This window comes from Pipistrellus hanaki (assembly GCF_964339955.1).
Source record: "Pipistrellus hanaki genome assembly, chromosome: 3".
Taxonomy (NCBI): Eukaryota; Metazoa; Chordata; class Mammalia; order Chiroptera; family Vespertilionidae; genus Pipistrellus; species Pipistrellus hanaki.
This window is the reverse complement of record NC_140505.1, coordinates 14,015,391-14,303,748: the sequence shown is the minus strand read 5'-3', so window position 1 is coordinate 14,303,748 and position 288,358 is coordinate 14,015,391. Positions and strand designations below refer to the sequence as shown.

General features: G+C 40.1%; 2 protein-coding genes across 2 annotated transcripts; one reads left to right on the top strand and one right to left on the bottom strand.

Annotated features, from left to right (window-relative positions):
• The first annotated feature begins 83,581 nt into the window (after nt 1-83,581).
• DUSP4 (dual specificity phosphatase 4) lies at nt 83,582-100,638 on the top strand. Its single transcript, XM_084876262.1, has 4 exons — nt 83,582-84,415; nt 93,952-94,097; nt 95,656-95,875; nt 96,543-100,638. Exons 1-4 carry the CDS (start codon nt 84,001-84,003, stop codon nt 96,926-96,928), a joined length of 1,167 nt encoding a protein of 388 aa, XP_084732388.1. The 5' UTR covers nt 83,582-84,000; the 3' UTR covers nt 96,929-100,638.
• A 3,176-nt stretch (nt 100,639-103,814) lies between these two features.
• TNKS (tankyrase) lies at nt 103,815-254,276 on the bottom strand. Its single transcript, XM_084877032.1, has 27 exons — nt 253,046-254,276; nt 225,831-226,055; nt 204,263-204,358; nt 172,064-172,100; nt 171,230-171,305; nt 152,590-152,684; nt 151,059-151,125; nt 149,913-150,099; nt 148,405-148,526; nt 146,734-146,825; nt 146,567-146,645; nt 138,336-138,507; nt 133,982-134,061; nt 130,884-131,029; nt 128,144-128,309; nt 126,451-126,670; nt 126,055-126,164; nt 124,803-124,991; nt 122,538-122,775; nt 121,862-121,944; nt 120,483-120,603; nt 119,181-119,278; nt 117,532-117,606; nt 116,056-116,161; nt 115,321-115,507; nt 111,938-112,094; nt 103,815-109,296 (listed from the first exon to the last, which is right to left on the bottom strand). Exons 1-27 carry the CDS (start codon nt 253,722-253,724, stop codon nt 109,210-109,212), a joined length of 3,990 nt encoding a protein of 1,329 aa, XP_084733158.1. The 5' UTR covers nt 253,725-254,276; the 3' UTR covers nt 103,815-109,209.
• Between the last annotated feature and the right edge of the window lie 34,082 nt (nt 254,277-288,358).

The window sequence follows — 288,358 nt, the reverse complement described above, 5'->3', positions numbered from 1 at the left end:
AATGGATGATCCTAGACTATGGAGGCACACATGGTGAGTGAACTCTTTATACTACCCTGTTTCCCCGAAAATAAGACAGTGTCTTATATTAATTTTTGCTCCCAAAGATGCGCTAGATCTTATTTTCAGGGGATGTCTTATTTTTCCATGCGCTAGGTCTTATTTTCGGAGGATGTCTTATTTTCGGGGAAACATGGTAGTACATCCCCATTTGGGGGAAAGACCTGAAGTGTCTGAGTTGGTACAAAGGGTGGTTGCAATCTATCAACCAGAGCACAGAGTTATCATTGAACGGCAGGTAAATAGGCAGAGAGCGTGAGAATAGAGCTGAGCAGTGAAAAGGTTGGACTGCACCATTCATTTGCCTGTTTTTCTCTCAGATCCATCCATTCCCCCCATCTTTCTCTGCCTATGTCTATATTAATGGGAAAATATATTTCCCAAACTCTTTTGCTAAATTCAGAAATGGGAGACATTAGCAGAAAATAACAGAAGGGCAGACAGAAGGGAGATGCTGGGATATTTCTTCCCTTCATCCTTTGTCTGAGAGGACATTCCTCCAGCTTCCTTCTGATGGCCCCTCCTTCGATCCTCCCAGATTCTGCCAGGAAGGCCTGCTGAAGCTTCCGTTTCCTTCCCGTGACCCTGGCTCCTGGAATCTTTGACCCCAGCGTTGGCTCTTCAGTCCCTGGGCTCCTCACCACCCCACCTTTGAATTCCTTAGCTCTTCCATCACCTGGGTAATCAGTTTCCTGTTTAAGGATTCCCTCTGTTTAAAATCCGATGCAATGACCCTTTCTTGACTAGCCCTTGTCTGGCAAGGTAAGGAAGTGGGAAAATCAGGGCGTGGATTGAAAATGAATTAGAACATTCTTGGCCAGTGGGACTATAAACTGGCAAAACTCTATTGAGGGTAATTGGATAAAATCTATATATCTATTAGAATCATAAAGGCATAAACCCTTTGTCCCAATAGTTCCACTTCTAGAAATTTCTCCCATAGATATATTTGGATAGATTTAAATAATATTTGTATAAGATTATTCATTGCAACATTGTAAAAATAAAAGACTGGAAACTACCTAAAAGTCCACTGATGGAAGATAGGTTAGGATATATTCATAAAATGAACAAATACTCAGTCACTCAAAAGAATGAGGAAGTTCTTTATGTGCAGTTAAGGATTAATCCCTAAGAGACGAAAAAGCAAGTTACAGAACAGTGCATATAATGCCACCATAAAAGAATATACTTAATTATATTCACAATAATTATCTCTAACAAGAAATGAATCATATTGGCCATCTCTAAAGAGAAAGACCGGGAGAATAGGAAAAGGAGATGAGAGGAAAATTTTTGCTATTAACTCTTTAGTATATTTAGGATTTGATAATATATGAGAGATTTTAAGAATACATTAAATTTTTTTAAATGCGGCTCAAACACTAATTATAAAAGATACACCTAAAATATACACATGTAGTCAGACTTGTCAGAGTGATCACTTCGTAAGGTATATAAGTATCTAATCTTATAGACACTTATAGACACTATGTTGTACACCTGAAATTTACACAATATTTTATGTTACCAATTGAAAAATAAATTAAAAAAATAAATTAAAAATATATATATAAACATGGAGAGGGGTGGGGAAAGTTGAAAATAAATAGATGGAAAATATATACTCTGAAAATGAAATTGAAAATAAAATAATTATAGGGAATAAATCATAATCAGAGAAAGTAAAAAATTTAAAAGGTATTAATAGAGATAAAGAACGAGATTATGTAAACTTAACAGGAAAGAATCTACCAATCATAAATATGTATGTATCTAACCAAATAGTCTTAAATATAAAGCAAAAACTAAAATTATCACATAGAAGAAACTGGTTGTGCCCCCCCCCCCAAATAAATAAATGCAGAAATTTAGAATAATAAAATTGACAAATCTGATTTAGTAGATATACATGGACTGTTTTACCAATAATGGAGACTCCACATTCTTTTCGATCACACATAGAACATGCACAAAAATTGACCATGACCGCATGAGGCAGAAGAAATGCCAACCAATGCACTTCAAAAAAATCCATGTCAAACAGGCATCTTCCCTGATCACATGTTGGTTAAAATCAGCCATAAAAAGAAAACTTTACAATATACTTGGAAATTCAAAAATCCATTTATGAACTTAAGTAGAAATCACAGGGGAAATGACAAAAAAAAAATTTGCAATCCAATAGCAATGGAAATTCTAATACTATCAAATAGGTGGGAAGAATATTTAGAGGAAAATTGATATGCATCTATTAAAACCAAGGAAGATGGAAAATAAAGTAATAAACCATTCACCTCTTAAAGTTAATAAATTTGTAGAAGGTGGAAGAAAGGATTCTAATTTAGGATATTTAAACACATGTATCTAATTTCTCTCCTTCCAGAGATGCCAGTAAAAATACAGGAAAGGGATTACTTAAAAGGGCGGAAAGGCATGAAGCAGGGCAGACAGAAGAGGAGACCGCAGCAATAAAACCTGGAAGCTGGAATGCAGATGGATGGATGATAACCGACTCAGCAGGCATGCCCCAGCCAAAGCCTCAGCTGACAGTGGATAGTGCTATTGTCAGACCCGTTTATAGGGTAGCAGTCTCATAGGCTCAGATACTAGCGATATTGGGTAACACTGAAATTGGGAAGAAAGGGGAGGGGTTACTAAATTAAGAAAGATTTTGTAAAAAATTGTTTGGGAAATAGTTAATCCTTAGCATCTCTCCTGTACTCCACACTGCAGAGGGCCAGGAGGTCTTCTGGACTGGGGATCAGCAAGACACCTCTTTTGTCTTTTCTGCCTTTTACTTTCATGTGGGTCAGTGAAGCATTTGGTTGGAAACTAGCTGTAGAACACACTAAAAGCCGCTCTGTCTCCCTCTCTTTTTAAATCAGAATAATGTGCCAGTTTTTACAGCAAGGTTCTTTGGGAGCAGAAATGCTTTGGACCAGGGCACCTCCAAATTGCATTGAGAAGAGATTCCAGAACATTCCTGTTTCCATTTTTATTTAATGTACTAGAGGCCTGGTGCATGAAATTCGTACATGGAGGAGGGTTTTCTCAATTTAGCCTGCACCCTTTCCAATTGGAGACCCCTTGTGGGATGTCCAACTGCCATTTTAGGTCCAATCCCAGGGATCAGGTCTAAAGTGGCAGTCGAACATCACTCTCACAATCTGGGACCATTGGCTCCTAACTGCTCACCTGCCTGCCTGATTACCCCTAACTGCCCTCTCCTGGAGGCCTGATGTCACCCCCAACTGCCCTCCTCTACTGGCCAATTTTGTTCTAATTGGTCAGTTTCTATGCCAGTCAATGTCAAAAGCTCCACATCTTAGACAGCCATTGGCTCCCCACAGCACCCAGATTTGGTTCTCATTGGTTGGTTCCTATGCCAGTCATTATCTCCAGGCTTATCTCTGGGCCTGATCAAAGAGGCAGAGCTTAATAGCAGCCCTGCGGAGGCCAGGAGAGAAAGAAAAGCCTGGCTACTGGTGAAGATCAGAAAGAGGGAGAGAAAGAGAGAGGTAAGTACACTGATCAACAGCTTCCACTGAGGCTGCAGATCAGACCCCAACTCACTTTCTGGGTCTCAACCACCTGGGTAGTCAGTGCTGGGTCACCAGTCTGAAGCTGGGCAACTCAGCACTGACTTCTGGATGGTCTGTCTGCATTTGGTCACAGGTTTGGCCCCTTCCCAAGCCTAAAGCCCCACCGAGGCTTTAGGCTTGGGAAGTCCCCCCACCCCCCTCTCCAATGGCCAGCTGGGAGTGACCTGGATGCCAAGGAGGTTCCCGGAATCCAGGCATGTATTAACCACCATCTTTGTTGGGTTGATTTGCATACTCACTCTGATTGGCTGTGAGCATAGCAGAGGTATGGTCAATTTATATTTTTCTCTATTATTAGGTAAGATAAAGAGAGATGACACTATTTTACCAAGGAAAAACAACAAAGACACAGTGGAAGCTATGGGCATGTGCTCTCATCTGAATGTTTATGTTCCACCACAATTCATTTGTTGAAACCTAACCTCCAAGGTGATATTAAGAGGGGGACCCTTTGGGGGTGACTAGGTCATGAGGATGGAGCCCTCGTGAATGGGATTATAGCCCTTATAAAGAGACCCCAGAGAACTCTCCTGACCTTTTGTCCTTGTGAGGACACAGAGAGAAGACTACTTCAATGAGGAAGCTGGCCCTCACTAGACACTAAATCTTCCAGGGCCATGATCTTGGACTCCCAGCCTCTAAAACTATGAGAAATAAATATTTGCTGTTTGTAAGTCACCCCATTCGTGATATTTTTTGTTTGTTTGTTTGTTATGGCAGCCCAAATGGATGAAGACAGTATCCTGACCAAAGAAGGAAATTATGAGGCATATGCAACTGAGTGCTGAACACTGACATCCCAACCCTCCTCCCCATTTGGTTTAAGGCAGGAAGTAGTAAAACTTTTCTCCAGGGAATCTGATAGCCCAATAGGAAAGCTAAGAAGACCAACAGTAGAGGGTTTCTTCAACAAACAGCCCATCTAAATCACTCTACAGTGCAGATAAATGTTAACCAGCTCCAGCATTTCCTCAAGACTTTCAACCAGCTTTTAGATCTCCTACTGTTAAATATGACCAGGTAGCCAGGGATCACTTTCTTCAGGGGGCTCTTACAGAGTCTCAAGAAATCCAAAGCCACCTCATGACTTGAAGACTCTCTTCAACATCTCTTCTCCAGCAGGGCAAACAGAGTATTGCTCTTTGCATAGATTGCTTTGGACTGGCCAACCAGCTTTGGAAAATCTACTTTCAAAATATTCAACTTATTTGGATATATATGTATGCTATAAAACATTAATGAAATGGAGTGATGTGTCTCTGGGAGAAGAACCGATCAAGTGAGGTAGATGCCCACCATGGAGAACTGTGGGCCTCGTCACCATTTGCACTCCACATAGACCCATTCTCTGCCCTTCACTGCTCTGCACTGGCCCTGGGGTGGCCACTCCTACAGAAGGTGTTACCAGGGCACCTTTGTCAATGGGAATTAACAAAAGAAAAGGGAATTAAAAAAAAAAAAAGAAAAAGCTGGTTGAAAGTCTTGAGGAAAGGCCAGAGAAGAGAAAGATTGAGATACGTATTCCCCCCTCTCTTTGTCACCCTCTGTCAGTGTCTGCCTCTGCCTATGATTATGGTTCCTCTGGGGCAGCCCCTCTTAGGAGTGGAATTGGATTAGTTGGGGAAATTGGTGTTATGCAAAAAATGTTCTAGGGTAAACTGGTAATCTTGATGAAAAATACAACATTAAATCCCTAAATCACACCACACACACAAAAATTAATTCTAGGTCAATTAGAAGTCTAAATTAATGAAGAAAACACACTTTGAAGACCAAGTACATTTTGTTGCAATAAAACATAAATTGGGCCGAAACCGGTTTGGCTCAGTGGATAGAGCATAGGTCTGCGGACTGGAAGGTCCCAGGTTCGATTCCAGTCAAGGGCATGTACATTGGTTGCAGGCACATCCCTGGTAAGGGGTGTGCAGGAGGCAGCTGGTCGATGTTTCTCTCTCATCGACGTTTCTAGCTCTCTATTCCTCTCCCTTCCTCTCTGTGGAAAATCAATAAAATATATAGAAAAAAATTTAAAAAAACAACCATAAATTGGTTTTCTCACTAAAAAACATGAACAAAGAAGATAAGGCCCCATCTTGGAGAAGATATTTGCAACACTTAAAATGAACAAAGAGCCCTAGCCAGTTTGGCTCAGTGGGTAGAGCATCAGCCCATAGACTGAAGTGTCTCAGCTTCGACACTGATCAAGGGCACATACCACAGTTGCAGGTTCTGGCCCCGATTGGGGTGTGGGCAGGAAGCAATAAATCAATGTGTGTCTCTCACATCAATGTTTCTCTGTCTCTCCCCCTCCTTTTCACTCTTTCTAAAAAATCAATGGAGGTGAGGATTAAACAAAAAATAAAAAATAAATAAACAAATAATTACATCCAAAACTTAAAAAAATTTCTGTAAGTTAATAAGAAAAATATAAACATATCCATAGAAAACGAGGTAAAGTATAGAAAGAGGCAAACCACAGAAGAAAACTGAAAATAAGCATATGGATAGCGTACTCAACAGCACTGATAATTAGGGAAATGCAAATGAAACAAAAACAGTGAATACCCTCAGATTGGTGAAAAATGTTAAAAAGAAATGAGCTATCAAACCATGAAAAGACATAGAAGAATATTAAATGTATATCACTAAGCAAAAGAAGCCAATCTAAAAGGCTACATACTATATGATTCTGACTCTATGACCTTCTGAAAAAGATCAACCTATGGAGACAGTAAATAGATTGTTGGTCATGGCACGGGGGTTGAGGGGGGAGGGGGGAGAAGAAGAGAGAGATGACTAGGCAGAGCAAAGAGGATTTTATGGCAGTGAAAATACTCTGACATTATAATGATGGATATGCATCATCATAATTTGTCCAAACTCAGAGAACATATACCAAAAGTGAACCCTAAGGTAAACTATAGATTTGGGGTGATTATGATGAGTCAATGCAGGTTCATCTTTGGTAAAAAATATATGAGGGATGCTGATCATGGAAGAGGCTGTGCATGTGTGGGGCAGAAGGTACACAGGAAATCTCTGTACCTTCCCCTCAATTTTGTCAGAAATCTAAAACTGCTCTAAAAAATTGTCATGTGATAATGCCAAGGGTTGATAAGAATGTGGAGAAATGGGACTCACATATACATACCGGTAGATGTGTATCTTTGGTGGTATTTGTGGATTCTACTTCTGGGTATACACGCTAGGGAAAAAAATCTTTCATTTGTACACTAGAAAACAGGTACTAGAATATGTTATCTAGTGTTTTGTAAAAGGTACGGAAAAATAAAAGGAAATGGCATAAATATTAACCAAATGGAAAGTGAATAAATAAATTATTATATTTAAAAATGGAATACTCTGCCGAAACCGGTTTGGCTCAGTGGATAGAGCGTCGGCTTGGGGACTAAAGGGTCCCGGGTTCGATTCCGGTCAAGGGCATGTACCTTGGTGGCGGGCATATCCCCAGTAGGGGGTGTGCAAAAGGCAGCTGATCGATGACTCTCTCTCATTGATGTTTTTAACTCTCTATCTCTCTCCCTTTCTCTCTATTCAAAATCAATAAAATATATTTAAAAATAAAATAAAATAAAATAAAAATGGAATACTACATAGCAATTTAGAAAAAATAAAAAATAAAATAAAAATAAAACAACATGGAGGAATCTCCAAAAACCAAATCTTACATTTACAAAGTAAGGACAGTACCGAACTATAGCATGTATGTAAAATTTAAAATGGGCAAAACAACACTGTTAATACATTGTTACTCCTCACTAGAGGATGTTTCTTCCATTGATTTTTCAGAGAGAGTGGAATGGAGGGGGAGAGACACACAGAGAGAAACATCGATGTGAGGGAGACACATGGATTGGTTGCCTCCCACACTGTGGCCAGGGTTCAAGCGAGCAACCCAGGCACGTGCCCTTGACTGGACTTGAATCCTCTCTCAGCTGTATTAGGCAGATGCTGACTGAACACAACAGGTGTTCTGGGACCTCAGATAAACAGGTACTGACTGAATACAGGGACAGGACCTGTCAGCAGACACAAACTAAGTCAGAAAAGACACAAGAAGACACAGTCAAAGCCTTCCTGAGATGTCACAAGCAGTGGGGAATGCCACAGCTCATGGAATGTCATCCTGGAAAGTGGCAGCCTGTCAGAGACCACTTGGTACTCCACGGAGAGTTCAGACAAGAGTGAGATGCTGCCCAGTTCTCAGCCTCACCCTCGTGGCAGGGCAGCTCTGGGGACACACAGATTCATCATGAAAAGAGCAATGCCCTTTCTTGGAATAGACACCGGAAGATGCACGGAGCCGAACTGCCGGGCCTTCCTAGGAAAGCACACCTGCCTCGCTGCCCCTTGAGTCCTGAACCGGATTCCCTGATGGGGCTGGCCCTGGGCTGGCTTCGAGGCTGGAAGATGGGTCTGGGTCTGAGCCCAGTGGTCTCAGTGCTGAGATAACGGCGATGTGTTTACATTCACTGGGGCTCACCCATCAGTGAGCAGAGAGCTCACTTGTGACACTGAGCACAGCTTTCTCTCCACCAAGAACAGTCAACAAGCTCCCCGTCATTTCTCTTCCATCAAACACTGAAAATTGGAGTCCATGGAGGAAGCTCCTTTCCATCCCAACAGAAGAACCAAGGCACCCCAAATCTGTCCTCCAGTTTTGCCCAGATGGCCGTGGAGGCACACACGCACAGGCCACCTCACCCAGTTCAAAATATAACAGCAAAACACATAAAAATAAACAAGTGACTAGCTCCTGGGTCATGTGCTCTTCTGCTGTGACTACAGTCCTCCATTTTCAGAACAACTCAAGGGGTGCGATTCGGGTGCTAAGATTCTGTGGGAAGGGTACAGGTGTTTGAAACAGGCTTGCTTCCTGCCTCGGGTCGCCTTCCTCTGATGCTATTGTAGAAGGTTTTCCCGCAGAAAGCCTCGAAGACACTGCAATCTCCCATTTAAGCTGCTACTACACTCCGCTTCCACATTTCAGACCGATTTATTTTACTTGAATATAATGTGTCTCATTAATCTCTTCCATCTGTTGTTTATGCGAGTGAACAATCCTAATGGGAAAAATACAGGACTGACAGAGGATTTATTCCTTGGGCCTTTGAGTCCAGGTCTAATTTGCAAGGAGTTACTACTATTCCTGCAGATGGGACCCAGATATCTAAGAGCTGGCTTTCCCCCAGTCGCACAGACAACTGGGCAGCGTTCCCATGACCAGTGCCACACAGATGCTCACATGTCAACCTGTCCTGACAGCATCAGACGTCAAAGGCAGAACAGGACTTCCAAGACAGGAATACAGGGCTGCCAACGCTATCACTCAGGCATGTCCCCCTTCTGTACCGCGTAATTGAAAGTACCCATGTGAGAAGAACCTGCCATTAAATTGGCCGCACTGAGGGCTGGGGATTACGGACCAAGTCCCACATCACCAGGATAATCAACATCTTTGAGGGAAAACTGACACCTCATGAAAAGCCAGTCTGAAAACCCGGGGTATAATTAGATGAGAATGACTCAGTGTGTTCGTTACTCCCACAAATTTGTGAGGGCCCTGTATGAGCCATGCTTTGTGCTGGGCACTGGGGCGTTCAATGGTAAAGAAAACAGACACAATCCCCATGTGTCTAAATTATTCAATGCTGCTATGGGTCGGCTTGTGCCCCTCTTCCAAATTCATCTGCCAAAGTCTTAACCCCCAGTACCTCAGAACGTGACCTTATTTGGAGATAGAGTCATTACAGAAGTAACCAAATTAAGGTCATTAGAGTGGGCCTTAATTTAATATGACTAGTGTCCTTATAAAAAAGGGAAATTCAAACACAGAGACAGACATGGGCACAGGGAGGACACTATGTGAAGATGAAGGCAGAATAGGGGTGATGCTTCCAAAGATTGGCAACAAACCACCAAACGCTAAGGGAGAGGCACAGAACATATTTTCTTACCCAGCCCTAGTAAAAACCAACCCCGCTAACACCTTGATCTTGGACATCTGGCCTCTATAATTGAGAGGCAATACATTTCTGTTAATTAAGCTACCTGGTCTGTGGTACTTGGCATGGCAGCCCTACAAACTACATACAGATGCCTTCTACACAACAATGTCACTGAAAAAGAAAGAACTCATGAAACATTAGACAACATTTTCCTCATTTCCCTTCTGCCACTTAAGGCATCCAGCTCTCCATAAACACAGCCCAACTTCCATCTCTTCCAGCGGCAACAGGTGTTCCCAGCTGTGCATAAACCCTAAACACAGCTCTGGCCAGCCGCTCTGAAGGAACCAGGGCCAGAATAAGTGGGGGCCCTTGGGGTCCTGTGGAGATGTAAGGGACAGTAAACTAAGAAATAATGAAAGGTATTATCTATAAATCAACAAACAACAAGTGTCAGCAAGGATGCGGAGAAAAGGGAACCCTCATCCACTGTTGGTGGGATTGTAAATTGGTTGCAGTCACTATGGAAAACAGTATGGAGATTCCTCAAAAAATGAAAAATAGAGCTGTCATACAATCTAGCAATTCATCTTCTGAGTATTTACCCAAAGGAAAAAAAAAGATCCTATTTGAAAAGATATATGCACCTTATGTTCATTGCAGCATTATTAGTAATAGCTGGATATTGGAAGATATGGAAGCAACATAAAATGCCCGATAGAAGAATGGAGCGCTAGCCGGTTTGGCTCAGTGGCTAGAGCATCGGCCTGTGGACTGTAGGGTCCCAGATACTGTATAAAGATACTGTGTGCGGCATACTTTGGTTGCAGGGTCCTCCCCAGCCCAGGCGCAGGTCGATGCGGGTGTATGAGGCATCCAATCTATGTGTTTTGCTCAGATCAATATTTCTCTCTTTCTTTCCCTCTCTTCTACACTCTTTAAAAATCAATGGAAAAATATCCTCAGATGAGGATTAAAAAAAAAATAGAAGAATGGATAAAGACTTCCCAAGATAGGCACTGTGAAGAGACTGGGTGTTTTTATTTTCTAAGCATAAACAAGAACACACACGCACACACACACACTCCAAAAAATGTAATCATACCCAACATAGGGTAGACACCTTGCTATTTTCTTTCAATCACTGTGCTTTGAACAATTTTCCATGTCAACATTTACAGATTTTCCTTATTATATCTTTTAATAGCTGCATTGTCATTCCATTCTATGTATGAACCATGTTTATTTCTGCATCTGTTATTAATAGGCATTTAAATTATTTTGAGGGTGTTTTATTTTGTGTGTGTTTTTTTCTATTATGCTGCACACAGTATCTTTATACAGATATCCTTGCATTCTTATATGATTGATTCTATAAGATAAAGTTTCTAAAGTAAAATTGCTGGTTCAAATGGTATGTGTACATTTTTATTTTGATGAGTATTTTCCAAATGTTGCATCAGGTTACCCACCCAGAGAGGTGTTTTTGCTTTTGTTTGTTTGTTTTGTTTTGTTTTGTTTTGTTTTACAGACATACTGTGTCATGGCTGTGGGTCTTGGTGGGGCTTAGAACTTAACTATTTGGCTTAGAAGTAAAGTCCTGGGGCCTCATTGTGACTAAAAGCACTTGGCCAATATAAATCCAGCAAGTTTGCACAGCTCCACCAGTTTATTTACGGGCAACATGGACCCCAGCAGTGGGGGTGGGTGCCAGGATCACAGAGGTTGGCACTATACGGTCCTTAGGGAGATGATTAATCGACCTCCTTATTTGATGGATGAGCAAATGGAGCTGAGGGTGGGTGCTGACTCTGGGTGGGCAGCACCCTGTCCCTGTCTTTCTGTGAGGTGTGGGTGTTCATCAGTCATCCAGCACTTCTGGGTCTTTCTAATGCAACCTCAGGGGATGGGAGGGGACAGGCTTGTGACGGTAGTGTGGTAGTGTGGCCGCTTAGGTCCTGAGAGGTGTTCTCAAAATGTCTGTCATCCCAGTGTGCAAACAAGAGAACAGGAGGATGAGAATATATTTGTTGAACAACAGGCTGAACCATAAATCTACCTCCTGTGGCATGATTCACTTCAGCCTGTGATCTGTGGGAGAGGGCCGACTCCTGTTTTAATATCTTAATTGGCCCAGGACTCACAGGAAGAAAGGGGCTTTATTAATTGGCCCTTCTGAAACCACAGCATTCTTACTCCACGCCTTTGGGTTAAACGCTCTGGAAAGGAGAGGTGGATCCAATTATTCACCTGACAAGGGCTCAGTGGCCTCCTGGGTGCAGAAGCTGCTGGACCACGGACCCTCACTCTTTTTTCCTCTCAAGAAGCAGGGAATAGAATGGATTGGTTCTCTCGGGGATATTCAGTTAGGAGGTGCCCTTTTATCTCAGCTGATAGGATTGGGAGCTAGGAGCCCTCTGGAGCATCAGCAGACCTGTTAACTAGGGGACAGAGGTGCTAGCAGAGCCAAACTGGGAATAAGAATTGTGAAATCAATATGTATACACACACAGGTGCGCGCTCGTGTGTGTGTGTGTGTGTGTGTGTGTGTGTGTGTGTGTAAAGGGGGGGAAGGGGGAGAAAAAGAGAGAGAGAGAGGAATTAGAAAAAATATATAATTGAGCCATAGCTCTTGAATTGTTAGGAATGTTCCTAATATATTGTCAAGGAGAGGGATGGAGAATCAAAAAAACAAGTTGCAGGCTAATGCTTTTACTTTAATTATACTTGAGTACAAACAAACCAAAAATATCTATCTGAATGTAAATATGCATTTGCATCTGTTTGAATGAGCAAGGGAAATGCGTGGGAAGTAGGCAGCAGGTGTTAGCAGTGGTAGCTCAGGGGGATGGGATTGGAGATGGGACCCAAGGAGATGATTTGCTTTTATTTTATATGTGTTTGTACCATTTCCATAGCTACAATAAGCATGTATTACTTCTGTGTTGAAAAACATCAATTAAGGAAATTAGATAAAAATGAAAAGAAAATGTTCATTCCAAATTAGAATATTTCTCTGTTTTGAGAGAGAGAGAAAGAGAGAAAGAGAAAAAAGGTATAGAATAATATGTTTCATATGATCTACTTACATCAACAAAAAAAATATTCATTCACATATGCGCTAGTATATGCATTGAAATATGTTTTTAGTACTGTTTGAAACATTTGCCATGGGTATGTAATTCTTTCATCCGTCAAAAAATTTAATTATATTTATGAATAATGCGTAATACAGGGAGAAAATGCTTGTGATGTATTAAACCAAAGAGCGGTAACTCAAACTGCTAATACCTTAAAATGTCACTAGTGAGGGAGCAGTCAGGGGAAATGCGCAGACCGAAGGCTAGATGGGAAAATGCCATGGTGTCAACAGTGACGGCTAAATTGTCGGTGGCATTTGTTAAAGTTAAAGACAGGCGCTGTGGGCATGCCTTTACCTCCCATGCTTCAGAGTTGGGAAAGGTTTGCCGGGTTGTGGATGCACAGCAGGCTCTGGGACCATGGCATCTCTGTGGTGGCCCCCTGAGGTCCAGGGACATCATGCCGTGGCTAGGACACCTGAGGGACAGCACAGGAAGCACAGTGCTGCCGGCAAGGGGAAAAATGTCCCAATGTCAGAGTCAGTGCCCTGATTTTTTATTTTTATTTTTAAAAATATATTTTATTGATTTTTTACAGAGAGGAAGAGAGAGGGATAGAGAGTTAGAAACATCGATGAGAGAGAATCATCGATCAGCTGCCTCCTGCACACCCTCTACTGGGGATGTGCCCGCAACCAAGGTACATGCCCTTAACCAGAATCGAATCTGGGACCTTTCAGTCCGCAGGCTGACACTCTATCCACTGAGCCAAACCAGTTTAGGCTTTTATTTCTTTATTTTTAATAAGAACAGAAAGGACTCCATAGGAATAAACAGAAATTAAAAATAGTTCTTGTTAAATAGCTTCCTTTTACTAGACTGATTCAGAATATACCGTATTTTTCGGACCATAAGACGCACCGGACCATAAGATGCACCAGTTTTTAGAGAAGGGAAATGAAGAAAAAAAGATTCTGAAACAAATAGTGTCCTAAAATATTTTATGTGCATTAAAACCCAACATCACAGTCATAAACACATGTAATCAACCCTGTAAAGTAAACAGCAGGATTTAGAACCATTTAGAACTATTATTAACAAATACAGTCAGCAAAGGACAAAATGTTCTGTAAAACACAATAACGAGAGACTTCAGTAATAAATTAGAATAAAGTTGAAGATTTATGGTAAAGGTTCTGCTGAGATCTACAGTACGCCTACCCAGTAGTCAAGCAGGGCAACAGAGGGCGGAGAGGAATGATTGGGGGAATAGACGCAGCATTCTTCCGGGCACGGAGTACGGGCCAGCAAGGGGTACAGGCGATGATTACGGTTTGGATTACGCAGTTACCGTACACCGCACCTGGGTTGACATGGAGATATGGCTGCAGCGAGGGCATGGAGGCTGACTACCATACATGGGAACTCCTCTACCACTCGGGGTTTACAGAGCGGGGCAGACACTCTGGGCACAGAGGAATGGACAGTGGCTGCAGCAAGCACACAGAGCCAGGCAAGCACACAGAGTCCACACAGAGCCGGGCAAGTAAAAAAACTTTTTTTTTAAAGTATATGTGTAGGCTATATTTGGACCATAAGACGCAGGGACTTTTTCCCCCCACTTCTGGGGGGAAAAAAGTGCGTCTTATGGTCCGAAAAATACGGTAATCTGTGGAGTCTAACTTCTTGGATTCAGATTCCAGTTCCATGATCTAGATCTTTACCTGTCCATGCTTAGACCTTTTCATTGCAAAATGATAATAATCATAACCTATGGCTCATCAGATTGCTATGAAGTGTCAGTGAATTAAGAGATGTAAAAAATCTTAGAATAGTGTTTTGAACATAACACTATGTGTCTGCTATTGTTATTAATGTGATGATTCCTTTAGCATTTAGGAAATGATGGCATTAGTACTCAATTTCTTATCATTGCTTCAATAATTACGACAATTTGCTGGAGGTCAAAGTTATGTTTGGAAAGTGCATGGCTCTATTCTGAGGATCAGCACAAATGGTCCTTCAAGAGAGCAGCAGAGTCTGAGTTTGTGAGATGCAGGAAGCCTGTTCCTAACTGGCACTCCCATGCAGGGTTGGGTTGGGTTTGAGAGCCCCAGGGGTCCTTGGAGAAGTTATGACACTGGACAGGTGGTGAAGAGAAATGACATTCTCAACAGGAAACATCCAACACTAAAGTCCTGGAATTTTCCCTGTCAGGTTTAGGAAATGTGGTACTATTTCAGCTCCTAAAGATAACTAGCCAGGTCTAAACCATTCATAGTTCAGAACATGGTCTGTGTGTTTCTTGCAGCTATCATCACATGTTGTTTCATTCATGACATGAACCTACCTGGGCCAAAGAGCAAATTCTACAGCTGATGTGCCATTCGTATCTCCTTGTATAAATACAGATGAGTAACAATAGCCAGATAAATAAGTGAATATATGTACAATTGTACATGTATCTATATTTTTCAAATACTAGATATGTGTTTATTTAAAATGCTCACACCTGCCCTAGCTGGTTTGGCTCAATGGATAGAGCATCAGCCTGAGGACTGAGGGGTCCCAGTTTTGATTCCAGCCAAGGGCACATGCCCGGGTTGCAGGCTCGTTCCCCAGTGCGGGGGCGTGCAGGAGACAGCCAGGCAATGATTCTCTCTCATCATTAATGTTTCTATCTCTCTCTCTCTCCCTCCCCCTTCCTCTCTAAAATCAATAAAATATATTTAAAAAATAAAATAAAATAAAATAAAATAAAATGTTCACATCCTCATCTATTAAGTTCTGCCCATGTAAAGTAGTATCTGACCATTTTTTCTTCTACCAAATGCCCCCTAATCACTCCCACACTCCATGGATACCCTGTTCTTCGGAATTCTTAGACTTTCTAAATAATTTGCAATTTAATTATAGAGTAACTTGCATTTTTATAGCTATTTCATATGGGTTTATCTCTCTTGTCTTGATAAACTTTCTGATGATAAATGTAAAAAATTAAACTTCCTTTTAATCTACTCCCTCCCCCTCAAAATCTGAGCATATCATGAAACAATATAAAAATATAGTCTAAAAGAATTTTAAAGATCACAGGAACTTGAATTTATGAAGGAACTCCTTTCATAAGATGAGGAACATCTTATTACATCTAAGCATCGCCTGCTAGAATAATTAGTACATCTAAGCTATGGGCACTGCCAGTTAACACACAACACACACATACAGCACACATACCCCCTATCTGCACAAGTCCACTCTGAAATCAAATGGACACTGTCTCTTATGACAGAATTAGACAGCACAATTCTGAAGCAATCTCTGATCAACCAAAGGGAGGCCTAAATCGTCTCCCACCTGCCAAAGACAGGTCTCAAGAGCTTTCTGGGTGCAATTATTTTTATTGTCTTTGCCTTTCAAATGCAAAAGGAAGCAACAATGTTTGGCTTTGGCTGGTCCTAAAGTTTCTACCAGGAAACCATGGAAAAGGGTTTCCTACTTCTAACTGCAAAGCACTGTGGGAAAGTGCTTAATCCTATTAGTCACATTCATGGGGAAGCTCTATGCATGGTTTTATACCTTCTACGTTAATCCACCTTATTCATAACATGTAGGGTAACGTTCAGCCCAGGATATTATTTCACCATGTATAAGAAAAAGTACTACTAGCTGGGGGAAGTGACTGAACATAGACACTAGAACCAAGGCCCAAATCTTAGTTTCCTGATCCACTAATAAACACAAATGGAACCAGAGAATTACTAACTATGACTTTGGAGTAAATCAGACCCTATGCCTCCTCTGCTGTGTTACACAACACACACAATAAGAAGGAATATGACTTGACTGATCAGCCACCAACTTCTTGAGTCCTTTGGGCTGACAGTTGTGAAGTACCATATGCAAATGGAAGGATTTTGCAACTCTGAGTTTGGTGGTGGGGGGGGGGGGAGGGGCAGTTGGTTCAGAATTATACTTTGATTAATCTCTAAAAAATCTCCTTCCTCTTATCTGCATTCTTGGACTATAAACTGATCAGCCATCCATGTTATTAATCCCTGTACCCCACTACTAGCAAAGAATTTAGCTTACAGTAAGTGCTCAAAGGGTATATATTGGACTGATTTGAAAGTGAATAGAGTAGACAGTAGGAAGTCTGCCTGGACAGTAGCCATCTCTTTCAAAACAACACCTCCCTCCTAACCACCACTCCTTTCCGTTTTTTACACATTTCCGGCCCTGACTACAGAACAAAACCCCACTGACATTTGTTTACAGATGATCCCAGATTACGCAGTGCTCTTCCTTGTCCCAAAATATCAGGCATCAGTACCAGCCTGAATCTAGAGAGTACAATGAGCTCTGATGTTCCGCCTAAAGGCCTTCCATGGTCTGCAGGAAGAATATCAATTATGCGTTCTGTTTGTTTTCATAGCCTAGGGGAAGCCTTCACAGACACCAAGCATCTCTCATCTCCTTTCCATTTCCTGTCTGGGGGAGGGGAAGGCTGACCCTCCCTCCCCAGTCTTTCTAATTCGACCTTATCCATTCCTGTGGAGCTACTGGGAGCCAGCAGAAAAGCACAGGACTCTCTTCCCAGTGAGGAGCGGCGTGAGATTAAGTACAAGGTCAGGGCTGGGGAAACGATCTCCTGACCCCTTTACTTGTGGCTGGTCAAATAATTCAAACAACCAACAGCACATTAACGGAGAGCATCCCATTTTAATACGAGGGCACAGAGAATTCACATGGCATGTGAAGACAGGCAAAATGAGGTTTATATGTCATTTTGGACCAAGCAGGAGAGAGATAGGCAATTCACAGGTAGGCGAGAAAGAGCAAATATTTGATAAACTAATTCTTGCAGGGCCATCCAGGAACAGTGGGGCACAGGAAGAGATGTTTGCTTGGATCCTCTCAGTCTGCCTCACTTCATTCATAGGTGCTAAGGTGAATGGTAAGGTTCCCTTCCTGAGCAGTTCCATTCCCCAGCCCCGCCTTCCCCTCACACACACACACACACACACACACACACACACACACACACCAATAACCTGCTTGCCAGGATAGCACATACTGGGGAAACTAGCTCTCAACCCCCACAGCAGTTCTGAAATGACATAGGATTTTTACATCTGTTCAAACACAGAATATTTCTGCTTTCATCACAGTCCATTATAATGACTATCAGACTATTTTGCCTCTCTTTGTCAATTTCTGTTTCTCAAAGTTTACCTCTGGGCCAAGTTTCATACATTTATTGAGTTATAGAATTCTAGAACCCTGTCAAGGGTACTAAAGAAATAACAATGAGACTAAGTATCTTTTTAGTTAAAGAACACTGACCTAAAGGAATATGTGTTAATACCCAGCCTTTCTGTAATCCAATCATAGGTATTTGGAGTTTTATATTCCAAAGGATATCCAGAAAAATAGAATGATAGCTTTACTTATGATTTATTTTTCAGCGTTGCCTGAAATTTGAATTTTGCCTTAAATTAGGTGAGATTTAGAAAGAGAAATATGTTTAAGGAAGAAATAGATACCTGTCACTCAATGTTGAGTCTGCTATATTTGGATTTGGGGAAAATAGTTAATTTTTCTAGGAAACTTGGAAACATTTTTTAAACCAATTTTTAGACAAGAGAAAGTATTTTCTGATTACACTCTGACAGGGTATGCACTACTATAATAGTACTTTATTGACCTAACTTTTAAAACATGCTCAGAATGAGTCATTCCCACTCTTATAGTTCTTCTAAAAGAACATAATATGTTTAAGGAACAATAAAAAGTATACAAACCAGTCAATCAAAAAGTACAAATGGGTTTTTGCTAAAGGGCAATGATTGGCCTAGATTTTCAGTTTACATAATTAATCCTACACAGATGTAAACCTGGTTGCAGCGAGCTATGCTGAGGGTGAACCCGATCTCACTTCAGTGATTCCAGACAACAGAACACCCTTTCCCTTGGGTGTCTCACGTTACCTGGTGCTTAGCACTATGGTCCCTGTGGGCGGTGAAGTACAACCAGCACCCTGAAACACACACACACACACACACACGCTTCATAATATCCAGTGTCTTTCACTGTACTTCCAGTTAATGTCTGGTGGATCTCTGTCACTAGGATGAGGTGAGGTAGGCACTGACCTTGGGAACAAAGTTTAACAGGATAAAGAAAACTCAGTTACAAAAAAGAAGATAAATAATGTTTCTATGCATTATTTAAAAAATCAATCAATTGCAAAACAATCCATGATGAGCCAAATAGGAACATATTTTAGATATATTTTTATTGATTTCAGAGAGAAAGAGAGAGGGAGAGAAAGATAGAAACACCAATAATGAGAGAGAATCATTGATCGGCTGCCTCCTGCATGCCCCACAGTGGGGTTGGGTCTGCAATCCAGGCATGTGCCCTGACAAGGAATCAAAACATGACTTCCTGGTTCACAGGTTGATGTTCAAGCACTGAGCCACACTGGCTAGGCCCAAATAGAAAAATGTTAAATAATAACAAAAACCAACTTGCACTGCCTTGCCTCACTCACCCAACTCTAATCTTGACTCTAGCTCCAATAAAACATTATTTATAAAAATATGAAGCCAGCTCCACAAGCTATGGTTTTCCAACTTGATGTTTTTAAATATATTGCATGAAAGTATTATTAATGTTTATTACGGACTGCTTCAGTAGCCTTTAAACTTCACATTTAATGGGTGAACAGAGTCTCCTAATAAGCAGTAAATATTATTGATACCATTGCAATAACCTGGTTGTTAATTAATAACTGAAAAGGAACAAAGGAAAGCTGCAATTTAGACGCATGCCCAGTAAGGGCTGGGTGACATGACATGGGAAGATGCCTGTGTGTCAGTCATACCTGGGAACAGGACATTGGTTAAAGTAAGCATGTAGGTATGGCCACTGCAAGCACAGGAATATTTAATATTTAAGCTCCTGAACACAGGACCGCACCCCTCTCTCTTGCTGCTTGAGTCTGACTCCTGATTTGTAAGACTCCCTAGCTCTGCACTGTCCCACATGGCTCATGGTCATGTGGACCACACACACGATGAACTAATGGACTGTGAATAGCCTGATTCTGTGCCAGACTCAACTCCGCCATGGAATGGAGACTCTGAAAACTGGATTTGCTTCTAGCTCTGCTGAAGCCCAGCTGCACATTTTCCAGGAAAATGGGACTTTGGAAACTGAGGGATGTCATAGCACACAAATAAACCTTTCCATCACATCTCATTCTCCCATGTAAGTCTTAGAAAATTCTTAAGATCTTGTCAGAAACCCACTCCCACTAGCAATGGAGGAATTTCACCCATGCAATCCTCTGATAACCCTATGAAAGCAAAGATCAAGTGTTATTTATCTTTGGTATACAAGAAACACTTATTAAATGTTCATAAGTGACTGTCAGAACAAATACTTAAAGTCATATTCAAATCATTTCCCTAAATTTAACTCTTACATTTTTTAGTAAAATATATATATATTGCATTCCTGGCAAGGTAGCTCAGATGGTTAGAGTATTGTTCCAATATGCCAAGGTTGCAGGTTTGTTCCCTAGTGAGGACACATACAAGATCAACCAATAAGAGGGACAATAAATTGACATTTCTCTCTCTTTCTCAAATCAATAAATTTTTAAAAAATGCATTACTTATTCTGTAAGAAAAATGCAAACATAGCATGAACTACAAATATAATCTCTAGTTTAATATAAATATTCTACTTTTAGGAATTTATCTTAAGAAAGTAATTTAGCTAAGTAATAAGGTATAGGTATGAAAATGTAATGGCAACAAACTAAAAAACTGTTTATGTATTACTAGAGGCCAGGTACACAGATTCGTGCACCAGTGGGGACCCTCTGCCTGGCCTGTGAGATTAGGCTGAAACCAGTTCTCTGACATCTCCCGAGTGGCCCAGGATTTCAAGAGGGTGCAGGCTAGGTTGAGGGACACCACTGGTGCATGATCAGTCGGGAAGGGACATGGGAGGGCTCCAGGGCATGTCAGCCTGTCTTGCTCAGTCTGGATTGGCTAGACCCCAGCAACAAGCTAACCTACTGGTCATAGAGACTGGTCAGGGTGTTAACTGTCTACCCCCTGGTGCTCAGTGCACGTCATAGTGAGCAGTTGAGTGGCCTTAGCATATCATTAGCATATTACGCTTTGATTGGTTGAATAGCCGACCAGTCAACCAGATACTTAGCACATTGGGCTTTTATTATATAGGATGTTATAGCAATAGGATGGAATTAAAGAAAATAATGATTAAAAGGCATGCAAAAGTTTCAAACATAAGATAATAAATTAAAATTAATAAAATACAGATAAATATGTGTATTCTGAAAAATAAGCCAATGTATACAATTATAAATTAATGAGCAAAACAAACATTTTTAGAAAAATGGAATTATGTTTTTAGAATTTTCAAATTTAATAAAAATTTATTTTCCTCAGTATGCACAAGGTAAGTGCAGTAAGTTCAGCTATTTTTTGTCTTCATGAATATCTTAAGAAAAAGAAAGAGGAGTTGAAAATTTGAGAACAAAAATATACCCTTTCTTTTACTTCCAATGAAGGGAATTCTCTTTTCTTTCTTTTTATTTTAGAGAGGAAGGGGAGAAAGAGAGAGAGACATTGATTTGCTCTTGTCCCACCTATTTATGCATTCATTGGTTGATTCTTGTATGTGCCCTGAGTAGGACCAACCAGCAACATTGGCATATAGGGATGTTGCTCTAACCAACTGAGCTACTCGGCCAGGGGTGGGAATTCTTGACTCTTCATTTTTCTCCCAAATTTTCAAAAGTATCCTATTTATAAGCATGGCAAATACTAGGAAAAATCGCATAAAGAGGATTTAAATATCTCAAGTTTCTACTTGAGATAGAAATGTAGAGAAGGGGAAATATGAGTGGTTATGGCAGAGGTTAAGGAAAGAGGAAGTGTTCTAGGGCAGAGATGAGTAAACTGTGCTCTTTGGACCCAATCCATATTGCAAACTAAGAATGGTTTTTATAATTTTAAAAGGTTAAGAAGAAGAAAGAGGAGGGAGAGGAAGAGGAAATGGCATAATAGAGACCTACATGGCCCACAAAGTGTAAAATACACAGTGGGACAAAGTAGGTTTACAGTTGTGAGTATGCAAAAATATTATTGTATTTTTATTTATTAGTTATTGTTTATTTTCCATACAAACATCTGTAAACGTACTGTTGCCCCACCCTGTCCTTTCTACTCTGTAATACTTTATAGAAAAAAGGTTGCCAATCTTGCTTTAGGAGAAAAATAAATTTCTCTGTGTTGAACAATCTTACTTTATATATTTTTTAATTAGATTTTATTTTTTAGAACAGTTTTAAGTTTACAGAAAAATTGAACAGGAGTTTATATATACCCCTTCTACCTCAACAAACCTCAACAGTTTCCCATATCATTAACATCTTGCATTAGTGTGTCCATTTGCTACCATTGATAAACCAATATTGATACATTATTATTATAAACTAAACTCCATAGTTTACATTAGGGCCCACTCTTGGTAATGCACAGTTCTATGAGTTTTGACAAATGTATAATGTTATATACCTATCAATGCAGTATTTTCCAGAATAGTTTCACTGCCCTAAAAATCCTCAGGTTCCATCATCTCACCTTTTCTCCCCCCCAAATCCCGGGCAACCACTAATTTTCTTATTGTCTCTGTGGTTTTGCCTTTCCCAGAATGTCATATCATTAGAACCATAACGATGTAGTCTTTTCAGACTTGGATGCTTTCATTTTTACTTCCTATGATATCTTTTAAAGGAATTTGGTTTTGCAATATGCCTTTGGGATTCCTCCATGTCTTTTTCTGGTTTGATAGCTCACCTTTTTATCACTGAATAACATTTGATTATTTGGATGTATCACAGTATCATAGTATATTTAGCCATCCACCTATTAAAGGACATCTTGATTGCTTCCCAAGTTCCAGCAATTATAAATAAGCCTGATATAATTTTCAGGTTTCCTATATGGTCATAAATTTTCAACTCATTTGGCCAAATACCAAAGATTGCTAGCTCTGTGGCAAGACTATATTTAGCTTTGCAGGAAACTGACACACTGTCTTCCAAAGTGACTGCATCATTTGCATTCCCACCAGCTATGAATTCGAGTTTCTGTTGCTCCATATCCTCACTGCATTTGATGTTGTCAGTGTTTTGGATATTGGCCATTTTGATAGGTCTCTATTATATCTCATTGTTATTTTATTTTGCAATTCCTTAATGACATATGATGTTGAGTATGTTTTCATCTGTTTATTTGCCATCTGTACATCTTCTTTAGTGAAGTAACTGTTCGGATCTTTTGCTCATTTTTTAAAAAATTGGGTTGGTTGTTATCCCCAAGTTTTAAGAGTTCTTATGTATTTTAGATGCAAGTTCTTTATCAGATATGTATTTGCAAATATTTCTCCCAGTCTGGACTTCTCCCTTTTTTTTTTTTTTAATTGACTTTAAAAGAGAGAGAGGAAATGAGAGGGAGAGAGAGAAAAAAAAACACATCAATGTCAGAGCACAACATGAATCGGCTGCCTCCTGCTCGCTCCACACCTTTCAATGCATGGTACCACATCCAACCAACTGAGCCATACCAGCTAGGGCCTTTACACTTTTTAACAATATCTTTTGCAGAGCAGAAGTTTTTAATATAGTCTAACTTATCTATTTATTTCATAAATTATTCTTTTAGTATTATATCTAAAAACTTATTGTCAAACTCTAGATTCCCCCCATCATATCTTCTAAAGTTATTTAGTTTTGCATTTGATGTGTACATCTGTGACCCTTTTGAGTTAATTTTTTTTGAAAGAGGTAAGATCTGTGTCTAACTTCCTTTCTTGTGCATAAAGATGTCTGGATTTTTCAGCACCGTTTGTTGAAAAGGTCAGTCTTTCTTCCATTGAATGACCTTTGCCCCTTTGTCAAAGATCAATTGGCTATATTTGTGTGGGTTCTGATCCATTCCAAGGATCTATTTGTCTATTCTTTCACCAAGACCATGCTATGTTGATCCAGTAGTCATAGTAACCTTTGAAGTCAGGCAGTGTCAGTCCTCTAACTTTGTTTTCAATATTGTGTTGGCTATGCTGAGCTTTTAGCATCTCCATTTAAACTTTAGGATTGATTTGTCAATATCCATAAAATAATTTGTTGGAATTGGGATTGTGCTGAATTTACAGATTAATTTTAAAAGAACTGACATCTTAAACAAAATTGAGTCTTCCTACCCATGAATATCTTCCTATTTATTTTCTTTTCTTTTCTTTCTTTCCATAGAACGTTTTGGTTTTCCTCATGTAGGTTTTGTACATACTTCAGTATTTCATATGTAAGCATCTCATTTCTTTATGTTATTATAAGTGGCATTGTATTATTTCAAATTCTAAATGTTTATTGTTGATATGAAAGCCATTGAGTTTTATATGTTAATCTTTCATATATCATGCAACTTTGCTCATTAGTTGTAGGGCTTGACTTATTTATTCTTTAGGATTTTCTACATTAACAATCATGTCATTTGTGAACAAAGACAATTTTATTTCCTCCTTTCCAATCTATATACCTTTTGTTTCCTTTTATTCTTATTGTATTAACTAGGACTTCAAGTAAAATGGTGAATATGAATAATGAGAAGAGGTATCCTTGCTAGTTCCTGATCTTAGATAGAAAATATCTACTATCTTAACTTTAAGCATGATTTTAGCTGTAGGTTTTTTATAGATGTTCTTCCTCAAGTTAAGGACATTTCTTGTATTCCTAGTTTGCTGAGAGTTTTTATCATTAACCAGTATTGGTTTTGTCAAATGCTTTTTCTGCATCTATGATAAATAATCATATGATTTTTCTTCCTTAACCTATTGATGTCAAAGATTATAATGTTGAACCTGGGATAAATTTTATTTAGTCATAGTAAAGAATTCTTTGTATATATAGTTGGATTCAAGTTGCTAATATTTTGTTGTCTTGTGCATTTATGTTCATGAGATACATGGGGTTTTTATTTCCTCTTGTAATGTCTTTGCTTGGTTTTGGTGTTAGGGCAATACTGGCCTCAAAAATAAGTTAGAAAGTATGCCCTCCTCTGCTTCTATTTTCGGAAGAGATTGTAGGGACTTGGTTATTTCTCTGCATTCCCCTTCTCTCTCTCCTCTCTCTCTTCCTTCCTTCTTGTCCTTCTCCTTTTCCTCTTCCTTGTCCTTGTCCTCTTCCCCTTCCTTCTTCTTTTCTTAAATGTTTGGTAAAATTCACCAGTAAAGCTATTTAGGCCTGATTTCTTTTTAAGTTATTAATTACTAATTCAATTTCTTTAATGGATATTGCCTTATTCAGTCTATTTCTTCTTGTATGAGTTTTGGTAGAGAGTCTTTCAAGGAAATGGTCCGTTTAATCTGGGTTATCAAATATGGGGACAGAGTTAATCATAATAATCCTTTATTTTTCTTTCAACATTCATGAGATCAAAGACTCAGTAGTGATGGCTTCAGTTCTGATATTAGTAATTTGTGCTTTTTCTCATTTTTCTCTTGTATAGTCTAGCTAAAGCTTTATCCATTTTACTGATCTTTTCAAAGGACCATCTTTTGGGTTTGTTTATAATCTCTATTGATTTCCCATTTTAATTTCATTGATCTCTACTATAATTCTTATAGTTTCTTTTCTTCTGCTTACTTTGGGTTTAATTTTTCTTATTTCCTTATATTAAAGCTTATATTATTGATTTTAGATCTCTCTTCTCTTGGAATATGTGCATTCCATACTCTGTAATTCCCTTTAATCACTACTTTTGCTGCATCCCACAAATTTTGATGTGTTAAATAGTCTGTGGGGTTTTTTAAGTAAACTGTATCTGTACTATAATATCCAATAGGCAGTTCATTTTTTTATAGGCTCTTTAAGGCTAGAAAAGATATAGTTGGAAGGAAAAGTAATGGGCAAATAGTTGAGTGTCTACATCAACCCTCCTTGAACTAATTATGGTGAAAACTGACTCAAACGTTTTTCTAATACATAGAGCATAAACCAAAGACCTCAGACCAACAACAGCCCCTGTGACAGCTCCTCTTCACCTGGTCTTTCTCTTTAGAAAAACGTTGACTTACTAAACTTATGGTCTCAGTGCTATGCTGGAGCTAGTTTGACCTGCTTTGGAGAGTCCATTGTTAGCCTAATTTGGAATTGGCCATGGTGGAAGTATTTGTACCAGGAAAATTGGCACACACTACAAATCAAGATAGGGTGGTGGGGGGATTACTGCCTCATCAGTATACCAGGGCCAAATAGTAAAACCTATGAATTCCCCAAGCTTTATAAATTTACTATGCACAAGTAAGAAACACATACTATTTTATGTGAAAATTGGAGGGGAATATTCCAGACCATCTAGAAGAGGAATTCTTTCAAACAGCAATTTTAATTGTAGCTGGGCCACAGTCCAAAATAGATTTTCTAAGAACACTCAGTTATGTCTTCTATAAATATGAGGAAGACATCCTTAGACCAACTTTCATAAGGTTAAATTAGGTGATGTGATTCATCCAGAATTACAAGCTAAAAGTAATTAAATGTGAAAGCTACTAGTACAATGTGTGTTATTATTTATGCATGGTGGTTCAGATCGAGGATTTTACCTAGGAATCAAATGCTGTCCACCTGTATCCGAATAAGTGTAATTACCTGAGGCTTGGGGTTTGGAGGAATTGGGCAATAACTGATGGGGGAAGGCCTGGAAAAGGGAGAACTGATTTTCCTATAAAATTAAAAATAACCTTGGTGTCATTATATGCTTATTGGTATGTAAATGCACATTCCTAACTATAATTTTAAAAGACATCTGGCTCTTCAATCTAATTACTGCCAGGAAGAATGGAGATCAATTATTTTTAAACTAAAGTGACTACTTTTAATTATGTATAAATAAGAATTATACAATACAAGTTATCTCTTTTAAATTACCTTGATGTGTATTTTTCAAATTCATGAATACAGGCACACATATTCCCCGACCCCCCCCCCCAACACACACACACACACACACACACACACACACACACACACACAGACACAAGTGGCAATCTATCCATTGTACAGGCTGAGAGAACTATTGTACCTCCCTACAAAAGAATAAAAAAAAAAAATGTCAATAGTACTATTACTTTTACAACAGTTACGGTGCGGAAGCATTTGCACAGACATTATCCCATTTGCTTATCATTTGTTAATAATGTAACAGTAGTTACATTCTACATGAGAAAGCTCAGCTTCTGAGAGATTCACTGGCCTCCCAAGGTCACACTGTAGGTCAGCATATGAATCTGGATTAAAATGTAATTTGTTTTAAACTGGAGCCTCCCATGTTCCCTTCATCACACACAAACCCTTGCTTCATCTTGCCATTTCCCTTTTGTGGCTTCCCTGGAAAAACACTTTAACAGACTCCATCAGTAGCAGTGAAGAGTAGCAGAATATGCCATTCCAAACTATGCCATCTTGGCATAAAAGTTATTTTGAGCTGAAGGCAACTGAGAAGAACTGGATACTAGAAAAGCTCTGCCCTCTCTCTCTATTCGCCTAAAATCAGAACATAAATTCACAAATGTATACCTTCTCCCCTCTCTACCAGGAAAAGCAAAAGTGAATTACCAGAGTCAGCACCAGAGTCATCAACATACTAACCAGCCCTTAACTACCATTGGTTTCCCCACTTCTGCCTTCTCACAATTTGCCATCCTAGAAACTCAAAGTCCATTTCCTTTGTCTTTCACTTCTCTAAACGTTCTTTTGTTAAGGTGCTATGTAAGCCTAAATTCTAACCACCCCTTGAAGTTACTCATCCATGCAGGTGTTAATAAACTGTTTGTTTTTTCCTCTCGTTAACCTGTATTCTGTTAGCCTAATTACAGGGCCTCAGCCTGAGAACCTAAGACTGGTATAAGGAAAAAAAATTTTCTTCCCCTACAGTGTCATACAATAGACATAGCCTTGGGCCAAGAATTTTCTTACCCTGTCTATTATAACCTCCATGCTACATTGGGCACTAACCTGGAGGAGTTATGGGCTTGCCACTGCAGGTAAGAAATGGACTATCTGCACAGGCCCCTCATGTGGTCAAGGAGAGGGCCTTTCCAATGCAAACACACTCTTCTGAGCTTGCGAGCTGCAGCCTTGCTTGGGTTTGGTTCTATAAAACACAAATAGTAACATAGTTCATGTCCAGCTCACCATGCTTAAAAGGGATCTTTCATTATGTCATGGATTCTTTTTGGACTTTCTTATACAGGCATAGAGAAAATAACTTTTTAAGTCAAATGAATTACTAAGAATGAAGTCATTTGATTTCCTTGAATGTCTAAATTTGCATCTACTCTAGCTCATGTTTCTAACACTAAATTTTTTTTTATTTCTCAAAAAATGGAAACTACCTGTCTAGTATCATTGAAAGGCTCTAAGTAATTATGATAGATCTAAAAAAAATTTGTTTTATATTTAAGGGTTTTTTTCTGGCTGTCTTTACCATTGATCTTTATCATCTTTGTCAGCTACTTCCTATGTATCTGAGACTTCATGCAAAATGTATAATTCAGGTCATAAAATGCAAATATGAATAAGGACTCTGTGCCCATCTCAAATTCTAAGAATTTGTGACCAATGCTAAGAATTTTTTATAAGCATTTTATTCTAGTGTTTTGAAGCCCAAACTAAATTTAGAAGGATGTCTTTAGATTTCAAGATTCTCTAGATTTTTAGTGTACAAACGTAGACAAGTACTCAGGTTATAGAAGTAGTGGAGAAAGGCTAAACAAACTGAATCATCCTATATGAGCTTCCTGATTAGTGTCTAAGTTGCCCAAATGCCACTTTACTCTGTTGCAGGTGGATAATCTGCTTCTAATTAGGGGATGATTGAAAGCAAATATGCTGCAACCAACTTGGCTCACCAGTGTCAAGAACTGTCACTTTGCTCATAACTGACTCTCCCCCGGTATTTTATTAAGGTAGCACTTCAAGATATTTGAAGTAGGCTCATAATTCACTCTAAAATGGGAGGTGATGAAAAGCACTTTCAAAAGTTCTTATTAGGCATTGAATCCAGGTTAGCTGAATGTTAAATTAATTAAACAGGAAGGCCAATGACTGATGTGATGTGGTTCTAATGCTTTGGCTGCCTGTGTTAGCAAACTAAAGCCTAAGCCTATAAATGCTCCAAGGTTAAGGACCTGAAACCTAAGGACATCCAATCACTAACAGCCAACTAGGCTTTACCAAGTAAGGTCACCACTTATTAGCCAATCAAATAATTTCCTTGCTTTACTTCTTCATCTTCTCTACAAAAGTCCTGTCTCCGGCTCCTGTCTGTGGAGCACTCCCGACCCCATCCAGTTAGGCACTACTCCATTAGATTTCAGGTTTGCATCAAAATGATAGACTAGATGAGAACAATGAGCAAAATAATGAGATAATGGAGATGAATGTAAAACATCTTCAGGTTTAAAAGAATAAAATGTGAGAAGCCTGAATTACCAGAAATATCAATGTTCAACAGTTTGGAAACAGTTGATCACAGAAGGAAAAAAATAGTCAAAAGACCTGTCTGATGTGTGTTTTTTCAAATACCATCAAGCAGTTAACTGAATTCTCACATTCAAGGCCTCAATTGTACAAAACTATCCACCAACCCCCAACCCCAACATCACTACCAACTTCAGTTGCCAATGGAAAGTTTGGATTGTCACCTGTGATTCTGACCAAATGGCTATAGATTGGAAGTCCCCACAGGCTCCTTCTTGGTTTAGATTAATGTGCTAGAGGCGCTCACAGGACTCAGCAAAAACATTTTGCTTGCTAGATACTAGTTATTATAAAAGGATATCATTCAAAAACAGACATATAAAGACCATGTATGTGAGAAGGGTTGTGGAGCATCCACGCTCCTCTGAGCGGGCCACTCTCCCTGAATCTCCATAAGTCATCAATCTGAAAGCTCTCTGAAACACTCCACGGTGCCAAGTCCTTCTGGATTTTTATGAGGGCTTCTTGACACAGGCACAACTGATTAAACCATTCGTCATTGATAATAGAACTCTATCTCCAGCTTCTATCCCTCCCCATCCAAGGGCTTGACTAAAAGTTCCGACTTTCTAGTTACACGATTGGTTTTCCTGGCAACCAACCCCTACTTTCGGCTACCTAGGGCTTTCCAAAAGTCACTTCATTAGCATAAATTCAAAAAGGGCTTCAAGGGTTTAAGGAGTTTTGTGGAAAGAATCAGGACAAATACCAAGTATATTTATTATATATACTACAACCTGTAAATGTATAAGTTGAAAAAATCCCAGGCCAGCAATATTTATGAAATAAGAAATCTAAGGTGCCATCTAAAAATATGAACCCATGTTGGGAAGTATATTGGTCCAAGGGTATGCAAAAAATTGCTAATAGTCATTCATACAGAATCCAATATGAAGGTGCAGAATCTTTTTAAAACTTGGTGTGGCTTTACAATAACCATCAATACCTACAGCATTGTATGTCCCTCCCTCTCTCCTTGGATTGGTCAGTGTCAGTCTATTGTTACATAACAAATACTCCAAAATGTAGTGGCTTAAAATAAAAACTGTCTTATTTGCTTATGATTCTGTGGGTCAGCAATTTGAGCTGGGATCTATGGGGCAGGTGACTTTTGCTGGTGTTGCCCGTAGTCAAGGAGGTGGCAGTCCTGGTGGATCAGCTGGAGATGGGTTGGTCTAGGGAATCTCAGGTAAGAGGGATCATCTCTGTTCTGTTTCACCCTTTAGTGGGTTAGCCTGAGCTTCTTCACACAGCAGTAGTAGCATTCCAAAGGGACAAAAATAGGAAGTAAAAGTTCTCTTGTTGCCTAGGCTTGGAAGTCATAAAGCATCACCTTTTTCACATTTTATTGGTTTAAGAGAGTAACAGAGCCGGCTCAGCTGGAAGGGTGGAAAATAGACTTCACCTCTTAATGGATAGAGCTGGAATCTTTCTGCCCATGTTTAATGTATCACATCCATGAATTTAGTGATTTTATCATCTCTTGTGCTGCTGTCTAGTCTTCTGTCTATGTTCTTGGATGATGATGTTCCAACAGGATGGGAGAGGAAATCTTTTCCAAAAAGATTTGAACTGTGTTGAGACAGGTGCAGCCTCATCACTTCATTCATGGTGTTGATAAGGTCAGGCACATCAAACTTTTTCTGAAACTGTCTTTTGCCAGTATCTTGTGTGAAGAGGAGGCAGGATGGTCCCAATTTGCTACTAGAGAAGTGGTTGCTTTTCTTTATGCTCAAGTGCCTTCTTCACAGCACACTTGCTGGTAAACTAGTGCTAGATGAAGAGCAGTAAGCATGCTGACATTTCACTAAGAGTTGTTATCTCTAGACACCTGCGGATAAATTTGCTAATGAGAGACTCTTCTTAAAGGCTCTTATGTCCGTGATAATTCCACAGCATGGGGAGAGAGTGGCTTAATCATCAAGCCTCAGGTAGAAAAGTACCAATAAGTAATGACTTTCCAGACCTGGGATACGTACAGAGTCTATGCATTTCCAGTCTAATCAAAATAACAACCAACGTAACTCTTTTCCGTCAAGTTTGGTTATTCAAATCATTTATGGAATAATGATTTTCTAAGAAGGACTAGCTGCATTTCATACTTCCTTGATAGAATAAAAGGCCACAGAAGGACTTTTATATTATATCATGCAAAGGCTTTAATCAGATACTCAGGGACCCATGCTATTTACACAGATATGACAGAGCATCTAGAGGCTGTTCAACTACCCCTGAGATCAATGTCATCCTTGATGTCCACTTATTGACAGATTTTAAACCTAGACCTCATGGCATTGTTGCTCCTCCTCCTTGAGTTTTTTGTGTTCTATCTGGAATAGCATCATTTGTGGATGTTATCTCAGCAGTACCTCTTTCTTCTCCTTTCCTCTTTACCTTCTCTTCCCCCCCATCCCCTCTCGCTTTCTTCATTAACCCCTTAGGACTGTAGGAGTTAGGAATTAGTGTTGAAACAGAACTCACTCAATTTTAAACAAAAATGGATTTAATAAGGGAAGTAATGGAAAGTCTGGAGAGGGGGGCTTTCTGATGGACCTGCAGGAGAAACTCTTAAAATGCCAAAGTGCTGGCCACCAGGTAGCTAAAATCAAGAAAGTAGGGAATCAGAGAGTTGCCCCAGAAACTATGGGTTCAAGAACATATCACATGGCTTCTGTTCAGGGATGAAGAATCAAGGATATGAAAGCCAGGATCAGAAGGTCATTGCCTCTCATCCCCTACAAAGTAGGACAAGTGCTTCAGAAAATTCCATGATCCCATGACCTTGTTTGCTTGCAGAAAATACACTTAAACAGCATGGAAAAGGTCACATTCTCACTTCCTCCTTGCAAATATCACATAAGCAAATCTGATCAAAGTAAATAATTTTCTAGCTGATAGAGGATCTGGGAAATGCGCAGGTTTGGGGTTTTCTAACCTCTACAGTAAAGGAAGGCACCATAGAAGGAGGTGAGAGTAGATGTGAGTGCCTCTTGACTAAATTCTAGACAAGGACTCTCACTGGCCATTCTCTCCTCTAATAACATGAATGAAAATTTTTACAAGCAAGCGTGGGCTGGGCCCTCTGAAACTCATTTTCAATATCATTCCATTTAATGCTTATATCACCCCCATACATTAGGCACTATTAACCCAGTCTTCCAGATGAAGAAACTGTTGGCAGGTCAAGCCTAGGGGCTCACTGTAGTAAGGGGAGAGCTGGTAAACCCAGTTTTGTGTAATGCCAAAGTCCATCTGTGTCAAAACCTATCTGGCATCAAAGACTACAATTTTAACCTCTACGCTAGAACAGTGGTCGGCAAACTGCAGCTCTGTTGACTAATGAGTTTGCCGACCTCTGCATAGAACACTTAATGGAGGTGCTCACTCTATATCCAGAGCATGGCCTCGACCAACTGAGCTTATAAGAATGGTTTTCCATTCCCCTTGCTGGAATTTGTCTGATTGCTTTATTTGCTTAACCCATTCCAATAAGCTCCAGATTAAGGGGTAGACATGGGCCAAGTAAAGGACTGACAATACCCCCATCCACATGTTAACTGGTTTTCTAAGAAACCAATTATCTTCACAGAGAGACTTGAAAAAAAATGTTTAGAATCTAACGGCATAAAACATTGTTGAGGACTTTTAGCACGGTGTTTATAATCATCCCCAGCATAATGAATGTCATTCACAAACATCAGGACAAGGGACAAAGGCCCGTGGCTGACCCCAAAATTGTCTTGTGGCAGGTGAAAATCAAGATGTGAGCATAAGCTCACCCACTTGATTGAATGCCAAGGGCTATTTAAAGCATTTTATTCTATTCTGATAAAGAACAGAATTTAGAATCTGATGGAAAATTCCCCTCTGGAGGCTGCTCGAGGCGTCTTTCTGTCATGGCTGATTGTCAGACTAGTGTTGATTGTGAGGAAAGCAAAAATGCCAAAAAACTGTTCTTGGCAGAGTACTCATTTGATTTCCCCCTCCCCCATTATAATTTTGTCTAGGTTCAAACCTTCTCAACTGAGTGATTCTTCACACACACACACACACACACACACACACACACACACATACACACACACACACACTGCTGTGTGAATCCACAGTGAAGGTGAGTGTGACAGCTCACACATCTACCTGACCCCATTCCTGTCAGGTCCTTCTGGCAATGGGGCCAGACTCCAGATACTTCCTTCTTCGACACAATGCCTTGAGACAGCTCCTGGTTCTCAGAGGAAATCGTTTTACGTACACTAACTGATTAGTGAGAAATGCTTTCGGCAGGCTGATGATTTAGAACTATCACTTCCTTAAAAAATGTAGCAAATGCTGCCAAAGGGGGTTATTTTGGTCCGAGGAGTCCCATGGGCTACACCCTTCTAAAAAGGATATGATAATGAAAACACACCTTCCATCTTCCTCCTTGAGGATCTCTCTACTAAGTAAAGGTTCTAAGTTAGCCATGAGATACCCTTTCTGCCTGGAAATCACCTTCGCTTGTGTGTGGGATCATTTACTAAACGTGGGTGGTGATGCATCATGGGTAATAGACACTGCTTTGCATCATCAACTGAGAGGGTGAGAAGTCTTCCATTGGTCAGTCAGATGATCTGTTCTTTATGTCTTACTAGGTCAAAATGTGATATCCCCCAATAGTACCCATAAACTAAGTCATTTCTTTGTTTCTACTATAATTACTTGGAAATTCTTCCTAACTCCCCTACAATACACCTGCCCCAATGGGCATTGTTGCAGTCCCAAGGGGAAATGGCTATTTATTATATTGAAAGTCCAGTCTTCCTGGGGTTAAATAATTCTAGTTTATTTGGCTTTTCCTTACCCTCCAACATTAGAAAGTTGGCTTTGTGACTCACCTTTAAAGTCCTTCTGCATATTCCTATTCTCTAAAACTCTGAGCAAGTTTTGATCCTCTATAGAGGCAAAGCGTCATACAACGTCCTCATCTTCATACCTGTAGGAGGAATATGACCCAGCCTGAAAAGGGACCAACCCTTCCTTACAAATAAGAAGATAGAAAATGGATTTATCAGCCCAATTTACATAAGAGAAGAAAGGTAAATGGTAGAGGCCAGTCTGGGCTCAAATTGTGATTAAGACAAAAATATACTGAAGGTGAATTGTATACATCCACCTTGTTCCTGGTGCGAACCCAACAATAGTGACCCGAAACTCACTTCAAATATTCCTTTGACAGTCATTTCCCCTGGAGCCTCTTGGTAAAATGCTTTCCTTTGAAGTTAAACTTATTTCCATTTAACCTGTTTGAAAGTCAATGTTTTTATTTATTTATTTACTATGGGCCCAGTGTACAAATTCGTTCTCCCTGTGATTGGGAACAGGGTCGGGTCTTGGCCCATCCATCCAACCCCCCTTCGTCTCAACCCCCCTTACTGCAGCCTCAGGTCCCCTGTCTGCCAGCAGCCCCACTCCCGCCACCACTGCTCCCACATGCTTATGGCACCAGCTCCACTCGCACCCGCTGATTTTGTGGAGCGATTGGGGCCAGCGCCATCAGCAGGTGTGCGCAGTGGCTGCTGCCTCAATCACCCCTCAGGAGAGAAGGAGGTGGAGAAGCCTTGAGGTGCAATTGGGACTGGCAGCCGCTGCTAGCACCAGCTGACAGTGCTGAGTGATCAGGGCCACACCAAGCACCAGCAGCAGGTGTGAGCACCCAGTGGGACTGCAGCATCCAGGAGCAAAGAATTTTCAGTAACCTAGAGGCTTGCCCTGATGACAGCGACAGGTGCCCCACCTTGGTCTGGCACCCCTGCTCACCTGCTCCACCATTTCACTGTGGCCGATGCCCACCATATTCCGCACTCTGCCACCTTCTGCTGATGCCCACCGTGTTTCGTGCATGCTCCCCAGTGATCAGCACACATCATAAGACCGGTTGTCTGGTTGTCCAGTTGTTCCACTTTTTGGGGTATTTGCATATTAGGATTTTATGTATATACATTTTCACTTAATGGATGGTTAGCATTTTGCTAAAAATTTGTATCTACTAATGGGTATATAAACTGTGTTTGCTATTTAACTTATGTGGGAAGCACGGGACTTGGTTGGAATGTCTGTAAAGAGGATTCTCCGAAAGATGGGGAGCCTCTGAGGAGACCTTGCCAAAGGCAGTAGCCCCTACCTTGACTTTTCCAAATAAGTCCAATCCCCTGGGGTGTTTTGCTAGAATCTCAATGTTTAGTCTTTTAGACCTGACCTCGCAGAAACATATATTTCCTCAGGGATGCTTACCTTGCTGATTGTATCTAGAGGTTCAGTTTAATTCAAGGTGTTATGACTATAAAAGCCAAAGGAGGCAGGTGAACAGGGCTGCTTGGTGGCGATAGCCAATAGGACCTTGGCCCTCTCTTTCACAGAAACGTGTTAGAGTAATCATTCATCTGTCGTTCAAGATCTGAGGGTCAGCCAGGGCAAACTTAAAAAAAATGTTTTCTCATAAAATGAAAGACAAAGAGTAACCTTAGAAAACCCCACATTTGGCCATGCCTGCTCACAATACAGATTGAGGCAAATTAGCTGGACATCACAACCAGCTCAAGGAGGCTGCATCATGACCGCTCAGAAGGAGCTGTGTGTGCAGATGGGAGGGAGGGGACTGTGTGCTGCCCCCAGCGCCAGGGGACACACACACACACCAGGGGTGAGGGCGTGCTCTGAGCCGAGAAACACACATACAAGGGGTGGCGTGTGCTCTGAGCAGGCACATGGCCTGGTTTGGTGAGTGATGGCAGCAGCAGCTGGAGTGAAGCAGCCCTGGTCCTGGGTGCCTGGCAGCAGCCGGAGCGAAGCAGCCCAGGTCCTGGGTGCTGGGGGAAACCGGTGCCAGCAGCCAGGGGTAGGAAGGCCTATTCTTGCACGAATCTTCATGCATCAGGCCTCTAGTTAATAAATAATCATAGAAGAAGAAACTCTGTGTTGTGCATACTCACAACTGTAAAACTACTTTTGCCACACCCTGTACATATTTGTAGCTCTCTCTATGAGAGGGTTATTTATTTATTTATTTTTATTAAACTCAAGACATGTACTAACACAGAATTCATAAAGTAATATTTCCGTAGCAGCACAAATTATATAACAACATAACCATCCAGGGGATATGGAATATATAGAATCAAACGAATCAATATGCCATGTGGTTCAAAAAACAAGCAGATGGAAATGAGGGCTTGGTATGATGTTTAAGATCCCCCCAAATGATTTTAATGAGTAGCCAAGAGTTGAGAACTTTTGACCCAAAGTTTCAATTTCCTATTATGGCAGATAACTTCCTCTAAGTGGAGCCCCTCGTTGGCCTGTCTCTCACAATAGTGTCTCCATCAGACTGTGAGCTCAGCCTTCCCAAAGGCACATGGGAGTGCTCCCACCGGCATCTCTACGCCACTGCTCATGGACACATATCCTTTCCCAGAAGCCTCTGCTCTTCTCCTGCTCATCCAGTTCTACTGGCAAAGACGACCTTGCCCTGCCACCAAGGAACCTTTCCTCCCCTCCTCTTCCCCCATCCTGCTGGGCTTAGTTACATGTCTTATATGTCTCCTCTCACAGGACTACATGTATCTCCCCTAACCCCCATGCCAGGGCCCAGGACCCAAAATCTAATTCTAGAAAATAAGCTCCATCAGATCAGGGATTTACGTCTGTTTTGTTTGTTCACCATTTAGGACGAGCTGCATCATTTGCAGGCTCAGTGCAAAATGCAAGTGCAGAGTCCCTCATTTGAAAATTAGTAAGAATGTGTTTCGTAATGGCACCAGTGGAACATTAACTCAAGCACAGGGCCCTTCTGCCTAAGACATAGTTGGGACCCAACGTGTTTAGTGAATGAATGAATTTTGCATCTGCTGTACCTGGCATGGTGATTGGTGGAAAGAACTTGTAGTCCCTGCCTTCTGAGAAGTAGAGGCTGTAGTGGTGGGAGAAAAGAAGGGAGGATGGGAGAGGCCCTCTCCAACTTGTGCTGAAGCAAATGCCAGGCACTGCGAGCAACCACGCAGGAGCCCCCTTTACAGTCCTATCGAGGAATCTACCCAGCAACAGCTTTCTCCTTCCGGACTGGCAGGCAGAACATAAAGAAATGGGCCTCTCCACTCACTCATATATTTTCTGCTTTTAATTGGGTAACAACATAACCAAGAGACTATCAAAGTCACTTGATGCTGGAGGGAAAAAAAATTTTTTTTTTTTCAATTTTACAAATGGTGTTATTGTGTGTTGTTTTTTTTCGTGGGTTTTTTTTTTTTTTTTTTTTTTTTTTTTTTTTTTTTTTTTTTTTTTGCTAAAGTATAACATGCTTGTTTTTCTAATTTTTTTCTTATATTCTTGACATGCAGAGGCCATGGCTAACCTCACCTTTCTATAAAATGACAGTTATAATTTTGGTCTACTTTATATTTATATAAGCAAATCCAAGGTAGTATGACAGTTTGTTGCTTACACACCATAAACCTGCAGGATGTCAAGAACCAGTAATCATATTATACTAACAAAATGATAACCATACACTGTTACCATACCTAACAAGATTATTCATAGTTACTTCCTACCCATCACCTGTTTCTCTCTCGAACAAGTTCTTCAGAGTCTAATTTTGATCATCTCCATCCGCAAATCCTTGGGCCCTGCTCTGTCCACCCAGAACCATCTGGAAAAGTACAGCCTGGGAACACCCTGCTCAGCAGAAGAATGAGTCATGTCCAAAACATCGTCATGACCATTCCTGCCTCTCGCACCATCTGGCTAGAAAAGTCATAACATTTTGATTTCTGGGAGACCAGGGCACCTGGTTTTTCTCTGAAAGAGGAAAACCAGCAGATCAGTTAACTTTCCTCATTCACTATTTTTAAATAGACTCTTTCTCTAGTAATTTCAGTTCCTGTCTTGCCAAGCCCACGTTTCTCCTTTTCTTTTTGTTCACTTTCCCCTTCGCCCAAGGAAGACTACTGAGCATGGTACTCAACATACCAGGTGTAGCTCACAAACACTTCAGAAAACTTAGATTTGATTTTCAGCAACTCAGATCAAGGGTTTTCTTAATCATTCCGTTCCCCATCTTAAACACATCTTATTAATTATTCCATTAGCAGCGAGGAGTCCCACTGTGCCTCGTCCCCTCAGGGCAAATTCACACAGCTAAAGGTGGGCTTTCCATTGAGACCCACTTAAGGGACAGGGGCATTAATATCTAAATGGATTTTTAAATATAAAATGACACATTTACTAAACCAAGTTAATTCTGTACAAGAATGTTATGTGCAAAAGTGAAAAGGAGCATTGCCACCCAAAATCCTGAAGTGCTGGGGCCTCCAGAGGCAAATTCTAGAACATAGCTAGATACCATAAAAACAAATATATGCTGTTTAGGGCCCTACACTGAAATCCTATATAATAAAAGCCCAGCAACTGAACAGCGGAACGACCAGAACAACCGATTGACCACTCGCTATGAAGCGCACTGACTAGTTTAGATATAAACAAGGAATTTAGCTACTAAAATTTTCACTTTGAAAATCATAATTTTAAGTTACAGGATTCTGGGGTTTGAGATTCATTATTTTTTTCCCCTCAGGTGTCTAGCTATCACCTCCAACAACTGTTTCACTGGCCTGTGTTCTGGGGATTTAATCTCACCCTTCACTTCCTGGCTGCTTAGGCTTCTTGGGTGGACTGTTTTCTGTCTGGGACACAAGTGATAGAATTGCAAGCAAAGGCATCTTAATTGGTGTTCGATGAGTCAGTTATGAATCTATAGGAAGGGATGGTGTATCTCATTCTATTACTGTTGTCCGCTGAACAGACAGAAGTGGTAATAAAATTTTCACCTGTAGAACTGCTCTGAATTTTGATTTTTTTAAAGGCAATCTTTTTCAGGAAAAATTATCTCTTTGGGATATATTTTTAGCTGTTATATGGTGCTATGTGAAACTTGGAGAGAGGAATATTTGTCATATGTGGCAATTAAACAAAAAATGTGGGGATTGAGAGGGATGAATACTGTGTGTGCCCCTGTGTGCACATGTGTATCACCTGCAGTTGTGGGAGGAGAGGTCATAGGTGCAATTGCACTACTAGAGGTTGGACATATTGTAGGGGTTTAAGAAGGTTGCTCTGAGCTGTTACTTTTCTGTTTCCCTTAAAACTCAGTCTTTTTTCCCTAGAAAAATAAACAAGTGCAAATAGACATAAATATTTGCATGCAATTGAATGGTCTCAGGTTTCCAGAGGCTTCTTCAGAGGTAGGAGGAAACCAAATGCAGTTTTGATACAAGAAGGGAGGATAGGCAAGGAGGTACCATCTGTCCTCAGAGTGAAAAGCATGACTCAGCCTGGCTGGTGTTGCTCAGTAGTTGGGCATCAACCTATGAACCAGGAGGTCATAGTTCCATTCCTGGTTGGGACACATGGCTGGTTGAGTGCTTGATCTCCTGCAGGGGGCATGCAGAAGGCAGCCAATTTATATTTCACTCATTGATATTTCTCTCTCTCTATCCCTCTCTCTTCCCCCCTCTGAAATTAATAAAAATGTATTTTAAAAATGGATGGACAAAAGCATGATGCACATGAACCAGAGTCTTGGTTATTTGTCTGGGAAATAGGAGGACCTGGGCTTAGATTTGCCATCAGCTGGCTGTGCAATGGAGTGAGCCATGGAAATGTAACATGAGCATAACCATGCCTATTTCATAGAGTTGTTTTAAGAAATAATGGAGAAATGGCAAATTGAAAATGTTAGCATGATTATTTTAAACTAGAAGCCTGGTGCATGAGATTTGTGCACTGGTTGGGGGGCATGGCCTGCAAGGATTGGCCCACTGTGGGAGCACCACTCATCCCAGCCATTGAGCGGCTGTGGACCTGTCCTCTGAGTGGTCCAGCACCTTCTGTGGAGCCAGAGCACTCACCTCTCCAGGGGAACTTGAAAAAGGTATTTGAAACACATATAAATAGCAATGAATCTTTTATCAATTCTATATACACTGAGTGGCCAGATTATTATGATCTCTGAATGCATAATAATCTGGCCACTAACTCTCTCTCTCTCTCTCTCTCTCTCTCTCTCTCTCTCTCTCTCTCTCTCTCTCTATATATATATATATATATATATATATATGTATGTATTTATATATGTATGAATTTGTGCATGGTGCATGGGTGGAGTCTGCCCAGCCTGGCCAGGGGGACAGGACATGGGTGGCCTGCCTGCTGGTCAAACTCCTGGTCAAGGAGACAATTTGCATATTAGCCTTTAATTATATAGGATATACACTGAGTAGCCAGATTATTATATATTTAGATATCATAATAATCTGGCCACTCAGTCTATATTTCCTACATATCATAACAAAATACACACAACCCCAATGAAAATCTGATTTAAAAACCTACAAACATTTCACATAAAAATGAAACAGTAACAGCAAAAACAAACATTAAAAAAATCTCAACCCCTTGATAACAAGAGAAAAGCAAATTAAACCCAAAATAGGTTATCATTTTACAACTTAGAAAATGTTGTCACTTGGGAAAATTTAAGAAACTTGACAATATTAACTATTGGTGAGAATGGGAAGCATAGAAATTCTTAAACACTGCAGTGAGAGTAAAAATTGGTAAAACAAACAAACAAACAAAAAATCACTTGGAAAACATTTGGCTTTATCTAATACAGTTAAACCATAAAATTTTAAATCAGAAACAGCTATTATATTATTTAGTGACATAAAAAATATTTTTAAAGTAGGAGAGATGAAAATTAGATCAGAAAAAGATAATTCCAAAGATTAATGTGTATAGAGTTGTTTCATAAATTTGTCACTATTATTTTAAATTATATTAAAAGAAGGGAAAAAATAAAAAAAATAAAAATAAATAAAAGAAGGGTAGGTACCACATTACTAAGCAGATGTAAACAAAATAGCATGAGTGAAATGTAAATTTCAGACAAGATAAAATTTAAATTTATAAACAGTTAGGATAGAGGCATAAAATTCAAATGTCCAGCATATTTTGCTTTCTTTCATCCCAGTTACATTTAATAGGACATTATCTAAGGAAAAAGTGAGAGAGAGGAAAATGGCCTCCACTTGCTTGCAGCAAGATTTTAAATGTTGCGTGGCTATCTTGCCAGGTTAGATGGATTTCCTAGGAGCTTTACAGGTTTAACTTTATACTGAAGCATAATATAGAGAAAAATGTACCTGCGTAGTATGCAGTTCAATGAACTTTCAAAAACGTAACAACCTGAGTAGTTAGTCCCAGATCAATAGCAGAACATTTCTAGTGCCTCAGAAGTGCCCCTTCCAGTCATTACCTCCCTTCCGATACAAGATAACCACTAAGGTGATTTTTATCAGCATAGACGAGTGCTGCCAGGATAGCAGCTCTCTGCTTAACTACACAGAGGATGGAATCCACATTGTTTTGTATGGCACCTAGAAGGAAGACATTTTAGAATGGTCACATCCCATGTGTACTCCAAGACACCAAAAATAAATTGAAGTAATGATTTGTTCCTAAAGGTACATCTTGTGATGCTACACACATGTTAAAAAATAATATATATGTATACTTAATACAGTGGGGTGCCTTTATCCTCAACCCAAGTAAGAAATTTTCAAAATATGCATTGAGTACTGCTACATGCTTAGGTACTGTGCTAAGTGATTTGCATACATAATCTTAGTTTATCTTCATACAGATTCCCTTAAAAGTAAGCATAATTATTATCCTTATTTTCCAAAATAAGAAAGTGAGTCTTAGAGATGTTAAGCAACTTTACTAAGATCACAAAGGTAATAAGAGTGTCTTTCTTACCCTGAAACTCACATGCTCTTAGTTATATTATACTATTAGGCCTTCTAAAGATAGTTGATGTCTCAGTGTGTAGATAGAAAAAGCAGAAATAGCTACTATGTACCCTGAGTCTATCCGAGTTATCAGGTAAGCTGTGTTCTTGACCACAGGAGAGGACACAATCATTTAAGAGGTGATAGGAAGAGGGGGAAACTAAGATAATAACCCCAAATGACCCTTATCTTGGGCAGGCCCCTGCACCTCCATAGACTGAGCTTACTAAGGGCAAGTACCATCTTCCCACAGACTTTTCAGAACATCCATGTGGAAGAGGAACTCTCATGTGCTGGGCTCTTTTCTACAGTCATCTTAGCTCAGAGGTGGGAGAGGCAGGGAGGAACAAGAGAAGTTGGGGGCAGAGGGACTTGAGATAATGGAAGTTTCATTATGCCCACACCATCATTTTCATAAGCATAAATGTTTCTCCATGAGTGGGAGTCCATGACTCAGGCCATGCTTGAGTGCCTAAGGATTTGCATGATCTGGGAGTTCTCCCCCAGTGTCCTCAGTGCCAAACAGAAAGTGAAAAGAGTAGAGGCTTGCACATGGAAGAAGTTTTCTTGAGATAATCATCATCACCATCTCAAAATAGTCCCTCCATCCTGTCAGCAAGAGTGATGACATTTGGACCATCTAGAAAACATGCAAAAACATGCAAAGCATACTGAATCTTTAAGAGGGGAGCAGCAATGGGAAAAAAAATGTTTGGCAGACCTACCCTGGGGAGCTCATCAAATCCAGTGAGCTATTGACTAACAAGTCTGAGAAATGGACAGATGTGAGGATATGAAAACAATGCCTTCATTTGGGGGACATATTCAATTCGGGGTGCCTATGAAGGTACAGTCAGACATATGAGTCTAAGCTAAGATGAAATATTAGTGCTGAAGATAAATATTTGAGAGTCAGCCTTATAAGAATAGTACCGGAATCCTTGAGAACAATTGTAAATAATCCAGATTTTAGACAGCAAAGACAGGAGAGATAAGATGATGAGGTAAGATGATGATGATTACTCAGAACATCAGGCCTTGTTCATGGTGCCACTGGAAGAAAGTAAGAAAAATAAAGGGCACATTGAGGCTGGCCTTTCTAATTTAGCTCTTACAAGTTCAAATATGTCAGCTCTACCTAAGCACTGTAAGATAAAAATTAAAAGCACTATGTTTTAAGGCTCAGAGATACAGAGGACAGACGGATAACTATCAGAAAGGAGGGGGCTTGGAAGCTGGGTGAAAAGGTGAAAGGATTAAGCAAAACAACAACAACAACAAAAGCCTTCATAGACACAGACAACAGCATGGTGATTACCAGAGGGAAAGGGGAATAGGGTGGTGAACATACAATACAATATACAGATGATGTATTATAGAATTGTAGCTCTGAAACCTATATAATTTTATTAATCAAAGTCACCCCCAATAAATTTAATTTTAAAAAGCACTAGGTTTTAGAATCAAGTAGACTAGTATTTGAATCACAGTTCCAAAATGTACTACATGTATGATCTTGGGCAAGTAATTTTAATCTCTGAATTTTAGTTTCTTCGTCTATAAAATATGGTAATATTTATAGTAAATGACTGCTTAATAGTTAGAGACTTAGATTAGATTGTACAGTACAATGCCTTATAAATAATAAGTGTTTAAAAGATGATACATAAAAACATGCTGATGATTATAGAGGAAAAGTTAGGTATCTGACAAAAATCCAGACACCTCCTTCCATAGTGAAGAGTTATTGCTAGAAAGTATTGTAGATACCCAGCCAGGGCTTATATATCCCAAGTTCCTTTGCAGTTAGGTGGCCAGGTGACTGAGTTCTGGCCAGTAGTAGATATACACAACTCGTAGGTCTGGCCCAGGAAGGCCTGCCATGCAACAATTCTTCATGATGGTTTCTCCTTCCAACTGATGGGTATCAGTCTTAGAAGCCATGATAGTGAGCCAGTGAGGCCTGGGTTTCAGAAATACGATGTGGAAGAGGGTCACCCTACTGAGGTGCTCAACCACCCACTTGTTATGTGAGCAAGAAATAAATTTGGAGCATGGTAGAGCCATTGTACACTTGAAGGTCTATTTGTTAGGAGAGTTACAAATAGCAAATCACAAAGAAGGTAGTAGTTAGCTTACCTAATGGGTTTTAGTTTTTACTGATATGGTTCTTGTGAGTTGAGTATCTACCTAAGAGGCACTAGTAGATAATAGTATCATTCTAGTTTCCTCATGCACCACTTCTATACTCTTTGGGACATTAAATACTGAAATGTATACTCTAATCTTTGTGTATTGAGCCCACAACCCAGGCATGTGCCCTTGACCGGAATTGAACTCTGGACCTTTCAGTCCGCAGGCCAATGCTTCATCCACTGAGCCAAACCAGTTAGGGCTTCTTATTCTAAATTGATAATCTCCTCTTGGAAATTTGATTAGGTTAATATGATAACACATATCCAATATATGCTCTTCTGTACCTAATCAGCATATCTAGATCTGAAACTCCAACCAGAAGACCAGATCCCAGAAGGGGGATTTGCCCTGGAGATCACTGGCTGGTCTATCTGGAACCCTCCATGCCCCGCAGGAGTGGCTAACGCCCAAAGCAGAGGAAGGGCGGGTTGCCGACGAGGCCACGTGCGTGCAGGTGGCATTCTTCCCCTCAGCATCCATCCATCCCTTCACCTCACGGACCTCAGACCATTCCTGGGAGGAAAGGGGAGAATGCAGATTTTTCTCACTAGCTAATGGTTCCTACCTCATTTGAGGGCTGAAATATTAGCCAAGGGCCTGTAGTGAGCCCAAACAAACCAACAGCCACAGCAGCCAGCCTGGGCTATTTAGAGGCTGTCATTAAAAAACGATTCCATCAGCGCTGGGCTCCAGGGACGAGATTTGCCAGTGCAGCCAGCCTGCCCAGGCGGTGGGAGCCCGTCTCACACTCCACAGCGAGGAGGTTTATTCCGCCCTGTGCCCATGAGTCACCGTGTTTGAAGCTGTCTGACACACGACGTCAGAAACAGACAGATGACCTTGACCAGGGGACTTTTTCTTTCAGGGAAAATCAAGCGCGTCTCCTCATAGTGCTACTAAGGCTGGAAATTCTCAAATCAGATCATCGAGAGACGCGTGGGCCTGCCAAGGCAGGGACCAGACCCCCTCTCTCCTGGCAGTGATTCAGTGTGCTTGGGGACCCAGTAGGGGGAACAGCATTGAATTCTGACTCTTACTGAGCTGAGGTGGGAGAGGAGGTAAATTACCTTTTCTTTTTTTGGGGGGGTGGGGGGTGGGGGGGGGGTGAGAGGAAGGGGTGGAGTTATAACTGTGTGATTCTTGCTGCTACTAATGATACTGCAAATGCATAAGGGGCCGTAAGCTCAGCAACTGGGCTTTGCTTTACATTCCCCTTCCCTGTGCCTGCCTGCCTTTCCCAACAGTGAAAAGGGGAGGCTGTTGAAAGGCCCACAAGCACCTGGTGCCTTAGGTTGAGGGGCCAGGGAACTGAAGGAGGAAGTCTTTGTGTACCCCAGCAGAGGTAGGAGTGAGAAGGACATTGCACTCTCAGAGGCCCTGAGGTCACCCCTGGATGGACTCCTGCCTTCCATAGTCTGTGAGCTGCACAGAACACAGCTTGGGGAATGCATGGGGGCTCTTTTCAGAGTCAGTAGCAATTGGCTGCAGCTCCATTCTCTCCTCTCCTCTCCTCTCCTCTCCTCTCCTCTCCTCTCCTCTCCTCTCCTCTCCTCTCCTCTCCTCTCCTCTCCTCTCCTCTCCTCTCCTCTCCTCTCCTCTCCTCTCCTCTCTTCATTTCTTCTGCACAAAAGTACCATTCTATCACCTAATAGTAAATCCTCCCCCACAAACAAACAAACAAAAACAAACAAACAAAGGGGGGGGGGAATAAAACAACAGGTATTTGGAGATAAGAAGTAAAAAGGAGTGGCTCTTTCTCTCTGAGCTAGAAGAGGAAGGAATAAGAAAATGGTAGAGATTAAACTCTGAATCTTAAGTCAGATGTCTCAGTCTTAGAGAAAGAGGTAGAGAGGATAGGGTAGGTGAGTCAGCCAAGAGCAGAACAACCTAAAACTCAGTTTATTTTAGGTCTGTTTTTGTTTTTATCTTGGCTGAAATTTGCTGCAATAAATGTGTATAAAATACACACACAAAAAAAAACCCTGATAACTTTGTTTGCTCCCAGGAGGGAACTTCTTATGGCTTCCAAGTATTGAGAGAGGTTTGAATAATCATAAAAGTAACATACTAAATGTAGAAAATAGTAAATAGTGTTTTTAAAATGAAATTACATTTCCTCCTACAATCAGAATTAATCACTTTCAGGACTTGACCTATCTACAGGGAGTTGAGTTGAGCTCGCAAGATCAATGTTCAGTCATAACCCTCAGCCCCGACAGAGATGACTGCTTAAAAATTCTGCCAACCCAAATCCATAGATTAATGTTCTGAATATTTTTGATTTAGAGTTTTTCAACAAATAAAGCAACATTTTTCTTAAAAAATTTTTAAATTTTACTCTCTCAAGGTAGTCAAATATCTGATTCCTACAATATGGAGCAGTTTCTTGGAATCCTTCATAGAATACACCAGTTTTTCCTAGTTTGGATAGACTAAGGTTGAGCTTTTCCAGAGAAGAGAAGTGGGCCACCATCAACCACAGGCTACTCCACAGGCGACTGATCATGAAGAAGTCCTGATCTTGCAGGACAGCATCTGCATTCCTTGGCTGCTTCCTTCATATCCACTCAACACTCCCTCCAAAGAAATAAAAATTCAGTTTGTTCCCTGCATTATAGTCCCTCAGTGGCACTCCCTTCGGAAGGCTCCAGTCAGGTGAAGTGAAATAAACCCGGAGATGCCACAAATAGAAGCCACGGAAGATGTATTATTCAGCACAGTTTAGAAGTGCAGTCCCCAATATGTCACACAAAGTATTTATATGAGGTGCACATTTGACTCACTTTCCTCTTCGTCACAAGGAGGTGGAGTTCTCCCCCTTAAAAATGGGACTTTGGAGTCAGCCAGAAGAGGACCCAGTTATTTCATTGAGACTTTGGGTTACATTTTTCACCTCTCAAGACTATTTTCTTCAACCAGGAAATAAGGATAATAATACCTTATAATTTTACCAAACAAACTTGTGGAGTTTATAAGAGTGAAAATGAGAGGATCTAAAAAAATTAACCCAATGCATGCTCCATGGTACACACCGAGTCAACACTATCCGTTTTTATTGTCCACGTATTGTGGAAATAGAGTGCCTATCTCTTGGGTGAGTAAGCATTGCTCACAGCTTCCAGGGTCCAAACTCTTAGATTCTGTTTCCTCTGGGTTCTAGAGCCCTTGACTTCTCAGGAGCCCAAAAAAGTAATAGCTAATTTCTTGGGCTCCATCTAGTTCCATTCCTCCACTCCCATGCCCCACTTCCTATGAGTGAGCAAACAATACTTCATCGTGAAGGAATGAGTTTTATTGTTTAGGATTTGACCCAGATCACACGTGAGCTGTCCCGAAGAGAACCCTGAACAACAAAAAGGCAGCTTCATTCCCCCCCCCCCCCCCCCCAAACCCCAAGTAGTTTGGGAAGGTTGGCAAGGAAAGGGCACAACTTTTTCAAAACTTGCCCCCGTGTAAAACACGTACAGAGTCCTCTCACGTCAGCTTCCCAGACAGGAGGAGAGCATCCCAGCTGCTATAGGCCCCAGCGAGTGAATTCAGAGGACTTGAGAGTTCCCAATCACTCTTTTCCAGATCACTGTGCTGGGTCTCAAGGTCACAGAATTTGGAATTTTTTTTTTTTTCTCTTCATGACAAACAAAGCATATATCTTATATCCCACAGCATTGAGCAATTCAACATATAAGGCACTCATGTTCAAAATGAGCACTTTCCCACCGTTGTGAGGACAGAGCCATCCAGGCTGGCTTGATTCCAACTCGTTTGCTACGCTCCCTGCATTCCTCCGCTGTGTTCCTAAAAGGAGTCTATGAGAACGCATACTCTACTCCCACGACATTTTCCCTCGGCCCCCCACACCACCCCTGCCATTCCCACCCCACCCCTACCAAATAGTAACTTAAAAAATGAATACATAAGATGCCTTGCATTTGTGTGATAGGTCTTCCTCAAAGCAGGCTGTGTCCTGTTTATTTTGTGAGTAAAGAAATTAGAATGAAATAACTTGGGCCATGAATACAAGGCATTATTGCATTGAATAAAACAAGAACTATAGGAACAAAAGTCAATTCTACCCTCAACATCTCAATATTAAAGAAAAGAATGACTTGATAAAGAAAAGGAAAGAAAAAAAAAATGAACACAAAACCCCCAAACCAGGACAAATAATGACTTTTTCCATTTAAATGAACATGAATCTATAAGCTAGGAGTCAGCCACCTGTAGGAAACCTGCTGAGAAGGTAGAGCAGTTAAATGGAGGCGGGGGGCCTGGGGCACTGGCTGTCAGGAGAAGTTCATATCCCAGTGAAATATCCATTGGTAGAGTGACCATACATCCCTGTGTGCCAGACATGATCATGGATTATGCTGGTAGCCCCAGTTTAAGAAGTAAGTGCACCTCTTTTCACTCTCAAAACTGTCCTAATTTGGATGACAAGTTATATATTCACCCTGCCATGGGGGATATTATAAAGGTGATAAATGTTCCATGAGGAATAATAGGGGAGATCCATTTCTTCAGAAGAGACAAACTATAGGTGAGTTGATATTCCACAGAGGATGCTGTAAGGCATAAACACCAACAGAGAAACACCGATATTGCACTGAGAAGAGCCAAGCAGCAGGGACATCGTAGCCTGTCACAACTCTTTGTTCTTTGAACTCCCTGTGCATGTTATATTGTACCATTCTTGCCATTTATAACATTCTTTCTTATCCTGTAGTATGTGTCTATAATACATAAAGAATAATTTTTTCTACTTCTGTCTTATCCTGTAGCTGTGTCTGTAATACATAAAGAGTAAGTTTTTCTACTAAGATGTACATCCCTTAGGGTAGATGCCTTATTTTTCTCCTTGTCTCCCCTATAGTGACAAGAAGACACAGTGACAAGAAGAGGTTTGTACACAGAGAAGTATGTAATAAATTCTTGTATCTTCAACTGGAGTGTTGTAATTGAGGTTGCTAGTTGTCCACCGTAATCCATTTCATCTTTATTTCTGAGCACATGAGCAGACCACATTTCCCAGACTCCTTTGCAGTTAAAAGTGGCCTTTAACTAAGATCTCCTCCAAGAGAATATGAACTGAAATGATACCTGTCACTTGCAGGCTTGAGCCTTAAGAGAGTGCTCATGCCTCCTCTGTGTTCTTTCGTTACTTTCTGCCAGCAAATGCAGAAACATTACCACCCACAATGCTGCAAAAACAAAAACTCTCCAATTTATGTGGTATGCAAAAATAAAGTTTTATTTATTGCTCTTGCTAACATGCTCATCACAGGTGGATCGAGTTCATGTGTGATCCAAAGATCTAGAGAGATGGAGTACTCACTACCTGAATGTTGCTGCCAGGAAGAAATAGAAGAGAGAGAGAGAGAGAGGAGAGAGAGAGAGAGAGAGAGAGAGAGAGAGAGAGAGAGAGAGAGTTGTGGAGGGTCTTGAATCAGCAATTAAATGCTCTAGTGAAAGTGACAACTAGCCTAGTTTGCCGGAGACTGTCCTGGTTTAATACTGGAAGTTCTACATCCTGGGAAACCCTTCATTCTCAGGGATGGTTGGTCAGAGCTCTAGCCCCAACATGGCACATACCATTTCTATTCACATTGAGTGTCTAGAACCAGCCACATGGCTTCTCCCAATCACAAAGGGACAGTGTTATCTGAAAATGTGACCAGAAATATTTGCTAAATCCTGGTTGGGTAGCTCATTAGGTTTGAGTGTCAGCCAAATACACCAAGGTATCAAGTTTGATCCCTGATCAGGGTACATACAAGAACCAACCAATGAATGCATAGATAACTGGAACAACAAATCGATGCTCTCTCTCTCTCTCTTTCTCTCTCTCCCTCTTTTCCTTTCTCTCTCTCAAATCATTTTTAAAAAGAAATATTTATCAAGAAGCATTAACACAAACTCTTATCATAAATCACTATTCTGATTTGTAAACTACTCATCAGTTTTGTTTTGTTTTTCCATTTTGCTTTTGATTGTAAGGAAGCTTGACTATATAAGAAAATTCTGAATTTGGTGCAATGTATTGAATTTCTATTTCTACACTGAATTATGCAAGAGTTACAGAGAGGAATGAGCTATAGCCCTGGCCTCAAAGAATTCAAAATTAATAGAGGAAATAAGATACAAACATTATAATGCAAGATGGAAACAGAAAAACATAAAAAGGGCTGAGGCATTAAGAGTAAGGAGAAATCACACCAACTGAGAATACATTCAAAGAGTAATCCAAGAGGAAGTGTATTACCCCACGGTAATATTTGTCATAGACATAAGCATCTAAAAACATCGAAACCATAACATCAAGTCCTCCAGGAAATCTTGCTCCATTAAATAAACCTTCCATTAAATCCTCCCAAATTTAAGACTTTAAGACTGATCATAAAATCTGGGATAGTTACTTAAATGTTATTTTTCTAGACTTAATAATTTCTATGCTCTTGGCAAATAGGAAAAAGAAATTTTCTTCAACAATAAAAATTTATAGAATATGCTATGTTGCTCTACCAGTTTTCCCGATGGGGTTTAAGAAATGTCGTATGTGTTATAAAAATCTTCTGTATTATAAAAACACCCCCTCACAAGTGAAAGTTAGCATTGATGTGTGGGGATGCTTTGCTTTGTGATAACTCCTTTTAATAAAAATGACTAACCCTTGCACAGCCCATGTTCAGTTAACAGGGTAGTGATCATGTGTGTTATCACGTTTAATGAACTAGAGTCAGAAACAAGTTTTTTAAAAAGAGATATGTTTCTCTTTCTGTAGGACCAGAAGTGAGAATGCAGTAATTAGGTAAGATTTTTTAAAAATATTTCTATCAAGAGATCATTTGTGGCAGACTCTCTTCCATCCAGGTTTTGTTAAAGCAATCCTGGAAGAGGATTCAGAAGTGGGTAAGACTAATATTCCTTTCTGTGGTTACCGCAGGATCTCCGGGGTACCTGTCACCCCGACAACTTGTGCTTGAAAACGTTACCAGGTCTTCCACGGCTCTCAGGCTTCCCTGTGACCATGGAAAGGGCATTCGTTTCACATTGATTAAGAAAGGCCACATACGATGTGGTAATGGGATTCACCCGTGTTTGAGTGCCTACAGCCTCAGCGAGGGCAGCATTCTCACTTGTATCTGCTCATATCTTGTATCTTGCAGTATCTATCTACTCCCAGATGGTCATGACATGAGTATCTAATCAGTGTGCCTCTAAAAACACAGCAATGGCAATAAACATGGGCTCCCAAAGGTCTACGCCTGCAAGGCAGAGTCTGCATGTACAAGTCTGATTATCCAAAAGCTTCAGGGGAAAGCATGCATTCACAAACACTTATCAGCCCCTACTGGGTCAGGCTCCTGCTGAGTAAGTCAGGCCTGGTCCCTGATGTTAAAGATAAGATAAACAGATGAAGCCAGAGCAATGGGATAGGCGCTCCAGGAGCTCCAGGCACTCTGTGCTGGTTCTGTCCCAGAGGAGGGATGGCATTTGGGCTTCGAGGGCTGGCAGGATTGTAAGAGAGAAAAGGGCCCTTCTTGGCATGGAGGTATTCGCCTGGCAAGCTTGAAGACGCATGGGAAGTTCAAAGTGGAAATATCATGAAGAGGAAGGAAAAACAGAGACTTGCTCATTTGTTCAGCAAAGACCTAGTAAGAATTTGATACTAGGCCTTGGAGATATCACAGAGACTAAGACAAACTGTTGGCTCGCATGATTTAGGTAAGAAACAAGTAAACAAATGAAAAATGTAAAAGAATTCCAGAACTAGAAAGAGAATAAATTAAACAGAATAATGCGATGGTAAGGGAGAGGGGCTTTCTTTCGATAGGTGGTCAGAGACAGCTCTAAAGTGGGGAGGAGTCATGTTGGTTGGGAACCAAATGCCAAGGAGGCTGCCATGTAAGTTTCCAAGGAGAGAGCTTCCAGACAGAGTGAAAAGCAAATGCAAACATGGGCGGTGATACACTTGGCCTTACCACTAATAGGATTGCTTAGAAATCCAAGTTTTAATTCATAATTGATTTTGAAATTCTATTCAGCCAGTGACCTTTCAACCTACCTAAAACTTATATAAATAATCTCTGGCAGAGATCAACACTAATCCTTTATACCTATGTGCTTCTAAGATGTTTATTTTAAGAACTTTGTAAAGAAAGGTGATCTCCTCTCCACATGTCCAGCCACCCAAGAAAGGAGGTGAGGATTGATAAGGTATAATCCAAACAGGACTAAAAAGAAAAATCATAGTTTCCATATCTAGAGTAGAAAGAATCTTAAAAGTCACCTAGTCTAACCCATCTCCTTCACCCCCATTTCACAGATGGAAAAAAAAAGGATCCAAGTGCTTAAGTCACAAACAAAATCAATGGCAGAGCTGGGGCGGGAGAAGAGCCAGGTCTTCCGACTTCCAGTTTTAATGCTCTTGCCAGGACTTTGTGTTTGCTTATTTCATTTGATTGTGTCTTAAGAAAAACTCAAGTCTTTAAGCAATATTAGTTTATTCAACTAGACCGAGAAAGAACATTTACTATTCCCATCCACTTCAATTTAAACAGAATCGCACACAAGAGCAGGACAATTACATAAGAGGCCATCTATGAACATCTTTCAGACACACGTGGCCTGGCTTTCCCCTCCCCCAGCTCCACCTGTGGGCATACAAACAGCACCTGCTCTCCAGGGCCTCGGAGAGTGAAGTTTCACCGTATACTCCATTTCAGACTTGGGAAAATCAGACCTAAAATAAATAATTACTCTGCAATTGAGCAGGCGACCTTGCAGTGCAAGTGTTTTTTACTCTTGGGGGAGGGCATTCTCTCTATTTTTTTTCCATCAAATGATCACAGCCATGAAAATCTTGAAGGAGTTAAAAAAAACAACAATAACATTCCCAATCTTTCTGTATGGAAAATGAAGGGGGAAAATTTTTTTTTTTTTTTTTTTTTTTGCCTTGAGAAACTTTTGGCATTTTCTTCTTCCTCCTGGTTGCGATCCATGCGCCTGAGAAAAGCCAGTCGTACATCTATTTTGGTCCGCCCAATCCCAGGGCTGCAGGAAGTGCAATTACACCGAGTCCAAGTCATGCTCAAGTCGGGTTCCGCTCAGTTTTGTGTTGGAAAGACAGCCCTGCCTTCTGCACAGACTCTGTGGGTGACTTCATAACTGCCCTGCCAGCTCCCTCCGTGTGATTCAAGTCACCCCAGGTTTGTGATTGAAAACACCCCTCTGCCTGGGGTTTGTGTAGATGTTCCTCTGACACGCTCCTGCTCACTCCACAGCTCCGAGGGGAATTGGATCGTAAGTCACAAAACCAAGCTAATATGACAAGCGGAGAAGAGCCATCTGGCACGTTTGTAAAAACACTTTCCTTGTGTTTGTGAAATCCCTTTTCCATGTAAGTCACTTGCCAGGAGGCCTAGCACACAGTTCAACGAATCCTGAAAGTCCCCAAAACTTTCTCAGTGGGAATCAAGGGCAGGACAATAGTTAAGCCTTTCAAGTATAGTTTGGCTCAGTGGATAGAGTGGCAACCTGTGGACGGAAGCATCCCAGGTTCAGTTCTGATCAAGGGCACATGCCCAGGTTGTGGATTTGATCCCCAGTGGGGGCATGCAGGAGGCAGCCAATCAATGATTCTCTCTGATCATTGATGTTTCTAGCTCTCTCTCCCTCTCCTTTCTTCTCTGAAACCAATAAAAAATAAATATGAGTCAGACTGAAGGAGTAGGACTTAGATCCCTCAAAGTTAGGATACTTAATTATGGCTCTATGAAAGGGACATCATGAAACAGACTCAGAAGCTTCTAGAACTTCCAATAACTGCTATCACAAACCAGTTTTTGGTAGGTTAAGCACCAAATTGTGTCCCTTGACGTTCACAAGAGGCTGAAAAGAAGTAGGGGGGGGAGGACACACACACACACACACACACACACACACACACACACACGTACAAACACGTATGCACGCATGTTTATGCAGACTTAAGAGTCAGAATCAAGTCCTAAGATGATCAAAGGGCATGTGTCATTCCTATCAGGAGAAAATAAAAAGGCCTCGGGCTCTCCTTCCAGCTGGTATTGAGCAGGGAGCATTTCAACTATTAGATGGAATCCAATCAAACCCAAAAGAGACTTTAACAACACCGAACGTCTTTCATTTTATTCCAAAGCACAATTTATATCTCTCTCATTATTCTCTCTGGACCCTGGGACCATGGAATGCCAACAGATTTAAATGAGTCTTGGCTTAGCAAATACAATAATTATTAGCAATCAGTATTTCTGCCTTGGGTTTTATTCATGACTTAATCGGTGAAAGGCACATTGACTCTGGGTTTGGAAGAGCAAAGTCGAGCTTCCCCCCTCACCCTACACCCCAGTCACCCTCAAGTCCCTGCAGCCACCCTCCGCCTCATGCCATCGTGTCACCGGAAACACAGGTGTGGCCCCTCCCTGGCCTCAGCTGCCCCCACAGCTCAGCAGCTGCCAGTGTGAGGTGGGGTGTTGACAGCTGTTGTTACCCAGAGTTCCTCCAGAGATAAATGCCAGAGGTGGGGACCTGCAAAGCAGATAAAGTTTGTTTTAGCAAACAGAGGTGACGTCAGATGAAGAATTTACTAAACCGGAGTCTCCCTCCCAAGGCGGATGAAGAGTTTTAGCAGTCTCCATACCACGTGTCCCCCACATGTTCCTCACTGCTCACAGTGGTTTTCCATGAATCCTCCCACTTCAGAGTGAAGCAATTGGAAACTATAGGAAAAGGTTCTGGTTAAACCCTCAAGTACCTGCTCTGCCAGGATCTCAGTGGTGGTGGTGGTGGTGGTGGTAGGAGGTGGGTGGGGAGACTGGCTTCAAGTCTTTATCAGGGGCCATAAATATTTTTACTTCACTTTCTCTATCTTTTAAGTGTGGACAGTCAGAGTCAACCCCACATCTTTAGCTACTTACTGTCTCCACAATCTTAGCTTTGCCATACTTGGGAGAAGAATGTGTTTATTTTTAAATAAAGATACCTATAAATATGTGAAATTGGAAGAATTGGAAAGTTTAAAAATTGAACAATTTTATTTCAAATAAAGTAACCAAGATCTAACCATTTTTTAAAATGTTTATTTATTGACTAGAGGCTCAATGGATGAAATTCATGCTGGCCTGTGCCTTCTGGCAGTCAGGGAGCCCTAGGGGGATGTTTGACTGCTACAGATGCGGGAGAGGCTCCTGTCACGAGAGCTGCACTCACCAACCATGAGCCCCGCTAGGGGCTTCTGGCTGAGCAGTGGGAGCACACTGACCACCGGGGACAGCTCCTGCATTGAGCATCTGCTGCCCTGGTGGTCAGTGTGCATCATAGAGACTGGTTGTTCCACTGTTCAGTTGATTTGCAAACTAGCCTTTTATTATGTAGGATTTGAGAGAGAGAAGGAGAGAGAAAAAACAGCGATTTGTTGTTCCACTTTATTTATGCATTCATTGGTTGATTCTCTTGTGTGCCCTGACAGGGGATCTAACCTGTAACCTTGGCATCAATTGGAACAATGCTCTAACCAATTGTTTAGGGCAAGACCTAAACATTTTTATGCTGTCCTCTCCCAACTTGGTGCCTACTGTGCATCTTGAGAAGTTATTTTTCCAGCACTTTTCTAACTATCCATGTGAATAAGGGTTAGAACTAGTCCGATCACCTACCCTCATTAGAGTTGGAGCTGTATATATTTGTTCAGTTATTTTTCCCAGTTCTATGCTCTAACTTATTTTCAAAGCAAATAAATATCATTTCATTTGATCTTCTCATCACTAATCTGAGGCACAGAAGCGACTGAACGGAAACCTGGGTGTCCTGATTTACAGGAGGGGTGTGGGCTCAAGTTTTCTGTTTGTTCCATGTTTACAGTTTCACTGGACTCCCACAGAGAGTCTCCAGGCCACTTTCCCACCCACAAGATCAAATTCCATTTCCATCCATTCACAGGAGCTGCTGAGGGACTTGAAGGTCAAAAACTCCCTCTCTTGAACCCCTGGTCAGGTTGAAAGAGTGAGCAGACAGGAGAAACAGGAACAAGAAGAAACCAAGGTCTCTCAGGGGGTCTTCCGCTGGCCCCAAATGTGCCTCTCCCTTCCACCCCTCCCCCCATCCACCAGGTTCAGCCCCCCCAGGTTCAGCCAAATATTCGGCTCTCAGGGATCAGGCAGGAGGGAGCAATGACCACCAGAACAGCGGGGAGCATGAAGCCTTCACCTGAGTGCCAGCCACAGCTGGGAAATCAGAATAGCTGATCCACACATGGTGCTTCTTCATTCCGGGAATCTGAAGAAGAAGAAAACTCAGATCACAACTGTCTGTGTGCAAAGCACATTACAGGCCCTGGAAAGCACTGTGTGTTGAGAGAGGATTGGCCTGGGGAGAGGAAGCACAGTGTGCAAGGGTCTACTCATCCCGCCTGTAGTCCACTGCCTTCCCCCCTTATCCAGGGCCTGGCTGCACTGCAGACTGACTCTTAAATGTGGACAACAGGAGAAAGAAATGTTTGCAGCTTATTCAGGTATTTGCTTCTCTTTCTCCTTTGATTTATTCCCAACATAATAGTGCCCTGAATTAGTTGGGTCAGAAAGAGCCCCCAAAGAAGTGAACTTTATGAAAACAGGTGGTGATAAGGAATGGTGTGGAGTGAACAATTGAATATCCAGCAATCCCGCATCTGGAAATTTGTTCTAAGGAATAATGTGTAAATATATGTATCTTAGCATTGTTTATAATAGCCACACACAAAAAAGGAGGGAAAAAAAATCTATCAATAGGACACAAGTTAAAGCAATTGTGATACATGCACAGAATGCAACACTGTAGAGCCATTTGAAAACAACATTGTAAAAACAACACCTAAAATTTTCCTATTGACATGGTTAAATGTCTATAGCATGGCAAGTTAAAAAAAAAAAAAAAAAAAAAAAAAAAAAGCAAGTTGTGAAGTAGTATTTATAGTATGATTCCAAGTTTTGTTTTTTTAAAAAAACACATATGCGTGTGATTTAATTTTTTGCAAAAAAAACCCAAAACAAACAAAACAAACTTATGTATTATACTTATTATGCTACACTTATTAGACTGGAAAAATACACGCTGAAATGTTAATGGTAGATGGGGGGTGGGATTCTTGCTTATGGATAGAATGTCTTTATCGTGTAAACTTTTTATAATGAAACACGTACATACACACATGATTGGTTTTCATTAATAAGAAAGCAAAGCCTGGGCTTCTGACAGGTCATTGGCGGGAGCCCTGACAGCTGGGCTCTGGAGCAAACATGTGCAAAGCGCTCATGGGATGACACGTGCCGGCCCCGCTGCAGCACGTGGCTGCCTCCGGGTGCCCGGAGGGAAGAGAACTCCAGTATCTGCTGCTCTCTCCGGCTGCTTTATGGAACGAACGTGAACATTTGTGCTTTTGGCCCCTCCTCAGAGGAAAATGAAAACAGCAAATGAGTCAGAGAAACTGGGCGTAGGAAAAATAAAATAAGCCCCCCACACACACACACATCTTAATAATACATTCATCTAAATTTGGATGCCATATCCGCTTTCCCCGGGGTCAAGTTCAGAGTAAAAGAGAGAATCTGGAGATAATCTCTGGTTTCAGATGCATAAAGACCAGATAAAGCAAACAGAAAATGTCTTGTGACATTTTATGAGGCGATCACCTACCTTTTCTTCCCCCTCTCCACCTCAAGCAGCTGTGGAAGGAAGAGTCTCTCTGGGTGGTAGCATGTTATAGTTTCTGTTACTTCCCCAAGCAAAGACCTGGACTGGCGGTAACACCTTTCCAAAGGGGTGAAGAAGGACTAGAAACAGATGCGAAGAAGAAAGAGAAACAGACAGCCTCACGCCCTTCGGCTCTTCCTGTAGGAGACCGATCATAAAATGTACTTTTACAAGAGGAGCCTGAGGCTCAGAGAAATAACTTACCCAAGTTCACACAGCTTAATACATGGTAGAGCTGAATTTTAATTTCTAGTCTTGTGTAGAGACTTTAATTCATAACATATTCTGACATATTTGGTGGTGTCATAGTGATGACCCCAAACGTAAGAGGTGGGCCAGACTCGTGATCCATGCAAGGGCAGAGTCTGACGGTTTTTGTTTGTTTTTAATATATTTTATTGATTTTTCACAGAGAGGAAGGAATAGGGATAGAGAGTTAGAAACATCGATGAGAAAGAAACATGGGTCAGCTGCTTTCTGCACACCCGCTACTGGGGATGTGTCCGCAACCAAGGTACATACCCTTGACCGGAATCGAACCTGGGACCCTAAAGTCCGCAGGCGACGCTCTATCCACTGAGCCAAACCGGTTAGGGCGAGTCTGACGTTTTGTAAGTATTATGAGTAAGGACATTTGACAATGATGCCCAGGCCAGGCTGCTTGGCAGCCCCAAAGGCAATACTGCCAAATATCCCTTGGTGTCTCTGCTTTCTCTTTCTACCCTGCCAAGTTTCTCCCTTTTCCTTCTTTGGATACCCCAAGAGAACAGTGTAAGGGGACTAACGTTTAGAAACTCTACGTGCGGCTATTACACTCACTCCACCCCTGTCCCTCAACACACAATTTTGTTTATTTTATCCACATGGTCTCCTTTAATCCTCACAACAAGCCCTTAGAGCACATGTGTCAAACACAAGGCCCGCGGGCCAAATCCAGCCCGCCAGGCCTTGCAATGTGGCCCGCACCGCGCTGTCATCACTGCACTCCGCTGTCAGTTTATGACATTGTCAATTTATGACTGTTCAGTAAACCATTCGGCCCGCGATTTAGGCTGGATTTTAGATTTTGGCCCCTTCTCTGATTGAGTTCGACACCCCTACTTTAGAGGGTGTTCTCATCAACTTTTTCAGATCAGGAAGCGGAACCTTCCAGAGGTTAAATGCTTTGGTTGGTCACTACTGCATTGCTTGTACAGTAAGGTGCTTTAAAAATCTTCAGTAGAAACAGTGAGATTTTCTACCTCTAATCTATATTCTGGGGCAGTTAGTGAGTCTTCAAAGACCAATAAGATGCCAACCCTCCATGCATGGCTAACAGATGAATGCTCTTATCCATACCTTCAGAGGAGTTACTTAGCATTTAAATTAGAGTATGGAATGCTACACTAAAGAGTTTATTCATGTGCAGAAGGGCTGCTAGAAATATTTCTATGGTGAATTGAATGCGTGGTGTGTTCAAAAATAGGTCATTGGTTAGAAAGATGACAGTCTCTCATGCCCTTTCATAAATGAGGCTTAACATGTGGGCCAGTCAGGCAGTATAATGCTGAAGGGACCTATTGGCCCTGTGCCCTGGTGACGTAACAGAAGATGCTCCCTGCCCCTCCCAGCAAACCTTGCATGCAAGGCCCTTGTCAGAGCACCTGCAGGCGGTTTAGATGGACAGGTTGTAGGACTGTGTTGTACCCACGTGCTAATAAATGTTTGTGTGCTTGACCGGATTTAGTCCAAGACTCACTTTCACTGTATCTGAGAGCACCACTGCTATTCCTCTTGCAAGAAAGCATGAAGGCCAAAGGGAACAAACAGCCATGGGAGGCCAATGCTTCTGTGAGTCAACAAGTAGGAAAAAAATCCTTATTGACTGAACTGTCTTTAATCTTCAGGGCCTTCTATAAAGCGAAGCCTAAAAAATCCTACTTATGTCATACGTTCTTTAAAGGTCAAGCTGAATAGATAATCCACTTTAAGTCCTAACAGGAAATAAATGATGTTCCGCTTGAAGTGTGCACTTAGGATTGTGTCATGTAAAATTCAGTACCAGGCTAAGAAAATGGGGGTGGAAACTGTGGACACACATTTCTCGGTGTTCCTCTTCCAAAGGTCGGCTGTATTTTAACTCTGGCAAACCAGGGAGACTCACCCTTGTCTTTCACGGGTTAAGACTCCAGGCTGCTGCTGTTTCGAGCAGATTGTCTGGATCATCAACAAATACTTATTTTTAGACCTGGAAGGATAAGAATTTCCTATCCTTCCAACATCCTCCAAAAGAGGTGGGGCCTTGTTTGTGAGTATTGTCAACAAGGATATAAAGCAGACAAATCTTTCCCATTCCCGCCCCCCGCCCCCCCCTCATTCACATTGACAGTTGACTGGATGTAGTTCCAAACTGGACCCCCAAAGAGAAAAAAACACCATGAGCAGAAAAATTGTCTCAATGAGAGTGAATGTTCATCTTAGCCTTTAAAACACATGAACTTACTGCCGGAGACCTCTGTGAACGTTTTCTCTGAATGCATTTATGGTAGTGAGACAAGCAAGACCACCACTTTTAGTGGTACTTGTTTCCAAGCTGGAAGGGATCTTACTGGTGGCCTAACCCAGCATTCTCATTGTACATGTGAGGAAACAGGCTTTTATCTGATGTCCCATAAATCCTAGATGTGAACTGGAAGAATGCAAGAGTCTGGAATCCCAAGTGTCCTTTTCCCAATACTATTATCAGAGGATTGCATGGGTGAAATTCCTCGCCATTGCAAGTGGGAGTGGGGTTCTTATGAGATCTTGAGTAAAAAGAATTTTCTAAGACTTTCTCAGGAGCATGAATGATTTTTACTTGCATGAAATTATATCCCTGTTTCCAAAGTCCCATTTCTCTTAATCCAGTCCTGGAAAATGTACAGCTGGGCTTTAGTAGAGCTAGAAGCAAAGCCAGTGTCCAGAGTTTCCCTTCCATGGAGGAACTGGGTCCGACATAGCATCAAGCTAGTTAAAGTGCATTAATCCACTGCGTGGAGTTCACATGGCTGTGGGCCACATGGGTGAGTGCAGAGTGTGCAAGCACTGCAAGCCAGGACGTCAGAGGGCCAAGTGCACTAGAGGACCAAGAGAGTAAGAGAGCAAGAGAGAGAACTCCCTTTGTTTAGAAGTATAATACGTCAGACTCCGTGTCCTTGCAGTGGTCAAGCCAATTCTTGCCAATGACCTACTCCCAGGTGTGACTGACAGATAAGTGATAGATCCTCCCTTCTCCCAACTGATGGACGGAGTATGACGTAACATGTACCTGCAACACAGACATATCTGAGCACCTAACAAGGCATCTTATATGAACTGTACATTGAACCACCAATCAGCACATGCCAAATACGCTAAGCCCCCAACTCTTAAGTCCCTAGGTCCCTAATCATGTGCCTTACATGAAACCACCAATCAGCGTGTGCTGAATACCCTAAGCCCTGTCCCTTCCTTTTCCTCTCCTCAAAAAGTGTGTCCACCCCTGAACGTGTGCTCTTTCTCCTCTGAAAGGCAGACCAGCAGGGTCTTCTCCTCCAATAAAGCCTGTGTCTTGGTATCCTGGTCTCTGGCCCTCTGTCTCATCTTTCAATAAGCACATTCCCACATTACCCAGACTTTACTGGGCATGCATCTAAATTGTATATTCCCTTTTATCCTTTCCAGTTATTAATTAATAACCAGGTTATTACACTGACATCAATACCACTTACTGGAAACTAAAATGCCAGTGGATCTAAGCCATCTGACAGAGTTGGGGCATTAATAGATAAAAGTTTCTAGGTACTTATGTATGAATCCTTCTATATTGAGTCACACTGGGGTCAAAGGGCCCAGTGAACTTCCTCTTCTCCATACTTTTCTTGAGATCTTTAGTTCTTGCCTGGAAGGACTTGAAGTTTTTAAGACTTGTCATTTATCCCTGCATTATAACAAACAAAGAAGTGAGACCACACTTTTAATCCCTTGCATAAGCAACTATATCCATCCACATCCTGAAGAGCTAAATGGTCAGAGCCCTTGGCCGGGGTGAATGGAAAGCCTTTGATGCTTTTGTGAAGATCTGGAACCTTCAGCCTGAAGTAGCAATGGAAAGAGAGAGAGGCAATGTATTCCAGACTTAGTGGATTTCCTGGGGCTCTCCATTGAATTTCCTGATTCTCAATGGGTCTACTGTGCCTGGGTCCACTGAATACAAGGATAAAGGAGATAATGTGTGGGGCTTGGAGACAAGAGAGAAAACCTAGTTTATTCTAACTTTTCCCCAGAAACTTTAAGCTCCTCCTCCTTATCTTCAGAGCACTCCCCTAGGTCATTCTCCCTGTTTGACACCATCCATTTGCCCCTCTATCCTGGGAGGTATGTCTTTCTGGAAAGCAAGGGTGCTCTGGAAGCGAGGAAGTCCAAAAGCAAGAGGACCTAGTGGTGTCAACACTCAGCATCCTGTTTACTCCTCTCTACTTATTCAACATATATGTTCTGAACACTCCTGTTCCAGGCTCTATGTTTAGCACTGAGGCTCTGGTATGAACTAACTGACATTTTCCCTGCTGACATTATGTCTTACTTCTGGGGAGCTGACCAGGGCTGGTCCTTCCCCCTCAGCTCTTGAACTGAGAACTCTGCGTCCTCCTCTGCCTTTCATCCATTTAGCAAAGATTTCCTGATTCATCTGCTATGTTTGAAACACTGTGAGGTTACGCAGATGAATCAGGTAAGCATCCTGTCCTCATTGCCGGGAGGGAAGATGGCCACATAAAAATAGAATGCCCAATTGGGTTGTTTCCAGTTTGGGGCTATTATGAGAAAAGCTGCTATGGGTATACTTGTACAGCTCTTTTTGTGGACACCATGTTTTCATTTATTTGGGGTAAATGTGTTATCCAAAGGTTCATTATCTGGTGAGTAGATAAATTATGGTATATTCGTCCAATGGAATATTACTCAGAAATAAAAAGAAGTGAACTACTGATACCTGTAGCATCATGGAAGAATGCCCAAAATATAAGAGCAAAATTCGGACACCAACAAATTCATTCTATTTGATTCTTTTATATAAAATTCCAGAACAGGAAAAACTAATCTATGGTGAGAAAAATCAGGACAGTGATTGCCTCTGGCAGGGGGGAGCTAGACTAGAAAAAATATATAAAGAAAATTCTGTATTTTATCTAGGATGATAGTTACACAGATGCACACAGTTGTCAAAACTCACCACACTGTACATTCAAAACCTGTGTACTTCATTATATGTAAATTATACCTTAATCAATATTTATTTTTTAAGATCTGCACAGTTTATTTGTGTCAAGAACAAATGTGACAGAAAGTTAAAATTTTGACAATTACTTAGTGATTACATCTATATTTGTTAGTATTGTACTACTTGTATACTTTCCTGTATGCTTAAAAAATCCACAATAAAAATATTTTAGAAGTTAAAAAAGCTAAACATAGAATAATTAAAACCTAAGTTAGAAGGGATCTGAGAGTTCATTTAACCCAACTTTCCATCTTGAACTTGGATCCACTTAAAACATTCATAAGATGGCTTCCAAATTCGACTTGAACACATCGAAGGAGAGTGCTTAAACTACCTCCTGGCCTATATATCCCAAAACTAAAATGATGAGTGCAGCAGCCAGAGAGGCACATGGAAGGGTGCCATGGAAGTTCAGAGAAAAAGGAGGGCCCCTAGACAGCCACCCTCTTTGGAGCAGGCTCACTGGAGAACTACCATTCATGGAACACTGACCGGGAGTTGCCAGTGGAGATGCAACACTGAGCAGAGGCTGACTGTGTCCCTGCCAGCAGCAGAGCTGCAGCCAGAAGGTGGGTCTGCTTCCTTCCTCTCTGTTTTACATTCACCTTGTCTCCTAGCACTGACCTAGCTCCAGGGGTGAGCTGATCTGGCAGAGAGAAGAGCAAGGCGGGGAGGCTGCCCACTTGGAGCCTGGCCTAGTAAAGAGTCAGAGCTGCATGCTGGGGAATTGCTGAGAGGACCTTCCTTCTCTCCATTGAGGACTCAGGCAAAGTAAAGAGAACATTCTGGAAAGTGTGGCCCATGAAGGAATGTTCTTTATGGCAACACTGACCACATTGCAGAAGCTGGGGACAGGCCAGCTACCCCAGGGACATCACAGTGCAGCGGAGTGGCTCTGAACCCTCCTCTCTCCAAGCTGCACCATCACTGGGAAAAGTGGGGCTCTGAGGACCCTGTGAGCCTGACTGGGTGTATGCCAGCCTCTCCCTGTGCACCCTGTCCAAGGACAAGCCACAGATTAGCTTTCCCGTCACTTAGACTTCTGAGGTTGTCAGCAACAGAAAACAACTCTGGCTAATCGAGGCAAGAAAACAAACATCTTGGACATACACAAGGCAGTTCCCAGAATAAGAAAGAGAATTGAATAATCAAACTCTAAAAGGACAGGAGCCAGGGCCACTGGGGACCTGAGTGGCAAAGTCATATCAACAGGCCCAGGGGGACAAATTAGTACCAGCGACCTCACGTCTGCTCAAGAGAAGGAGTCTGATAGGCCAGCGTGGTGGTTGTATCCATCACAACCAGGCAGCTTTCTGACAATAGCACCAGGACTGAGGGAAATTGTGATGCTGTGGCCAAAAGAAGGAATACTGGGTAGATGAAGTGCGTGGCATGATGCCACTGCCCTCAGCTTGTGGTGTGTATCCTCACCTGCCATGAGGCACGGTCCAGGTAACGTGATATCACGGAGCACATGGCGCTCTGCACCTGAATGCACCAGCTGCGCGCAGCTTCCTCCAGGTCCTCTCCCCGGCAGTCTGCCAGCTTGGATTTCAAGCAGGAAGCAGGGCAACTGGAGAATGCGGGTTCCAGAATGTAATTGTCTCCAAAGCCACCAGCCAAGTTATGCTTATCATGGTGTGTCCCGGGACCTGCAGGTTGAACCAACCTAAACTCAAACTGAGTAGGAGTCGTCCCTGAGCAGTCTCACTGGGGGATCTTTCTGAGCTGCCCTTGTCTCCATGGCTCCAAACAATTCTCAAGTCTTCCTTCCCCAAACGGGGCTTTAGGGAAGCCACGTGCCTTCTGCAGGCCGGGCTGGGAGTTTATGCGGGTAGGAGAAGACGTCCTCAGGCCTGAAACTAATCTGAGCCTTGCCTGTCATCTGTGCCAACTCCCAAGGTGACCTGGGCCAGGAGGCAGGACGAGGTTGAGGGAGGAGGCAGAGCTGGGGGAACACCCTCTCAGGATGATGGAGTGCCCATCATCACCATCTTCAGGCTGGAATTCTTAAGAACCCGGTTAACTTCACTCATTCATCCAGCAGAAAGTGAACCCCTGGGGAGCAGGGTTGCTCCTTGGTTTTGTTTCAGGCTGCACCTCCACTGCCTAGAGCACAGCTGACCCCTTTGGGAGTCATGAAGTGTCTGCAGCACGAGTGGGTAACCCTGCTTCGTGTTTACTTCAATACTAGTTGGGAGTCTTCTCCCCCAGCAGCAGGCCTGCCTGTGGAGAGCGGCTAGACAGGCACCTCTGCCATCAGAGGCGGCTGAGAGGCTGGGCCAGGCAGCTGGCCAGCTGCTCTGCAGAGCTCAGGGCTGGGGTGAGTCAGGTGCTCCGCCTTCAGCACTCTGCTGCAGAGGCTGTGACGCAGGCCGGTGGCCCCTCTGGGCAGTCACTTGCAGCAGAAGCACACAGACATACACACAGAGCCCAGAGCGGAAGAGGCCATAAGCCGAGCAGGATGGTTATGTAAGAGACAGAAGATGGGGAATCAAAGGCCTGCTCAGTGCTCCCCACACCGACTATTCCCGGGCTTCTCGTCTTCCTTCAACTCCAGAGGATGTGATGGAAAGGAGGGAAAGGACCTGCCCTGCCTGAAGCTTCATTCACTGCGTTTGGGAGACAAACTCACACCTTGAAGAACTCAGGCCCCTCAGGGGCTGAGAAAAAGCCCGTCCCCACACACAGCCAGGGCCGGGAGCCTTCTTTGCAGGGGCGGCTTCCACCCCAGCCTCCTGCCCCTAAGCTGTCTGCTAAGCCCATGGGTGGGTCTCACCCTGCTCCCCACTCCTCACCCTGGGTTTTGGGTCTGGTGATTGTGGTCCCTTAACTGCAGCCCCTCTTGGCTCCTGCTTCTGCTTCCCCCAACCCTACCTCCCCCCCCCCCCCCCAGAGCTTCCTTGCTATGCTCTGAAAGCACCTCCCCTTGTCAGGTGGGGGGGAGGGGGTTGAGAGCTGCTCTCAAAGCTGTCCCCCTATCAGCCTGGCAAAGCTCCCCTCCTTCTTTGCCCAGCACAGCTACTCCAGGCCAGTGGAGGACATTCACCCCAGACTGACACCTGAGACCCCTTTAGTGCTATTTCCATCCCCCTCCACCTGTACCCACTAGGGAGGAGGCTCAGAAGCAGGACCCTGGAGCTAGACACCTGAGTCACAATCCTGGCATTTCCTTTGGAGTTCCTACCAGAAAACCTGGAGAAGTGTGCCCTCAGCTGAAGAGGACAGCCTGGGAAGGCACATGGGCATTTTCTTTAATTATCTCAGCTGAACTCAGGGAGATAGGCAGAGCCACGCCCTGGGAACATGCTTCCCTAAGAAGGCTGGACATGTTGCCACCTTGACTTCATATCAGCCCAGGTGTCGGCAGGGGCAGATCTAGATATGCAAACCCAGGCAAGCATTAGGAATGCTAGGGCCTACTTACGAATGCAAATAAGCTCCTTTGATCCTAAGTTTTGGTGTTATTTCCTGGATCTGGGGGATATCAAATAAACCTGCTGCCTGGCTCAGGGTGCTTGCTGCCTCTCCATCAGAGAGAATGGCATCCCACCTAGCTCCCAGCTTTATGAATCTATTTCTGCCTCTTGGTCTTTTTCTTTCTTTTATTCCTTAATCCCCAGCTTCTCCACTCAGGAACCTGACCTGTTTCTTTTCCCTGCTGGACACGAAAAAGAGAGAAACCCCCCACACTCAGCTGTTCTCCTCTGTGAATTGGGCACAATCGCAGAACCCACCTCATAGGCCCACCAGGAGGTACACTGGGTCACCATAGCACCGGAAACAGCTCGCGGCATGCAGCAAATGCTTGATAACTATTTTTAATTATTACCACACCTGTCCTCATCCTGCCTACCCTTAAGGGCCTAACGGAAAGTCTCATGAGTTCTTCTTCTTGTTTGAACTCCCATCGCTGTCTCCTCTGCATCACACGGATAATGCTTTGTGTCACACATCTCCAATAGGTTTTACTCCCTGTGGTTGCCTTTGCTCCTCAGAGAGAAGTGAGGAGCGAAGTGAGCAGCTCAGCCTGTGGCCTCTCTTGTAATTGCCAGTTACACTCACTGCACACCACCAACTGTGTGTGTGCACGTGGGGTGTGGGGTGTGGGGTGGGTGGGGTGGGGGAGGTTGAAGGGCTGATTTCTTACAAACTGATTTCAAAACTCTTTTAGGCTTTTCATATTTGAGTTCAAACAACCAAAGGAATATTTTTTCACAATCTATTATGTGTAAAGTGCCATGGAGACAAAAAGATTAATCAACCCATCTGCTCAGTTTGAGCCAGAAACCTTTGAGTCATTCGTGCCTGGCGCTCCCCAGGCCCCAGCTCAAGAGGCACTCCCTCAGTTCTGGTCCTGTGGCTTTCACCGCATCCTTCCCCTCCTGACTTCCTCACGGCATGCCCTCCCCTGGGCCCCTCTGCTTCTTGTCTAGACGGCTGCAAAGACTCCTGGCAGCCTCACTGCCTCCGGTCTCTACCTACAACCACAGGCATCTCCTACCAAGATACAAAACAACCCTGTCACTCCAAGAGATAGGAACAGGCCGTGTTTCCTATTACCCATGGAATGGAAGTTCCAGTTCCTCGCAAAGTCATTATCAGTGTGGTCTACAACTTTAACAAACTCAGCCCTACCATCCACACGGCACACCTCCCAGTTATCTCACGCTCACACCTTGACAACTCTTTTCCTTCTTCTGAGAACAGCTCTCTTCCCCCCTCTGCTTGGCAACCCCCACTCTTCCTTCAAGACCAGATCGGATGCCACCTCCCTCAACTTCCCCAAAGTTTGTCTCTGCCTCTTTCTGCTCCCACAAGCGTGGTGTTTTCCATTATTAGAATACCAGCCACTGTTTGTAAATGACTTTCTTCTACTGGGTGGATACTCCCAGGGGAAGGCATGGCTCCAGCTTTGTTCTTTTGACATCCTTCCCTTGCCTGAATTAGATGGTCAAGAAATATGGGATTTCCCTAGCCAGTTTGCTCAGTGGATAGAGTATTGGCCTGAGGACTGAAGGGTCCCAGCTTCGATTGTGGTCAAGGATAGATGCCCGGGTTGCAATTTCAATTCCCACCAGGGGGTGGGCAGGAGGCAGCCAATCAATGACTCTTACTCATCAGGGATGTTTCTATCTCTCCCTCTCCCTTCCTCTCTGAAATTAATAAAAATATATATATATTTTTAAAAATATGGGATTGACCTAGGGCCAAAAGGGACTTATTTTTCACATTTCCCTCACCACCAGCAGTTTATACTCACCACCTCCGATTTAGCTCTCCCCACTCTCTCTTGAATCCACCCAAACAACTGCTCACATGGGCCACTACTCAACAGGACACCAGTGATATGCAGGTTGTTAAACCCAGTGGTCAGATCTCTTTTCCTCCTCACAGGTGATGGTTCCTCCTTGGCCATTTCTTCCCCTGGTTCCCAGGAAACACAGTCTCCTGATGGTCCTCCCGTGTTGCTGGTAGCTCCTTCTCAGACTCCTTTGCTAGTTGCTTCTTGTCTTCCTGGCCTTGCAGAGCTTGGTGCTTGGACCTCTTCTCTTTTCCTATCTTCTTTCTATATCACTCAGGGTCATGGCTTCGAGCACCATCTTTGTGTTGATTACTCCCAAAGGTATAACTCCTGTCGAACCTTCTGTCTTGAATGTAAGGTTCCTATATCCTGTAGTGATACTCCATATCACTATTCTACCTTTCAAACTTGTTAAACTGAACTCCTGACCTACTTACCCCCAATACCTTCTTCTCCTGCCATCTCCCCCATCTCAGTGAACTACAACTACAACCTTCTGGCTGCTCAGCCCAACTTTGAGTTCTTTCTTTCTCACATACTCCATCTCTAACCCATTACCAAATTTTGCTGTTTTACCTTCTGTGTATCTACAGAATCCAACCACTTCTGATCACCTTGCCAGTCTCACTTGGATTATTTCAATAGTTCCCTAACCGGTCTCCTGCTTCTGGCTTTTGTCCCCACCAGCCTATTCTCAACGAGGTGACTTCATTGATTCTGTGAAAGCCCAATCCAGATCATGCCATGCCCCTGCAAAGCTCTCCAGTGGCTTCCCTCTCGCTTCCCACGGCCTGCAAGGCTCCATGTGATCTGGACCTCTTTCCTTCCATCTGCCATTGTTCTCTCCCTCCCTCACTGACTCAGTTTCAACCACACTGGCCTCCTTGCTGTTCCTCTCACTCAGGCCAGGCACACTCCTGCCACAGGGATGTTCATCTCTTCCTTCAGCCTGCAATGCTTCCCAAAGGATGCATGGCTCACCCCTCCACCACCTTCAAGCCTTCCATAGCTCATTCTTCCTGTGAGGTCTTCTCTCCACACCTGTTATGACATTAGTAATCTACTTTAAAATACTTCAGTACTGTCAGCATGTGCCAGCTCATTTGAGTTTTAATTCTAGAGATGGTCAGTTAAGTTTCAACCAAGAGTGCTTGGCTGGCATTCTACCAGAAGAACTGTACTCTGAAACTGCTATTTTGGGAGCTTCTGTTATCCATCCACATCTTAAGCAACAATCAACACTTTAATTAGTACACTAAACTAAAAAAAAATAGGTCTTTATTGGTGAAACTAGAAACATGTTAAGTAGTGTACTGAGAATTAAGAATTGGCTTTCTTTGGTAAAATTAAAAAATGATTTCTGTGAATGGCCTCCAGTAGTTGGCTATTATCATTTAGAGACTTCAGGCCACTACCTGCTCTTATGTAAGTGGGGTGTAAGAATCACTGAATGCGACAGATAGAATGCAGGAAGGCCGTTTTGTTCAGAAGGCTTGTAACCTGGCCCTGCGCCCACCAGGACAGACTTGTTCTCTACTCTGTCCCATAACCAGATGCTGATTTGAAAGCATTTGTGGTGCGTGATTCCAACGGGTCAGCACAGAACCTCAGAAATGTGGTCAGGTCCATGGGAGTTCAAAATAGGTTATGTGAACAAGGTGGGACCTGCTTCAAGAACAATTATTTGGTTAATAAACCTCATAAGCAGAATCTGGTTGGAGATGTGCTTTGATTATTCCCTGATAGTGCCATTATGGGGGAGTGGCCAACCCTCCCTACCTCAAACTTAGTAGCTTCCATTACTTACCAAAAAGTCTTAAGAATCAAGCATATCCAAAACAGCTTGGGTCACATTTCCAAGAACTTTTTATTTAAAAACTTTACCCTCCTCCTAGGCTCTATCCCTGTGTCATTTTTGTCCATGACCTATACTCAACATCTAACATACTATATATGTTATATATTTTGTATTTGTTGTCTGTCTCTACCTGAAAATGATGTAAACTCCATGAGGTCAGGGTTTTTGTTTTGTTTTGTTTTGTTTTTTAATCTTTTCTTGTCTGTTTTGCTCATGACCATAACCCAGTGTAAATAACAGTGCTTGGTATAACAACAATGCCTGGATGTCTGTTTAGTGAATGAATAAAAAAAATAAATAAATAAGGGAGTACTTTAAGAGAACAGACAAAATGATGACAGAGTTCAAACGGAAGAGGGTTATTCTGGGCTGGAAAATCAAGGAAACATGAGTTTGATTGTGCCATGGGACAAGGAGAACCAGGGCAGTCTAAATGCATAGACATGAATTTATTGCTGGCCAGGGAAGGAGAGTCACATCGTTGAAGAAAGGTCAGTGAGTCCCCGTGAACTGAAAGTGAAAGGGACAGAGCTAATGTGGAAAAGAAGTTTTGTCTAAATTTCCAACTGATTCAAGAGTGAAGTTTGAAGTCTCCCTTGAGATGGGTTATTATTCTGGTTTTACATCACTCTCGGGTGTGGGGCAATTCTCAAGCAGATCCAGGATGGGTTGCCTAAGGCCCTGGTGGGAGTGAGCTGGGGATTGCACAGAGGGCACATTCACATGTGCATGCTCAAAGCTTGGTGAGATCTTTCTCAGACTGTCCCAGGAGACCCACGGGAAGGGCATTTGGGGTAGAGAGAACAGTGGGAAGCACTCGGGAAAGAAAACAGAAAGCTGATCTGGGGGAAGACACAGGCCAAAGAGTGATCACAGACAAGGGGTCAGAGATGTTGGGGGAAGAGGCAGAGGTTCCACTGTGGAGCCCTTGAATGTGGCCAGCAACAGAGTCATCAAACATTTGTAATCAGAAAAATATGCCCAGCTGTGTTTAAGAAGATCGATCCAGCAGTAGCGTGTAGCAAGAAGAGGCGGGGTCAAGTTAGGAGGCTGGTGTGATATCCAGGTGAGAGGTAGGAAAGGCAGAAAGACGAGAGCAGGCTGCCAGGGAGGTGGTCAAAGAAGAGGGCATGAGAAGTCACAGACAGCTCTAGGGGAGGCCATGGGGAGTCTAACGTCCACTGCTGTGTATATCCCCTATGTTGACACTCCCAGATCGTAAGGCTTGGGGCTCAGCCAGGAGGCCACCAGCCCGTCCCTGTGGTTTGGCTGGCCAATGGGAGGAGGTGGAGGGAAGGGCAGGAAGTGCATATTCCAGTGATGCAGGAAGTGCAAATTCCAGCTGTTCCAACCACCCCACCCGCACCCCCAGCCAGGCCAGCACTGACATGCAGAGGCGGTCACTCTGGGAGTTCAAGGTCTTCAGGGCCACCAGGGGATCAACCTTCCATCTAGGAGGTGGGGGGTTCAAGGAGCAGCATTGAGCTTCCTACCACCAGACCCAGCCAAGGGAAACAAGATCCAGCCAGCAAGAGCCCAGGCCCAGGCCCAGGCCCAGGCAAGGTGAAATCATGGTTAGAGGCCAGACCCAAGGGGAGGCTACCAAACTAACCATGGGCCTGCCGGCTGGTGGGGAAGGGCACCAGTCACAAAGCCAGGACTGGTGGAGGAACAGTGGGCCAGGAGACATGTGTGTCTTAATGGATATGCTAGGGGAGGCTGGGAAGCCCCCTTTTTACTGTATCTTTCCTCCCCCATGCCTCAGCAAAGCTTCTGGCAGACCCTCAGCGATGGAATGGACAGTGCTTATTTAACCTGTGCCATTGTCTGTTGCATTGGGAAAAAGGGGGCTGCTTTTGAGTCCACAATACCCAAATGAGTCTAACACAGCTTCCCCTGCTGAGCAAAACAGGCTTGCTTCCCTGCAACCTCTTCCCTCTTCGCACCTTCTGGAGAAGATGGGAACCAGCAGAGAAAGGGGGGGGGAGGGGAGGCACCCAAGGTCCAGCTGCCTCCATGCAAAGCCCTTTACATGACTGATTTCTTCTCTCCCTCTCTCTCTCTCTCTCTCTCTCTCTCTCTCTCTCTCTCTCTTAATATATATATTTTTATTGATTTTTTACAGAGAGGAAGGGAGAGAGATAGAGAGTTAGAAACATCGATGAGAGAGAGTCATCGATCAGCTGCCTCTTGCACGCCCCTTACCGGGGACGTGCCCACAACCAAGGTACATGCCCTTGACCGGAATCGAACCCGGGATCCTTCAGTCCGCAGGCTGACGCTCTATCCACTGAGCCAAACTGGTTTTGGCCGCTTCTTTCTCTTCATTCATCTGCCAGAGGGTGCTACCCTCCAGAACCCTGGCCTCAGTGGATGGTGAGCGTGGGAGAGATGTGGGGGTGGCCCTTGGAAGGCACTGACTCCGGCAGCCCTGTAACAATCCTCTGATTGAGAAACTCCGTCCTAGTCCTCAGGGACGTCCTCCACACACTGCCCTCTAGAGCAAGGAGAACGAATCTGGCACTCTCCCGTCTTCTTCCCCTTCTCTGCTCTCTGCAACCACTCTCAGCAATTGCTTCTGACTCTCCTGACAAGCCATCTGTCATCCCAGAGCCTGGGAAACCGATGGTCAGTGGAAGCTAACAACTAGGGCCAGAGGATTTGCCTTGGTCCCACTCCCCCGTCCCTCCCCCTGGTTGTCTTAGGGTAATGCCCTTGGAGACTGGGCTCCCTAGGCCTCTCCCACCCTAAGCCCAGCAGGGGGAGGAGCTGCTGTGGGGAGGGTCCCCAAGTACCAAGCAGGCTCAGCTGTGCATGAGGGGACTAGGAAGGGCCCAGGAGACCAAGATCCTTTCCTGGAGGTTCCGGGATATCATGAGGTGGGCATAAAGGATTGACCCATCAAAAATCAATGCGTCCGTCTGATCTCTGGATTGGCATGTTCTTGGGGGACTTCAGAGAAGTGAACGAGTCCAGAGACAAGGTAGGGGAGTTGGGTATTGAGTCAGGTACCAGGCCAGGCACTTTCATGTCATCTCACTGAATCCTCGTGCAGGCCCTGAGGTGTGTGCGTTTCCTCTTTGTTTCACAGCCAAGGAAACCATGGCTCAGAGAGATGAAGAAACCCACCTCTGGTCGCACTGCTAGAAATGGCCAAGCTGGGGCCCAAATCCAGCGTTGGCCGACTCCAGAACCTAAGCCCTGTCCACTCCCCAAAACTAGCCCCTGAGGACAGAATGTCAGGAAGAACAATGGTGAGGGGTTCAGGCCTCTTTCTGGGGAAAGTTCTAGAATGTCACCAAAACTCATATCTTAAAGTTCTAACTCACCCATTTCCTCAGAATATGATGTAAAGCCATGGTCTTTAAAGAGGTAGCTAAGTTAAAATGAGGACTTAGGGTGGTCCCTAATCAGTATACCTGGTGCCCTGAGGAAATTAGGACACAGAAGAGAAGGGCATCGAGGACACAGAGAGAAGGCCACCGTCTACAAACCAAGGAGAGAGTCCTCAGGAGAAAGCGTTCTTGCCATCCCCTTGATCTCAGACTCTGGCCCCCAGAACTGTGGGACAAGACATTTCTGTTGTCTTACCCACCAGTCTGTGATCCTTTGCCATGGCAGCCTGAGCAAACTAAGACCAGTCCCCATTCTCTGAAGCATTCTTTGTTTTTTAGACCCTCTGCAGGAGTTTCACACCGAGTTATCTTCAGAGTGGAGCCTCATCCAGGAGGCTGGCAGGGAGGCTGAGCAATTGCTGGTGTACTTTGGCTACAGAACCCCTTCACTAATGGTGTACTTTGGCTACAAAACTCAGCACATGACAAATGTCTTTGTCAACTATCTTTCCGTTATGATCACTCCGCCTCCCCTCAAAGCAGGAGCCGCAGGAGCGCAGGAGGGTGTCAGGTGGACAGATGCTGACCTCCCTGACTGCAGGCAGAGTTGACCTTCAGGCACTGGCTGGGTGAGGGGACAGGCACTTCCCCTGTGGCCTAATTTGAGCAACTGGTTTTCTTCTGTAATGATCACAGGAGAACGAAAGATGCCTCCCTAGTCCTCCCCATTCCCACCTGTCAGTCATCACTGCTGCCATCCTTCCAAACTGATAAGTAACTGATGATGCATTGACGGCAAGAAAACCCAGACTGGAGGTGGAAGAAAATCAGTCTCTGAATTTTTTGAACATTAAATTTGAATACATCCTGTCACAAGGGAAGATGAGTTAACATTCAAACAAAGGGGTGTGGAGGAGGGTGAGAAAGCCCCTTGGAATTAAAGGGGCTGGGAGAGGAATAAAGTGGCTTATAAAAATGAGCCCACGTATAGAGGGGGAGGGTGGAAATAGATGTTTCAAGAAGAAAATGTAAATGTTATACACAGATGTATGCGTGTGCATGTATATGTACACACACGTTTATGAAAGTGGCGCGCACACACCACACATCTCTGCAGTGCAAGGCCTTGGGGAATCTCATACGGGGAAAGGCTCTTTACCAGAGCTGTCCCACAGGGGAGGTCTAACCCGGCCCCAACATTTTTCTCAATTCTTCTGTCCATTGGGAAAGAAAGCACAAACACAGGAGCCCTCATAAGTAAGACCGAAAAAAAAAACACAACACTACATTTTTAGCATTCTGTGGTTTATTTTTCTTCTAGCTTGATAATGTCCTCGTGGAAATCCTGATCTTTTTTAGAAACCATTTCTTCTGTGTTTTTCATAACCCTTAAACCAACCACAAAAACCCCCAGAGCAGTCTGCTCTAGAATGGCACCTCGGACATACCTGCGACACATTGAACCGTAGGCTTTGTTAACTCTTTTTTATTCACCTGTGTATAAAACTCAAGAAGGACAAACCTCTGCCTGACTGACCTAAAATTCTAGACGAGAATACGTTCTGACCACACTTTATCTCAAGCGTGAAAAACAGCTCTCGGAAAGGGAAAAATGTATTCGGTGTTGATGCCTCGGGCCAGGAAGTGTCCCCTTCCGCTCCGGTTCTGCTCTGAATAGTCATCTAGACACATCAGTGTCTCTCAATGTGACCTCCCTTGTGAGTTTCAGTTGGGCAGTTAGTTTGGTCAGAAATTCCCGAAAAGAACAGGAGAGGATGGAATCTGCGGGTTTGGGACAGGGCTGGGAAGCACCCGGTGCTCCTGCGCGGTGCATGGAGCAAGAAAGCCTTGGGCAATTGGAGGGGGTGAGGGCAGACTAGTAAGAGGCTGAGGCTCTAGATGGGTCTCTCCCAAGAAGCTAGCTGCAGCCCTGGGCACCAACAGCAAACACCAACACCACAGAGGAGGAGCAAGACACGGTGCCAGAGGAGCGGGCAGCAGTGGTGGTGTGGTAGAACAGGGAAAGCCTATCTAGTGTTTGCAACAACGTGAGGCGCACAGATGGAACGGAGGCTGGGGTGTGCAGGGTGGAGAGATGGAAGGGCCTGTGGTGTTTCTTCTGAGCATTGTCAGAATAATTAATAAATGATCAGATCTCCATTCCAAGCTTCTGGACTCCACTCTGGCCGGAGGACTGTAGAAGTTTTGGCAAGACCCCAAAGCAGATCTTACTTACAGTATTGCTAAGCAGGTAATATGAACGGGAGTTATAATGTGAATTTGCTGCAATGTCTAAGATTATTTAAATCTGCTATGGGAAATGAGGGAAACTCAGCAGAGAAGCAACGAGCTTGTTAGACTGAATGTGTATGTTCCCTCACAACTTGTGTGTTGAGATCCTAACCTCGATGTGATGGTAGGAAGTAGGCCTTTTGAAGGTGATTAGGTCAGGAGGGTGGAGCCCTTACGGATGGGATTAGTGTCCTTATAAGAAGAAACAACAAATAGATCGGGAGATACAGAATCATGGTACAGGCTGTCAAACCTCAGAGGGAAGGCGGGGGAGGATGGGTGTTTTCATTGCACCAAATAATACCAGGTCTGGAGAGGACGTAGCTGACTCAGGGTGGCATCCAAAGGGGCCCTGAAAAAGGGGCGTTGGTGGCTTAGAGGACAGACCTCATCACCTTGTCTCTTGGTGGGGAGGTTCAAGACTGTGGCATAAAGGACACAGGACACTGGGGATTAGGTTTGGGGTGGGGAGAGAAATGGATTAAAAGTAGAGTTGGCTGGGTGCTAATTAGTTAACCCTTAATAGATGGGATAAATAGCAAGATGTAATTAACCACTGCATAAAAAAGCTCCTCCAAGAATAAATCCTGTGGATTGTTATGCTAATTCCAATAGAAAAGGAAGAGACTCTAGAGAATCTACAATCCTTATCTGGAAAAGAATAGGGTACTTTTGGGTGTATTCCTTTTGTATGTTGATTCTAGATAACCCAAATGATTTTTAAAAAAGACAAAAATGGTGTTTCATAGAAGATTAAATTGCACAGAGGAAAGTTTACACCTTCAGAGGGGCAGCATCCTGGTGCAGGATGACTGAGGCAGACATGTGCCTGGGGGCACCTGAGCAGGGGACACTGTCAGGCTGGGGACCATCTTTAAATGGCCGCCCACTGAGGAGCCTGCGGTGGAAGGTGGAGTTTCTTTGCTGCTCCGCACTTGTTTCACCTGTTCCTTCTGACGTGGTAATCCGGGTATTCCATCCAGCTGGGAGAGGCTGTTCCCATCCTGACTTCAGAAAACATTCTTACAACGGAAGGGAATTGATCAGTCTCCTGTGGTGTCCAAGGCCTTTGGGTTTTTGCTAAAATCGTTGGAGATGATGATTAAGGAATTGTTGGCTCTTGGCCCCTCCCTTCTGTCTACCAGAAAAATCAGAAGTGAGGACTCTCGGGTTTCTTAAGGACTAGTTTCTAGAGCCCCACTGTTGGCTGAGTGGGACCTGCTCCTCATTCAAGCAAAGTTCTCGTTGAAATTCTGACACCTCTTTTTGCACTGCTGACGACCTACCTGGTCAAGCAGTGAGATGGTTGTGAAGAGGATCAGAATATGCCATTCTGGAATACAGGTTATTTTGAACTAAAGGCAATTATTAAAAGCAGACATAAAAAGAGCTCTGTTCCCCTTCCCCTCTGCCTAAAAGCAGGCCGTAAACTACCCTCGTGCAGGTGTCTCCTTCTGCCCTCCCAGGAAGAGAACAACTTTTATCACCAGAGACAGTGATGGAACCAAGATGAGTGCACAAAAAAGCTTACTAAATAAATAACCCTTATCTCCCATTAGTTTCCCCCATTTATTTCCTACTCACCTTCCCATAGTTTATCAGCTTCAGAAGTCCAAAGCCCCTTTTTGTCAGGTCACTTCTTGACAATTTATTGCCCTTTGTTAAAATGGCGTGTAAGCCCCCGGGTTTAACTACTTTTTTGGGTTTTCTTTATTTTTTATTTTATTTTATTGATTATGGTATCACATAATTGTCCTCATTCCATCCCAACCCAAACCCCTCCCTACCTATGCTCCCAACCCCCCTGTTGTTCGTGACCACTGGTTAGACTTATATGCATGCACACAAGTCCTTTGGTTGATCTCTCCCCCTTACCTCCATCCTCCCCTACCTTCCCACTTCTTTGGGTTTTCGTTTCTTTTCTGTGAAGTCCCTGTGCCTTTGTTAAAAAATAATAATAATAATAATAATAAATTAATTAGTTAATTGACATTGTTTGTTTTTCCTCCTGGTAACCTGTCTTTGTGAGTTTAATTTGCAGGTCCCAGGCACACACCTGAGAGGAGAGAGAAAGATCATTTCCCTTCCCTGCCGTTATGATGAGAATTAACCAACCATTACACAAAAAGACCTCACTGGGGCCAAGATGTGGAGGTGAAGAACAGCTGAAACATCTGAAAGACACAGGACATTCCCTCCTCACACGTGTTAGGCCGGAAGGACTGTGTGCAGGACGGGACAGCAGTGGATAACGATGACCTGGAGCTGCGGTAGCCAGCGGGCAGCACCACAGGGGCTTCCTATAAATCTGTTTTACGGTTTCATCAATGAAGAAATAATGCCCCAAAGCCCAAGATTTGCTTTGATAGCCTTAATTTTGGGCTGTTTCATTGCTTTCAATAACAGTTTTGGAATACGCATAAACACTGTGACTTAATGTTTACTTCTCAGCGAGAAGTTTTCTCTAAATAAGTTCACAAGTCCAAAACTCTTTTCTGACCTCATTCTCCAACACTTGGAAAATATGTTTATTGCTGTGTTCTTGGAACAATGATTTAGACATTTTGTTCTCCTGGGGGGAAAAAAAAACACCACTAAATAATAATTACTTTTTTCCCCCTAGTTTGACAAATGGTGAAATTAAGGTATAGAACAGCTGACCTGCTTAACGTGACAATGAAAGTTATTCAGGATCGGGCCCCACACCTCGGTCATCTTGCATCTAGGTCAGCTCACAGCTCACAGCCCCACCGCTCATGGTCCACGGCATAGATTTTCTCCAGAGCCTTTGCATCATCTTGGCTCCCTTGCAGCTTCAGACCAATTGTTCATCTATTTTTAGCGGGCAAAACCACCGGGGAAGAAAGAGGCTAACAAATGAAAGCAAAAGATATAAGGCACAAGGACAGAATATCAGAGATGGGATAAAAGCTTTAAAAAAAAAAAAAAAAAAAAAAAGTACCCTAAAAAAAAAAATCCAGGGTAACAAGTAAGTAGATAAGATGCATTTTATGCACAATGGAGTTTTCCTTCATTTCCCCAATCCCAGAACACGGTTCAATTCCTTTCTTGACTGAATTCCCCTCACATTTTGTTTGTTCTTCCCCAAGGACATTTATTAGATCCTGCCTCCCATAACGTGCCATGACAATCACACCCTGACCAGACCAACTAGATTATAAACTATTGGAAGGCATAGACAACTTTCTTTCCCTCATTGAATGTAACATGTTTGTTGGATAACTAGGCAAGTATTCCCAGCTAGAGTGATTAACAACAACAAAACTGCTGGGTCCATTTTTATCTTCTATTTGGAGAAGCATTTGTTCCCAATATTTGATTTTGAAAAGCTGAAGAACTGGCATGGGACATTATCGCTTGCTTGACTAAACAGATAAATAAAAACCACCAGCTCTGGCTGGTTTTGCTCAATGGATAGAGCATAGTACTGTGGACTGAAGGGTTCCAGGTTTGATTCAGGTCAAGGGCATGTACCTTGGTTGCAGGCACATCCCCAGTGGGGGGTTATGCAGGAGGTGGCTGATCTCGATGTTTCTCTCTCAATAATGTTTCTGGCTCTCTCTCCCTCTCCTTTGCTCTCTGTAAAATATCAATATATATATTATATATATCAAAACAAACAAAAAAAAAAACCCACCAGCTTTGCTCTCCGTGAGCACAGGAGGGACAGAAAGAGAAAGGAGTTTGAGCCTGTTTTCTGTGTGGTGCCATTTGAGTGGGCCTGGCGCAGGGGAGGGAGGGGAGAGGGCTGCTGGAACTTGGCATGGCGTTCACAGAAAGCTCTCCTGCTCAGCTCACACCGCGCACACAGGACCCCACAGGACCTTCCTTACCTTGGTCACCTTGACTAATTCAATAATGATTTTTCAGGCCAGTTCCATTCGGGCACTTTGGGACAGGGCAGTGAGTCAGAGGTTGGCATTAAAACCAGAATAGAAGCCACGGTCCTCTCTGGGGAGCCTCCTCTGCGCTGTGAGTTCCCAGTTCACACAACTTCCTAATTGGTAAGAAATGTTCTTAAACAAGAACACAGGTTTTACCAGGCCGGACAGTGAGTAATGCCGTGGTCTAAGAACAGACTGATGAAAAAGAAGTTGGTTTCACACGTCACGGTACAGTTTTAAATTATTTCTTTCACCCGGAGGTGTATTGCTGAATATAAATAAAATATCTCTCCTTGGGCAATCCCATTTCAACTGCAGAAGATATGTCTTCGTTCATTAAATTAACTTTGAAGCGATATTCAAACAATGTCTTCCATGCCTTTGTTTTCTCCAAGATCTCACTGACAAGCTGTTTCACAAGTTCCTGTGTCCACTGATTAAGGGCTCAACCCCCAGCCTGCATACTAATTGAGACGTTTTATCTTCTCTTTGTTGGGGTCCTCACGTTGTATTCATTCAACTGTGTTCCCAAAGGAACCAAAACCAAAAATGAAAAAATAATTATCTAGGTTGCTTAAAAAGGATCCGGATAAAATGCAACATTTAAATCTCATTGACTGAAACGCACACAATTGACAGCAAATTCCTGAGTCGAGGAGAGAGAATTTTTAATAAAAAATTAGTCTCTTTCCCAAATCAGGCATTCGCGTTCTTATCACGGGGGCTCTTGGCTTTCATCCTCTCGGTCGGAAGCGCAGGCGCCCCTCCCCGGCGCGGGCGCGCACACGTGGGCACAGCATCGCGCACACGCGCTCGCCCACCCCCCTTCCCTGCGGATCTCCTGCGGGATGTACGGGGTTCGCCACCGCGGGGGACTGTCAGGTGCAGAAAGCAGCCTTTGTTCCGTGAGCCTTCTGCCCCCACCCCCCGGATTGGACTTGTTTCCTTGCCACGTGAGCTCGGGGCCGACCGGGCGCCCAGGAGACAAAGGCGAGGGGCGGCCCCGGGACGTGCCCCCAGCTCCTGCGACCAGTGCGACCTTGGCCCAACCCGCCTGCGGCTGAGATGTTCTGTCCAAGCCCGCGTGAAGGCGCCGGTGTTTCTGGCGCGGGGAGGGGGCCCGGCCGGGGCCAGATGATCCCTGGATGGTCGGGGCACGGGGACCCCTTAGAAAGGCGCGCTCCCGGTGTGCCAGGTAGAGCCGGGCTTGGACAGAGCCTCGCAGCCACGGCAGTCTAAGAGAAACCTACCGTGACCCCCTCTTTGTCCTGGGGAGGGAGTACAAACCCCTTCATCCCCGAGAGGCCAAGCCTGGGGGGCCTTTGGCCGCTCCCCCCGCATACAGTGCCCGGCGTGAGCACCGCGCCCCGGGCGCAGAAGTGAAGGGCACCAGAGTCAGGGCTCAAAATGCATATCTTAATGCAATGCCATATATATAGCCTACTCTAATATATATATATATATATATATATATATATATATATATATATATATATATATATATATATATTAGAGTAGGCTACCTTTTATTTAATAAAGAGGAGATATAAGAAAAATATACAGGTTTTCATCTATTTACAGGATGGATAATCAGAAAAAAATTATATTTAAGTTTACTTAATGTTGTTTTTTTTTAATGAGATTAGTAAAATCCAAAGGATTTAATACCCCCAAACAAGTATGTTGAACAAGATAGTAAATTCTAAACAGAGATAGGATCATAGGATCAGTGCAGTGCCTCGCTGAGCCAGTTTGCAGCCCAGTAAAGGGCAGATTCCCGGGGTGCCGGGAGACGCGTGGCGCAGGGGGAGAGGAGCGGGGGCCCCGGCGTCGGAAGTGGAGGCCCCCTAAGGGCTCGGGAGGGGTAGGGAGGGGTGGCCCCGAGGTCGGAGGTGAGAGATCGGGAGTGCTCGCTGCTCAGCCGGGAACAAAGGAAGGCGGAAGGCCAGCAGCGGGTGGGAGACACTGGGAAGGTTCGGTCCTTGGATGCCAGGGTCGGGCTTCCACTCAGACCCGGAGTGAGAGTCTCCCCGTCGCCAGCGCGTCCTGCGGGTTTCCCGCTCGCTGGTTAGTTCTCACAAACAAGACCTGGCAAGATGTCGGAGGAGTCATTTTTGGCTTTTTGTTGTGTCCGCATCGCGACGCACACAAGCCCCCTGACCAAAGCGGCTTCTGGGAAATCAAATGCATAAGTAAAAACCAGGGTGGGGGATGGGAGCATCGGGGAAAAAACGCTACCTGACCTGGAAAGGGGACGCAGAGACCGGAGTCTGAGTCTGCCCCAGAGCTTATGAAACCCTTGACAGTAAATTCCCCAGGGTCTAGCTTCGCACCAGACGTGGGTCCTCATGGTTATTTCCCGAGAAGACAATTTGCACACGTGCAATAAGGGGTGAGGACTTTTCCAAAAGTCACATAAATAAGTAAATAAATATAATATATATACAGTCTACTAGGGTTAAACAAGCATCTTTAGGAAGCGTGGCCAGAAGCGGCTCCCTGCCTTCCTCCAGAGGAGCAGCATTCCGGCAATGAATCAATGAACGCCTCCCTCTGGACCTTAAAGCAACGGACCCAACACCCCGCTCCCCATTACTGGACTTCGGGGCGGGAGGGATTTTTTCTTTCATCTTCTATGTTGGGGCTTGCCCACGTCCTCGGGAAGCTATATAAAGCTGATTTAATGGCCCAAGATGAAAATCGATCACACTAATGCATAAGCCAACGTCAGAGGAATCGCACTTGCAAAAAAAAACAAAAAAAAAACACACAAAACAACAAATAAAAGCTAGCCGGGCCCAACGCACTCCGTCAATCAGGGCGAAGAGGTCGCAGGTCCCACTAAGCTTCTTTGAAGCCGGAGGGAGGCTAGCGAGGCTCGGGGCGGGGGGATGGGGGAAAGAGAGGAGAGGGGATGGGGAGGAGGGGCGCAAGGAGATAAAAAGGATCAAAACCGATCCCTAGCCTCCGTTAGGCCGGGCTCTCAGCCGGCTCCTTTCTTCTGCCCGAGGCTGGGGCCCTGGGTGGATGGCGGTGGCGGAGGCCCGCGCCCGCAGGCCGACTGCGAGCAGCGCCGCGGCCGCGCTCCATTCACAAAGTGCGGGCGCGCGGCTCGCCCGGCGGGTCGGAGGCCTCCTCCTTCTCCCTCCTCCCTCTCCCTCCTCCCGGCCCGGGTTTTATGAATGGGCCTGGCGACCAGCGCCCGGCGGCCTGTTTACTCCGTTCTTTGTGACGTCGCGGCCTCGTGACCGAGCGCGAGCGGCGAGCGCTCCATCCATTCACGCGGGCGGGAGGGGGCGGGGGAGCGGGCCGGGGCGGGGAGCCCGAGCCCGGGGCGGGCGGGGGGCGGGAGGCCCCGATGTGAAGGGGCGGGGCCTCGCCAGGTAGTCCGGACTCGGCCCGCTCCCGGGGGAGAGCCGGGGAGCATTAATACATCGCTAAGCGGAGGAGGGAACTCTGGCTGGGGCAGCGCGCCGAGCTCCGGCTGCTCCTCCCGGGCTGCGGCGGCGGGAGAAGCCCGGCGGGCAACATACAAAGAGGCCCGGGCAGAAGGGAGCCCTCGGCCCGCTCCCGTCCACTCGGCCCCCTGCCCCGCCGCCTCCCCCTCGCACCGCTCGGACTGTTAAGTGACTGCGGGGACCGCGGAAGGAAGGAAGGAAGGATCCCGGGGACAAGACGGTCTCCGGTGTGAATCCCGGGGGGCCAAGTTTCTGGCCACTTTTGCACGCGCCCTGCTTGAGCCCTCGCCCGCTCCTTCCTGCAGCCCAGCTGTCCCGGCTGCTCTTCGCCTCCTCGCGTGCCAGCAGCAGCCCCGGTCCCCGGCCACCATGGTGACGGTGGAGGAGCTGCGGGAGATGGACTGCAGCGTGCTCAAGAGGCTGATGAACCGGGACGAGAGCGGCGGCGGCGGCGGCGCCCTGGGGCTGCCGAGCGGCGCCAAGTGCCTGCTGCTGGACTGCAGGCCGTTCCTGGCGCACAGCGCGGGCGCCATCCGCGGCTCGGTCAACGTGCGCTGCAACACCATCGTGCGCCGGCGGGCCAAGGGCGCCGTGAGCCTGGAGCAGATCCTGCCCGCCGAGGACGAGGTGCGCTCCCGCCTGCGCTCCGGCCTCTACTCGGCCGTCATCGTCTACGATGAGCGCAGCCCGCGCGCCGACAGCCTCCGCGAGGACAGCACCGTGTCGCTGGTGGTGCAGGCGCTGCGCCGCAACGCCGAGCGCACCGACATCTGCCTGCTCAAAGGTGAGCGCGGCGCCGGGTGCGGGGTCCGAGGGCGTGTATCCGGGCTGGACAGGCGGCCTGCGTCCGAGTGGCCGGGGGAGGAAGTGCCTGGAGGAGGGACTCGTGGCGGCGGGGGGATCCTCGCGAACCCCTTTGTGCGCCCCGGTGTGCACGGGGGCTGCCCGGGTTTGGGGCGCGCTCCAGAAGTCCTCGGGGGGACGGCGAGGGCGCGTTTCCTCCTCCGTCACCTGCCATCCCGCACCCTTCCTGGCGGCCGTGCGTTTGTTTACACCCGTTAACGGTCCGGCGCCTCTTCCGCGTTTGCTCGCCTCCCAGGGCAGTGCCCCTAAGTGTCCCTGTGCGTGCGGGTGGGCTGGGACAGGGGAGGCCTGCGGGCTTGGCGTGCCCAGGCCCTGGACTGAGGTCGGACCCCGGGAACCCAGGAGGCGAGGAGAGGGTGCCGGACGGCGAGCGCGCCAGTTCCATCGGGAACCTGCCCTTGGGAAATGCACCAGGAAGATCGGGGTGCGGACAGGACGATAAGCGATCTGTGTCCCCCTCCTCCCCCTGCCCCGCTGTCGCCTGACTCCGAGCGCCTCCCGGAAGGTGGTCCGCTCCCTCCGCTGCCGAGCGAGCCCCGGGCCCCGCCGGCGCGGGAGGCGGGGGGAGTGTGTGTGTCTGGGGAACGCCAGGCGGCAGGACAGTGCCCGCTACATAGTCAGGCAGCGGAGGAGGACCTTTTGTTCAGACCCCGTTCCGGAGGGTCGGGTGGAAGGCGTGCTTGGTGTAAGGGAACCCTGGTGGAACTCTTTGGGGAGGAGGATCTGGCCGTGCCGTCCATGGAGCCCGAGGGGAGGTGCGCATACCGCACCTGCGCTCCCGGCCCAGCCGCTGCCCCCGGGGGCCCCGGCGCGGGAGGAGCCGCGGGGCGCGGGGAGCCAGGGCGCCCCGGGCCGCGATGCGCCCCAGCTCCGGCCGCCGCAGCCGCGTTCCTCCGCCTCGTCCGTGCCGCGGCCCCAGCCGGGGGGCGTCTCAGTCTCCAGCCTTCAAAGAGCCGCTCGGTTCCTCCCTGCTTTCCCTTCCTCTCTCGGCCCGCTCGCCCGGGAGGAAGGGCGGGGGGGGGGGGGGAATAGATGGGGGGGGGGGGGGAGAAGGGCGGAAACCTCTCCCCGCCGCCCGGTCCGAAAGGCTCCGCGGAACTGCCCGGTGGCGACGGGCCGGGCTGCCCTGGCGAACAGCGGGGGGCTTTGTTCTCGGCAGTTGTTTCCTGGCCATTTGACCTGTCAGCTGCTGGGGAAACGCTGCTGCCGTTGACCTGTGGCTGAACCACGAAGGCGATTTTGCTGATTTTTTTCTTTCCGTGGGAGGCTGCCTTTTTGCACCTCCGGTGGAGCCCGGTCCTCCTCCCTCCTTCCCAAAGCGCTTCGGGAGAAAGTGCCAGGGAGGGGCCGGCGCCGCGGGGACCTGTGTCCGGTCCAGGCCCGGTGAGACCGTCCGTGCGGGCGCTGGAGGGACCAAGGGGAGAAATTGCTTTGGGATGAAAGTCCCTTCGCTTGGAGGGGGGCGGACGGGTGTTCTGCTTGCCGCGCTGCCCTGGGCTTCCTCCTGATGGAAGGGCAGACCCACGTGGAGTCTGAACTCGTTTTTGTTTTTAATTTTTCTTCCTGGAAGAAATCCGGAGGGACCGCCCCAGAGAGGCAGCTGGGGACCTTGGCCCTGGGGCTTCCGGGCGGGCACGCAGACACTTAGGCCCCCCTCCCTGGATGCATATTTTTAAAGTTTCCTCCTCTGGCTTGCGGCATCCCCCTGGGTCCCTCCAACCCCATCGGGGGAGAGCAAAGAGCCAGATCAGACCAGCCATTCTGCACGAGGCAAATGCTAATGTATAGACTGGGTAGGACCGGAGCTTCTGGGTAAAATGACGGTCCCCTGGCGGCTGGCGAGGCGCCTGGCCCACTGGGAAGCGGCTCTCCAAGGGCTGTTGCCTCCCAGGCCTGCACTGCCTCCTGTTGTCCGACCTGGTGCGGCCGGCGGGGAGGACAACCCTATGCATCTCAGAGTCCACAGACTCCCTCTGAGATGCAGAGTGTCTGGGCCTGGGTCTCAGGTTCAACCTGTCTCTTCAGGAGCAGGTCTTGGGCGTAGCCAGGAGGGGCCTGGACGGCTGGAGCAGAGGGAACCTGCCTTTAGCAGCCCAGCCTGGCATTCTCAGGGTGGCCCGGATCTCTCAGCTGGTTCTGTGGCTCCCAGCTGGTTCTGTGGCTCTCCTAGCTGGTTCTGTGGCTCCCAGCTGGTTCTGTGTCTCCCAGCTGGTTCTGTGGCGCTGGCAGGCTGTCTTGGAGCTTGTTACCTGGGTCATCATCTGGTTAACTGAGCTTATGGTCATATATGTGCTAAGTAGAGGCCCTCTTAACACAGTTCCTCTTCCTTCTCTCTGCCTTTTCCTGGAAAAGGCTCTCACCCCGAGGACAGAAAGGAATTGGGCAGCGTCTGCCTGCACACGCCTGGGGAAGGTGCAGTGTTGGGGAGGAAAGCAGTGGGTGCCTCCTGCACCCCCAGCTGAAGGCAGCGGAGTGGAGGCCATGCAGGTTGTGGGGTGGGATAGGGAGCTAAATAAAGGGGAACATGGGAAAAAGCCTTAGATAATCTTCAGTCAATACCTGAATTGATTAGGGGTTCACTCATTTGGTTCCTGGTTGCATTATCCTTCCTGGCCAAAGACTATCTAATTCTACCAATTATAATTCCGTTTAAAATTTTGATTTTTCTATTTCTCTTTGACGGGGCAGTTGCAGGTGGTTCATAACTAATACCAAAGGTACGAATTCAGAGTTAGGAGTAAACTTTCCTTAATACCAATAAAATGCTGCCAAGTTTTGCTAAAAGAAATAACCCAAATCACTATGTTTTTCTGGTCCTTTTTTTTTTTTTTGCAAGTAAAATTCCCATTGAGGTAAATCTTTTTAAAAAGCTAAGTTTATTTAAAATCTTATGAGGTATTTTAAAGGACAGTTTAGAAATTTCAGTTTTTCAGCTTTTATTACAATCCACCTCTCCTTTCAAATCCCCCTTTCCTTCATAAATCCTTGGAGTAGGGTTTTAGACACCCCACCCCCTCCCCCCCCCCCCCCCCCACACACACGCCTTGGTCATTAGAGAAAGACAAAAAGAGATTTTTTTTTTTTTTTACTCTAATGGAAGTCATTCCTTATCTCCCATCTTCCCCAAATAACAAATCAGTCTGTTATGCAGAAGATTTCAGAGTTTTCGAAACATTATCTTTCCTTTTTCCTGTCTAAAATTCATCTCAGCTCATGACCGTTGTGAGTCCTTCAGGTTCTGATAGAAAAGCTGAGGAAGTGAGAGGTTCCACCAGGTTTTCCAGCTGTTCACTCCCGGTTGGAACTCATGGGCCCCATGGGCTCCAGTCCTGACCAACCGTTCAGAGGCTGACAGCGCACTTTCTGTAGAAAACAGCCACCGAGGGCGAAGGACAGGGTTTGGGGCTCAGCCAGCAGCCCTGGTAACTCTGGTGACTGTCTTCTGCCTTGTCTCACTCTGTCCCTACTTGTCCAGCCCATCTCAGGTCTCCAGGAGGTTAACAGCAGAGCCTCAATTATGGGGGGGGAAGGGGGGGGGGCGGCGGAAAGGAGGGGAAGAGGATGCTGAGTGAGGTCGCACACCTCTTCCACCCAAAGGAACTGGCTTTTCTCTTTACAAATAAGACAGTGCCTGTGACAGCCAAGGATTGTTAGAATTAAAAAAGAAAAAAAGTAGGCTCTAAAGTAGGGGTGTCGAACTCAATCAGAGAAGGGGCCAAAATCTAAAATCCAGCCTAAATCGCGGGCCGAATGGTTTACTGAACAGTCATAAACTGACAATGTCATAAACTGACAGCGGAGTGCAGTGATGACAGCGCGGTGCGGGCCACATTGCAAGGCCTGGCGGGCTGGATTTGGCCCGCGGGCCTTGTGTTTGACACATGTGCTCTAAAGATAAGTTCTACCCCCAATTGTAATTTGTTAGAGTTATAACGAATGAAGCAAACTCATTACTTTTTGCATCATTTGAACTGGATGCTTCCAACACAAAAGTAACTTACAGTGTCCCTGTAAATTGAGAGTGAAAACATCATCCTTACTAAGCCCATCACAGCTCCCTTGGGCTTGTCCCTGGTGCTTATCACCCACCAAGACGGCTGCACGAACGCTGAGGGAGGGAGGGCGGGCTTTTTCAAGGAGCCACGACCTTTCTTTAAGAAGTCAGGCCCTCTGAAACCAGATAGCTGGCCTTACTGGGAGGCAGTTCCCGCCTAACAGAGAGGAAGTCTGACAGGAAGGAAAGTTCACTCTGGGACGGAAGCCGGCTTGCTGAGCCCGGCAGACAGAACAGGACTGGGACAAGATCCAGACAAGATGCAGCCGAGTGGGGCCTTAGGTGTCCGCCAGCTGTCGACCCAGGGTGGGCAGGTTTTCGGCGAGAAGCCCACGTAAGTACCATTTAATAACTGAAAACCGCCCAGCATTCCATGGGTGCTTACTGAGTCCACACCCACCTCACGGGAAGTGCTCAAAGCCAGATGACCTTCAAATGACCTCAGGCTTTGTTGGCAAGATATGCTTTGTGTTGATATGATGTCTCTGGAGAGCCAGGCCCCGGGCCCTGACTGTGAAGGGGTGAGGTGCTGAGTGTTATGGGGGGGAAAGCAGCAGCCACATGAACATTGGTGACCCGGGTCTTTGCCATCACAGACCTCATTTAAGGGCCCTATTATGATGATGGGATCAGCACCGCATCAGCCTGTCCTTTCCGAAGCACCTTACACATACCCTCCCAGCCCTGCATGGAGGACAGCCGGCCATCATTGTCGGTAAACTCCGAAAAGTGCATTGCTGTGCGAGTGTGTGAGAAAAGGAGAGCATGGAGTTGAACTAGAAATGTTCCCGAATGAAGTTGGCTGAGATAGTGTATCCCCCCAAAACAGTCCAGTTTTAAACGTAAGATGAGAAAATCAGAACTGTAAGGCTAGAAAGCCTCTTATTAAACAAGAACACGGGAGAAACAGGTCCAAATGGGCCGGAGTACATTGTGGGATGGCATTCAATAGGGCATGGAAGCAGCAGGCGGAATCAGCAATGAGATTGTTTTAAGGTAACAATGCGGATCTTGCACATCATGTCCGAGTGTCGTTTGCAAATAAGTAAGTTGTGGCCATGGAGGAATTCAGAGGAGAGAGAGTCTGAGACCCTTCTGTTCTGAGGGCGGGAACACAAGGGTCAGGTCTGTGTGCACCTGCAGGAGGCACGGGGTCCGGCCCAGCCCGCAGCGTCCCGCTGGAATAAGCCTCCTTCTCCTAAGGTCTGGATAAAACGTTGTGTTTAAAATGGAGCTCTCACAGCGCTGTGGCTCTGGTGTCTGCGTGGGTTTGGGAGTGAGGAGGGGAGCACCGGGGAGCCTGGGGGCATCTTTTGAGGCCCCCCTCCCCCCATGCCCCCAGTAAGAATTCATTTCCATTTCCGCCCTGACCCAGTACAGGGATACACAACTGAAACCAGAATTCATGAAATGATAGCAGCTTTAAATGCCAATGCATTCCAGTAGCTCCTATTTTATCTCGTTAAGTTTAAAATGCTGGTCACCGCTCCTCAGGACAGCCTGGAGGTAGGAGAGCACTGGAAAGAAGTGGGGTTCGGGGAAATGTCAGCCGTGTTCCGCCCGGGAGGTTTTGCATGAAAACTGTGTGTTTGCGAGCCGCCACCAGCAAGCAGGCCGAGCCCTGGGGGAGGACCGCCAGGGAGGCAGAGCTGGGCCAGCCCAGGGTGGGCTCCAGACAGCTGGGCAGAGGCCGCCTCGGAGACCAGTGGGCTGATGCTGGCCCTGCCCTTCCCTGGGGCTGCCCTGCCCCTCAGCGTCCGTCCTCTTCTGTAAGATTGGAACTGGTCACACCTTCCCCAAGGTGTGACTGGACACACGTATGGGAAGAGCCTGGCGTGGTGAGCATCTCCTCTCAGGAGTGCCCGTCATTTTAATGAGCACGGATCCGGTACCCTGGATGTGGCCCTGTAGGGTAGACTGGAGGTTCTAACTTGCATGAGTCCATGGACCCCACTCGCCTGCATGGTCCTGGCCTGAGGGCAGCCACCTGCCACCTGCCCCCCCAGAAGACACTCCTTTGTAACAACCAGCCGCACCCCCAAAAGCCACAGCTCTGGAAGGAAAACCCTTTTCATTGCTGCCGCCATCACGGAGGTGATCCTTCTGTGCTCCTGTCCCTCCGGCTGATCTGCTTCTTCACTGACGTCCCTCTCTGCTTGTTTTTTAAACGCCCGCCAGAGGGCACTGACTTTCCAGCATGTTTCTGTTTTGTTCTAAGAGTGTCTTTTACTGGCCATTTCGGGTCTGGCCTCTGGGTCACCTCTGTCTTGTCCCCCCACCTGCCACACCCCCGGGTCAGCCTCTGACTCGGTTCTCTGCACCTCCCGGTTGATGGAGACTGAGAGGCAGTGGATGTCCCAGGCCGGGAAGGGTCCCCAGTTCAGAAGTGTGGTGCCTGTCCTTCTGCTGGCAAAGCATGGGGTCTGAAGACTCCAACTGGAAACCACAGTGAAGCCCAGGAGGAGGAGGTGGCCCAAAGCCTGGGAAGTGGCCAGGAATGCTGGGGTCCCCTTGTAGGTGCCCAGAAAGGAACCTTCCTTATGCCTCTCCCTGAGGCCAGGCACACACTGGCCGTCCCAGTCAGTCCTCATGCACTGCTAGTGCGGCTGTTCCAGCACAGTGTGTGGAGGAGGAAGAAGCTCAGAGCAGCGGAGTGCCCCCCCCTAACCCGTGAGTCTGACTGCAAAGGCTGTAAGGCTGTGTCCCCTCCAGACTTCAATCCGGTGCCCTTCCTGTATCATCTCATCAGTGGGAAGAACATTCTTTTTTTTTTAAATATATTTTTATTGATTTTGGAGAGGAAAGAAGGAAAGATAGAAACATCAGTGATGAGAGAGAATCATTGATCGGCTGCCTCCTGCATGCCCCCTACTGGGGATTGAGCCCGCAACCTTGGGCATGTGCCCTTGACCCAAATTGAACCTGGGACACTCTACTGAGCATAACTGGCTAAGGCGGGAGGAACATTCTTTCATCCACTTGAGGCTCCTTGCCCTTCTGCTGCCCTCGAGTGCTCCTCTCTGTGACCTGGAGCCAGGCCCTGGCACTCCTGGCACGCCTGTGACTCCGCCATTCGCTCTTGGGTGGGTCCCCTGTCCAGGTGACCGGCTTCTGGAGGGCACCACTCATTGCTTACATTTCTTTGTGTGTATGCGGGGCGGGGGGGGGGGGGGGGGGGAATGTGTTTTAATAGCTCAGCTTCCATAATAAACAAAAGGGTCATTTTATTTGGAAAATTTCAAACCCTCTAGAAATATACAGAGTCACATGTGATGACTTTTAAAATTTTTATTTAATATATTATTTTTTAAAAATATAACTTTATTGATTTCAGAGAGGAAGGGAAGGGAGAGGGAAAGAGAAATAGGAACATCAATGAGGAGAGAGAATCATTGATCAGCTGCCTCCTGTGGCCCCCCCCCCCCACTCTCCCTCCCCTGCCGGCCCCCCGGGAATGGAGCCTGCAACCCGGGCATGTGCCCTGTCCAGGAATTGAACTGTGACCTCCTGGTTCATAGGTCTACGCTCAACCACTGAGCAACTCCGCTGAGCTGCATGCTGACTTTCTGTATAGGCATTCAATATGGTCTGTTGACTGATCCATTTCCCTTTCTACTTTCTCTGAAGCGGGAGGAAGCATTTATAAGGTTTCCCATCCCAGATGTTTGTGGGGGAGGGGGGCACAGCAGTGTCGGCAGCTGTATAAGGAAAAGTGGGGACAGAGGGGGTGATAATGGGAGGGAGAGTAGGCCGTGTTGAGGTCACTGCTGAGCCAACCAACCCCTGACACTGGCACCACGGGTAGGCCCCTCTGCAGGTTGTCTGTCCAGGGAGGCTGGTCATTGTGACTCAGCAGGAGCAGGTGCCTGTGACCGGAGAGATAGCCATTTATATCCTGGGGAGGGAGGGGGGGAGGGAAGGAGGGAGGAGAAGGCCTCCCGTCAGAGCCTCCGGTCAGAGAGGAAGAAATGCATGCCCTGTTTCTGTAAGCCTTATGAGGTGGCAAAGAATCAGCTTCTGGGGCGGAAATTCTGGGCAAGAAATTGACTAACCATCACATGTCAGCATATTGGAAGATTACGATGCATGTTACAGGGAACAGTGGCACCATGTCACTTAGTCACCAAGATTTAAAGGTACTAGCTACACATGTGACCATCCATTGAAGGGGTCCATGAGAATAGTTGTCCCACAACATGCAGACCCTACTGAATTATCTTTAAGTAAGTTGATGGGTTAAAAAATTAGATATAATTGACATATAACATTTGTTTCAGGTGTAAAACATAATGATTCGATACTGACTATATTGGCAAATGATCACCACAATGAGCCTACGTAACATCTGTCACTGTCTAGGGTTTAACTTTTTTTTTTTTTTTTTTCTTGTGATGGGAACTTTAAGATCTAGTTTCTTAAAGCAACTTTCAAATGTGCAATACAATATTAATGGCTTCAGTCACCAAGCTGTACATTATATCCCAGGACTCATTTATCTTACAACGGCCAAGTTTTGATCCCCTTCATCTTCTGAATTAATGTGCAACCCATCTTTGGTCCTATAGAAACTGCAAAGTGCACACCCAAGCAGGGCCAAACACGGAGGGTAGATGGTCAGGTACTGCAGAGCCACGTCCAGAGGTCACAGGATCCGTCACAGGATCCGAGGCTGAGCATGTCTCGTCTCAGAGTGGCTTCCTGCCTGCTTGCCTCTGCCCAGCCGGGCCTCTCTGCTTGGCACTGACACCATTCCACACATTTATCTCTTTTCCATGAAAAGATCTCCCTTCCCCGGAAGGCGATCTCACGGATGACCATCCCAGGGCTTAGCAGCTCTCAGGTCAGGAAATCCTCCCTTGCCCCAAACCTGTGTGTGTAGCACGAGGGGTTTATGTAGATTTAAGCCCATTTCCTCTCGTTTTGGCCCCTTGTCTGTGGAACAGCTGTTTGCAAGGCTGGACGACTGGCATCCGCTCTGCTGCTGAGATCTAGCAGGGCTCCTGCCAAGACTAACCTTTCTTCTCCCCGCACTGAAGCTCTCCAAAGGAAGGGCTAACGTTGGGGAAGGACAGACATCTTTGCAGGTTTCTTGTGTTTATCGACACCCAGCCTATTCCATCACCCTCAGGAGCTCTTCTGGAAAAAAAGGCCCTTCTCCTCGCCCCCTGTGCACCTTCCTCTGTGTCTGTATCCCAAACCGAGACTGGGAAAGCTTACCCTCCTGGCTTCGGCATCTCTGGAAAAGGCTCCATAGCCATTATCGCTGGGCCCACAGCGCCACCCAGTGGTGAATGCAGAGACAGCTCTCCTCACTCAGTGCAGGGATAGGACTCCAGTTCTTGGTGGTTTCCCCGCTCGCTGGCTTAGTGACCCCATTAACCCGCACGTCTTTCTCCTCACAGGTGGCTATGAGAGGTTTTCCTCCGAGTATCCAGAATTCTGTTCCAAGACCAAGGCGCTGGCAGCCATCCCGCCCGCAGTGCCCCCCAGCACGGCCGAGGCCTTGGACCTGGGCTGCAGCTCCTGCGGAACCCCACTGCACGACCAGGTGTGCGGGCGCTTCTTTTCCGGGCTCTGCTTTCGGAGGCTTCGGATGTTGGGATGGGTTGTAAGGTGGGTTAGGAATAGGTTATTCCTTAGAATTCTTCCTAGAGCGTCGGCCCACAGACTGAAGGGTCCTGGGTTCGATTCCGGTCAAGGGCATGTATTTATTTTTTTAAAAATACATTTTATTGATTTTTTTTTTACAGAGAGGGATAGAGAGTTAGAAACATCGATGAGAGAGAAACACCCATCAGCTGCCTCTTGCACATCCCCCACTGGGGATGTGCCCGCAACCAAGGTAGATGCCCTGGACCGGAACTGAACCTGGGACCCTTGAGTCTGCAGGCCGACTCTCCATCCACTGAGCCAAACAGGTTCTGGCAAGGGATGTATTTTGGTTGCAGGTTCCCCAGGCCTGGTTGGGGTGCATGCAGGAGGCAACCAATTGATGTGTCTCACATCCCTGTCTCTCCCTCCCTTCCAATCTCTAAAAATCAATGGAAAGATATCCTCGGGTGAGGGTTAGTAACAACATTTAAAAAGTCCTAATTCCCTGATCAGCCTCTAGAGTTACGTGCAGACAAACGAGGAGGCTGCTGAGGCTGCACACGTGGCCAGCCCTGCAGGAAGCTGAGGGAACACCCTTCTTTGAAGGAGTGGCCTGTGGACCCCACCCCGGTCCCGAACACTCAGGCTGTCCCCAGTTATAAATGACAAATGGCCAGCCAGCTCTCCCCAGGAGAACCAGTGTAAGCCATTCTATTTCTTACAAGCCCACCCCTTCCAGCCCTTTTCCTGTAGATGGGGAGGGGTGAACTTACTCTGCTCCCCAAATTTCCCAGATTGCTTAGGAAATGGTCCTTCATTTAAGCCAAGGTCCCTCCTTTTGTCTGTGAGGCCGGCATGGCATCTATTTTTTAAAAACATATCTTATTGATTTTTTTTACAGAGCGGAAAAGAGAGAGATAGAGAGTTAGAAGCATCGATGAGAGAGAATCATCGATCAGCTGCCTCTTGCACACCCCCTACTGGGGATGTGCCCGCAACCGAGGTACATGCCTTTGACCGTAATTGAACCCGGGATCCTTTCAATCCGCAGACCGACACTCTATCCCCTGAGCCAAACCAGTTTTGGCAGGGCGTCTATTTTTGATGTAACAAGTGAAGAAGTATCCAACTAAGAACTCCCTAAACCACCCAACAGATAGCTCGGAGACGGGCAGGTGTAAGCTCTTAAAGGCACAGATGGTGGACCAGCCGGCCCTGTGCCTGTCTCTCCCTCCCTCACGGGAGAGGCTGCTTGACAAGGCTCTCCTGTCCTGGCTTCTCTGCAGGGGGCAACGCAAAGGCTAGAGGAGTCTCATGGGCCCCCGCTCCCTTCAGGAGCCTCCTCAGGATGAGGGACGCCCGGATGGGCTGTGTCCACGCATTCTCCCCAGGCCCGCGAAAGCCCTCTCCCTGTCCCAGCACCCAGCCCTCTCACTGTCCCAGCACCCAGCCCTCTTCCTGCCCGCTGTGCACTCACGATGTCGGGGCCTGTTTTCCCTCCCTCTCCGGTGCAGGGGGGCCCGGTGGAGATCCTCCCCTTCCTCTACCTCGGCAGTGCCTACCACGCCGCCCGGAGGGACATGCTGGACGCCCTGGGCATCACGGCCCTGCTGAACGTATCCTCTGACTGCCCGAACCACTTCGAGGGGCTCTACCAGTACAAGTGCATCCCCGTGGAGGACAACCACAAGGCCGACATCAGCTCCTGGTTCATGGAGGCCATCGAGTACATCGGTAGGCGGCCCTGGCGGGGACTGGGTCCAAGGTCCAAGGCCAGGTGGGCAGGGTGGTAGGGATCATTTTTAACTCGTGGGAGGGGAGAGGGGATGGGGAGGTGGTTCCCAGGATGTAGTCTGTCCCCCACTACACCCCACACCCTACACCCCATAGGAAGGCCTGCTCGTTGCATGGCGTGTTGGGCAGGGATGGGAAACCCCATCCTAGCTCCATGCTGCTAGCTTGCAGAGCCTTTGCCTTCCATGTCTCCAGACGCATTGACGATAAGGCTCCTGGGATGGTGGGGAGGACAAAGAAAGGGAGACATGAGTCGTCATTTTTATTTCTGCAAGAGGAAAGAAATCCTTGAATGTGCTGGGGTTTAGTATGCGTCTTTTCCAAACTTAATGCATGGGCTTGACTGTCTCAGAAACAGCCTAGGATGGTGGGGATTCTACAGCCCCTTCCCGTAGGGTCCTCCCTGCCCTCCTCCCATGGGCGTGCCCCACCCTCCGACACCTGCCCAGCCCCCCCTCCCTCCTTTCCTCCCCACTGCTGGCCAGGCCACCTGCCTAGGCATTCGGGGCAGATGTTTAGGGGAACTGCTCAGGCGGGGCAGGATGTTTGGGGGGCATGGGGCCGCTCAGGCGGCATTGGCCCTGACCTCCCCCCACCCTCCCCGCAGACGCAGTGAAGGAGTGCCGCGGGCGCGTGCTGGTGCACTGCCAGGCGGGCATCTCGCGCTCGGCCACCATCTGCCTGGCCTACCTGATGATGAAGAAGCGCGTGCGGCTGGAGGAGGCCTTCGAGTTCGTCAAGCAGCGGCGCAGCATCATCTCGCCCAACTTCAGCTTCATGGGGCAGCTGCTGCAGTTCGAGTCGCAGGTGCTGGCCACGTCCTGCGCCGCCGAGGCCGCCAGCCCGTCGGGGCCGCGGTGCGAGCGCGGCCCGGCCGCCGGCACGCCCAGCTCGCAGTTCGTCTTCAGCTTCCCGGTGTCGGTGGGCGTGCACGCGGCCCCCAGCAGCCTGCCCTACCTGCACAGCCCCATCACCACCTCCCCCAGCTGCTAGGGCCGCGGGGGACCCCCACCCCGGGGGCCTCCAGCGACCAACCGACCGACCTACCGACCAACCAACCGACCAGCCGACCAACCAACCGGTGGGGGCCACGGGCCGGCGGCCAGTTGGAACTGACCGGCTGGGGGGCAGGCCACCAGGTCCCTTCCATCATGTCTCCTCCCCGGCCCACCAGCGGCCGCCAGAATGGCAATAAGGACTCTGCACACCTGCGAACAGCCAGCACACGGAGCCCCCCAACTTCCAGCAATAACGCTGTCTCGCGGGCGGGGAAGGCCTCGGCCTGGTGTGTGTGTGTGTGTGTGTGTGTCCATGTGACCTTGTAGATGGGAATTTCTTACCTCATTTTTTTAAAGCAGTTTAAGGCTTGAAGTTAGGAAATCCACAGGCCCTGGCAAATTTTATTCAAGGGAGGGGGGCGAGAGACAAGGAGAAAACAAGTTTGCCCGAAGTGCCTGGTTCTGTGTGCTCGGCCCTTGTTGTTGTTGAGGTTACAGGGATTCTGTTTTTTCTAAAGGAACCTTTGAGGACATGGTTTTCCCTTCTAAGTCACAACCAGGTGAATGATGATGCTCCATAATAAAAGTATTTATTAAGAATGTCCGCGAGAATCTGAGCGCAGTGACTGTGGCATATGCTTCTGTGACGTCACAGAGGGCACCCGAGGCGGCTGACGTCACAGCGGCCAGGAGGTCAGTGGCACCCTGAGGGGAGCCAGGCTCGCATCTGATCCGCCTGGACTGGCACGGAGAGGCAGGCAGGGCGCAGAGGAGGAGGAAGAAAGGGAATTCGTTTTTAACAATTTGCCAGGCTGGTTCCCGGGCACGCGGACACGGAAGGACTTCAAACCGCAAACAGCACAGCCTTCTCTCTCGGATGCTCAATGATTCCGTTGGGCAGGTGGGGGCGCTTTTCTCATCCTCCCGCCGGAGGACTTGCAGGCCATCTGTGACACATGCCATATCCTATCCGGTGCTCTCCACACGCTGGGCGCAGTGCAGCTTGCCCTAGGCCCTCGGGGACACCAGCCAACTAGACACACGCCGGCAATGATCCCTTCGGAAGTGGGAACGCCACCTCTTCTCCTCTGCATACGGATGTGCGTTGGCGATTTCCATGTTAGGGGGGGTTACTTGGAGGGAAGTACGAGTTTAAATGCCTGGTTTAGGTGAATGTTTCCAAAGGCCCTCTTTTTTTAAAACAATATATTTTATTGATTTATCACAGAGAGGAAGAGAGAGGGATGATAGAGAGTTAGAAACATCGATGAGAATCATCGATCAGCTGCCTCTTGCACACCCCGCAACCAAGTCACATGCCCTTGACCGGAATCGAACCTGGGACCCTTCAGTCCACAGGCCAACACTCTATCCACTGAGCCAAAACAGTTTCGGCCAAAGGCCCTCTTTTGAATAAACAGGGGAGTGGACCCCACATTTCAGGTCTTCCTGAAGTCCAGGATGGCGAAAGCGTGGGAGGAGTTGGGGGAGATGCTTGGGTCCTAAGCCTGAGGAGGTGGCTGTGGGGTGCTGTGAGGGGCATTTGGGTGCCGTCTTTAGAATCCTGTTTTGAGAAATGCCACGTGAAGGGGCCTTCCACCCAGAGGAAGGGCTCTGGAGGGGGAAGGGCGCTTTCTGTGGGCTGGGCTTGGGGGGAGGGAGAGGGAACAGCTATGTGTTGCTTTTTCTGTAGTTCTGTGGAGCCGTGTTGTTTCGGAGTGCGGGATTAGAGGTCCTTGCAAACTTGTCTAGAAACGAGAGCATTTAAAAAAAAATTTTTTTTTAGTTCATGGAGAGTCTAGATCTAAATGAACATGCTTGCTCGCCCGGAAATAACGTCCAGCCTGAGTCAGGGCAGTGTTGGGAGGAGCTGCTAGGCCTGGCAGTCCAGACAGGACCCGGTTCCTTAGATTTTCTTCTGCGAACGTGAACTGTGCTGGCGTTCTCTGTCCCGCCTTTGTCAGGCCCCCTCTTCGGGTGGTGATGCCCGAGATTCCCTCCTTCCCTGGGAGCTGTGCAGCTGAATAGTTAGGGGTGAGGGGTGTGGGGCTGGGGTTCCTGGACAATGGGACTATTCAGAGACGACACAGTTGGACGTTCCCACCTTTTCCTTGATCCCTGGAGGTCTCCTCATGCTTTGTGATAAATGAGGCCAGGTGGGTTCTGCAGCTGAAGAAGCTAAGGATTCCAACCTGCTTAGGCCTGGAGGAGAGCTGCTCGAGGCGGGGAGGGAAAGGATACATTTGCCAAAACCTATGTATTCTGCTTCCCCGGTCGGTTCCAGCCCCATGGACAGGCGGAGCTCGGGACCAGCCCATGCAGGTCTTCCCCCGCTTTGCAATGCGAGTCTTCTAGCGCGGTGCCAGACTGCTATTTATAAAGCCATTTTCTGTGTCCTGACCACAGTGTGAGTCCCCAAACTCTCAGAAATAGCGTAGGGAGCTGGCTTGATTGGAAAAGGGGGTTTGGGGTGGTGGTTCTCTCATCATCAGAAGCCACTTGGACCACCACAGGGTGAGCCCAAATGGCCAGTGGCTTTCCGCAGACATCCCTCCCATGAAGTGGTTTCTGGTGATGAGGCATTTCTGTAACGGCCACTTTTCACTGGTGATCAGCTGTGCTTTCATGGGCTACCAAAGTCAGTAGACTCTGTATCTTCTGTAGACAGACCAAGGAGAGCTGCCAGTTCCCTTTCAGAATCTGCGGTGTAAGGGTGTTTTTTAGGGTATGTCCATTATACAACCAATAAGATGTTCACTACCAAAAACTCAAATAACACACCGACATGAGTAAGGGAGCGCTAAGGGACATGGACTTGGCTTCTCCTCGGAGCAGGATCAGGCCGAAGTCACCATGAGCAGGTGGCCTGGAGCGCCCAGCTTCAGTCCTCCTCTCCTGAGGCCATTTCTTCAGGCGCTCTTCCGGGTTGGGAAGCCGTGAGGGAGTTTTTAAAATCCTTGGTAGATGGACAGGGAGGTGGGATGGTTGGTTCAAATGTGACGGGAGGGGGCTGTGGGCCACCAAGCCCACCTTAAAGCAGTGGTTGGTTGCTTTGCCCTTTTGCATCAGCTGGGGAGCTTAGAAAACCCTGCTCCCAGCCTATCCCAGAACCAGCTAAGCAAGGATTTCTGGAAGAAGGCCCAGCCATCAGCATGCTTCCAAGCCCTGCAAGCACTTCCCATGCGGAACTCACGTTCAGGAAGCCCCTTGCTGGGTGGCAGGGTGCTGTTGGCGCTGGGTCTTGATATCCGAGCTCACGAAACCACCCCCAGGGGCTTTCAGTGCCAGCCTGGCTGAGGGTCAGGGTGGTTTCTCTCAGGAGCTCAAGGGGCATGTGATCTGAAGGGGCTACCATTTCACGCGTGAAAGCTGAACTGGGGAGAACTGTGAGGGAACTGAAGACAGTGTCTGCATGTTGATGTTTTTCCTTGGAAGTCTCCTTGTCTATCAAGACGAATGGAGAGTTTCACTTCTTTGCAGATATCCCTCCCATCTCCCAGGAGCACAGGGGCGACCCGACCTGTCCTTCCTTAGAGTTTATGAGTCATCCCAGGGGAAGGCTTCTTCACCACCGAGCAATGCAATACTTGTAACTTCTGTAAATAGCCCCATCTTCCAGAGTGATGTCATTTCTACATTTGATATGCTTGTATCTCTGTAGGATGTATATAGTGTAGGGGATTTTTTTTGTTTGGTTTTGTTTTTTTTAGAAAAGTCGACATGTCTGTTTTTATTTATTGCTAGAAAAAGATCATTTGACAAAAAATAAATGCATTTTCAACCACCTTTGGCTCGGGTGATCCTTTCCTTGGAAACTGTGCTGCTATGATGACTTGGAAGGGGGAGGAAAGATCTGGGCTATTTAACCATCTTCTGCACTTGGCACTACCTGTGGTGGCGGCCGGCTGGGAAAGTCAGTGAGCCCATTTCTGCTCGTGACCACCACTCAGGGATGGTGAGAGACCACCAAGAATTGAATGGTAAGAGACAGGGAGTGTCTTTCATCTGAGAATGTACTTTGTGCTCAGCACAGGATGGAGAGAGAAGGATGGCTCAGTGGCAGACGTCAATCTTAAACAGCCCAAGCACAGTGATTAGGGCTGCGACAAGAACGTAGAAGGGAGTCCCACTGCTGGGACACTCCTCCCCATGGAAGACATTCCCACACTGACTTTATGTCATCACTTTGGTCGATTGTATATGGCTTAAGTTTAGTAAATTCACCAAAAATCACTGAATCGCTTCAAATGGGTAGGTTTTATGGTATGTCAATTATACTCCAATAAGATGTTCACTACCAAGGATTCAAATAACAAATACATGAGTAAAAAGTTGTGAAGTTCCTCCCCCATATCCCCACCCTACATCCTGCTCTTTTTATTTTTAATAACCTAAAGGAACATTGGTATAATGACATTGAGACATTTATTTATGCATTTTATACAGTCATGTGTCTGACAGGATACTATTCGAGGCATTAGCCAGGATCTTTCCCCTGGGTGTTCCCTGCCCGCAGTCTGATCAGCCATTTACTCTTACTGCCCCACGTTAGGGATGGCTCTGGAGAACACAGAAATGGAAGAATCATCCTGTCTCTTGAGCTGTCAAGGCACAAAGCAATAGAGTTGGGCAAAGGTGCTTGCTCAGTCAGACCCTCCTGTGCTGGCGATGGTGGTGCCCCCCTGCACACACGGGAATCCCAGCTGGCTTTCCCATTTCAGGATGCACGGCCTGTATCTCACACAGTTCTGCTTCACCTTTTTTAATGGCTGCCTAATATATGATAATCCTATATAATAAAGGCTAATAGGCAAATCAACCAAATGGTGGAACAACAGGTCACTGTGATGCGCACTGACCAAGGGGCAGACGCTCAATGCAGGAGCTGCCCCCTGGTGGTCAGTGCGCTCCCACAGGGGGTGCACCACTCAGCCAGAAGCCGGGCTCACAGCTGCTGGGTGCAGCGGTGGGAGCCTCTTCCACCTCCGCGGCAGCGCTGAGGATGACCGACGAATGGCTTACCAATCAAGTTACTGGCCAAGAAAAATATGTGAAGAATCATATTAACAAAATGAAAACGTTACCTACATATTGTCTTAAGCTGAGCTGTTTTATTAGCCAGATGACAGGTGGAAATTAGTCAAATGAAGACATAAACCCACCTCCCCTCCACTTCTGCTGCTCAGGCCAGGTCTTCAGGGTAGATGCCAACCCAGAAAACCTGGCAGCCAGTCCAACTTAATGGGAACAGATGACCTTTAATTATTCCGAATGTAGCACCATGTTTCCCTTCTGCCTGGAGGCCTATTGGACTGCGATGACCCTAAAATCATGAGAGAAGTAGACAGAGCCAAATGGTAAAGGTTCACAGGTGTTACCACAATATGCTGGGCTGGCCCTAACCTGAGAACTGGGCCACAACAACCAGGCACTTCATGTGGGCAGTATCATTCCAACTCAGTTCTTCAGCTGGCCAGTGTGGTGCAGTGGTTGAGCATTGACCCATAAACCAGGAGGTCATGGTTTGATTCCTGGTCAGGGCACATGTCCAGGTGGCAGGCTCAATCCCCAGTAGGGGGTGTGCGGGAGGTGGCTGATCAACAATTCTCTTTCATCACTGGTGTTTTCTCTCTCCCTCTCCCTTCTTCTCTCAGAAATGAATAAAAACATATCACACACACACACCCACACACCCACACACACACACACACACACACACACACAGTTCTTCAAAATTTGCTGCCCAGGATGCACTGCCCCTTTATAGTAACAGGACTTAGTTTCCTAGGAAGTAATTTCCTGGTGAAAATACATCCAATCTAGCAAGTGATTTATAACCATTCTTTCCACCCCCACAAACACTTCCCAGTGCCTCCACAGGAGTTTTGGCTATAAAAGCAGGCCCTTGGAATCCTTCTGTTTCAATGACCAAACCAAGTTGCTGATATTCCAAGTTGTTTATTCATATTCCATTTGCTTTTTATGCACAGTTCAGACCATTTCTATTTCTAACACAGCAGTAACCCAAGGGGAGGACCTGAGTCCAGCGGCATTTAGAATCTGACCTCACCAGACACAGATAGAAAACCTTGCAGTAGCAGCAGCTCGCTGTCCGCATTCCCGCTTCAACACTCACAGTCCATACACAGTCAGGGTTTGGTGGTGTGTATCAGTCAGAACCACAGTTCATAGTGGGAAGAATTCTGGGATACAAAAGAAATTATTTCACCATTCAGTGCCAGTTTCTTCATTTTGCAGGGTTGGTAGGAAATGTATACGACACACCTGGTTCATTGTATGGGCTCAGCGAGAGCTACTGTTATTTGCAGGGCTGTCAGAGCTTCCAACTACGTAATTTATGTCTCCTGGTGGCTCTGACAATCCTTCTGGCAAAGGAATCGGATAAAATTCTAGCTTCCAATTCGCTATCTAGGGAATCACTAGGTGTGGAGAAAGGAGGGGCGGGGGAAGAAACCGTTTTCTCAGTGCTGTGTGCCAGGCGCTGTGTGAGGCATTTCATGCATCACCGGAGGCAGGCAGACCCTCTCCCTCCTCCAACGGCAGGTGCAGCGAGGGGCTCTCTGAGCACAGAGGTGGCAGGGCCTCTGGTCCACCCTGTTAACTGGTGCGAGGTCTGGCTGGGGCAGATGGCTCTGTTGCAGAGACATCTCTAAAAGCAACATGTGCTTCTCCTGCGGTCCTGAATGTCTGTCACTCCCGTATGCACTCAGAGGTGAGGATGAGGTGCTCCCAGCATGGAACACGCTAGAAAGTCAGGAGGAAAAAAGGCTGTTTGGGTTCAGGCAGTTTGAAGTCAGTTGTGTTAAGGTTGGCCAGGCTGAAATGAGCAGACAGGGAAATGAAAACACTCCAGAGCTAACTGCTGTCCATATATAGGATATTTGAAAAATGTTTTTATTGAATATTAAACAATTACAAGTACTGGAAGTTAGACATGTAGGCAAAGCACAATTACAGGTTAAATATAATCATAAAGATGCCTTAAATAGGAACCTACCACGCAGGCAGGCTAGCTCCTCGCTGCCCTCTTCTGGAAAGGAGAGGGGGACGGAGAAAAGGTCTTTCATTCTACGTGAAAGAGAGTGAAGGCTAGAAGAATTACATGCTGTAAGCCATCTTCTGTGACCAAATCCATAGGGTTGCCAGACTTAGTAAAAGAAAACACAATAAAGCAAAAAACCAGGCTGCTCAGTTAAATTTGAATTTCAGGTAAATAATAAAGAATATCTTTACTGTAAATAAGTAGCAAGTAATGCACCAAACATAGGTAAGCTAAACAATTATTTACCTGAAATACAAATTTAACTGGATGTCTCGTATTCTCTCTGGCAATCCTACAGACAGACAAACGCAGGAAAGAAAGGGGAGGGGACCGAAACCCTTGCCACAGTGGGTCACACAGAGACAAAATAAAACTACACCAACAGGGAACCAGAGTCACTACACTGGTACCACACAGACCACGACACGAGGAGAAAACACACGTACTATGCTAACTGCGGTTGCCGGAAGCATTGTAGATTTCCTCCCAGCTGACTTTGTAAATGTTTTTGAAAAACCTTGTTGAAAAAGTACCTTTTAAGTCTGTAGGCATCAAAGACAAACACTACTATCACAAAGACAGGATGAGCTTGAAACAATGGAAGCAGAAGCAGGCATATATGCACATGAAGAGTTTAAATATTTTGTGTAATGAATACAAGGGTTATATAGTCAAGGTCATCTTCTAGCTCTAGGCTGTTAGCCTGGCAGGTTTTGGTTCCTTTCTAACTTTTACTGTTGTGTTTTCCAGCTTTTTTATCCTGAACCGTGGGAGGGGCAAGGAGTGTGTGTGTGTAAGGGACTCCACTCTCAGAGTTGAACTGCATTTCTCTGCAAATGCTTTCAGGGTTGTCTGCAGAAATAGGCAGACAGATTAAAAAATAATAACAACAAAACAATTTGAGTTCTGGAGAACAAGAAATCCGTTTGAAAAGATGGATAGCAGGGTGGGGTGTGGAGATGTGAAAGTGTGAAATAGAAAATATAAGAGAACAAAGAGCCAAAATGCAGCCATCTCTCCAGTGTGAACGCTGTTTCAAAGGAGGCAGACCCACGGCGGATGCACACAACCGTCACACACGAGTATATCTGGTCTTAGAAAGTATAGGAAATCTTTAACTTCCTACTGCTTTTCACGCGTCCCCATGCTTTTTACTTTAAGATGATTGAAAATCAGCCTGGTCAACACTGAAATTCTACAAGGTATCGCTTGTGAGTTGTTGCTGTATCCCCCACATACACAAAACTTAGCAAGTTCTGAAATCTTTCTACATTTCTCTAAACAAGATGATTTGGCAAATGGAGGGTTTTAGACATAAAGAAAGGAAAATGGGCTGATTCTATCAGCTCTCTGCATGGAAGGGAGCATGACCTATGAAACATACCCTCATCAAACAAGCCTAACAGGTGTGAGATACAGAGACATACCTGGCTCACTGATACCCTCCAAACACCAAGAAACGGAATTCCAACTTTTTATTAGGATATAAAAGGCTCAAAAGTTTCTGCCATAGTTAAGGCTTTCTTAAGAAATATTTAATTGTGAATTAATTTCAGAATCCACAGTGTCTAAAGGAGCCTCACCTTTAAGGGCGGTTTAAAAAAAAAAAAAAAAAAGCATTTCCTTGTCCTATACTAGATGTGCCCAACCAAAGCTAAACATTATCTTCACAATTACTTTCTTTTCATTCCTGTCTTGATAGCAGACAAGTTTAACTTTAGTCTTGAAATAAATTTCTGACACACGAAACCCTGTATTAATGTCAGTTTTTAGTATTCCCTGAATGATTAAAATCTCTTTCACTATGCAATATATTATTAGCCCAAAAGAAAACTGTCACGCTATGGGCATTTTTTGGTAAAAAGGCAGATTATCACACAAATGGGGTCTGGACACACTGGGGAAAGGTGCTTAAAAATACTCACCATTCCTGTTTCAAAGAGTTTACAGAAATCCAGAGAACGCACATGTTTAAAAAGAAGGTGCGTGACATCCAATAACCATTGTGCAATTGGGAGATGTACTGAAACAGAAAAACTTAGCCAGCTCACTGCGTTCTCACGCTGTTCTTCCAGAGTACACCAAGTTTTGTTTTTCTGAATAAAGGCTATAATAATAGCATATTAATCTATATTACTTTATTTGCCACATTCAGGCATTTCTCAATGTCTATCAATGCACTGAGAGCAAAGAGAAATTAACATCAAGCTCCAAAGAACACAAGGATGCTGGTTCATGGAAACATCCTAATGATGTTTATTCTACTTGCTATTGAAAAGCTATCGATAGAAACTAAATTCCAAGAAGGAGAAGGTAAGTAACAATCCTGGTTGTACGGGTGTTATTTTGCAGAGGACTAAAACTCTGGGTTCCACACTATCATTTGTTTAGCGAAGCAGCAGGCCGAACACCTGGGTCTGGGTGTGATTTGGAAACAGAAAGGTACAGTCTCCTTTTGCAAGATTCAAAATGAAGATAGGAAAATGAGTGGAGACAAAGGTAACTAACTGCTGGCGCTATCTATTATATAATTCCAGACTAGCAGCCTGGGGAAAGGGGAGGCCAAATAGGAGAAAGAGTCCAGTACAGAGCACTTGTCCGCCTCAAGCATCCAGGCTGGCCATGCCTAGCACTGATGTCAGCACTGCAGTAGGGCTAATGGTGTCCAGATTCTCCCTCTCATTCAGTTTGGGTAACAGAGCGGCCGGTTCAGGAGAGGCCATGTTGGAAGTCCTCAACTTGCTAGTGTTTCTGTAGAGTATGCACGTATACAAGAACCTAAGTGGACTTCAGCCCAGTTCAATGCCATGCTTTTACACTCCAAAGGGTTTTTACACTGCTTTAGATGGGAATCCCAAATGTAACTGACTTGCTAATTTGAGTACACTCATGATGACCTTTGGTTTCCAAGTTTTGAAGACATGTACTTGGTTCCTGTGAGATGTTAATGAACCCATTCTCTTTAGCAGATGAATAATATGTACCTTTCTTCCAAGAACTACTATAAACTTGAATCATTATAAGACAAGAAGCACTGCGAATGTCTCCCTTACACGGCACCTTCACTCAGCACACAGAATGGACGATATATAACACCGGCAGTTTAAATACTGAACCACAGTTTGACTTCTCAAGTGTAAGGCTGAAGTTTAAAACTGGCACATCCATTAATCCAGTTAGCATGATGGAAATGACATACAACCATAGTCGTGTAGTGGCCTATCTTTTTTGAAAAGCTATAAAGCTTTTGGTTTCTATACCATATTAACCCTTTTACTTAACTAAAAATCACAGCTGTGTTTACCATTTTAAACTATGTCTAAGAGGGGAGATAATATACACTTTCACAGCCACTGAAAACTACACGGATGTCAATTTCACCAGCCCATTGTTACACAGCAAAACAGAAGGAAAGGGGGAGACAGCCCTCTTAATGAATATCAAACTTCAAAGCTCCCTATGGAATTCTAGTGATATTACACAAGGAGCCGAGACACACACACCCAGCCTGGCCACTGACACTTCATCAGAAGCAAAAAACGGAGGCTAATTCTTGATTTAATTTTGAGCTAGAAAACTCAAACTAATGCCCAGTGCCTAGTTCTAGCAACGGACTCAAGCCAGAGAGAAAGTGAAATGTATATTTTAAGAGCCTATTCTAGGAACTTTGCATGTAACTATTTTATTTTGCTTTAGGTGATTAAATGAGGTCACAGCTAAATCAGCCTGCATTAAAAAACAAATTAGTTTTCAGGACTTCAAGTTGGAATGGCAAGTTTGTGCCATCCTGTTTCTCCTTTTCTTTACCACATATTACTTTGCTTCAAAGCTGAGTAGGTGCACAGCATGTGAAAGTAATAAACCAATGCACTCATTTGATGTTAAGTGAAAAGGGCACGTGTAAGAACTGCACTAATTTTTTTACAAGTGTCTGTGCATTTTGCAAATGCTGATTAAACAAGCTAAACGAAGTAGTAACTTCATGAAGTAACAGCATGGCATTTCTCCATCTTCATTAAGAAAATAACTGAAAGCGCTTTGGTTTCAAGTTTTTGTTCTTGTCTATTAAGATGCTTGAAGATACCATTCTAAAATTTAGTGCAGGGACCTATCTAGACTATCTGAAGAACCTCACTCAAAATAAGCGCCAAATCTTGAGTAAACAAAGAAGTCCTTGCATTTGTGCCTATTTATCTGCTAAATAGGACTTACACACTAGCTTTCAACAGAGAGAAACAGTAAGTGATATTTCTGTGACTCCAATGAAGTACATTTTGACTGAATTTTGGTAAGGCAGCTGTTCTGGGACGATTCTGGCGGATTAAATGACGAGGGTTTTTTTCTTTGAGGCGTCCCCGCAGTCCCCTTCTGCTTCACCAGCACAGAACCATGGGCTCTTCGCAGGAAGCGCCCCCATCCCTGGCTCCGTTGGGCCCCAGCAGGTCTTGATGCCTCTGAGGCAGGCTTGGACCGGAGACAGCAGGCTCTCATCCTCTGCTTCTCTCACATTGGGAGCTCCAAGCCAGGCTGATGCTTGTGCCTTTTCCTTGTAAGACTGGCCAATCAATAAAAGGACTGAAACCTGATATCTTCCCTTTCCATCTTAATTGATGTTTATAAGAAGTACACATATAAATCAAAGTGGAAAAAAAAAAAGTGGAGACTAGTCTTGCTCAGCCAGAAGCTTAGGTTGCATGGCTAATGATTTAGTCAGTGAGACTTTGTGCAAAATATCATCAAGAAGGCTCCAGCTCATTATCAAAGTAAAAAAAAAAAAAAAGCCAATGACGCCTGTTTAGAAAAAACTAAGAGTGAGCCCGGGTATGCGTACTTGTTATATAAAAGGCATATATAACAAAGCAAATGTAGTGTGTAAATTGTGAACATTTGGGAACGTACTGTTTATGTTTTCTTTTTTTTCCATTTCCAAGTCTAGATCAAAGCAATCTTATTTTAGAAATGGATAACTGCAATGGAAGTGAGCCTGAGTTATATTAAAAGGCCGCCCCTGTAAACATTTCCTCAAAGGGAACAGCAGCAGTTGAGTATGTATCAGTTACTCATACTATATCCATCACTATAGCAATGCTTCATAATGACAAACAGCTTTCCTAGGCTGTCAGGGATTTATAGAATGTTGGTTTTGTTGGAAAGAGTCCATTCGAGTCCAGTCCTAGGCTTAAATCTGATCTGGCTTTACCAGTGGGCATTCACTAGGTCTTCTGCTCTGCGGCGGTTGCAGTCTGTGAAGGAGCTTCAGGCTTCATGATCTGGTACGTGATGAGATACTCTGGGTATGCCTGAAGGATAGGAAGGAAAAAGGTCACCCTTTTGGCAGCTACAGTAGTAAAGCCTTCCTTGATGTGAAAGCCTCAGAGGCTACAGATCCAAACCAATATTCTGCTCAAGGTCTACAAAGGCCATCCCATTAACAGGTGCCAGAAAGAGGAGATCCACCTATATATCTGCATATAAGCATACAAAGCCTACAATCTAGCAATGGTTAAGATGTTATGTGTGTTTGAATACTGTGCATTGGTTACACTGCACTCCTCCCTCATTAGAGAGCCAGGTGCCTAAAAGAGAAAACCCCTGCTCACCTCACCTAGCACAGTGCTCAACAGAACATGTGTTATATACAAGTTTGTTAGATGAAAGAAAAACTCTGCTGAACCAATTTCAAATTCATCACAGATCATGTAACCCACTGATTTATAAGGAGAAAGGGGGAGATATGTTGAATCACCAATGTACAGGCAACAGTTTGAAGATAATTTTAAAGCCATCCAAATATGAAAGAAATGATATTTACACTAATAACATAAAATACTGAAAAGCATATGGTGAAATAAAACTGAAATTACTTATTTATATCTGTCACACAAATGCATTTTTTAAAGTCATAGGCATAAAAATATAATCACATTTATGAAATCATTTTATTTTTGTTGAATGCTTAGGTTTACATTTTTCATTGTGATTAGACAGTGATGGGCACCACAGGTTTTTTTGTGACCATCACTGATTATATTAATAAGAATTTTCAGAATTGGAATTACTGAGTCAAAGTGAACGTATTTTCCCTAGAAGTCTGGAGTTTCTAATAAACAAAACTTTGATAAAGTTAATCTTTGGTAGCTTTTAAACCTTTTTATTTGGTCTCACACATCTAGAGGAAATAATGAACAATATAAACAGACCCAGAGAAAGAGAACCAGTGATCAGACTCCCAAACCTCAGAGGGAAAATAAGGGGGGATGGGGGTAAGAGGAAGAGATCAACCAAAGGACTTGTGTGCATACATATGGGCCTAGCCAGTGGCCATGGACAACGGGGGGGGGGGGGGGTAGGGGAGGCTGGGGGGGCATATCTAGGGAGGGGTTTGGGATGGGAATGGGGGAATAAGGACAATTATGTGAGACCATAATCAATAAAAAAAAAAATAAAAAAAATTAATCAAGAAAAAAAAATAAATGTAAATCAGTTTGTATTGTAATTTAAAAAAAAACACACCTTTTTATTTGGAAACAACTGCAAACTTACACATTAAGTTGCAAAAATGAAAATGGTACCCCAAACAACTGTATACCCTTTACCCATATCCATTTATTATCATGGTTTTATATATCCCTAATGCTTTATTATGTACACCTCCTCCTATCTCTGCATATACCAGGTAGACAGATAGATACACAGACACATTTTTTTTTTTTTCCTGAACCATTTGAGAGTAAGTAATATATATATTTTCACGGTTCTTTATCCCTAAGTAAGCCAGTATTTATTCCCTAAGAAGAGAGATATTCTCTTATATAGCTGGGGATGGGTGGGAAGAATTAACTAAAGAACTTGTATGCATATATGCATAACCCATGGGCATGGGCAATGGTGTGGTGAAGGCCTGGGGCGGGGAGCTGGCTGGAGGGATCAATAAAAAAAAAAGGGATAACTGTAATACTTTTAACAATAAAGGTAAACTTAAAAAGACAAAAAACAATTTTATATTGCTAGACTTCTATCTACCACCTACATTCCAATTTTGATCTAATTTGGGGGCAGAACATTAAATTAGTTGTTCTGTCTCTTAGGTTTCATTTAATCTGGAAAGTTTTCAAAGCCTTTCTTTGTCTTTTATAACACTGATGTTTTTGAAGAATCAGTCTTCAACATTTTTTATTAATAGAACACTCCTCATTTTGATTAGATGAGGTTATGCATTTTTGGCTGGAATACTGCATGAATGATGTGTCCATCTCAGAATTCACACCTAGAAAGAAGCACACTCTGTCTATCTGTCCCTCATTGGTGATGTTAACTCTGATCTGGTCAGGTATTGCACCCCCCTACCCCCGGGGGGAATTTAAATTTTACCCGGGGGCAGGGAAAAGAGGAGGTGGGACGACTGAATAATGGGCACCAATGAAGAAAAATATCTGATTTTTTTCTCTTTTCTAATTAAAGACCATGTAGATATCCTTCTCCTGGTTAAAATCCCCTAGATTTAGCATCCATCGATGATTCTTGCCTGATCTACTGGGGATCGAGCCTGCAATCTGGGCATGTGCCTGTGACAGGAATCAAACCCCGGGCCCTTCAAGTCCACAGGCTGACCTTCTATCCACTGAGCCAAACTGGCTAGGGCCCCATGATTTTTTTTGAGCACTTCATTACTTTCTGGCATTCCAGATGTACCAGGCTCACCTTGTTCCTGTTCTGCCCTCTTGTTCACAATGTTACTTGGCTGACAGGTGACTGATGGGTTCTGTGTGTAAAGCTGATGCCAAAAGAATTTTGATATCTTCATTCATGATTTGAAGCAATTAATGCTATCAGAATATGAAGTAGGTGTTTTACTAAATGGCTTTCTTTAACTCTTACCTGGTCTAAATATACTGTATTGTCGTTTTTAAGAACTGTAAGCTTATCTGATGAGTAACATACCTGTTCTCCTCTGTAGATGACGTATTCGGCGTATGCCAGCCCATTCACACTTGGTCTCCCAATGACTGAGTGATGTCCTGGAGGGGCATGAGCCATTTTCATGGTGCTGAATTGCAGAAAGGATTTTCCAAGGGTCACTCGACAGAAAAGCATTTGTCTAAAGGAAAGATGAAAGCAATGCCTTGAAGGAAGCTTTAAATCTTGAAATATAATTGTTAGGTTTATTGATTTAAAAAAAATTCTAACACAAGACAACAAGCTAACTTAAATGTCCTTTCATATTTATGAGTAGAAAAAGGATGGATTTGACACATTGATTTGTCATAAAGAGTAGGCTCAATAGTTACCCTTTAAGTTTAAAGCAGTTTTGGTGTGGTTTAGAAATCAACCATAAAAAATACCTGGCTTGTTTTAACTAGTGGAAAAGGAAAAATACTAGTGAAAACCAAGTGCTTGTATGGAATGGTAGGAATAAAGTGAAGAAAATCAGCAAATGGCAGCAGCAACTGAAGTTAAGATATGGTTTTACTCATTGTGAAAAAGTAAAAACTTGGATGAGATAAATAATAGTAAGAGTGGCCGAAACCGGTTTGGCTCAGTGGTAGAGCGTCGGTCTGTGGACTGAAAGGTCTCAGGTTTGATTCCGGTCAAGGGAATGTACATTGGTTGCGGGCATATCCCCAGTAGGGGGTGTGCAAGAGGCAGCTGGTCGATGTCTCTCTCTCATCGATGTTTCTAGCTTTCTCTCTCTCTCCCTTCCTCTCAGTAAAAAATCAATAAAATATATTTAAAAAAAATAATAGTAAGAGTGGTTCATATTAAAAATAATACTTGCTTAAACACAAGGCTGACAATTACACTATCTGGGCAAAACATTAATTGGAGCAGATGTTAAATATTATAGAGGAGAAGAAAGGTTGGCAAACATGACCCATGCGGCAAATTTAGTCTGCCACCTGTTTTTATAAATAAAATTTTATTGGATCACAGCCACACACTCATTTACATATTGTCTATGGCTGCTTTTGCACTATAAGGGCAGAGTTAAGTCATTGTGATAGAAATCATATGTGGCCCATTAAAGTTCACCAACACTTAATATAAACAACATATAAACTAAACAGTAAGGTTGGACACACTGTTAAAAATAAGTACCCTGTTTCCCCCCAAAAATAAGACAGTGTCTTATATTAATTTTTTCTCCCAAAGTTGCACTAAGTCTTATTTTCAGAGGATGTCTTATTTTCGGGGAAACACGGTAGTTATCCTTCAAATAGTTTTTTAGTAAAGAAGTCTGATCTTTGCAACATGACTGTTCAGAGATATTACTTTCAGCCAATTAAACATTGTGCCATACTTAGTATAACTGGGTTCTTCCTAGGCTGGCTGTTTTAGTGTGATGCTACTGATGACCCTCTGGGATGCTGGCTTGGTTGCAACTGCATTTTCTTGGACCCAGAGAAAGGGTTTTCACCACCATGAGAGGGAGGCTTTCTGAGCTCCATACCCACATTATGGCGGCATCATGGTATCACTGGGCTCTGCCCACTAGGCCAGCTGGGCCCAGTGCCAGGGCCACGCCCAGTCCATATGTCACACAAAGCCTGACCTGACAGGTTTGCCTCCTACCTTCTGCTTCCTGCCCCAGAGCCTCACTTTGCTGCGGAGGTAGGAAAAGCAGCAGGGTCTGCCCAGCGGCCCACTGGGCTGCAGGGGGTAGTGCACAGGTGGGAGTAATGGCTCCAGCCTGCTCACCTGCTTGCCTTGTGCATTGTCCTGCATTCCACAGATGCAACAACCCAAAATGAGGCTTGAAGGAATTACCAAAGGCCTGTGGAGCGAATGTTGACCCAGGCAAGACAGGAGCCAGCAGATAAATTCATCTTTTCTCCCACGATGTTCTGTTCTGAGATGTTTTAGTTCATACGGCTTCTCTGAAGATGTCTCCTGGCTTGAGCAACCAATTGCACTCGTCCTGAAACTGTGCCCAGCTCCCAATGAGCCTGTCTGTCCTGCCTCCTCCTGGACCTCACTTCCTGCTTCCCTGGGATTGCACTTCCAAGAAAATGCTGGCGAATAAACTTTCGCTTCAGGCTGCTTCTAGGGTATCCTGGCTAAGGCAAAAACCGTGTTTCTAATTTTAATGAATGACGGTTCATCCTCATCTAGGTTCACTTTTTTTTTTTTTTTTAAGCATTTTTATTTATTTCAGAGAGGAAAGGAGATAGAAACATTAATGATGAGAATCATTGATTGGCTCTTGCACGCCCCCTATTGGGGATCAAGCCTGCAATCTGGACACATGCCCTTGACTGGAATCAAACCTGGGACCCTTCAGTCTGCAAGCCAATGCTCTATCCATTGAGCTAAACAAGTTAGGGCCTAAGTTCACTTTTATAGTTTATTTTGGTTCCAGAAGAGTTAGGTTTAAAGCAACAAAGAGAAACTTTTGCGTGTCATGTATTCTTGGGAAATTTTGTGTGTTACCAATCACAGCAGACTAATGAAAAGAAATTGCTTTCTGTATATATGGCATCCATCTTAGAACTGCTGACCATTACAATCTGTTTCAATGTAACGGAAAGTGGTACGTTTTAGGTCAAAAATTATAATGAATTTCAAGGTTTATGGGTCTTTTTTGAGGTTTTAACTGAATTACAAGATTTCTTATTAACCCAATTTTGCAAAAATAAATATATTTGATTACTTTAAAGAGAAATGTAACAAACTGCAATCTCTGTAAAGTACAATTCCTTGTATATTTTCTATTGGCAAGGAAGGGGGTAGAGAAGGGAATAGAGAAGGAAAATTTTTTTTCATTGGTTTTAGAGGGAGTATACTATTCTCTCCAATTTCTGAGCTTTAAAGTCCTTTTTAAAAAGCTAATATTCATTTGTTTAATAGTTCCAAAATTAATATTCTGAAGTTGGACTTTTAAAGGCCAATTATATATCCTGTATGAAGACATTACTAGCAATATCAGAAGCACATTAAAGGTTCTACTTGATTATAGAAGTTGTCTCTTAGTTCAACATGACTTTCTAGTCAGAGCTCCAGGTTCTTTGTCCTCAAGAAATAATTCTGACCCTCTTCTTGTTGATTCTGAAGCAAGAAATGTGAAGCCTAAGGAAGAAGCAGCCAAGATGGAGGGAGATTCATTGTAATCTATGATTGGTTGACCTATATCTGGTTTTATCACCATTAATATCAGCCCCGTTATCATTGCTCCTCTTAGGGTTGGCTGATCCAACTATACCTACCCAATTTCCAACCTGTCTGACTCATTAGGACTAAGACTGAGAATAACTGTGGCTTCTGCATAGCCTGAGAAAGTGTTCATAACCCGAGGACAGCAACCATTCCATGAAAGCCAAGATGCTCACCTGTGACATATATAACATGACCGATCTTTGTGCGTGGGGCAGCCTGTTCCTCCTCCAATCCCATAAACATACTGGTTGCTTTTAGAGGAGTTTTCAGCAAAATAAATCCCAGCTCCAAACATTCCTCCTATGTATGCATGTCGCTCATCAAACCCTTTATGAATAATGGCATTAATGAAAGGAGAACCTAAAAGTATAAAGATAGTAAAATTAGTTTTTGAATTCTTTTCTAAAGGATCAAGTAGTTACATACTATTTAAACTTGGCAGATTAATATTACATTGTTAATAATACATAAGTAGAAAGTTTATTTTGTAAGATGTCTATTATACATAAATTATCGTGTACTAGAATCTTATCAAGGACCCCTGGTGCTCACCAAGCAAAGATGTTGAGGGAAACACCTTGGTGGCTGCGGGGACTGGCGTGGCCGCAGCAGTGGGGTGGTGGGGCTGGCGTGTTCCCCTGATCAGCCCAGTTGCCTCCCACAGAGGGAGGCCAGACTGCACCCCACAGGGAGTGGGTCTAAGCTGTCAGTAGGACATCCCCTGAGGGCTCCCAGTGTGTGAGGGGACATGCTGGGCTGAAGGACACCCTACCCCCCGCCAATGCATGAATTTCGTGCACTGGGCCCCTAGTTTTTAACATAAGATGAATATAGTCAGTAACATAGGCTTTTCATTCTGCTGGGATCTGTGAAAGCCCGAGGGATGTAATTACAGGCGTGGTACTCACCATGAAATAACATGCGCTCATTGTGATGGTTGTGATTCTCTTCAGACACTTCCTTTTGTCTGTGACAGAATCGTTCCCTCAATTTCTTGTTGACAACTTTTTGAATCTTTAAGAATACGGAAGAAAGAAGCCATTGAGTGTAATGTACGTTAATTGGCAGTTTATGATTTCAATTAAAAGTATGTTTTTCTAGAGGAAGGTCCAATTTTTGTTTTGTTTGCTTAAAACATCATTAAAAAACTAGAGGCCTGATATACAAAATTAGTGTAAGGGGCTTGGCCCTTGCAGCCCCGGCTTCATCCAGAAGGTAATCCGGAAGGTCTTCCAGATGGTTGTTGTGCTACTTGGTCTAATTAGCATATTAGCTCTTTATTATATAAGGCGATAAAGATGCCAGGTTAGTGTAATTCAGTTGATAACCTGGTTTTCAGTGAAATACTTAAAAAAAAAAACTTTATTGTTGAAAGTATTATATTGGTCCTCCTCCCCACTCCCCTATTAACCTCTTAAGCTTGCTCCTCCCTGCATAGGCCCTTAATTGTCTGTGTCCACAGGTTATGCATACAAATTCATTGATTGATCTCTTCCCACCTACCCTCCTCTGCCTTCCCTCTGAGGTTCAACAGTCTGCTCATGCTTCTATGACTCTAGGCCTATTTAGTGACATAATTTTCAGGTATGGTTTTTGTTTGTTATTCTGCACTAGACCTGGCTATACCTCAGAGCAACCTGAGGAAGAGGTGGAGAAAAGAAAGAAAAAATGAAAGGAGGAAAAGGGCATATCTATAATACTTTCAAAAATAAAGATACATAAAAAAAATAAAAATAAAAAAAAGGAGGAGGAGGGAAGAGATTATTTCTAGACTTCTCCCCAGACTTATTGAGTGTTAGGATACAGGGGGCTGTCAATATGTATTTTGCAAAAAGCTCCCCGAGTAATTCTGATGAGCACTGATATAATTTCCACAGGTCTATTAACCCTAAGGATTAAATCGATTCTCAACAGGCTTTATTCATCTTCATGATATCACTTTGGAAAAAAGCATATAGCAGTCATCTATTCCATATTATTAATTAAGAAACTGAGATGAGGAGATATATGCATTCTGATATAATCACTGACTCAATTAGTTGGGAAAATCCAGGCCTTTATTGCTACTTTGAAATGATGATAAAAATGATTGTCAGCTATGGTCTGAATTGATGGATGAGCAGGGAATCGCATCACCATATCAGCATCACTAATACCAGCTAACCTAGCCTTGTGTGTGTAGCTTTGATGTTTCCTGGGTATCTCGACTTCTAATGAGGGTTAAGACTGTATCATAGTGAGGAGGGTGACACGTGACTGCAGGGCAACTGGTGAATGATCATCCTTGATTTGAAAACATAACTTTAAAAACCAAATATATATTTATATTTACTTTTCTGAAAGCCTTGGAATCCAATTTCCATCCTGAAATTTAAAAAACTTACTCGAATGACATTGTATCTATTGAAGATGCCGCCGGCATTACCACCATCTCTGTGTTCTCGAATTGTACTCTGCATCTACAGAATAAAATAAAATAACTTTTAAAAATATGCCAGGGTATATTCTAAAGATACTCTTTCTGTTGTCAACTTCTATTACATTTCTTCAACATTTAGCACTTATAAGTAAATGAGTCACTATAAATTGATCAACAAGTTTAATATATAAGTATTTGTGGTGAGAAAATAATCATAAACATAAATATCAAACAGCTACATTTTCTTTTCCTTTTTAAATAAAAGCTTTGAAAGATTTTTCAGTAAACGTAAGGGAGAAACAAAACATCACATTAAGTCCCCTACATGACTATTTAATGTTATTGAGAATGGAAGCAACATTGTGACTAAGTCAAACTAAAACTCCTCATATTCTATTAATATTTTACTATTATACAGTAAATACTAAAAATAAACAAAGAATTTTGTAGAAATCAATAATTTTTGTTTTTTAGGTGAAATATTTCATATTCTACAGACCAGTGGAAGTTGACTATCACATGTAACTAAGTGGAATAACTTCCTTCTCAATACTACTCATCCTTCTTCCACTTTCCAAATTAAAAAGAATTATTATAGAAAAGTAAAATGTTTTGAACATCTAAATTTTTTATAGAACCAACTCAAAGGGTTAATGCTCTAACTCACCACTCCATTTCTGAAGTTACTTACCACATTTTGACATTATTATCAGAATTTATTAACTACTAGGAGATTAGGAAATAAGACACTAGGAAACATGACACTTTCCTGAAAAACTGGCTCAAGGATGAGCTGAAATACTAGCCTAAGGTAACTGCCCTGAGTTTCCGGAACGGGAATAATAAAAGCACTAATTAAAAAGAAGAAAAACAACAAAAATGTAGGCTTGACTTTCCATGCAAAATAATTTATTCTGTGTTAGAGCGAGGCAGAAGCCATTGGTAGAAAGGGAATCTCTATGGCACCCTTCTACCAGTAGGTTCGGACAAACTGCCTTACTAAAATCATTGTGATTGAAGAAATGAAAGGTGACTCCAGTCATGAGGCATACTTTCTATGCATATGTGAAAATTAGGCATATTATTTTATAATCATGTTCTGTAACACTTCATAAAAATCAAGTTGAAAAGATATTTGCTATCTAGGAGGCAAGATCCTTCCTTACTCCATATTATTTTTAGGTAGCATTTCAGAAAAAAAAAAAATAACATATATATATATATCTATATCTATATCTATATCTATCTATCTATCTATCTATTTATATCTATATCTATATCTATATCTATATCTATATCTATATCTATATCTATATCTATATCTATATATATATATTCCTAACAGGGTCCTTACTTACATGGGTTTCAAGAAAGTCTACAGAATAAAAAGACAGATCAGAGCCATCCACTGGAAACCCTAGGCTCACAATGTGAAGCCATGTGGCAGAATTCTAATCCATAGTCCTATTCTTATTTTGGCAATATTCCTCCACAATGGCTAAGGGAGACAGAATAATTCATAGGCAAGTGTAAGTCAAAGTGAGACAAGCTTCCCTAATCTCCTGGAAAAATAGGTTTCAGGAAAAGATAACTAAAAATTCTGATGTACATTACCTCTTCTTCTACTGACTGATATTCCTTATCCTCTGGAGCAAGATCCAGCAAAATAGTTCCCTGATTAACACAGTGAAAAGTCAAATAAGGGTTGGTGCCTGCAGGGAAAAAAAAGTTAACATAGTTAACAGGAGTCCACACTATGCAGGTTCTATTTTAGGGAAGACTTTGTCATAAGTAATTGATATTTTAAAAAAAGTCTAAACTATTTGCATTTTGAACCTAATATGTACAATTATATAAATCAAGTACATCCAAAGACATGTGAATAATGGAGATATGTTTGGGCATCAATTTTATCTGTTCTTAAAGAGTCCCTAGTACACACAGCAGGGTTCAATAATTACTTGTCTAATTAAATTTAATCATGAACATTCATGAAGTTATGTTTGATACAAAAGAGAAACACACTGTAATTATAATGTATTCAGGTCTAAAATATAAGAATTATCCTTTTCTAAGAACTCTGTGAGATGACTTCAAATGGTCACTCATAGTAAGTTTAAAATACATTATTATTATTAATTTCATTATCCTTGTTCCTTTAATACAGATAAGTAAAAATGACTCAAGATCAAAATTGCTAACATTTAGTTTCATGTCATTCTTGCAATTGTATGAGTCCTGCAGACTAATTGACTAATTCCAATTATTTATTTTTTTTCCTCTTGCTTTCCTATAGCGGAAGCACTTCTAACAAATAGAGAAACGATAAACACAGAGGAATACAAAGAACAAAGATAGGAGGCTTGCAACAGCAAAGTGTGATGGCAAAAGACAGAGCTGACAAGTGTACGGGAGGAAGAAAGATTCAAGGTGAGGAAAAAGAGGTCAGATTATGAAAAGTCATGTTGTAAATGTCTGACTTTATCCTAAAAGTAACAGGATTCTGTTGAAGGGTTTTAAGCAATGAAATGATATGACCCCAAGTCATGTTGAAAGGAGTCTCCTGGTAACATTTCAGGGAAGGTACAGAAGGGAGGAGAAGGTGAAGGTTGAAGATAAGCTGGAAGGTGGTTGTGATATTCTAGAAGAGATGATGGTGACTTGGATTAGGTCACAGCAGTGGAAAAGGATAAAAGTGTAGATTCTGGAGACATTTAAGATATAAAGTTTGTGAGTGAGGGAAAACTGACTCAATTCCAACTAAGGCAATTAGAGGGAGAGCAGAGCCAGTAGGTGGGATGGGAAGGCAGTCGAACATATGAGCTCTGGGGTCAGACCACCTGAGTTCAGATGCCAGCCCTGATATTTATCTTGTTACCACAAACACCTGAAATTAATTTTTTCTGAATAGCTTACCTTGTTGTCCACCTAAGAGTCTTTCTACTCCTTTAATTAGTTTATGGCGGTGTCCATATGCATTGATACCTATTTCTTTCAACTCTTCATGACCCATATCAGCCAATACATCTAAGGTAATCTGAAAAGTGAAACAAAATTTTATATAGATAATCCAAAATTACCTAATTCTTTAGTTGACTAAAAGTAACTGTGACAGACTCTACAGCCATCGAGTGGCAACGTTCTGAATGTACAGGATGAAATCATGGCTGACCACATTTCTTGAGGGGTGAACAAGCAATTTTCCAGCTCAGAAAAAACTGGTTCTGTGACCATCCAAATACTACTTCACAAGATTAGCCTTTGATTTTTTCTTTCAAAAAAGAAAAACTGGAAAACTGAGAAATCTTTTTACAGATACCCCTTTTTGAACTCAAATGAAATACTTTTCATCATTCCATAGCTTCTCTACCTTTACAACTTGTACACAACATTTAAAAGACTGACAAATTAGGCCTGGAGCTCTTTTGATTTGATTTTTATTGTGAGAATGAAATATTATATAATGAGTCTGATCTTCTCAGTACAACAAGCATTCATCACTCAGTCTTTGGAAATAATTTGCTATACTGCTCCTAAATGGCCATTTAAAAAATAATTGCTCCACTGCACAAAATGGGCTATTCACTTCCAATCACCCAAAGGAAGTTTTCAGCAGCCTTTAAAAAGCAACAGTTCTATTGTAAAATACACATCTTTGAGACAAACAGTTCATTATATAGTAGGAACCTTTATATGTTTAGCTAGATGGGATTTTAACATAATTTGGAACCATGCACAAGGTTTGCATTATTGACATCCCACTGTTTTCCTTCGAAATATTCTAAATTCAGTTCAAATAAGGAATGATGTAAAAACAGGATTTAATATCTATGTGGTAGCTTTAATTCATACAATGCTTAAGCTTTTCTGAATTAACATGTATAGTACTTTTCTGGAAGAAGCAGAAACCAGGTAAGCAAATTACAGTATTTGTTCACTATATAGCTCCAATCATAAAATAATTACCTCATTTGTGCCTCACAATAACCCATCATAATGAGATGAATAAGTGCCAACAATTTTTGGAAAGAAAATAATGATTTAAAAAAATTCTTTTAAGGTGGTTTCATGGTCTAAGTTATGACATGTAATCAAACATATTACACCAGACTGCTTATATAGAAGTGACAAATAATGAAAGACTCCCATAATCTGTTAGACCATTTTGGGGAGAGATATAAAATACTGAATTTCTCCTGGTTTCCTTAGAAATTTATTGGTATAAAAACAGCAGTTTAGAAGAAAAAAAGGAGTGAAAAATAACTCTTAATATTAAAAGACTCAAGAGAGCTTACCTGTTCTGTTTCAAAGATGTCCCGAAGGTGTTCAAGACCAAGGCTTTTTAGAAATTGGCTGATATTCATGTCAAGACCCGCAACTAAAACAGACAAAAAGTTTCAGAAAAAAGTTTATCAATCTAAAGGAAGTTCTACTATTTTTTAAAGCCACGGCTCTCTGACACTGGTGGCTGTGCAGATATCTTTACATAACATAAAATAATCCTAAATTTCATTCAGATACTTCAAGTTATTTCTGAATTTTGTTGATAAGTAAAAGCAGTTTATCTTCATCAAATCAGTAGTATTTATATTAATTTTAATATTATAGTGCATAACATAACGCTTTTAGTGTAATATTCAACTACTGATATAAAATTCCAAAGTTATCAGCTACCAGTTTAGTTTCATTCCTTAAATAATCTGTTTTTCCTGATATATTCAATAATAAGACTTAGTAATACTATGGTTGGAAATTGTTGTACTGAGACATAAACATGTAACAACGTGCGTGCCAAGACATTCATTCTATGAAGACATATTTCTCATAAGCTGCTGTATATATGAAAACCTACAGAGAGTTAAGATATCTGTAAGTGAGGTGTGCAATGATTACCAATAGAAAAAAAGGGAATCTGTTACATAAAACAAACAAAAGACAAGAACCAAATAAGTATTTGCAGGGCATACTCACCTTCTCCTTCCTTCCTTTCTGTGCCTGCTGCACCATCCCCTGCGTTGGACGCCCCTCCTACTGCCAATTCCGCTAAAGGGACAGTGAGGTTATCTATGCTGCTGGCAGCGGACAGGCAGGAGGGCGTGGATGCTGGTGAGATGAGAGAGGCACTCACTACAGTAGCCTGAGGTTTAAAACAGGTAGGTAAGGCCTCTGGGGGCATGGCATCTATCAGCAAAGCTCTGATATCGTCAGCCTAAAAGTGATACAAAAAGCACAAAAATATACATTTTAAAGTGGTAAGCTTTTCACTAAAGCCGAAAGTACATTGTGACTTTTTCCCCTCCAATAAATGCCTCATTATCTCCTATTTGTTTTTAGTCATTTCTTCTTCTTCCCTTTTCTCATCCACAGCTCTGAAGACTATATGGTTTCAGTAGGTAGAACTGGAGAAACTATTAATTAAAAAAGTATTTCATTTTTTGAGCATTGAATGCAAAGTTTGAAGACTATAATTAAGAACACTATTATATACTTGAAATTTGCTGAGAGTAGAATAAGTGTTCTGGCCAGACTACAAAAAAAAAAAAAAAAAGTTAGCTATGAGAAAAAATATCTACGAATGTGAACTATGTTGACTCCTGAAAACACTTTTAACATTAAGTGAAAAGTGTACACACAATTGTTCAGATTACACATGTATTTAAAGGATATGCAAGTTAATAAAGATGTGAAGAGTTAAAAATATTTCATCTTTCATTTAAAAAAGCACATTTTAGAGTGTTGATTTTAAATCTTTGCTTTAGAATTAGTTTCCATATTTATTTACTGTATTTTGTTTATACTTAAGCAACTACAACAGTTTTTGTTCAGCTATTTAGTGCACATGATTTAAGGCACAATTAAAATCTACTGAAATTTTAGAGGAACAGTACTTTAATTTGGCTAGCTATTCATGAACTTTATAGTTTTTGCCATAACTGGTGTCAGAGGCTGTGTCCGACAGCTCCCAAAGGGCCGGACATTCATCCCTCCCTGATGCATGTCTGTTCCCTTCTCCAGAATCTGGCTTGCCCATCAATTGCTGTGAGAAATAGAATGCAGAGGAAGTGATGGTCTGAGGCTCTGAGCCAGGATTTAAAAGGACTGACAGCTTCTACTTTTCCTTCCTTAGAAGCCATCCTCCATGCTGTAAAGAAGTTTGGGTTAGACTTCTGAGTGATGCATAGCACGCAGAGAGGCCCTGTAGGATGAAAGGCCATCCTGGACACTGCAGCTTCATCTGAGGTCCCGGTAAGGTAAGTGCACAGACAGCAGAACTACCTCACTGAACCCAGTCAGCCCACAGAATCACTGTATTAAGCCACTCACTCAATTTTGGTTAAGCTACTAAGTGTTTTAAAATCATTTGTTACTTAGCAATAGATACATGAAATAGAATGTGGCTTGGAAATGTATTTTTGGCCTAAAAATATGGTTAGATATTGTGAACATTATTAACTCCCAGATTTTCAGAAACTTCAGGAAGATAATGCGTGTTTTAACCTTGTAGTTACATAATATTTAACCACAAAAACATAATTCTTAGTTTTAAAAATATTTCTATAATATATCAGTTTATTTTTCCATCTTCAGAAGAATAATATATTGCCCAGAAGTAATTTTTTTCTAACTATCCCAAAGCCTCAGGCAAATTATCATGAATAACAGTTGCTCTAGAGCAGCGGTCGGCAAACTCATTAGTCAACAGAGCCAAATATCAACAGTACAACGATTGAAATTTCTTATGAGAGCCACATTTTTTAAACTTAAAACTTCTTCTAAGGCCACTTCTTCAAAATAGACTCGCCCAGGCCTTTTTTGTGGTATTTTGTGGAAGAGCCACACTCAAGGGGCCAAAGAGCCACATGTGTCTCGCGAGCTGCAGTTTTTGACCGCAGCTCTAGAGTAATACACCTAATGTAAAAGGCTTAAGATACTTTTATGAGTGTGATTCTTTGAGAATACACTCTAAATATGTATTTTTCTATGATTCATCTTTTCCCTCCAAGATAAACTTGTCAAAAAGAATTACATTAGCTTATACTACTTAGTTTTTCTTAACAGTTTCAAAGTATATTAAAAAAAAGCAAATTAAAAAAATTTCAGAAGGAAGGAAGTCTGTTCTTATTCTAAGTGAAATATGCATTTCAATACTAATGGCCCTGCTAGGCCCTACAATGTAATGTCATCTCTGAAGAGTATAAAAAAAGCAAGTGTGAGAATTTTGAAATGAGGACTTACTGTTGCCAGATCTAAGGGTGTCTGACCTTCTTGATTCTTCATAGTCGGATCTGCTCCATGCGCTAGGAGGAGGGCACATAACTGGGTCCTTCCTTTTTGGGCTGCTTCATGAAGAGGAGTAAAAGCCCACTTATCTGTTGCATTTACACATGTGTTGTATTTTATCAATAATGCTGCTATGTCCACATGCTGAAGAAAAGAAAAAGATGTGAAGAGTTAAGAAAGATTACCGGGCAAAGCTCCATCACATACACTTCCTTTATTTCACATTTCATTCCCTTTAGATCTCTATGAAGACATTTATTCTATAAAAGGAGTATTTACCCTACCCGCCCTCCCTGTATTCTGGACTACATCCTTCCTTGCCTCCTCCAGAATATCAATTCCACAATTATTACTTTATCCTATAGTCCCAATTCTTCATGGGAAAATTTAACATTTTTATTTAGCCTTCTAACATATTCAGGCCTAACTTAAAAACAAACATTTCTCTTCTGACCCACAATCTGGCATCTGGAGTTCTATATCCCAATATGGGCTAAGTGGATGAGCAGACAAGCACAGCAGCGTTCATGCTCTTCCCATGTGATCACTGGGCCTGACGTGGCCCATAGTGACTCCAGGCAGTCAGTTCCAACATCTGGCACCAAGGCAGCCCATACATTCCTCTTCCTCTTTTGGCTGATGATTCGTTACAGTGCTTTGAGAGCATGGCTGTGGGCTTTTAGGTAGTCAATTCAAATTCTATGAGACTATATATACCAATAATTCAACCATTTACTTGGTTATTTAAAAAATGTGGATAAACATAAGCAACCACAATTTCCATACCTACAAAGGATTCCTGGTTTTTATAATTTCTAAAATCTACTTGTGATAGAGTATTATTTGTATCAATAAGTATTAACTGAACAGCCATTACAGAACTATGATCTTCTATAATAATAAAAACGTAATATGCTAATTAGACTGGATGTCCTTCTGGAAGTCCTTCATTCTGGACAAAGCTGTAATGGGCGGGGGACGGGATCAAGGCCCTTGCACAAATTTCGTGCATTGGGCCTCTAGTTGTACTATAAAAAGTGTGGTCCTTGGCCAAAAAGAGAGTTGAGCTTAATTGGGAAGGCTAGAAACATTCTGAATAGAAAATTATAATTGTGCTAAATTATCTACTTATTTCATACATAGTATACATTTAACAAAACAGTAAATGTCAGTAAAGTTTTCTAGACTTGAACTTTAGCATGCTCACCCCATAGGACGCTGCATTATGAAGAGGAATTAAGCCACCTTTGTCTTGGGCATTAACGTCTGCTCCATGCTCTAGAAGATATTCCGCTACTTCCAGGTTATTGTAGCCGGCTGTTAGAGTAAAAAAAGGCAAACATGTCAGTTTAAAGGAAAAAAAATTGTATATAAATAATAAGGATTGGAAAAATGTTAAAGTTATAATACATTTTGCTTTAAAAGCTAATACTATGATTACATAATTAAGAAGCTTTACAGTAAAAAAATTATATAAAATTATGCCAATCAAAAGGATTTTCTAAGTAGTACTCTTTATGCTCAACAATCCTTTCATCTCCCAGGAATCTATATTAGGTACCAAAGAAGGGCAAGGAGGCTTAGGCATGCGCATGATGCCTACCTGCCAGGTGCAGAGGGGTTGAGTTTCTCCCCTGGGTGTCTCTGCAGTTGATGTTCTCTGGGGTGCAGAGTTTTTGCACTCTTGCCAGGCAGCCCTTCTTGGCAGCATCCAGCAAGGCAGCATCTCCTCTTAGTAAGTCCTGAATATCTGTGTCTCCTTCTTTAACCAAATCTAAAGGTGTGTTTCCATCTCTGTTCTTCTTAGTTGGATCTGCTCCATGCTACAAAGGAAAAAAAAAAAATGGGTTTGTACTTTCCATAGTATTTTTCTTCAGGTTTTTTTTATTTAACTTCACCTTCACTCATCCAAGGAAAGTTATCTATTCTTCATGCATTTTTAACAACAGAGAAGTATCCTGTTATATTTTTCAAATTCCCTACTTAGTTAGCAGTATACTGGATCAACTTTCTAACTACTACTTAACCAAAGCCCTAAGTCTAAGGATGGTGAAATGGCAAAATACTAAGTATCTTTTACTTTTCATCCAATATACTTTCACAGACTTCAAACTGTCTTTAGAAACACCGTTTCCTTTTGAGAATAGTCTGAATGTTAATTTTGATCAGATTTCAATTACATAAAGATATTCAGTGAATATCATGAAAAAGAAGAAAAAAAGAGGAAAATACACAAGTAGAAAAAGTACTTAATTCTAAATGCAGAAGAAAGTTTGGTAATTTTAAAATATTTTTATTGTAAGTCTTAACACCTATCATGAAATTAGGTATAAATGTATTAACAATTAATTTGCTTTTAAGAGTTCAATCATACATATACTATAAAATAGAGTAAATAAAAGTCAAGAATATTTATTATGACAGTCTGCTACCGGCCCACTGCAGAAATTTGAAAGATACAAGATAGACAATGAATTCACAGTGACTTGCTAGCCAGTGATAATAGAAATGCGCATCAAATACAGTGTTATTCTCAATACTCATAATAATATATTTGATGCCATAAGAATGGTGGAGGAAGAATTTTATTTATATTTAACCCAGGACAAGTTTTTCTCTAGTTAGAGAGAGAGAGAGAAAGAGAGAGAAGGAGAGAGAGAAGGAGAGACAGACAGAGAGAGAGAGAGAGAGACAGACAGAGAGAGAGAGAGAGAAATACATGTCTGGTCATTTTTCACATCCTTTAAAAAGAACCCAAAATTGTTTAGTTTCACATTAACTACTAGTTCTACTATTTCATGTATAATAAAAAATTTATATAAATAACTTTGTTTAGATTATCTTACATTTTAATTAAAATCTGATTTTAAAATAAAGTTTTTATAAAATATATAGTTTAATAATGAGGAATGAGTTTATTAACAATAATAAAGTAGCCAGTAAAAAAAAAAAAAAAAAATCAAACTTGATAAAAAACTTGTTTTTCTTTAAATGTTTTCTGATATTAATACTGTAAGTATTAGATAAGCAATGCAAACTAATTCAACTCTTTCCAAAACCTGCCTTGATGAGCTATAATTATCTGAACTTAATCAAATCAGTTCGAAGGTACTTCAGACACTACTCAAAGCTATGCACGTATCGTGATACCACACTTAAACATCCCCCAAAACGGAAAGGGTAATCGTCTCTATAGCACTTATTGTACATAACAGAATTTACCTTGATGCAATTTTATATACTAACCAAAAATAAATATAATTACTTTATACTTTATAATTTTTAAAATTACATACTTTTAAAAGGAGCTTGCAGATTTCATATTTTCCTTTAGCTGCTGCTTCATGTAGAGGGGTAAATTTCCATAAGTCCGCCACATTGACAGAAGCCCCATGCCTTACTAAAAGCTCAGCTACTTCATAGTGTCCATATGAACAAGCATTATGAAGGGGCACCAGACCACTAAACAGAAGAAAATTATTTTTAAGACATATGATAAACCTTTTGAGTTAAAATGATACTTATGAAAATAATAATGAAATTTTTCTATGGCATCGGCCATACTAAAGACTCACTTAGAAAATTCTACTCTGGTCTTGAAGATATAGTCATCCATTTCCAAGTGAGGATTAATAATTTTTAAGATGTCCCTTTCAATATAAAGACTTTCCATAGTTTCTTGGTGAAAGACATAAATTTAGCAATCCTTATTCTTAAAACACACACACACACACACACACACACACACACACACACACACACACACACGTTCTATCCCAATACTTTCTTTTTATTTTATTGATTTAGAGAAAGAGAGGGAGGGAGAGGTTAATTCTTGTATGTGTCCTGTTAGGGGATGGAAATGGCAACCTTGGCATATTGGGATGATGCTCTAACCAACTGAGCTAACTGGCCAGAGCTTCCATCACAATATTTTTTAAAATATATATATTTTATTGATTTTTTACAGAGAGGCAGGGAGAGGGATAGAGAGCTAGAAACATCGATGAGAGAGAATCATCGATCACCTGCCTCTTGCACAGCCCCTACTGGGGATGTGCCTGCAACCAAGGTACATGCCCTTGACTGGAATCGAACCCGGGATCCTTCAGTCCGCAGGCCGACCCTCCGTCCACTGAGCCAAACCAGTTTCGGCCCATCACAATACTTTTAATTTAGGTTTCATGTTAACAATATAAAGCAACACTACAAAGTGATTTTAGCAATAACTACTCAATAATTAAATTTATCATCTCTCAAATGTTCTCTCATCTGGGTTTTCCTAATGATAACTGCAATCTTAGAAAATATACAATGCAATTTAGGTTATTTATTTAGGCAAATTCTACCTTTAGGTGTTTTTTGTTTTTTTCCTGTGCAAAAGTTTAAATATTTAGGTGCCAAGCAATGAAAACTCAAAATCTAAGTGACAAAGAAACTTAAGTATTTGTTAAAGAAGATCATTATGTGAACCATAAACTCCAGTCAGATAAGAGAATCTAGCTGCCTCATTATGAGCAAACTATTCTGAGAGGATTCTACGTTCTGATGAGAAGGCAGCTGATAGTTTAAAGCAGGGGTCTTCAAACTACGGCTCGCGGGCCACATGCGGCCCGCAGAGGAGTCTGATCCGGCCCGCCAGGTTTTTTGGGCAGTGAGCGCAGCCGAGGTGTTACAGTAGGAATTAGTAGTTCATATAGTCCGGCCCTTCAGCTCTCTGAGGGACCGTGATCTGGCCCCCACTTTAAAAAGTTTGAGGACCCCTGGTTTAAAGAGACCAAAAATGTTCCCATAAAAAAGGTGCATCAAAAGGGTAAGTTTTAGTTGCACTTAAGAAATGGAACAAACTAGGTACAAGTGCCTTTTTATTTAGAGATCATGCTTTTTTCCCCTTCTTTTTAATGTTTTGAGATCAAAATTCTAATTGCTAAAAATGGGCAATATTAACAAATGTTGCTCTCCAGAACACTGTAATATTTTGAAAGAGCTAGTGATAGTATTACTGAATACTTATGTCTGGTGTGTCCCATAACAGTTAGTTGAAATCTAAGTTGTATGGTTTAATTCTACAGTATTGTATAGAAAGGTGCTTACTTATTTATATTTTGAGATGACATGAAATTAACACAGAAGCAGCTCATTTCAATTAAAACTTCCTCTTGCATTTCTAAATAACTTTCATGGTTACTTTAAAAACTCTGTCTAGCCCTAGCTTGTTTGGCTCAGTGGATGATAGAGTGTCAGCTTGTGGAATATAAGTTCCCAGGTTCTATTCCGGTCAAGGGCACATGTCAGGGGTGGCGGGATTAATCTCCAGTAGGGGGCATACAGGAGTCAGCTGATCAATGATTCTCTCTTATCACTGATGTTTCTATCTCTCTCTCTCCCTCTCCCTTGCTCTCTAAAATCAATAAAAATATATTTAAAAAGTACACAACTCTGTCTAGATAAACAGAAATAATTTAGTAAAACTAATATAAAAATATAAATGTGAATTAGTAAAAAATAAAATGTTTCTATTTTAATACTGATGACTTTGGGATGGATGGCTTCTTTTGGAAGAAATACATTTTTTTATGGCAAAACAAGGGATAAACAATAAATTATAAACTATATAAACACATTCATACTATATACAGGCATTAAAAGGAGGAGATAAATTATTAAATTCTGATATGGAAAGATATTCAAGATATACTACTAGATGAAAAAAACAAATTGCAAAGCAAACTGTCTGGAATGACATTATTTATGCTAGAAACAACCACAAACTCCACAGCAGCATACACACTAATACATGCAATTAAAAAATTGGGAGGATTACAACAAAATTTTAATGCTGTAATTAATCTCTAAGAGGTGAAATTTTACTTTCTATACATTTCTATGTTTTAATTTATTTTTTAAACTTTAAAACACATGCATTACTTTTTTAAAATAGGGAAAACAATCAAAGACTTTAAAAATATTAAAATATTTTTATTTTTTTTCAAGTCTCAAAAGAATGAATCCAAACAGCTGGATCCTGACACATACCCTTTGTCTTTGGCATGGACGTCGGCACCGTGGTGTAGAAGGTACTCCACAACAGACACACGATTATAGCCTGCCGCAAAGTGTAAGGGCGTAGAATGCCGGCCCTCTAAATCTCGGCAATTCACATTTTGAGGGCTGCAGAGTTGCTTTGATGGCACATACACACAGACAAACATAAGAACATTAACATTTAGCCACAGACTTTGCTCCAAAATACTATAGGTATTTGGATAACTTGTATTTTTCTAATATTTATTTCCAAAGATTAGGTAATACAAGTGATGTTTAAAAATAAGTACTATGTTTAGAAATATCCTTACTATTTACAGAGCAATTGACTCACAAAATGCTAATAAAAAGGAAAAACCCATAATAAAGCAAGCATTTGCAAGGCAACTGCTGCCTTACTTTTTCATCTTTATAAGGCTTTTGCTCCCCAAGACTGCTTGTCACAGCATTTTTGCATGCTCTTAGCCATTCTTCTCTCAAAAAGGAGCAACCCCACTAGATTTCAGAGTTACCCAAAGTTCTTGGGGCGAGAAAAAAGGCTCTGGAAAAACTGTATTTATTCTGCTGGGGCCAAACACTTGGATCCAATATAGAGTTTGCTTATTAATAAGTGACAAAGTTTAGTTTGAAAAAAAATAATCTGATATGACTACCAATGACAATATTGCAGTTGGCCTTTCTTAAAAAACAAAACAAAAAGTTAATAAAACCAACAAAGCCATGCAGTCCAGAGTGCTTTACTTGATCTTTGGGGGATGTTTGTCTAACTCTATAAGTCAAACTGCTTCTAATCATATTCTAATTTTTGGTCTTACTTCCACCTCTTTCAGCTATGCCCTACAAATCTCTCCTCTATCTCCTTTTCTCCTGTTGAATGCTACCATTTCAGTACCCACTCCACTCTACTTGATTACAAGCAGTAGAAGCAAAGTAAGAGCTGACAGGCTGCATCACCAGTGGTGACAGATGAATTACAATGATATTGGAACAATCATTTACAATTTGTAAAAAATGTCAGATTCTTTCAATAAATTGCTATCTGTGAAATTGATCATTATCTCCATTTTATAAATAAACCAAGGCTCAGTGAGGTTAAGTGAAATCCTTTTTCATGGAGTTGGTAAGCAGTAGTAAAGACTCAGACCCCGTTTTCCTGATTATTAATCTCCTGATCTTTTTGGTGCATGGCTGGCTAAAAATGAAGAGCCTGTTTCTATTGATATACCCAGTAGAGGCTTTCACACTGGTAGGGTGAAAACAGGACTTTTCAGATGGTACAATTTTTACATGACAGAAACAAGCCTGGGCAGTATTAGGGAGCACCTACAATCTCATCAACTCTGTGGGAAAGCACAGACTTTAACTGCTGAAGAACATTACCATCTGGCCAGGTCAAACATCTTATCTTTTCATGACAAGTGAGTGAGTCTGTGGCTACATTAACACATAAATTAGAGAATAAAAAAATACAATTAAATAGAAACAAATAAATACATAAACTAAAAAGAAAGGCTGCAAAAATTGCTAGCAAACATCAGTGGTGTCTTACATGACTGAAGCACTTACTCTTCTGGTTCTTATTTTCTATTTTAACTTTTTTCTCCCCAGAGAATACTGGCAAAATGAGGGAGGAAATAAACACAACTCATTTTGCCAGGTTACAAAAATAAAGCTCCGTTCTGCTTATTAAGTGCTTGCTTTTCAATATTTGGAAGTTTTTTATTCTCTAGTCTGTTTTACTTTCTTTTTGAATGGCAAAGCAATTTCACATCCTTTCTAGCTGCTTTATATAATGTCAAGTACGTTACTCAGCAAACAGCTTTTCTTCTAATATCTAATTTCTAATACTTTCTAAAACCTCCAGGGAAAGAAATTTATGCAGTCTAATTCTCACTTAATTTGTGCTTTTTCTTCTGCCATGTTGATTCCATTTAAAAAAAAAAAAATACAGCTGGTCCTTTATTGTGAATAGACTGTTTAAGAAATTGAAAGCTGCAGTATACTTACACACAAAAGGTAAGGAATTTTGTTAATTTATTATATTAAAAAAAGTTTTAATTTCATTTTAACAGGTACATGTAGCGATTCTAGTGTGGAGATTACAATGCTGTGACACAGAAAAGGAATCCTAAGCATTTTTTATATTTAAACATTTTCCTATATTAGAATACACTTCAAATTACAGAGTATTTTTAAGAAAAAACAAAACAAAACAAAACAAAACAAACACCCCCCGTAATTTTAAATCTAAGAGAACTTGAAATTTTCTCTCCAGTGGCTATTTATTTACTATTTTTCTTTAAATAACTTAGATGTTATAAGATGAAAGAGAGATTGAAAGTGACCATGTATTAAAACAAAAATAAAATTTCTAGGCCATAGAGCTTAAAAAGTGACAAAGTTTAGTTTGAAAAATATAATCTAGTATATTCGGCAATTGGCCTTTCTTAAAAAAAAAAACAAAAAAAAAAAACCCCAACAAAATAAAAAACTATATCCCTTTCTGCTATCTTCATCTCTACATGAATGATTATAGATGGTAAGTATATATGCTTTTAAAAGTATATTTGATATTAGAATATACTTTTTATTTGAGAAACATTAAATTTATAACAATTGTTTTTATATCACAAATAAAGATTGATAAAATTTTCTTAGCAAGTAGAGTTACATAAAAAAACACACCCATCTTCTGCATATAAATAATTCCTAAGGGCTGCAGGATCATTCTTTCCCAGAGCCAGTGTGAGAATCTCTTGGAAAACTTCAATAAACACTGTTTTAAATATTATTGTACTATTACCTGGGCTTGAACTAGCTTAGAAATTTATGAATGCAGCCAAAAGTAACAATTTGATTAATATAAGTGAGAATAAAAGAGTTATCCCATAACCAGAAGAAAAGTAACTAAAAAGGAGTTTAATGGATATAAGGCACATACTAGGAAATTTTTTGTGGTTAAGAGTTCTCTCCTGTTTATACACCTATTCTGCTCATCCCTTTCCTTGTAGTTTCACTTAGAAGCTTAAAATGAAATGGTAAGCAAAGTTTCAATAGTGCTACTCAAAACATTAAAAGCATTAACTTACCTTCACAGTTTCCAAGTCTCCAGCTTTAGATGCCTCTAAGAGTCGATAGTCAACATCAGAAGTACGCATAGGTGTACTTTCTGCATAAAAGGAAAGACTAGTGTTGGCTTTCAAGGAATCACAGAGTAGTTAAAGAGGGTAAATTATTCGGTGAAAACAAAGAGAGAGATTAAGGGATCAGATTCTGAGACCTATCTTTTTCAATAGAGACTTAAGTGGTTTCTTACTTCAATCTATATCCATCTCAACCTAAGTCACATTTAAGTAAATTCTAAGACACATAAATCCATCTCCAACCATGCTACTCTATTCTCCAAACTTTCTGGTTAATACTTGGCAAACGGGAATGAAGATACAACGGACCATGAGATCATGATCATCTTCATGATTGATTAGTCTTACAAAGTGTTGTAGCGAAGCTTTGCCATAGATTTTGTTATGCAAACCTAGGGAATCCATTCAACTTTCAGTATTTAATGCTTAGCCTTTCTTTGTTTCCTCAATAAGAAACAGAAGTACTACTCCTAAAATTAGTGATCTTGGAAAACATAATCAGTGTACAAAAAAAGGCCTACTAAAAAAAGAAATTTAATTCACATTTCTTGAGTGGCTTTAGGAAAATACAATTTAAAATGTCTATAAAATGGAAGATGTGATATAAAAACTAAGTAGAATATAATTAAATTGGGCTATTAAGTCTATAAGTATGAGGCTAACAAATGGAGTCTTTTGATTAATCCAATATAAACAAAAATGCATTATACATTGGCCTCAATGAAAATGTTTAAAAAAACACGAATGTACTATATCACTCAAAATACATTTATGAACAGTAAGTGTGACTTTTATAATATGTACACACATTCAGGTAATAGAAAAAAGGACTGAAGTCCAGGAGAATGGGTTTAGATTGGGCTCTATTAACTGTGATAGACAAAACACCTAATAGCTTAGTTTTTACACCTATTAAGTGATTGCTGGTTTCCCTTAAATTCCCTTAAAATCCCTTAAGATTGCATTACTTTATGATTAGAGACATCTTTATTCAGTCCACTATCCAAATGGGAAGATTTATTGATGCTAAAGAAAGGTTTTAGATTTCAGAGGAAATACTTTTCTTTCTACTCTAAAGTCCTTCATTTAGGAAAAAAGTTTTTACAGAGTGAGTTGTGAGAACTCTTCAACAAAAGAGAAATTGAATTTATTTAGTCACAATAATAATAGCAGATAAAAATGTTAATATTAAAGGGAGGAAAGAATAGAAAATTTCATCTAATAAAGTACATTTTTGAAATTATTTTTCTTTAAAAGAGAGATTATTACATTTGTTAGTTAGGAAGCATTGAGGAAGGGAATTAGGTTTTGCTCATCTTTATATTCCTTTTCACATGGACATAATTCAGAAGGCATTGCTGAACTGACTTCCATGCTATTCTATATTGGGTCAGTGACGTTAAATCTTAACTCTTTGGCTTCCCTTATTCTGTCTTTTATGTCTCATTTGCCTCCATTCTAACTGTGCATGACATTACTTCATTTAAAGAGGCACATATTATATCCTCAATGACAGTGATTCTGGTAGTTGGTAAAACTCATTGAATCAGCCTTAGGAAATCTATAGATCATATTTTTAGTTTATCATTTCAACAGAATAAAATGACAACTGTTTATGTACATAGAATTAGAACTTCAGATATTTTCAGATTCTAGCGTTTGAAAGATACAATTATATGGATTTTTAAATTCTAAAAACAACTTGAAATTGGCACACCTGTCTTGATGCAGACTGATTTATAAAAGGTATAATTTTACAATAAAACAAAAATCGTTATTCTATATAGTAAAACCCTAATATGCAAATCGACCGAACAGTGGAATAACTGGTCTCTATGACGTGCACTGACCATCATGGGCAAACGCTCAAGGCGGAAGCTGTATCCTGGTAGTCAGTGTTCTCCCACAGGGGGAGTGCCACTCAGCTAGAAGCCGGGCTCACGGCTGGCTAGTAAGAGACGGTAAGGAGTGAAGGGTCCCAGACTGCCAGAGGGGGTAGGCCAGGCTAAGAGACCCCTGCCCCCAATACATGAAATTTCGTGCACTGGGCCTCAGATGCTTTTTGAGAACTATGAGAAAGACTTAGTCCTAATCAAAGAATAGAGTTAGTTAAAGATATTGGTTAATTGCTAAACAAATAATGCATCCCTTATAAATCCTGAACAGGTTTAGATTCATTTTTAGAAATAATGTGAACAAAGTATTTGCTGAAAGGACACACACACACACACACACACACACACACACAGCGCCCAGGAGCTTCATACAAAGAGATGCACAATTTAAAAATGAGGTTAAAAAAGAAAATACAGTCAAAAGAAGACTAGATGATATGCAAAATATTGTATTAATAAAATTCTTTATAAGCACGCTCTTTGAAGAGGATGAAAATAAATATTTCATATAGTGTCAAAGGCTAGAAATTGGTTTCTAATTTTTTAGGAACCCCAATTCTTTCTGTCTCACCAGAATGAAAAACAAACAAACAAAAAGCTAAATAAGGACACATATGTAGTAATAGCTTAATCCATAAAGAAAAAAAAAAGTCAAATATCCACTATACTATGAAAAAAAAAGCTAAAGTTTCAAAGCCTGAAAGGCAGTTGGTTATTTTAAAAAATCTCCTGTAGTCTTGTTGTTTAGTATTAAGACTACAAAACTGGCAATAGATCTGAGTGGCTTATTTCAAAATGCAAATAAAGCAAATGGGGATTTCAATTATAATTTAGCTATCATCAAATCCCCAAATCCTTACTTCTGTAAAGGATTAGGTAAAAGCAATGCAATAACCACAGTGGAATACATAATCAGAAGAATTTGGGTTAAGATCTGTTCAAAAGAACTGTCTGTGATGTTGAAATACTCTATCTGTGCTGCTTTATACAGTAGCCACCAGCCATGTGTGGCTATTGAGTGTCTGAAATGAAGATAGTACAAATGATAAATGATTTAAAATTTTTATTTAATTTTAACTAATTTAAATTTAGCCACTTGTAGCTAGTGACTAACAATTAAATAGAGCAGGTTTAGAAAAAAGTCCAGCCGAAACCGGTTTGGCTCAGTGGTAGAGCGTCGGTCTGCAGACTGAAAGGTCCCAGGTTCGATTCCGGTCAGGGGCATGTACTTTGGTTGCGGGCACATCCCCGGTAGGGGGTGTGCAAGAGGCAGCTGGTCGATGTTTCTCTCTCATCGATGTTTCTAGCTCTCTATCTCTCTCCCTTTCTCTCTATAAAAAATCAATAAAATGTATTTTTTAAAAAAAGAAAAGAAAAAAGTCCAATCTTCTAAAAACAATTTTAAAATTCTCATTTAAAAAAACTGCTTATTTTCTTTAATCTGACATTAATTTTGACATAAATATTGCCAGTAGTTTATAATTAAAACTTACCATCATTTTTTAATGTTATAATTAGGACATTTAATATAGATTTTTGGAAGATGTCCATATAGTTAGATCATGTTATTTATGAATTAACTTCTGGATAGTAAAAGAGATATTACAAAATATTCATTATAAAAAAGGGGCCCTGCGCCTGATGGGAGTAAAGGACTGGTAAGAACAAGAACTAGGACTTCAGAATTCTAGTCTGTTACCTTCCCCATTTTACTCCCCCACTTTGTTACGTTATTCTGTAGCAGATAAACTCCACAGTCAAAATTAAAGAAATGAGAAATAAGGGTCAGGTATATGAGATTTCTTTTGTATCAAGTCCATCATTTTTCAGTAGATGAATTGTGGTATTTTGTCTAATTTTGGGGTTTTGGGAACTAGTGTCTATTTTGTATCAGTCTTATGTATAGTCTTCCTCAATAAACTAAGCACTTAAATTATCAAACACTATACTAGATAGGCACTGTTAATATTCAGTCAGGTTTTATAATTATATTTAAGCCAGGAAAACACAAGGTAATTTCATAAAAGGGCAATGAAGTTAAAATTACAAAACACAGGTCAGAATATATCATTTGTAAGAATAATTGATTAAAGTTCCTAACCATATGAATGACCTGAAATTTTCTCTATTGACAGATTTTAGAGGTACCATAATTCTACACTGCTTATATGAGCTTAAACTTTTGATTGTAACACACAAGTCAGGTTTTTAACCTACCTCACCTCACCAAAAATGCTGACAGAGAGCCACTGCTAAACTGTAAGCAAGGAAAGGCAGCAAAAATATTCAAACAAACAAACATTGCAAGGAGCTGCTAAAAACAGGAGGTACAAAGTCTGTCTGTGTTCACTAGTGGATGGGACGTGGGAGAGAGAATAACGCAATGGTTAGCTATTTGAACTCACCACTCAGGATCTGCTGCACTGCCTCGTTTCCCATCTGCGCTGCAGTAAAGCCTTGTAAGGAGATGATGGAGGGGTCAGAGCCATAACTCAGCAGGAGGCGGCAGGTCTGCAGGTGACCTGCGAGGGCAGCTCTATGCAAAGCAGTCTGACCAAGAGTGTCCAGCGCATTCATCTGAAAAACCATTGGTGGGCACATGAAATCGAGCAAATAATTTCAAATGAGAAACTGCAATTGACATAGCTTTTGAAAAATGCTAAAGATTAACCATTATTAACTTTGCTCACTGGTTCTGCAGAAATATCATCTTCTTAAGTTAGCCTTTTCTGATCACCTTATTGAAAATTATAACAAACCTATTCTTTCCCTAAATGACCATCTTTCTGTTCACCCTCTACTCCCTGCCATTCCCCTCAACAGCTAGAATATGGCCAGGACTTTGTCTAATATCCACTGCCTATCACATTAAAGATGTACATTAAATACTTCTGGATGAGTATGTTTTATCCAACTTGTTCTCAGAATATAAAAAACAACAGACTATGTAAACAAAGACAGTTAAGGTGATTACATATTTTTTTCTAATTTTAGAAAATAATTACTAGTATAATAAAATGCCCTAGTTTAATTACAAACACATTTAACTAAAAGAATAATAATTCAAAGATTCAAATGTTCCATTTTTAAAGGTTTGAAGAGTTGTGAAGAATAATACTTTAGTTTTAAAGCCAGGATATTAAACTTCTGGACCATGCTCATGATTTGGTCAAACCTTACTGGTCCTAAGCTGTTTTCCAGGATGCCCTGTAAATACCTTCTACTCCAGTCAACCCCAAGTCCAAGTTCATTGTACATATTGCTACTTCAGAGAAGCCCTTCTTTCTGCCGTTCTGGATTATGAGATCCAGTGAAAGTCCCACTCTTCTAAGAAGCCCTCCTTGAATATTTGAAACCTCGATAATTTCTTTCTGAAGACCGTGATAGTTTGCTTCCCAAATAAAACTAAGGTTATTGACAATATGGACTATATTAGGTTTCCTGGGTCCCCTATAAAGCTCCTGTTAATGATGCATAGTAAATTATTAAATATCTGCTTGCTGGTTATTCAAAACATTTGTGCACACCTACCAAATGCATGAGTAAGAAAAAAAGGATTTAAGAGAATGGAATTCCCTGTCTCCAGTCTTGCATCGTTACAAGTAAGGCTGTCACACTTGGTTAGACAAGGGTTCATCTATATTCTTAATGGTGGTTTACAAATTCGCCATGAAATACTGACATATTTAATTACAGCAACTCTGCCATCAGAAAAATGACTGATTATACATAGACAGCATAAAAGCACAACCATTAGCATGTACTGATGGAAAATACAAGCTGCCAAAGTAAATTACTTGATATTTTTCTTATGAATAGTTCTTTATTATTTCTTCACCACAGGAGAAAAACTTAAATTTGAGAATATTCTAATCACTAATATTTTTCTGGAATTTAGATATGAAACCCACTACATTTTTCAATTATAGTTATGAAAATCCTCAATGCAATTTATGAAATCATGGGAACATGGTTTGAGAATTATTACTCCAAAATACAGATCTTACCAAGTTATTCCTCAGCTGAGTGCCTTATTCAAATAAACTTGAATGAACCCCTCAGCGTCACTTAAGGCAACCTATAATTTTCTTTGGCACCACCTTGCTTTCTGTATTTTCCCATCACTGTCTAGTGCTCTGCTCCAGCTTTATTAGATTATGCTGAAGCCCCACCCTCTTTATGAAAGTTAGTTTCTAAAGTCACTGCAAGAAATAAAATATGCATTTGGTTAAGATTATCCTTGAAAACACCATAGCAATATAATAGGAGAGACAGATGTGAAGTTTCCTGGTAAATCCAACACTAGGTAGCTTACCTACAGTGTCTGAGCAGATTGACTAAACAGCAGATAAATTATAGAAAGTATTTTAAACATTACAAACAGACTATGTGTAATAAGAGGTCCTCTCTATAAATATGGATGGTGAAGCTGAGCATAATATAGAAAATAGTAGATTCACTTCTACTATCTCACTCTTCATGAGCATGCACTTATGGAGTGAAACACTAGGCAAAAATCACCACTCATTAAAATTCTTTAAATTAATATTTCTTGTTCCTCTTATTTCTCTCCATGTTTTGAGAGGGGTGGCCCAGAGTGCAACTCTACTGTGTACTCTACGTTCTCATTTCTCTACCATCCTATTTTCTCTGCTTCACATTCTTTCCCTTCATATATACCTATCAAAATCAGACCCCGTTGTTTATCTCCTAAGAATTCACGTTAAAAAAGGGATGCAGCCGGGACCGGTTTGGCTCAATGGATAGAGCGTCGGCTTGGGGACTGAGGGGTCCCGGGTTCGATTCCGGTCAAGGGCATGTACCTTGGTTGTGGGCATATCCCCGGTGGGGGGTGTGCAAGAGGCGGCTGATCGATGACTCTCTCTCATCGATGTTTCTAACTCTCTATCTCTCTCCCTTCCTCTCTGTATAAAATCAATAAAATATATTTAAAAAAAAAAAAAAGGGATGCAACTAACACAACTACTAGGCTGCGTGTTAGATGCTTTTTGTAAATTGTCAGCTATTTAGAAGCAATGATTACGACAATCTGCAATGTCACTTTTCCCTGCACTTTCACCCTCCTCATGATCATAGCTGGAGCTTCAGAAATGCCTTCTGAATGAATGAAAAATAAAAATAGAATAACATGTAAATGGTTACTAGAATTAACTTATAAAAGGAACGTTTTAGCTAAAACAATTCCAACCATTTAATGAGAATTGATTTGTAAACCTAAGCTAAAAACTTGATTATATACTGAAGCTTTATGTCCTCCTTCCTATATTTACATATAAGGCATTTACTAATTTCTATAGGTAGTATTCTAACTATAAGCTCAGTGTATGAAATTTGTGCATAGGGTCGGGGGGAGGTAGGGGAGGAGGGTCCTTCAGCCTGGGGATAGGGCTTAAACCAGCCGTCAGATATCCCTCTCAAAATCCAGGACCACTGGCTCCTAATTGCTTACCTGCCTGCCTACCTTCCTGATAGCCCCTAACTGTCCCCCTTTGCTGGCCTGATTGCCCCCAACTGCCCCCCTCCCCCCCGGTTGCCCCACACAGCCTGCTGCTCAGTCATGTGGTCGCCCCTCACTGCCCCACTCAGCTTGGTCACCCCCAGGCTTTCAAATTAGAATGTATGTATGTACTGCTGTCTATAATTTGTTTTCAAACTAAAATATATGACAGATTTATTTAATACACATCATCATTAATTTTCTCTCCATATTTTAAAGTTATAAAACTTTAATTCTTAATATTATTTGGAATTACCAAATATATACTTATTGAAGAAGTCTGGGAATGTTAAATCAGTTTTTCTGATCAAGTCATTTTTTAGACCCAGTTCTCTCTATTTTTCTCTATCAAAATATCCACTATTAGGATATAATAGAGGATGCCATCAGAAATGCTTACTATTCAGCACTAAAGAGGCTATTTTCACTGAAGTACAGAAACTGCCTCAAATAAGAAAAATGCTACATTTAATGTGTTATTCTCCAACTGTATAAGGTGTCAGAAAAATAACAGATGTCTGCCAGTTTTAGAGACGAAACAGATTCCCTCCCCGCCCTCCCTGTTGCTATCTAGAGATAGCAGCCTGAGGTATACTGTATATCTTTATTTCTATCTGAGTAGTAACAATAATTTTCCTAAAGAGGCTAATTGGATAAATGATAGAAATTTCAATGGTTTCTGGCTTAAAATGTATAGGACATAAAATTATGATTCAAACATGCCAAAACAGTCCCGGAAACCAGCAAGCAGACTATAAGGCACTGGCTAAGGAGAACCTTTCAGGGTGAAATAATCTAGTCTCAAAGAGCTAAGCTTGAGGCTGAGTTCATTTCTCTACTAAATTTAAAGCTCTCCTTGTCCATTTCACTCATTTGGTAGGTAATCATGAACTATTTTGTGACATTTCTGTAATCAAGCATTAACTGTTAACTCACATTGTAACTTTAATTAAGAAAACATATGTATGTCTAAATCTTAACCTGATTTTAAGTACCTGAGAGCTGACACTAGTCTTTGTATTCCTTTAGCTAGAGTGACAATGTGTATTTCCCCCCTAAATCAGGACACCTTGCAGTTAAAGTGTACAATAAAAAATATTAACAGGAGGTAATGAACATACAATAGAGGAACAAAAGATAGGAATCTAGAATAGACTATAACCTAGTCTAACTAACCTAATCATAACTTCAAACAGTTGGCAGGCATATTACAACTTCTATAGTCTGGAGGTAAAAAACATTATCTTGATATCATGCCTCCTTTCAGAAATATTAAAAAACCATTTTTATTGAATATTGCTAAATGATCATATATGTATACCTTGAGTCTATATTTCTGTAATTGGTTTTCTAAGAGAAAGTATCTTACTGAATCAGGATTCTGTTCACCCATACCTATTCAAACTTTCCAATGGCTCTCCAAGTACTATGAGAACAAAATCAAAACTCTCCAATTGAGACTATAAAGATTTTGCTTCAAACTATCCTTTCAGATTTCCATTATTCCTTTTCTGTCCCCCATGGACTAATCATAACTTCTAACAAATAAATTCTTTTAAGCTAAACTTGAATGTATTGTTATTTGTGAACCTTCAAAATTCATGAGGGATTTAAAATGAAACAATCAAGTTCTCTGAAAAGAGGGATGCATAAATATTAAAACAGTATATGATTTGTTTGCTTTATTTAGTAAAGGGGTTCTTACCTTCTCACAAACCCTAAGTGCCTGAGAAATAACTCCCTGAGCATAGCTGATTAGACTAGAGGGCGCCTATCCAACAGCTGTGCTGAACACACTGAAGTCTCATTCATATACTCTTTTTCTCTGACAAATATGCCTGCCTACGTTATATATTTAATATATTTAGTTTTACCACACAATGCACCTGAACTTTGTTTCCATCACCAAGCTTTGGGCAAAAGAATGCTTTGGCTTATATAACTATTACTACATTCCATCTAAGTAAACAAATTAATTACTGGTATTAACTCTCCCTGCCCAATTCTCTGCCTTCTCAGATGCAATAACAGCCCTAGCTTGAGGACTGGATGCACCATGAAGAGGGAAAGGCAGCATGGTGGTGGAAGCAGTGTAAGAGCGCAGAATCCTCATCAAGGCTGGGGCTGCTTGTTCTGAAGGTGTTTTTAGAATCAAATGGGAAACCATGAGTTGTCTGAAAATCAAACTATTATAAAACCACAAAAGAATAATAAGCAAGCAAGCAAGCAATGGGGCCCACAGAAGCTAAGTTGGGTTTTTACTAATGCATTTGTCATCAGATAAAACAACCCGGAGGGAAGTAGCCTGTCTTAGAACCAGGGCATGAGTGAATGGGAGGATGGCAATTGGTATCCATTGGTTCATAATCCTGATTAAATATGTTCTCCCACTCTGTTTACCGTAATGTAACTAATAGCAGGTATTCTCAATTCAATTGAACTGTAGTGGAAAGACTAGAGACAATATACTAGTTTAAAAGTCATTCTACATCACTGCTAGGGTGTTTAAAATAATACATGCCCCACCGATGAATTTTGACATTATTGATAAGAATGTGAACATGAAGGGCAGAGATTGAGAACCATAGACCTAGAGTAATGCTGACTAGGATAGGCTATGAAATAATGTTATTTTTCACTGAACCTTCATGAGATAAAATGACTCATGGGAGACAACAAATAGATATTTTCCCAATATGAAAAGCATTATTCATGGTTTTTAAGGAACATTAGAAATGACACAAGATATTTTTAAAAATAGGTCAATGATAAACATATGATGCTCTTAAGTATAGAAAGCCCACTAAGCTTAATATTTGCTGCTTGAAAAGCAACAAGACTTTATCTACATAACAATACAATATGGTACCCTCAAAACAGGTTTAAATCTGTAGAACACCATTCCCTTTCATGCTAGCTCATCTTGATTTTTGTAATAAAAAACAATTGTTGTTTTTGGATGATGTACCTTGTGAATAAATATACACGTGCTCATTTGTAAATTACAGCCAAGCTGTGCTATACTAATCTCTATATATAAAAGCCTAAGTGGCCATTCGACCGGTAGCTATGATGTGCACTGACCACTAGGGGGCAGATGCTCAATGCACAGGCATGAAAACATGGAATAGTCTGATGACTCTCAGAGGAAAGGGGGGCAGGGGCGGGTGTGAAGTGATTAACCAAAGATCTGATATGCATACTAGAGGCCCTGTGTACGGATTTTTGTGCACCGGTGGGTCCCTCGGTCTGGCCTGTGGGGATCAGGCCGAATCTGTGCACCAGTCCTCCAACATCCCCTGAAGAGTCCTGGATTGCAAGAGGGCGCAGGCCAGGCCAAGGGATCCCACCTGAGCACAAATCCATGCACTGGGCCTCCAGTGTATAATAAATATGTATAACACTCATGCAAAATAATTTATAAAGAATGGGAAAGAGATGAAATAATTAAAATATTTTAATTACCAATGGTATAAAGTATCTTTTGGTTCAATTTAAAAAAAATGAAAAATCTTATAAAAAACTGTAATGTAGATTTGAGGGTCTGATTCTAAGTTCATTTTCAATAGTTGGTCCCAATAGCTGAAAAGGTTCTACTCAGATATGCAGAACCACTGAAAAGTTCATGCCTTCTAAAATCACATTGCTTATTTTTAATGTAATTCACTGATTACTCTAAGGTTTTATTTGAAATTCTGTTAGCAAAATTGCCTACTTGTTGATGTTCTCACAAATTTATTAGGAGATGCTGCATTATAATATTTTTAATAGATAAAAAATCTAATCACAAATTAAGAAAAACTTTTAAAACAGTTTAGAAATTTGTTTTCTCAAGTTTTTAAATTATGTAGATACAACAGCTGGGTGAATATATCATTTTTGGGGCAACAAAATAAATTTTAAAAAAGTGGACATTTTCTAAAGTTCTATTTTCAAAATATCCTTGATGGTTCACTTTCTCATTCACTCTAAAATATGTAATCTTTACCTTAATGGGTCTGATTATGTTTCTTTTTTTAAAAAGATACCTACATATATGTAATGGTCATTTGTTGTTAAACTACCAGCAAATTTTGAACTCTCTTATTTTCATTTAAAAAAACACAACCCTATGATTTTCTGAAAATATTAATTCATAAAATAGCCAGACAAGCTCTTTATGCTATAAGATTGTCATGGCCATTCCCTCTGATTATCAACAATGGTATCATGACGGTTCCACTTTTAGGATAATGTCTATAAATCTACTGATTTGTACACATGTAAAGTGCAATATGTCACAACATGCTGAAATGAACAAATGAGTTTTTCCCTGTCTGGGTTATGTTTTGTACTTCCAGTGTATTTAGGAGGAATTTTAATAATTTTTATAATGTAAAATATATAAGTATATTTTGAGATAACAATGTTGAGCACATTGCTATTTAATTCAGAAATCTACTTTAAAATAGTTTATTTTATTGACTTTTATTTACTTTACAGCACTGTGCTATGGCCTCCCTGTCAATCCCTCCCTCTCAAACTCCCATTTTGCCTTAGGAAACACCTTGGGCGTAGATGTGACTCAGGTTGACACTTGGACCTAATGAGGCTGCCTGCAACAACCTGTGTATTAAGTATTAATACATTTCAAGTTCTTTATTCTTAAATAAAGAATAGTATTTTAACAAATTAAAATTCTTTAGTGTTGAGGTTATTTGAAAAAAAAAAATTACCAGTATGAGTGTGAAGGAATACAGATATTCTTTAAAATAAGTGAGTGAGATTTTGACTAACATTTCCGTAAACCATCACTGATGTTAACTATAAAATATATTAATTTCAGTATTAACATAAAACAATATAAAGTTGAAATATATTTCAAATAATAAGACTGCAATTACATTTTATTACTTTATAGAAGAATAACAGTAAATTACAGTAAAATACAAATTATTTTTACTAGGAACAAGACTTAAACCAGCTTTTAAAGGAGAATCAATGAATTCAAATACATGCTAACCGTCTTTTATAAAATTACTTTCTCTCTGACTTTCCTGAAGAAGTTAACAGTCTTAATTAAGAGCAGCTAGCTACACAATGCCACGTCTGGCACTTCATTTCAGGTGTGTGCCTTACCTTTGCTCCATGCTTATGCAGAACTTCCATGACATCATTGTGAGCTCTTTCTGCCGCGACATGCAGGGGAGTCATGAAACTATGGAGAGGGGAAAAGGAGAGGCGGTTTACTAACTTTTACTGCATTTCCCCTTTAGGAATTGAATAACAACTGCAATTACACTTACTCTTTATTTTTTTCATTAACATTTGCTCCTTTTCTAAGTAACAATTCTGTCACTTGCTTTCGTTTGGGATGCAGGGAGGCCACAGCACAGTGCTGTAAATAAAAGTCAATAAAAATAAACTTCTAGTTAAAAGTAGATTTCTGAATTAAATAGCAATGTGCTGAACATTGTTATCTCAAAGTATATTTATACATTTTACATTATGAAGATGATCAAAATTCCTCCTAAATACACTGGGAGCGCAAAACATAACCCTGGCAGCGAGATAAAATTATGCTCTTGGTTAAGCACTAAGAAATACTTTTATCTTTTCCTTTAGCCAATAAATAATTATCCAGTCCATATTTACTTGTGGGTATCAGAACACTGCCTCTCCAAAGCTACAAAAATCTGTAATTAAATTTCTCAATTCTTTATTAGACCATCAGCCACATAATCAATATTTCTCCTCCTCTTTCACAGAGGTACTCTCAGCACTACAGAAGAATAAATAAGCCTGTGTGCCCAGGGGAGGTATGAAGGTAAGAGACCTCCAAGAGCTTAGAGGGAGACGTATTCTCAGAAATTCTATGTTTTATCCCATATTTATGTTCAACTTCATTTTATATTAATGTTTGCATTAAAATTTAAAAAATAAAAAACTAATTTCTAATGAATAAAATGAACACTCCAAAAAGCAGGTCAAGGTTATTCTATGATTTGAGTATCACCTGGAATAATGCTGTGTAGCATGAATGTCTCTGAACCCCAGTTTTAGAGGCACATATTTAGATGTACATAGAATTGACCCATTTCAGTTTGGTAACTCTTTTAATGTTTTCACATGATTTGATGACAGTTATATGAGAGAATGTGCCAGATATATGAGAGAATATTAACTGAAGTATATTTAGAGGTCTGTGATAGAGGCATCACAAATGTTTCAATTTAACCCTTTGCACTCCGAACCATTCTGGACATTGGCTACCAGCTACTCGACGCTCCTTTGTGGCAGAGTGCGTTGAAATAACTCAATTCCCCATAATCACTAATAAACTGCAATGTCCCCTGAGAGGGGACATCCGAGTGATATGCTAGAATTCCGATGTCCCCTGAGAGGGGAGAGCAGAGTGCAAAGGGTTAGAAGACAATTGGTATGGTCTGGAACAAAAAATGCACACTCTTACCATTTTCTATAATGAATATAATAATTCTTTGAATACGATTGCTCATAAGAATAATGCAAGAATCTTTGAAAATATTTTAATCTTCTATAGAAAACAAATAAATACGATTGCTCAAAAGGATAATTGAAGTATCTCTGAAAATACTCTAATCATCTATAGAAAACAAATACATTTATCAACTAACCACAAGAAAAAGAAGATTCTATAGAGAAAAATCACATCTTGCATTTCTGAAAGCATTGGCCACAAAGGTGGATTTGTTACAATATGGTTGGGTAAAGGCAAATGTAAAATTAATTCCTAAATTAAGGTTGAGCAAGTCTATTCTCTCACCCATGAAAGCAACAGCCTCCTGAACCAAATTAAAAATCAATGCAACCATTAAAATGCAAATCCCTGTCACTTTAGATACCACAGTTACTTTAAGGTTTGTGAAATAAAAATTATATTTTGTGCTCACACTGCAATTATCAACCCTCAAGATGGATTAACAATAAAATCTTACCAGTGCAGTTTCATGAGACTGTGGTTGTTTGAAATTAATGATTTCCAAGGCAAGTGTTTTTTTAACTTTGGCTAGGTCTGCTTCTCTTGCTGCTTGTAATAAAGAATGACCTTTAAATTCATCTGTTAATAAAATAATGGTTGAAATAAAAATTTAAAATTTATAAAAGTTATTAGCATAATTATAAATTAAGACAATTCTTAACTTTACACAGTCCTCTATTTTAGCAACAGCAGCAGCATGGCGATATGATGATGAAGGTGCAAAGGGTGAGGGTGTAGGTTAACGAAAAATTAATAATTATGTATGCTCTGAAATAAGGCTTTTTATCCTCCTAGAATTCATAAAGATACACATACCATTATACTCACTCCAGGAAAGTTCTCAAACAAGCATCCTAACTGTCCACCAAATGGAAACTAGTTAAATAATTTGTGAACACTTATACATTTTATACAGCTCTTAAAAAACAAAACAGACTAACATTTACTGACATGAAAGCATGTATTATTAAATGAAAACTCAAGTAACAAAAGAGGAATGCTATGCAGACCGAATTTTTGTGTGCTGTACTACTACTATTCCCTCCACCAATAAATGTAATGATTATTGCTATAATCAAGTAAGAGATTTTTTAAAAGGGATTTCTAAATTAATTACGTAAATAAGAAGCCAATACCCTTATTTATTGAACACATATAGTCTTATTTTCTATTTTATAAGTTTGGTTTAATTCTGATATGACAACTTATTAACAAAAAGCTGAAAATTGTTCTCCAAAGACGCAGATAACCAAAAGACATATAAAAACATACTTGAGAGAATTATAAACTGCCATATGTAAGGAGTAGGATCCTGACAACTGCAAAGTAAGGTGATGTATTCAGAACAAATTTCAAATAAGAAGCATGGTTTTGCTTGGCTTATCCATAAGTCTAGAGAAATTTAAACTGAATTCAAATTATCAGCATTTTAGATTACTTCCATCAACTCATAAAAATTATCTCATGTAAATGTGGACAAGTTATTTCACTTGGGCTATAACACACAAAAAAAGTAAAACAGAACTGTGCAAACTTGATGACATCTATTATTACCAACAGCACAGGAATATAAGCTCTATGAACTCAGAGATTTTTTTTTTTTTTTTTGGTTTTATTCGGATGTATTTCCAGTGCATAGCAGATAGTAGGTATTCATTATATGGTTATTGATTAACTCATCCTTTATTAAAAAAAAAAAAAAAAAAAAAGGGAGGAGGGAGCCTCAACTTGTGAATTAGAATTAGGCTTGAATAAACACAAAATATATATAGTATATAAATTTAAGATTTCTGTGGAATCATGAAGACAAGATTATGATCAGAAATGATGATTATAAACTAGTGTATATAGAAGAATGGAAGCATATCATCCAAGTTAGACAAAACACCAGCCCTTGTAACTAAACAGAAGTGAGACAATCTAATTTGCAGCAAACAATTTTGACTTCAGGATATAAATACATACAAGTCAACCTCTCCCGGAGCTCAGGAGTTGGAGCCATATCCACAGCACTTTTCCCATGGCAGTTGACCAATGTGGGATCAGCACCATGGCTAAGCAACAGAGAGCAGACTTCTACACGATTCTTGGAAGCAGCCTCATGCAGAGGAGTAAACTGCCAGAGATCCATAGCGTTAACACAGGCTCCATGCTGAATTAAGAGAAAAAGTTTTAGGTCAGTAATCATTTGGCTGGATTAGATAAAACTCAGAAGACATTTATTTCACTGTAAAATTCAGTTACAACTCTTTGAAAGGTCAGCAATATTTTAATTTCAACTTTTTAAAACAGTTTAAGGCAATGATAACATTTTAAAAACTGCTTTTCTTAAAAATTTTATTCACTAATACTATATAATAAAGAGGTAATATGGAAATTAATCCTCACACCCTCACAAGATGGCTGCCTACAACCAGGCAGACAGGGGAGGGCAGTTGGGGGCGACAAGGCCAGCAGGGGGGATAGTAAGAGGCAACCAGGCCAGTGGGGGAGGATAGCTAGGGGCAACCAGGCTGGTGGGGGGGTGCAGTTGGGGGCAACCAGGCCGGCAGGGGGGGGCGCAGTTGGGGGTGACTAGGCTGGAAGGGGGTCAGTGAGGACTGACTAAGTTGGCAGGGGGGCAGCTGGGGGCGACAAGACTGGTAAAGGGGGGCAGTTGGGGACAACCAAGCCAGCAGGGGGGGACAGTAAGGGGTGACCACGCTGGTGGGGGGGGGGTCAGTTAGGTGCAACCAGACTGGCAGGGAGGGGGCTGTTGGGGGCAACCAGGCTGGCAGAGGAGGGCAGTTAGGGGTGATCAGGCCAGGATGCGGAGGCAGTGAGTGGTTATCAGGCTGGCAGTTAGGGGCGACCAGGCTGGTAGGCAAATGAGCAATTAGGAACCAGCGGTCCAGAATTTTGAGAGGGATGTCTAACTGCCAGTTTAGGCCCAATATCTGGCAGTCAGACACCCCCTGAGGGGTCCCAGATTGGAGAGGGTGCAGGCTGGGCTGAGGGACACCTCCCCCCACCAGTGTACCAATTTCATGCACCAGGCCTCTAACAAACACATGAAAACTCATGACAAGTTAAAATGAGCAAATGAAATTCACTATTTTTTATTTCTTTTACCTTTAGTAGCAGTTCTGTGACTTCATAATGTCCATATGAACATGCATTATGAAGAGGCACAAGTCCACTAAATGAAAAAAGGCAAATTAAAATACTAAAATTTCAAACAACTTATAATCATTTACCCAAGAAGTGCTAAGCAACAAAAATCTAATAAATCCTAATACAATTATGTTAAAAACATTTAAAACTATTTAATAAGATGATTCAAAGCACAGATAATTTAACCTTTTGTATTTCCTTTGTATTTTGTGTATACAATCCTTAAATATAATGATAAAAACACCAATTAGAGAAGCATTTAGGCAAAATGAAGAACATGTGCTAACTGACAATTGCATGCTTTATATATGAAGTGTTTATACTAAATAAATGTTAATTGATAGAGAATTGAATATTCCTACTCTTTTGTTTCATTTTCAAAGTAAGTAGCAGCACAAGAGTTAAATATCCAAACTACTATAACTTGCATTTCAAAGTATCTTTCTACATGAGTCAAAGACCCCTTTTTGTGTTGTGCTTCTCTTGATGACTCACCTATTGTACACCCATCTGTTTTCAGACATGCACAAGGAAACAGAGATGTACAAGAACATCAGGCATTTGTAGCCCTATACTATCGGGACACCATTCACATATGGCACAAAACCTGGTGCAGGCAAGAGAACACAGTACTGAAAAGAACAGATTTGGAATGAATGGATTTCCCCTCGGGTGACTATCTCAAGTACCGAGTTCTTTCTTCATTTCTGTTTCCTGACATGGAAAGGGGCAAACTGAAAGAAACCTCCTCCAGGGCTTCTCTTCTTTATGCTGCCAATCACAAGAGTGTAATATGAACCTATTGACCTGGGTAGTAAAGTCAAATTATCTTTTAGATCTTAAGGTGGGATAATGAGAAATGTTAGCCCCCCACACAGTACAGCAAACTTGATTCATATGTCCCTGGAGACTAGATAGGAAACTCGTACAAAGTTTTCTAAAATACACTTACTCATAAAGTAAATAACATAACTGATTTCTTGTTCCCTCTGCCCCAACTCTTCAACCCCCACCACATCAATCTTCATAAGGATCTTTTAGATTTTCTAAGTTCAGATGCCCAAGATTTCATCAGGAAAAAACAAATTAGAATACTGTTACTTATGATTTTGGTTTATTAGTAAGAGATAATCTTTTCATTCCAGATGAATGATACCTAGCTATATTAATAGATTATCATAATTTTCAATTTGTCTTGTCTTTCTGAAATGCAACTTGAGTTAAATAATAATTACAATTGAAACAAATTTTAAGTAGTAGAATTTCAATAAAATTAAACTAGTTTAGGAAATTATTATAAGAAGTAGTATGTGAAAATAATATAAAATCAAAGTTGCAAACATTCTTAAAATGCTACACAAACTGTAAAGAAATGGTCTATATGACTTACTTTGCCTAGTGTTCAACAACTTCAGCATGTAAGATGTTGAAAACAAAGCATAACAATCCATGAGCAAAACCATTAAAGGAAATATACTGCTCCACCTACCCTTTGTCTTTTGCATGAACATCAGCACCATGCTGAAGCAGCAGCTGAACTATCCGAACTCTGTTGTAGCCCGCGGCAAGATGTAAAGGCGTAGACTAGAAAACAGAAGAAAAACACATCCATTCCTGTATTTGTTTAGCTTTAACACAATGAATATTAACATACACAAAACATACCGAGTTAAAGTGCCAAAATTTCCTATTTCCTAATTGAGTAAGAGACAATTCACTCACTTCAGGAGTAAATTCTAACCTCAGTGCCATGCCCCTGGTTCTCCTACTTTTTTTTATTGTTTAAAGTATTACATATAGTATTACATATGTCTCCTTTTCCCCCTATTGACCTCCCCCCTCCCTGACACCGCCCCCTTTGCCCCCACCAGCACATGCCCTCAGCCCCCTCGTGTCTGTGTCCATTGGCTATGCTTATATGCATGCTTACAAAGGCCTTCTTCAGTAATCAAGCCCTACCATAACCTCCCCATATTATTTCTTTCTTCTTTCTAGCAAAAACCAGAGACATGTCAGGGCTCACATCCCTTATAACCGAAAACACGCTTCTTTGTCCTATTTAAATCTTGTCCACCTTTCAAGTTGTAACTTTTCAATTCCAGTTCTATCAAAAAGACTAACTTAAAGATGTAGCTCTCAAAATTTCTCTTTAATAGGAAAGGTTGAAAAATCTCCCTAAAGAACTATTTGAAGAAACTTTAGTAGAAATAAAAAGGACAATGGACAATATTCATTCCAAGAAGTTGCTAGCAATGGGTCAAAACTAATTTGCTACATGCAATGAAATATGCCAACGTAGTATTTACACCCTCTATTTCATACACTACACATGCAGTATAAATACAAAAGGAAAATATCATTTCTTCCTAACTAATTTCTGCCACATTGTAATTTGAACCAAATAGTACAAGATTCTCTATTAAAGCTTAATAATTTTTAAAAATCAAAACTCATCTTTTTAAAAAATCAGAAATAACATGATTTTAATTAAAAGGTTCTCTACAACCATAGCGATTTTTCTACTTATTAATTTACTTAAAAGTTTAAATACTGCAACATCTTTTCAAACAGGGGCTAATATACTTTTATGTACTCTCATAAAAGTATTTATTTTCTTCACGTATACTCTAAATGTCAAGATACAAAAGGATTACAAAATACTGTATTATCTATTACTGTGTTCATAGTACTCTACACATTTTATATATTCTGTCAGCCTCTAAGTTTAAGAAATATTTCTGAGCAATCTACAATAATGAAGAGACCATTCAGATTTTAAGAATCCTGAATAGGAAGTCAGGAAACATGGTTATACTCCTGGATCTTATGAAACTGTGAAAGTCATATTACCTATGTATATCTCAGCTTCTTCATGTGTAAAACAGAAATAAAATTAAAAATTTTGTATATAGTTGATTCAATTAATAGCTTTTACTTTACATATACACAGTGTTTATTTAGAAGGATAAAACATTAAAATATCTAGTTTCTAAATTTTTAAAAATCATTGAGATTAAAAAATTATTTATAATGCTTTAAAATGGTAATATATTTAGGTTTTAAACTGCTAAAATTCAAATAACAAATAACTTAGAAGGTTCTGTAACTGATAAGGTAGAAGGAGGCCTGGAATAAAGCAATTGTGAATAAATGGAGTTGAGGGGTGAGTGTCAAAAATTATTAGGCAGCAGAATTAATTGACTCTGATAACTGACTGATATAGATAGCAAGGGGTACAAAAGTTCCATTTTGGAAATGTCAGTGGCAGATGAAAGAAAGGAAGGGAACAGGAGAGTCAGGAAGAGAGAAGAGAAGAGATGGGAGGGGAAGGAGAGGAACTCCGAGGGAAAGAATCTGAGGTCTGGGTGTATTGAATTTGAAGTGCCTGATACCCTCTAGTGGTAATGGGTCTAGAATTCAGGAGAGGTAGAAGCTGGGGACAAATTTGGTCATCATTGGTAATCATGACAATGTCAGCATCTGTCATGTATCTGGCACCATGTTAAGTGCTAGGGATAGCATGGGCAAAAGAAAGGTTCCATACTATGCCTTTAGGAGTTTTCTTATTCCTTAAAAACAGAAAGTCCTTAAATGAAATACATATAAAATAATTTTTTATGTGGGAGGACAAAGGATGAGGGGGAAATTTTCTATTTCTGAGGTGTCAACTAGAGAAAGCAGACAAATACGAATAAATGTGATGACTACAAAGGGAAGTTCAGGATGGCATGAGAGGCTAGAGGACATACACTAAACCACTCCAGAGGCAAGTAGAAAGGAGTGGGTCAGGGAAGATTCTCAGAATTGCTTCCAAAAGGAGACGAGCATAAACAAATCACTGAGGCAAAAGGATGAGGAACTTTATTTATTCCAGGTAGTGTGGAAGCACATATTAATACCCAGTGGACATGGTACAACTGAGGAACTAAAAAAATTTCAGTGGTTAAGTACAGTATGAGATTGGGAGAGATTATAAGAACAATGGGAAATCCCTGAAAAACTTTAAGCAGAAAATTACTTAAGACTCAAGTTTTAGAAAGAACACTCTAGTTACTCTATAGATAATGCATTGGAGGGGGAGGGCAAACCCAATGACAGGCAGACATGAAGAGAAGAGTGCAGGACTAATCTAGGAGAGAGTCAATGACAGTGTCAGTTAGCAAAATTGGTAGCAGCATCCAAGCAGAGGTAGCTGAGCTATGGGAGGGGATGAATTCCCAGGGTGAGTGAGTATAGAACAAGATGAATGAGATTTTTCAAGTAGTCATTCTAATGTGAATGCTAATTATGCAAACTAAATAGAATCACTAGAATGCACATAAAAATCTGTAAAATGCATGCAATAAATTTGAGGAAATGGTAGGAAGCAAAAAGCCAACAAACCAAACAGTTTGAGAACAAAGGATGATTTAAACAAGCTTATACTACTAAGAGCCCAGAAATATTTCCTCCAGAAAAATATTTACAGCTAAACATTATACACCAAATGCTATCTTCTGATACAAAGCAATTAACATCACGTGGCCTAGACTACATGTAGTGAATAGCTACCACATAGTGGCAGCTTTACATCCCAATTGTCAAGTGGCAAAGTGATGATAAAAGTAATTTTCTAAATGCTAGGATAATTAACGGAGTGTAATTTCACTTTTGAAAAAATATAAAGCAGACCCATTTGTAAAATACACATGCTATTTGATATCTTTGTGGTGGTTGTAAACTAGTAAACTAGTAAACATAAGAATCCAACATTTAAGACATTATACACTGCCAGTTTATACTCCCCAAATTTATTCTTAAAGAGATTTTTTTTTGAAATGTTTTAAAAGTCAAACATGTACAGTGATAAAATATGGAATAATTGTAAATACAAAAAGTCTTTCTAAAAATCTATCTAAATAATATTTTGCAGTAAGAAAAATACTATTACTAATATTTTCATATTGTAAAACATTTACAAGAAAGAATCCTTACTTAAAGAAACCCCCAAATTCAGTTTTCTTCTTAAAACCAGGCCTTTAAAAAAAAAAGTCATATATATCTTTGCTTTTTCTGATACAGATCCGCAGGGGAGTATAAAGCATTTTAGGTAGCTTTAAGTTATCCTACATGCCTAGCTACAATAGCGACAACTGACAACTCTGTTATAAAACCGTGGGTGCTACTTTACCATAGGTCCATGTAGCACAATATAAGGAAATGAGTAAAGGCTTTTTAAGTCCTGGTTTTGCGTTCTTGCTTTGGTATTTGATTTTTTTTTTAAACAAATACATGAACTTGTTTAGTAATTCAAAAGAAAGTTAAAAGTGCTTTAAAGAAAGTGAAATAACTTCTTTTAAAAAAGGCCTTCCAGTAACAAAATATTTTCCCACTTAAATTTAATTTCACATGTGATTTCTTAACAAATTCAAGCAACAATGGAAGATAAAATATTCCTAAGGATTAAAAAGAAAAAAAAATCTTATAGATCAGTTATTAGCTTTGGAAAATCTATACATTATCATGTTTCTAGAATACCAAAATTTAATTTTTGGATTTTTTGTTTCCACTGAACAAAGAAATCATGATAACTACTTCTCAAGATTTAAATATGTTATCACATATTCAATCCCAAGGGAATTTTAGCATTTACATTTTAACACAAAGCACATATTGCTGTCTCACAAATGACAGCTGGGTACAGGGAAAGAGTTCTCTAATCTAGTGGTGCTGAGAAAGCTTCTGAGGTTAACAATTACCATATAAAAAGAATATCCCAACCTCTGTAGCACTTTTCATCTAGGAAGCATAAAATATTATAAAATTTAATTCTTAACTTCTTGAGAAGATTATTATTATTATTATTATTATTATCCTATTTTATAAAGTACAAAGTTTGGGACATCCCTTAAACAAGACTTTAAAATAAGATTCAAAATTATCAATATTCCAAAATGATTTATCCCTTCCTTTTATTCTGTCTTTGCACAATACTTTTGCAATAAAAACACCAAAAAAGATTATCAAAGACTGATCCTCAAACTGCCATAATCTTTCCCTAACACTTGTCACAAAATAATATAGTTATTTATTTATGTATCTGTCTCCTATAATCCACTCTGAGCTCATTGAGAATGGAGAATGTATCTCAATTTTATGTTTTAAGGACTAACATACAATAGTATTTCATGTGTAGTATGATGTTAAAAAAATGAAAGTTATTGCCAGCTTTTGATTTACATTGCCAAGAAATTTCTGAATAGAAGACACCAACACTTTAGCTTGGTGAATCTGACTTTAAATTTGTGTGAAAGGTTTACAACTGTATTTCTATGCAGGTCTGTATGATGTCTGATGCATTCCCTAGGAAAGGACAAAATACAACTGTGAAGCCATGATGTAAGTCATCAGAGAGCTGTCTAACCTCACGATGTATTGCGTATTTTGGCTTTCTTTAAGATGGAGATTCAGTTTGAAATAAATCAGATCTTCTCGGGTTTTTCAGACTAGGGTGACCAACTTATACTGGTTTGCTGAGGACTTTCCTGGTCCCAGGAAACCCATGCAAACTGAAATGGTTGGTCACCCTACCTAGCCAGACTTAATGATAGATGAGTTTCTTGGTTTGTAGAGTACTCTCAAGTCAGAAAATTGTGTGTGCTTGTGTGTGTGTGGGTACACATATGCAAAGGTATACATGCATTTGGAATAAGGCAAGACTTATTACTTTACCAAATTAGGAGAAGAAGCCTATTAGTTATCTGCTCAAGAGATAACAAAAGATACTACTCTTTCTAGCTAACAATTCATCCTATGTAATAAAAGGCTAATATGCAAATTGTCCCCTTGACTAGGAGTTTGACCAGGGGGTGGGCTGGCCAGCCAAATGCCCATGGTCCCTCCCATGCAAATTCATGCACCAGGCCTCCAATTTCTTAAATAAGACTCAAAAAAATTTTTTTTTCAGTTCCATACAAGCTCATGCTATTCAAATTTTCCCTCCAGACTTTTACTCTACAGTTAAAATGAGCAAATCCTAAATAATAAAGAATATGCTAATTAGACCAGAGGGTGGAACGACCAGTGTGGGGGAGGGGGTCCGCGCGCGTGCGGAGCTGCTAGGGCTGAGCCCCTTGCACAAATTTCATGCATTGCGCTTCTAGAGGTTTCATAAGATAAAACTTCATGATATTTTCAGCACTTGAACACTCATGTACTCATCAACCAGATTCAAGATACATTAATTACTAAGACTTTGTTACACTGGCTTCTGCTATCACTTTTATCCTTTCTTTTCACCACTAAAGTATTCCAAAGCAAATTCAAGACACAGTAACATTTCATCCTTACATACTTTTGTAGGTGCCTCTAAAAATAATAGGCATTTTCTTTCAAAACCCCTAATATTTTTATTACATCTAAGAGAAGAGTGGTAAATCCTTGGTTATCATCTAATGCCCATGTCAGTATTCAAATTTCTTGATTACCTGAAAAACTTTTTAAGATGTTTTGCTGGTCAAGATCAATACATTTAGATATTGTGCCTTCAAGTCTCCCTCCATCTACAACAGTTTTCATCCTCCTTTTAATTTTTTTCATAATGCTGCTTTGTTGAAGACACTGTTAGTTCCCTTTTCTTGTGATTATTTAACTTGTGCCTATATCTTCTTGTATTTTATGTAATAAGGAAGTTGATTTTCCTCATTCAAATGAAACTTGAATATTTCATAGGATAGTACTTATGGTGGATAGTAATTATTATTTTTTAAAATACATTTTTGTTGATTTTAGAGCTAGAGGAAAAGGGGGGGGAGGGGGAGAGAAAAAAAAGAGAAATGTGAGAGACAAGCCCTGACCAGGAATCGAACTGAGAATCTTTTTGTGCAGGCAACGATGCTCAACCAACTGAGCCACACCAGCCAGAGCACGACAATCCAGACAGTCTGACCTCAGCACTCTCCCTCACCCTCTTTTTTTTCCTTTGGCTGGACATTCTGGATAAGCTAAGTGGCAGGAAGAGTTATTTTTGGTGTGAAGGATTGCCTTAGTAGTTCTGACCACCTTAGTTAGCATGCTGATCCACAGGGTACCACATGTCAAATGTTATCAATAATAAGAATGTGTTCATACCACTGGATGAGCACCCTAGAAATGTATAACTTCTTTTAGATACAGAGACATGATCAATTTAAGGATTTCTTTGAGACAGTGATACTTAAATCAGAATCAGAATAAATTAAAAGTTGAAGAATCAATACGGGCATGAGTCCACGGAAATAAATATATCTCATGGGGCCACTGCCTATCTTTTGAAGGGATATTTTCAGTAGTACCATAATGAAGATTAGATAATATCCTGAAGTTTCTCAACTCTTGGGCTATTATAAAAATAAATTAAAAGAGAAACTACATCTGGAAAATAAAAATTAATGAGCCGAAGAAGAAATAAAATTTTAAAAAGACACTTTATTCACACCTTTCTTACAAATTATGTCTTCTTTAACTTGTTTTTTCTACAGATTACACATTACTAGATTCTCTTATAATAAAGTTTTATCTCCCATTATCCATCTTTTCCTCTAGACCTTGGCCTCTTGCTCAACTGTTTACTAAAGCACAGTGCCTAGAGCTAACCACACTTAACCACAGATATGGTCTCATGTCAGCAGACTATATCAATACTATTCATGAATAGACATGATACTACTCCTATAACCTAAAAGAATTAATGTTTTTAAGTCACAATCTCTGTAAAGGGGAGAGTTGGGTGACAATAGTACTTGGCTTCCTCACATAGTTATTTTCAGGCTAAAATGAAGTAGAAGATATAAAAATATTTTGAAAATACAAAGTATTTGTTTTAAAACAATAGCAAAATATTGTGGATACTTCCTATGTAAAAAAATTAATATTCAGAGTGTATTATATGTATTAACTTGTTTACTTTACACAAACTACTACCAGAGCTAGAAACTATTAGTATCTCCACATAACAAATGAGGAAACTGAGGCATTCGGGGATTAATACATTAAGTTACCAGATTCAGAGATCAAATCCAGATAGTTTATAACTTCTTAACAACAATAGAAATTGTCTAATATAGTAAATATTGGAGGACAAGGAGAATAACAAAATACTGAGAATGGAGTAGATAGTAATTTATCTGCCTCTTTCCTAATGCAGGATTTTTCTACCTATCTCTAATACATAGTCATGTGGTCTCTTTTTGAACTCAAGATGTCCAGTTGTCTCAATTGCTTTACATAAACTAACTTCCTACCTACCATACCTCCTAAAAGTGTGAGACCTTAATTCAACACTAAATCCACATGTGGTTTGGTAGAAACAAGTGAGCTCTCATTTTTTTTTTTTTTAATGTGTTGAAGTAGATAGAGCCAGATAACGCAGTTATCTGTCTGTCAGAGATATCACAGTGAAGGTTCCAATACTGTCCTTTTCCAAAAAAGTTTCTCTGAATTTTACATAGACTACATGAACAGAGGTGGACTAATGATTGACATTTTATAGCCTAATAAAGAATGTTCTTTCTAAGTAACATATGTGGTCATCTTCAAAATGGGACCTAAAGCATTTGTAAATTTGTTGAATTTATGAAATATAAAGCAGTATTTCTATACTTCAACTGCCTTCTATAGTAAACATTTATTTTTAAAGTGGTAATGTAAAGGACTTACTTTTCTTAAAGATATTTTTATTGATTTGTAGAGAAAGGAAGGGAAAGGAAGAGAAACATCGATGTAAGAGTGAAACACTGATTTGCTGTCTCCTGCATGACCCCTACTGGGGATCTAGCCTGCAACCTGGGTGTGTGTCCTATCTAGGAATTGAATTGGCAACCTTTCGGTGCACAGAATGACACCCAGCAAACTGAACCACATCGGCCAGGGCAAAGACTATCTTTATCTCAAGTGCATGTATTGGGAAGAGAAAGAGAGAAAGAAAATGAACAAACAAAAAAGAATGGGAAATCCACAGGGTAATCTCTGTGAGAATGACACTCTGAATACCAACTTAATTCAATTTTAACTTAATATCATCATTTTGGAAACTCCAAGGGGATTCTTCAACAGCCAGAAAGTTGTTTCTCTTTTCCAGTCTCAATATCAGCAGAAAAATTGAAATGTATGCATGAAAATGAGTTTCTAGCATGTTCTCTTAGGGTTTGTATGGAAAAAAAATGCCTAGCACTCTCAGAGGTGCAACATTAATTTTGCATTGTTTAATGAGAAACAGCTGGCATACTTTATGGAAACCAGGTTTCTTGGTCTGATAGTAACATGTTGTTTTATACTTTTAAGAAGAAAAGTGTTCACATTACCTAAACCTCACATGAATTCCTTTTTATGGTTAATATTTACAATCTTATGTTTTCAAATCTAAACATCCAAAATTCTAACTAATGTTCAACAAATAACTTGTTCTTGAAATAGGAAACACGTTACACTGACAGGCACTTAAAAGATTATTTATGAAAGAATCATTCAACCTTGGATCATTAGATAGCCCTTTAACTGTGTAAAGAGGGAGAATGGTAAATTCCTTAGCTGATTTCAATGTGACTAAGAGCTCTAAGACTTTTGAGATATGTTGTCACCTCATGTTCCTTCAGTGACGAAGTCCTTGTTTCTGAGTTTGCATATGTGACTTCAGCAGCCAAAGGTAGACAGGAGCAGAGATCTCTAGCTCTGTTCCTTGCCCAGAGGCCCCTTCCCCAATCTCATAGGTTTCGAACTCTCTCTGAAACTAAAAGATTAGTTTGACACTATTGTATTTAGAGTAGGGTATTATCATGTTACTATTAAAAAACAAAAGTAACTTTACAAAAGGAAAATCAATATATGAAATATTGTATATTCAGAATTAGTCTATTTCCAAACTTACTAATTTGGCTACCCAAATATGCATTTCAAAAAGTATGCAAGGTACTTATAGTGTTTTTAAAGTTCTACTACTGATGCCATTATTAGTGGACAAAGTTATTTTCTTAGTCACTGAAACCAGTCTTTTTTAAAAGAAAATATTATGAAAATTCGTGATGCTTTTAGAAATTTCCCTTTATAATTCTAATTTAATTGAACTAGTGAGTAAATGGATAAATATGCATTTGATGTGGAGAGGGGAAGAAGTAGGCTTCCTGGGTAATTATACTTCTTTAAGGGGAAAGAAAAGTAGTGATACAAAAATAAGCAAGTGTTACAATGTTTGTGTCCCCCAGTCCCCCGAACTGGTAAGTTGAGCTCTAACCCTCAGTGTGCTATTTGGAGATGGCCCTTAGGTGGCCTCCCTTATAAGGGGAGTGGTGCCCTTATAAAGAAGACACACCCAGAGCTCGCCTTCTCTCTTAGCAAGTAGGGATCCCTCCATAAGCCAGGCCAAGAGCCCCTCATCAGAAACTGACCATGCTGGCACCTTACCCTTGGACTTCCTAGCCTCCAGAGCTATGAGAAATGTTTCTGTTAGCCACCCAATCTACTGTATCCCAACCTGAGCACCACACAACTGGTAAACAATGAATTAAGAAGTCAATAGTTTATGTTGATTTTGTATTACTGCCAATCCACTGTTCCTAATAATGCTAATTCAAAGCTACAGATAGCTTCAAAGTTCTTAAATCCCAAATCTTCTGCTTCTCATCAGGCCAGAAGAGTTTCTGAGATCAGATTTTTCTTTGTACCGAAGTAAGCCTTTTTACACAGTAAGGTCCACCCTTTACTAAAAACATTTAAGAGCTTTTTTCAGAATACTCTCACCTGAACAGTTTAAGCTAAAGAAATCATAATCAAGTAATAATCATTATAGGGGTATTTTTAAGTCTCTTTATCATGTAATAATTGATAAATAAAAATATGTCACCAATGTGCTGGGCCAGTTCAGCCAAGGGTTCGGTGAGCCTGACGGGGAGGGGGGAGAGGGTGGCGGCGAAGGATTGAAGAGAAGACAAAGAGAATAAGCTGGGTCTAGGTGGATCTCCTGTGCCTAGCTGAGGCCACAGAGAAAATCCAGATGGCAAGCTGAGGCTTTATTTTATAGCCAGAGGTAAACAAGGTAGTAGTGGTCACCATAGTTACAATGTGCTTGTGAGTCTCACTTGTTCTGGCAGCCCTTGCTGCACCTCCCACAGCCCATTAGCTATCCAGATAGGATCTAGGGGGCAGCATAAAGTCAAGCTTAATTATGCTAAGAGGGTTGTGCCCTCTAAGCTGAGACTTATTTGTGGCTTTGCCAACAGGTCAGTCCCAGGCTTAACCCTATAACCACTCCCTACAATCAGGGCCTGGCTGGATCAGTGACTGAGCACTGACCTATGAACCAGAAGGTCACTGTTTGATTCCTAGTCAGGGCACATGCCTTGGTTCAGTGTGCGGTGTGTAGGAGGCAGCCGATCAATGATTCTCTCTCATCATTGATGTTTCTATCTCTCTGTCCATATGTATATATATATATACAATATATATATATGTGTGTGTGTGTGTGTGTGTGTGTGTGTGTGTAAATACTACCACCCAGCACCCACTTACCTGAAGCACTATGATGGCAGCAATGCCACTGAGGCCACTTAGTGTGTTTCTTCCTGATCTTTCTATTCCCTTGCCACTAGACCACATGAATATTTTTCAAGCTATTGCTACAGTTACAATCTACCCTATCCTATAAAGATTTTATTAGTATTTATAGAGGCAAAAAGTACCTTTAAATATAGATGGTTACAATTTTAAAAGAAGATTCAAAAGTGTCATTTTGTAATTTGGCCTCTAAATCAAATTTAACAATAAATCATACACAAAATGATGTAATTATTTTCTATCCCTCAACTATAAACTCAGAATGCAAGAAACTTGTACTTTTTGAATATGAGTGTAGGAGAAACCACAGTTTGGAGGAGGGTGGCTAAGCAGAACTAAAATGAACTCCTAAGTTTTACCACCTACTTTTTAACACTATGGTCTCTTTTTTACTAGAAATTCTTTTTTCAGAGAGAGCAGAGTTGGCACTGGTACTAATTACCCTCACCAGCAGAAATGTCATGCCTGACAAAATAGAGACTATTTTAGTAGAAGTGATTCCCTAATGAAAAATAAAAAAGAGATTTTCAAGGCCTTATTGTTACAAAATGAATATACATAAGCATAAAGATTTTATACAATACATCCCAACATAAGTAGGCAAGAAAACTTGCTCTAAGGGATTTTTGCATTACAGCAAGACATGCACCACTCAGCAAGATATACTTTAAAGATGTGATGTGATTAGATATATAATTACACCTAAAGCACTTGATGAGTTCCCTAATGCAGAGTTACTGCATTTTGATCTTCTTGTAATCCCAAGTAACATCTGAAGTATGGTCTATGTAAGTTGAAAATTAGAATATGGTATGACCTTTTAAGCTACCAAGATTTGACAAGAACAGAGCACGATGCTATAGGCCACTAAAGGCCATATGGAGCCAAGCATGTGCCCATACTTTCTTAAAGGAGAAAAAGGTTCCATATAAACTTTATTTGAGATACCAGGAGTCTTTTACTAGTGTGACTCTATGGGCTCTTGTATATTCCAATTCTATATTATGATAACTACTACTTACTGATAAAAAATCCTATATAATAAAAGCCCAACATGCTACGTGTCCAGTCATCCATTCAACCAATCAAAGCATGATATGCTAATGCCGCTCAACCACTCACTATGACGTGCACTGACCACCAAGGGGCAGATAGTTGACCAATCGCTAAGATATGCACTGACCACAGGAGGGGGCAGATGCTCCAACCTGTAGGTTAGCTTGCTGCTGGGGTCTGGCTGATTGGGACTGAGTGAGATGGGCCGGACATGCCCTGGAGCTCTCCTGTGGTTTCTTCCTGGCTAGCCAACCTTCTGCATCCCTCCCCGGCCCCAATTGTGCACTGGTGGTGTCCCTCGGCCTGGCCTGCGCCCTTTTGCAATCCGGGATCCCTAAGGGAATGTTGGCGAACTGATTTCAGCATGATCCCACAGGCTAGTCGAGGGACCCCTCTGGTGCATTCATGCACCAGGCCTCAAGTAAATTATAAAATGTATTACAATCTTAAAATGTTAAGAGTTGGTATCTTAGAACTAATGTGGCCCAAACTGTTATTTTTTAGGCTAAAAAAATTCAGAACTCAGAGATAAAATAAAACTGCCATGACCACATAGCTATAACAATATTAACTCAAAATGGTTTTCTACTTTTAAGTTCCTGCTTTTTCCCCATAACACCATAATCCCAAAAGATGCAATTGAACATATCTAAAATAATGTTTTGGGGTCTTATTTTGAAATCTTCTCTATTCTTCCAAGGAGCTATGAAAGAACTACTTTTAGTAATCCACCTGAGAAATGATGTAACAGATAATAAGCATTGATTAAATTACATTTTCTTAGACTAGAGGTAATTTAGTTACCTATTATTAGATAACAAATCACCTCCCAAATTACCTGGGCAGTCCTGCCCCATACCCTAGGGTGCTAGGATGGCTTATGTCACCTGGAGGCTGGACTGGGAGTTCAAGCAGAGGCCAGGATGTCTGGGACCCCTGGGTGGCTAGGTTCTCTGAGAAGCCTGAGTGAGCTCAGGTGGGTCTCTGGTTGGAGGCCTTAGTTCTCCATATGGACTTCTCCACATGGTTGCTTGGGCTGCCTCATGGCATGGCAGCTGGGTTTCAAGATAGAGCAATCCAAAAGCAAGAAGTTGGCAGCCGCCACACCAATTCAGGGGCTAGTACTGGAAATGGCACAGCAACACTTCTGCTTTATTTTATTCATCAAAGCAGCCCTGGGCTTAGTCAGAGTTTATGTGGGAGAGGACTAGATAGGGGCATAAATAACGAGGGGCACAGTTCATTGAGGGGTTTTCAAAATAACACTCTATCATAGAAGGATTGTAAAAATGCTGGTCAAACATAATATTCAGAGAAGATTTACACTGAAGGACAGAGCTGTTAACCAATAATACTGTTATTACAATATGACAAATGTATATAAACCTAAAGTTTAAATATAAATACAAAAAAAGTATACACTAATCCTATATGTTCTTTGTGCTTCATGGATGTGCTTTGGAATTTAAATGAATACGTGGCATTATTTTCAGCCAGATATTAATTTTAATAAGTGTGTTCTCATTAAAAAATATATAGCTCTAGAAAATATTTCTGAATTTATAAGCTGCTAATTTAAACAAATTTATTAATTATTTGGTAATTAATAATATTGGGTGGTAAGGGAACAAAGGCCACGCTCCAAAATAATTAACTCAATTATATGCTCTGTAGATTACCTGGTAACATACGTTTTATCCAAATGCTACCTGGGAGTGAGCCTAGATAATACAGTTTAAGTGGAGAACACTAGAGTACTCAAAAGTATGTCAGTGTCCATTCTAAATATGTTAAAAAGCTTCAAAAATATATCAAGGGAGTAGGAATCTAATTTACTGAGGTTCTACCATGTGCTACAAACTGTATACATTAATCACATTATTTCACTTAATCCTCTCAAATGCCTTGTGGAATGGGATGATTTTTCCCATATCAATGAATACACTGAAAACTGTACAGCCACATCCATACTTAGAAAATGAAAGAGCAGAGACCAGAACCCACTCTGTCTGACCTCAGAGCCTATTTGCTCTTTCAATTACATCACACAACTTTTTATGATGCCTTCAAGGGATGGTACTAAATTTTACTTTATTTTTAACTGATGTATATATAAAATAGTGTTTAAACACTTTACTTTTTTCTGTTTCCAGAGTCTTATAAATTATTGACTATATTATGGAAGCAAAGATTTACAAGTAGAAATATGACATTTAAAAAAAACTCTTCAGTTAATCTTTCTGAATTTAAATCATTTTCTTACAATTGCCTGTTAATCTAAATTTGTGGTTTCTTACGGAAGAGCATACATGTCTAAATACTGATGCTTTGAAAATAAAAGGGCCAGAAAACAAACCCCACCTTAAATCTACACTTTATAATTGTATCACAGGCAAAAGGAATCATACATTTTTTAGTGTGTTAGCGTCAATGTATTAGATTATATCTTAATCATTCTATCAATTTTTAAATTCCCTGTAAACCAATACCACGAAACACATTTTTATTTCCCATGACACTTAACAGAGTAATCTACATATGGTTAAATACTGAATGTTGGTTAAATGAATGAAATGAGCAGGAAAAAATCTGAAATACCAGAAATAAAGTTCCAACCAAATATTAGTTACTGTCAATATTTGTTGACATATAATCATAGCAACAGCAGGCACTGCAAAGATACATAGTATTCCTATTTAGGAGTATGTTCAGTAATGCCCAACTCCAACCTCCTCATTGTTATGAGGGAGTGATAAATTCAGAACATTTATTCTGAAAGAGAATAAAGGCAGCCAGGAAAGAAAAATAACAGGAGAGGGACCAAAATGAACTCTGAAGAAGGTTCAATGTTAAAATAATTTGAGATGTATTCAAATATTTTCATTCATTATAAAAAGGTATCCCTATGAAAATACTAAAAAACAAAAGACAATCATCTCCTTAGGTTTACATATCAATCAAGGCCAGAACATCTGTATAATTGCTAATAAGATGTCTGATATAGCCAAGTCAGTGTGGGTCAGTGATTGAGCATCAACATGAGCACAAGGAGGTCACGGTTTGAGTCCCAGTCAGGGCACATTGCCTGGGTTTTGAGTATGTATGGGGCATGAAGGAGGCAGCCGGTCAATGATTCTCTTTTATTATTGATGGTTCTATCTCTCTCTCCCTCTCCCTTCCTTTCGGAAATCAATAAAAATATATTAAAAAACTAATAAACAAAAAAGAATATGATAGAAAATACTGTAAAGGAAGAGTAATTGAAAACAAATTTAAGTTTGAAAATACAATCTGTTTTAAGGATCTGGTTGTACTCCACTCAATTCAAAATAATTGTGGAATATTGTACCTAATCATTCTGGACAAGAGACACAAAAAGAATAAATTATATCTGTGCCCCAAGTTTCTAAAGTGACCATCATTAAAACATGCATATAATTCTATAAAAATAGAATTTCAGACCAAAGTTGTTGTTTTTTTCTTTTCTTAAAACTGCCTTTGCTCTTTAGAGAAAAATAAAAAACAACTGGAAATTTCTAAAGTAGTCAAGTTCCATTTGGTTTACATGTAAAATAAAAGAATAAAATAAAAATATAAATTACTTAAAACCTTAATGATGCTTTACTATTTTCATAATTCTATAGGTTAGAAAAACAAATGTCTGTGGGAAATAAAAATATTAACATTCACATATTAACTAATTAGATAATCATGAAGTCACCAAATAGTATTAAGAAACTACTTAAAATTTACACTGTCAATATATAATCCCATGCATTATATTAAAAAGGAATGCTGAAATCTAAAATCCCTACACATATCTAGGCAAATTCTCCACCTACTAGTTAATGTATAAGAAGCAATTCTTTTCTAAAAACATTACAAAATTGACATTCCCATGGGCTTTTTAATTTGCAAACCAGGAATCATAGTAAAAACAGAGACAGGCCTGGACTCAGTTAAGCATTAATATAGTTATTTAGAAACCCTCTAAAAATGAATTTGATTCTGCACTGTGTCCTAAAATACAATTTCAAGAAATAAACTAACTTACTATATATATATATATATATAAAGAGCCTTTATCCTCTTCATATAAAACCTGAGTTTCTAATTCCAGGTAAATACATGCAAATGGCTTGAAAAAATACTAAATATAAAAATTAGACTTGTAATTTAATAGGTAGATTTGCTTACACGTTTTATTAATATCAATAGAGAGAAAACAAAGATAATGTCATAACTAAGGGATCTTATCCCAATCTCCATTAGCACCCAGAATATTTACTACTTTGTGGCTCTGTTGCAACTAATATATTTAGTAAAAACTACTTTGTGCCAAATATGGGTAATATTTAAATATAAACATTATTCAATTTTAATTTTGAAATGTTGTTTGCATTTTGCATAACAATGAAAAATTTTAAATGTTTTTTTTATGTGCAGAAATAGCACTAAAATCTTATAAATGCTTGTTTAATCTTTTATAATTTGAGAAAATTGGTAATCTAAAAAGTAAGAGTACATTTTATAAAATTATTGCATTATTTATGTTTGAATCATTCAGTAGAATATTTGAGAAATACTTTAAAATGTTCTAAACATTAAAATACATGCCTCCTTTATTGTACAATTACTCAAAATAAATTAATAAAATAATACTAGTAATAATATATAGTAACAGGAAATATAAAATCCCTATTCACATATTTCTGGGTTAATTATCTAAATGATAAAGAGAACAGATGACTTTTTTTTCACTCAGAGCATAAAACTGCTTATCAGGGAACATATTCCTATCTTAAGGTCTTGCTACATGCAAAGGGCTTGGCTTGGTCCGATGCAAAATACAAAAGAGAGCTAATATATCAGTGGAAGAAAAAGTCATGTATGAATAACTACAATTCAATAACTCTGATAAAGGCCATTGAGTAATTCAGAAAAGGAGCCATAGGAATTTGGTTTCAGCTAAAAGGAATGAGGAAAGTGTATCCTCTTTTGATAAGAAGGAAAGATAAAGGAGCTCTCTATATATTATATATTTGTGTAGGGGGTGAGGCCGGGAGAAGAAGTAATTTGCTAATTATTAGTGTTCATGCTCCTTAATTATTAGGATTGCTGAGCTGGAAATGGGACTGTCAAGGTATAAGGATAAAGATGGAAGAATAAGGCTGGAATGGAAATCGACTCTGGCGGTAGTAATCGCACATAAATTCTGCAATATTAAAATGGCTATGGAAAAATGAAGTATGCTGGGTTCTATAAAGAGCTCTGGCTAAAGATATTGCTGCACTTACCATTGATAAAAATGCCCTGTTCTGCACTGTGATAAAAGCCACTTATCTACAGAGAGGAGCCAAACAAAATTTGGAGCTTTAAAGTAACTCAAGAATGTTAAAATCCTCAAAGCAACCTCAAAACTGTAGGGAAAATGAGCAGTTATCATGTTTAAAATCTCCACAAAGCTATTAGTAGTACTTAGTAAATCTCTGCTAGTTTAGCGTTTTATATATATATAATTTAACCTTACATGAAAGTATAAGTCTCTCTTCAAATTATCCAGAGAAGTGGAACACTTATTAGACCATGAGAAATAATATGCAAGCCATCTACAGTAACAAACAACACATATTCCGAGGATTCATTTCTTGCCACTATTCTATGGGTTTCTTTAGAATGGGAAACAAGTGTGAAAGCAGTCAAGAAAAACTGAATAATTCTGATCTATAAAATCATCACTCAGAAAAATAATTTTTAAAGGCAAAATATGTATTATTTCTAAGAAACACCATCCATCCTCATAGTTTACATAGCATATTTTCAAAATGAATAATCTCAAAGGAATTAATTCTTTAAATTTTAGGCACAAGATGATTTCCCTCAATATTTACAGTGTAACCTTAAACATATTTTAGGATTTTAAACCATAAAAGCAATATTTTAACATTAAAAAATTAACTGCCATTTAAAAAAAGACTTTATAGTGTCCATATACCATGATAAAAACTTATCCAATAAAAAAAAACAAAAAACAAAAAGCATGGCTATCACAGAGATCTAAAGAAAATCATTAGCAACATTTTCTCAGCTTTAAATTGAAAAAGTATTGGTATCTAATAAATAAATCTTCCTCTGCCAAATAGGAAATAAAAAATACATATATCCTAACAAAAATGGGTAAATAGGACATAAACAGATATTGCCAGTTTCCATGATCATACACAGAAAAATGTTATTATAATTTTAATCACCTACAAAACTACAGTTCCATTTAACAAACAACTTTCAGTGTCTGACATTTAAAGAGGAAGGCTTAACATCCATGCTTCAGCAGCTCAATGAATATGTCACAACTGCCAATAACAGATACAGCAGCATTTCATTTTACAGTGAAAAGATGCCAGGAAATACGGTTATATATGCATACATATATATGCCAACCTCAAACATTTTAACTGTAAAGCAAAAAGAAATTACTGAAGGGGAATATTATATTTTAAATAACTTACCTTTCGTCCATCACTTGCATGGCAATTCACATTGAGAGGAGTCAGTAAAGCCATTAGTTTTTCTTCATTACCACTCCTATAAAAAGGTATGTCATTCTTTTAAAATTACAGAGCTCTTATGTATATTTATAGATATATTTTCACGAGAAGGAAAATAGTATGGGTTTGCTTCAATTTCTTTCATATGTTTTTAAATGACTCTCTTTTGCTAAATTCAATTCAATTAATACATTCCTAATTAATTCCTGTTAATCACCATTTAGTAGTACAGCTTGAAAGATCTAGCTCTCTACATTTTTATGTTTTATTTGTCTGCAGAAAGTCACCTTCCTAATTACAAGCAAACTTTATTCTGATAAGTGATCTAAAACACAGGAGTTAAAAATATATACAAAATGCAGTAAAGAGCTAATCAATTAAATTATAAATGAACAAGAACAAAAGAAAATGAATGAGAATTTTAACATTTGCTTTATGTCCCTCATTTAAGCTTTTGAAAACTAGAAAAAATTTTAAAGAAAAATAAAGGTATAGATATTTAAATACTCTGAGAATATCATTGGAAAAGCCGGGCAACTAAGGTTTGCAGGTACCTTTAGATAGGTTCCAAATACAATTAACCTTATAATCATCACCAGACTGAGACTGCCTCATTTAATGCAGCTAATCATGTAAAGTAAAATACACGAAGATTTACTATAAGGTCTTTTCTGCATTATTGCATAAAATCAAGCAAGACGATATCATGTTATAATTTTTACAGTCCTCCACCTGCCCACCCCCTATTCTCCCTTAAACGCATTATACTCACTTAAAATGAATGGAATCACTTACCTAGCAGCTTCTAGGAGTTCGTCTTTCTTGTATTCACCTAGATGATTACAAAATATCATGCTGTTAGCATTTGGCAGAAGACAGATTAAGAATGCAGCAGGCAGCAAACAGAGAATTAAGTAGAGAAGAAGAGAAAAAGATAGTCCACACCCCGCTGGGTGATGGAGCTGTGACGTTAGCCAGCTTGTGAAGGCAGCATCACCAGTGCCTTGGAGACGGGCAGCAAATTGACGCAGCTTCTTGTCCAATCCTCAGATGAAGTAGCTTTCTTCAGACAACCAATGAATGCTAAATCTCGTGTCCAGAAACACATTCCCTCTGATAGCAGCATGCCAGCTGAAGACAATACGCCCTCCCCCCTTTTCTATTCAGCCTGTCACAGTATACTTGTGAAGCATAATACATTCTGAGACAAAAGCAAAATAATGTGGCTCTTTAAAGGTACACATTACTTGTTTTCAAAAAACTCAGTTTTTTGGTAAAGAGATGGAAAGTTAAAAAACACACATTCATTGCCATTGCTGAGTATTATAGCAGAAGAAGAAGGAAAAAAAAAAAATCAGAACCCTGAAGCCTTTGCCTGGATAGGATAGGTCTGGAGACTAGAAATACGTGAACTACGTACCAAATGCTATGAACCTCTTGGAGGCAGCGCTCCAAAACCCAAAACAGTGAATACATTTAAATGACAATAATATTCTAACATGCTATACGTAATCTTTACACTTTATACAGATCCTGTACCAAGTTGTAACAAACAATAAACCTTACAACTATTTTTAAAAAGCAGGCTGGGGGTCTCTGTGAATGAGCAGATATCTAACTATTGAGATGTGAATACATTTTTTCATTCTATTTTTTAATATCACAGACTAGAAAGAGGTATATAATTTAAGACCTTCAATACAAACTTCCCAGGGTATTCAAGATTTAACAAACAAGTTTCTTTTGAAAGCTTAGAATAAGAAATTTTAATAGTATAGCATCTGTTCATTCAATAGAGAAAGAGAATAGCCAGGACTATGATTCAGCTTTAACAGTACATGGGCTCAGTTTGCTATCTCTCTGAAGAAATACTTATGTTTAATGCTATTAAGAAATAAGCTTAAATTACATTTATAATCTTACTTATAAATATAGCTTTCTTTGCATTTTGTTTCTGTTTTGCTACAGAATGCAGACTATTAATGCAAACACTGTAAGACATTTCAGGACCACCAACCACATATTTAAGTTCTATAATCCATCACTGCCAAATATTATTTTAGTTTAGATAAGTCTTGCTTTCAAATTAAGATTACATTAAAATCTAAGAACTGTGAAAAGTTATTTTCTAATAAAAAAAATCATTTTTTAAAAATCTATTCTTCCCTAAGGAAATTTTATATACCAATAAAATGACATGCTATCAAGCTAGAATGTATGATTCCTGATGATAAGAGTTGGCCTTTCCAATTTCCCATATTTTGCACTCCAGATTCTTTAACTGATTCACAGTTTAAGATTTGTATTATTATATCCATCACCAATAAAGCTCTTGACTTCCCAAAACCAAAAACCTATCTTTACTAAACATTTTAGTTGGCAATATGGAAGTTGGAGAGTTAATTTAAAATGCCCCTGTGAGAAAAATGGTATAACCCATAATCTCAAACATTTTAAATATCAAGAGCAAAGAAAATCAAATTATGGAATTATCCATAGAAGTCTTTCTTTCAGTGAATGAACATTTATTTGAAAGGCCTATATGCCAGATTCAAAACCAAGACACACACTAACATCTCTATAGTCAAGGAATATTAGTCTATCAAATGAGACAGACGAGTAAACAAACGATTGCAGTAGAGTATAAAAAGAATCGTATAAAGTGCTATAAAGAGCTTAAAGTCTAGTCTAAGTGGAATTAATAAAAGGCAGGTAATTATAGTTCAAGAAAGGTTTCCTGAAAGAGGGGAAACTTGCACAGAGTTTTGAAGGAAGACAGGTGATCCTCAGATAAAGAAGGGTGAGGAGAAGGAAAATGGTAGCTCTGCAAACCTGAAACAAAGGACTTGCAGGGGAATGGGTACGGATGAGGCAGAGAAGAATTAGAAAGATCATGAATGACGCTCTAAGAACTCTGAACATTATTTTGAAAGCAATGAGGAAATATTAAAATATTTAACAAGGGTAGTACAAAGTATATTTAAAGAGCTGCTAAGTTTGTGATTATGTAAACTATTTCTATGCTCTACTCCAGAGAACTGTAGTTGGGAAGAAAAGTGGCCCAAAGCGAAGAGGAGGTGGACAGAGTAGAACAATGAATTTTGACATAGTTTATATTTTGGAGTAAATATAAATTCCCTTATATATAGTAAAAACATTAAAATCGGGAGTGAAAGTAGCTACTATTGAAATCTAAGTCACAGCGAAAAGTGACTCCAATAGCTAGGTAGTAAAACTGCAAAGTATTTGGGATCTTCAAAGCTAAAATCAGTCTACCTACAGTTTTCTCCAAAAGGCACATTTTTGCAAAAATGGTATTCCCTCATAGATAATAAACCAAAGTGTTCAAACGAAAACATTTACATATATCTGACAGAGTCGGACACAGGTGTTGCAAATGGCTTTCTACTCTTACTGTTAGCGAGCCAAGTACTTTAATCAGCTTTGCTGCAATACATTCCAACATCCACTATCTGGTGCCCAAGGACTACAATCCATAAACAGTAAACTATTTTTCAAATGCTACATTGCAGCTACAACCGACGTAATGAATATAGGATGTCCTTTACGCACTCTGACAACAAATCTAAACTACTTACTTAACAGCCAAACCACAGGTTCTGTTGCATTTTAGCTGAGAATCTGAAAATATTCTGGCCGAGACTATGGTGCTCTATGGAGCATTTATATTCTTTAATAACATTCAAATAAAGGCTAGCAGTAGATCAGTCAGAAACACAACTAGGCAATTACAGTCAGGATAATAGCAGCCAAGAATGGAGAAAATGGATGGCTTAAAATATTTTTCTTTGATTAGAATAAAATAAGTGGAATAAAAAAATTAAGCAAGCAAAAAATTTATTTTCCAAAGTCTGAATTTTTATTATTAATAAACTAATGAAAGGATACATGTAAAGATAAGCATACACACACACACACACACACACACACACACACACACACACACACACACACACACATATATATGCGCACATGCGCGCACCACACACACACAGCACAGCGGGATATAAGTTAATGTGTTAAATAGGTATGTTATCAGTAAGAAGGTTAAAAATAAAGGTTAAAACATAAAGATTAAAAATAAACCCCCCTTGTATTTCTCTGAAGTAGTTAGAAGACAAATTACTTTTTTGAATAAAAATGAAGAACACCTACTACACCAATAAATAGAAATCATGATTATCGACATCTCAATTTTAACATTTTAAGGGGCTTCTGACCCTTTCTTCAGCAACTGACAGGATCAAAATAGACTTGATTTTGTAAAAATGTTTTGTTGAGATGGAAGAGCATGGAAAGATTATGATTGTGAAATCACAAGTTCTTAAAGCAGTAAGGAACTAAAAAGAATTATGACCTTTATTTTCTCTACTTTGAAACCATGCATAATACATGCCTCTCAGTAACAACTCTTGTTATATGGCATGAGGGGAGTGTAGTTTGAAAGTCACCTTTCTCCTGTCACCTCACCCCCAATTTCAGTCACTCTCCTAAGGGACCATCTGCAACAGATTCATTTACAGTTAATGAAACTGACACTAAGGCAGTTAAGTGCACTGTCTAAGGTTTCATCAGTAATATTCACTATCTGGTAGGCCCGAAACAAGGCTAATATGTGAGTAAAAATGAAACAGATCTGAGCTTTCAAAGAAGCAATGTAAAAAAAAAAACAACAAAAAAAAAAACCCACAATAGGAATAATCAATTTTAAAAAGCAACCCCAAAAACTAGCTTTAAATAAATAAACATATTTATATAAAATAAGCCAAATATTTTCATCAAAACTATATTAAAGCATTGGAGCTTTCATATGAGCTTGTAAACATGGGCAAAAAAAAAAAAAAAAGAAAGAAAGTAATTTTAGTTAATATTTTGGGCCAGGGGAATAGGAATGAAGAAAATATATCCCAAGTCTATTCAAATGATCAATGCATTTCGCATTTCCCATAGCATGCTTAATTCCTCATGCTTTAGGTATCTCAAGGGAAGAGCTATGTATAGACTTCAATCAAGAAACTGATTCATAAGATACAGAGAACATTTTGACAGTTGCCAGATGGGATGAGGGTTGGGGAGAGGAATGGGTGAAAAGGGTGAAGGGATTAAGAAGTACAAAGTGGTAGTTACAAAATAGTCATGGGGACGTAAAGTATAGCATAGGGAATCTAGTCAATAATATTGTAATAAATACATTCAGATGGGTACTAGATTTATTGGGGTGATCACTTTGTAAGTTATATAAATGTCTAAACACTAGGTTGTAAACTAATACAATATTGTAGTCATCTGTAATTAAAAAATTAAAAAAATATAAGACAAAACCTGTTATCAAGGACTTTATATTGCCAAGTAGTAAGTAGTACCATGAGTTGATAATTTTCATACAGATATTTTTTCATCAAGATATCAGCAAATATAAGAGTTGAATTGATTTTTGTAACTAAACTGACAGCCTACATATAAAATAAAGTATTAATTTAGGTGATATATTTCATGTTTTCACAGTTTGAAAATTTGACCAGCTATGTAGTGTTAGAAGGAATTTCACTAAAGCACCAGGAGATAATTTAATCTCAAGAAGTTAATAGCTATGTCTTCCACCAAGATCAATTTCAGATTAACTGATATTCTACTATATATAAATGATGACTCTAAGAATTACTGAATTATTTTTTTCTCCTTGAAATCTTTCATGAATATTTTCAGGACAATAGAGGGAAAATTACAGTTATCAGCATTCTCAATGCTTTTTTCTTACTTCTGTATCCTGCCATTCTTCTCATTCATTTTTCTACTTGCTTCAAAGTCTAGAATTATGATCAGACTAATCACTCAACAGTCATTCTAAATATGGAATAATATGGGGCTTTCAAAATCTAGGCTTGAGCAGAGTATTTTCCTGGTAGAGATCCTTTCCTTCTTTTGCCTCCTACAACTTTGACCTTTTTAATTAGCCAGTATTAAGCAACATTAAACATAACCTGTGCTATAATGTTATCATAACAAAGTATGCTGTCTAATACAGTACCCACCACTCTCACATGGCTACTTACTCTTAAGTGCATCATAAAAAATATGTTAAAAATACAAATTCTGTTCCTGAGTTGCATTAACCAGATTTCAGGTTTTTCAATAGGCACAAGTGGCTAGTGGCCACCACACTGGACAGAATGTCAGACAGACAGTTGAAACTTTTTTTGGTCCATGCTACTCCACAGTGTGTTTAGTGACAATTTAAGAAGTCATCTTTTACTCTAATAAACTACTTTTCATGTATTCGTACTCTTAAAGTTGTTACTGCCAAAACTCTATAAATTCTCCCCCCCCCCCCAACTGAATACCAAACAACTTATTCATCTGCATAAAATACAGGGGAAACACTGGACTGTGTGATAAAAGATCTGGAGTGTCTGCTAGCTCTGCCATCAATTTCCTGGTGTGACTTCGGGGAGAGTCCTTTTAGCTTCCTAGAAGCCTCCATGTTATTGTCATTTGGAAAAATGAGGGTGGAGGGCTAAATGACCTCTGAAGTTTCAGATCTAACTCAATATGGCTCAGATCTTTTTCTAAGACCATTTTAATGATGCCTAAACAGAATTTAAGGAAAAACAAAATTATCTTGGGAAAAATCTCTACTAAACTATGACAAAAAGTAGTACCTGAAATTATAGGGTAAGTATAAAGCAATTTTACCAAAACAGCACTATTTTCTATTGTGTTGGTAAATTTTAAAGAAGAAAAAAAAGTTCATCTAAGTATGGAAGTAGACATAAACGAGGAAGATTATTATTTAAGAAGAATTTTCCAATTCATTAGGAAAATGGAGATGTGTCCCACTCCCTGAAGGGCAGCTGAAAATCATTTTTCAAAGAAAAAGACACCCCCCATATGATTATATTATCCTGTGCCATAATATCTAAATAATAAAAATTAAAATACAGCTGAAACCAGTTTGGCTCAGTGGATAGAGCGTCAGCCTGCAGACTGAAAGGTCCCAGGTTCAATTCCAGTCAAGGGCATGTACCTTGGTTGTGGGCACATCCCCAGTAGGGGGTGTGCAAGAGGCAGCTGATCGATGATTCTCTCTCATTAATGTTTCTAACTCTCTATCCCTCTCTCTTCCTCTCTGTAAAAAATCAATCAAATATATATTTTAAAAAATTATATTACCTCCAATACAAAAATCTAAACCAATGTTCTAAAACTTTTAAAAAGCACAATACAACATTCAAACATAAAAAAGCTCTGAAAAAAGCCACAATGTTATCAATAAATGATTGTTAGCAACCAGTAATATCTAAGATCCACATTCCATTTATAAACACTTATCAGAGTTTCAAATGATTTATACCTGTTTCTGATATTCTGTTAGTTGTATTTGAAATGTGGCTTGACTTTTTGCTGAAATTTATTTTCCTGTTAAAATGTAAGTATTAAAATTTGGAACATAAATATAAATACACACTGGCTGAAAAAACTTTTAAGATATATACAGTCTCTGAGGTTGGATATTAAAAACCAAGAGGCAAGTTCCTCCAGGATGCTGTTAACTAATGAGACATTTGACAAAGAGTGTCTACCAGTATACTGGGGGACAGCACACATATAAAACTACCATGTGCTGAGAGGTTACAAAACAGCAAACACTGTCACTAAAGTGGGAGCAAATTCTCCGAGTGAGATAAGAAGAGCGCTCCAAGGTATAAGAAACTTAGTATGAGACCAGAGCACAAGTTCTGGACAGTTATTTGGTAGGATAGAGTGATGATGGGAGAGAGAAGGGAAGTGAAGGTTAGATGGAAGAAGGAAAAAGTCAGAGAGAAGAAGAGTAGTAAAATAAAGGCAGGAATGAGGTTAGGAAGGGAAAAGAATACAGTTATAAAGTTTATGAGGTAGACACTGAGAAGGCTAGAGACTCAGGGATGAGTAAAACATAAGAATACTGAAAATTAATGATCAGAATAACACCGAAATGAGGCTCTTCTCAGTAGGTAATCTAGGGTTTTTAAAGATACATGCACTAATGACGAGAATTCACAGGTATTAAGGAACAATGATAATTAATGAAAATTTATAAAGGCAGCACAAGCTTTCTGTAAGACTACCTCTCTCAAATGCATATGCCAGGAAGTGACTGAGAGTATGCTTGGATAATGTGTCAAGCACACCACTAATCACTTTTACTGAATCTTGTAGAAATGAACAACTTTACCAAAAGAAATATAGAACATGTCTAGTGCCTCTAAAGTCCCGGGCACAGGACCAAAAGACTTGGTAAATTTATCATTTTTCTTGCTAACTTAAAAGAAATGGAAGTTTGAGGAAAAGGAGCAGCTGGCTATCCATGAAAGAACAAAATCTAGTCTTGAGGAACCTTGATCTTAGGATGCAAAATGATGGCAATTGATGATGAGTATTAAAAGAAGAACATAAAAAATGAGGATTAGATAGAATGTCTTTCAATTAGAGCTAAAAAGTGTCAGCTGTTCAAATATATAAATCAATTTTAAAAATTAATTTAAGTAAGACTAGCTCAGATTAAGCTACTCTGAAGGCTGGTTTGACAGGAAGCTCAGAGAATCAATGTGACAAATTTACAAAAAGGTAAAAAGAAACATGTTCTATCAGCAGAATAAAAAAAAACCCAAAAAACGATGGGGTTATTTAGTCTACAATATAAAAGACTAAGGTGATAGAGGTGGTTATAATTATAGAAAGGGTTCTAACTTCTATTGTCACTACTTCAGAGAAAGCTCTAAAAAAGAAAAATGCTTAGCCATATACAATGTAGTTCCAAAAAGAAGTGACATGTACTGTATTTGGTTTAACAAATGGGAGAAATATTTCTAACCATTTAAGTTATTCCACCAAGAACTAATTATGGCAGAGAGCTAGAGCTATAGCACAGAAATGCCAGGTTGGAATACAGCATAGAATCCTTATGGGGTAATGGAGTAGATTAGTAACCTCTAAATCTAACGCCCCTTCCAGATCCATGGTTATGTATGTGACTTTCATGATACAGCTGCATACTTGTTAATTATAATAGATTTGGACTTAAGTTACACATGATGTGTTTTTTACTATCTACTCTTCATGAGATCCAACCACTGGTCTCCAAATTTAATTCACATACAAAATCTTATTTGACAGGCATTTCATTTGAATGAACTCATTTAATCCTCAAATAATGCTTCTGTTCTATTATTACTTCTATTTTACAGATGAAAAAACTGAGCAATAGAAGGTCACATAGTTAATGTATCAGGTTCCTTATGTTATTGTAACAAATTACTAGAAACAGTGGTTTAAAACGCAAATTTATTCTCTTACAATTCCTGAGATCAGAAGTTTAAAATGGATTAGCAGGGCTGGATTTCTTCTGAACACTCTAGGAGATAATCCATTTCCTTGCTTTTTCTAGCTTGGAAAGGTGCCCACATTCCTTGGCTTGTGGCTCCTGCATCACTATGACCTCTGCTTCCACATCACATCTCTTCTCTGTCTGACCTTCTTTCATCCTTTCTATAAGAACCCTGTGATTTATTGGGGCTAGCCAGAGAACTTCAAATAATCTCCCCATCTCAAGATCCTTAACTCTATCACACCAGCAAAGTTCCTTTTACCTCATAAGACAATAGTTACCATTGCTGGGTATTAGCGTATGGACATCACTGGGGACCCATTATTGTGCCTGTAACAGCTAGAATATGGCAGATGGGAGAATGTTAACCACAATAAATGCTGCCTCTCACACACTGCTCCGTTACAGATGGAAAATAGACTGCCTATACCTTCTAAAATATTCCCTATAAGATGCTAGGAATTAAGAATTTTCTTCAATAGGGCATGTGAAATTTAACACCCAGGATCCTAGACTGTAAAGCAACATATGGAATTTTACTTGGCATGACCTTCTTTTTGGAGAATAAGCTGTTTAAAAAAATGTGTGGTGAATATCTAAAGAAGGCAGCTACTTTACTTTTTGGTTAAGTTAGAAATAATGTAAAAAACATTCTTTATCAATAAAAATACAGTGTATTCTGAAAGAAAAATTCTGGTGAAATTCTGAGGACCCACATTCATATCTCCAATTGAAAAAGACTTAATTTCTTATGAAATCATATTTTTATAATGCAAGGAATAGTCCATTTCTAGTTATCAGTAGTAAGTTAGAACTAGGGAAAATATAAATCTAAGTAAAAAAGCACAGAGGACATGTTATTTTTGTCTGCCCATTACATCCTTCTTCTGGGAAGTGCTCGGTCCCCTGTTTTGGGGAATAGCTCCTCCTTTATTATGATTACATCATTCTGGTAGATTTTCCAAATCACAGAGTCCCACACCATACCTGACCAATAATCACAGTCTAACCACAGACCAGTGGCTGATCAGCTCAGAGTTCTTCCTTGAGACTTTTCACTACACAATTGGGGAAGAGCCTTTTTTTTACATTAGAAAATATAATAAGAGCTCTAGTGCTGTATCCCCAGAACTGCCAATAGTCATGCTCAACACAGAAGAACCTAAGAAAATAAAAACACACGGACAAAAAATGGAGAACGGAGAAGGCAAAGGGAAAAAACAGGAAGAGGGCAGGATGGAGAAGGCGTAAGAGTGAGTGAGGGGAAGGGGACAGAGAAGGCAGAAGAGGAATGCTCAGGAAGTGGGACAAAAATGAAACGTGACTAAAGATTAATATGCAAAAAGGTAGTCAGTATTTAAAAACATAAAGTTTGAGATAAATTAAAAATAAAAGTAATCTAGGATTAGTACTATGTTAAATATTGAAAAAGTGTAAGTAGGCCCTACTGATAATGGGAGTTTCTAACCAGACAAGGACAAGGCCACAGAAAACAATGTCCCTCTACAAGTCCGCACTACAGCTATAAACGTAACCCATATCCTTTCTTCCAAGTTAACTATTACTTTTTTAATAATGACATCATGAGCCTGGCTTTAGGATCAGTTCTGCTAGTCATGGATTACCCAGGGCCTCTGTGTATGTGCATGTGTGTGTAGGTATATACCTCTACCAGCAGGTAGAGTAAACACTAAAGCACAAAATTCTATGATTTGTAGATTGGAGATCTTGCTTCTTTATTAGCAAGATATTAATTAACACCTTAGGAAAACTAAAGAAAGGACACTTGTAGAACTTGAGATAAATAAGTTACTGCCTATTAGCATCTTCAAGACAAAGTTCCAAGGTTATATCAGCTTTACCTTAAAACAAAACAAAACAACCAGCAAACCAGTTCATGCACATAGGCAAGTACACTTTTACCCTCACTCTAGACCAGGGGTCCTCAAACTTTTTAAAGTGGGGGCCAGATCACGGTCCCTCAGAGAGCTGGAGGACCGGACTATATGAACTACTAATCCCTACTGTAACACCTTGGCTGCGCTCACTGCCCAAAAAACCTGGCGGGCAGGATCAGACTCCCCTGGGGGCTGCATGTGGCCCACGGGCCGTAGTTTGAAGACCCCTGCTAGACAGTAAGTTCCTGTGCTCATATTTTGCTTAATGATTCTGATCACTCCATGCCTCTTGCCTGACACAGAAGAAAGTGCTATCTTTTGGTAGAATGATGCTGTTGTTGAGAACAAGCTAGAGAAGAATTGTATATTTTCTCCTTTTGCTTAGTTTGTTCATTTATTTTGTGTCAAGCTTTTAGATGACCCAGAGCAACTGGAGAGTGAAATTGAATAAGATCATATAAGGCAATATTCTTTTGACAATGTCAAGCAAAAGTATGGGAAAAACAAATATTCTAAATGGAAAAACACACAAAAATGTTGGATTGAAAATACTAAGCCACATATGTGGGTAGAGAACAGACCAGGAGCGGTAAATGCTGAGTCCTTGCTTTAGTAATTTCTGCAAAGAATCAATTGCTCCTTCCTCTGTGCTTTGTAACACTTTCTATATTGTATGAAAAATCATTTGTGGATCTGTTCTTCTTTGCCCAACTTGAGCTCCTAGAAGTCAAGGACCATATTTTATACTCATTCTTATATTTAAAAAAGAAGAATACCTATTTTACTTTCCCATCATGGAATAGCATATATTTCTTCTTTAAAAAAATATATATATTTTATTGGTTTTTTACAGAGAGGGATAGAGAGTTAGAAACATCGATGAGAATCATCGATTAGCTGCCTCTTGCACACCTCCTACTGGGGATGTGCCCGCAATCAAGGTACATGCCCTTGACCGGAATCGAACCTGGGACCTTTCAGTCCCCAGACCGACGCTCTATCCATTGAGCCAAACCGGTTTCGGTAGAATAGCATATATTTCTTAAAAAGAATGTCTTATCTAGAGGAAAGTTCATTGTAACAACAGAGGACTATATTGTATCTAGGCTTAGAACTAAGAATAAAACTATCACAAAATCACATAGGAAACTGGGAAAAATAAAAAGTTCCAGTAAGAGGAATTTTTAAATCTACCTAATTGAATTACTGTGGGAAGAAAAAAAATTTTTTATTAGCAATCAATAGACTAATTAAACCTATAGCTATTTTAGGTTATGCAAAAAGAACTTGATATTTTTTTTTCCTTTTCTCCAGGAGAATACTGGACTAATTGAGCATTTATAATAATGAATAAAATTATATTTTTATATATAGCACATTTTATTTATCCATTCATCTCTTAGTGGGCACATGGTTTGCTTCCCACCTTTTGGCTCTTGCTAATATGCTACTATGAATATGAGTGTACAAATCTCTCATACAATTTGGCCACTCCATGTATATCCTGTATAATAAAAGGCTAATGTGCAAATTGTCCCCTTGACCAGGAGTTCAACCAGCAGGCAGACCAGTCAACTGCTCATGTCCCCTCCCCCTGGCCAGGCTGGCCGGACCCCACCCATGCACGAATTCATACACTGGGCCTCTATTACACACACACACACACACACACACTCTGAGTGGCCAGATTATTATGCATTCAGAGATCATAATAATCTGGCCACTCATATATATCCGAAAGTTAAATTGCTGGATTACAGGAATTATGTTTTTATTTTGGAGAAACCTTCACAGCGTTTCCCATAGCAGTTATGTTATTTTACATTCCCACCAACAGTGCACAAGAGTTCCAATTTCTCTACATCTTCACCAGTATTTGTTATTTCTATTTTGTTTTAATAGTAGTTATCCTAATGCATGTGATGTAGTAGCATTCCAAATTTCTATTTCTTTTCAAAACTATGTCTAATGAATAAATTTTTAATAAAAACTGACTTCCCAAGAGTCTGGGACTTTGAAATATGGATAAAATGCAAACCTAGCTGAATAATTTCTCATTAAATTATTTTAATAAAGCAAAACTGGTTATTACTTGGACTGTGTTTTCCTTTCACTGAGTTTAATTTATATGAAGATAGATAAAATATTAATATTTTCTCACTATTATGTGTATAGTATAACCAGCTGCTTTATGGCATCAGGGTATAAAGAAGTAAAGTACTAATACACTTTTAGTAAGACTGCTATTATAAGTCCTGCAACAGAGGTAAAATAATGAATTTTCTATGCTTTGATTTGAGTTTACTTTAATTTTCATGAGATACTCAAGTATATATGTTTATTTAGTAGTATTTTCTTTGCAGGTATAAACCAAGGTTCATATGCTAGAAAAAGTTAACATATTTTTTAATAGAATTTATTGGAGTTACATTGGTTAATAAAATTATATAGATTTCAGGTGTACAATTCTATAGTATATCATCTGTATATTCTATTATGTGTTCACCATCCCAAGTCATGTCTCTTTCCAACCATTTACTGCCTTATGACCTAGCAATTCCACTTCTAGGGAAACATTTAAAGAAACCTGAAACACTAATTCAAAAGAGTCAATACATTTTTATTAAAGATACTATTAATTCATTAAAAAAATTAAAATATCTCCAGAAAAGACGTGATAAAAAAAATTAGATCTAAAAAATTGTTTGATATTCCAAACTAATTAAACTGAGTCATATTTTGAGGAATAATATTAAAAGACTTATTTTATACATAAATGAACAGTCTGACAAATTACACCTAAATAGTTCATAGCTGGTCATATTTGTGAAGCATGACATTATTTGGCCCATCTGCCACCATCTCAGATTATTTGTCACAAGCCCAAATAGCATATAGACACAACAAAATTTAAGTTATGTGTGTGGAAGAATTAATATGATAAAAGTAGACAGTTATTTAAAATAAAATCACATTTCTAATTTTTAATTATGTAATAATAGTTATACATTTTAGAGAAAGCTATCATTAAGGACAGCTAGCACTGTTTAAATAATGAAATTATTCTTCCTTTATATAATCTCTCATTCTGTGCTAGCAAAAGATATTATGCATTCATTTTGAGTAAACATGACTTAATTGATAGAACCAACCATTTGTGTAATAGTTTCTGCAAATAATTATCCAGGAATAGTGACAAAGACTACTAAGAGTGAGTTAGTAAAAAATTTCAGCAAGCTATTTTCGGATTCTTGACAGCTTAATGTTTTCTCATCCTACTAACCTTTAAAGATTTAAGCCAAACACTTCTACATCAAACTTCTTAAGAATTATCTGTGGTTGTTGGTACCTTGGAACATAAGACGACTTGGCAAGGTTATTTGCTGAGGAATGAAACTAAAAAACACTTTAAAATTCATCCTCTGCTTTGTGTGAAGTGAACTAAGAAACTGTCACATCTTACAGAAAACGACTTGTGGAGATATATCCTGGGACTATGTTGAAACTAACAATAATTCCAGAAATTATTTTAGAAAAGGCACATAATATATCAACATATCATCATAACTGACCACCAGGTGGCCCTGTGTAAATCATTATGACTGAGTTACAAAATAAATGTCTCTAACTTTCTGTCTCTCCTTTGTCTCCTTTTCTCCAACACACACACACATGCACACACATTCTAAGAGAGAGGTTATTTTATAATATTATGAATATCCTGTGGCACTAGAGTTTAAGTGAATAAATTCTAAAAATTTAGCTCTTGTCAAGTTAGGCAAATGTAATCAGAATTCTGTACCTTATACAAAATTACCAAATTCTCAACCATTTTTGGCTTTCAGTTGAAATAGGGGGAAAATTAGTATAGTTTATAAAGAAATTTATAAATAAATCAGGCACACTGTTATTATATGAAAATACATCAATTGCTCAGTTTGAAATCTCCTAAAGGGTAGAGACAGTACCTTATTTATCCTTATATACTTAACAACTATCAAAATATCTGGCATGTAGGTACCAATATACTGAATTGGGATATATTGTATTTTACAAATTTAAGTCTTTCTTCAATCTATGTAGCTTTCTAAGGACTTCAACTCACTTTGTTCTCTCTGACTAAAATTTTAGGACATCCCCACCCCATTTCCATCTCTTTCAATTGAGTTTACAGAAAATTTTATAATCATTCATTATTTTAAGTGCTCTTTAGTCCTGTAAACTGGGCACCAATTTTACAATATACATACATTAATTTCTCCTGTGAGGCTTTCTATAGATCATCTTCCTACTTTTTTTTTCTTAATATATCTTATTGATTTTTAACAGAGAGGAAGAGAGATAGAGAGTTAGAAACATCGATGAGAGAGAATCATCGATCAGCTGCCTCTTGCACACCCCCTACTGGGGATGTGCCCACAACCCAGGTACATGCCCTTGAGGGGAATTGAATCTGGGACCCTTCAGTCCGCAGGCCGATGCTCTATCCACTGAGCCAAACCAGTTTTTGCTCTTCCTACTTTTTGTCATTCCAAATAATATGCCAATCTCCTTTCTGTTCCAATAGGTTGTGGCACATGTAAAAGAATTTCCTATTTCACATTTTCAAATGTTTCTAACGACTATCTTTACCTTCATACTTTGGCTAACTCATTAAAAATATAATCTCAGCCCTGACTAGGTAGCTCAGTTGGTTAGAGTGTCTTTTCTTTTCTCTTTTCTTTTCTTTTCTTTTTTTCTTTCTTTTTTTCTTTCTTTCTTTCTCTTTCTTTCTTTCTTTCTTTCTTTCTTTCTTTCTTTCTTTTCTTTTTTTAATGTATTTCTTTATTGACTTCAGAGAAGGAGGAGAAGAAAAGAGAGATAGAAACATCAATTATGAGAGAGAATCACTGATGAGTGAGAATCACTGATCAGCTACTTCCTGCATGCCCCCTACTGGGAATCGAGTCTGTAACCCAGCCATATGCCCTTGGCCGGAATTGAACCTGGGACCCTTTAGTCCACAGGCTGATGCTTTATCCACTGAACCAAGCTGGTTAGGGCAGAGTGTCCTCTTGATAAGCCAAGGTTTCAGTTTCTGTCAGGGCACATACAAGAATCAACCAATGAACAAATAAATAAGTGGGGGAAAAATTGATGTCTGTCTCTAAAATCAATCAATTAAAAAAAAATAATCTCAACTTTTGTTTAACCATTTTTCTCTAAAAAGTATCACATAGGACCTAAAGTGAAAAAATATTTGGAATACTCTTTTCCATTTTCTTTTCTTTCAGAAACAAAATATATAAACTATTGTTCAATAACATTCAGTACCATTCCTTCCTTCTGGAAAAAAAAAAGTATTCATGCAAAATGTATATGTGTGTGTGTGTATATGTTGAGACATAGACATGGCTGCATGATTGTGGCTATTTTCTTCTCCAAGAGATTAGTAGATCTTTAGTTCTAAAACCTGCCCTAATTCACCAATAATATTTAAGCATAGCATTTGGCCCAAACCATACTTTAAATCAGGGGTGGGGAATGTCCAGCCCACAGGCTGTATAAAGCCTGTGAAATGATTTGGTCTGGCCCTACCAAGGCATTAGGGGGCAGTTAATTAAATGTTTGACCAAATATACCAGGCTAATTTTTAAATTGATAATTTTGTATGGCTCACAGATATCATAAATATCAAAATGGTCTTAGAAGAAGAAAAAAAAGGTTCACACCACTGATTTAAACAATGGAGAGAGTAAGTAACATTCACATGTGAACTGTAAGGTAAATATAAGGAAATATAAAAGGATCAAAGAACCTTCTATGAAGCACTAGTCCTTTAAGCAGCCAGATTTTCCCTAATCCTATATAATGAAAGCCTTATATGCAAATTGTCCCCTCAGGAGGTCATTCAACTGGGAGTTTGACTGCTCACTATGATGTGCACTAACTACCAGGGGCAGCACGGAACATGGCGGATGTTGGTGACGAAGATCTGGCAGCGGGCAGCAATGGAGGTGCTGCCAGCCCTGCTGGACCCCAGTGAGAGTGGAACCACAGTGGGATGGTGGAGCAGGTGAGTGGGTGACGCCAGGTCAAGGTGGGTGTGAGTGGGAACCTGATTGCCCACAGACAGCAACCAGCAGCTGTGGCGGGGGGTGGGGCCACTGTCCAACACCCAGGTGCTGAGGGAGCTGGGTGGGGGCAGCCCCGGCCCTGACCAATCGTCCCGCAGATGGTGACCAACAGTAGTAGTGGGGGGCCCAGCCCCAATCAATCACCCACACGTGGGATGGTGGAACAGTTGATGGGGTGGCACCAGGCCAAGGAGGGGTGCAAGGTGGGGCTGTGAGGCTGGGGGCATGAGCTGGGACTGAGAGGTTGGGGACACAAGCTGGGGCTTGATCTCTGCAGGCCACCCCGAAGGACTCCATCGATACACAAATTCATGCACCAGATCTCTAGTCTATATATATAAAAGCCTAAGTGACCATTAAGACCAGTTGAACAAATGACCAGTTGCTATGTCATGTATTGACCACCAGGGGGCAGAGGCTCAACACTGGAGCTGCCATTGGTGGTCAGTGTGCTCCCTCGGCTGGCCAATCTCCAGCGGTCCCTTCCCCCAGCCACCGACCCGAGTGCTGGCCAGGCCAAGGGATCCCATCTGTGCACAAATTTGTGCACCAGGCCTCTTGTTAAGAAATAAAAACCCTGGCCTGTTGGTTCAATTGGTTGGAGCATTGTACCTATATACCAAAAGGTTGGGGCTTTGATTCTAGGAAACATACCCAGGTTTCAGGTTTAATCCCAGGTTGGCATATGTATTATACGTGAGACAATCAACCAATGTTTCTCTCTCACATTGATGTTTCTCTTCCCTTCCTTTCTCTAAAAACCAATAAACATATCCTCAGGTGAGGATAAAATATAAATAAATAAAATATTGAGACGAACATATATAAGTATATATCCTTAAGAGAAAGGAATAAGCAAAACCATAAATTTTAGCATAGTAATACTAAGCACAAAGCATTTAAATAATGCTTCCATTTTTAATTTTCTTTCCCTCTGTTCCTAGCGAGGCTTCTCTTTTATAAATCATCATTAATATTTCTACTTGGTATGTTTTTGTTTTACAGAGAGTATAAGCAAGTAGTTATTTTCCCTTATTAGTTTTTAAAAATGAAAGAAGACTTATTTTGCAAACAAGTTCACAAAATTTGTTGCTCTTCTGGAAAAAAGGATATTCTCCCATGTCTGTCTATTATTGCCACTGGCATTCTAATAACTTCTTAAAACAAGAGTCATTTTTATGTCCTGTCATAAGCAATATATCATTGACTTTCAGTGCAACAAAGGGTAATAGAATAATAAAGAAAACAACATATGGAAAGCTTAGAACATCAATAGAGAAAAAAGACTCTTTTTCACTCACCTGGGGCCTATTTCCAAACACTGAAGCCCAACACATAAAACTAGAATTATAAAGAACAATGAATTTTTCCATCCAAAGACAAAAACCAGAGGGAAAGAACATAAATAAAAATTGATACACAGAATGTTATTCCTCTTCAGAAAGAAAGAAAAAAAAAAAAGATACAAACTGGCAAAAATACAGTTCTGATAATCTACAAATCAATAGGCAGCCTATTTGTAAAGCACTTCTTATCCAGCACCAATTTCCTGTCTAATTAATCTTCTAAAACCTAAAAAAAAAAAAAAAAAAAAAAAAATTCCCACACGTAAGATAATATTCAGTCAGTTCAGATAATTAGACATTTTTCATTTTCATTTAAAAAGACTTGAGCATATGACTCACAGCATGTTTCCCCATGCCCAGTCAGGCCGTCAATTCGGAAGACTTTCAATGTCCACATCCACAGTCTAGCAATTCTAAGACTGTATGAAGATGATGCTCAAATGTACAGTTAAGATGCTCTAAATTACTGACATTCTGGGTAAGCTTCACTCTTTCCCTGAGAAAATACTGGTCACCTCCCTATCACAGTCAAGATGCACAAAGCTAAGAAGGCTAATCTGGTAAAAAAAAAAAAAAAAAAAAAAGGCTTCCTGGGAATACTAGTTAGTTCCCACCTAATGCCCACTGAGGTAATGCATCCTCATAAAATGACGTGAATTATGCTTCCTAAAATCGGAACATTCAGCTTTTTGTGTTCTTGATTAAAGGAAAGGAACAAAAAGGTATAGATATCATTTGTTTCAAAACAAGCAACAAATTTAATGCCCAGGAGAACAAGATAGAAAACAAGGAGGTTAACAATTATAACAATGTCCTTAAGATGGTGTTAATAAGCTAATTCCTTATAGGAAACAAATAGCAAACAGTATTTCCAGAAATGAATGAAGAAGCCCAATAACTGAAATTCTAAGAAAGCAGTTTATAGAAATCTACAACTAAGTTCAGGCTTGAGAAGGATAAGGAGATTCCTAGGAATGCTTTCCTTGTTAATCCTTTATAGATAATCTTAAATTCAAATTTAGTGACTGAAATTAATATTTCACAGAAATTCTATGATAACTATTAAGCAAAATCTCAAAAACACATTCAACTCTTATAAAGCCTTAATTATTTGTCACCTATCAGTATCACCTTCATAGATTAATAAAGACAGTTTTCCTGGGGCTGCTAATCGTTTACATTCAGTGCCTGTGGTAGCTGCGTGAACACAAGTGGCCTTGAAGAAACATACTTGTGTTTCACATAACAAAAGAAGAATTCAGTACTTCCTGCCCCTTTGTAGGGTGGCTGCCTGCGGGAGGATGGTGTCTCTTTCTGGGAGGGCAGGGGAGCAGCTATGAGGATGAGGACACACTGCTGTGTGGGCAGCTGACTGCAGTCACAATGGACAGTGAAGGCGTAAAGGCAGCTCGGGAGGGGTTGCACTTCAGGCTGAGGCAGAGGTTCTGGAGAGGACACGCAGCAGTCTTCATGAAGGACAGATGATCAGCAACATGATGCCATGGCAGGGCAGCGCCCAGAGCAGCCTCATGCTGTACATGTCCCATGGCTCCAGGGGCAAGCTGCAGCAGCAGCTGTGCAAGGGTGAGTTCGCCATGTTCACAAGCATTCCCCTGTTTGAGAGCAACTTCATCCAGATCAGTAAAAGAGAAGTGATCGATGTGCTCAACTGTGTGTAAATGGTCACTGTGGGCATCGTGCACACCAGCCCCGACCTCAAAATACCTGACGTTTTGCTGCTGGCAGGCTGGCAGGGATGCAGTCGGTGCCAAATATGACCGACACACCCGGGGAAGGGGACTCAAGTCAGTGACGAGCTTGGAGCTGACCAGGCTGCTTCCTTTGAAGATTATAATGTTGTCCATCTACAGTCATGAGAAAAAAACAGCTCCACTTGAAGCTTGCCACTCGCCACTCTTTTTAGCTACAATTATGCCCCCTTCAGATGCAGTAGAAGATGTGTTTGCACACTGGGAAGACCTGGTGTTCTTCCTGAGACTGCCAGTGGAGGCTTACAGTGGCACCCATGCCATATTAGCTTGGGATATGATGGACATACCTGTGCTAGAGGCAGAGGACAGGAAGAGCCCAGCAGTAAGGTTTTGCATACTCTGGGAGGGCCCAAGCGCTTCAGGAGAGCAACTGAAGGCTCTCGGGCTGCTCTCATGGGCTGCCCGGATAAACACTCATGTGGAAGGGCTCAAACCAGATGAGCTACTATGTGGAGGCCTTGTCACATTGAGGAGGCCCTGTGTGCTTCTGAATATCCGAGGTCCCTTAGATGTCAGCTCCTCTAACCATATACCTGATGTTGTAATGCTGTCAACAGCATCCTAGCATCCAATTTGTTCTGGAACACTTACAAACTACAGTGGACTCAGGCAGTCTGATCTGCTGTAGGGCATTTTTAACTTTGAGAAAGCCCTTTCTTTATTTCAGCCATAAACTAATTTTTGTATAATCCGTGGCACTGCAGCATGCTTTGCCCACTGGTGCACAATTTGTTAGTAGCTATCAGAATGTAAGATGGACATAATTTCTGCCCAGCAGTCTTCCTTTAGGAATCTGTTTTGTAGAAATGCTAAGACAAGTGTATAAGGTAAAAGTGTGAAGATGTTCACTGGTGAATTGCACTAGTGCTCTCCCTGGCACTGCAACTGTCCAGGCAAAACCTCTGTGACCCTTCGGGGGTGGCATAGGGGGATTTCTGGACTTGGTGACTTCAAAGGTTCTTCTATTCTAATGCTAAGTTCTTGAAGACAGGTGACAGCCCTTTTTAGTTTTATTTACTTCTTCTTTACTTCCCTGTTTCTTCTATCGACTCAGGCCATGGAGCTACATGGAGATGGTGGCCAAGACCTGCTCAATGTCAGAAGTCTTTCCATAGTCACTGAGGTATCTGAGGCCACCTCTTTTTATTTTATTTTATTATGCTGATGGGGAAGGAGTCCAACAACCTGCTTCATGCAAATACTCTATGTGTAGGGACACACTGTCTTTCCAATCCCGGCACCGGCAGGGCCTGGCCAGGAAGCATTACCAGGAGCAGCAGCAGTAACACCCACAGGCAATGTGAGTATGGTTGCATAAGAAGAGATGATCAACAGGCATGTTACAGAGACCTTGGAAGGTCCAGGAGCTGAACCCTTCATCTCAGCCTGGCCGAGTAAAGGAAATATGAGTGAACAGTGTAGGCCAGAGAATCTCGCAACACTAGGCTGAAGCCCTGAGGAAGAGAAAAGAAAAGGAGAACACACCCACCAAAAGGCCCTCTCATCCTGGTGGGAAGTGGGAGGACAAGTCAATCCTAAGATTCCACAAACCACTCAGGGAGGTCAAAAGGAGAAGGACCAGAGCAGCCCAGGAGCCCCAGGATATGGCTCCTCCCACCAGGAATACAACAGCCTCAGCATCCCTCCAAAAGGTCTAGATCTCAAAAATCAAGATGTAGCTGATTTAGAGCTATTTGCGGGAGGGGGATAATCCAGAGATCTGTTCCTTTGTCCCTACCCCATTCTGCAGCTCTCCCAGGTCTAGGAGAGAACAATCTAGCCATTCATGGAACTTATGCATACAGACTAGAATGGATCTCCAATGTTATGATCCACCTACCCATTTTAAAATGGGGAAACTTAACTTTTCTGAAGTGGGTCAATTCTTCCATTTTTTGAAACAAACAAATGCCTGCTATATTTTTTTAAAAATAAAGAATTTATAATTGGTCTGATATGGCAATGGCTAGTTTGACTCTGGATAGAGTGTTGGTCTGTGGCACCCTTTGCATCTACAAATCATGAGGGCTTGTGTGAGGCTGAAAAACAGGTTTATCCAGCGGGAGGATAAACACTAGCATTAGGTTATTGGGCTCCACTCCAAGCTTACCCATTCAAAGGCTGTCTGACCTCAAAAGTGATATTTAACCTCTCTGAACTTTAGAGATAATAATCTCTAACCAACAAGGTACTGTAAAGATTCAATTAGTCTCAAGTTCAAGTCAAGTAACCATAATGCACAGTTCCCAAGATCCTTGAGAGTCACCAGGAAGACAACTTGATAACAGATTCAGGAACCAGATGAGTTGGTCACTTCAGAGCCCCACTGAGGCATTATGGAATGTCAACCAAAGATCACTGGCGCCAATCCAAATGCCAACAGGAGTCACCAAGTTGGGGTGCAGTGAAGAAGGGAAGTTTAGTACAAAGAGCTCAAGGACAATACAGTATGGCTATGAAAACAGCACTTTTGTGGAACAGCTGGATAACACGATGTTGCTGCTGTGAAAACAGCATGGCCCTGAGGCCCAGGCACCTCTTCAGCTAGCCAGCTCCGCCCTACTTCATCCACTCCACTTGGTCCCCTCCCAATCTAGGCCCCTCTTTTTTTTTTCTTTTTTTTAAATTGAATTTATTGGGGATGACTTGGTTTTTAAAATTACATAGGTTTCAGAGGCACAATTCTATAATATATCATCTGTGTAGTGAGTGTATTGTGTGCCTACATCCCAAGTCACGTCTCCTTCCATCAACAATTATCCTCCTTTTACCCTCTCCTACCTCCCTCATCCCTCTTTCCTTCTGGTTATACTGTTGTCTATAAGATTTTGGGGTTGTTGTTTTGTGTGTTTTTTTGCTTTACCCTTTAATCTTTTCTATCTACTCCCCTTCTACCTCTCCCCTGACAGCTGTCAGTCTTCTCTGTATCTATGAGTCTGTTTCTATTTTATGTGTTTATTTTGTTCATTAGATTTCACATATAGTGAAATCATATAGTATTTGTCTTTGACTGCTTATTTCATTCAGCATAATACTCTCCAGGTCCATCTAAGTTGTTGCAAAAGGGAAAATTTCCTTTTTTTTTTTTTTTCACAGTGAGTACTATTCATTCCATTCAGCTAGGAAGCTCCACTCCTCTGCCCAGCTCAGTGCTACTCTATGCTAATCTGTTCCACTCTGCTCTGGTGAGATGTCTTTGGTCTTTCAGCTCCAGCTGGGGAAAAGTAGCCTTCAGTTTTTGGTCTTCCTGGAAAGTATACTTATTCTAAATGCAGATGGTTCATTTGTTTCTGTCTGCATTCAAATTTTATCCTTGATGTAATTTTGTGTGTTTTTTTAAATTGGTAAAACATTAACATACTTCTCGAGTTAAAATTATAACCAAGCCGAAACCGGTTTGGCTCAGTGGTAGAGCGTAGGTCTGCGGACTGAAAGGTCCCAGGTTCAATTCCGGTCAAGGGCATGTACATTGGTTGCGGGTGCATCCCTGGTAGGGGGTGTGCCAGAGTCAGCTGGTCGACGTTTCTCTCTCATCGACGTTCTAGTTCTCTATCTCTCTCCCTTCCTCTCTGTAAAAAGTCAATAAAATATTAAATAAATAAATAAAATTAAATTTTCATTTAAAATATTATATTTGTATATTCTAAAACAAAATGCAATGAATAAACTAAAGTTGCTAGTTTATAGGGGAAAATGACTTCTGCTCTCAGGTATACACTAATAAGTTACTATGCTTCACAAACATGTCATTTTTGATTGGCTGAAAAATCATGCTGGTTTTAATGATGTAAGCCTGCTGGCTTTAATTACACAAAAAGGTTGATGGGAGGAGCTTGAAATATTAGAGTGCTGGGTTATCTAAGCAGAAAGTGTTTCTATTCCCTCCCACTCCATTAACTGCCTGTAATTTGTGTAAGACTTACTTTATTTGAGCTGCCTTTTACCAATAAATAGTGCAAACATTTTGAATATTACATCTTTCCTTATAGATTCTAAATATTAATGTTTGAAATGAGTGTTATTCAAGCCTACTGACAAGAGAGTAAAGACTTACAAAATAGCATTTATAAAGTTGGATAAATCAATTTATTACCCAATTAGTTAATTTTATTATGATAATATGATGATAAATCATGCCAGTATTATTAATGAGTTAAGTTTTAAGGAACAATCTTTAAGCTAAGAAATGAGTGAGACATTATATTGGATTGGGTTTAAGCTCCAAGTTTTTGGGTCAGTCCATTTCTAAATTATTTTCCTATTTTTAAGGTTTCAAAAAGTGTTTCAATAACTTTTGATAATAAAAACCTTAGATTTTTCTATCCATGCCCAAAATTATAGACTGATCAAACCATTAATAAAATTTTAACAGTTAGGGGATTAACATTTGCAATCTATCTTTAAAATTAGTATTCACACTATTTTATTGCAATGACAAGGTTTAACTTTCATGCCTAGCACTAAATGGAATTTTTAAAAGGGAATTCATGTTAATATAATAATAATTTTCCCCTGTTAAAACTTAGATGGATAGATGTACAGCTTTTCTTAAAAACTAAGGTATTACCTCTTATGATTTTTTTTTTCTAGGAAGAATGTTGTTCTTTTAGGCTTCCTAATAACTGATAAACAATAATTTCTAAGGTTAAAATTTAGAATACGAGAAATCTGTGTGTAATCACTAGGCTAATAGTAAAAATACACTATACGTGATATGAAATATGCTACACTGTAGTATAGCTAATGTGCAAAACAATGCATTCATGACTAAAGAAAAGAGTAAAAAATAGGCCCTGGTTAGACATTTGGAAGTCTGATGTGACAGCTGCAGGAAGTTTGATCCATTCAGAATTGAAATGTTCTCAATCAAAAGAGATACCCAAGAAATCTGGTAATAAAAGGCTCAGTACATAACTCACCCATCATACCAATTAAAAAATATTTTTAGGGGAAAAGGAAGGTGGCTGCCAATGAGAAGGCAGGCTGCAAGATGGTGTGTGAGTGAGAGAATGAAAGGAGAGTGTGAGGATGTACAGGAAGTGTCTATTTGTGAGTGAGGGACAGGTATACTCCAAGGGACTGCTGGGGACTGCCAGACCAGGCTGCCCTAACCGGGCAGCCTCATTGCTGCTGAAATCTCTCTTGAAGCAACCAGCTCTGCCACAGAGACTGAGCCATCTTGAAGGGGAGAGTGGCTGTAATCGGAAGTCTAGCCTTACCATCAATCAGAAAGAATCAGATACCTCCCGGGACCCTACAACCACAACATCCAGGAACCAGCAGCGAACCCACAAACACCGGGTCTCATGCAGTGCGAATACGTGGAATCGGACGAGCTCTGCACCTCCTCAGGGAAAGGTCAGATTTCTCAGAGAAAGGTGAGGTCTGCAATCCAGGTGGAAGGGGGTCCACAGGGCTGCTGACAGAAGGAACTCTAGAAATCAACCCATAGCTGGGCTGGGCATAAAAAGGCAGCCTGAAATTTTCCCAGTATACCGGCTGCACTGTGCCAGGGGAAAAAGATGTGCACAGAGACGTGAGCAGAGAAGTGTGCAGTGCTTGGGCAAAAAAATCGTGAGTTTGCACACTTACTCTGGCTCTTTTTCTCTTTAAATCCTTGCTTTTGATCACCCTATTAAAAACACTCTCAGAGACAACAGGAGGAAGTTGTTTTTGTGTAACCTAGGGATCAGAGCGGGGAGAAACAATCAGAAAACCAGCTCTAGGGCAGTCCACACCCCCAAATCAGTATTAAGTGCAGCAGGAAAAACAAATTCTAAATACTGGGTAAAGAGGACTTATAACTCCGATGTAATACAGAAACACTGCCACTCAGGTATTGAATCACAAACTGACTCTTGTGTAAATACAACCACAGGCAGGCTGAGTAACAAAGAAATACTGCCTGCTTGAAAACAAGATTGTGGCGTACACCACAGAGGAGCTGTGGAATGCAGGGAACTTCAATACTGTCCTTACTACCTGACAGGAAACAGGCATACCAAACAGAACAGTAGAGGAATGAACAACCTCACTACTGCACATTATTATTTTTTATCTTTTACTTAAGAAACTAATTTTTTTCTTTTCTTCTCAATTGATTTTACCTTTTTCATTATTATATTTTTATTTTTAATCAGTATTATTACTACTGCTATTTCTACTTTTTTAAAACGTTTAGTTTTAATTTTATTTTATTTTGGGATTAGTGTTCTACATCCTATTCTCATTTTCCTCAGCATCATTTTACTCTATCTCAACTTTACCTTTATGTCAACATTCTCTTCCTCACTTTTCCCCTTTTGTTTTCCTGTTTCTCTTACTCTAATCCTGCTTTAGGTTTTCCCAATTCCTTCATTTTACCATTAAAAATTCATCCTACTTATATTATCTAATTTCTGATTCCCTGCTGCAAGTTCATACACACTTCTCTCTTCCCTTTCTTCACTACCCAAAGTTTTTTCTCTCCTCCCCCCCCCCCCCCCAACCGTTTTTCTTGGGTTGTTTGTATGATTGTTTCTCTCTTTTGTTTTTTGGCTTCTGTTTTTCTTCTCCTCGCTTATTATTAGTTGTTGTTTGTAGTTTGCATTCATATCTAGGTGTTAGTTGTTTGCACTTTTTTTGATTAGTTGTTGTTCTATTGGAGTTTTCTCCCCATATAAGTAGTTTTTCAGCCTTCTTTTTTATTCTTTCTTTCCTATCTTACTTTTTTCCTTTTCTAAATATCATTTTTGCACTCTTTTTTTTTTTTTTTTTAATCCCCTAATTCTCTTTTCTCTGGTGGCCACATTTATTTGGGGTTATTAGTATCATGAATACATTTGTGTTCAATGCCTTGTGCATTGTGCCTTGTTGTGTTGTATTTTGTGTCATTACGTCAATGCAGGAGAAAGAGAGCTACATAACCAAACACCTGGAGAGGAGAGATCCAGGGGAGATAAAGAAACAGCCCATATATGAAAGAAAAGGAGGCACAACCAGAAAAGTAAATGAAATGGAGGCAAGTAATATGTCAGAGAAAGAATTCAGAGAAATGGTCGTGAGGTTGCTAAAAAGGATGGAAGACAAATTCAACAATATGTGTAAGAACCAAGAGGAAATGAAGAAGAACCAAGAGAAATGAAAAATGACATCACTGCAATAAAGAACTCAATAGAAAGCATCAACAGTAGACTAGAAGGAACAGAGGACCTCATCAGTGAGCTAGAAGACAAAGTAAAGAAAAAAATACCCAAGCAGAGCAGCATCTACGGGGGGTAAAAAGCTTAAAGAGGAGAGCCTAAAGGAGCTTTGGGACAGAATGAAACAAAACAACATCCGCATAATAGGAGTGCCAGAAGGAGAGGAAACTGAGCAAGGAATAAAAAACTAGTTTAAAGAAATAATGACAGAAAACTTTTCTAATATAGGAAAGAAAAAACTCACACAAGTCCAAGAATCTCACAGAGTCCCAAACAAAATGAACCCCAAAAGACCTGTGCCAAGGCACATTATAATTAAATTGGCAAACACCAACAACAAAGTAAAAATCTTAAAAGCAGCCAGAGAGAGACAGAAACTTATCTACAAAGGATCCCCTATCAAACTAGTGAACTGATTTCTCAATAGAAACACATCAGGCCAGAAGGGAATGGAATGAAATATACAAACTCATGCAAAGGAATTGTCTGAATCAAAGAGTACTGTACTCAGCAAAGCTATCAATAAAAATTGAGGGTGAAATCAGAAACATCACAGGCAAAAAAAGGACTAAGAGAGTTTATCACCACCAAACCAGCAATGCAGGAAATGCTAAAGGGTCTGTTGTAAAAAGAAGAAATAGAAAGTAAAGAAGAAACACAGGTATAAAAAATTAAAATGATGATAAACAAGTACCTATCCTATATAATATTGAGGTAATATGCAAATCGACCTTCACGTCCTTGCACAAGATGGCCGCCCCCATGTGGTCAAAGATGGCTGAAAGGGGGGGGCATTTGGGGGCAACTTTGCCTGCAGGGGAGGGAGGGAAGTTAGGAGGGACCATGTCTGCAGGGGAAGGCAGCTGTGGGCGATCAGGCCTGCAGGTAAGGGCAGATCAGGGTGACCAGGCCAGCAAGGGAGGGCAGTTGGGGGCAACCAGGCTGGCATGGGAAGGCAGTTGAGGATGTCTGGGCCAGCAGGGGAGGGTAATTGGAGGTTCCTGGGCCAGCTGGGGAGGGCAATTGGGGGTAATTGGGAGCAGTTAGGTATCGATCAGGTTGTCAGGGGAGTGGTTAGGGGTGATCCAACTGGCAGGCAGGTGAGTGGTTGCAAGCCAGCAGTTCTGGATTGTGGAATCAGGTCTAAACCGGCAGTCACACATCCCCCAAGGTGTCCCAGATTGGAGAGGATGCAGGCTGGGATGAGGTCTCCCTTGTCCCCCCATACCCAGTGCACCAATTTCGTGCACTGGGCCTCTAATTAATAATAAATTTAAATGTAAATGGATTAAATGCCCCATTCAAAAGATATAGGGTAGCCAAGTGGATAAGAAAACATGACCCATATACTTGCTGTCTCCAGGAAACCCAACTCAGAAGAAAGGACTCTCACATACTTATGAAGGGCTGGGAAAAGGTATTTCAGGCGAATGGAAATGGGAAAAAAAAGCAGGGGTAGCAATACCTATATCTGAAAAATTAGATTTCAAAGTGAAGGACATAACAAGATAAGGAAGGCCACTTTATAATACTAAAGGGAGCAATCCAACAAGAAGATAGAACTCTGATAAACATATACACACACTCAATACAGGAACACCCAAATACATTTTTAAAAAATTAAAAAATAGTAATAAAAAGAAAACCCAAAAACAACTTCTGTAGGATATCAAGGGAGAGATTAACATCAATACAGTCATAGTAGGGGACTTTAATACCCCACTATCACCATTGGATAAATCCTGTAAACAAAAAATCAGCAAAGAAACATTAATCCTAAATGACTCACTAGATCAGATGGAATTAATTTACATCTTCAGAACATTTCACCCCAAAGCCACAGAATTTACATACTTCTCAAGTGCACATGGGTCATTTTAAAAAATAAGCCATATATTGTGACACAAAGTCTCTTCAAATTCAAGAAAATAGAAATCATATTAAGCATCTTCTCAGATCACAATGACATAAAACTAGAAATCAACTACAATAAAAACAATTTTAAAAAATCAAACACCTGGAGGCTAAATAGTATGCTATTAAACAATGACTGGGTTACCAGAGAGATCAAAGAAGATATAAAAAGCATCATGGCAACAAATGACAATGAAAACACAACAATCCAAAAACTATGGGACATAGTGAAAGCAGTCTTCAGAGAGTAGTTCATAGCTCTTACAGGACTTCCTCAAAAAACAAGAACCAATGGTAATAAATTATCTAACCCTACAACTCAAAGAGTTAGAAAGAGAGCAACAAGAAAAGCCCAGCATAAGCAAAAGAAAGACAACAATAAAGATCAGAGAGATAAATGCCAGAGACAGATAAATAAATAAATAAATAAATAAATAAATAAATAAATAAATAAAAATACAAAGGATCAACAAAACCAAGAGCTGGTTCTTTGAGAGGATAAACAAGATTGATGAATCTCTAGCCAGGCTCAGCAAAAAACAGAGAGAGTGCCCAAATAAACAAAACCAGAAATGAAAGAGGTGAAGTAACATTGATCCCACAGAAATACAAATAATTATGAAAAAATACTATAAACAACTCTATTCCAACAAAGTGGACAACCTAGATGAAATGGACATATTCTTAGAAAAATACAAGCTCCTAAAACTCAACCAAGAAGAATAAAAAAACCTGAATAGGCTGATAACTACCAAAGAAATTAAAACAGCAATCAAAAATCTTCCAGCAAACTAAAGTCCTGATCCGGAAGTTCTACCAAGCATTCAAAGAAAACCTAAAACCTATCCTCCTCAGAATATTCCAAAAAATTCAACAGGAAGGTACACTTTCAAGCTCTTTTTATGAAGCCAGAATTACCCTACTCCCAAAACCAGATAAAGACACCACAAAAAAGGGAACAGGTCAATATCCTTGATGAACATAAATGCTAAAATACTCAACAAAATTCTAGCAAACTGGATTCAGTAATACATTAGAAAGATCATACACCATGATCAAATGGGATTTTTTCCAGGGATGCAAGGATGGTACAATATCCGCAAATCAATAAATGTGATACATTACATAAACAAATTAAGAAACAAAAATCACATAATCATATCAATTGATGCATAAAAAGCATTTGACAAAATCCAACACCCTTTCTAGATAAAAAACAACAACTCTCAGCAAAGTGGGAAGAGAGGGATAATACCTCAACATAATGAAAGCCTCATATGAAAAACCTACAGCCAACACCATACAAACCTACAGCATCTAGTCTCTAATAACTCTGTCATTCCTTTCAAAACATTCCCTTTTATCAATGCTTAATCTTTTCAATTTAGCTTCAGAAATAGTACTTCCAGTATAATTCCAAAGAATTGCTTAGAAAAGTACCCGCATGGGCAAAAATACATTTAGAAATACATTTCACTTGTGTTATTTCATTACATTATATAACATGAATGCGTAAATATCATTAGCTTATATTTTCCACAAATTACTATTACCAGAATGTTCTAGAATGTTTTTTAAATCATAACTGAAAAGTTGTATGTCATTTCCAAAAAAGTAAATATTCTTGAAAAGAATAATTAATGAACAGTATAATGACCAAGAAGAATGAATATCATCCTAATCTAAACAAGATGCAATAATAGATGCTTTTCCAATCAAGTCTAACAAATACAATAGATACAGTATCTGTTCTCCAGGAATCTTTAGTCTCCGTAACGTATTATGTCACAGCTCTTTCCCAAACTTAAACAGCCAAGATGACCTCACCTAAAATTCATTCCAAATTAGGAGGTAGCTTCTTCTTGTTAATTAACTTATATTTAAAACCTTTTCTTAGAAAAATATAAGTGGATCTAAAAGCAGTATTGCATTAAATGATTCAAACAAATGGACAAGACAGGTGTTGAGGGCTGAAGAGAAAAAAGGTCATAAGGAGGACACTCAGATATAGAGACAGCCATGGTCAGCATTTATAATCTACCTCCATTACTCTGAACCATATTTCTCCCTTCGTCAGAGACCAATCCAAAGCTGCGATTGTTGCCAGGGCATTGTTAAAAGAAGACAGTGAAAGGCTGCAGAGCCTAAGCAAGCCTGAGGCTATATATTTTAATTTCATTATTTAAAATTTTATAATTATACTTAATTTCTTATCTACACTGGTTTAAAATAGCTTTATTTCTCTAGTGTATGTTATCTTGATTCAGTATCCCAATCAACTAACCTTTTAATTGAGAAAAATCATATTACTCTGATTTAGCAGAGATTATATTAATTTTAGCACAGTGGGAAGTAATCTTCTATACAGAATAATTAACCAGAATTCCGCATATTTTCAAAGCTTTCTGTATATAAATGTTTTCCATTCACCTCAGAATCTTTGTTAAAAATGCACAGCATGACACCAAACTTAAAAGTGAACAAACGATTTATTTTCTTCAAATATGGGCAAATGTAAAGGAAGCAAAAACTCATTTACTTCCACACAAGCACTTACAACAATACTCTTAGCAATGCAGTGACAAAGAGGCTCCAAATTGCAAAGGTCAGTTAAGTAAAAGAAGGCAAAGGCAGCAAAACTCAGATGTTAAGAATAAAAACAAAAATAGATCCAATGCAGCATTTTGAGAAATGAAGATCAATGAAAACAGTTGCTCAATGCCATATTACTTAGAGCATTATTTTCTATACTAATTATGAGATATCCTTTCCTCTTTGCTGCTTCTTGACATTTGTCTTAATTAAATCAATAGTGAAGCCAAAAATTTTCATTATCTGAAGTAAAACGGACAAGTTAAAAAAGTAGTTAGGTAACATGATAAAGTGAGAAGATACAACAAAAATATAAGCAGAGTGGCAAGGAAAAAGCAGCATCATATTTTATTTAACTATTGATCCAAGTAAATACGGTAGCAGGTTGTCTTTCCAATCAAAACTACTTTATAAAGTAATACAAATGCCCTTGTTTGCTCCATAGTGAAGGACTTCAAAAGAGTCAACTAGAAGATGAGGTTACAAGAAAATTACGATCTAAACAATAAAAAATGACTACAACATTAGTGAATGATATGTTACCATTCAATGCTATAATTCTCAGAAATTCTAACTAGAATAAACAATCCTATTGCTTAATGCTTGTAAGAGCAGGCATAGCAATTAATGAGACTGTTAACATACCAAATCAATAATGAAGTAGAGATAATGGCACATATTTTTGTTGAGCTTAATCAGTAGAAACAAAATAAAATTCAGTGCATAAAGATTTTCTAAAATCAAGCCAGTAACATAGATGAACTAATTCGGTAGCTCTCGGTTTTCTTACCTGTAAGAACAGCTTTTGCTGAAGGATCTGCCAGGTCCAGGGCTGATTTCCCATCAGTGTTCCGAATGTTTGGATCTGCTCCGTGCTGCAGCAGCACTGTGCAGGGAAAGCAGAAACAGTATCTTACCTCAGGGATACAAAGATTATTTACCGGTAAGTGTCGTCTCGGCATGGTGTGGGCATACACATACATTGCACAATTTTTTTTCTTTTTTAAGAGAAAAAAAAAGAAAAAGAATGGGGGGAAAAGCACTGCAGCAAAGGATCCTCTCTACAGTAAAGCAAAGTTGGCAACTTATGGTACAGTATTATCACATGACTTAACATCATAAACATGAAACCAGAAAAATCTTGCAACAGACAGTTTGGGTTTGCCTCCTTCTGGCAGCAGGATGGAGAGCTGCGTGCTCACTGCCTCACACTGTGCAATACGCTAACAGTGAACCTGCCCTATCTTTACTTTCACTGTGGCTGCTTGTTGCTGTTGCTGCTGCTGCTTTACTGCTGAATTTCCTAACACTTCCTCATCTCAGAAGAGTTGTAATACTGTGCAAGCCTTTTAGTGGCTCACCGCTTACATATGAATCGCTCACCCTAACATACTGGCTTGCTTCCAAGAAGTTTCACAGACATAGTAATGCATGCTACTCGGGTCCCCTGCAGTCAAGCTGCAAAAAAACAAACTGCTTTCCACATTAATTCTTTCTACCAAAATTTTTTAGAAACAGAAACTCAATCACTATAATATATGCTAAGGAATAAATGTGGGACATGCTGTACTGGTTAGAAAGTAGCTATAGAAATTGCTTAGATAATGGGGGCCCCCAAAAGACAATCAATGTTTAAGTAAAAACCAGATATAAAAATGTGTTAACCCCAAACATTTCTTAACTACCTGTACATCTGATATGTGGGGCCGGGGAGAAGACCCAACCAATGGTTAAACAAATAAATATATTAAAAACTAGCCCAAATAAGCAAAGGTCAATCACAAGCTATTCTAATAGTTCAAATAGTTAAGATTTTGTATACTCCTGGAGAGACAGTTGTTACCACTTACCACTACAGTGTAGCATAAATTTAAAACAAAACAGAAATATTTCATTCAAATAAATATTTGAAAATGTGTTATATAAAATGTCTAAAAACACCTACTGCTCATGAGTCCCAAAATTTCATGCATTAATAGTTCCAAGCTTACATTCTTTTGGAATATTTGAAAGGTGACCCTCTCCTGTGGCTAAATAATAAGTCCTGCTATATATTAAGCACTTCATCTTTCTTTAATGCATGGCCATCTAGTCAATGACTTTGTTATAACATACAAAGGAAGAGCCCTATCTAGAATTAGGACACAGCTGCTGGGCAGTATTTACCAGCATCTCCTGCATTAAATCTTTGGCACTCTCAGATTTGGGAAAAGAAGAACTAGCCATGGCTTGAAAAGACAGTGAGATTTTGCGAAAACTTCCTATATTATTTTATTCTCATTTATGTTATTTTTCATTAAGCAAGAACATAATTATTGTTTACAAATTGACTTAAAAGTAGAATAAAATAGCAAGTAACACAATATCAAACTGTAGTTACTTTCATCATAATGAGTAAGCTATCTCAGCAATAATTTTTTATTTTATTTTAGGAAAAAACAAAACAAAATCAAGATTCAGCTTTTAAAGGGTCCTTATCATGAAGCGGCTCCTGTATCAAATGTAAAGCTGACAGCTATCGCTATATCTTTATAGCAATATATTGCTGAGTGATCACATACAAAGGTAGGAAAACAAAGAATTAACATCTACCATAAAAAGCAGTTTTTTACTGCATACATCAAGAAATAGCCCTAGCCGGTTTGCCTCATTGGATAGAGCATTGGCCTGTGGATTGAAAGGTCCTGGGTACAATTCTGGTCAATGGCACATGCCTGGCTTGCGGGCTCGATCCCCATTGGGGACATGCAAGAGGCAGCCGATAAATGATTCTCTCTCATCATTGATGTTTCTATCTCTCCCTCCCTCTCCCTTCCTCTCAGAAATCAATAAAAATATATTAAAAAAAGAAATAAAGCAATATGTTAATTGACATATTGGCTTGACAACACTATGATGGGAACTGTTGTTTTGCAGCTTAATGAGTGGTAGAGGCAAAACACGGAAAGTCTGTTGTTCCTCCAAAAGTCACTTAAAATTTCAATTGTTTTTCTTGTAACCAGGACCTCACCTGTTATATCTTTACTATTTTACCATAGAAACCTGCCACTAAAGTTTAGTTGCAGTATTGCTTTTCTTTAAGTGATAGATATTTGAAGGAGCAATCTTTTTACTAGAAATAATGTTTTTCTAAGTCATACCTAAACTCTCTCATTGGACCTGAACACAGAAACATCCATTATAGAATAATGTGCAACAGGGGAAAAGAAGCTGAGTATTCTGAACCAGGTGCTGATAACAAAATCCATGTTAGAAAATATTTAACCATTTTTAATTCACTAGATATGAATTAAAAAATAATACACTAATAGAGTTAACAGTTTTAGGAGCAAAAAAGGTATCCAAAACTAGATCAGAGAGATCTAAACTTACCTAACTTTTATAAAAAGGGATTATTGAGAGATTTAAATGAGAAAAGTGGCATAATATTTATCAGCTAATAATAATATTTAAAACACATTCTTAAAAATGTAGACCCTGTTTGTATGCTCAACTCTATCACTAACTACTATTTTGTTCTAAAGCCAGATCTTCAGATCTTAACTTTTTCTGTAAAGGGCCAGACAGGAATATTTAGGCTCAATAGACCATATGGTCTCATTCTCAACTACTCATCCCTGCCTCAACCCCAATATTACAGGGGAAAAGCAGCCATAGACAATACTTAAAAGAATGCGTGACTCTGTGTTTCATTAAAATTTTATTTAAACACACTGAAATATGAATTTTGTATAAATTTTCAAAAATCACTTCAAAATGTAAAAATAATTCTTAACTTGCATGACATACAAAAAACAAGTTGGATGAAGCCCATGGACCATGCTTTCCCAACCCCAACCTAAGGCAATGATAAACTAGTCGGCAAACTGCGGCTTGCGAGCCACTTTGGCCCCTTGAGTGTGGCTCTTCCACAAAATACCACGTCCTGGGTGAGTCTATTTTGAAGAAGTGGCATTAGAAGAAGTTTAAGTTTAAAAAATCTGGCTCTCAAAAGAAATTTCAATCGTTGTACTGTTGATATTTGGCTCTGTTGATTAATGAGTTTCCTGACCACTGAACTAGTACAAAGTGAAGTTTATGGACTACTTAGTTTCAGAACTCTGTAATCTACCTACACTGAGATAAACACTGAAATTAAGAGGAAGCATTTAGAACTATACATGTCATTTTAAAGTTATTTTTTCTAGTACTTCATTTTTATTATAGTTTACAAAATGAATAGCCTGTCATGCATTGGGGATAGGAAAAAAGAATGATTCTCTACCACAGATAGTTTGAGAAGCACTGAGCCAGGGCACCTGTAAAAACTGGGCCTCAGTTCCCAGATATCTGAAGTGAAGGAGTTGAACTAGGTAGATGATTTCTACATATCAAATCCCTGATAATGCTCTTTTAGAGTTACAGCCAAAGACCTGAAGCATTAATATCTAAATTTAAAAAAAAGGAATCTTCTAATACCAGAATAATAGCACATACATGAGGCGAAGGTAACAACAATGGCTTTTAAGACTGTCCTTATGTCCTTGAAGTGGTGGCATGTAGGACTCTTTATTCTGGATGCTTCAAAATGCTTTCAAAGTTCTTAGTTACTAAAGTGAATAATAAAATGTGACTACTAATACATAATATAATTAGAAATTCATCTTGTAAAAATCAATATAGTGACAGCACACTATATGTACCTTTTAATTAAAGTAGCACAAATGTCTGAAGCCAAATTCCCAAAATATATAAACAATATACAAAGTCAAGTTTGAAAGAAAAACAAGGAAATTAAAATCTGAGTAACATCGAGTACACAAATTCAAGACTACTGTGGGCATTCAAAATCTCCTTATACTAATTAGGGCATTATCAGATTTCAAGTCTCAAATGACCTGGCTGTATACAGTTGTTTTACTGATGCATCTCAAATCCATTTATCTCCTTCTGATTTGAGAAGGATGGAGAAAATACAGCAGCTGGTACAAAAACAGATTGTTAAAACTAAAGTAGGCTCACAATATTCAAAATGTCATCTGCAAAAGAGCTTATGGCTAGAAGGACATGTGATTGTCCTATTTATGGTGCAAGCATTTAGCTACAGTGAGCCTGATTCAGAAAGCATGCTTTTAGCCTGTGACCAATGCAGTGGAGACTAAAATTGTTTCATTTAATTCCTCAAAACTGTTACATTTAAGCATTCACATAATTTTAATTCTTCCAAATAAAAATATTGTTACACATATGCAAAGTCATCTTGTCAACTTCCTATAGAAGCATATAAAATGCTAATATAAATTTCATTTAACAATAGAAATATTATTAACTGACTTAAGAAGATAGAAGAACTAAAAACAATGTGAATTTTACCAACTAAAAATGTAACAAGCCTGTTTGGTCAGTTATCAAAATGTGTTTTAATATAGTTTTCACTTTAAAATACTATAAGTTCTTGGTTTGTTATGTGAATTTTAGAGCTACTTTAATGGTCTAAAACTGCTCCTCCTTACAATTAATATTCCATTCTAAAAGATGTTACATTTAAGTTAAAATATGTTAAGATATTACTAGGTTTTAATTTATATAACAATTCATTTTATTTTAACTAGCAGGTTTTTTGGAACAAGTCTGCTTTTAAAGCTTAAACACAAATCTAATAAAAAATAAAACACAATATTTAAAAAACAGGAAAACAGGAAAAGACAAGCCATAGACTAGAATAAAACATCTGCAACAAATTTATGTGATAAAGAACTCAGATCCAGAATATACAATGAACTCTTACAAATCATTAATAAAAAGAAATCAACCCAATTTGAAAAATGGGAAAAGCAAAGATACTTCATAAAATATATACAAATTACTAATACATGAAAAAACCTCAACATCATTAGTCAAAAGAGAAATGTAAATTTAAAAGATAGGCAATGCCAATTGTTAATAAGGATTAACTAAACTATTATAGTACTCTCATACATTGTTGGTGGACATGTAAAATGACATAACCACTTTGGAGATCAGTTTGACAGTTCCTAATAAAGGTAAGTATACATCATTACTGGCCCTACCAATTCTACTTTTAGGTATTTATCCAAAAAGGATATAATAGTAAGATATTAGAAACAATCTCAATATCCATCAGCAGGAAAAAGGTTAAGTAAATATGGTATAGCTATACAACAGAATAATGCTCAGCAATAAAAAGAAATGAACCACTGATTCATACAAGAGGGATGAAATCTCTAAAACATTATGCTGAGGAAAAGAAGCCAGATAGCAAGAACATATTTCTGGAAGAGAAAACTAATTTGTAGCGACAGGAAAAGATCAATTTTTGCCTGAGGATGGTGAAAGGAAAGGAAAAAACTAACTACAAATGGGCACCAGAGAACTTTTTAGAAAGATGAAAATGCTCTATTATTTTGATTGTGGTGGTGGTTACAAGGGCATATACATTTGTCAAAACTCATCAACTTGTACATTTAAAATGGATGCGTTTTATTTCATTATCCCAAACTCATGTTATAATTCAATAAAATTGATTTTTTTAAAATTCAAGAGTGGTTTAACTGCAGATTAGAAAAATTAACCTGAAGAGAAAATTATTGAACTGTAAAAGATGTCAATAGATATTTCCAAGAATGCTGGATGGAGAAATTATCATGGACAAAGCAAGAAGTGAGAAGGTCTAAATGTTGTAATCAGTCTTAAAAAAAAGAAAAGAAAATACATACATATTTGAAGAAATGCCTAAGATTTTCACAGAATTAATAAAAGACACCAATGTATAGGTTCAAGAATCCAAAACAGGATAAACTCCGGGGGGGGAAATTAAAAAACAACTACAATTTGAAAAAGCTCTTAAAAGAGAACATGTAAGTAATAGTATACAAAATAATTAGAGATAATTTGTGAATCTATTCTAAGTATAGTAGTATATATCATATAATATAGCATGTGTTAAGGAATAATGTAATTATGTTTCTATTTCCATGTATATTGCAAAAGGCCATTATTTTACAACTGTAAAATATGCCACATTCCTATTCTTAGAAAAAACTTGATTTAGGTAATATCAATTAAACAATGTTCTACTTTTAAAATTATCCTATATAATAAAAAGGTAATATGCAAATTGACTGTCACTCCAACACACAAGAAGGCCACCCCATGTGGACACAAGATGGCCTCCACAAGATGGCCGGCAGGGGAGAGAAGTTGTGAGCCATCAGGCCAGCAGGGGAAGGCAGTTGGGAGGGACCAGGGATGCAAGGGAGGCAGTTGGGGGCAACCAGGCCAGCAGGGGAGGGCAGTTTTGGGGGGACCAGGCTTGCAGGGGAGAGCAGTTAGGGGTGACCAGGCTGGCAGGGGAGGGGAGTTAGGGGCAATAGGGCTGGCAGGGGAAGGCAGTTAGGGGTGACCAGGCTGGCAAGGGAGGGAAGTTAGGGGTGACCAGGCCAGCAGAGTAGAGTAGTTGGGGGCAACCAAGCCTGTAGGGGAGAGCAGTTGGGGGTGACCAGGCTGAAAGGCAAGGGCAGTTGGGACAATCAGGCCGGCAGGGGGAGCAGTTAGGCATTGATCAGGCTGGCAGACAGAAGCCATTAGGGGCAATCATGCTGGTAGGCAAGCAAATGGTTGTGAGCCAGCAGTCCTGGATTGTGAGAGGGATGTCTGACTGTCCATGGGATCAGGCCTAAACGAGCAGTTGGACATCCCTTGAGGGACACCCCTGCCCCCCTGCACAAATTTTGTGCACCGGGCCTCTAGTTTTAAATAAATGGCAACAGTAAAGTAGATATATTCGAAGTTTTTCTACAATACTGCTCTGCAACCAAGATATACAATATCTGGGTAGCCAAATCAAAGAAACTCTTTGATATAAATTTAATATTTATTTTCATTTAAAAATATTTTGTGTTCTCTTTACATTTTTAAAAGAATTATCTTTAGTTATTAAGATCCAACTTTTTCACAGTAGTTTCCATCTCTTAACAAACTAAACATTTAAATTTTTCCAATTCTAACATTCACAAGAGATAAACACTGGCTCTATATAAAATTAAATTTGGTAGTCAAGAAAAATAATTAACTCCTCTTTTAATATTCTCATGTTAATAGGTTCCTCTTAAGAACATAAGCTAGACATTTGTTTGATGCTCTGTGGTGTCTTTTCACTGAATGAGTAGTGACATTCATTGAGTGAAATAAGCTTTCATCTTAATTAGTATCCTTTGGAGAAATCTCTGAGAACCTCATAATATGAAAGCATGGCTAATGTGACTGACTTATAAAGACCTTCTAAAATGGAGATTTAAGAACAGGCATTCTAGTAACATGAATAGAGAACTGAGCAAGCTGGGCTTCAGGAGAAAAGTTTTGAAGTAATGGTTGTGTGGTCTTAGTTTGGTCTTTTTAGACATAAATCACTTAGTAGTAAGTGATTTCCCACTAATCATTTGTGGGCATTGGGTGCTTGGCTTGTCATCACTTTCCACTTGTAATGAGTACAGGGCATTCTTTCTTCCTCTCCCCTTATACTGGCTCTTCAGTAATAGACTTTCTGACAACTCATGCTGTAGTCACAGTCCTTTTTCTTTCATTGTCATCATTTTTGGAGTGTGGTATAAGGACCCCAGGGAACTGGCACCATTGGCTTACCCTTATTTTCATTGTATATATATCTAAGTAATAAACTAAGAGTGGCTTGTTGCATCTTTACCGGTAAAATCAGTCAGGTCTTGGCTTGTCCTATACTGTGTACTACAGTGGGGAGCTGTCCCATGCATTAAAGGATGTTTAAGAGCAACCCTGACTTCTATCTCCCCTGCTGTGACAACCAAATACTGGTATGCTTCTAGACATTGCTAAAATCCCCATAAGAAGCAAAATAGCTCCTGATTTAAATCACTCTCTTTAGATTCTTAAGGGCCCACACCCACCCTCCTCACACATATACATACAAGGTCTATACTTCTTCCCACTGTTTGAACACTTTTATATACATTGATTTCTAGTTTTATATAATAATTGATTTTGAGAGAGAGAGAGAGGGGGGGGGGAGGAAGAGAGAGGGAGAGAGAGAGACAGAAACGTCAATATGATTAGTGAAACATCAACTGGCTACCTAGGATCCAGCTCACAACCCAGGCATGTGTCCTGATTGGGAATCAAATCAGCAACCTCTCAGTGAGCAAGATGATGGCCAATCAACTGAGCCACACCGATCAGGGCTGAACAGTTTTATATAGTAAATTTCTACATTAGATTTAATTTGGAGAAAGAGTTTTGTGGTTTAAAAACAAATAGGAAATAAGTAAATAGTAGATCAGTAAAGTACAATAGAAGCTATTAAATAAGTTTCTAAAACGTAATCGAAAACAGTAATAAAAATGACCTCCAAGGATCCTTCTAAATTTAAGATACCGTAATCTATTAATATATCTTTGAGTACTGACTTTTCAATTGGAGGGTTTTTAATTAAGAAGGGAGAAAATACTTTAGTTAGCTTATATAACAGGAAAGTTTATTAAAGAATAAAGTTACCTCAATTAAAGCAAATGCAGAAATGCATCCAAAACTTACCCTGTTTCTGTCTATCCTGTCTCTCAGCACCATAGCCATCCCTTCTTAGATAAAAACACACACACCTATAACATCTGAATCTTAATTCCAAACTCTCACTAAAGAGACTTTGGTCCAACTTGCCTCAATATCTGATTCTGAACTTCAAAAGTTTGGCCAAAGAAGACTGAAGAGCCAATAGAAATGCTGGTGACGGGTTAAGAGGCATTAGTTCTGAGAGAAGAGTCTTGTGCCGACACCTCAATGGGTCTCTACTGTAATAACAGATCTTAAATTTAAAGTATTATGTAGATGTGTTTATTTATGGTAAATTAATGTTTACAAAAAGTATATATCTGAGAAAGTTAAAGAATTGGGACTTCCATTTTCTATTTTACACATTTTTATACTGTTCTAATGTTTATTACACATATGTATTTTTTTATATAATAAGAGAGAGATAATTCTTCTCAGACAGAAATTATCTTTATGCATGTTGTTTAAGTATGTTTGCCAAAATAATACTTCTCTTAAAACTTCTACTTAAAGTAATTAATTTGTAACCAATGGAGAGATAATTGGATTGTCCTTCCTGTCAAGTGAACAACATTAAATAGGGTGACAGCATTAGATAAATAAGACCAGTATATAAAAAAAAAAATCCATTAATTTAAAATGTGATGATGCAAAGGCTGTAGAAATAAGCCTTAAGTAAAGTAGTCAAGAAGTAATTTTCTACTGTGTTTTTAAGAAAACTTATTTAGTTTTCATACAAAAGTCACCAACAATTCAAAATTCTGGCCACATCTAGGGCTAGCTGACTTGTGATACATTACTTAATTTCACCTCAGTGTATACCTTGACTATATATGTGCCTCAATAGATAAATACCCATTTATAACTTTTCCCTTGTATTTCACTGGAAAAAATAAGACAGCATTCAGTTTTTTAAATTCTCTACTAACTCTGCTTCACTTACTAATGGCAATACGCAGAGCTGTGGTCCGGAGCTGGTCCTCTGGAACCAGACTGTGTGGGTTAGAATCCCATTCTGTCACCTCCTCATTTTGGGACCCTAGGAAGCTACTTCATCTCTTCATGCTTCATCTACTTACTGTACTGTATTAGGAGATAATAATAGCTTCTACCTCACAGGTTTATTAGGCAGACCAAACAAATAATACTTGAAGAGCTCTTAGAACAGTGCCAGTATATAGTAGGCATGAGTATAGAAGTATTTTTAAAAGAGATATTAGAAAATATATAATTACTCACTCAAAAAATTAATCCAAGTAAATAAGATTTTACTGAATTTATGTGGGAGAACTGTTTTTGCTTAAAAAATGTTCTTTACATTTTTACAGAGAGAGGGGAAGGGAAATGGGATGGAACCATGACCTCCTGGTTCATGGGTTGATGCTCAACGACTGAGCCATACCACCTGGGTGGGAGAATTTTTCTTTATGACCAAATTTTGACATGAAATTTTGTAATAAAAAAATCCCCCAATTAAATGTCATTCCTACTGTCAAGTTTTCCTAGAAATACACAAAATCAAGATTTAAAAAATACATTTTTTAGAAAATCAAGAATATTTTAAAAGGCCATTCCATCTGGAGTAACTTAAATATAGATTAATCTATGTTCAATTTTCCACATTACATTCAAATCAATTATACACTTTTTACAATAGAGAGTTAAGCCAGTCCACAATATATTTGTGAAATCAGCATTATCTGCTGACACAAACCACAATGCACTGGAAGATAAAGTAGGCACTGGAATAAATATGAAAATGATTATAATAAATCATATGTCTCTACACAGAAATCCCCCAAGTCTAGTCCAAAAGAAAATACTGTCCTGGAGTCAGATAAACCTGGGCTTTAGAATGCTTCTCTATCCTTAGCAATTGTCTGACCTTAGGCAAGTTACTTCGCCTCTGTCAATCACACCTTTCTCTTTCATAAAACACTTCCTACTTCTGAGGATTGCAGTTATAATTAAATGAGACAATATATATAAACCTAGGTTGGTACTTGGTACATAACAGAGGCTCAATAAATCCCCTTTCCCTTCAACCAGGATTTTTCATCTACTTTCAAACACAGAATTATATACACAGAGAATAGTAAAAGAAGGTATCTGTTGGGTTGAAATAAAGACAAACTGGCAACAGTCCTAGGAACAATGAATTCACTTGTGCCAAGTCAATTATTGTTTTATGCTCCGTTTTATTTAGAGATTATTTTTTCTACAACTTGACTAGATTCAGCAAAGTGAAACACTAATAAGAAATTAAGCAGATAAATTTATAGTCTAACTGCAATATATTACATGATCACAAAATTTTTACTGTTCTGAGGGACAATGACTATATGCAAAAAGATGCTTCCACCTGTCTCTGGGCGAGCCTTTCTGAATTCTTCCTTAAATTGTTAACTCCACTTGCCCTCTCTCAAGGCCTCAAGAATTTATCAGTATTCCATGCAAACTCTCCATTAGTTTTAAAACATTAAGACCGATTAAAATAAGTTTTAATGCTACTAGTTACTAAGTTTAAAATTAAACATGTAAAAGCATTCTTCACAAGTAACATAGGATTGGACCTGTACCATAACATTCTGATTCTGCTTTGAACTTCGGGTTCTTAAGAAATTATCTCACTATTATTACTAGATGTACCGGTTAATAATGGTAAATTCTGTTATCAAAGAAAACACGATAATTTCAAGAGAAACATCAAAATGTGCGTCATCATCAAAAGTGCTTTATTCAAAATAATGTCCATCGTTAGCTACACACTTCCCTCATCTTTCAGGTAATTTGTGGATACCATCCCAATAGAACTTTTCTTGTTTGAGACAAACCATTCAGAGACCCAATTTTCCACTTCTTCGTGTGTTTTGAAGTTCTGCTCAGAAAGTGCATGTGCCATGGATCAGAATAAGTGGTAATCTGAAGGAGCAAGATCTGGTGAATAAAGCAGGTGGGTTAATACTTCCCAGGCAAGATCTTTTTAACGTGTTTTTAACTGGTTTTGAAGTGTGTAATAATGTGCGTCATCATAAAGCAAAATTATTTTGCCATGTCTTTTGGCAGATTCGGGTTGTTTCATGATCAAAGTGTGGTTCAAATTGATTATTTGTTGTGGGTAGTGATCAGTATTAACGTTTCACCTCGTTTTAGAATACACGACACCTTCCTGAACCCACCAAACACAGAGCATTGTCTTCTTTCTGAAGAGATTTGGCCTTGCAGTCAATGTTGATGACTGACTTGGATCAACCCATGATTTTGTGCCTTTGGGATTCTCAAAATAAATCCACTTTTCATCACCACTCACAATTTGATGCAAAAAAGACTTTCTTTCATGCCATTGAAGCAGCGTTTTACTGATGACTTTTTGGTTTTCCATTTGTCTTTCGTCCAGTTGAGGTGGCACCCATTTTCCTTCCTTTAAAATCTTTCCCATTGCTTGTAAACCATCAGGAATTGTTTGCTGAGCAACGTTTAATCTTTCTGCAAGTTGTTTTTGAGTTTGACACACATCTTCATCCAATAATGCTTGTAATTGTTGGTCTTCAAACTTTTTTGGTTGACTGGAATGTTCTTTGTCTTTCACATGGAAATCATCACTTTTAAAGCGTTTAAACCAGTGTCCACAAGTATCTTGAGAGGGAGTATGTTCCTCATAAGCTTCCTAAAGTATAGGATAACTTTCAGGAGCACTTTTCTTCAAAATAAAGTAATGAATTACAACTTCCCGCAAATGCTTTTTTTGGCATGAAATTCGATATTAAGTGTAAAAATATCTATGATGTTAACACCTTCAGCAAATTTAACATATGAAGTTTTGAAGCTTACTGTCAATACAACAAAATAGCATACATATCAAATTGCATATATATCAATATATGTGTAACTCCATCTATTGAAAAAATTCCGTAAAATTAACTGATAAACCTAGTATTCCCCTATACCTCTGAGAACTGATACAATAGCTTGAAACTTAAATATACTGTTGTATTTTCAATTTGAAGGAGCTAAGCAATAGAACTCTTAATTTTTCATTTCTTGAGAAATTTACCCAATAATTTTTAATAGTTTTTTTAATTTAATAAATTATCCTATTAGCAATTATTCTTAGTGACAGTATTCAATTACATTTTTTTTATATCCCACTTCATCTCCTTTCCCCTATGTTGAGGAGAAAAAGATTGTCTTTTCTTTTATTGTAATCCCACCTCTACTTTAGCTTCTCTCATTCCAAGTGGATTACAATTTTGGCAGTTTGAAGAACTATCTGTTCATAATTAATTTGCTTTAAAAATATTAATCATTATTCATACCTATACACAGTCATAGCCAATCACTATAACTTCATACTTCAGCTATTAAAATATTTGTGGGGGAAATGTCGGCTACATTATAATTTCCCATTATCCTATCTGCAACACCCCCACTGAATAGGTTAAAAGACCTAAATTGCAATGGGGTGTGTGTGTGACTTTATGTCTTATCAAATCAGAATTCAAGTTGATGACATTGCAAAGGCTATGAAACAAAGGACATAACACTAATTCACATTGATGGCAACAAAGAGCGGCATATGGTAACTGCCAACTAGTCAGTCATTCAGCTTTTACAATGTCAGAATACAAAACTGATGGATGAGAATACCTGACTGTTACCACCCAAGGGAAAAGAGAGTGGAAGGAAACAAGCATTTACTGGGGCTCTTCCTGCTTTCTTACTTCACTGTCTTCCCATAACAACCCAATGCAGTAGGTATGATTCTTGCTGAGGTTCAAGGCAACTAAATTATTTGTGTAAGTTCAATTTTTAAATCATAAAATGGAATTCATACTTACTTCTAAACCACCCCCCCCCCCCATTTAATTTCTATCTTATCCTTCTACACAAGTGCAAGCCAAGGTCTTCCCAGAACTGTAAACTTCAAGTTTTCCCCCTTATGTGAATTCTGAAAGGCATACATTGGTCTTAAATATCTTATCTACTCCTTTGGCCAATGTCCTCTTCCTATCTCAAACAAGCCCCTGTGGGAAAATGTGAAACCACAACTTGGAAATGACATGGAAAACAATCCATGACAACTAGGGTTCCATTTTAGGTGAGCCACTAGAATATTTCCATATTTCCTACTCTTGTTCCCTCAATTCTCATGCTCAGACATATTCTTTTCAAAAGGCCAACAATGCAAATCTGTGACCCAGACAGGCAAAATAAAATATATTCTCTCTACCTCTAATCATGATTACCTATATCATAGCAAATTTTGACATTTTTAGGTTTGACATGAAATAAATATTTGGACACACAGTGGGATTTCTTAATGTCTTATTTATATTGTCATATCTGACAGCAGAATAAAACAACTCACAGTGAGGTTTACATTCTTCATCCTGGTTCCATTAAAAAGCCTAATACCCACCCCATTTTAAAGACAATCAACAGATTCCAATAATTAAAAGAACAAAAAGTACATAATATATTTTTTTAAAGCCTGAAATTGCAATTATTATAGTTTACAACTGTCTACTTTGGTTAGCTGGGAAGGAGTGAGAAGGACTCAACAAATTTTATTGTCAATCTGGACCTACTCTGAAATCTCAGTTACTGCAGAACTACACAAAGTGAGGACACAGTCCTACTATGAAACGAGTTTCAGATAACATGTTAACCTGTAAAGCGGTAACTGACTGGGTTACATGAGCCATTTGCCTCAAATACCATTTTCATACAACCTAAAACTTAAGCCAAATATCTCACTGAAATCCACAGATTGTTCTGAGCCATCATGGTTAGCCTAGAAGTAAATGCAAATGTAGAAATAATGCCTTTAATTTGCAGATTGAGCAATAAGCAAAGCTTTTTATCACTTAAAAAAAAATGAATGTGGGTTTTTTGTTTTTTTTTTAAATAATTCCTCCCCTCTCCCCCTTCCTACTTTAAGCATCTTTGACTTATTTTTAAGGCCTTAGGAGAATAAAGGCATGCATAGCGGTGTTTTTCTGGTTATTCCAATAAAATTCAATAATATGAAACTCAACACACATATTTGCCACCATTATCCAGAATGTCTACTTAAGTAATCCCAAATTTATTAAGTAAATGCATAAATACTTTAACCTTCTTGAAAACAGCTGAAGATAAATAGGCAAGTCATCAAAATAACAGTGCTCACTATAGGTGGGGATTATTTCAGAGAGGAAAAATTACTAGCATTCTTGGATTGTCTTCTCCTTTGTAAGTATACAGGTACGGAATTTTGCCAACTTTTACTTTTTTATGAAAATAGTACATTGAGACTTTTAGAAAAAGATCCCAATTCAATTTTTATATGGAAAATTGCTGTTAAAAATGCCAAAGGAAGGTATTCTGCCAGGATGAGGGAAATGAGACAATAATGAAACAAAAGCCAGTGAATCGAATTCTCAAGGCTTTGCTGAATTTTCAATGAATTTTTATGAAGAGTAAGGAAGGTGTGGGAAATGATTTTTCTTAGTCTAGCTCATTTATGGATGTCATATGGATAGATAATATGACAGACTAAATAAAGAGCCCTAGCCCTGAGGGAGTGGCTCAGCTGGTTGAGAGTCCTCCTGTGCACCAAAAGGTTGCTGGTTCAATTCCCAGTCAGGACACATGCCTAAGTTGAGAGTTCAATCAGGGGTTAGGGCACCTATGGAAGGCAACCAACCAATCAAAGTATCCCTCCCTCTAAGCATGTCCTTTGGTGAGGATTAAAAAAAAAAAGATTAAATTTGCTTTTTTAAACATTTTTTTAAAGAGTCCTAATGTTGAGTTCTCCAACAGCCACAATTTCTTCATCTTTTATTAAGAAGCTGTGGCTTTCCAGAATTTATCCTAAAATAATTAAAGTTTAAACTTGTATTTACAATACAGGTTTATATAGTAAAATTGTAATTAAGTCTGTCAAACCAATTCTTTATTCTTAGTTTAGCTTTTTAGATCATCTAATATTTAGCAAGTTTACAGTAGATTTACTTTACCTAGTTTTACAAAAAATAAAAAACAAAGTCCCAAAATAATCTATTTACTAAAACTTAAACTAAGTTTTTATTATTATAACTCAGTCCTAAAGTAATATCTCTCTGATAATTTCTTTGTAATACCATTTTGTATATCTGCTATCTACCACAGAGAACTAACAATCTATCAGGCAAAAAGAACCAAGTAAGACCTAAGCAGAATACTACAGGAGCATATAAAAAGGTACTAATTTGGAGCATGTTTAAGTTCACACCTTGCCTGACTCGGTTTAAGAGACTATTACTGGTCCTACAGTCAAATTAGAAAGTACAAATGTATTTTGATTACAGCAACTGTAATTTAATTCACTATATATATATATATATATATATATATATATATATATATATAAATTGTATATGCTAATTAGCAAGCAGGAAGGAATTTTATACTGTACTAGAGGCCTGGCGCATGAAATCAAGTCCATCTTTCCCAGCTGCCTGCAGCCGGCCCTGCTCCCCCACCGCCACTCACCCCCAGTTCCTCATTCACCATTGGGTTATGCTTGATGGGCGGGTGGGTGGGGGGGGAGAGGGAGAGGAAGGGACCAAGAGGTTGGCTCTTCCCACCCGCTTACTGGCCCTGCCCCCACATCGGGTGGCTATCAAGCGATCAGAGCCTGCAGGCCAGGGAAGGGACCAAGAAGTGGTCAGTGCACCTCATACTAACTGGTCCAGTGGTCATTCTGGTAATTCTGTTGTTAGGGTCAATTTGCATATTACCCTTTTATTATGTAGGCTAGAGGCCTGGTGCTTGGGTGGGGGCTGGCTGGCCTGCCCTGAAGGGGGTCCCAGATTGGGGTGGGGGGAGCCCACTAGGGACAGGGCCATGGAGTTTGCAGGCTGGCTCTGCCCCCGATCAGGATGGGGGTCCCCTCTGGGGTGGGGCTGGCCTGGGCAAGGGGACACCAATGGTTTGCAGACCAGCCAAGCCCCATAATGGGGTGGGGTGGTCTGGGCAAGGGGCCAAGGGCAGTTTGCAGGCCAGCCAAGGCTCTGGCTTTGTCAGAAAGGATGTCCGGAAGACATCTAGTCTATTTAGCATATTACCCTTTATTAGCATAGATTTTGGACACTGGTTCACTTGGGGATTACCTCCAAGATATACTTTTCTCAGACAAGTCATTACTCTTAAGTAATAATTTATTATTTATCTTTAGTTATGGATTTAATTTCATAAATAACGTGTTATAAGTCAGGGTAGTCTAGATTATGCTGCTATAATAAAGTGCTCTAGAATTTAATAGACTTATTAGCCAAAAAAGTTCATTTCTTGCTCAAACTTCAAATTGAGAAAATGACAGCAGGAGAGTTCCCTTACTCAGAGGCTCAGACACTGCAGAGGGCTTTGTGTTAAAATGTGATATCCTAAATAACCAAGATAAGAAAAAACAAACTATGGTAATCCGTGCTCTTATTCTTAACACTTCTGCTCAGAAGTTACATATTTTGTTCCCACTCACAGTTTGTTAGGAGGAAAAAGGGAAGTAAATATATTCAGTGGACAAACGACTATTGTACTTCTAGAGCTAAAAAGACTAGTCCTTGCCCATGTGGTGTGACTTCATTGTTGAGCATCTGCCCATGGACCAGGAGGTCCTGGTTCCATTCCCATTCAGGGCATTGCCTGGGTTTCTGCATGATCCCTAGAAGGGGGCATGCAGGAGACAGTCTATCATGATTCCCTCTGATCTTCAATGTTTCTATTTCTTCCTTCCTTTCTCTGAAATCAATAAAAACATTTTTTTTTTTTAAAGAGTGGTCCTTAAACTTTAAACTGTTTAGATTTCCTGTCTCAATCCTATGGGAATATGAAAGGCTGTGAGAATTCTACCAAAGTCAATGACATGAAGAAATAGCTCAAAGAACATCTATGTGTCTTTTGATCTCAGAAAGCAGAGGGAAAGCATAAACAAACAAAACACACATACACACACAAAAAAAAGAATAAACAAACAAAAAAACCCATGTTTAACATTTGGGAATTAATGAGTGCTCCTTTATGGAATGATTCAGGCAAGAAGCTATTAAAAATAATATATTTACCAAATGCTAAAAATATACTTCCAAAAATAGGAGGGGCAAACAATGTTATCTCAGAAATAACTGTGCATTTTAGGTAATTATTTCCTAATTAAACAAGATATATTTGACTTTAGTCTTAAATCTTAAATATAAGCTACATAACACGTTCAATTTTTCATTATGGAATAGCTTATTCTTTCATTTTAATTAAAAACATATATCCTAAACAAGTTGTTATAAAGCACTTCAGAGACCCTTGAACCAAAAAAACTGCTTTCTCATTTCCACAATGTAATTAAAACTATAATCTTATTTCACTAGAAACTTTTTAACCTAAAAATAACTGTCTAATAAAAATCTTACTTTATTATTCCAATGCTAGTGAGACACTAAATATATTTGTATTTAACTGACAAATAAAAATCTTACTTTATTATTCCAATGCTAGTGAGACACTAAATATATTTGTATTAAACTAAAAATAGAGCTAAAACTATAATCTCTTAGAAAAAAAATATAGGGTTAAACGGGATTGGATTATTCAACTTGTTGACAATGGATTCTTAAACTTGTGACACTAAGCACAAACAAACAAGTAAAAAGCAGACTTGACTATTAATCAAATCACCAAAACTAAAAAAATTTTTGCTTCAAAGTCAATTATCAAGTAGTGAGAAGACAACACAGAGTGGAAGAAAATATTTGCAAATCATTTATCTGGTACGAAACATATCTAGAATATATTTTAAAAACTCTTATAACTCAATAACAAAAAAACAATCCAATTTTAAAAATGGACAGAGGATGTAAGTAGACATTTCTCAAAAAAATGTGTACCAATAGCCACAACTAGCACATGAAAAGATGTTCAGCAATATACTAATCAGGAAAATGCAAAATAAAACCACCATGAGGAATACACATTTCACTCTGAGGATATTACAGTGGGGATACAGTGCAAGATAAGCTAGACAAGGTTCCTGTGTTTCTAATTCAGGCACAGAGTGGAAAAGAGTACCCAGAGAAATGAAAACAAGCAAATAAATATATAACTAAACAAATATATAATTTCAGGTAATAAGTGTGATGAATTACAATGAAACATAGTAAAATGAGATATGGTTAGAGAAACCACACAACCAGGGTAGGGTAAGAAATTATGACAGTACTGTTTACACAGATATTATATTAAGGTGCTTTACTTGCATTCTCTTCATTTAAACTAAGAGAGTAAGTAATTTGCTCAAAGACCCAGGTCTATTTAACTTAATGCCACTGAGTGTGGAAAATAAAGCTTTTTTTTAAAAGTTCTAATTATTAGATTTTAAGTAGCAGTTTGAATTTTGGGCTCCCAAGAATTATTTGAAAGTAAAGAGAAAGAAAAAGAAAGCAAGTGGCAGAAACTTTATTTCTCTAAAATAATGTCACTTGCTCTATTCAGTCTTTCTTTCTCCCCAAAAGCTGAAGCACTGTTCTTTACCAAGAGAATTACAGTTTAATCCTTTTCTTCCATTCTTTTTAGAAAGTATTCCACTGTCTTCAAGCTTTCAAAGTTGTTAATGGAGTCTTTTATCTCCTTTTAGGCAACTTATTCTTTATATAGGGAAAAGTTCACACATCTTCCTCCATGTTTCTTCTCATCAATACATCATGAAACTCCGTAAGTCTTTTCAAACTCAAGACCTAAGTTTTTCTCTGCTTATCACTTAATTATTATTAATCTCTATGTCAGTTTTTTCTTCCTTCCCCCGCCCCCCTGCCCACCCTGGCTTATGGAACTCTTATACACATATAAGGTTTTAAAATAATGTTGACTTTTTGGGTTTACTTATTTCTTCCTTTATGATTTCCATATGCTAACATTTTGCTCTGTATTGGGGGACATGTCTCACAAATGATCTTCTAGACAACCAACATGGTTTTTCTTTAACTTATCTATTGAATTTTCTATTAAAAAAAAAAAAAATAGAGGTTTTTTTTGGTGCCAGGAAGTTTGTTTCATACTACACTTTCTTTTCCCAGAGGGCTCTTTTTATTTTTAACTTTTCATTTAGGTGTTTATCTGACCCCTTAAGCAGTCCTGGATATGTATTCTGATTGTTCATTCCATCTTCCCCTCTTTGGAGAAAGGTTGCTATTTTTCATTAGGCTTTCTGGGCTTCAAATCTAGATATTGGAGTATTCCAAATACTGAAAATCCCATAAGTGTTGGAAGACTATGCTCCTCTATTATCTTTAGGACTGTTTGCTGTGGAAGCCAGTAAGCTCTCCAGTCCCTGCGGAGGAACCCAAAGGGAACATGCTCTGTCCCCTTCTCACTGGAGAATCACAGACTATAAGGAGAGATGGAAGTATGGTAAACATGTAAATAGTGTGAAGGCAGTAGGAATTTTTACATCAAGATTCAAGAGATGTCTTTGTTAGTTTAAAGGTCCCGTATACAACTTTTATTTACCTACCTTCTCAAGATCTCTACATTAGTCTATTCATTTGGGAATATCAGAAACCAATTGTATCTACCTAAACAGAAATGGCAGGAGGGTGGAGGACCAATCTCAGAAAAAAAATTAAGCCAAGCCAGCATGGCTCAGTGGTTGAGCATCAACCCATGAACCAAGAGATCACAGTTCAATTCTGGCCAGGGCACATGTCCAGATTATGGGCTCGACCCCCAGTGGTGGTGTACAGGAGGCAGCCGTTCAATGATTTTTCTCATTATTGGTGATTCTATATCTCTTTTCACTTCCCTCTCCTTTCCTCTCAGAAATCAATAAAAATATTTTTAAATGACATACATTTGTTTTATCATAAATATAACTAATTAAACTAAAATGGATGCCATCCAGGAAGACAACAATTATATAAACCAACTAGCCATGGGTTAAACAAACATCACTGTCTTAAATATGAAGAAACAGATGATACACACAAAAAGAAACTAGGCTTCTCCTCTGGAAGCTTGTTTTAGATTTTAAAATGAAAATTATACACTGAAGCAAAATCTAAAGTATATGTGTATATATATATTAAATATATAAAAGTATATATGTATTACATATATATATGAGAAAGAAATGCTGATTAAATACAATTTTATATAATCTCAATACTTAAAATGGATGAAAAATTCAATTTTGTTCGAAATTGCTTTTCTTCTAGACTATGGCACATGTTGAAAATATTAAGCTTTGAATTACTATATTTGAATTACTCACTCAAAGCATTCCAGTCCTAATAAAATAGCTGGTGTTCAATTTCAGCAACATAAAGAGAAAAGCTTTGATAATGTTCCTTGAATCAAGCTAAAGCATCCAAATATGTCATCCAATTCAGTAAGAATTTGTACTTTATAATGGCTCTCATTGTTGCAAGGATAGAAAATTAGCAGTCTTTTAAAGAGACTGTAAATTAACTAAATTTGATAACAGTAATCTACCAAAATTGAGTTCCATACCAGTTAGCATTTGACTTGCATTTGGAGGGTTCATGTTGTGAATCTGGTTCTTAACCAACTTTACATTGCTGTCTCTTTACTTCTCTTTTGATGGAAAATAATCGCCTTTAAGAATAAGAAGTAATAAAGCCCACTCTACTAATTCTAAGGAAATACTATTTCCATCACAATAGGAAACAGGAGAGAACAGAAAGCTTTATTTAAAATTTTATACCTGTCAGGTTGATCTTACAACTTAGATAACAACAAATAATACTTACCAATGCATACATCAATTTTCCCTTTAATAGCAGCTTCATGCAGAGGGGTATAGTTCCAGTTATCCCTGGCATTTGGATCGGCTCCTTGGCACAGTAACAAACTCACAACCTCAGCATGGCCAAAAGAACAGGCATTATGAAGTGGGATGAGACCTCCATCATCACGAGCATGGACATTAGCACCCATCTGCAGCAAATGTTCTACAACATCCTTCCTTCCAAAACCTAAAAATAAAGAGGGAAAATATCTTACATTAAATCAATTTTGTAAAAAGAACCATTAGAATTCCTTGAACAATATCAACAAACAAGAACTGAAGTACTATATTCTATAATAAAAGAGTAAAAAATAAAAGGCTAATATTCAAATGGATTCTTTCATCTCAGAAAACGTAGAACTAATAAGAAAGCTCTTCCTTTAGTATTTGGACAGTTTATTAAAAGAACATTTTTCCAATATCTCTGTGTGCTGGGCAGCACATGACTCCTGTCTGAGGCATTCACTTTCCCCTCATGCTTCACAAGACAAAATCAAATGTATAACTATATTTTAAGAGATAATGGTTATTTAAACACTGCTGACAACCAAATCAAACACTCAACATAACACTAGGGAAATTGGAAAAAAATGTATGGATACTAGAAATATGTGGTGATGGTTTGTTGACAAGTTATTTAAAAAGTAACAATAAAAGATAATGCCAAACATTTACTCTTGGGACTGGTGGCCAAACTAAATGAAATGGGTGGTTAAGTGAAACAATTCAAGCTTAGGCTTACTTGAGTCTGAGGAAACAATATGATAAACAAGTGGAAATACAGACATTTGAAAATGCAGAACCAGAACACTGATATGAAGTATCACAACTTTTAGCCAGAAAAGATCCGCAGCAGAATGGGACTAGATAAACACTGAGAAAAGTGAAACATACTGTGAAAGTACAAGTTTATGGAAGTCAAAGGGCACCAACATTATGCAATGTCCATCATGATAAGGATTTTAATTAGATCAATAGACAACGGGAAAAATAGCCAATGACAATTTTATTTATTTATTTTTTAATATATTTTATTGACTTTTTACAGAGAGGAAGGGAAAGAGATAGAGAGCCAGAAACATCGATAAGAGAGAAACATCGACCAGCTGCCTCCTGCAACACCCCCCACTGGGGATGTGCCCGCAACCAACGTACATGCCCTTGACCAGAATCGAACCCAGGACCTTTTAGTCCACAGACCGACGCTCTACCACTGAGCCATACCGGTTTCGGCGCCAATGACAATTTTAAAGTAATTGTATTATGGTGATGAAATTACAAGCTACAATGCAATGGATTTAAAAACCTTCAAATATTAGCATTTTTATCTTTACTAGCTAATACATTTATTAACGATTCTTTCTTTCCTACTTTAAATTTGATTAGGTTTTTATTTGCTAGGTATGACTACCTCCATGCTATTACAATACAAATAATAATGGTAAGTATTGAAATTACACACTAATCTTATGTGTGTCATGAAGTATGATAAATGCTCAACATGCATTAGTTCCTTGTGGAAACACCTTGTGAGATACCATTATCCTCATTTTATTGTGGAGGAATTCTTTCTGAGTTCTGATGTCATGAACTGTACTTCCAAACATATCTCAAGTCTGTCTACTCCCCAGAGCAACCAGCTTCAAGTCCCATAATCTCTTTTAAATATATATATATATTTTATTGATTTTTTACAGAGAGGAAGAGAGAGGGATGAAGAGTTAGAAACATCGATGAGAGAGAATCAGCGATCAGCTGCCTCTTGCACACCCCCTCCTCCTGGGGATGTGCCCCCAACCAAGGTACATGCCCTTGACCGGAATCGAACCAGGGACCTTCCATTCCGCAGGCTGATGCTCTATCCACTGAGCCAAACCGGTTTCAGCTCCCATAATCTTTTGAATAAACTTCAGCATATAACCTTCTAACTGGTCTCTGCTGTCACATCTGCTGTCCTACAATTCATCCTTACAGAGTAGGCAGAGTGATCTTTTCAAGGCATAGATCAGTCACTTCCCTGCTTGAAATCCTGCAATGGGTTCCCATAACCCAAATAATAAAATATGAATACAAACTCCTTATGATCTACAAGGCTTTCTGTGAGCTGGCCTTTCTCACCTCCCCTATCTCTCATTAAGCTTCACTCACTCACCTTTTGTTCCCTGAATATGACAAACTCCTTTCAGCCGAAGGGACTTTGCACTTGCTATCTGCTCTGCCTGAAGCCCTGGAACCCAGATCTTCACATGCCTAGCTCCTTCTGTCATGCAGTTCTCAGCTCAGATAAACAACTCAGAAATAAGCAACTTTGGCTGACCACCGAATTTAAGGTCACTCACTCTCATAAACTCTCTTCCATCACTGTTTTCAATATCAGTCAGTTTTACTTTCCTTCTGTACTTAATTACGATCTGAAAGTATGTATTTGTTTATGTTTTTTTAATGTCTCTCCCAAATCAAGATGTTCCATGAAAAGAGGTACCCTTCACTGTCCTATGAGTTGTTTGTATCTCCAGCACCTAGAATAGTGCCTGATATGCAGTCAATAATATATTTGCTGACTACACGAATATACAATGTTTACTTACTTCATAAGTAGACCAAAATAGTAAGCAGCTTTTAATTTTATATTTTTAATTTATAAAAAGAAAACAGATTTAAAGGTTTTTCAAACACCAAGTTTTCATAAAGGAAAATCACCTGTAATGTCACCATCCAGATAATTATCATGAGCATTTTGATGATTAAACTTCCAGATTTCTTTCTCTGTCCAAAACTGTCCTCTAATTCAGTCTATTAATTCTCATTTTCATTTGAAATGCTTGAAAATACTCATTTCCCTACTCTGTATACATTAATATAATTTATAAGATTTAAAGAAGGCAAGAAAATACAAATGCTATTTACATTTTTGGTTCATATATTTGCATTTTACTTTTGAAAATTGAATAATACAATTGAAATCTTTCTTAATCCTAGTCATCAACTTTTTTTCCTCTAGAGATACCATTACATAAGTCAATGTTTGTTACACCCCTGCATATGTTTATATTTTTCATGTTTTTAAACACATAAGTTTATGTATAATATTTATAGATATTCCTTAATTATATTTATGTATTTCCATGTATTTCATGTTAATATATTTGTACATTAAATACTCCACATTTCATATTACTAGAATATATTACATATTCATATTATGTCATCAATATTGTTTGGTTTAACCTATAATAATGAGAGGCTAATAATTATGGCAAATATCTTCTCTTCTTGCTGGCAAAGAAAAATTCAATTTTCCTCAGGTATTAGACAGCAAGTAATATGGTCAGAAAACGTAAACCTTACCCCAGTTCAGGGAGTGAATCCTGATTACTCTAAGCCAGGGGTCCTCAAACTTTTTAAAGTGGGGGCCAGATCACGGTCCCTCAGAGAGCTGGAGGGCCGGACTATATGAACTACTAATTCCTACTGTAACACCTTGGCTGCGCTCACTGCCCAAAAAACCTGGCGGGCCGGATCAGACTCCTCTGTGGGCCGCATGTGGCCCGCGGGCCGTAGTTTGAAGACCCCTGCAAGCTGTAAGGGTGACTCATTCCCCTCTGTCAGAAACTGGCAATGAGACAGAAGGAAAAATCTAGAAGCTTATGGAATGATTTCTCTCCCCCACTAAAAGAAGGTGCGTATGGAGGATGAAGGTCCCTTTCTTCTCTTTCCTCTCTACTTTAAAAAATTCTCATAGAAGGTTATGATATTGGAGCTGCTGCAACCATGATGGGAAGATCAAGAGAACTATAAAAATGCTGGCATGTAACCCTACTGTGCTCACAGAATGCTGAACCAACTCTTGAATTCCTACTTCTAAACTTGTCAAGGAGGAAAAAAATGTCCTTAGGCTTTAAGTTTCTGTTAGCTGAATTTTTCGATACTTATAGCTGAACCCATGCAAACTGATATAATCATTTTCATGGTGCACCATATGTTCATATGTTTACTAACCATTCAAGTTTCATCTATTAAGTACTGCTTTGTTGTCTTGACCCAATTTTCTGTTTGTCTTTTTCTTATTGTCACCCAATCAGTCCCTCCCCCTGGCTGGCAGGCTCTGATCACCTGATGGGGAATGGGGAACAGGGAAGGGAGGGGAGTGGGGGTGGTGATGGACATAAGGCAGTGCTGGGGTCCTGACTGCTAGGGAAGATCGGTCCTGATTGCAGGCCAGGCCTAGGGACCCTATATGTGCACAAATTTCATGCATCAGGCCTCTAGTATGCATTATAAATATCCTCTCTCCATTTATGGCTTGTCTTTAAACTGTTTACAATGGTTTTTTTTTATTTCATACAAGTTTTAAACTTTAACAAGAGTAAAATTTATCAATCTTCCCCTACTATGTTTGTGCTTCCTACATGATCTTTAAGACATCTTTCCTATTGCAACATTCCCTTCTAGATTATTTGTATAATTTTGCTTTTCACATTGAGATGTTGAATCTACTTCTAAGTGTAATGTGAGTTGGAGATCTAATTTAGATCTCTAAATTAGAGATCTAATTTTCTGTCAGCTTGTCTGTTTAATAGTTTAACTTGAAAATAAGTCTATATGTTGAATAGGGGAATGTCAATCTACTTTGTTACCCTTAAAAAATTACCTTGACTATTATTGCTCTTTGATGTTCATATGAATATCTTCAAGGGCCAGGAAGAAAATGCTAGAAATTGTTTATAAAAACTCATTACTTCAAATTAATCCTGGAAAGTTGACAAATTTACAATATTGAGTTTTCTAATCTATTTATATGATATACCACTCCTTCAATTCTGGTCTGTTAAGTTCTTCTATTTTGTGTTTATCTTTATTACCATCTTGCACATATTTATTATCAAGTATTATTGGATATTTTAATGTTTTGTTGCTTTGGGGATGGAAAGGGCAGTAGCACATTAGGGGAGGTCAGTAAAACCAGATCACATGGAGCCTCTAAGTCCTAAGTAAGGAGTTTGGATTTGAGCAGAGATTTGTCTGCTAGTTGATATGGCTAGAGTACAGTGATAGGGTCAGAAAAATGGGCAAGGGTGAGATCATATAGGTCCTCTATAACAATTAGGAACATATTTGGCTACAAATAACAGAAAATAATAGAGGCTTAAAGAACTTATAGAGATTCACATGTCTCCCTCAACTTGTCAAAGCATTCAAGCTGGCATAGTTTAACAATGGTATAAGAGCTCTTTAAAACTCCACTTTGGAATCCTTAGTACGTGTAAGTTTTCTTCGACTGGCTTGTCACTCCTGTTCACACTATAATAAAAGAGTGCTCTACCTCTTCTAAGCCTGACTTCTTCCAGATTCCCATACAAGAAGGGAGAGAGAGCAAAAGGAGGAAAGGCTTTCTTCTCTTAGCTTTTTATTATTAAGGAAGCTTCTCCAGATACTTTCATCTATATCTCATTAGCTGAAAGTGTGTCATCTATAGTTACCTAAAAAGTATGGAAAAATCAAGACTTTTATAGCTGGATGCACTGCTGTCAAACAAAATCTAAAATTTCTTAGTAAAGACTAAGAGAGAAAATAAATTGGGTGGATAACCAACCATATCTACCACAACTTTGTAAGTCATGAGTAACAAGTTCTGATTTTATTATAAGTACTCAGGAAGTCATTTATAACACAAACTAGAGAGGCTGGTGCATGAAAATTCATGCACTGGAGGGGGGGTGGGGAGTGTCCCTGAGCCTGGCCTGCCCTCTATCACAGTCTGGGAGCCCTCAGGGGTGGGAGGTGACCCGGTGATCAGGGGAAGGCAATGCCCCATCACAACTCTGCTGCTGCCACTGTTAGTAATGCAAGCCTCAGCCGGCCCTGGTTACCTGAGCCTAGGGCAGCCCTGGGAGGCTGGGCAGCCACCATCAGCGACTTGTCTGCACCTCAGGCTGGCCCTGGGTGGCTGGGGGGTTGAGGGACTCTGGAGACAGGCACACCTGCCACCCCAGCAGGGCTGAGACTGGGCGTCGCCATCTTTGAGGATATGGTAATCATTTAGCATATTCTCTCTTTATTAGATAGGATAGGATTTCTTGATTCTTTCCAAATCTTAAAAGGATTATCAGTCACTTTTTAAAAGATAAATTGGAGAGGGTAAAGAGCTAAATCAGAGAGACAGGTTAAGAAAAATTTTGCCCTAGTCTGGGCAAGAATTGATGGTGGCTTAGAATAGGATAGTGGCAGTGTAGATGGGTCAAAAACGAGAAAACTGAGATAGGCTTTAAAGCCAAAAGGCCTGACAGCCAAGTTTCTGGCTTAAGCAAGCCAGTTCCTGGAAATGCCCTCTGGAGAGGTCGGGGTAAGCAAGTAGCAATAAAAAGTTGACCTGATGAACTGTTCTTCTCCAACTACTAAACTAAGTACCATACCAAAAACTTTTTTTAACTTCAGAATTACATTATTTCACTTATTCAAAGACATTTTTTAAAAAACATTGTTGCTGGCACTGTGAGAAAAACCTAAATTCATAACACATAACATAATCCCAATATACTCAATAATTTTCCTTATTATAATGTTATAGAGTTTCAATCAGGGCCATTCAAAACGTTCCAATGTCAAAAATAAGGTCACTGGTATCTATCTATTCACCAGAAATTTAGAGACTGAAAATTGTTTCACTTATATTCAGCATTTTACTGACTAAAATTAAAGCTTCAAAGGAACAACCTTGTCCAATATTAAATTTGTAAAGAACAACTATGACTTCTAAAATTTAATAAAAGAAGAAAAATCGAAAGTGTTTGCAGTATTTTAAAGTGATGCTTTTATTTATGGTAACAAAGTCACAGCTTAAAGATATTTTTCACTCTAATTGTCCTGCCAGGAAAGCCACAACCACTGTACATCATTTGAATTAGTAAATCATTGGTCTATACTTATACACCCAATGAAAAAAAATGTGTATTATCTCATATCTATTTTTTATTTTTTTTCCCCTTAAGTGTAAGAAGATTATACACAAAATGATACTCAAAGTGATAATAAAAGAAGTTTGAGATTGTCTGGAAAAACAACGCATGAAGTCTTTTTTTTCCCTTCTTATAATTCTTTATTGTTGCAGGTATTACATGTCCCCCCCTTTTCCCCTTTGATTCCTCCAGCCCGCTTGTCCCCCAACCCAGCCTTCAGCACCCTATTGTCTGTGTGTGGGGAATCTCAGAGGGAAGGCAGGGGAGTAGGGGTGGGTGGGTGGGAATAAACAATTTGCTTAATTTTTAAATAACATCTACCTTACTGATAATATACAGATCTTTTTTTATTTTTTTTAACAAACCAAAACAACTCATGAAATCTTACATATTGTATCTATTTTCCAGACATAAAGGAAATCATAGGAGGTAAGCTGGGAAAGATAAAAAAGATACTTGCTGACAGAAGTGACTTGTTTATTATTCTCTCTAAAAACATTAGGAAAAACTAGAATCTAAAATATTAAAATGACCTACTTACTTTCCTAAGCATTACCAATTTAATCCACTCAAAAAAAAAAAAAAATCTCTGAACAATGACAAAGTTACTTTCAATAAAATAAAATTGAGCTATGATATACTTATGTAAAAGCTATAAGATTTTTAAAGTAATTTTCTTTCCTGGCTAACAGACTCATCATTCACCAAGTCAGCACTGGTGGATCCAGATATCTGTGATCATCTCTAAACATTCATTAAACACAGTAGCTTATAATTTTACTGAATTAAATATCTTAATCATACTTTTATTTTGGCTGCTTATGCCCCTTGCAGCCTCAAAATTAGAGAGGGATACCTAGCAGAGCAGACCCATCTCAACATGACATTCTAATTCTATTAACTTTCTTGTACAGGTCTACCTTCTAAAGTCTCCCACCATTGTCAGTTTTATTGCATTTTAAGGAGAAAATTACATGCCACAGTTCTCTAATCTGGGGACTGAAGAAAATTTTGTGACATATTCTTTAAAAGGAGTTTTCCATATACTGGGTTAAATTTGTGCAGTCCAACATACTCAGAACCATAGACACCCAGTAATAGATTCCTGCTTAATTTATAATAAATGTTCCAAGACAAAGAAAAATATATTTCCTATTTAATATTCAAAGACATTACTGCTTCCTCTTCTGATTTCAATTCTAACTATATTAGCCTTTAAATAAAGAACTATTTTATACTTCATTAGATCAGGAGTTACTCCCTGTTGTTTCTAAAATAACAGTTTAGAAAAACAAACTACAAAGTAACTTCCATAAAGTTAATGAAGCTGCATGTTTTTCATTTGTCAAAGGCAGACTTGGACAGATTAATTTTTCCATTTTACAGGCCTTATTTAAAAAGGAACACATTTATACCTAAAGAAAAGTATTTAAATAGCAAATGTAGTCAAGAATGTGTGCCTTCCCAAACCCAAGGAAAAATCACCAGAAGCAAAAAAGGGTAAGAAAGAATCCCAGATTCCAGCCAAAAACAAAACAAAACAAAAACAAAATGAACAGTGCTGGCCAGTTTTCTCAGTGGTTAGAATATCGGCCCTGGGACCCAAGGGTCACGGGTTCAATTCCCAGTCCAGGGCATGTACCTGGGTTGTAGGTTCAATTCCTGGTCCTGGTTGGGACACAATGGGAGCCAACCAATGGATGTATCTCTCTCCCTGGATGTCTACCCTCCCCTCTGCCTTCCACTCTCTCTGAACATAATAGTTTTCCTCACTCCTCAGGTGAGGATTAAAAACAAATAAAAAATGAAAGAAATCATTCCTCCTTGGGGAAGAAGGAAAAAAAGGTTGAGTGCCACTGAAAGAAGAAACATCAACTTAAGAGCTGAAGATCGTATTTCTAGACAGGCCGGGCCAGAGGAAGTATTCAAATTGTGTCCTTTGACTCCCTAACATTGTCCCATTGTCCCCTCTGCTGCTGTGGAATATGAAAGCAGTATCTCCAGTGGAGCTCTAGCCAAAAAAAAAGAGGGGAAACATCAAGGCAGATAAAAGTGCCCAAGGTGGGAAGCAAAACACAGGTACTGGTAGACTCCCAATCAGCATTCACAAGGAAGGTGACAGAACTTAGAAAAGGGTCAGAGAAATACTGAGCAACCAGTGTATTGAGCAAAACTCACAAGCCAGGACTTCTCTATCCTGAGGCATGTCCCTGTTTGCCTCACACCTGGAGGACCAAAATCTAAAAAAACAGGCTTTCACCACCCCCAAACCAATGCCCATTTAGGAATATACGCAGACATAGCACTGTCATAAAAACTTTCAGCAATTTGAGTTCACTTCACAGACTCAAGGCCCAGAGTTCCTATAACTAAAACTTCATTAATACCAAGGCAGTTTTCTCCCTGAAATAATAACTATCTTATAAGCTTACAAGTAGGAAGTAATAATTGTAAAAAAATACTTTCTAAATCATAAGGTTGTACAAATACTAGATGTTCTTAATCTCACTAGACTTAGGAATCTTAACCTGGGCTCCATGTATCATAAAGCAATGATTCTCAACTCTGTCTGCATGTTAAAATCACCAGAGGAGTTTAAAAAAAAAAAAAAAAAAAAGCCTACTCCTGCAATTTGATTTAACTGGTCTCGGGTTAAAAATCATTGCTCTGAAAGTCATTATTAGCATTGGCATTGTTAAAAATGTGAATTCTCAGACTCTACTCCAGACCAGCTGAATGAGAAATTTTGGGAATGTGGCCTCGCAAGCTGTTTTAACAAGCCATCCAGGTAACTGATGCAGCGTTTGAGAACCATAGTTCCAGTGCTTCTGAAAGTTTGTAATCCTCTGAAAATTACATATGAAATTTGGTATTTAAGTATATCTTTCTGTGAAAAATCTATATCTTTAATAGATTCTCAAAAGAGTGTTAATAAAACTAAGAACCACTTGTATTAGCTCAGTAGCTTTCAAAGTGTGGTCTGTGGACCTTTGGTAGTCCCTGAGACCCTATCTGAGGATCTAAGAGATCAAAACTACTTACAAAATAAAACTAATATGAATTTGCCTTTTTCACCATCAGGACAGTGCTTGATTTTATGTCATGTGTCAGTCATTTGGAAAGTGTACACATAGTATTCTAATGATACAGAAACAATCCTATCGTTTAAAGAGGGAATATGCTAACTGACCATCACACCCTCACAAAGATGGTGGCGCCCACAGACAATAAGGAGGGAATATGCTAATTGTCTGCCACACCCTCAAAGATGGCGGTGCCCAGTCCCCTCAAGCCCTCTGGCTGCCCAGGCCCAGTCCTAGGCATAGGCAAGCCTCAGATGTCAGGTTCTCAGCCAACACCCAAGGCGCAGGGAAGCCTTGAATGTTAGTTGCCCAGCTGCCCAGGGCTGGCCCAAGGTGCAGGCAAGCCTTGGATGGTGGCTGCCCAGCCACTCTGGGCCACCCCAGGCTCAAGTAACCAGGGCAGGCCAAGGCTTGCGCTGCTGGCAGTGGCAGCAGCAGAAATGTCATGCACTTCATGCACCAGGGCTCTAGTGGTAAATAAAGCTGCTGACACCTTGGCATGAATCAACAATGGCACCAAACTAGAGTATTAGCCATTGTATTCTATACCGCCAGGCCCTCAAAGTTAAAATTTTTTTAAAAGCCCAGTTTCATTTAAGAATATCCTTCATGAAAATGTAAATATTATTATTAAATTTCAACTTTTGTGTACATGTCTCTTTAATATTCTTGTAGTAAAATGAGAAATACACACTAAGCACTTCCACTACACACCAAATATGGTTGTCTTGAGGAACAAAACATATGCACTTGTTTGAGCTCAGTTTCATCTGTGTATTTGGCAATTTTCTCTCAAGAATTAACAAAGCGAGCCTGTCCCTTCAAGGAAAACAGTAGATAGTATTTGTTCCCAATGATAGAATTTGAGCTTGCAAATAAAAACGAGAATTTTGTAAAACTGTCATCTGCCACCATGAGCTTAACAGTTTCCCAATACTTAAATATTTTTATAATAAGATTGGTGATATTAGCAAACATGTTTATTATATAAAGTGAAATGGGTCAATTTTAGCATAACAGAGTATGAAAAACTTATTAATATGGCTTAAGATCCCATACTACAACTACCCTTAAGAAAACTGCTAGTTATCAACTTTGAGTGTAGAATCAAAGAAAACAAATCTAAGGTTATCTGAAAATGCTATTAAAATATTCCTTCCCATTTCAACTATATAGTTATCCAGGATTTAAAGCTGAATTGTCTTCATATACTTCAAATGATAAAGTACAACAAATGGTATGAACAAGCAATTAAAATTTGCTTGTCTTCTTAAGTCAGACGTTAAAAGTGATGTATAAAGGTAAAATAATGCATCTTCTCATTAAACTTTATTTTAGAAAAAAACAGTGACTATTCATTAAAAGTGTGATTTACAAGTGGACCCTGTGGAAGAAGATACATACCAAGAAGGGCTCATAGTAGCTAACTGGGCTCAAATTAAAAAACAAACAAAAAACAGAGTCTAGCAGCCAGTTCTAAACAAGGGCCTCTCATACAAGCCACTAGCCTTTTCAAGGAGAAAGCTGCAATGACCTGTTGCCTCCCACAGTGAACTAACTACCTGTCTCTGTCCACTAACTAACTACTGTGTCTCTGTCCACTGAGCAAGCCTTTATAAAGGAGTTCCTGGAATTGTATTTCAACCAATAGGGCTGAGGTTTTCCTCCATCCAATCAGAGCTGCCCATCAGCATATTTACTTAATTATTAGAGTGGCTCCATTCTAACCAATCAGGACAGTGCCTTTTGGGCCAATCATACTGCAGGAATTTGGAATTCTCATTTGCATAAGGATGAACCAATCAGGAACTAGGGGTGGGGACTTCTGCCTATAACAGTTAGCTCCCCTCTGGCTCAGAGAACACACTTTCCCTTTCCATCAAAGGCTAGAGGTAAAAAAAAAAAATAAATAAATTAAAAAAAAAATAATAAAAATCAAAGGTTGAAACAGAAACACTGAAGATGTCTTGCTGGACCAAAATGGAACAGAGTGGCACAGGGCAGAGCAAAGCAGACCAAAGCAAGGGGAGCAGACCAAAGCAGAGCAAAGCTAACTAACCAGAGAGGAGCCTCACCTGGAAGGCCACCTTGTAGCCATGCTGTTCCATAGCCAGTGCTACCTTTTAATTGAACTGTAACACTACTGGGCTGTTCTCATAGTTGTGCTTATCACAACTGAACTATTTGCACTTAATAAAGTTTCCTTTCTCCACCCCCTCTCAACCTGGGAATTCCTGTTGGTGTTAAATTGACACCAAGAACCATCGATTGACACCCAAAGTTTATGATTGTTACTTCTTAATTTCTCAACTTTAACTCTTATTATGATAGATACCCACAGACATAATCCACATAAACAAAAGCTCTATCAAATATTTTTAAGAGTGGAAAGAGTCCTGAGACTGTCAAGTCTGAGAAACAATGCATTATAACTATAAACTTCCTCAGAGGCAGAAAATAATTCTCATCATCTTGGTCTTTATAATAGTACTTATATTTATTGAGTTGTTACTAAATTACTATAAAACCTTAGGGCTCATGCCAGATTACTGAGAAACAGACCAAAAAGCAAAAACACACTATGAGATTGTCTTAATGACTATTAATTAAGCAAATTGCATATATTTTTTTAAATTTCTATATGCACTCCATTAATACTTACCTGGTAGTTTCATACTTCCAATGAAGGACCACATTTACTCTCAGAAATGTGAATTAACAAGAGATGAGTGGGTATCTTCAACATATCACTAAGATTCATGCAATGAATAAGCTATTTTCTATATTTAATGTTGGTGATATTAAGAATTGAGTTTTTTCTAGGGCAATAGGAAGACCAAAATGCCTACAATGACACTTAAATTTTTTTGTTTTAAAATACCAATAACACAAATTTTACCATCTTAACCATTTCTAAGGCCCAGTTCAGGAGAATTAAATACTTTCAAATTATTGTGACTCCCATATGTTTTATTACTCAACATTCATTTTTGCTTCCATGAATCAAAAAATATAGCAGTTTATCTGTAGGATTTTCTAACAATTTTAAGTAGTCTTTTAAAGGAGTTGCTAAAATACTGTTAGAAAGACATGAACAGAGCAAGGACGATGGGCCAGGTATAGAAACTCACCAGGACAGAAAGCCCCAAGTGCCTAGCAAGGGGCAAGACTGGGAAAACAAGAACCTCACCCACAGGGTAACCTATCCTCCCTGAGCATGTCACTAGTCATGTGGTTTAGACCCCTTGACCTTTTCCTCCCTATAGGTAAGATCTAGGCCTTAGATCAGGGGTCCTCAAACTTTTTAAAGTGGGGGCCAGATCACGGTCCCTCAGAGAGCTGGAGGGCCGGACTATATGAACTACTAATTCCTACTGTAACACCTCGGCTGCGCTCACTACCCAAAAAACCTGGCGGGCCGGATCAGACTCCTCTGCGGGCCGCATGTGGCCCGCAGGCCGTAGTTTGAAGACCCCTGCCTTAGATCTTACCTATATGGTAAGATCAGCTCCAGGCCCAGAAAAGCAGCAAAACCAGACAAGTGAAGGTTTGGCTGCCTCAGGACCAGCTACAGTGACTGATGACCCAGTGCCCTGGCACCAACTAATCAGTGGACCCTAGGACCCTGAAAGAAGATACCTGGAAAGCTGATGAATATTCTATTGAGACCCTCCCCTGAGGTCTCCCCTAAGATTTCCACCAGAAAGAGAGACAAATATGCTCAGGACAAAGGACCCAGTGTGCCCTCTCCCTTCAAGGAGCATGCCTATGCCATTCCCTTCTCCCTCTCCTTCCCCCACAGCCACATATCCCCTAACCCAGGGGTCCTCAAACTTTTTAAAGTGGGGGCCAGATCACGGTCCCTCAGAGAGCTGGAGGGCCGGACTATATGAACTACTAATTCCTACTGTAACACCTCGGCTGCACTCACTGCCCAAAAAACCTGGCGGGCCGGATCAGACTCCTCTGCGGCTGTAGTTTGAAGACCCCTGCCTAACCTCTAAGGGACCCCACAAGACTTGCAACCAGGGGAGCAATGGGCAGTGGCAGCTCATCCCGGGCTAACCCCACGAACCTGTCTCTAAACCCCCTCTTCTATGACTTCTCAGCGAGCCAAAGCAGCCCAACCTAGGTTCTCCTATTGCTTCTACTATGCCCTTTCTTGTTGCACTGTCCTAAGTATATTTTTGCTGTCATCATGGACACAATATCCTCTGGTTCAGTGCTGTGTAGCCCTTTGCTTTGGATATCCCCATTGTCCAACCCCTTTTCCTTAAATAAATTCAATTTTTCTTTATTCATTGTCTGAGATGGCTATTTAGCCTGTCTGCGAATCAGTGACTTTAACCTTTTGAGAGGGCAGGGCGGGGCAAGGATGAGCTCCCAACTCCGCCCCGCAGGGCGGAGTTATCCCTAGCCCTCAAAACCCCTGGACTGGGAGAAATTCGCTCTCTTCCGCCATGCTGCCGGCATGAGTTGGGGGGCCCATGCTAGCATGGAGAAGGCTCTTTTGTTTATTGCATCGGACTCGGCTCCCTGTTGGTCCTTGGGGATCACGAAGTCTGGGCGTAACATATGGGGGAATTCGTCCAGGATCCCCAGGACCATTAGGGAAAACCCGGTCCGGAGAGCTTGACTGGCCGCGGTAGGTGTGTGTGTGTGTCTGTGTTTTTGTGTGCGCGCTCTGGAGGGACGTAAAACCCCTTGTGGAATTGGTGCCCGAAAACGCCTGGTGGACGCGCCATGAAGGCCACAGGCAGGAGGATCAGAAGATGTTCTGACCTCCCGGGAGGGCCTGAGAGGGACCCTTGTATGGGGAGAGGAATGGCGTGAGCCGTTGCCTCACCTGCGGAAAGTGAGCCTTTCCCAGGTCTGAGTTTGGTATCTGCGGGCGACATGGCGCCCCAGGATGGAGCCGGCGAAGTGTGGCCGGCGTGGCGGTGCGGGGCCCCCTGGCGGCGTTGGGTCGGAGGGGGGGCTCCCTCGTGGCTCAGTCTGCGCGGTGGAGCGCGGCTGGGCAGTGGTGGCCTTGCTCGGGGAGCAGTCACCTGGGTTAATTTGCTGGCTGCCCGGAGAAGGGGAAGTGGAGCCGGGAAGCCGCTGGGGCGACCCGCGCTTTCTCTCTGGGGGCCGCCTGAGTAGCGTGGCTGGGGCTGCAGTGGCAGCAGCCTCACTCCAGGGGCCTGGGCTCTGGTGGCCTGGGCCGGCATGGAGGCATCTGGTCCCTGGCGACATCGGGTACTGGAGAAGAGCTCAAGGGCGAATCTCTGTGCTCAGTAAAGTGAAAAGGCCAGTTCAAAACGAGTGCGCATAGTTTTGGGCTGTGCTTAAAACTTTTCTGTGTTCAGAATGAGCTTTAAAAATGGTGAAGATAACCGGGAGATAAATTAAAACTAGTTTCCCAAGTCATTGTAAGCAGCTTTTGAAATTCCCAGCCTTAAGGCAGAAACTAGATGGTAATGGCTGAGAGTCTTCAGGTAAAGAATGTGTTCATTTGCATTTGAATGCTGCTCCAGCAGCAGGGAGTGGCAGGTGATTGGTGGTGAAGCAGCTCACAATGGTTCCTCTTCCTTGTCATTGGTATCAGCTAAGCAGAGTCATATAGCTACTTAAGTATGAATTGTGATTGACCTTTGATTTTCTGACATTGTCTTAAATCCTAGTAAACTGCCTCTGGTGTGGAGAGGTCTAGGGCAGTGTTTTTCAACCTTTTTTGGGCAAAGGCACACTTGTTTCATGAAAAAAATCACGAGGCACACCACCATTAGAAAATGTTAAAAAATTTAACTCTGTGCCTATATTGACTATATATAAAGTAATTCTCTTGAATAGGAATCAAATAAACACAAAGAAAGTATTTTATAATTACTTTATTATGAAATATTAAGTAAACAAAATAGTGAAAAATTATAAAATTCTTGTCTTGTCTGCACCTACGGCACACCAGGCAACATCTCGCGGCACACTAGTGTGCCGCGGAACAGCGGTTGAAAAACGCTGGTCTAGGGGAGGCCGGAGAGCGCAAGACTATTAGCTCTCCTACAAAGAGATTATTCAGTGCTTTGTTTGAACTTCAGAAAAAAAATTTTGAGATCTGAAAAAAAAAACTGTATTTTTAGGTCTGTTGCTGAAACTTTACCCTAAGTGAGCAGGATGTGTTAGAAATGTAATGTTATTAATCTAAAAAAATGCCAAATATATTTGACTTGCCAGCTTCAAAAGCTCAAAGTATAAATTGAATTAGGAAAAGTTAATTGCTGTAACTAGATGCCTAGAATATGGCAGGCTAGACTGTATTATATGTATTAAGAATAAGCAGTAATGATCAAAGATCTCAAGGATTGATTTATTCTCATTTGTCAGATGAAAAAGTATGTAATGCTTACACTTAAAAAATTATTTTAAGTCAGTTTTTTTGAAGTAATGTTTAATGTAACATGAAACTTTTATATTTGATTTGTTTTGTTTTGTTTTTTTCATATGCCATTGTTGTTGAATTTGGGCTTGTACCTGCATCTTGTATTTTGTTTAAACTTTGGGAATCATTTTTGGTTTCAGTCATGTGTATCTACTTTATAGGTTTAAGTAGACTTCATCACAAAGGTTTATAATTTATTTAGAATTGTGTTAAAACAATGTGAAAACAATTACAATATTTGTATGATTTAACCCCCCGAGACTGCTTGGACAATTTTCACCGATGTTCTGCGTGGGGGGAGTAGAGGGGGCTTAGAAATGCAGATAGATCTGTATCTGTAGGAAAAATGTGGCATTTTAAATTTCAAAAGGCTGGAGGCCTGGGAACAGGTACTGGACCTGCTCCCTCCTCCCTTGCCTTTTCTTTAAAACTTGAGGCATGGTTATGTATTTTCGGAAGATAAGATTTTTATAAAAATTATAAAGATTATGTCCTGGCAGGTTAGCTAGGAGAGGCAAGCCTGTTAGTTTCCTGATGGGCATTGGGGCACCCTATTTAGTCTTGACAGAGTCAATAGGACCCGTACATCAGCCCAGGAAGCCACCGGACAAACTGCCTGTTTTCCTTGGACATCAAGAAGGACTGTGGTCCTAGGAAGGAACACGTACTGGGGGAATGCAGCTGTTGAACTGGTCCAAAGTGGAACAACGGATCTTTGAGGAGCTAAAGAAGGCTCTCATCTCAGCAGCTGCCCTAGCCTTGCCGGACGTCGAGGAGCCCTTCCACCTCTACGTGAGTGAGGTAAGAGGTTCTCACTCAGACTCTAGGTCCCTGGAAGAGACCTGTTGCCTGTCTAAGAGACTGGACCCTGTGGCAGCAGGGTGGCCAGCGTGCTCCCAGGCAGTGTCCACCACAGCATTGCTGGTGAAGGAGGCAGATAAGCGGACTCTGGACCAGGAGCTAACCTGGATGGGTCAGGCTTTTCTCCTGGACCAGCCCTGTGTCCGGATACATAAGACTCTGGCCATCAACCCTGCCGGCCTGCTTCCAGATGATGATGATGGAACCCATTCATGACTGCACAGAGGTAACAGACAACAAGGTACTGTTCACGGATGGGAGCAGTTATGTTCAGGATAGGACCTGATATGCAGGGGCAGCGGTAGTCACCCTGGACCACACCATTTGGGCACAGCTCCAGAACTTTTGGCCTTAATCCAGGCCCTTTGATGGAGACACTGTGCCATCCACAGAGAAAAGAGGGTTACCAACTGCAACCAGAAGGAATTGGCTGAACAGAAGCAAGCCACTGAAGGACCAGATGGTTGATGGACCCTCCAGATGACAAGACTGTTGGTCCCAGAGGCTCTAGGTCAGAGTTGCCCGGTGACACCAGGTTAAGTGTCACCAAGACTTCTGAACTTCTGTGAGGCAGAGTTGCTAGAAGTACTGTCTGTGCACAGGTAAATGCTAAGCAAGGTAAGGGGATCCCCCCTGGGAATTCAGGTCCCAGGGAACCTCCCCAGGAGAGCATTGGTAGGTGGATTTCAGAGATTAAACCACCAGCATTAAGGTCTAGTTTTTATAGACACTTCAGATTAGGTTGAGGTATACCCCACTATCAGATAACAGCCCCACCTTGGTAGCTAAGGTATCTCAGAGTATAGCTCTAGCCTTAGGACAGGTAGGTGCGACTCGGGAGGAAGGGGGTTTAACTAAATGTGTCTTAGAATCGGTGAAAATTGGACCAACCCCCTGTCCTTTGCCCTCTTGAGGGCCAGGTGTACCCCTTACTGGGACAAGTTTCCCCTTTTTGGGAGGGGATCATGTATAGTAACCATTTCCTTGCTCAAGTCCCTACAGGCTCTGCAGTTTGCTTGTTCCAGATGCACTGCCAGTGCCCACCGCAGACCCTGTAGCCCCGGAACTCAATGTGGGTAAAGAAATTCACTGCCCAAGGACTCAAAGGGATGCTGCACTGTTATCCTGAGCACGCCCACTGCTGTTGAAGTAGATGGCACCCAGACCTGACTACATGACTCCCAGCTCCTGCATGGCCTGGACTACAGGCCAGGAGGAGAACTGGTGCCTGCAGGAGGGGAACTGGACTTCAGAGAGGACAATACTGATGGGAACTGTGGTACTAAGAGTCTTGATAACTGTATTTGTTGTTTATGCTGAAAGGAAGTAGGCTGAGTCAATGATTTGACTAGGCACATTAGACAAGGGGGGAATGAGAGGGCAGGGCGGGGCGAGGATGAGCTCCCAACTCCGCCCCGCAGGGCGGAGTTATCCCTAGCCCTCAAAACCACTGGACTGGGAGAAATTCGCTCTCTTCTGCCATGCTGCCGGCATGAGTTGGGGGGCCCATGCTAGCATGGAGAAGGCTCTTTGTTTATTGCATCGGACTCGGCTCCCTGTTGGTCCTTGGGGATCACGAAGTCTGGGCGTAACACTTTCACCCTCTTCATTAAATCATTAGGTTCTCAAAGACAGATTACTTTCAATCACATTTTTTAGTCCAACATTTTAATAATTCAAAAGTTCCAATACCTTACTAAAATATAATCCTAGTAACAATGTTTTAATAAAGCATCTACATGCAGTTTTGCTTTATTTTAAATGCCTAGAAAAAGAGATGGGGGAAATTTGTCAAAATGAGTATATGATCTACTTGGCTTGGGGTAGTGAGATGATGGGCTACTTTATACTGTAGTAGCCAAAATTTGTACAATTACTTTTGTTTTCAGAAAACAAATTTGAGAAAGCAATAACTATCAAATTATAAAATGTCTCAAGAATTTGTTATTGCTATCAACTTTCTGTTTGAATGGCAGGGACCAAATTATTTTAGGACAGCCAGATATAGATTTAAATCTAGCTCTATCACTTAACAGCTATGTGACCTGGGATAAGACATCAATCTTTGAGTCTCAGTTTCTTCATCATTGAAGTAGAGGTAAAACCTATGTAATATGATTGCTATAAGGATTAAATACAATAAAATTACATAGGGAAAATTACTCCAAGGCAGTTGTAGCTATTTTTGTTAGTTTTTATACTCTTATTGAATAACTGTATCAAAACTAATTCCGTTCATATATATGCCAACAGAGCAGTGAAAGCACGTTAATGACAAAGGGCGGGACTAATGTATAAGATCATTTACATATTTTAGAAAGTCAGAAGATCAGAAATCAGAGGTACTAATTTACGAAGTTCCACTTATTCAAATATTCCTAGGGTACCTGAATACTTACCTCTATTTTATCCAATTTCATAAAATTCCAATAGAGCAACAGTTACAATTTCCTACTGTTAAGTCTTTGTGGATTTTGGGGCGGCAGAGGGTAGCCAAGTTTTTGATAGCTTACTAATTTTTTAATTAGTCCAAGTTTTTCTTCCAAATGAGAATATTTTCTTGCAATGACAAAAAGTGTAAGTTGGCATCTCTTCTCAAGACATTAGAAAAAAAAGAGTAAATGTGCTCATTAACTATAACTCCATATCATTTCTTTCTAAAAAAAAAAAAAAAACACAAAAAACAAATTTCTAGAAACAACATGAGAACAACCTGATCTGGAAATGGAGAACTGTGTATTTTATTAACAAGATGGATGAGAATGTCAAAATGTTTTTCATGGCTGTTGAAAATATCAAAATGAAAGCATCTTTTCAGTGTCTAGTTATACACATACCTATCCTAGGTTTTTTAAAGCGTTATAACTGGACATTTGCTGGACATCAGGAGGTTTAGGTTATTTTTAAACTATACCTGATGATACAGGGGACTTCAACTTTAAGGATATCTGGTAGACCAATAAATTCAAAAACACATTTTTTCAGTTTGTAGTTAATAAAAATCATCTGCTAACTACCAAATTTCTCTTCGTTAACTCTTAAAATCTACCTCAGGGGGAAAAAAAGTTTCAAGTCCAAAGAAACCAACAAACAGTTGCCACTGACCATTAGTTCAGTTTGTGTTAGACCAAAAAGGCAAGAGGGAGAGGAAACTTTACATTATTTAATTTCTTCTTTGCTACATTTTTTTTTTTTTTTTTAAATGGCTGGTCTAAATTGAATAGGTAGCTGACACAGAAAACAGTTCTTGGAGAAAACAGCCTAAAAAAAAAAAAAAAAAAAAAAAAAAGTTCAAGCTCACACTGCTGATTCTACACACAGATACCTGAGCAAACAGGCAAAACAAGTTTCTACTTGACAAAGAACCCAGCAACTGCAGTTAGGAAAAGCACTATTAGAGAGCGGATGAAGCTTTAAAAGGAAAACTCAGTAGGCACCCAAAAACAAAATACCCATAACTTGCATCAGTTACTCAAAATCAAATGACTTTAAAAAAATGATCCTCAAAGTTAGCCTGAGCACCTAGACTTTAGTAGAAATTCCCAAAACCCACCCTACTCAATTCCTATTATTAAAAATTGGTCCTCCAATCAGGGCTATATCCTAACTTCCTGAGAGATTCTGTCAGAAGAATGAACATAGGCCAAAGTAATTTCAAGGGCCCTGACAGGGGAAAAATAAAAATTTAAGAGACACTTGTCTCTTCAATTATGTCGACTGCATATTTTACAATCAACAATCAACTAAGGAAAAGATTTCTTTGTCTATGAAGCAAAAGCAAGCTATTTGATACATTTAAAATTAAGCCACTCTAGTGTTTACATCGGCATTTCCTCACAAGACTCAAAGATATTTACTCCTTTCCAAAACCTAACACTATAATGAAATACATGTTCTTAGCATTATTTACTTCCTAGTTATACTGGTATACATCATATATGTGTATATATGTATCCTAGGCTCTAAATTGAAGATTCCATTTTTCAATATATTGATGCTCACAATTTCACCCTGCATGTTATATCTTCTATCAACCAGATGTATTTCTTTTGCCTTTTAACTGCCAAAGAATCACCTCAGATCTGATAAAAAGGAAATGGCCAGAGGAGAGAAAAGAAGGCAGGTGACCAGACTAAAGTTGTCAAAACAACCTTCTATGTAAAAAGACTGTGAAGAAATTTTCATCTATAAAATGTCCTTAGCAAAACGTCTCTGATTAAGGTGCCCCAGAAAGTGGCACATGGGCTATATAAACTGATATATGAAATGGTAATGCTTCATAATTTAAATGCTACTACTGTAAGAGATGATCCTGCCAACAACAGAGATTTCATCTAGTCTAGGTCAGAGACACCTATGTCCACCATCAGAAGAGAGGACAAACAGAGTTACCCTCAACATTTCAGACCTCTATTTTTATCCTTTCAATTAATTTCTATAAAAATGAGCAATGGAAAAATACTGAGGTCAAATCCCATGCAAAATTCTTATAAGAAGAATCTGAGCCAGAATTGGACCCCTATATACCATAAGAAAATGCTCACATCATAGACAAAATTATGATTTACTATTCAACACTAGATAAAAGACAATATGAAAAATGAACTAGAAATAAGATGGCAGAACTCAGGAAATAATTCAAAATCAAGAAATATCATTTCAGAAATAAAAACTAAAAAAGAAAAACAAAGGTGAAAACCCCCCACAGATAAGGCATTATAATGGGGATTAGCAAAATCTATGACCCATGCACCAAATCTGGCCATAATCTGTTTTTACAAATAACGTTTTATTGAAACACAATCAATGGAAATCTTCATGGAACAAAAGCACACCTGAGTATTTGAAACAGAGACTATACAGGCACAAAGCCTAAAATACTTATTGTCTGGCCATTTACACAAAGTGTTTCCCAACTCCTACAATAAGAGAAATGGAAGGTAAAAGAAGAAATATTTGAAAAGCAAAATTAAATGAAAAAATATATATATTATATATATATATATATATATATATATATATATATATATATATAAATTATTTATTTTTGGGGATATAAGAGTGACAGTTATCAATGGCTCTGGGAGGTTAGTACAGGCAGTTGTTATTTAAATGGGCAGGGTTTCTATTTAGGATAAATGTTTTAGAAATGGATACTGAGAATGTTAATGCCATTGGAGTGTACACTTTAAAATGTTAAATTTTATGTTATATATATTTTATCACAAAAAAAGAGCAAGTGACAAATTTGGAAGACAGGCAAAGTTCCAATATACATAAAACCAAGAAAAGAATACTAAAAATTGTAATTTAAGAAAATTTGTATGCATATATGCATAACCCATGAACACAGACAACAGGATAGTGAAGGCATGGGACAGAGAGTGGGGGTAGCCTTGCAAGGGTCAATGGGGGAAAAGGGAGATATATGAAATACTACCAACAATAAAGATTTAATTAAAAAAATAAGGTAAATACTATGAAATCTCATAATTCAATGCTATGTTAAAAGCCTTTTTTAAAGACCTCACCTAAATTTTTCTTTAAAAAGGAGACCTCATCCTATCCAATATACTGTAATAAGAGTAATATGCAAATAGACCAATGACAGAACAATCCAACAACCAATCAAAGCATAATATGCTAATGATATGTTAAGGCTGCTCAAACCCTTGCTATGAGGTGCACTGACCACTAGGGGGGCAGATGCTGTGAAGGATAGGTTAGCTTGCTGCTGAGGTCTGGCCAATCGGGACTGAGCGAGATGTACCAGACATGCCCCAGAGCCCTCGCGCAGTCCCTCCCTGGCCAATCATGCACCACACCAGTGGGGTCCCAAAGCCTGGCCTGTGCCCTCTTGCAATCCAAGATCCCTCGGGGGATGTCGGAGAGTCAGTTTCAGCCCCATTCCGCAGGCAAAGCCCCTTGGGAAGGCGCCAGATGCAGGCTCATGGCTGGTGAGCGCTGCTGTGGCAGCCTGAGCCTCTACCAATCGGGGCTGACTAGGCGTGAGTCTGCGGCAGGCACAGTGGGGCTGGGTGAGCGGGAGCGGCAGGTGACTTTGGACTGCAGGTTTCGGCCCAATCCCTGCAGGCTGCCCAGAGGGACCCCACCCCTGCACAAATTCGTGCACTGGGCCTCTAGTCAGAATATATTGGCCCTTTAACAAAATTATGTCACTAGTGGGCATTAAAATAAGAGGATAACATCACTCTAAATTGATATGATTATAAAGTTTTGACTGCAGTCTTTGAACAACAGAAAACTGGGGGTCAAAGATCTTATCTGTAGAAGTCTTACATAAACTCCAGTCAACAATATAGGACTGGGTCATTTTGATATAACCATCTTAAGATGGCATTAGAAATAGTGTTTTGAGAACTGTATCAAAAATGGGAACTGAAGATTATGTTTTTAATTGTGAATAGGGTGATTCCATTGACTCTAAGCCATATTTTAAATAAATAATTATCACAGTCCAAGATAGGAGAGAAAGGATTCTTAATTGTGCTGCTTGGAAAGAATTTTGGTTACTCTTACGATAATATTTTTTAAAAGTCATAAGGTTTAAATGTGATTTCTGAGATCTTAAAAATGGATTCATTTCATTCTATAGTACTGTAAACTCATTTTAAAATACAAATAAAGGCATTAATTAATCTTTATTTGGCTAGCTAGTTTTTGCTGATCTTTTAAATCCCTGCTTTAAAATTTCTATCTGGAAAGACTTCCTTATGTCCTAAAACCAGGAAAAAATGTCCCTATTATCTGCTCCAATAGACAGTATAATAATGTACTTTTTCTATCACTTTAGGGGGACATTGTGAGGCTTTGTTATTATTGTTCTTCTCTAGCCTTCCCTACTAAACTGTAAGCTCTATAAGGGCTTATTTGCCATTTCAAAATTGTATCAGTATTTAACAGCAGTTCTATGATATTAAAATATTTGTGAAAAATGAACTACAAGTTTTAAACTTTACCATCCTGCCGAAACCGGTTTGGCTCAGTGGTAGAGCGTCTGTCTACAGTCTGAAAGGTCCCAGGTTCGATTCCGGTCAAGGGCATGTACATTGGATGCGGGCACATCCCCGGTGGGGGGTGTGCAGGAGGCGGCTGGTCGATGTTTCTCTCTCATCGACGTTTCTGGCTCTATCTCTCTCCCTTCCTCTCTGTAAAAAATCAATAAAATATATATTTTTTAAAAAATAAATAAATTTAAAAAAAATAAACTTTACCATCCATCCAAGAGATTGTATTTCCTATCTTTAAACAGCTATTCAAGGACAATTCAATGAATAGCATTCCAATCAACTAATAGTCAACTGAGAATTACTTTTAAGGACTCAGAAGATACATGATAGAGAAGACTAGATTTAACAAAGCTTTAATGCTAGACATAGAAACATGAAGTATGGTAAACTGACTCTAGGGTGGTATGTTTTTATACCACGAAGAGTTCTGTTTTTGTTTTGTCTGTTTTCCACAATTGAACTAAACAATTCGGTAACAGCCAGTTCAAGGTTGGATTCTCAATAAATACAACATAATTACAGGACTGAAACAGAATAAAAAGTAACTGTTAGGACAAACAGAAGTGATTTGGGAGATATGTGTGGCTAATCCTAAAGTTCACTGTTACACAAATAAACATAAGCATCATCTGTGGTTACTTACAATGGAGTACGCTGAGGAGTGACAAGACTTGTGAGACGATGTTAAAATAGTAAAATTTGGAATAAAGTATGCAAAAACAAACAACCCTGGTTAATTTATAACACCAGGCGCAGGCCTTGCATTTGGCCTAAGAAAAAGAAATGCTATTTCATCTAAAATAAGCAGTATCCTATAGCAAATACCTAGTTAGATGAGAGTCTGTTTATCATCCAACTCACTACATTTCCAACAGTAATGCCTACTTGCCAAGAATGGATCCAGTAATCTAATAATGATTTCCTCTGTTTCTCATATTGTTGATCATGGCCCATTAATGAGTCACAAACAGCATTTGTAAATAATGAAATGTTATAGGATATAAAATATCAGAGTACAGCACATGTAGTAAGGGAAAGTATTGTTTCCTGAAACTTTTGATTCAGTTTGTGTGTGTGACAATGTAAAATATGTTTCTAACTACTGATTGCAATAAAAAAAAAAAATGTGTGAATCTACTCAGAAATATATACCCCCAATTACTTCCTTTCCCCAAAACTGGGAAAGTAGAAATTCTCCATCACAATTGCTCACAAAAATTAAAAGTGAATTCAACCCAGATATCGGTTATAATAGTTTAAATTTGATTTCACAAGCTCTAAAAAATCAAATTGTTTTGAGTTCAAATCCAGATTCCACTACTTTCTGTGCGAATCTGGACTTATTTAAACAGGATGTGCTTCACTTTTGTCATCTGTAAAACGGGGGTAAGAATATCTTGCAAGTTTTGGTAAAAACAATAATAATATATAGTAAGTTCTTAACAAATATTTTGCCATTAACAGAACGAACTGAAGGCATGATATATACTAGAAACAGCAAAAAAACAACAGAGGTATCACAGTCATCTAGGCTGTGGGAATATGTCCTTTGTTTTGATTTATATTTCTGTAGCTTATAAAAATACACCAGATGTTTTTAAAATTAAAAACCTAATTCCAAAGTTTGTGAATTAGAACTTTTTCTTGAGAACTTCTGTGCCAAGTGCTTCTCACCAAGTACTCACACAATCTCAGTATATAATTTCTGCCCATGAGCAAACGGAGGCAGCTGAGATGAGCTAAACTTTAGCTGCTAAAGTCTGTGTCAGACAAGCAACAAACAGCAGTCAGTGTCCAGGACTTCAAATCCTACAGTTCTTCTATTATCACATAACGCATCCAAATATTCTTCTCCGGTTGTTTCCTATAGCGATAGTTTGATCTACCAATTAAAGACTGTAAACCTGAGAAAGGGGGGAAAGTTTCACAAACTTCATTTTTTGTCTTTCACTGGCTTACCAAGACGAGGAACAGAGAAACACTTGTTGAGTCACATTCAACCTCTTTTGTTCTACACTCTCCTCCTGGGACGTACCCTTGTTAAAAACTAAAGCCAGCAAACAAACGACAAAAGCTCCTCTGAGCCTGCCGAAATCTAACTTTGTTCCTACATGGACAGAACCGAAAAAGTGTACGCATACCCACATCCAGAGACTACCACGAAGGGGATGTGGGCATAAGTACAAATATCACTAAAAAAATAATGGATTCCCACGTTCCCCTACCACGTCCCCGTCATACAGGCTCTAAGGCAGTGTTTCCCAAACTTCTCTCGAGAATCACCTGGTGGAGGTGTTAAAAACACAGATTCCTGAATCCCAACTAAGAAGTGCTAAACTAGAACTTTTGGGAACATATAGGTAAAATTGTATACTTAACTACAACATATAAGTAAAATTGTATACTTAACTAATTGTATACTTAAGCTTAGAGCACTAGTTGGGAACATATAGGTAAAATTGTATACTGAACTGGAACATATAGGTAAAATTGTATACTTAATTGTATACTTAAGCTTAGAGCACTAGTTAAGTATACAATTTTACCTATATGTTCCCAAAAGTTCTAGTTTAGCACTTCTTAGTTGGGATTCAGGAATCTGTATTTTTAACACCTCCACCAGGTGATTCTCATCAGGAGAGAAGTTCGGGAAACACTGCTCTAAGGAAAGGAACCCCTGTCCCACAGTCTCCCGGTCTCTGGGTGAGGAGCTCCCGTCCCATAGCCACGCCCCCATCGTGTTCCATCACAATAACTTTGTTTTCTTTCCCTACCGGGGACCCCCTAGTCCTTGACATCAAAACCCTTTTTAAAGAAAAGTTTCTGACCTGCAGCGAAGTGCAGGGGGGAAGATTTCCGGCCGGCCATGTCCTTGGCGTTCACGTTGGCCGCGTCCACCAGCCTCTTCACCCGGGACACGTCCCCATTGCGGCAGGCCTCCAGCAGCTCCCGCAGCGCCCCGCTCACGGCGGGGACCCCCGGCCCCGGCCCCGCCGCCCCGGGCCCCGCGGCGGCCGCGGCGGCGCTCAGGCCCGCCGCCTCGGGGCTCTCCGCCAAGCTCGATCCGGGGGAGGACGGAGAGGAAGAGGAGGACGAAGTTGGGGAAGACGAGGACGACGGGGAATTATTATGACTGCCCCCGCCGGCTGGGTTGGGAGGGACTCCGACGGCAGATGCGGCGGAAACCACGGGTACCACGGGAGCGGCGGCGACGGGACAGATCGTGCCGGTGGTGTTGCCACAGCCGGTGCCGTCCACCGGGTCCGGGGATCGGGGCCTGTCGGGCGGATCCCGACTGCCATCCCCCTCGGGCAGCGCTAGGCCGTGCCTCGGGGAGGCGAAGGGGCCCAGGCCGCCCGCCGTGGGAGAGGCTGGGGTGGTCCCCGGGGCCAGGCCCGGGCTGAGTGGCGGGGGAGGTGGCGGCGGCGGCGCCGAAGCCCCCGGGGCGGGCTGGAGCTGCTGTTGATGATGGTGGTGATGATGCTGAGAGCGACGCGACGCCGCCATCTTCGGACTCCCCGGGCACTGTCACTGCGGCAACGGCCCCCACAGCCCGCCCTCACTTCCGGCCTCCGGACCAATCAGCGTCCAGCGCACAGGAAATGATGCTTGGCGGAGTGGGCGGGGTCAGGGAGAAGTCGGGAAGTATTGGGAGCTCGGAGGACGGCCGCGGAAGGGGGCGCGGCCGTGTGGCTGGGAGGCGGGCCCTGTGACGCCTGGGCGGGCCGGCGGGGAGATTTGAAAGCTGCCAGCAGCGTCTACCTAAATGGGAAACTTTCCTGCATTTCTGGCTTTCAGCTTGCTTACATCGCCCTGCTCCGTCCTCTGCCCAAGTCTCCTTTAATGTTCCTGATCTCGCCCAAAACGTGCTCTTCCGGTGTAATTCAGTGCGGGAAGAGAATGTGTCGTGTTTTTTTTTTATCTAGTCATGGCCCTCGTTTGTAAAGTGGAATATTAGCGACCTCACAGAATTGTTCGCGGGGTTCAATGAGCTAACATATATGCAAAGCGCTGTGTCCGTTAATAAAACATAGCTGTAATCAGTCCCTCGGTAATTCAGTCTTCTCTCCTTACCCTTCCCCGGAGATCTCTTGATCTCTATAACCCTTCTCTATAATATACTTTTTAAAATATATACGTTTTTATTGTTTTTTTAGAGAGAGAGGAAGGGAGAAGGATAGAGAGATGGAAACTGATGAGAAACATCATCCCCTGCCTTCTACACGCACCCCTACTAGGGATGGAGCCTGCAACCCAGGGCATGTGCCCTGACTGGAAATTGAACCGGCGATCTGTTGGACCCTGGGTCAAAGCTCAACCGCTGAGCCACACTGGCCGGGATGTACTTTTATTTATTTATTTTTTATTTCAGAGGGAGAAAGAGAGGGATAGAAATATCAATGATGAGAGAGAATCATTGATTGGCTGCCACCTGCATGCCCCCCACTGGGGATTGAGGCCACAACCCCAGCATGTGCCTTGACCAGGGTCCAACCTGATCTCCTGGTTCATAGGCTGATGCTCAACAACTGAGCTACACTGGCCAGGCTGTGTACTTTCTTAATACTCTCTTTTAAAATAGTGATTCTGATTTCCACAACTGGAATTCAAGCTCTGTCATTTACTAGCTGTGTAAATTTGGGCAAGCTATTGAACTATGTGGTGTCTACCATTCCCCTCTGCAAAATCAAATTAGTAGTTGAATAGATGTTAACTATTACAGTTATGATTTTTTTTCTGTTATCTCTGTACTTTTGTATCTCACCGTAAGCTCAACTCAAATCATTGTGGATATGTACCTTTTGTTTTAATTCTTTTTAACTTAATCTGTCCTCTCCTTTCACCTCTCCTCCCCCCTCTCAAACTAAGATAAAAACCTCACGACTATCCATCACTCTTCTTCAGATGTCATTTTCAGCAACTACTTTTTCTCTTCTATCTATACCAGTGGTCGGCAAACTGTGGCTTGCGAGCCACATGTGGCTCTTTGGCCCCTTGAGTGTGGCTCTTCCACAAAATACCACGGCCTGGGTGAGTCTATTTTGAAGAAGTGGTGTTAGAAGAAATTTAAGTTTAAAAAATTTGGCTCTCAAAAGAAATTTCAATCGTTGTACTGTGATCTTTGGCTCTGTTGACTAATGAGTTTGCCGACCACTGGTCTATACCTACTATTTTTGTCTGCCATCAAAGGAAAGGTACGATGCATGGAATAATCTTAGTGAGGTCTCCGTTTCCTGCCCCCTATTCAATAGTAAACTAGCCATTGTGGGAGTCTGCACAAACAGCATTATTCCAATAGGATGGACACATATGGAGAATTCTGTGTGTTAAGGAAAAACAAGGTTTACATGGGTCAAGCAGAAATTTAGCATCGAAGAATATTAAAACAAGTGATAAATTGTTTCACATGTTATTAATATAATAAATGTGATGTTCATATTCCTATCTTATAAAAAAGTAAGTTTATTTAGAACTACCATCTAAATACAAGGTCAGGAACATTTATTGTCATCTAAAATGGGTTTACTGATTATCACTATAACATTATTCATCTTTCATAAATGTGTGTCATTGTTCATAAACTGGCAAATATATGGCTGGATAAGAAAACTCCATCAGTGCAACTGAAATCTGTCCACAACACATGTTCTCCTTGTCTGGGATGTTAAATTAGTGCACAGCAGAAGGTAGCTTTAAAGAGTAGGGGTGAGTCAGCATAATACCTAAGATGTTTATAACTCACTGGGGAGGAATAAGGAGTATCTCATCTTGATCCCCTATTGGCCAATTATTCATAAATCACCAGAAGTAGCAATGTTCGCCTTAATTTAAAATGCATCTCTCGTGTCTGTTTATCAGTGTAAAATAAATAAGAAAATTTCTGCTACATAGAGATGAGAAGGTTGAATTGCCTAAAACTGCTGGTAAACTTTCTGAAAATGCATTCAATCAATTGGAAATGGCCTTTTCCCCCCTCCAGTAGAAAGTAGTAAAAGTACTTAACATTAAGTATTTATATGGTTTAGGTTTTTATGGGCTAATGTTGAGTTCTAAATACAACAGGGCAGATATCATTACCTAATCTTTTACAGCTAAATGCAATTCCATAAAGAATGCACAATAACCTAGTGGAAAAAACAAAGTATGGTGTCAAACAAACCCGGGCTGGAGTCACATCTCTGAAGATTACTAGTTGGCTAATCTTGGTAGATATACTTCAGCTCTGTCATTCCAAATTCTGACTTTATTGCAGCGTGTCACGAGAATTAAGACCTGGGTGTTTTATAAGTACTCCTTGAGTGTTAGTTTCATTCTCTTATGTGGCATAGTTTCAATAGGAACTCATAGCCACTGTTGATAGCTATCTCCTCACAACTTCCTTTATGAAAAATATGGTGATGGGAATAGATATTCATCATTTACACATAACAGGAATTTTAAGAAAAGAAAAATCAGGTTTGTCTCCTCATCAGAAAATTTAAGATTTTATACAGTCCCTAATATCTCCAAGAATAGTTGTTGAGGACCATTATTGTGTAGTATCTTATCATTTTCAAAACTGTTTTCAGAAAAATCATGTCCAAGTGGTTTAAAAGTGTGAGCACATAGCCATATTATTGATGCAAAAGAGCCACCTACTCAAAGAGCCCTCTCCTTCTGGACCACATCGAGATGTTTGTTTTCCCTCAAGAGTATTGTATGGATACACATTGTAAGTTTCACAGTCATACACTTGCACAGTCTTCATATTTCACTAGCTTTGGTATGATTATTTCATTCATATTTTTCTCATTAATCTTTCCCAAATCCAAGTTCATTGGTAGAAACTCAGATTTATTAAGTCCGCCAAGCCATGATGAACTTAATGCCTGCAGGTTGTGGAGCACCAAATAGAGACCATGGGGAAACGCTTACCCTGGTGAAGATTGGAGCAAAGACATCTGTGAGCAGAAACCATCAGACCTACTGGATGGGAATAAGTGGCAGCCAACCAGTGAGAGATACTAGTCAATACCTGAACATGTCGTGCATGCCTTCCACCCACTGTCTGTTCCTGCTTGCTTGCAGTTGTTTGGTTTGTTGAAGGAAATAAATGAATGAATGCTATTTGAGTTCAGTGATGTTTGTATGCAATTTCTCTTGGTATTGCCTACTCCTTCATATCGTGTTTTTGTTTTGATGTTGCTGCTCAGAATTAAACATTAAGTAATCCAGAAGAACTCTTAACCTCTCTGTAAACTCATCTGCAAGGTGGGGATGTGAAGAGTCATTACGAGACATGAATGAATTAATATATGCCAAATGCTTAGAACAGTTTCTGACACAGGTTAAATACTATGTAAATGTCAGCTATTATCATTAAGAACTGGGGAAGGCTTCTAGTATGGGATGTTAAAAAGTTACCTAGCAGACATATTAAGTACGAGAACTGTAATAGGGTTAACATTGTCCTACCTCAGCGATATATCAACTTCCTACCCTATGTGATAATTTAGTTCACATAGATTTTGATTGCCTTTTCTTTCAGAAGACATTACATTGGCCCATCACATTGATGACAGTATGCTCATTGGATCTTGTGTGCAAGAATTAAAAACTACTGTACCCTTATTAGTAAGACATTTGCCTGTCAGAGGGTAGGATATAAATCTGACAAAAATCCAGGGGCCTACCACCTCAGTGAAATTTCTGCTTATCAAGTGTTTTGGGTCATGTGATGTCCCTTGTAAAGTGAAGGATAAGTTGTTGCAACTGGCCCCAACTACAATTAGAAAAGAGACACAATGCCTAATGGATTTCTTTGGATTTTAGAGGAGACATCCTTAGAGTATATGACGCTGGCCTGTTTACTGAGTGATCCAAATGCTGCTGAATTTGAATTGGGTCTGGAGAAGAAAAGGTTCTGCATCAAATCCAGGATGCTGTGCAAGCTGTTCTGCCACCTGGGCATATGATCCAGCAGATGCGATGGTGCTTGAAGTTCATGGCAGATAGGGATGTGCTTTGGAGCCTTTGGCAGGCTCCTATATGTGAATCACAGCACAGACACTTAGGATTTTTGGACCAAAGTCTTGTCATCCTTTGTGGATAATTACTCTCTTCTTGAGAAACTTAACATGCTATTGGGTCTTGGTAGAGACCGAATGTTTACGCATGAGCTCACCAAGTTACCATGTGATGTGAGCTGCCCATCATGAGCTGGGTGTTGTCTGGCCCACAAAGCTGTAAAGTTGGGTATGTACAACACACTCCATGATCAAATGGAAATAGTGTATATGAGATGAGCAGGCCTTGAAAGCACAAGTAAATCACATGAGAAACAGCCATACACAAGGAGCCAAGTGTACATGGCTTCCATTCCTACTATATTACTCTCTCCCAACCCCACATTTGTGGCCTCATAGGTAGTTTCTTAAAATCACTGACTGAGGAAGGAAGAGAAAAGTTGTGCCTACTTTACAGCTGGCTCTGTACAAAATGCAGGCACCACCTGAAAGTGCAGCTAAGCACTGCAGCTCCTTTCTAGGACACTCCTGAAGGACAGAGGGAAAGGAAAATTCTCCCACTAAGCAGAACTTTGAGCTATGCACTAGGTTGTTCATTTTGTTTAGAAGAAAAAATAGGTAGATGTGTACTTATATATCAATTCATGGGCTGTGGCCATGGCATGGCTCGATAGTAAGACTTAGAAGGAATGCTTGGAAAATTAGTACCAAAGAAGTCTTGAGAGGGGTATATAGATCGATCTCTCTAAAGTGATGGGGGAAAAAATGTAAGGATATTTGTGTCTCATGTGAATACCCACAAAACAGTGTTCTCACTAGAGGAGAATTTTAATAATCAAGTGGGTAGGAAGACCCATTTTGTGGCTACCAGTCAGCCCTTTCTCTCAGGTACTCTTGTCATCATCCAATGGACTCATAAACCAAGTGGCTATGGAGGCAGGCACAGAGGTGTTCCTGGGCTCAGCAATATGAACTTCTACAAACCAATGCTGACTGGCTATAGTCTCTGCAGAGTGACTCGTCTGTCAATATCTGACACCAAAATGAAGTCCCCAATATAGCACCATTCTCTGTGGTGATTAGTTAGCTACCTGGTGGCAGGTTGATTATATTGGATCATTTCTTCATAGAATATATATATATTCATTCTAATTCAGTGTCCAATATATGGTGTTGTCCACTAGAGACTCACTAGCAAAATTTTTGCCTCCTATCCCTGAGAGCTTATGCTCAGCTAGACTAGAAGTCTTAGTTCCAGAGCAAGGAATGCTTCCACCAGGAGACACATTAATGATTTCATTGAATTGGAAGTTAAGACTGCCATCTACCCACTTTGGGTTCCTCATGCCTCTGAATTAACAGGCAAAGAAGGGAGCTGTTGTATTGGCTGGGGTGATTGATCCTAATTACCAAGGGAAATTGAGCTGCCAGTACAAAATGTAGATAAGAAAGGGTATGTCTGAAGTACAGGAGATCCTTAGTACTACCACATCCTGTGGTTGAAGTCAATGGAAAACTGGAACAGCCTAATTTATGCAAGACTATTAATGGCCCAGACCTTTCAGAAATGAAAGTTTGGGTCACTCTACCAGGCAAAGTACCATGACCAGCTATGGTGCTTGCTGTGAGTAAGAAAAATATGGAGTGGGTGATAGAAGCTGATAAATACCAACTACAATCATGTAGCCAATTAAAGAAATTAGGACTTAAATATTACAAGCATTTCTACCTTGTTTTGTTATTAATCTATATGTTTCCTTCCCTCTCTTATTCCCTTATCATATAACATAAGACTTATAAATAACAGTTAACTTTCTATAATAGTATCGAAGTTAAATATTTTTTTTATTAAGGGGGAGAGTAAACTGAATCATCCAAGGACTTGGCATCATCTTCTAAGGAAAGGGTGAGCACATTTTCAGTTGTACGCAGCATAGGCTGAAGTATAATTTCCTCATTGTATTTGGAAATTAAGTACAGTTTAAAAAGATGGGTATGGATGCCAAGTTGACAAGAGGTGGACTGTAATGCTTGGTTTTATATGTCAACTTGGCTAAGTTATTGCACTCAGTTATTTGATCAAGCAGTAAGCTAACATTGCTGTAAATATATTTTGTAGCTGTTTTTAACATCTACATTCAGTTAATGTTAAGTAAAGGAGATTTTTTTCTTCCATAATGTGTGTGAGTATCACCCAATCGGCTGAAAGAAAGCAGACTCGACCTGGGTGAGGGGGTATTTTTAACATTCAAACAAGTCCCATTTACATTATTTGACTATTCTGTTCATGTGTATTATGAAAAGAAGACCATCTTATTATAATTAGATTCTAAATAGACATCATTATTTATTTTCTGAATAACATCTTTTTAATGAATAAAAATATAGTCCTTGACTTGTATAATACATGTATTATCCCTGTTATACATGTGTACTCTATAATTGGGGGGGGATGACAATCTTATCTGCCTTCCCAATTTTGAGAAACTAGGACCTAAGTATCATTCAGAATGGATTTCTCTATTACCACCTCCACTACAATGCTTATTCTAGGCTTTTCCAACTTGTTATGATGAACCTTGGTATTGAATGATGTCCCACAGTGAATCAGTATTTTGCTCATTCTTCAAGAAGCTTAGCTTTCTCCCATCCCATATAGCCTTCTGCATTCAGGCTTCCTGACATTCAGAATACACAAACTATACATGCAAAGCTGACTTAGAACAGGAGTAATTATGGATTTTACCGAGCAGTGGGCAGCTATTGTTGCAAGAAGGCACAGGAAGGAGCTAGCTCCCTCTCCAATTTCCTGCTGTGCCCTCCATCTCTCGGAGATCCTGTGTCTGGTTCAGGAAGAAAATGTGTACTATTGGAACCTAGGGCCATGCAGACCAGCATGGCTATGTTATCTCCTATCCTGGAACTTACCAAGCTGATCTAAACTTCTGCATTACAGCCATAGCTGGTTTGGCTCAGTGTATAGAGCCTCAACCCAAGGACTGAAGGGTCACAGGTTTGATTCCCGTCAAAAGCACATACCTCAATTGCAGGCTCTATCCCTGGCCAATCTGAGCATGTGTAGGAGGCTACCAATTGATGTGTCTCTCTCACATCAATGTTTTTCTCTATGTGTCTCTCTGCCTCCCTTCTACTCTCTCTAAAAATAAATGGTAAAATATCCTTGGGTGAGGTTTAAAAATAAATAAATAAATAAATAAATAAATAAATAAATAGTAAACCTCTGTATTACAAAGCAAGAGTTGCTTCTCTAGCGATACAATTTGATTTCTTCCTTTAATTTGTTTTGCTGAAATATCTGCTAAAGTAAAGTATATACAATGTGAGTTGTTGTGGCTACAATGGGACTTCTCTTCCTAGCAAGAGATTCTATTCTTTCAAAAATTTAGAGGGGACTGAAAGAGAAAATTTAAGCTTCTTTCTTCCATCCCTTACTTGACTATTCTGCATCTACCTCTGTAGATCCTTTTATCTTTAGGGTTCAAGAACTCAAGAGGATTTAGTCTTCTTATTTGTATTCTGGGGTTGGTAATATCTTTATGGTGGAATTCATATAATGCACCCAGATTCTTTTGTCTATAATCAAACATAAGCAGAGCTGATATTCAGCTAAAAAAGCAGTCATAGGGCTGCATCAATTGTTGCTGACTAACATCTGTCTAACGGATTGGTGGCTGAGCCAAACAGGTTGTTAAATATTTTTAATATCACCTTGCATATGGGTCCTCACATATAGAGGGTTGCAAGTAGAGATAACTCTACTATGTTGAAAGCTTCATGAAACCATGCCTTCAATAACTGTAGTTCAGCTGTTTGATACAACACTGAAAACATCATAGACATCCAATAAATACTAATCAGCCAGTTAGATGCAGTGCATATTCATTAGGTATCACCACTTACTACCCAAACCACTTATTATAAAGTATGAGTGGTATTAATGGCATTATAAGCATTGGAGGAGCTATCCCCCAGCCACCTGGGTCTCCTGTGCTTCAGGGGCAGACAGAATGCAGTGTAGCTGGTTACACTCTGTAAGCAGAGTGCCCAGAATCTTACCACAAACCCTCTTGGAAGAGCTCCATGCCAACCCAAGGTCACCAAGGAGAAGTTCTTATGTACACCAGTGTTCTGTATCTTTACAGACTGTCATCTTAGCACAAAGTTGTACGTAATACAATTTGAACATCAGCTGGCAGTTACAGCATTACTATTTGAATTTATATCTTAAGTGTACTTATACTTCACAAAAGGATCTGTTCCATTACCATGGAATTTTTTATTGGATTCTCATTCTAGTTTTTTAGAAAAGAAGCAGAGAAAGAAAATGGATAAAATGTGGGTAATGTGGGTAATTGCCTTTCAAAGTTTTACCAATACAGTACCCTCAAATTCTTTTTATCGTTTTTTTCTTTGGCCCCCTGAGAAACAAATCTCTTTGGAAATTTGAACGTATTGAAAATCTTTAGACTTCAGCCAGCCCTTTCTAAAGAGCAAGGGCACCATTATGGATTTTCTCAAGCACGAAAAGAGGTGCTCAACCTTAATTATACCACACATTCATTGATTTGACTGACATACTATTTTAAGCCTGGTTAACATTGGGGAACTTATAATCATCACCACTCAGGTTTGGAGAAGTGGAAGAGACCACAAAAGGTCAGCTACCAAGGATGGCCATCATTCGAGGAATGGGGACACTCCAAAGTGACAGAGACATGCATTTAGATACAAAACCCAGTAGTTCTTGGGAGCAATTGAGAATACTGAGAGTGCTTATTGATCATGTGAAATGTAAGTAGACATAAGTAATCATAAAGTCAGGGTTTACTAAGAGAACTTCTTTCAGAAGCACATTGCATTTATTATATATACTAGGACTATCAATAGCATCCACTTACCAAGTACATACTACAATGCTTCTCAAAGTGTCCCTAACAAATGTAGACTATGAGCGCTTCATTGAACCCACCACTCCCAGTTTGCTGGCTTGAAGTCTGTGTTATTCCTATTTTATTTCCAATTTTACTTTCTTTAGAATACCTGTCTTCTAAGGAAAATTGCCAGGGATATTCAGGTATTACTGAATCAGCTACGGAGACTCTTTCTCTGTTATGATTTATTACAAGGGCCACAGAAAACAAGTGTGGGCAAGAGAACAGTAGGAAAAAATACTTGCTGATGACCACTTCATACTATCAGTTCCCCTTACAACATAGGAGCCTTGGCCTGACCCAGCTGTGTCCACAGAATATGGCCACACATTTGCACCCAAATTTACACCCTTCCACTTGCCAAGGGATTAATAAGTCCAGACTTCCCCTAGGTTTCTCCTCTTCACATATCCTTAACTCCCAGTGTTGCTTTTTTTCTGCGAATGAAGTCAGTTTTTCCAGCCTGCTGCTGCTACAGGGAGAGTGAGATTGCTGAGATCAGACTCCACTGTCCTCTGATGATGAGAAGGCCAGGTCTGTTTGTCTTGTTTGTCTCCAGCCCTGAGGTCTTGCTGACATCACTAGGCCAGCAGCTGCCAAGCCCCAGCAATCCTCTAAAAAGCAGTCCCTGGTTAGGAATCACCACTTGCTGATGGGCCTGCCAGAGTTTCATTATTCAATTTGGAAAATAAAATGGGAAGATATTGAAGGCTGTTTACAGAAACTATGCCAGCTATCTTCCTTCTTGACATGGTTCCATACTAATATTCTCAGAAGTAGTCATTAACACAGAGAGGCGAAGGCCATAGAAGTCTTTATTTTATAATCGTGGTGGCTTTGTTCCAGGTACAGCACAGCTTTTCTAAATAAAAAATTATGGTAGTCACTGGGGAGACATGGGATGTTAAAACTAGAAGTAATTTTAGACACGATGTTGCCCAAACCCCCAAGTTTATGGCTAATATATAGAGTTTCCTGTTATGTCTTATAGCAGTGGTGCGTGTCCTGAGCCCAGACAGTAGGGTACCTCTCCAGAAACGATCTCCTAATCTCTCCAGCCAACACTTTTTGAAGACAGAATTGAAAAGTGCTCCATGCTGTGAGTTATCCCATTGTTTAACCAGCCTGGCTTCCCAAGTTCAGGTTTTGAAGAGGGACTGAGAGATGTCAGATAGGAGAAGAGCAGCATTCAGGTTCTTCTTTAGAAGGTTGATGGTGGTGAGTTAATTCCACTTTCTCATAGTGGATGGAAATTTCTTCAGAGCATTTGCTCTGGTTTAGAGATAATGCTGCTGTATTCATATGATGGTCCACTTTGACAAGCATGCACACACGCATTTTTCCCCTTGATAATTACAATCCTGAGAGGTTGATCACTTAACTAACCCTAATTTTCAGGAAAACCTGAGTCTGGAGAAGGTGAATTGACTTGCTCAAGTTTCTGCGTCTCATAGTTGATAGAGGTTGCCTGAATTTAAATGTTTTGGTTTTGAGTGTGGTATTCTTTTCAGTAGAAAGAGGTGCATCTCCATTGTTCATGGTATATGTGCCCGTTAGCTGCCAGTTTGATCTCATCTCAGTTTCTTCCCTTGCTCTTTACCGCACCACATGGGACATTTCCCAGGCTCCTGAGCTCCCTGGTGGGTTCAGTCAACTGGAGACACAAGAGAGGAGGAAGAAGGGAGAAGGCTCAGCTTCCTGTGACATCTCTGGATAGTGGCCACAAAAGGTCAGCTACCAAGGATGGCCATCATTCAAGGAAGGGGTCACTCCAAAGTGACAGAGACATGCATTAAGATACAAAACCCAGTAGCTCTTGGGAGCAATTGAGAATACTGAGAGTGCTTATTGATCATGTGAAATGTAAGTAGACATAAGTAATCATAAAGTCAGGGTTTACTAAGAGAACTTCTTTCAGAAGCACAATGCATTTATATAATAGGACTATGAATAGCATCCACTTATCAAGTACATACTACAGTGCTTCTCAAAGTGTCCCTAACAAATGTAGACATTTGTCTGTCTCCTGCCAGAGAGCCCCTTCTTTTTGGAGCCAGATCTCCCTGGAAACCTCCCCCAACACAGTGCAGGCTTCGGGGCTTTGGCAACATCACCTCCTCCTGTTGGACTTCCAGCCCCAGGAGAGGGTGCTCATAGAGCACTGATCATAAAGGTGACTGACACCTTTACTGGACAAGCTTTGAACATGGGAAGGAGTTTGTTATTTTATGGGCACATATTTTGATCCTTGGCTTTAAAGAAACCACTTTAATAGTACCATTTTCCACATTGGAATTCCTTGGTTACTTGAAATTATACAAAATTGAACAAAATGCAGTTCCCTTCATCACCACTGCCCCCTTAAACACACAGTCTTGGTTGGGTCTTTGTATTTCATGAGCACAACTAGGGATTAGCAATAAGGGTACAGTTGTAGCCCGTATTTCATGATAAAAATTTTGTCTGCCTCCATCATTCTAACTTTGACTAATCCCTCCCACTAAACCCTCTGAGTCAGTGGCTGTCAGACTCCAGACTGTATCCGAACACCTGGAGGGCTTATAAAAGCACAGATGGACAGCTCTTCACCAGAGATTCTGATTCAGTTGGTCTGGGGTTGGGCCTAAGAATTTGCTTTTTCATCATGATTCTTTTATTATAGTAAAATACATATAACAAAACGTACTATTTTTCCCATTTTAAGCATGCAGTTAGGTGGCATTAAATTCTATATAATAAAAGCCTAATGTGCAAATTGTCCCCTTGGGCAGGAGTTCGACTAACAGGGAGTTTGACCACTTACTAGGACATTTGCTGACCACCAAGGGGCGGCGCAGTTCATGGAGGGTGTAGGCGCTGTGGTGCTAGCAATGGTGGCAGTGGAGGCACTGCCTGCCCCAATGGGCCCTGATGAGAGCAGGATTGTGGCAGGATGGTAGAGCAGGTAAGCAGGCTGCACCAGGTCAAGGCGGGTGTGAGTGGGGGCTCTGATTGCCCTGCTGGTTACCCTGCAGACAATGATCAGCAGTGGTGGTAGTGAATGGGAGGGGTAGATGGGTGAGACTGGTGAGAAGGCAGTGCCAGGCCAAGGCAGGGTGCCAGGCAGAGCTGTGGGGCTGCAAGGCTGGGGGTGTGAGCTTGGACCTGATCTCCACAGGCCACCTTTATGGACCCCACCTATGCATGATTCTGAGTACCAGGCCTCTAGTGTATTCATAATGTTATACAACCATCACCACTATTAATTTTCAAATTTTTCCATTATCCCTATCAGAACCTCTGTACCTATTAAACAATAACTCCCTATAGCTAACCCTGCCAGCTCCTGGTAACCTCTATTATACTTTCTGTCTTCATTAAATCTATCTTATATATAAGTGGAATTATACAGTACTTGTCCTTTCATGTCTGACTTACTTCATTTTATTCCATTTAGCATAATATGTTCAAAGTTCATCCATGTTTTATCACTCATCTGCTTGAGTTCCTGCTTTCAGTTCTTTTGGATATATACCTAGAAGTGGAATTGCTAGATCATATGGTAATTCTGTTTACCTTTTTGAGGAGCTATCATTTTCCATATATATTTTACATTCCCAATAGCAATGTATACAAGATCCAATTTCTCACCAATATTTGCTGGTGATTTTTTTTCTCTCTTTAAAAAATTTCTTTTCTAATGGGTATGAAGTGGCATCTCATTGTGGTTTTGATTTGCATCTTCCTAATGACCCACCTAGTGTTCCACAGGTCCCAAGCCTATTGATGGTAGTGCTCTAGGTTAGAAGTGCCTGATGACCTGGCCCGAGTACACTTTCCCCACTGGGGCTCTATTTATGGCTGAGCTGAATATTGTAGTTCTTACTGTGATCACAGGACACACTTCAGCAAAAATCATGAGAGAGCATGGTCATGGGGGAGAAAGAGAGAGGAGAGGAAGAGAGAGGGGGTGTTGGAGCTCTGCTTTTATTAGGGTCTGAGAGTGAGGTGTCTGGGGTTCTATAGTTCACTCCTTGTTGGCAAATTTAAGTCATAGGAGACAGAACCAGGGCACCAGAAGAGAGAAGAAGCGGGGGGGAGGGGAGTCACTCAAGTGGTCAATTATCTAGGCTACCCAGGGATTTCTATAAAAGGAGCTTCATGAATGGAGCAGCCTGGCTTCTTATCTAGTTGGTTTGCTAGTAGCTGTGTCATGCAGCTGACAATATGTTTATTTGAGATGGATGTCTTTTGACATGGATGCTTCAGCATCCAAAGGCTTAATAATGTCAGGCTCTTACACTTCAGCTGATGAAACTGAACATCTTCCATGTGCTTATCGGCTATATAGATGAAATTACTATATAAGTATTTCTCCTATTTTTGAATTGAGTTGTTTGTTTTGTTGTTGTTGACAAATAATTTGTTCTTAACAAGTTCCCAGGTGATGATGGTCTGAGAATCACACTTTGAGAATCAATGCTTTAGATTATATATGTCAAGGAATTGAATGCCAGCCTTGTTTGTGTTACAAAATTGGATAAAATTTGCTTGGTGTGTGCTTTTAATCGCTTCCTGGGTATCAGGCTTTTGACCAGTCATCTGCTGTGAAAGATAAATTGCTAGGTCATATGGTAATTCTGTTTAACTTTTTGAGGAACTTGATAATTACCTTGTTCTGGTGTTTTGATATATTACCTTGTTCTCCATGCAGCAACAGTGGAAGTCAAGGAATCCCTAAAATGAAAAAATCCCAGTACTAAGTCACCCAACATCTTCAAACCCACTAGAAACTGTATCTGGATATTACAGGTCTTGGGGATACACATTTTACCAGTGCAGGACTTAAAAGGATGTTAATACTCACCAGAAGATTTAGAAAACTCTTATTTACTGGTATATAGCATCATAGAGCCTCAAAGCTGCTGACCAGTAAAAGACATTCTATACTTTTTTTCCAGTTGTGTTTTTTTAAATCATCACCTAAAGATATTTTTCCATTGATTTTTAGAGAGAATGGAAGAGAGAGGTAAGGCAGAGAGAAATATCGATGTGAGAGAAACACATCCATTTGTTGCCTCCTGCATGTGTCCTGACCAGGGCCTGGACCAGGGAGGACTCTGCAACCAAGGTATATGCCCTTGACAGGAATCAAACCTGAGACCCTTCAGTTCACAGGTCATGTTCTATCCACTGAGCCAAACTAGCTAGGGCAGTTTTGTTACATTTTAATAGTAGGTTTCTAGAAGGATAATTTTTTAGGTCTTGTCAGCACTGTCAAACAGAAGGTACTGAGTATTCCACAGGGTGGGTACACAGTGCTGCCAAGCACCTTAGAGAATTTACATGACATGGAAATAAATATGGTTCTTGCTTGTTGAGGAGCTTATAGTCTAGGGGGCTGATAACTCACAATCTAAGGGTTGTGTGAACAACAGTTATTTAAGGCTATTTCTCATCTCTCATGCTATTGTGGATTGAATCATTTGGAGTTAATCTAATCAAGATGAGAAACAAGACTAAATTTAGTTGAGGATTCTTTGAGGCTCATTAAGGTTTTTTTTCTTTTTATCACTGAATTTATTGGGTCGATATTGGTTAATAAAATTATGTAGGCTTCAGGAGTACAATTCTATAATACATCATCTGTATATTGAATTATGTGTTCACCACCACCCCAAGTCAAGTCTCTTTCCATCACGATTTATCACTTCTGTACTCTCTCCTACCTCCCCCCAGCCCCTATACATTTTTTTAAGTGAATAATTGTCTTAAAGAACTCTTGCTTAATAGACTAGTTACAAAAATTATGATTGGCTATATGAATATGTAATTAACATGATTTATCTGTCAATTGCTGAATATACATAAATTTCCTACACTTTTATTGAATTTGAGAAGTTAATTAGTATGACTATTAAACAAAACCTAAAGATAATTATGTATGAACTATTTCCTTATAATTCCAATAAGCTGATTTCAAAACCTATTAGGTTTGAAATTCCATTTACTAGTTCCCAAACAGTTTCCCATTTGGTTATTGGATCTCTGGACTTATCTTTCTCACTAAAAACAGTCTAGATCTGTTTAAATGGTTCACAACAGTTCTTGCTGGGCATACATAATTAAGTTTGTTTCCTATGAAAATCTGAAAATGTCCTGTGGAATTTATAGAAAAGTAGAATTTGTCTTATTATTGTTACTTAGTATTCATGTAGCAATTCATATTTCCAAAATACTATATAATCACTAGTTCCTCTTGAGCCATTTTAATATTTGTAATTATAATGTCCTTTGGATACAATATGTGATTTACTTGCATTATGCCTTTCAATATTTTGAGGGAAAAGGAGAATAAAATGGACTCTTATAATACCCTGCATCAGGGGTCCACTAAATCACCCCCCGGTCTGATGATTCACTAGAAAGACTAAGGGGACTCTTTAGTCAAACTCATAATTATGATTTATTACAGCAAAAGGATGAAAAGCACAATCAGCAGAGGGAAAAGGCATATGGAATGCAGCCTGGGGGAAACCAGATGCGAGCTCCCAAAGGTCCTCTCTCATTGGATTTGCACAGGATGTGTTTACTTCCCCCAACAACAAGTTGTGACAATGCTTGTTCAATGTTGTCTGCCAGGGAAGCTCATCAGAAACTTAGTGCCCAAGGTTTTTACTGGGAGCTGATCACAGAGGCCACCTCCATCTAGCATGAACCACATATATTCAGATTGCCATAAAGAAAGCAGGGGTCCAGCATTGTAATTTTATGTGTCAACTGACTGGGCCACAGCCCCCAGACATTTGGTCAGACATTATTCTGGATGTTTCTGTGATGCCGGAAGCCAATTCCAGCATGTCATCATTGCAGGAGTTTCATCAAAAGGTTGATGGAATTTAGGGACTCAACAAGGGCTGAGTCACATATGTTATTGCCTGCTAGAATGGCTAAAGGCATTTCCCCAAATATGAAAGGATGATTGTTCGCTGCCAGACAGCTCAGGGCATCTTAATTACATGTTATTGCCTTCTACTGGCCAAACACCGAATATCCATAGGTTATTCCCCATTCTGACAATGCACTCTGTAGAGGAAACCCTACCCTTTGAAGTGTTTATCTCCACCTTAGGACAATTTGTGTTAATAAAAAGCAAGGGGTCCAGAGACAAGGAGAACTTAGCTTCATTAGCTAGGCTCCTCTGACCCCCAATGCCTTTCAAATTATCTTTCTTCTCTGGACTTTTACTTCAGTTACACACAGCCTTTCTCCAGATTGCTGAACCTTTCTTAATGCTGGAACAAGAACCCTGGCACTGTGAGTGTGTTTTTGGATAAGATTTACATTTAAATTTAACTTTGAACAAAGCAGAATACCCTCCATAATGTGGGTGAGCCTTATTTAATCAGTTGAGGGCCTAAATAAAATAAATTCTACCAGCAGATGAGCTCTGGGCTTGAACTCAACATTTTTACTCTTCCTGAATCTCCAGCCTGCTAGCCCATCCTGCAGGTTCCACAATCTTGTGAGACAATTCCTTAAAATACGCCTCCTCCCCACCACACACACACACACACACACACACCACACACCACACACACACACACACAGTTGATTCTGTTTTCTGGAAAACCCTGACTAATACAAGGATATACCATATAGTTTGTACAAACACTCTAGACACAGTGAGCTGCTCTGATTAGTCAATGGTGGAGACATTCTTGAAATCTAAATTTCAGATGCCAGCCAAGGACCAATCTTGCAGCAAACCTGGTCTGCTCTGTTAACTCCATTCTGTATATACTCCCATCTCATATACTTTATATAGAAAGACACAAAAAGGAGGGGGTCTTGTCTCTGCTGGATGCTTGTGCATATATATACCTTGTTTATAAACCAAGGGGATTTTTCTTGTGTCCACAGGGCTGGAGGAGCAGTCTTTTTCCAGCTAAAAGCATCAACAAGCTGCAGCATTCCTGTGCTTTCCCCCTTGTTCCTGTTTAGCATTTCCTGTCTATCCTATCGGACTACATTCCCAAGGTAAAGTGGTTGGTGTCAAAAATGTTGATCAAACTTTGTAGTCCTCCGATTTGGGCTGTTTGCTGTTTCTGTCCTGTGATTTTTTTTTTTTTTTAACAGATAACATAACTTTTTCTGTTAACTTCACAGGAAATTTCATGCTTGACTGTGCCCTGGGATATGAAGCATGACAAGGACTAGCATCCAAGAACTTGTCATAATAAAAATGTTTTGGCAGCAGCCCTCCAGGGGGTTGCCCCTTTCTTGCAAGCCATCAACAGTGAAGATGCTCCTGAGATGGAGATGGCAACTTTCCAGGCATAGCCAATGTTTGCAAAGCATGGGTGAACATGAGAGAATATACCTTTTAGTTAATTCTTCACCACCTGAGGCTTTCATTCTTCTGTCATGATTGTGGCGGTCTTATCTAGACTCCCTGTGTCTTCTCTTCAATTTTCAATTTCTTTTCTATATTGTTATAAGAATTTTTCTATAAGCATTAATCGGGTCCTATTGCTTCACTCAATCACAATGGACTCTATGGTCTACTGAATAAATTCTCAAGTCCTTCACATTTCATTGAAAGAATGTCACAGGGTGGCCTGGATTTATCCTCCCAGCCACATTTCTAGCCACCTCTGTGATCCCCCAACAAATCTACAAATCCATCATATTATGAAGTTCTGTGGCTTTGTAAGAACCACTATGGGTAAGCTAGTCATTCTTTCAAGTTAACTTTGTATTGAAATGCACAAACCAGTAAGTGCACAAGCCTTAAGTGTAAAACTTGATTTTCAAAATGAACATATCAGTGTAACCATCACCCAAATCAAGATATAGACCATCACCAGCATCCCTTAAGTATCTTCAAACCCTCTCCCACTCACTCCCTGCCCTCCCCGACTTCACTCATCTGTGATTCATTTTTCCTGTTTTTCAAATCTATACAAATGGAATCATACAGTATGTACTCTTTCATATTTAGCCTGTTTTGCTCAACATATGTTTGTGAAATTTATCAGTGTTAATGTGTATACTAATAATTGATTTGTTCTCATTGCTTTATTCTTTTAATTTATCCATTTTATTTGGATAGATGCTAGGTTTTCAAACTTTGTACTCTTGAATGGAGGCCTGGGCCTGCTAGGGTGTGTGGAAAGCTTGGCTTCCTCCATTGCCAGGGAAACCCAAGCCTCCCTTCTGCTGCAGCCATCTTGGTTGGGGTTAATTTGCATACTCACTCTGATTGGCTGGGGGTGGTTTTGTGGGCGTGGCTTGTGGGTGTAGCAGAATGATGGTTATTTGCATATTACTCTTTTATTATATAGGATAGTAGGAAGTGACTTAGCATGAGGAAGAATTAAATACTGGACAGTGGTGGGGACAACATACCACTTTTCATTTCTCTTAAAATTAATCTATTAATAGGACTGCACTAGTTCCCTAGGCCTGCCATGACAAAGTGCCACAAATTGGTGGCTTAGAAAAACAGAAATGTATTGTTTTACAGTTCTGGAGGCCTAGAAGTCTGAAATCAATTCATTGGCAGGGCTATGCATCCTCTGAAACCCATAAGGGTAGCATCCTTCCTTGCCTCTTCCCAGCTTCTGGGGGTTTGCTGGCAACATTTGGTGCTCCTTGGCTTAGAGATGCATCATTCGGTCTTCACATGGTCATCTGTCTCTGTATTCAGATTTCCCTTTTGTAAGGACACCGTTATACTGGATTAGGGCCTATCCTAATGACGTCATTTTAACCTGATTACCTCTGCAGCAACCCTATTTCCAAATAAGTTCATATTTTGACATGCTAGAACTCCCACATGTCTCTTTTTTTAATTAAATATATTTTTATTGATTTCAGAAAAGGGGTGAGAGAGATAGAAACATCAATGGTGAGAGAAAATCATTGATTGGCTGCTTCCTGCACTCCCCCTACTGAGGATAGATCCCACAACTTGGACATGTGCTCTTGACCAGAATCAAACCTGGGGCCCTTCAGTCCACAGGTCAACACTCTATCCACTGAGCCAAACAAGCTAGGGCCCACATATCTTTTTGAGTGACATAATTCAACCCACAACAAGGACAATCTCAGTGCTTTTTGGGAAGGCTTCTCAAGTGAACAAATGGAAAGCCAGACAACAGAGAGGAGAAGGACAAACATGCTATAGACAGGCAGCTAAACACTCCCCTTGAATATGTAGATGTACAGTTCCAATAATTGAAATGCTGCTCCACAAATCCACTAGCCTTCTTTGGGCAATGCTATCTCCAGCATGTGATCATACTTGCTTTAGACCTTGGAGTGAATGTCTAATCACATGTATCTCTCATATGAACAAAGTAATCTGGTCCTAGGACTCAGATATAGCACTGTAGTCAACCTGGCTCAGCATTGTGAGGCTAAATTGTACAAACTGCTTTCAAACCTATGCATGTTAAACTAAATCCGTATTTTTCAAGGTGGCAGTAACCTTAGGAGAAAAGTCGTTTTTCAGAAAGTGGTCAGAAGTTAATGCATGCTCTTCTAAAATACATCAAAGCTTCTCTCTGGCATCTCTTACCTTTCTGAAATTTAGTACCTACTCTGCTCCCGTGATCCTCTGTGGTTGTCTCAATGTTTCTTTCTAAATTGCACTTTAGCAGTATCACCCTCTAGGCTGCATCAATAGATTTTTAAAACCAGAAAGCAGAAGGGCAAACGAACTACTAAAAATAGGTACATTCCTGGGTCAATTAAATTCAACTTGACATCCTTAGTGCATCTGTAATGTGATAATGCTGATGATCTGCCTCATAGCATGTTGTGAGAAATAACAAATTAATGATGATAAAGCACTCTGAAAATAGAAAGGGCCCAATAAAAGCTTGTAATTATTAATGGTAGTCATTTGCAAGTGACCTAGAAATTACTGTTAAGTTATAGCATTTGTCTTGTCATCCATTCTTTTCTTGTAATTTTTGGATTTCCAGCCCCAAGCTCTGTGTTGAGAGATATTTTATGTTTCTGCACCTTAATACAGGAGCCACCCAAGGAGAAACTTAGAAGCAACACTATCCCTGTATTTTTTGCCTTTAATTTTTTTCTCCCTGTAGTTGAAATTAGAGGTAAATTCTTGATATTCACTCATCCACCCATCCATCCATCCATCCATCCAACTATTATTTATTGAGCATCACAGGCACAGACCTGGCTTCTGGGGATACAAAGATGAAAAAAAAAATTGACATGTTACCAATTCTGTTGGAGTTTATAGTTTATAGAAATAAAAATAAAATCTGGCAATTGTAAGAACTATGCAAAGTATACTAAGATGGGAATTGCAGAGGATGTTAGCAAGGGGCAAATAACCCCACTCTGGATACAGAAGTATACAGCCAGGGAGTGGATTGATACTGTTCAGCTGAAACTTTATGCCTCTCCCTTTAGGGTCATTCTGCTCCTTTCTATCACACTTTCTGCCATATTTCTCCAGGTAATTAACAGTTCGTCAATGCTTTTTGTCCTTGCTTTCTTTAAGAAATTGATTAGGTGGGGAAGATCTTTTACCAAATGAAGAAGTGTTTGCCTAATCCCCTCAGCTATTCAGGGGGAAGAATGAATAAACAGGACATTAGCCACCAGAAAGATGTACAGTAACTGTTAGGTTTCCATGTCTGCTGAACCTCGAGCATTTTCTGTGAAGAGTAAAGAACTCCTCCTGCAGGTTCAATGCTATCCTAAGACTAACAAGGCACCAGTTAGAGGAATTTACTAGTTGGGATCTTGCTTATTCGTCCTGCTATGCTCAATGCCTCCACATCCTGGTATTCTGCCTCCACATCCTGGTATTCTGGTCTCTCCTCCTTCCCGTGTCTTGATAATTAAGATTCTAAGTAATTTCCCAGTTTCTTGGAGGCAGGATGTGTCCCTAGTTCTTTCCACGCTTTCCAATAATTGGCCTTTTCCTCTCCCACCCCAGCCTGTCCTTGTGATTGAGACGTCTCTCAATCCACATCTTCTAGTGACTGAGTCCTCTTTTCTGACTGTCGCCATGACACATCGGGGAGTTCAGCTATGGCTTCCTTTGTCCTTTCCTGACACACAACCTTGGACCCCAGATTTGTTTGGTATGACTTGTTAATGGCACTTGAATCTGGTCTATTCACTTCCTTCCTTCCACACATATGTATTGAGGCCCCCCCCCCCCCCCCCCCCCCCCCCGCTGATCTAAGCTTGACCCTGGGAACACAGAGGTTTAAACTAACCTAGATTTTCCTATACAGCTTTTTCTAGAACGAAACCCTGGGAGGAACCACACAGCTTCTCCATCTACTTGGGGGGAGACATTTAAAAATAAGGTCAGGCAAGGCCAGGGATTGAAGCGATTACTTCAGAAAAGGACTGCTCCCCAGGGCGCTTACCAGAGCAGCTGTCCCCTGGCTCTGCCCAGCTTGGATCTCTCTGTTCTGACTTTAGACTCATTCAGCTTTGCTTAGCAATTGTCTTTCTCCTGCCAGCACAGTCTGACCCAACGAATGGCTGTTCTTTCTGCTCAACACATCCTGTAATTCCTGTAATGGGCTTTGATTGAAACCATGGCTATGTATTTTGGGTTTGGCTTTCCCAAGGGCCTAGAGAGGATTACTTTACTCTGCAATTTCTTGGATATGACCTGTTGGGCCAAAGTTTCCGAGCTTTGTCAAGAAGGTGGATCTCAGCTCCTGCAAATACAGATTTTACTGCTTGGCCTCATAACCTGCGTCACCAGCTGGACCTATCCTCCTGCTCCCACCTGAGCATGGTTTTTGTGGAGAGGGGTTGGGGGGAGGCAGTAACGGTTTGCTTGAGAGTTGCATGAAGTCATAAAAAGGACCTGCTCTGAGCTATTGGTTTGGGATCTGGCTCTGCCACCTATTTACTAGCTGGGTGGTCTTAGACAATTGGCTTAACATCTATAAACCTCAAATTCTACTCTGTAATCAAAGGAGATAAACATCTATTTCAGCAGGTTGTTGTGAACATGAAATAAGACAGTAAATGTAAAGTACTAGCACAAAGCAAACATGGCAGCAACTTGATCTCTCAAATCTCCAATTAGGTTAGTATTTTGTTTATTTCACATGGCACCAAGTTATTATCATCATCAAATACATTTCTGAATTAGACACAGGGAAAAAAGAGACAATGGGTTAAAATCAACCAAGATTAGCCAACTCAAGGGAAGAGTGTGGTTTTATATATGAATTCTTCAACTCATATCACTCACAGTCATGTCACCTAACAGTGCTTTGTCAGTATCCCTTAACCCCCAGCAAGGAGTAGAATGCTTTATCTCTTCACTTATGTAATTTAGAAACCAACCTTTAGGTCTAGGTCAGCTGCGTCCTTCATTGCCTATTTTCTCTGAACTCTAGGATTTGGAGAGAATTAGATTTTTTTTTTTTTTCTTAAAAAAAAGTGATTGCTAAGGGAGGCTTGTAAGGCTGTAGGTGAATACAATTATGAGGTTAGATTCTAGGGCTGCTAACCCGGCAGTCCTGTGATCCCCAAGGACGAATTAATTTAAAGTGAGTGAAGAAGAGCTGCCGTGATCACCTTTGGCAGGGCCAAGGAGTGCTTGTTAGGAACGAAGTGTGCAGTGGAATGCTAATGATGGCCGCGCGCGCTGAGTATTTCTGAATGCTTTTGGTACAAAATTGCTTTGGTTGATGGTACTCTGTTTCTTGTGAAATTTGCTCCTCGGGGGAAGTGTAAAAGGAAAATGTAAGTCTTTCTTAGGTCTGCTGTTCTGGGGGAAATGGCACTGTTTTCACACAATGAGGAATATGAGGCAGGAGAGGGTGATAGTTATAGCACAAGTATTCATCTCCATTTTGTCATTCAGTATTAGGCATAGCACAGGGCACGTGACTCTGAGAGCTCTTATGGAATACGACTGCTGTTCATCAAGCACATTACAGCTGTTATTTTGGGGATATAAGTCTTCAGATGATGTAGCAAAAATATGGTGAATTCCTTTGAATTGTCACCAATTTCTCACTCTTCCAGAGAGAGCTAGCACTCTGTGCCCCTTTCACCATTCCCCTGAGGTTCAGTAGTATGCTGTTTGTGGAAATGCGAGTGGTGAAATACCATAATAAACAATAATTAGCCCTGGCTGGTTTGGCTCAGTGGATAGAGCTTTGGCCCTTGGTTGCATGCTTGATCCCTGGCCCTGGTCAGGATGCATGTGGGAGGCAACCAACGATGTAGTCTCTCTCACACTGATATTTCTCTGTCTCTCTCTCTCTCCCTTTGACTCTCTCTAAAAATCAAGGGGAAAATATCCTTGGGTGAGGATTAAAAAATAATAAATAAATAAAAATTTTAAAAGCCACAATAATTATACTCCAGATTTGTGAACTATTTTCCTTTAAAATAGTTCCATATGTTTTCATGTGTTGTCTCCCCTTTAAGAAGCCCTGGAAATCTTTTCCACACATGCTTCTATATGTTAGAACAGCAATTTTCAACCCTTTGCATCTCATGGTACACATAAAGTAATTGCTAAAATTTGGCAACACAGCGAAAAATATATTTTTTGCTGATCTGACAAAGATAGGTATAATTTTTATTCTTTCTCAGAGAACAATTATTGTTGTTTTGGCTGTTGTCATTTTTTTTTAATGTGACAATCGAAGGGAAAGGAGGACAGTGTCCCTGACTAAATAGTCAGGTATTGCCTGTTTTAAAAATTCTTGCAACACATCAATGTGTTTTCTTGTGGCACACCAGTGTGTCATGGTGCACGAGTTGAAAATCACTGTGTTAGAATAAAAGTTACTGAGATTTTATTGATCCTACATTATGGGATTTTTCATATTAGGTCCTTCTATAGCAAGAAGAATAAGCTTTTTGAATATTTAACAAAGGGACTGCAATATGTAATTCATAGGTTTTAGTGCATTTTCAGCCACCGCCTTGCTTCAGGTGGATTTAGGCAAGTACTTTCACATTCCTTGGCCTCCACTGTCTGATTAGAAAATGAGGATTAATAAAGAACAAACCACCTAAATGTTTGGCTAGCACTGTTTCCTGTGCAATGGTGCATCCAGTGCCCTAGGAGTGCCACATGGCCTCCTCCCAGGTTATGAGGAGGGATTGTGGTGAGAAAATGCAAAGATGCTCATGGATATCCTCACCACGAAACTGCCCACCCTTGCCTTCTGTAGGTTCCATTGGGTACCCCAGACTCCTCCACGTGCCTCCAGCTTGAGATAGGAGTAGACTCCTGAGCTTCTCAGTGACTTTGGTGGCAACAGTCACCCAAGCAGCCCCCACTAGAGACACGGGAATGCATTAAATTGATGTGTCCTATGCAGGTGCCCATGTGATTCACCTCAATGGCTGCTTTGCTCTGTCACCTTTAACACACTGAGACTTGTGCCATCTCTGTGGCTGTGTTGCAGAGTCAGGGTCAGGTTCAGTTACTCACGAGATCTTAGCAGGTCAGTTTTTCCAACCTTTTCCTTCATTCCATCATCTCATTCTTATTCCCTTGAAAGTGAAGCTTCAACAAAATGCTCATCACAAAGAGAAATCAATAAACAGACCTAATAGGTTCACAATTTCATACCCAAAGACTACTCAATTCTGTATGCTTTTGAAAGCCACGTTTTTATATTGCATGTGGTAAAAATAAAAATTTAAATAATTCTCAGACCTACAGAATAAAATTTCCTCTATTTCTCATTCTTTCTCAACCCCTCCTTTCTTTTAGGATAACAAAGGATTTTCAAATTAAAAAGAAAAAAAAAATCCCAAGAATGGACTACACCACCTTACATCTTAAATAGCATGAATTTTTTTTCTTCTAATAATATATATTAGTCAGTTCACACTCACAATATTTTAAGTTCTGAATTTCATCATATCTTAGCCTGGTTTACAGGTCTAATTCTTATCAATAAATCACAGTCCTTAGCTGATGCTACAGATTGGAGGGACTCAACGTAGGAGCGTCCGTGAATCAACAGTTTTCTATGATCTCTAAGAATCTGAAGTTAGCACACTTGCCTTTGGGATTTTGCCAGTCTTTTATTGAAGAAATCCATACACAGATCTCTCCTTTTGACAGTATATACCTCAGGGAGACTTCCAAACAGCCTCTAAAATGACAAAGCTGCCAAGAGGTAGTAAACAACATTCAATAAATAGGACCTGTTTGGGTGAGTGCCTTCTGGTGCTGTGTGTTTTGATGCCGTTCTTGGAGGTTTTCCCAGTCAGTTAATAATTGATGGGCTATTTGAACATATTGAGGCGCAAATATACAACTTTAGGTAGAAAATCTTTTATTTGTCCTTATTCACTCCCCATTGGCCTCTCCAATCATAGTAGTTTTGGTGGTGTCCTTCAGAACTAATTCCAGAGTTTAAGAATGGATTAAAAGCATTTTCTGATGGATTCCACACACTTTCCCAGGAACTCCCCAAGGTTGACCATACCAGCTATTTTAAAGTTATTCTATTTAAAGGGACAGCCCTTTTCTAATGCTTAGCTAAGGGACTAAATGCTTAAGAAGGGAACATTTTTAGAAAAATAATTTTTTATAAAACAATGTCTTTAATTGGACAGACAAGTGAGAAGATGACTTGGCACCTATATTTTAGCAGATAGGGGGATTTTTTTCCAGAGATCTGGAAAGTTCAGCCCCATTTTCCCCTTATTCTGGGATGGGGCTGACCACAGCTGTGGAAGCAACAGACCCTCCCTTTGTTCCTGAGGCAGGACTGTGGCTGGAAGAGCTGACAAGCCTCCAGTGTTTCCATCAGTAAAGGAAGAGCCTGGTGCAGATCTGAGAGGAGAAAAGCAGGGAAGCCAAGTTTTCATTACTCAACAAAGAAATGAGGTAGGGTACAAGGTACATAGCACACAATCTTGTAGACACTAAGCAAGGAAATCAGGAGGAGTGGTGGGTGACAGAGAAAGAATATGAAGAGAAGGATTAAGATGAAACTAGGGCTGGAGTTGGTACCAAACAAGCAGCTATGAAGCTCAGGACACATAAATAAGAGAGTGTGACTGGTTACACTTAAGACCAGCACAAGCCCAGCCTCCTGGGAAGCAGAGCTGTTCCCATCTTCTGACCACAAAGACATTCCTCTCAGTTGTTATCTGGAATACCTGCAACCTCATTCTTGCCTCAGATGGGGTGATCAGGTTTTCTGTGGTCATTCAGTCAAATAGGTGTGACAAAGCTTTCTCTCTGAAACTACATAATTCAGCTCTGTGTTCTTGTTCTTTCTTTAGCTCTCTCGACAAAGAAAATGAAACATTCGAATTTTTGTTACGTGTATGGTAAGTGTTGGACTAGGCGGTTTGTTATTCACTTAGTCCTCACAATAAACCTATGATGGAGGTGCTATTTCTCCTATTTTATAGATGAGGAAAGAGGCCTCCAGAGGTTAATAATTTACTCGATGTTGGTATGTGTCATGCAGCTGACTTAGATGCTAGATCAGGGATAGCTATAATTTCTGCTCAAATCAATCAGCCAACAAGCTCTTTTTAAGACTTACCTTGTTCCCAGCTTTGGAGATTTTCTATAACTCCATCAAGCTCCCCTGTCTATTTTCTAACTCTCAGCATGGGGAAAGGGCAACAAAAATATATGTGGCTGAAAGAAGAGTGAAAGGGATTAGATCTTTTTCATATTCCAGTGATGTTTCATCTTTCTCCTGAACAATGAGAAGGAAACCATTCTCCCCCACCCCCACTATTCTTTTTTTAAGCAAGGCATATAAGTAATTTTAATCCATTTTGGAGAAAAGACTGCCTGCTTGGCATGTTTTTATCCATAATACCGCCAGGCTGTAGGTGAATCCAGGACAAAGTATCTTCATTGTGTTACACGGGAGAAAAATAGAGTCAAAGTCATTTTCATTCTGTACTGAATAGCATTATCCCAGAGTGGGCATTTGGCTCATGGGAAGTTAAAGGAGAAACAGGACTAAAAATGCTTTAGCAGTCTGGAGATTAGCACAGTGAAATGAATTTATTGCTCCTAGTAGGGCCCCCAGTGGATGGCATATAATGAAACGCACTATCTGATAAGGCCGCCTTGGTGTAGGAGCTCACTGGAGGCAGGAGCAGCATACTGAACACAGGCTGTGAGGGAGCCTGAGGTGACCCTCATACCTGCAGGAGAGGTGGCCGGCTTCTCTCCTGCCTGGGTGAGCTGAGATGCAAAATAAATGCGTGAAAGCTCTTGAGGGATGGGTCATGGGCCTATCAATCATGCTGTTCATGACCACCCATCTCCAGGGGTGGCTGTCCAGATATGAGACTAACTCCAGCAGTCTGACTGGAGTAGATTAGCCATAAAATGAATCACATCAATTTGTTCTCTCTTTCTGTTTTTAACAGACCCAGAGGCTCAAGTAAGATCTCTAGATGCTGAATAACAAAGTAAATTAAGTTGGCACCTCTGACCTCCAACCACAAGGCCACTCACCAGATGGAAGAAAATTGATGGAAGGTCAAACCATTATTAGAAAAGGCGTGTAGGGAGGTTTTTTTTTTGTGTGTGTATGTGTCTGTGTAGAAGAAAATATTTGTGTTAGGAAGGGGTTTTTGGTTTTGCCAGGGAACCTAAGGTTAAACCATTTCCACAGCCTTTAAGATGGAGAGGAACTCAAGAGACTCACAGAGTGCAAACAATTTTAAAACTACAAAAACAGTAGTAGAAGGAGAGAATCAAAGACATCTATCTAGACATAACTCCAATAAATGTTCACTGAGAGAGACAGGCAAATCCATTTACCACTTTCTCCTTGTTACTAAAAGGCATACTAAACCCTGGGGACAAATGCCTATAAATGAAGAGAGCAAATGACTGGTAGATTCACATAATGGAATATTACACAGTAATCAAATAATTTTGCAACAGTATTTGTAAATCTCTGCAATATAATATTAAGAGGAAAAAACCAACACTAGTAAAAATAAATCTATCCTTTTTATAAAGTTAAAAACAATTTTAAAATATTTTAAAGGATTACCTGGATATACGATGAACACACAAACATGGGAAAGATGATGACAGAATTCAGTATGATTTGGGATTGGGTGGGAAGACCATTGGATTGAATGTGGCTTTTATTCTGAGTGGTAGGTTTGCAAGTGCTTAATATAATTACTAAGTAATAAATAAATAGAAATGGGCCATGCACGATCCAATAATGAGAGTATAACCAAGGATTATGATGATGATTCCAGTTCTGGCCACCTGTGATCCAAAAAGAAAAATAAGAATAAATTATGCTGAGCCCAGAACACTTCATTTAGACTTGATATTTAATAGGATTCCATAGCCACTATTATAGAATAAAATATTAGAATCAGTCTGGCTCCTTACTCATAATTATTACTCCAAGTAGTATGATTCTCATATTGCGGGGGCCTGATGCAGTGGGGATCTCCCTTTTCCACGTCCTGCACAGAAAGAAAGATGAACGAAATGGTTCTAAGTGGAGGCGGCCAGGGATTGAGAAATATTAGAAATAAAGAGAGAAGACACAGAGATAGATTTTAAGCTGGGAGCTGGGTGGGCCGCCATCCTGTCTGCTGGAGAGTCAGGAAGATGACAACGAGGACAATCCCCCCCAGCACATTTATTTTATACGCCCATACCAGGAAGTAACACCAACTTATTTGCATTCTTAAGTAGGCCCTAGCAAGCCTGGATTTACATATCTAGTCCCACCCCTCCTGACACCTGGGCTAATATAAAAGCCAAGCTGATGACACTTTCTGCCATCTTGGGGAAATGTGAATCCTAGACGCGGCTCTGCCAATCGTCTCGGTCTCAGCTGGCAACAGTTAAAAGAAATGCCCAGGTGCCTTTCCAGGCAGCCCTCTACATCATATGATTCAAGTTTTTGAATCTTGCATCAAACACTGACATAATTCATATGCAGAAATTATTTTTGAGTATTCCAACATTTTTTATTTTTAACATTTATTATGAAAATTTCAAGTCCACAGCAATGTTGGAATAATTTTATATGCCTACCATCTAGATTCTACCATTAACATTTTACTTTTATTTTTCCATGTATCCATCTATCTATCCTTTTATTGTCTATCAATTTATCTCAGTTTTTTTGTTGTACTTAAATGCAAACTGCAAATCTCAGCACACTTCTCCCTAAGTTCTTCAGCATTCATATATTTAATGAGTTCCAACATTTATTTTCATTTCTGACTTACAGAAGGCTGTAGATTAAAAAAAAAAAAATCAAGTTATATTTTGAGTGAGAAAGAAAAGTAAATGTCAAGTTGATTTTGCTGGGTCCTTCCACAGCTGCAAGGATTCAAAAATCTGGAGAAGGGCTGCATGTAAATGAATTGAGAGACTAGACATGAAATATAAATTTGGGAGGCATGGGGAAGCCAAGGGAGATTCCACTTTCTGGTGAAGTGGGCTCTCCAAATGTCCGGACCCATGGCTTTTTATTCCCACATTTTTCCCTTTAGCAAAGCAGATATACATATCAAAGGTAAGGTTTGATAAACAGTCAAAGATTATCAGGTTAGGGAAAAATACCTTTAGCTGTTCCAGCAGCAGGTAACAATATGCAGATTTTCAGCCCTGCTAAAAGAGTCCTTTCAACCTTTTGAGGACTTCTCACATTTATTATGACCTGCTGGTCTTAGCCTCCAGCAGATTTGAATCTAAAAGCAATAAAAAGAATGTGTTTTTGTGTTGTTAGGTTTGATCTAGCAATTGAATTAATACTCCTTCACAGGGAACTGGATTTCCATCATTTCACTATGAACATTCCCTTTGCTGAGGACCACATTTCACTTACAGTGACCACATTCCATTGTCTCCCCTACAGGTATGCATAAAGAATTTTCCCATCCAGAAAAAAGCCCACCCAAAATCCTTTAAAAGCCGCTGACTCCCATCACTGGATGCTGAAGCCATCCAGGCTCAGCCACCTGGTGTGCAGATGACAGAATAAATGTGTAGTCCCTCACCACTCTGGCCTCCTGTGTTCTTCTGCCAGCCAAGGAGGACAGGTCGATTTTGAAAGTGGCCCCAAAGAAACACAGTCCTGAGCCAGACAGTGTAAAGGTAAATGCACCTGCAGAACTATTGAGAGGACACACCAAATCCCAAGACTCTGAATGGCCCACCTGTTAGCATATGTGGCCTCTACTAAAGGAGCATCCGCAGGCTTCCTGGAGCATTGTTGCTCAGCTTTTGTTCCGAGCTGAACTGGATGTGATCCTTCAGGTTGGAAGTAGCCTGAGCACAGACTCTTTCAAGCAAACACGGCAGACGTTGGCAAGGCATTTCTATCCCAACACCACATCATGCGTATCTGACCAAGGGGGCAGGATTATTAGATACCACTCTCCCAAATCTGTGCCCTTCTGTCAGGGACTTCCAGGTGCTTGGAGGGCCTTCCCTTCCTTGCTTTTTAAACCCCGATGCAGAAGAGACTATAGATTGAGTTACTATCATCCCAGTAAAGTCCATTGCATAAACTTTTTGCCTCCCACCAAATAACCATTCCCTTGGTTCAGCTCTACCAAAAGCCATCTAGGAAAAACCAATTCTGTGTATTATGGGCTGTTATCGGAGGGCTCCTGCTACACACGTCACTTGGAGAGCACGGATATAACTTGGATGGAAGTTAAACATAAATATATTTAGCTTGTTAGATTAGCAATCAATCATTTAGGACAGGGCCATGCTTTAAATCAAGAGTCAGCAAACACATGAGGCTCACAGCCTGCTTTTGTAAATGAAGTGGTATTGGAACACTGCCGGGCTCATTCAATTATGTTTGATCTCTGGCTGCTTTCATCCTCAACAGCAGTGTGGAGCAGTTACAACAGAGATCCTATGGCTTGTAAAGCCGGAAATATTTACTCATTGGCCATTTGCAGAAAATGTTTGTGAACCCATAACTTAGTGATGGTATATTTTGATGAAGCAGGGGAGTACCCAAGTGGAGTATGGTTTTGAGACATTTGTATGGAGTCCCCTATGGATATGTGTTTCCTTCCAACTCACACTTCATCAACCAAAGAAACTTGGCTCCAATTCCTCTTACACTTTGGCTTTTTGCATAAATGTTCACTTGAACAAAAAGTTCTATAGCTTTTAGAAGTTCAAAGCAAAACACAACAACACTGTCTAGAGAACTGTCTAGAGCAGTGCTTCTCAAAGTTGGCTGCACAATAGGATTGTCTGGGACCTTTTAAAATATACCAATACTCTGCCCTAAAATAAAATAAAATAAAATAAAATAAAATAAAATAAAATAAAATAAAATAAAATAAAATAAAAAACAGACAAAATCAAACTTCCCAGGTGATTCTACTGTTCTTCCAGGTTTGAAATCTTCTAGTCTAGGAAGCAAGGAAGCGAGTGCCAGGTGAGGTGCCCTGTAGAAGCCTCGGACAGGGAAGGGGTGGACGAAGAGTGCTGAAAACCTGTCAGGACTGACAAGAGGGAACCTTAAGGGCTAAGAGAAACACAAAATACAGTAGTTGAATCAGAACTTTTGTAGGTCAAAGTCTCTTAAAATTGATGTATAGCTGACCCAGTGTATCTTTATCCGTAATGCAAGTCAGCTTAATATATTCTCTCCAGGCCACTTAAGCCAAGATGACTGCAATTAAAAGGTGCAATTCAGAAACATATTTAAAGTTGGCCTTGACTTAAAAGAACAAGGTAACCAGGATCTTTAAATATGAGATGCTACCACACAACTGCCCTATACCTGGCTCAGTCCTTAGGGCCTTGTGGAAGGTCATTTCACACAGAGAGCAGATGATGAAAGGGCAGTGAGAAAAACTCAACTAAAGATAATGCCTTGGCTTCCACTTGTAGAAATGTAGATAGGCCACATTCTCATTTTCTTGCAAGGTTCTCTCTAGCATGTTTCCTAGCAATGCTCTGGAACAGTTGCCCAGGCATCTTTGGAGCTCAGAGTGTCAGCTACACAGAAGTGGGCAGGGAGGGGGGCTGTGGAGGGGCTGGGTCAGGATGTTCCTAAAGGCTCCTCTAGTCAGAAGAATCTCTCATTCTACAAATAAGCAACAGAAATGGTCTCTCAGGAATACCACTTACAGCCAAGGGGAGAGGCTTTATTCTTCCTTTTGAGAATAGTGCTAACAATTGTGAAGAGATTCCTTTTTCTCCTTTTTTTCAATTAAGATATAATTGACATATAGCATTATATTAGTTCAGGTGAACAACATAATGAGTTGATATTCATAATATTACAAAGTTATCACCACAAGTCTAGTTAACATTCATCATCATAATTACTAGGGTTTTTTTTCTTGTTATGAAATTTTTAAAAATATATTTTTATTGATTTTAAAGAGAAGACAGGAGAGGAAGAGGGAGAGGGAGAGGGAGAGATAGAAACATCAATGATGACAGAGAATCATTGATTGGTTGCCTCCTGCATGCCCCACATTGGGGATCGAGCCCACAACCCAGACATGTGCCCTGACCAGTTTGAGCCACGACCTCCTGGTTCATAGGTCAACACTCAACCACTTAGCCTACACTGGCCAGGCTGATGAAAAATTTTTAGATTTCCTCTCTCATGCAATACAGTGTCATTGACTAGTCACCATGCTATACATTACAGCCCCATGATATTTATTTTATTATTGGAAAACTGCATATTTTGACCCACTTCATCTCCTCCCACCTTCAAAAATTCCTATTGACCCCCACTGGAAGAGATTCCCCACCAAATGTGTTGGAAGTGGAGGGTGAGGGGAAAAGAAACTTTGACCTACAAAAGTTCTGATTCAACTCCTATATTTTGTGTTTCTCTTAGCCCTTCAAGTAGCACAAATGGGGAGGCAGGCACACAGCCCTAACCTCAGCCTTTTCATAATTGGAATTTTTATTTTCAGAAGTGATTCCTCTTCCTTAGAATGCCTTTTATCTTCCTATACCTGCCATATTTTACCATTTTTTAACACCACTTTGAAAAGCCATCACCACGGAGGAGTTTTCTCAGTGGTCCCTGACAGTCAGTCACTCCTATCTGCTTCCATAACACTCGATGTACTTCTCTATTTAAGCTTTGAATTGATTCATCCTCATGTCTGTCACCCAGGGAACTCCTGTCCTCTTTGCACCCTGGTTGTCCAGCCCGGAACAAATCTTCTGGGTTTTTGGGTTTTTTTTTTGGTATCTCAAAACTATGTTTAAATTATCTCTTTAAAAAGATGAAGTAAATGAAGATTTAGAAGATACTTGCAACTATAAACACTTATTAATAATCAACATTGTTGTTAAGAACTGAGTATTGTGGCTATATTGAGGATGCAAACATGAATGGAATAGTTTCTGGCCACCAGGGCATTGCATTTTAGTGGAGAGACTTAAATAGAGGAAGTGAGCTGAGCTACTTTAGAGCATGAGCAAGACAGTGTGGGAGCCAAGAAGCATGCATTTATCTCCCCGGAGAATTTTAAGAAAGCTACTAGAGAGAGTACCATGTGAGAATCCAGGCAAGCTCCTAACAGTGAATCTTTGTGTACATGGGGGAGAGAGGGCATTTTGGAGGCTTTAGGTCTGGAATCATGGGGAGAAGAGTACAAAAATGTACGTCCAGCTCATTATTCTTTGGGGAACCTACTTTCTTTTCTTGGACCCCAACTGTTTTGAAGATGACCATCCCCCCAAAAAAAAAAAAAGGAATAAGATGAGCTCTCCTTCAGCCCACTTGTTTGACCAAAAGTTGGCAACCCCCATTTGAAATGATCATAGGATAGAAAGGGCTATTTTCCCCCCTGTAAAATTAGTCTGATTTTACTCAGACCAGCAGGCAGTAACAAGGCTCCCGCGTCATTTTGTCAGAGAGAGGCCTGTAATTTTCGGGTGGGAACCCATCCATTTACACAACCAGAGAATTTCCCTTCTGTGCAGTGTTCCATAGCAATTTGCAGCCTCACAGAATGCCATGTATAGTTCCCTCAGTGGCAGGAAAATTAGGGGGCAGAGTGCTTATTACTCTAATGGCAAAGCCAAAGGGTACTTGGGTCCTACTGGTCTACTTTACCGTTATGCTAGCAAGGAAGGTCTCCACTTGGCTTCCAGCACTGAAGAAGCCGTGAGCCGGTCAGTGACCCTCTTAGCTATTATACATCAGCTTGAAATTCTTCTCATCAG

What these genes read in the sequence shown, in the direction of transcription:
- TNKS (XM_084877032.1), bottom strand. Translation starts at nt 253,724, where the DNA reads ATGGCGGCGTCGCGTCGCTCTCAGCATCATCACCACCATCATCAACAG. An exon ending in GTCCATGCCAAAGACAAAGG is followed by an intron (nt 128,310 to 130,883) that starts GTATGTGTCAGG and finishes TCTTCTGTTTAG; the next exon opens with TGGTCTGGTGCCCCTTCATA. An exon ending in ATCAGTCAGTAGAAGAAGAG is followed by an intron (nt 117,607 to 119,180) that starts GTAATGTACATC and finishes TTTATTCTGTAG; the next exon opens with ATGCAGAGTACAATTCGAGA.
- DUSP4 (XM_084876262.1), top strand. Translation starts at nt 84,001, where the DNA reads ATGGTGACGGTGGAGGAGCTGCGGGAGATGGACTGCAGCGTGCTCAAG. An exon ending in CGACATCTGCCTGCTCAAAG is followed by an intron (nt 84,416 to 93,951) that starts GTGAGCGCGGCG and finishes TTCTCCTCACAG; the next exon opens with GTGGCTATGAGAGGTTTTCC. An exon ending in GAACCCCACTGCACGACCAG is followed by an intron (nt 94,098 to 95,655) that starts GTGTGCGGGCGC and finishes TCTCCGGTGCAG; the next exon opens with GGGGGCCCGGTGGAGATCCT.